This window comes from Podarcis liolepis (assembly GCF_965112155.1).
Source record: "Podarcis liolepis genome assembly, chromosome: 2".
NCBI classification, from domain to species: Eukaryota; Metazoa; Chordata; class Lepidosauria; order Squamata; family Lacertidae; genus Podarcis; species Podarcis liolepis.
In genome coordinates, this window is record NC_139555.1 from 58,039,704 (window position 1) to 58,246,733 (window position 207,030).

The following is a 207,030-nucleotide window of genomic DNA, read 5'->3' on the forward strand; positions in this document are numbered from 1 at the left end:
GGCTGTGGCTGCCAGGAGGCTGGAAACGGATGTAATAATGGATCTGAAGGCCCGAAGGGACTTTGCTAGCAAGAATCATGAGGCAGCCATCAAACAACACTGCAAATTGCAGGCCCAAATGAAAGATTAAATGCACAGCTGAATGATACTTATATGAAATGTTAACACAGGCCATTGAGGATGAGAAGACATCCCTCTCTTGCTGCGTCTGACATTTGGCACACTCCTTTTCATGGAAGCAGAGATTATTCGGTTTGAAGGAGGAACTTGCAGCTGTTGAACATGCTAAATGTCAGGCACAGCAAGAGAGGGATGAGATTGCAGTGCCTGAAGGCTTGGATAGCTCTGCTTGAAGAAGAACTGGACGAAGAACAATTCAATACTGAGCTGTATCTAAAGGAAGCAGATCTTCAGACTGACCAGATAAAAGCAGACCTAGACATAGAGGATAGTAAAGCCCATGAAGAATGAAAATGCTCACCGGCAGCTTCAGCATCAGAACAAGGAGTTTAAGGCCAAGCTGCAGGAAATGGAGAATGCGCCAAAGTTTAAATATAAGTCTTCCATCACTATTCTAGAAGCAAGGACAGTACAACTGGAAGAACAGCTGGATGCTGTTCCCAAGCAAGCAGGTGCAATGTACTGAGAAGAAGTAAAAAGGTGTGGTACTGCAAGTGGCTGCCTCAGTTTGGGTTGCTTCACCTCAAAAAGGGTATCATAGAATTGGCAAAGGTTTAGAAAACGGGAACCAAAATGACTGAGGGAATGGATAAACTCCCATATGAGTAAAGGATCACAACATTGGGGGCTTTTTAGTTTAGAGATGAGGCAAGTAAATGGCAACATAACAGTTGCATAACATGGAGAAAATTGAGGACCACAGCATTTTTTTCCTCACATAAAACTAGAACTCATGGAGATCCAATGAAGCTGAATATCAAAAGATTCAGGACAAATAAAGCTACTTCTTTACACAACACATGAACTAAAAAATTCACTCCCATGAGAGGCAGTGATAGCCAACAGCTTTATGACGTTTAAAAAAGAGGATCAGAAATTTACGGAAGGCAAGTTCATCAATGGCTACCGACCCCGATTGCTATCTTGTACCTCCCCGGTTGGAGGCAGTATGCTTCTGAATACCAGGTTCTGGAAGCCACGGGAGAGTGAGCTTGCACTCAGGTCCTGCTTCCCGGCTTCCCATGGGCATCTGAGTGGCCTCTGTGAGAACAGAATGCTGACCTAGGTGGGCCACTGATTCAGCAGGGGTATTATTATGTTCTTATGAAGAAGAAGAAGAAGAGGAGTTTGGATTTGATATCCCGCTTTATCACTACCCGAAGGAGTCTCAAAGCGGCTAACATTCTCCTTTCCCTTCCTCCCCCACAACAAACACTCTGTGAGGTGAGTGGGGCTGAGAGACTTCAAAGAAGTGTGACTAGCCCAAGGTCACCCAGCAGCTGCATGTGGAGGAGCGGGGACGCGAACCTGGTTCACCAGATTATGAGTCCACCGCCCTTAACCACTACACCACACTGGATTATGAGAATCGTAATGCTGTCAAGGTGACCTTAAGTGAAATTCCCACAAAGCAATGGTTTGGGATGCCTACAAATGGGGGACAAGGGGTTAGTTCCGCTGATTTTGACTTTGAGACAAGAGTCTTAGGCACTCCAAGAAGCCCCAAAGAGACATTTCCTCCGGAGTTCATGAGAGTTGTGGAACCTCTTGTTCACGACAGGGGATAAGTTGTGGCTCTGACTAGCTTAAAGGGACAAACACAGTCATGTGGGATACATGAGGGCAGGTATCATTAGAGCAGGGCAAAGTATGTAAGGCCAGCTCCTAAGGACTTTAGAACACAAGCAATGCGTCTGGGAGGGGCATGGAATGGTGGTAGTGGAAGTGAGTCTCAGTGAAGGAAATACAGTTGGGGCAGGGCAAAGTAAGAGGCCAGAGAGAAGACACAAGGGGAAGCAGCAAAGTTATAAAGAAGATGGACAAAGGGATCTAATGAAGGATACAGAAGAAGGAAGAGTAGAGAGAGAGCACACAGAAAAGTGAACTCTGAAAGGCCAAAGACAGAAACTGTCACTTAAATAAAAGCAGTTAACTGACAATACAATTCATTTACTCAAGAGATTCACTGTTGCGAAATAACCAGCAGATGTTTGCAGTTGGGTGTTTTAATTGTTCATGAATTATTGTAATTTTCGTTTCCTGGTTGTGTGTGCAGTTTTTTTATGACAAGTAAGTAGTTGCTTGGTGCGAGAGTGATTGCAACCTGCTCCTTCTCATCCTGATCACAGAACTCTTAAGCTACATCTAGTCAGATATGCACCTTGTGTACCCAGCAAGTCAAAGGCCCTGCTTAATGAGGTAAGCCAGATAGCAGGTCACAATGCTCTACATCAGAGCTTTCCAAACTGTATGCCATGACAGATTTGTGTGTCGGCTGCAGTGTGTAGGTGTGTCACACGAATGCTCCCCACACTCCTCGCAGGGCTGGAAAGGAGTTAATTTGACCTCTGGTTTGCTAGTAAAGCAGAATTGCTGTGACGCGAAATGATGCATGTCTAAAAAGTGTGTCACCAACATGAAAAGTATGGAAAGCTCTGCTCTATGCTCTATCCCCCCAAGGGTTACAGAAACATTGCCAAGTCCCTTGATGACATCCTTTAAAATGCCTAAAGCACCTAGGACACAGTAAGCCACTGTTTCGTGCTCAGTATTCTCACGATCCTATGACCATCCTCCTGTGCCACCTTGACAAGATAACCAAAAAGACACCATCCTTCACCACCTTCTTTCTACTGCTGATGCCATCTGCCAAATTAAGCCTCTGGTGACACCTACTTCCCCATCTAGCCATTTCTCCACCACATAACTGCTGGTCTCCACTAAGTGAGCAGGCATATTGATCTTGTCAAGAACCTGGGCATGGAGCAGGCACCACTTGTATCCTAGTGCCTACTCTCCCTGCCACCACAAAGCAGAGACAGACAGGCATATTTGCACTTTGGCTGCTCTAGATACAATATTTGCTTCTTTGCTCTGAGCAGCTGGTCCTTCTCATCTTTAGCAAACCAGTACACAGAGAAGACAATCTGCTAAACATGTTACATGTTAAGACTCTTGACCCTGGGGGAAGACCTTTGAACCAGGCCCCCATACCAATTTCTGGAAGGGCTTTTCTGTGCCAGGTGATCAAAAGGGGAAGAATAAGAGTCTTTAGTACCTTTTAAAATCTGAATCAAGATATACATTTTTTTAATTAAAAAAAACACCCCATTAAAATCAGTATCCAGTGTAAATATAGCCTTATTTAAAATGCATCTTGGAAGTGATCCTTCTTGCAGTGTCAGGATTGCAGTCTTCCATGTTAAGCCGATGGTGTGGCATAATGAAAGCTTGACATCTCTTGGACACTAGTGTTGATTCTAAAAGAAAAAGAAAAGTGTGCAGTAGAGGGCAGTTAAGCCAATCACAATTGCATCTATCTGAAATAATGAAATTATTATTTAAAATGTTTAGTTTAGTCATTCATTAAATAATGCACCTCAGCAATAAGAAATCCTGCAGCAGGGCATGATCGTTCTTGAAGTTTGCAATTTATTATGTATCTCCTGCAGGATGAACGAAAGCCATACTCCCAGTTTACTCACTTGTAAGCGATTCTAAAATAAGTCATTAGCAAGTAAGTAAGTCCAGACTAATTCATACAACCATTTCAGCCCTTGGCAGCTGGCCTACCTACCAGATGCTGTGGTACTCCAACACACATCAGCTCCAACCTGCATAGGCCATCAACATCAACACTAGTTACTACTGTATTACAGTTGTGTAAGGCCAGCTGTGGGTGTTAAGTGGCATGTGCACACAACTATGCATAATATAAATAATAAATCTTGCCATGACCTGAGTTGCTGAAGTCAGCACTGACTTTCCCCTATGGCTACTATATATTAAAATGATTGTAAGTGAGCCCTGGGACACTGCATTATCATATGTTAGTGTTACTGAAACAGATTTTAATGACTTTTTTAATACAACCAAGCAGAAAGTCTGATCAGCACATACCTGTCACATTACATAGTTTTGATTCTTTTCCTGACACTTAAGTCACAACAGATCAAACTAGCTTTCACCTCCTCTACCATATGCTTAGCACAATACTATGTATTGTCTACAGGGACAATTTTCCATAGTATTTTAGTAAGCAGTAGTACCATGCAATTATCAAAATGCAATTAGGTGCAACATTTGCTCAAAATTGCACATTTTGCGAATAGTTAAAATTTGATCTAGTGGAATACAGCTTTGGAAAATAAGGACAACTAGGATTTGGGTAAAGGAAGTCAAAGAACTATTAGGCAAAGGGAAACTAGGGATGTTGGTAGTATTTAACCTACCTCTAGTTTTTTTCAGCTTTCCCTAAAGCTGCATGCATGTATTCACACTTTCCCCTGAAACCATAAAGACAGAAAATGTTTAATTTATAATGGCACCAGGTTACATAAGTTGACAGCTCTTAATGTAATAAAGTCAAAGGGTTCTATCCAATGGCGGCTTTGCAATGTAATGTGCTGCATGAAAGCAGCTTTTCCAAAGTACTAGAACACTAAGATCAAGAGAGAACTAGGTTACTGTTGGGGAGCTATAATAAAATACTCAAAAACGGATCACAACATTCTCTTTCCATTTGAATTAATTATGTGTATTAAGAGATCCTATTCTGATCCTAACCAGTTTCAGTATTTTCAAAACTAGGTCCCTTCAGCATTTCAGGTTCCCCACCCCAAGAGTTCACAAATCATGAATATTCACCTTTTTCATTATCTCATCACGGGTTGTGAAATGTGGTGCATCTTCAACTTCAATTCCCTCAGCCATTTCAGTTACCTTCTCCAAGAGATCTTTGTTGTAGCTGAATAAAAAGAAGAGTAAATGGAATATTTGTCCAATATTTTGCTGTTCCTCTCGGTTCTCAATACTCACAATCCATGTATGATTTTTAAAAAGTTTAGCTCTTGTAATTTTAGCAGCTGAAACTGCAGCATACATTAAAGGTAGAAAAGGCTGAAAGGGTGAGTGAGGAAAACTGGGTTCTTCTATCTAGACCAACTCAGTCTTCTTCTTGGATTTTAATTGCATTGCAAGACCGACTTCCCTTGTGTGCGTCACTTATATATGCAGGAACGGATTCAACAAACAAGTCCTGCCAGTGGAAACCTGTGTGCAAGGGACCTTCACTAGCACAACTGAGTTTCCTCCCTCCAACCCCAACCCACAATTGGCTGCTGGTGGTGGGGGTGTCAGGAAAACCACCAGGAGAGGGCACACTGCTTCATCAGGTAAGCAGAAATGCTTGCGCTGGTCTGAGCAACCTGTTTAGCACTGCACTGAATTCCTCCACCAAGCCAAGCAGTTAGGAAGTAACTTTTATTAAGTTTCTCCTAACAATGCCTGGAACAGATTACTGAAGTGTGAAATGTATCTGCTCAGTCTTAATAAGGGAAATATTGTTGCCACTGCGACTGCAATCTTTACCCTCTCCTTTAAACACAGCAAGATCGAGGCTTGCTGTAACTTCTAAGTACTGTGAACAAGTATAGGATGCTGCTGCTGCTGCATCATCGGAGCCTTTCAAAACCTGAGTCACATAATATTTTTATACTGAAAACCTACAATATGGCCACAGAAGCAAGGGGATTTCCACGGACAGAAACAGACACGTTAGCTGCAACTCTCAGCATCAGCAACTGTTAAAAAACTCGTAGGTGGGCAAATATGGGAGGGAACCATGTGTGCGTGCCTGTAAAAGCACGTGGGGTGGGTATTGTCTCCTTTTTTTACTATTATTATCTAGTGTGTTTTGTGATTTATGTTGTAAACCGCCCTGTGGTCTTTGGATTAAAGGCGGTATATAAATTTAATAGGTAAAAAAAAAACAAGGGAGCGGAAGTTAGATTCTGCCGCCACATGCTGCTAGTCCTCTGGAAGGCGGGAGGGAGATGGGGCGGTACCTGCATCCCATGAAGATGTGATTGGCCCACACCATAGAGAGCGAGAGCAGCTGGTCTACGCGGAGCGGAGAGAGCGCCTCCCCGTCTCCCGGCGGATAATTGCGCACGATGAAGGCACGCCGCGCCTGCCAGTGCTTGTCGTTTTCCGAGTAGGAGCGGAATTGCTCGGGGAACTCGGCCTCGCAGTCGTCGCTCACCATCCCTCTCACTCTTCCGTCCTCTACAGCCCGCCAGAAAATAAAAAAGGGGGGGGACTGCGGGGGAACGGATATGACGCACCCGTTCGAAAGCGAGGGCGGGGAAGAAAACAGGAAGAATAACATTGCCGCTCTGGCCTGCGCTCTCTACTCCTCCGGTGCACCTCCGGCTGCTGAATGCGCCCTGCACCCCCTACGCCCGCGCTCTGGTCAGGTCGCGCATGCGCTATGGGGCCGTATGGGATCATCTTCCGTTCCCCAGCTCGCTTGGGGCTGTGGGATCGCGAGTTCAGTTGAGGCGTCTCAAATGGACGTCGTTTACATCTCCTCGCCCCCCCTCCACGCCCACTGCTGTCAGCATGAAACTGCCCCCACCCATCCTGTGTTTTCATGTGTTTTCCTACGTCCCCGGCTTCCTTTTCCTACCCTGGCGATTCCATAGCCCCGCCTGACGTCATCGGGATGCCAACTGCGCTGCGTCCCTTTCCCGCCCTCTCTGCGTCGCCTCACAGGAGGACGAGAGGGGCTGCGTTTGACTGCGCCAGATCCACGCAAAGGAATGTGCAGATTACGTGTTTTAACACCCCCGGCCCTAAAGCCTCAGATTCTTCCAAACCACTTCATTCACTGATCTCTGAGGGGCTTAGCTTCTGGGGAAACGTGAGCCCATGATGTGCCTGCACACGTTATGCGTCAACCTTGATGCAGAGAGCAAATTCTAACTACAAAACAGAAAGGAGATGCCCGCGCTTGTGCTCACACTCCTGAATCTGCCCCCACAGGGATTATAATCCCCTGAACCCAGTATCCCGAGTTGGATCTTTGCTTCAGACAGACAGTCTACCCTCTAAATGTCAACTGACCAGTACTCCCCCCGGGGTACTCAAGGATACACAGTACCGGCACCTTTCTTTCCAAAATGTTAAAAGTGTGGCATTTAACTGTAATAACTTCATGGTGAGTATTGGCAGCTTTTTTCATTAAAAAAGCACTGGAAATTATGTTAATTAAAACCACTGTTCCTACAGAGTAGTCAGGCCATCCTATGGAAGCCTAGCTAGGCAGGCAAAGACAAATTGCCCCAGAAGGTTCAAGAGTGACAGTTTACTCCAGTGTACTTCATACAGCATTAGATGATCATCCCTGAAAGGGAATTAAAGCATATGATGTGGTTTGGGGATTAGATTATGCATGAACAAGCCTTATTTCATAGCACACGGTTATGCATGTTTACTCAGGTGTAAGTGTGCATTGGATGGCAGCCATTTATCTTCCTGCCCACATCTTTAATTTTTAAGGCAAGGATGGGAAACCTCTGGCCCTCCAGATGTTGGTTTTGTGATAGGAATTTTATGGTTTTAGATATATAGTAATGTTCATAACTGCACATACATAGATCAGCACAGGAAAGCCAACCTGGAACCATTTTGATTCCTAAACTGACCAAATCCTTTCTCCGCAAGGTTAAAAATGGAAAAGCCTCCCCATTGTCTCTTCCTTCACAAATCCTTTCTTAATCTGTGTTTGAATAAGGTGTGAGCCTGTGACCTGGCCCAGGAAATAAGTATTTTAGCACTACAAAAGAATGGCCAGGCTCCCCAGAAAATCCAATCAAGTAACCTGCTAGACAGGAGATAAACAAGGAGAAGAGAAAAACAACATTTAAATTTCTGTGATGTAGGTGGGATGTATCTGAGGGGTGGTCTTAGGTTACACCCCTTCTGTGATGTATGCATAATGTTTCTGGGGGTGGTCCTGATCTAGAGAAGGGGAATTTCAAAAGTCTTTATAAGGCCTTGCAGGCCATTGTTCTGGGTCCTCTTCCTCTCCTGCGTGTGAGGGGAGTACCCTGTTGCAACAGATCAATAAAGATCAAGCTTACTAGCTGCTTTGCTTCTCAATATTCTCTGGTTGGCCTCTGTTATTTTCTCCTACCAATAGGGAACCTATGTAAGGACTCTATATGGGCTCTTGGATACCCCATAAGGGAAAAGGGCATATTTTTATTTACAACAGTTTGCAGCTCCCATCATCCCTGACCAATAGCCATGCTGGCTGAGGCTGATTGAAGTTAAGAGTTCAACAACATCTGGAATGACACAGGTTCCCTATCCTTAATAATCTAAAACGGCATAGTCAAAACATGGCCTTTAATTTTCCCTTCCTCTTAACTGTACTTAGAGAGGCTAGTGCACACACATTACAGAGGCTAATGTGCACACAAAGCCCATTATTGCAAAGTGTATCCTAAATCCCTGAAACTAAACTAATTCCAGAGCCTCACCAGATCTCCTATTGCTGAAACCCTGTTTGTTCAGGTAAAAATAACTCCTCGTTGATTTCCACTATCATTCCACTGTCCCCTAAATCCCCAAGGCCTAATTTAACAGAAATATCTGAGAAGAGAAGAAGACACTTGGGGCCACTACATGGCTGTGCCATGTTCTATAGTGTAATTAGCTCTGCAAAGCCAATAGATTTCCTTATAGCACATTCCAGCTAATACATCAAGGGACGAATCAAGGGGGAGTATGAGCACTTTCTGGTTCTCTGTTGAGCCCCGCTAATGTACAGCAGGAGCTTCAGTTTAGACTGGCTACCCCATTTACTAGTCCTTTTATATTGAAAACATGCTACTTTGCACCAATCTCTATCAACATGATGCCACCCCCCTTCTCCATTTAGTATGATGACTTTTTTCCTAGTCCTTCTCTATATAGCCTTGTATTATGCTGATGGGCTTCCCACTTCTGTCTCATTTCCTATAAAAGTCCTATCTCCCACCCTTTAGCTAATTAAGACTGCAATCCAATACACACTTACATGAAAGTAGGTCCCATCCAGCTCAGTAGTGCTTACTTCTGTGGTGCTTACTTACTTGTGTTATAAGACAGCAATCCTAAACACTAGGGCATAAGTCCTATTGAATTCAGTGGGATTTCTTTCTGAATAACAATGCTTGTAAGTGGACTGCACAAACTTCAGCAGCTTGCAAGGACTGTCATTCTTCAGATGAGCTGAGGTTGAACTACTGTATCATACGAGTTGGTCCAAATTATTGCTTTCCTGTTGCCAGTGCTCAATAAAAATAAATCCTCACACAGCATGTAGATACAAGTTAGCAATGTCTGGAGTTGAATATTTATAGTATTTGACGGTTGCAGAATGTTCAGCAGGCTTCCCTTAGTACTGGAGCAACCCAGGCACAATAATCACAGGCATCTTCCAGATGCCTTTAGAAAACAACAACAGGGAAATGGATGTGGGTTTCGTTTTCCATTCTCATCGTATTCTAAGCAGTTGGGGTGAGGGGGTGAATTTCTAGAATCTGCTTCAGTTTAAAAAGAGTGGCTTCATGCAGCATTCCCTTGCTGCTTCGCCTTTTTGGATTCAATTCTTTACCACTGTCTTCCATGTGGGGCACTTTGATTCCTGTGCTGTCTGTCAGAGATGCAGTACATAAGTGAGGGTGTCATATTTTTCAAAATGTGATTTAAGCCAGTCTGCGTTTTAAGCCTATCTATGAAAAAACTGGTCTTTAGAAAGGCAGATTCTCAGGCTTGCATGCCTCTTTATTTACTATAGATTGGCATAAGGCTGAAATTGTATGCATGCTCTCACCTGGAACTTAATTCTAAGTAGACATATATAGGAATGAGGGGTACATTTACAAAAATAAATAAATGTTGGAACCTTTCTCAGGACCAGCTGACAGCATCCTAACAATAGATGGTGTTTGGTTGCAGATACTGCCATTTTGGTATGTGCATACCTTGCCATTCCTATTGTTAAGCCTGCCTGTTTCCAAGTTCTGTTTCTCCCAAATTACAAAAACACACACATGCAGACATTGTATTCTGCTAGGACAGCCTTCTACCTACCTGCTCCCATTTTTAACCTTATTCATAGTCATCTGCCTAGCCTTAGTACCTTATGGGCTAGTCCACACTTGCATTTGTCCCATGCCTAGAAAGCATGGGTCTGAGAGGCTTTCCATTGGTCCCACTCCTTTCCCAGGGAAAATCCACTCTTTAACTCTAAATCAGAGCAAAATATCAATCCGGAGAAACCCCAAAATGCCGTTTGCTCTGAATGAGAGGTAAAGAGCAGCTTTCCCCAGGGGAAAGCTGCAAGATAAGAGGAAGTGTGGCTAAGCCCTCAGCCTACATTGCAGCAGTTCACTTCCAAACACTATCCAACTCAGCTCCCGGTTTTCTCTTCTTATTTGCTTATGTAGCCCAATCTTGGCCAAGAAGAATATGTGTGCTAGGAATATTCCCATTCCCTCTAGCATACTTGGGATAGTGCCTAAGTGTACAGGAACTTCCTGTTTCAGGGCAAATAACCAGCAGAATGACCTATATTGATGTGGAAGCCTATGATGCAGTTTCCATGCTCTTGCTTTCATTGAGTGCCAATTGCATTAGCTGGACAGTACTAGGGATGGGATGATACCTAGAAGGAGAAAAGGAAGTGGCAAAATACACTTGGTGGGGCATACTTGGGACTGTAGAGGAATGGGGAGTGGGAAGAAATGTTGGATTAGCTGTGAATGCCATTTCCTAGGGTTGCTTTTCTGCCTGACCCACGGAAACGTAGCAGGTGGTTTCCCCTGGAAAAATGAAAATGAACTATTGGTGAAACAAAAAGGTAAAAATCTTAATCCTTGTACAACACAGTCCTGTGCATGTCTGTTCAGAAGGAAGCCCCATTGAGTTCATTGGGACATGACCCCAATTAAGTAGGAATAGAATTGCAGTTTGTTATACAAAGGAGGAGCACTGTAAGGTGAAAAGGTGACAACCCCATAAACATCAAGAAAGTCGGGTGACATTGCTTGTAGTTTTTTTGTAGCACAAACTACTACAGCAAATAGCATTATTAGGGATAATGGGGGGAAGAGAGAGACAAAGCATGTGTTGGGGTAAAAAATATGTTCTAAATGATTTGTGTAGGTAGCATTCCACAGCTTTACAGTCAAGAGATCAGTTGTACTAAGCAATCTGACGGAGAAGACTTTATTCCTAAATTCATGTCTGCTGAACCTATAACTGTAGGTATAAAACAAGGAAGAGTGTGTTTGCAACACTATACAGGCAATCTACAACACTCTCTCTACTGTGGCTGTCTGGCACAGCACTGTATCTTCCCTCCAGTTCTTTCTTCCTCCTCTTATTTTTCTAGAGGGTGCACCTTGGCCTCTTCAAACTGAATGTTGTCTAGTCCTGAAAACCACTGTCAGTTTTGACATGTATTCAAGATAATATGTATGTTCAGGGCTGTTAGTTTGCCAGCAGTTTCTTTTGCTGTATTGCGTCTTTCGTATCACACTTAACCATGAGCAAAGAACATACACAAGGAAAAAACTTTTAAAGATAAGAGCTGTAATTAACATCATAAGACTGTAGAAACAATCATATGCCCCAGAGATTTCCTGTCATTCTTGTCTCTCACCCACCCCCATTGCATTTTTAAAGCAGTATATTTTGTTGGCTGTTGAATGAAAATTAATATTCTGGTCCTTCATCTCGTTATCTATATGTCTGTTAAAATGGCATCTCTGGGTTGATACAAAGCACTTGTAACATAAGCAGCAGAAGACTGACAAAAGTGATGATTATCTATGTGTCTTCATATATTTCTCTCAGGGGTTTCTAGCAGTTTAACCAAACTGCTAGCTGATTAATACTTTTTGTAGGCCAGAGAAATCATTCTTTAAAAAATATGGGATGGCTTTTTCATGTAGTTTAAACATTTGAAACTAGGAAATGAATTTTACTGAAGGCAAACAATATTAAAGGATGGAATCCTAATGCATGCATAAAGGGGGGTAAATCCCTTTGAAAACAGCAGAATTTAGAACTAAGCGAACGTGCATAGGCTTGTGGTGTTGGGCTGCAATCCTGTACACTCAGCTGGGATTAAGAGCAACACGGTGAATTTATGAGTGAATATGCTCAACAAAAGGCTCTTAAATGGAGGTGGAGCAATTCTTGGTCTAGTTCTTAGAATCATAGAATCATAGAGTTGGAAGAGGCCACAAGGGCCATCGAGTCTTTGGCTTTTCTAGTCAGGGACGTACCTAGTGGTTGGTGAGGTTGGCCCCCGCCAAGGGGGCAGGTCAGGGGAGAGAGTGCAAAAATTGTGCTTCTCTTTTTGCTTTGACTGGGGAATCTGGGTGCTGATATGGGCCGTCACAGCAACCCTGCAGAGTCCCCTTCCCAGTCCACCAGCAGCACTGGTGGTTAGTTTGCACAATGGGGCTCCCAGTGAGGACACCACTGCTTGGCCCTCCATTCTCATGTGGTGCTGCTCCCCACCCTCCGCTCCTCCTGCTTGCCCCAATAATGGCCTTTCAGCTGATATGGTGACTGAGAAACGTCAGGCGAGGCTCTTATTTTACCACAGCTGAGTCACTTTTCCTTGGTTTCTTTGCCGCCTTGACCTATTTCCAACATGCACACTGCTGCATGTTTACTCCAGAGAGCAACAGCCATTGACTTAAGTGGGGTTTACGTCTGAGAAAAGTGTGCACTGGAGCACAACCCCCAAGTTGGAGCATTGTCAGAAGTAACGAAAAGGCAAGCAAGGTATTGTCAGAGGTTTCTGCCTCTGGTTTACCAGATTTAAGCTGCAGTCCTGTGTACTGGGTTTTTGGGGAGTAAGCCCCATTGAACTCGGTGGGATTTACTTTTGACTAAACATTTATAGGATCGTGCTGTTAAACGCCCAGTTTAAGAGTCATTTGTGATTATTGAATTACATCATTTCTCCTCCTGGTGATGGGTGTGTGTGTGTCGATCTCCTTGCCAGGGGTGCAAGAGACCAGGGTGAGGTGCGCAGATACAGCTCCTTGCCAGGGGCACAAAGGAGCTTAGGTACGCCTCTGTTTCTAGTAAGCTGGGAAGCTGTCTCATCTAGCTCAGCATCTTCTAAATACCAGCTAGGGTAGTGGCTCTCCAGGATTTCAGCCAGGAGCCTTTCCAAGTACTACCTGGAGTTGGCAGGTTGGGGATAGAACCTTGGACTTGAACCTTATAGGAGGAAAAGCTGCTTATGTAGGGGAATGAATTGCAGTGAGCAACCTATAGATGGAGGAATGGCTTCATCAGCCTTTTGTCTTCTCCCCTGCTACAAATAACATATTCCTGAAGTATTGCATCTTATCCTGGCTGGACAACTGTGTGAGCTGAGCTTGGGTTCCTGGATCTTTTCAGGTTTCCAGGACTGGGTATGAGCAAGTTGCATGGGTGACCCATTCCAGCTACTGGTGATATTTATTTAATTGCATTTATATCACACATTTTACTCCAAAGAGCTCAGGGCAGCATAGGTGGTTCTCTCTGACCACATTGTATCCTCACAACAACGTTGTAGGCTGAGAGATTGTAGCTAGCCAATGGTCACATCCTGAGCTTCGGGACTCAGTGGAGACATGAGACATGCTCCTTGCCCAACACTCTAATCTTGTACTACATAAACCGCTTAGAGGTTTTTGATGATTAAGTGGTATATTAGACAAAGATACGGCTAAAGGGAAACACCCATGGTTTCTAAACAACATAGAATCTTGGGTCACCTTAAAGACCTACACATTTAGTGTGGCATAAGCTTTCGAAGACTACAGTCTTCTTCATCGTTATGGCTAGAGACACTATACCCATGACTGTGAGTTGTTGGGGAATACCAGTGAAGAGTGATGTTGTGCTCATTGTTTGCTTGTGCGCTTCCCATAGGTATCTAGTTGGCCACTGTGAGAACAGGGTGCTGGTCTACATCATTTGATCCAATGGGGCTCTTACGTTCTTCAAAATATCTTGGATAGCTGCACTAGGAAGAGACCTCTGTGTGGGAGACACTATCATTTTAAGAGGATTGTGCTTAAATGTATTGCTTGTGTGATCCAAAAACAGCCTTCAGTAGGAAATGATCTGGGGGCAGCAGTGACTATAGTTTTTCTATTAATCCTTCATTTTGTAAATAGTTAATAAAAATTGGTTTGCTGCATTTTGAACCCTGAGAGTATAAATACAACTACCTCTGGCTGAGTTCTGCTGGCAACTGAAGCAAGACAGTACAAGGCTAGACAAGCCATCATCTGACTTGGAATAAGACAGAGTTCACATGTTTCTGTGATAGGGTGGAGCTGAAACAACTTTAAGAAGCTCTGTGGCTTCTGCTGCTGCTGCATTTTCACCATCCAGGCCGACTGGCTTGGAAGCCCTCCAAGTGGTTTAGGAATATGGTCTTCTGTGATTACATTCTGTTAGCCAGAATTGGTTGTGATCATTCATTTCCTGTGTTCAGCTGTTATGCAATGTTTCTGTGTTTTGATGAAGAGGTGCTGGAGGAAGTGAGCATTGTTATAGTTAGTGGGAGAAACAAAAGCTTTTGAACTTCAAATTTCTGGGAATAAAAAAAAAGGACCTCCTACTGTTTTCTGGGAAAAGTAGACAGAAGAAAACCTCTCGTTCTACAGTGTTGTGCAGAACTGTCATATGCAGTTCTTGGGAAGTAGTTGGCTAAAATCTGCACTGTCCTTTCAAAACCTTTGGCAGCGAACCAGAGGACCAACCAACAGCATGAGGAACAAACTCAGTACCAACAAACATCATCCCCAACAGAAGACATTCTTGTGTTACATTTTGTAGTGGGGGAAACATTTCCCTCCCCTTGTAAAGAAAATAAATGGAGTGTAGGGAAGGTGTTTCCTTCTGCTGATGCAAATGAAATCAAATATATGCTTAATGCTTACAGTGTATTTGAAGTATTGATTGCCCTAGATTGCTGAAGAATTCAGACTCATCACATAAACTACAGCTAGGTGTGATGCTAATATGCCATTGATGGCTTCACTCCATTTAGAGAAAGGATAAGGAAGCTTTCAGTGGAAGTTGTGCATCCTCTACGTTTGGGGGGGGGGGGCTAGACATCACACTGTTCGAAATTAAATTTGGTCATACAGTTCCTTTGACAATTTCTGAAGAGCAAGCATGCAATGTGTAAGAATGTTGATGGGGTGAGAAACAATACACTACTTGCAGCAGTTTTGTGCAGCCTCCAGGACCTTGACAGATAACAGAAAACCTCAACCTTCCTATTAAAAATGGTCCTTGTGGATTTAGATACCTGGCACTTGAAAATAAGATGGCAAAATAGATTACAGGCTTAGGTCATCCTCCATCCTGAAATCAGTTTTATAATCTCAAAATTATGTGAGTGGTTTCTTTGTGGTTTGAGCCTACCAAGAGATGGCTGTGGGCAGAATTTGTGCATTTGCAGGGGGTTGGACTAGATGACCCTTGGGTAACTGCCAACTCTACAGTTCTATGATTCTATGGTGAGAATGTTCACTTCTCCAAGTTCACTTTGAGATGTTGGTGTCATCCAGAAGGAAAGAGGATGGCAAAGATACAGGGGTTGAAAGAAGGGGTGGTGGTGGTTAAAGGGCAGAAACACAGTTTTGAATGTCACCAATGTAAAGGCTGCATCTGAGGCCATGAGAATGAATATGAACTAAGAGATATTGTAGACTAGTGTGGTTGTCGCAGGGCCTCTATGAGAAATACGCTAGATTGGAGTAGAGACAGTAACAATGTAAGTGGTGAGGCCATAAGCATCAAAGCAGGCCACACAATTGGAAACCTCTTGAAAAATAAATATACCAAGGAAGATTGTCATTACCATTTCCTCTTATTTATTCATCTAATCAATTCATTTATAAATCACTTGCCACGAGGCACCCCAAGATGATTTTTGATGTAACTTACATAAAACAGTTCCGTAGATTAAAACAATTGCATATATTACAAACATGCGGCTAGTAAACTGAAATGCTTTTCATTTCTTGCTTATCGAGGCTGTTTCAGTAGCCTTGGAAATGCCAGGTAAGAGTCGTGGCCGTGCTTGGGATTACTGCCCCTGCTGTAAGATTTTTATTATCTTTTTTTTAACAAAAAGCAGAGTCGTCAACTCCCATTAACCAAGCCTAGTTGTGTGTCCAGCATTCTGTGCTGAACACTTTACCCTCATTTATCCCATGATGTGCAGGAAGGCAGGAGATGGGAGCAATCTCCCATTCTTGTTAACGAGAATTGTGTACCTCATTCTCTGTGCATTGTGCTGAGAATGAACGGGGAAAGACGTGTTTGGAATCAGCAAAAAGCTTCTTCTATTCAGCTGGAAGAAAGCGCTGGCTAGAGCTGGCGAGTAGAGGAAAGAATTGGAAACAATTGCTTAAAAAGAGAATCGGTTGGATTTCTCCCCAAATTTCTGCTGAGGCAATGACAATTTGGAAGTGTTTTGCAGCCTTGCTCCCAACCTGGTTGATAACCTTTGTGTTGTGTGTAATAGTGCTGCTACCAGCACTTTCATTGGTACGTCAGTTTTTCATCTGTGCTAGCTAATGACTAAAACAGCCCCGGTAACGCAGTTGCTTATTTTCCAATATAATTATTTCTGAGCACTCCTACATTTGCTGCTTATCCCAGGGGACGGGCTCTCTGCTGTGCTGCTTTGATAGAGCAGTCCTTTGCATTCTTCTACACTTTCCCTTCAGGTGTGGCAAATCAGGTTGGCAGCACTGCACTGTTTTCAAGCTCTGGTGGCATCCCACCCCTTCTTCTTGACTCTTAGGCTGGCTCTGTAATTAAGCAGGAGGTGGCAGGTAAACACTGACTTGTACACCCCTAATGATGCTACTTTCTGCCTTGACTGAAGACCCGAGAGCATCCTAAGCATTAATGAACAAAGCCTCACAATGCCACCGAGAGCAAAAGCAATGGGGAATTAAGGCCCTGTTTACTTGAGCTGTTTGTGAGCAGTTAAGAGCAAAACCGTGTCATTGTGCAGCAAAGGCAATCAGAGAGCCACTAATACAGACTCCAGAGTGCATGCTGCTCACCCAAAAAATATGTGAAGTGCTGCATGTTATTCCAACCAACGTTAAAAATTTAGAAGGAACCCAAAAAGACATCTGGTTAACTTCTTCAGGGTGGGACCTTGCTTCTCTCTCTCTCTCTCTCTCTCTCTCTCTCTCTCTCAGGTTTCTTTATTTGAAACCTATGATCTGCAGGGAAACATACTGGGATAGTTACCAGCACACCCTAGACACGGATGTGATAGGCAAAGCCAGCAATACCACAAAGATGGGTGCCATGTCAGATTTCAGGAAGGGACTGAAATCCAGTGGGATGTGGGTTTCCTAGAGGCATCTGGGTGGCTGCCTCTGTGGGAAGGAGGATGCTGTCAGAGGCAGTTTTAGGGTGGCACAACCAGTGCGGTTGCTCTGGGCACCGTGCTGCAGAGGGTGCCAAAACAATGCTGTAGAACAGAGCACAAAAGGCAGGGGGTGCTGAATTTTAGCATCGTCCAGGGCACCGCTGAAATTTGAGAGTTCAATGTCCACCACTGATGTTGAACCAGATGGACCTTTGGTCTGATCTAACAAGAACAGCTGTCATATTGTTATGCCAGTTGAATTGCAAATATTTATTGTGATTTTGCTTTTTCGTGTATCTCACAGTACCTATGGGAATGTTATCAGCATAAGATACTCTTTCCCTCTTTCTTGAGAAAAATCAACCACCAAGGGATTTGTCTCTTGGGACTAGCGTATGGAGGAATTGAATATTGTTTATAATAGTAGTTGCACATCATAGACAACCACTGTGCTTGCCTGAGACAAAGATGCTCCTGAGGGACAATTCTATGGGTGGTTGTATCCAGAGCAGATTCATTGCAATTAATGAACATGGCTAAGTTTGGTCCATTGATTTCAATGGGTCTGCTCTGAATAAAACTTAGGTACCTGAAGGGGGAGGGTTATGACTGCCCCCTGATCAATATTGCTCTCTTGGTGGACTATGTTTGTTCAGTACCATGAAGCACAGCCATTAATTAGAAACATACTGGCTTTTAAGGCCTTATTGCTGTTACCCAGCATGACATCATTTTAGTGGTTTGATTGGCTGGCTGACAGCTTCTTTAGGTCATTGGCATCATTCATCTCATTCAGTGTTTTAACGCAATGAAGACCCACAATATCTCTGCTTTCCCATCTCTCTTCTGCACAGCAGCTGCCAATTACCACTACACAGGTGTTCAAAGAGAATCTAAAGGATTTCAGATTTAAGTTTTGCCCAGAGGGTTTCTCCTCTCTTTCTTAAAGCAATTTGGTTTGCTAATCTCTCCAGTACAGCAATTCTAGGCCTGAGGCACATATTTATTTTCCTTTAATAGTTTCAAAATTAGGGATACCCGAAGCGGGTGGTTTTATTTACGTCTTCTTTTGTCTGTCCCCCCCAACTGAACTTCTGGGCTGGGGTTCAAGTTGTATTTCTGTACAGAAGAAATACAGGGCAATCTGGCTATCCAGCTGTAATATCCACAGAGGTCTCTTGTATTCTGCCTCTCAGTTCCTCAGGAAGTGCACCAAACAGAACCTTACATATAAGTGCTGCTTCCTGGGTTCATCCTTTAGTTGAGATTCCTGTATTGCAGGGAGTTGGACTTTATGATCCTCAGGTCCCTTCCAACTCTACAATGTTATGATTCTATGATCAAGGAAAAGGCAAAATGCAAAGCTTCTGTGTAAGCAAATTAGTCTGAAACATTAATTTATCCAGGGTGCAAGCAGTAAAAAATCACCCATTTCTTCAAGATGGGTGTGGATGTGGGAAAGAAATACCACATATTTTTTATTGTTAACATACTAAGTAAAAATTAGATTGCAGGATGGTATGTTTTAGCTATATTTTAAATGTGGCACAGGCATCCCCTTCTCCCTCTCCCGCTGAGAGGAGCAGATTTCTAATATGTATGCATTACCTCTCATTAGGAAATGAGCATATTTAATGCTGGGTAGTTCTTTGAACCGAATGACTGCAAAAGGAGGGATGTTTTTCACTTTGAAGAGTTGCCATGATTTCAAGGCAACACATTCCTGATCACCTTTTGAGTTAATCTCAATCTGACATGAGCAAAGGTGGGATGCTTGATAGTTGGAAAGAGCAGCCAGAGTTGAGAGCAGAGTTTGGCAGTGATGTGAGCCAGAGGAAAAAGCAGCAAGCTGGAGAGAGTGGGAGCCATGTTTGACTCCAAGATTGTAGCTATGGGGAAAATAAGGCCATTTTGGGGTGTTAATGCTGCAAACCCCTCCATCTTAGGCTCAGGTTGAACATGTAAATCATATATCATAAAGACACCGCAATCTCTTCTGTGCCTCATTTCCAAAGGAAACACAAACCCTGGGTAAGCGCCTGGAACCCCTGGAATCTTGCGCTGATCAGAGACCGGGGTGGTGCACAACTATACTATCTCGTTGCCAATACAGAAATATGATTCAGCTGCCAGTCCAGTTGGCTTTTGTACAGAGAGTGGTAGTGGTGGGGTGCCATTTTATCCTCAGGCAGCAATATGTCTTGAGCTGGCCCTGATGCCACAGAAGCAGCCGCCAATGTGGCTGTATGCCTTGGAATTCCTGGCTGTCACCACTGGGTAGAATTCAGTGCAATGCTAAGTGGGGTTTGCATGCAGGGAAGGAGGTCTGTTCACACAAGGAGACTCCCTCCCCCCCCATGTGCACCCGCTGAACCTGTCCATGGGTTCCCCCATCCCTCGAGAGCATATTTAAGGGCCACAGGAGGGGGAGGATGAAAAAGTCCTGTTGTGCGAGTGGACCCCCTACCGTATTCCCAGCAACTCTTTTGACTCCCACCCACCAGGGAGGAAAGAGGAATATGGAGTCTGCTATAGGCCCTTGTGCATGTGCCAAATTATCTTTCAATGATAAAATAGGGTCTTACGATGAAAAAGATTGTATCCGAACCTAAGATTAAGAGTAATGATGCTATTTTACCTGTAATCAGGATAAAGGTGTGGAGAGGTGTTAATGTATCTGTGACATATGTTCCAAGAGCTACATTGGTGAGACTGAGATGGGGCTGCTTCACCCATTCCTGTTGTGTTCCGTCGCTCCTTTACACAGTCAGATCTGAGTCTGATGTATAGTTATTCTGATGGCCATCTTCCCCTCTTCCAGTGGCCAGTAAAGACATGATGGACCCTGACCCACACATTAAATTCTCTCCTGATAAGCAGTGAAAGTGCACCATGGGTGCCAACTTGGAATAAAATATGGGGGGGTAAGCACTTGTACCCCATTTGAATGGCAATGTCCATTAACTTTAAAGTGTGTGGGCCCCTCAAGTACTTTATGGGGGTGCTGCTGAAGGGACCTCGAGAGTTGGCACAATGCCACATTGAGTAGAAGTCGTGAGTTTGGTTAACCAATTCAGATATATACTAATTTTTTTAATACATCTGAATTGGTTACCCAATTTTTATCCAGTTTACCTTGATTCCTAAAAAGCAGAGAGGCTAAGCTAATGATGTTCTGAATTTAAGCAGAACACACCGATAGCGGTTCCAGGAATAAACTTTACAAGGTTGGATGTCGTTATCTGTGGCTTCTGATAAAAATACAAATGTGCTAACCTGAGGTTATGCCTTGAACTGTAACTCCACATTCAATTCCTCAGAATTTCACCAAAGCCGCCGCAACAACAAAACAGTAGTTTAATCAGTGATTGCTAAAGAAAACAATGTGTCACATCCTGAGAATGTAGGCATCAAGCTGCCAAATCCCTGTAGGTGGGCAGCCAGCAGTTCAAGTAGGAGAATGCAGTATTGATATCTGGGGAGGAGGGTGAGTCAGAGAGTTTTCTAGAAACAGGAAGTCAGGAATCACTCCTCCTCAGTCCTGCCCCAAAGTCTTTTCAGCTGCAAAACTCACTGGGGGCTAAATTTGTTTCATTGGTTCCAGCATCTCACTAGCCCTTGTAAAAGGTAGGAGGTATCTCTTACTACCTTTAGGCTCCTCAGCAGTTTGTAAGTGGAGTTTACCTGTACAGTGGTGCCCCGCAAGAAGAATGCCTCGCAAGACAAAAAACTCGCTAGACGAAAGGTTTTTCTGTTCGCGATTTGCCTCGCAAGACGAATTTCCCCTATGGGCTTGCTTCGCAAGACGAAAACGTCTCGCGACTTTTTTTTCTTTGACTAAAAACAAAGACATGTTTTGTTTATAAAGTTAATTTATTTTCCCTTAAATTTTTGAACTGCTCTTTACAGTATGTGTGACTTTAAAGAGCAGTTAATAAACTGTTGTTGTACCAAATTTGGCTTTGTTTGGACTTTTTTTGACCATAGGAACGCATTAATTGATTTTCAATGCATTCCTATGGGATTTCGTGCTTCGCAAGACGAAAAATTCGCTAAACAACAAAAATTGCGGAACGAATTAATTTCGTCTTGCGGGGCACCACTGTATCCTTAAACCTGCCTGCTTTGTTTACATCTGTTACTCTCTTTTCATTGCTCTGTACTCTGTCCCATCCTTTCCATTGGTCTCTCCAGCGCCTGATCTGGCAATGCCCCTTGTATCCCTGTAAGCTCCTAAACAGAGTTCAACTTCAACAGCTGGTCAAAGGAAACTCTTCCATCTGAAACATTTGTTGGCCAAATTTGTTGGGGTGGAGGAGGATTGTGCATGTTTGGTCTGTAGGCATTGTCTGTCACGTCACTTTGATGCAAATGCATCATTCTGGACAGATGATATCTTTATCATTGTATTCCAGTAATTTTATTCACATTCGCATGGTGATTTTTTTGGTGGAACTAAAATTGTTTTTTTTTTTTTGTCTATACACATTTTTAAATAGTGTTTTATATATATGTTTGGTGTTTCCCAGTGGTATAGTGCCAAGTGGTTTTTAGAAAGCATTGCTAATATAGAAGCATTGGCAGTACCAAATTTGTAATGTGTTTGAAAGTAAAATTATCATTGTCTAAACAATCAGATAGGACCTACTGTAGCAACTAAGGCCTTGGTATTTTACTTTGGGTCCACTACATATGGGATGTTGGTGGCGCTGTGGGTTAAACCACTGAGCCTAGGGCTTGCCGATCAGAAGGTCGGCGGTTTGAATGGTAGGGTGAGCTCCCATTGCTCTGTCCCTGCTCCTGCCAACCTAGCAGTTCGGAAGCACGTCAAAGTGCAAGTAGATAAATAGGTACCGCTCCAGTGGGAAGGTAAACGGCGTTTCCTTGTGCTGCTCTGGTTCGCCAGAAGCGGCTTAGTCATGCTGGCCACATGACCCAGAAGCTGTACGCCAGCTCCCTCGGCCAATAAAGCGAGATGAGCGCTGCAACCCCAGAGTCGGCCACGACTGGACCTAATGGTCAGGGGTCCCTTTACCTTTTTACCAGTACATATAAGCTCATCTGAACTATGTTGTCTGAAAACATCTCTGTAGGTGAGGTGTACTATCCTGACAATTTCATTAGTCTGAAGATGGGCAGGTGTCCCCACATTGCAACCTGCCACATAAAAGCATAGATGAACGAAAAGCCTAACAACTAGCACTTGTAATGACAGTATATAGTTGATAATCCTTACCATTCTACAATGCTACCTTCCACCACTACCATGATTCCTGGGGAAATTTCTCAAGCCCTTGGGCCACTGTACACTTTCTGAGCAGCAAGAAAATCTAGCTAATTGCATCCTTTGGCACCAGGGAAAAAACATTTCCCTTTAACCTTCTATGTCATTTTAAATCTGTTTGTGGGAGAGGGGTGTTACTGGTTTTATTTTTGTTTTTATTATGTATTTTGTATTCTCATTTTGTATTTTTATATTGTGAACCGCCCTGTGATCTTAATCAATAAAATCCTTCTATTTCCTCCAGCAGTGCTGTGCCCATTTTGGGTCTGGGGAGTCACTCTCTTGCCTCCTGCTATAAAAACAAGCAAGCAGAGGCTCTTACCTGTAAGAAAGAAAGAGACCTTTATTCATGGAATGAACTGTACAGGCTCAGCAGCAGACAGTGCTGAGGGGTCATGATTCAGGACTTCAGGAGCAGGGCAAGAAGTTTAGAACTGGACGGAATCAATGAAGATGTCCCAACAAGTTTCCATGCCGCGTCTGCCAAACTTTTAAAGATGAGGTACGGCATCTTCACTTGTGAGACTTGCTTGCTTTGCAGGAATGTTGGGATGGCATATGCATGCTTCATCAGGGTTGGTGGAGATCAATGGGATCACGTTAGGCATTACTAACTCAATGAATGATTATTTGGTGACCTAAAGGTATAATGACTGGGAGCCACTGATAGCTTTATCCTCTGTGAATTTGTTCAATGTTAAGTATGTTTTGTGTGACTAAGTCCTTCCCTTTGTCTGTCTTGAACCTTCTGCTAATCAATTTCATTGGACAATTCAAAGTTTGGTATTATCAGAAAGGAAGTAAGGAAGGCTCTCCATCTACTTTCTCTACATTATACATTACAGTGGTACCTCAGGTTAAGTACTTAATTCGTTCCGGAGGTCCGTACTTAACCTGAAACTGTTCTTAACCTGAAGCACCACTTTAGCTAATGGGGCCTCCTGCTGCCGCCGCGCCTCCGGATCCCGATTTCTGTTCTCATCCTGAAGCAAAGTTCTTAACCTGAAGCACTATTTCTGGGTTAGCGGAGTCTGTAACCTGAAGTGTATGTAACCTGAAGCGTATGTAACCTGAGGTACCACTGTATTTAACTTCTGTCATATCCCACTTACTCACTTTTTTCTAAGCTAAAAAGCCCCAATTGTTGTAGTTTATTCTCATGGGCAAAGGGTACAGCTCCCTAATCATTTTCCAACTCTAAATATTCTTTTTGAGGTGAGTTAACCAGAACTGTACATGGTACTCCAAGCATGCCCACACCATAGATTTGTGCTGAGAGTGTTATGATTCTGGCAATTTATTTTTAGTTCTTCTCCAAGTAATCTCAGGCATAGAATTGGTCTTTATATAACTGTTGCACAATGAGTTGACATTTTTCATTCAGCTGTCCACTATGACACAAATATATCTCTTCTAGTTTGTAAACACCAGTTCAGCTCCCTGGTATGCAGACTGTTTGTAGCTCCTTCTTCTTATTATTTTAAAGAAGATTGACCATTTCCTGTGTCTTTAAGAAATTTTGGCTTGATGTCATCAGGAGCTGGTAATTTGTTAATGTCCTAGGAGTTAATATTTTGTTCTGTCTATTTGCTGCAGTTCTTCAGACTTCCTTCCTGAGAAAGTCTGTTCAGGCACAGGTATCTGACCTACTTCTTCCACAGTGAAGGCAGACGCAAATAATTAATTCAGCTTCTCTGCAATCTTCCTATTGTCCTTCAGCATACATTTCTCTCCCTCCCTTGTCAGTTAGTAATCCTGGTTCCTGTTCTTCCCGCCTCTGCAGTATGGAGATAGAGACTGCAGGGTGCCTGAGTCTGCATGTCCAAGTGCTCAATCAGGGACTGTGGGCCTTGGAAAGCAACTGGGCCTAGTGGATTGGCTTACCACCTGTTCCTAATTTAAAGGAATGGTTCCTTATTCAATAATACTAAAAATTAAAAATTGGATAAGGAACCCTTCCCTGAAATGTGCAACAAGGCCTGGCCCAGCCTACTGAGTTACCATGCGCATGTTTTTGATATTAATTTTTTGTATCTTTAGTTTATATCGTCTTATGATTTATGTGGAAATCGTTTAATTTGGTTGTGTACTTTTTGATGTTTTATTTGTTGTTTATGACTACTTTTGCTATGGAAAGGTGGCACACAAATAAAATTATGTAAGTATGTAAGACATCAAAGTTACCATTCCAAGTTGACTGTGTTACTCAAGCCTCAAAGCCCTCTTCAAGAGGCAAACAGAGATGTTTAGTGCAGCATAGGCTCCTGGGATTGGCAGGCTGCATGCAACTATTGGAATGGTCAGGTCTGGTATAAAGACTAGTACCTTGGCCTGCCTTGCGCTGGTCAATAGACCAGGTTCCTGAAATACAGCTTCCAGTTCAAATCATTTAGGGACCCAAAGCACCATCCATGTACAAATTTGGGTACAGTTGCCCTTCGCCCTAAGTAGCCTGCCCTGGCATGCTTGCCTCTTCCTCCTTCCTGAAGATGTTTGCTCTTACATTTTCCCATATTAGGGGAATATGTGTTGACCACAGACAGAGTCTTGAAAATACCATGAAATTGTTCCCAAATTCACTTGATTTGCAAGACCTCCTCTGTGGCAGAGGCTTCTCACAAACTAATGTCCATGTGGCTTAAGCCAAACCGCACAGAAATTGTTCTGAGGATGCTGAGCCTCACTTATTTTCAACCACATGTATATTGTAACATGGAAACATTCTCTATGGCTTTGAAATCTTCCACATCTTGTTAAATTGTCTCTGCAAAAGGTCCTGTGGTTTTGACAATCTTTTGAATGTGAAAGTGCTGGTGACTGCATCCCAGGCTAGGCAGAACGGAATTCTTGACTGAAGGCTTAGAGATGAGGAGCTTTAATATGTCTGGAGTACCTGCTCAATAGGGGTCAGCACAGACCACTCCATGAAAAGCATCTCTGCTTGAGCCTTGTGCCCTCCCCAGCAAGGAAGGACGGCTGGGTTCCTGTGTAGGCACATTACAGGGGTTCCACTCCCCCAACCCCCCATGTAATGTGGGGGTGGCCACATAAAACAGTTTGACACTGGGAGAGATGAAATGTACAATGGCGACTGATGCCAAACCAGATTATAAACTATTGAGTGAAAAAGAAAAAAGAGCATTTGAATGATACTCTGTCATCTTAAAAATACACACATAAAACTGCATTTTCCTTTTGAGAACTATAATTTTATGAATGAAGAAGCAGAGCAGTCAGATTCCTAGCCAGCTTAAATATACATCTGGAGTACATATTATTGTTTCCATTAGAAGCAATAGCTCTTGAACACTCAAAGGATGGGCTTGCTAAAGATACCATCATTCTGTATACAAGCAGATGAAAGCAATGCCAGAATGTGATCCTTCACCCCGTCTAAGAGATGGTTCTTCAGGATCAACAACCCAAGCAGGGGCATCCTTGGCCCAGTCTGCCCCCCCCATCCCTTGCCCCTTCCTTTTTCCAAATACTTTGCTTACAGAGCAGCTGGGCATGATGCAAAGGAAAGTGAAAGTGAGACTCCAAACCCTGACCATCTTTCTTTGTTCAGAGGACATATAGTTTTAATATTTTATACATACATTATATTTTATACATACATTTACATATTTTATTTATTTCAAATATGCTTAGCCCACACTTCATCAGATGATCTAAGGGCCAGTAACAGCCACAAAAACCTAACAGTATTATCAAACTTCTATTTGTTCTATTTATTACTTCTATGACAGTAATAAAATGCTTAAAACCACCAATTTCTACGTACCGATAGAATGGGCAAAACAGTGTAAGGCTGATGGAAGCTACCTAAATTCAAGCAGTTCAAGCAAGAGGAAACAAGTGCGGTTTTCAGTTGGTGTCAAAAGATACAGAAGGTTTGTAACCAAGGTTGTTTAAAATAGAAAAACTGCATACACCCAAGAACTACAGGGGTTTTTTAAATATCTTCGATAATTCTGTGTCATTATTTATTTTTAAGTTCTGTATTTTATTTTATTTTTGCATATACCGTATTTTTCGCTCTATAACATGCACCCGACCATAACACGCACGTAGTTTTTAGAGGAGGAAAATCCATAGGCATGCAACCTGTAGGCATTTCCTCCATAACACACACAGACATTTCCCCTTGCTTTCTAGGAGGAAAAAAGTGAGTGTTATGGTGCAAAAAATACGGTAAATAAAAAACCCTTCATAAAAAGAAGAAAGGGACAGAGCGTTGGCACCAGCAGCAGCTTCAAAGGGAAGGAGATTCCTATGGAGAAGGGACTTTCCCACATAGCCACATCATATACTTCACCCAACACCAGCACACTCAAAACAGCTATATAAATCAGCATTTGCAAATCTATGTCATAACCCTGTGCCCTGGGTCTTTTGAGCTTCTGGCAATGCCCCTGTACTTGAGGGGCAGCCTGTCTCTCTCTTAAATGTTTGAAATTATTTCCCTAGAAAAGTTGACCTCACACTTGGGAGCTCTGGAATAGCGCTAGGGCAGGGGTAGCCAATGTGATGCCCCCCAGATTTATTTGTGCACTACAACTCCCATCATCCCTAGCCAGTATTGCCAATTGGCAGGAATTATGTGAATTGTAGTCCAGCAACAGCTAGAGGCCACCATTTTGGCCCACCCTGGCTGGGGACCATTCAAATTGATTAATTAATCAATACAGTTTTCTTCCATGCTTTACACAGTCCTGTCTGCACATAACATTTTCAACCCTTCTTCTTTTTAAAGTCTTCCTTCTTTTCAATGTCTGGCAAAAAAACAAACAAAAAGATATTTATCTTACATTCTCCATCATCTCTATATTTTAGTAAGTGTGAGGGATTATATTGAAGCCACAACAATCATATCAGAAGACACAAATAGCTCAACATTCCCCCCACCAAAAAAAACCACCACCACCAAAGAAAGTGGATCAGTGTCATTCTGAAAATTGGCAGCATTTAAGGAAATAAATTTTACCTTACTTTGTAGCACATGAAGCAATTTTATGAAGCCTCACAAACTCTGAGTGGGCTGTACCATTTCAGAGCACAGTCAGCTGCCTTCTACTGAGTGAGAAGAGGGAGCGGGTGGCACTGTGGTGTAAACCACTGAGCTTGCTGATCGGAAGGTCGGCGGTTCGAATCCCCGCGACAGGTTGAGCTACCATTGCTCGGTCTCTGCTCCTGCCAACCTAGCAGTTCGAAAGCACGCCAGTGCAAGTAGATAAATAGGTACCGCCGTGGTGGAAAAGTAAACAGTGTTTCATTGCGCTCTGGCTTCTGTCACAGTGTTCCGTTGTGCCAGAAGTAGTTTAGTCATGCTGGCCACATGACCCGGAAAGCTGTCTGTGGACAAACGCTGGCTCCCTCGGGCTGAAGCAAGATGAGCGCCACACCCCAAAGTCGCCTTTGACTGGACTTAACCGTCCAGGGGTCCTTTATCTTTACCTTTACTGAGTGAGACCATTAACATCTATAAGTCTACTTTGAGTAGAACTAGTACTGGATACAACCCATAATTTGGGATGAACATTAGAACTATGTTTTAATTGTCATCACTAATTGAAACAAAAACTAATATACAAATCCTTCGGAGCACAGAATTAAGGCTAACTGTTGTAATATCAGCAAGAGACTAAGTGCAATAGCACTTTGAATATGTTCAATATATCAAGCACCATTGTCTCTAGATACTCCCTTGTTGTAACACGGAATAATAATGATTTTTTGGTCATGTAAACTTTTACCTCTTGAGCATAAAGCTGAGTCATCACACAGACCATTAGCTTTATCTGCAGTAAAATGTACAGTCTAGTGGGAGCCCCCAGGCCCATATGGTTTCACATCTGAATTGTTTTAAGCCATTTAAGTAACAACTTGAAACAACCTTCCTTTCCCCATATGTTGAGGAGTGTTCCTATTCCCTTGTACAAAGCAACTCCTGCCAGTCTTTGAAGAGCATGAATCTGTCTTTGATCTGCATGGAAAGAAGTGGCTCAGTCTTATGGTGGCAATACAGCTCTGTTTCTTTCACAAGTACCTCATCCAGAGAACATTATTTATGGTTGCCAAACATTACTGATCTTCATCAGGCCAGATTAACTTGAATTTATGCTATGTATTTCCATTCAGACACTAAAGGAGCTTAAAAGGGCTTATTCTTATCAGGCCTTCTTGCAACAGAGCTAAGAATGTGGGGAAACTTAATATTTGTGATGCAAATTAAAATAGTTGGGCAGGAAGAAGAAGCCATTGTTGCTGATCCCCAGATTTTACCATAGCTATGAAAGTCTCTTCTAGCTATTACTAAGCACATTTAGATGGGCTGTTGCTTTTTATGGATTCACTTGGTAGAACAGAGTACAGGAGAACTCTAGATTTAATTGACCAAATGCCTCTCTTCATAGTTCTATAAATAACCTCAAAGAGACAAACTACATATTCTGCAGGAGATTCGTGATTTAGTACTTCTTCACTTGAAGGGCCCAGACATTTTTGCAATTATGCTACCCACATTTTTCTACAACTTAATATAGCAGAAAACTATAAGCACTGTACATGAAAGCAATAAAAACACATCTACTGCATTCAACAAAAGAGTCCTAAGAGCTAGATTAAAACAAAATGCAACTGTCTATCACAAATAAACTTCAGCAGTGTACAGAACAAAACAAAATAGTGTGGGCTTCACCTAACAGTCCTGTCAGCAGAAGCCCTGTACAAGAACTCCACTTGCACAAAGGGGCTTTCTGCCCCCCTCAACTGCCCCAATTCCCTGAAATTGTCTTGCGGGGCCAGGAGAACCCCAAAAATAGCATGCATTGGGGGGGATTGTTCCATTTGGCAAGCTGAAATGTTTGCGCAGATGAAACAACTGGAAGAGTGTGATGTTAAATTACCCCCTAAAAGTCAGAGTGCAGGGAAGCATGTAGATTCTTAAGAAATATCTAAATGTCATTACTGTCTTGACCTCACAAATGACCAAAGGGAAAGGACATCAGAAGGAAGGTTCTGTCACTGAGAAGGTCTGCTTCCATGTTGTCACCAAGTGATAATGCACTGATCATGGTATAATCAGCAAAATCTCCTTGGAAGATTTTAAAAATCTGTTCGGTCTGTCTCAGAGGAGGCACAATGCCCTTCAGAATTGTGAGGGGGGAAACAATACAATATGTTCTTGCTGTTGTTTAGTCGTTTAGTCGTGTCTGACTCTTCGTGACCCCATGGACCAGAGCACGCCAGGCACTCCTGTCTTCACTGTCTTTGATATAGAGATATCAAAATGAAAAGATTTATTCTATCACATTTCAGATTACCTGAGATTCCTTTTACCTGAGGCTCCAAGAAATCAACATTCTGATCCACAGGAATGAGAGACAGTAGAGGAAGACCTGAAGTTAATAAAGTATGCCTTAACTGTAGAGCCATGTTAGCTTTATTATTAACAGAGTGACTTTTGCTTTCCATGAAGGAAGTTCCTTCCATGTGAGCTTCTTTGAAGATTAAAAATGTTCTCAGTACTGACCCAGCAACCTATATATGTCTTCTCATATGCCTCCTACTTTTCTTCTGACCTACTGACCTGCATACATTTTTGAATACAACTCCTATCATCTTTTATCATTGGCCATGCTGGCTGGAGCTGATGAGAGTTGTAGTCCAAAAACATCTGGTGGGCAACAGGTTGGGGAAGGAACAATGCTCTAAACTAGGGGGGGAGAAGCTGTGGCCCTCCAGCTGTTGTCGGCCCATCAGCCCCACTCGGCATGGCTAACAGTGTGGGACTATGGGAGCTGTAGTTCAGCAACATCTGGAGGACTTAAAAAACCCATGCCAGCATACATGAACAGCATAGCATGTGTGAGATCCTCAGCAGACTTCATAGCTCGCCCACCCACCCCCAGTAAAGGAAAAATTAGCTCATTGTCAGGTTCAGGGGAAATATACATAACAAGGAATGTGAACAACTTGTCGGTCAGGGTAGCAAGCATCCAGTTCTGGGGCTGGCACCCAAGTCTAGGCATAGCTGGAATTCATTTTAATCCAAGTTTCATAAAGCACCCTTCCATTGAACTTCCAGGGTAATTTACAAAAACATTATATCATATATATTAAATATAACAAAAAACATGTTAAAAAGAGCTAATATCTAATAATACATTTTAGAGCCTAGGATAATGAAAACATCTTTGCTGGAGAGTCTAAAATAGGCTTCCTCAAACTTGGCCCTCCAGATATTTTTGACCTACAACTCCCATTATCCCTAGCTAGCAGGGCCAGTGGTCAGGGGTGATTGGAACTGTAGTATCAAAACATCTGGAGGGCTGAGTTTGAGGAAGCCTGGTCTAAAAGGAGAGTCTTCTCTAGGGTTCCACCACTAAAAAGACTCTCCATTTCTCTTATTGCCACTTGCCTCAGCTTGGATATTCAGGGCACCTGGAAGAATATGATCTCAATGCAAGGGCCATCAAGGATGACCTCAGTGCATGGACAGGTTGGTTTGGGAGCAGGTGTCTCTTCTGGTACCTGGTTCACAAACCATGTAAAGGTTTGGAGGCAAGAACCAGCACTTTCCATTGTGACAATTCCAACTTACTTTGTTTTCCGAGTGTATGAAAATAGATACTTTTGCAGCAAGTATTAATTAACATCAGTTGGGAGCTGCATCTATCCATTTCTGGAACTGATACGGAAGGCAGAGAATTTTCAAATGGCCAGGTTTTAATAAAAATCCAAGTGACACGCTTATGGTAAGAATCACAGGTTGTACTTGGTTTTTGTGACTGTTAATTAATGGGATATGTGGTAAGCTACAGTATATGTTTTCAGAGGTCTGCTTCACAACAGGAAGAATTCTTTTATCTCCACACAAGTGGGTGGATTACAACTTGGCAGCATCTCTTATTGGAGTTTAGCATGAAAATATTTCCCAAGAAATTAGGACTTTGTTATACAACTTGATAAATACTGCATCTAGTCGAAACAGATTTTACCAGTACAGTGGTGCCCCGCAAGACAAATGCCTCGCAAGACGGAAAACTCGCTAGACGAAAGAGTTTTCCGTTTTGGAGGTGCTTCGCAAAACAAATATCCTATGGGCTTGCTTCGCAAGACGACAATGTCTTGCGAGTTCCTGCTGGTTTTCCCCCCCTCGCCCCCTTTTTCTAAGCCGCTAAGCCTCTTATCAGCTGATCCAATCAGCAGATAAGCTGCTAAAAACCGCTAATAGCGCTAATCCGCTAATCCGTCAATGGGCTTGCTTCGCAAGACGAAAAAACCGCTAGACGAAGAGAATCACAGAACGGATTCTTTTCATCTTGCGAGGCACCACTGTATTCCATATTCATTGTATGGTGCACTGCAACTATAAAAATGTATATTCAGTCCTGTTGTTCATGTTATTGTGTGTGTGGACCCTCATTGTGTATACTTTTGTTCTCTTTCGATACCAGAGGCGTACGTTCCCATAGATCAGGCCTAGTGAAGAACCCAGTGGATGCATTTTGAAGTAACTGAACAGGCTTCAAAGGTGGGCCTATTTATTTATTATTTATACTTACAACCTGCCCTTTACCAACTGACCCCAAGGTGAGTTACAAAAATGTCACAATTAAAAGCAAGTACAATTTATATTAATAAAATAAGACCACAAAACAACCAATAGCAAAGTAACAAACAGTAGCACAGAACAGTAGTGGACAGCAATGCAGGAGGAGGAAAGCCATCTACTCTACCAAAGATCTGGTGGTGAAGAAGAAGAAGAAGAAGAAGAAGAAGAAGAAGAAGAAGAAGAATTTGGACTTGATATCCCACCTTTCACTCCCCTTAAGGAGTCTCAAAGCGGCTCACAATCTCCTTTCCCTTCCTCTCCCACAACAAACACTCTGTGAGGTGAGTGAGGCTGAGAGACTTCAGAGAAGTGTGACTAGCCCAAGGTCACCTAGCAGCTGCATGTGGAGGAGCAGGGATGTGAACCCAGTTCACCAGATTACGAGTCCACTACTCTTAACCACTACACCACGCTGGCTCTGGTGAAGAGGTGGAACTTGACCAATTGCTGAAAAGCATACAGTGATGGTACAAGACACACCTCAGAGAGAAGGTAATTCCACAACATGGGGGCAACCACAGAGAAGGCCCTCTCGTGTGTCACCACTCTTAATTGGTAATCCCAATAGGGCCTGTTCTGCTGGGAAGGTTGATGTTGGGCTGGAGTAGGGCTTTATATGACAGTATTGACCCCTTAAATTGGGCTTGGTAGAGAAGTGGAAACCAGCAAAGGTCTTTCAGTACTGTCAGAAGAAGAACAACTGGCTGGAGACACCATCGGTTCTTGTGCTACTAGGAACTTTAATTGAGAAGGGGATGCACCACCACCTCTTTCAAGGGCCAATCCCTCTGCCCTGCAACACAGCGTTCAGCACTACCTGGACCCTTCCAGCCACACCCTATAAATCATGATGGACAAGGGTCAAGAGGACATAATGTATTGCAGCAGTCGTCCCTGGATATCACTACAGCATGGATAAGTGTGGCCGTGAGCGTAGCCAAGGGGGGTGGGGCTTGTGATATCAGGTGACTGACAAATGGGTGATCCCACCTGCCTGTCAAACTTGACCTTCCAATGGACCAGATCCAGTTCTCCACCTTTGAGCTTAAGGAGAGGAAGCGTGGTCTTGGAGGACAATGTTCAGCTGTCAGGTCTGGTGTTCGCCACTCCTGCTTTAGGGGGAGTATAACCCCATCTGAAACAGCTTGAATATAATTTCTCTTCACAAATACATTGACTGTCCACAGAACTGGCTTGTCTTTCCAGCTCATTGCTGATTCCAGGCCCTGGTTCTGCTGTTCCACTTGCTCACCTTAGTCCAATGAGGAAGAGACAGAGCTGGGTATTGTCAGCATGCTCATAGCACCTCACTTCAAATCCCAAAATGACCTCTCCCAGCATTTCCATGTAAATGTTTGAAAGCTGGGGGGACAGGACAGCATCAGTGCAATGGGGCTGAGCAGCAGCACCTTCTGCAATTGACAGGAGTAGAATTTCCCTATCGCCAAGTCTACAACTCTCAACCTAGAGAGCCCATCCAGAAGCGCACCATGGTCAATGTTATTGAAACACCGGAGAATTAGCAGAAGTGTGCTCTCTGCAAATGTCCTTCTGGCATATAGTGGTACCTCAGGTTAAGTATGTAATTCATTCTGGAGGTCTGTTCTTAACCTGAAACTGTTCTTAATCTGAAGCACCACTTTAGCTAATGGGGCCTCCTGCTGTTGCCGCGCCGCCGGAGCCCGATTTCTGTTCTCATCCTGAAGCAAAGTTCTTAACCTGAAGCACTATTTCTGGGTTAGCGGAGTGTGTAACCTGAAGCGTATATAACCCAAGGTACCACTGTAGTTTATTCCATCTGGTGTCCAAGGCCGTCACCAGACCTGAAATCAGATTAAAATTAGTCCAGACAATCACACTCATCCAAGAGCACCAAAAAATGGGATACGGTATTAGTGACTGACCAATAATAATTATCCTCAGTGTCCAAGGAGGGGTTTTTTAGGAGCAGCTTCACACCTGGGCTTTGAGACTCCAAAGCTTGCATTGATGTAACCCTCAGATATGCCCTGTCACTTTGTGCTTAGATCTGTATACATTAGCAGGATCGAAGCTTGTACACTTTTAGGGGTGCTGCAGCCTCCTCTTCCCTCCCCCACCCCAATATATACATAAACTGATTATCTTCATGTTTTTAAAAAATAAAATAAAAATTGCAGACACAATTAGGAGTGAAGATTGCCACATGGATTCAGATTCCTTTCTGACATACATTTTTAAAATGTTAATTCCTTCTTGTTTCCTCTTTATTTCAAAGATCTGTGCTACTTTTAAGAACATAATTTGTCAGCTTAGAATACAAAGTATTGATCAAAGGACAACTGGCAACTCTTTTATACAGTGAAACAGAAATCCAAGCATCAGAACTCTGCATCAGCAACTGTAAGTTTTTAAAGCTTCCATCAGCAATTCTGTTGCACCACATTCCACTTAGCACAGATGGTTTTATGGAGAAAAACAGATTTTCCCAAGCAAACATATTATATTAATTAGGCTTCTCTCCCCATTCAGGTTATGACAGACAGAACCATTGGCTCATAGCTAGAAATCAAGCTTATCTCCTGATCCTTTAATTAAATAACAATAAAAAATAACAATTTTTGTTCGTTTATCACCCTTTCTAAATATTCATCCCAGGGTGGTTTACAGTGAAAATGAAAATCACAAAGCAACGTCAATAAAAATATACAATTAAACAAAACAAATAAAATTATTAAAACTGTAACACAATTAAGGACTGGAGTCAAAAACTTAATTTTCAGTGTTTAAAATACAACTTCCTCCCAATATGTATACTCCAAATTTAGCACTTTGTAATGTAAGGGATTCAGATACTGTACACTATTGCACTGATTTCATGCCCCCTGTAAGCCTTACAATGTGAACACCCTGCCTTCCAGATGTCATTAAACTCCCACCATCCTTGAACTCTGACATACTAGGCCAGATAATAATGATAATAATGATAATAATAATAATAATTTTATTACTTATACCCAGCCCATCTGGCTGGGGATTTCTGCACATCAGAAGGGGCACAGATTAGCACCCTTGCTGTAAGGTAAACCAAATACTGTTATTCCCATATGCTCAAAGATCTGCATTGTTTGCCAGTCTGTTACTGGGCCAGGTTCAAGGTGTTGCTATTAGTATATAAAGCCCGTAACAGTTTGGGATCAGTTTCCTTGAGGGATATGCCCACACAACAACTTCAATCTTTGTAACTGTTATTGTTGCATGTGCCACACAGTATTCATTCTGCACTTGTAAGGAATAAGTCTTTTAGTGTGACAGGCTCATACTTCGGAACTCCCTGCCTATTGACATCAGGCAGACTCTTTGCTGTATCCTTTTTCGGGGCTTGTAAGCGGAGGAAAGTAATTATAAATGTCCTTGTTTCCAGGAAGTACATCCCCGCCCCCTCTCTTATTACTGGCAGGCTTTCCTGAAGGATATTTGCATTTAGACAAAGGTATATTGATTGCAGCTGTTTTGCAGAGAATAATAGGCAAAGAGAGTAAACATATTTTTAAAGAGGCTAAAATATATCCTGAAATAAACTAAACTAAACTAAACTAAACTAACTAAAATAAAATAAAATACAGTGTGTTATGAAGAGTTTGTGACATTCCTAAGAAGTGAGAATCTCACTTACTTGCTTTTCTTTTTGTTCTTTGGATCTTTATAAAGACAGTGGAGTAAACTAATCGAAAGAGAGAAGTGAGGAGAAATATGTGAAGTGATGGGGGGTGATATTGTTGTCTGTCCATGTCTCTGTGTTCAAACACTGAGAGGCGGTATGACTGGAGGCAGTGGCATAGACTGGAAGAAGCCAGAGAAAATGCCAGATGGACTATTGAAATGGTGGCAGGAGGATTCAAGATTAGGCCTGAAATGACTGAGGAAGCCTTCCTTAAGTTGTGGCATGAATATAAAATAATATTGCTTAACATTCATATTATTTGAGCTTGGTATATATGTTACAGTGGAGTGAAGATATAGTCTGGTTGAAAGCATAAAGAAACGTATGGTTGAAAAAGTAAATATTGTGTATGTTAAAATAAACCGAACTCCATATTTAATCCAAGCCACCAAATGCCTACCGGAACACAAAGGTTTTTAAGGTTTTCTCTTCTGTTAACCTATAGGTGAAGGAAGCTAAACAAATCTAGGGCTGGTCTACAAAATGCCTCTTTGTGTAAGTCCCAGATGGAGGGCCAGAGTTTAGCCACCCCCCCATACAGATGGATTGATGAAGGTGATTGGTTTTGTTTTACACCAATCACTCTATGGTGTGAACCTGACCTCAAAATCAATAAAGTGGAATAGGAGACTAAAATAGCCATGGCACAAATCAGCAGTGAATTAGGGGAGAAGAGCAATGGCAAGGATGACTCAGTCACTTGTCATTAACCATCTTGAATTGTGTGAAGAATTAAAAATGGTGATTAAAGTCTGTTATGGAATATGTAACCTGCAATAAGTGATCTTGAGTGAGCACCCACAAGATCAGTCTCTCACGCTTGCTGATAAATTTCTGTGCTAGCACTATTGCATTACAGCATTTCCCGCATTCCATTAAGCATTGCTCAGCCTAGCTTGACAAGCAACTTGGCTGCTGTACCCTCATGTCTTGCAGCTGTGTGAACAGCTTGCACTTTGGAGCAGTTCTCTGTACACCTTGGACAAGGGAGCAGCCAAAAGCCAAGGTGAGACTGCATAAAGTTAACTGAAATGTAATGGGTAAAAGCATTAAGTGATCCAAATGTTGATGGATGAGAGTTGGAAGCCACACTTAATAACTGTTGACAGTTTGCTCCATAGAGATGCAAAATGACATTATTGTGAAGCTTTTGTATAGCTTTCTATCTGAGGGTGCTTGCTTAATGGCCTTGGAAGGCTGGTGGCTACTAGCTACTGCACACCCACCTGGTACTGGGGACTGAAGGAAGCCATTTGACTGTTCTGATCACAGCCAGAATAAAAGAGAAATAAGTCTGAAAGTTTGCAGCTTTCTGAAAAGAAGCAGTCTTGTGTAGACTGCGTGCTGTTCCTTTGGGGAAACGGATGCTGCTTTAAATACCAGCTTTGTTTGTCTAGGTGTCTGCCTGCTGCTCTGTACTTAACTTGCATTTTTGTAAAGAACTTTAAAAACCACAACATCAGAAGTCCTCAATATTCACAAGGGAACTGGTCCTGTGTAAAAGTTGCTTCTGAAACTTCCTACTATTAAGGAAAGTAGGCTTGTGAAAGAGTAAAGCAAGTGGGACGGGGGAGGAAAGGAACCCCAAATTACAACCCTGGATGTTTTTAATCAAGCTGATTCATTGTGGTTTCTAAATCTGTAAGTGGAGACATCAAACTGAATTTTAAAGTCCTTTTCATTCAAGGTACAAGTTTAAGCCGAATAATAACCATTATACTTCATCTATGACCTATTTAATGCTCAAGTCACTACAGTACTTTCCCGGTTCCCCCCCTGATATATCTGCAGGTTTTTACTAGGCTTCCAAATGCTGTTTCAGCTTGATTTATAGAAAATGCTTAGTCACTGACATTAGCTTTGCTTTTTATGTGTGAAAAAAGAGACACTCCTTAGCGTTCCTTTACAGCACTTTCTGCCAAGAAGCTGCAGCTGCCCTGCTGTTGAGAAAGCTGACTGACCAACTTCCTAAAGGTCTATGGCTCTATGGCTGCAAATGAACTGTGGTGTAGCAGTCGGACCATCAAACAAAGGGATTGGGTGACTTAAGTCAAAATCCCCATGCAACAGTGAACTTCACTGAGTGAGTTTAGGCTAGTCACCACCTCTCAGCCAACTTTTCATCGCAAGGGCTTCTGTGAGGACAGGGGGCATGTATGGTGCCTTGAGATCCTTCGAATATAAATCATGGATTCATGGAATTGTAGAGTTGGAAGGGGCCCCGATTGGGATGTAAATAAATGAATAAACTTCTGAAATCGATGCACAGAAATTCAGCTACCTGCAAAAAGTACAGGAGACTCGTTTTTCTCCTGAAGTCCAGCCAAATAACAAAACAAGTACTGTACACAAAATCCTCTGCAACTAATCTGTCACTTTTCATCTGCTCTGATGAGAAAAAAAGTGCTCAATTCAGTTAAAATGCCCTACTTTTAGCCTGAGGAGACCCTTACAAATTTGGAATTTCTAGGCTTAGTTACTGTACTTCAGTCAGTTATTATTGGTAGGAAAACAAAAGGATTGTAAATCTGTGCATGGAAATTACCTCACAGAGGAAGGATGTGGACAATTTGGTGAAGACTTAACAGCTATCTTGAAACATTTGGCTGAGAGGCCTGCTGCCTTGTTATGCAAAGCCACTGGCATGGCTTAGTCATTGTTGTCAGACAAAGGGTGTTAGCGGGCAATTTAACCTTTCTTCAAAGCCCTTACCAAAGGAATGTACCTTGACTTACCCTCACCTGCAGTGCCTGGGGCAGGGAACCTTTTTCCTTGAAGGGCCATATTCCCTGCTGGTTAAAGGGTCCCCCAACACAAACCAGTGATGAAAAGGGCCAGGGACAAAAGTAGGCAGAGCAACAAATGTTACTTCTACCTTTGTGCAGGAGACTCCTTTCTTCCAGGGCTGGCCCACCAGTGATGCAAGATGAGGCGATTGCCTCGGGTGGTAGGATTGGCAGGGGCAGCAGATCCGGCCTCCAAGGAATACATTGCTCACTGCTGCTGCTACAGGTGAGGTGGCAGTGATAGCTCCTTTGAGGCCAGATCTGCCGCCTCCTCAGCAACCCCCTATCCCCATGCTTCATCTGCAGTGGCCTAGTGGTGAATAGGAGGTGCTGCTGGTCTCCTCCTACCCTTGTTCTTCCCCTTGTTCCTAATGTAGATCTTCACTCACCCCTTCTTCCCTGACAGGAGAGGATGCCATTATGTGATTTCCCTCAGGTTTCAAAATGTCTTGGGCCAGCCCTGGTTTCCTCATGCACAGACATCCCTTCATCTAGTTCAGGCTTCCTCAAACTCGGCCCTCCAGATGTTTTTGGCCTACAACTCCCATGATCCCTAGCTAGCAGGACCAGTGGTCAGGGATGATGGGAATTGTAGTCTCAAAACATCTGGAGGGCCGAATTTGAGGAAGCCTGGTCTAGTTCAATAAGAAGCATGAGCAGAGCCAGACAAAAAAACAGAGCTCGGGAAGGGCGTGGTTTGGGAGAGAGTCCTGAGAACCAAACATGGAGGACGGCCATATTTGGCTTTCAGGCCCAAGGTTCCCCACCCTGGGTTTGTGGAGCGGAAATCTGTTTTACTTAATATAGGAGAACGTATTTATTATTATTTTTTCAACATAGTTTCTTCCCCACTTTATCCTCACAACAGCCCTGTGAGGCAGTATGACTGACTCAAGGTGAATTTCATAGCAGAGCAAGGACTTGAACCTGCCTTGGTCTCCCCAATCATTGTCCGATAGATTAATATGCTAGTCATACTATCATAATGGTTCTCTTGCCAAGAAATAAGCAAGTAGTTTTTGGATTCTAAGCTGACAAGTGCTACCTGCCTGAATGTTTGCATTTGCAGTCCCATCACCTGTCCACATTCAACAATGCTACAGCTCTCCAGCTTACACACTCATATCTTACAACACTCAGAGTAGGGCTACTAGTTTGAAGTTCCATCCTGAGCTGCTAAAGTGATATTCTCCCCCTCCTCTGGGGCAGGCAGGGGAGGATAGTTAGTGGTTCAAAGCTATTACTAAAAAAATAGACCCCAGATCACAGCCAGTAGACAAGATAAGCTGCATTTCTCCCCTCTATGCTATTCTCCAACTCCACAATTGGAAGCTAGAAATTGCAGCTTTGGATGTGATTGGCAGAAGTTAAGCGAGATCTCAGTACTGCTGAATCTAATTCACAAATTAAAACATTTGCTAAGAAATATACACATTGCCAAGTAGGAAATGGGAAAGACATGTGATGACATATTATAGTTCACAAATTTTATTTGCCCCCAAACTAAGAACATTTCAGCAGAATAGTGTCCTTTGAATTTGATGACAGCATCTGTGAGCTGTGTAAGTAGGTTACTTGTAGCTGTGATTCATCATTCTAATATGAATTCCAGAAGTGTGCCCGTATTAGTCAGTAACAGCAAGAGAGTACTCCTGAAGCACCTTACCTAGTAACTCGTTTAGCCTGGCATGAGAAACAGCCTTTTTCAGCACAGTGGAGTAGGAAGGTGGAAAGGAGTCATATCAATTGGCGTACAGAAGAGGGAAACCAGGACTCATCAAAGCTGCTTGTGGTCTTTATAATGAGGTTTGACTCACATAACCTTTCTCAGGGATGAAAGTGTATTACATGTCCCCCCCCCCACCACACACCAAGATTATGGTATATCTAGCCTGGGGAACAGTGCTTTAACAATTATATAATGGGCAAAGATTCAGCAAGTGCAATTCCTGATTGCGGGGTAAAAAAGCACCTTTTCAAATTCTAGCTGTTGCACAATTGTTAAAGGCACAGAGGATGCTACCAGAAGAAGGTGGCATCTCTATAAACAATTTTTTTAAGCCTCTAGCCCTTATATTTGCAGGTATATTAAGGGAAAACATGCAGACAATATTTTGCTCACATTTTCAGTATGAAGCAAGCTTGCTCCTGCTTTCCTGCATCCTACCCAATGAATGGAAACCACTGTTTAATGATTAATTGATCAAGGAGAAGAAAGCAGCAATAGCTCTGCTAATTGGACAGAATTTAAAGGAGGGAAACTGGATTTTGATGTGTGGCTGTAGGATGACTTTCCTTTTGGGCCAGGGATAAGAAACTAGTGGCCCTTCACACATTGTTCCCCACTACTGTTCTAGACTCAGCCTTAGAATTAAGACTTCACAATGATTGCTTAGTAATTTCTGGTGCTAATTTCAATTACTTGCAATGCATCTTACTGTATTACATTTACTATCCATGGTCTAGAAGGATTGTGTGACTTTATCTTGGGGAGGTGCTTTGTGCTCAGTCCAGCTGTGCAACTGGGGGGACAGAGCTTGGATCTGTTTGTTTCCCCTGACTTTAAATGCTTGTTTATTCCTGTGAAGAGAAAGATTGGTTTCCTTGACACCCACCCAAACATGAATGTTATTGATCAAATTATTGTTTTCACCCTCAAACATTGCAGGCGATATTATAGGGGGTGAATTATAATAGCTTCACAAAGAGGCCTCACCGCTCCCAAACCTGAAGCTAAACTGTTTGACTGATGCAGTGCTATGGGTGTGATCTGAAAGAAGAATCAGGTTGTCACCTTTTTGTTTTCGGAAACTTAAAGCTGGGAGCCTCTGAGCATACATGGAAGGCCTGTCCTTTGACAAGTGCCTGCTTCCTGCTTGTATTATTGAGCTGGGGAAATCTGGTGGTTGGAGCCTTTAATCACAAGGGTAGCTTTGTTGTGCCATATATGTTATGCTGCCCAAGAGGTGGCCTTCGATGGGAGATGGTTTGCAGCATCAGGACTTAGGGGGAGAATCTCAGGTTCTGCCAGACAGGGCTCTTAAAAGTAAGAATCAAGTACCAGTCTGGTCAGCTTCTGGATGTGCCAATTTGTCCTTTGCCATGGGCAGCAAAATGTCTTGGGCCAGTCTTGTTTCATGCTAGAATGTCTAGTCCATGAGACTGATTACTCTTATAGTGATGGCTGATCCTCTAATGACCTTCCCATGCCTAATCCTGTATCTGAGGACTCCTCTGTTAGCGCAGGGGTGAGGGTGTTGCTGAACTACAACTCCCATCAGGCATAGCAAGCATGGCCAGGGATAATGCAATTTATAGTTCAGCAACATCTGGAGGGCTAAAGGCTCCACATGCCTATCTTAGTGGAAGAGAAAATACTCTCTGCTATGGAAGATACAAGAGCAAGTTTTTTAAAATTTTCTTTTGTTTTTAAAAAGAAGTGGGAAAGCTTTTCCTTTCAGTCCGTGGCCTGTTGCTAGGAAAAATTACCTCAAGGCCTGTTGTTAATTTCCGAGACCTCTGACCCCACAGATTTGTGCTAATCTTGCCCATTAGCCTCGCCTTGTTCTTTTGCCTAATAGGCTCCAGGGACTGGCCTCTTTCTGAAGCACATCTTATTGATTCCAAGCCAGGGGGTTGACGCTGATATGGTTCTACAGACCATGTAAACTAAGACACATAACTTAGAGCAGCTAACTTGTGGCGCTCGAGATGCTGTTGGGCTCTAACTCCCATCAGCCCGTGCTGGCACGGTCAATGGTGAGGGTTATGGGGAGTCCAGCAACACCTGGAAGTCCACTGTGTAGCCACCCCTTGCCCTAGAGTTTTTTGCGCCTTTCAAATTGGTTTGAAACTCATGGTTTTGTTTGGTGGAGGCAAACTATGAGCCTGGGCTCAGATGGTATCTTAAGCCAAACCATGGCTTAGCGCTGTGTAGCAAAGCAGCAGCAGCAGGACTAGGACGGAGCACAGCAGCCTCTCTAGGAACCCACGTGCTTGTATTCTTTGCACTATGCTATGGTTTGGCTTGGGGGTTACATGAGAACTGAGCCAATGAGAGAGACCATTCTGTGCTGGCAGAAGCTCCTTTCTGGACTTTTGTGGTCTTTGCTAATTGTTCCTTCCTGGACTTTTGTGGTCTTTGCTAGGAGCAAAACACAAAGCATTTGGTAGAGAATGCACACATTAATGTGCCTGATTTGCATAATTAGCAAGTAATTACATATCAGGCTACTCATATTGGGGGAACTGGGTTTTGACCATCTTAGCTGCTGGCATTGGTTGGTGCTGACTCAGTTTTGGTCCTGGGCCTTGAACTGTAACCTAACATGTACAAAAATTGAGCCTAGGCGAAGGGGATTCCTTCACTTATTTTGGTGCCTGGAAAAGCTTGATTTCTGCTTGCCAGTCTGCTGTTAAAGGCACAGCTTCAAAACTACTAAAAAGAAAAGAAAAGTTGGCAACCTCATTCACAAGAAAATAGAGTTACAGGATCCCAGTTTGCATTCTTTCTGACAGTTCTTCATACACTGGGGTGGTGTAAGTTCCTCTGGTCCTTCTAAATTAGATAAGGTGCAACCTTAGCAAGGAACAAAGAACTGATCTTGTAAGCAACAAACTTAAAATCCCTCTGACCTCATAGGCAGGGAGAATGCCCTTGTCCTTGTAGCAACAGCTCCAGACATCAGGCCATGAAAGCTAACTTTAGTCCAGGCTTTAAAAGGTTTCCTCTGCCATTAGACAGAATTTGCCTCCAAGTTTTCATTTCAGTGTTGGCATTTAATGCTCCTGCTCTTGGCCCCAGCTCTCTGGCTTTGAAACTTTCTCTCGCGCACGCGTGGGGGGGGGGAGGGAATGCCACCAACCAACAATATCTCAAGGATTATCTGAGCAGTAAATGCTAAGTAGGCAAAACCAGATAACCCTTCCTGAGTTCTCATTAACATGCCAACCTTTGTTTGCCAAGATCTGATTTAAAAGAAAAGCATACAGATCATATTTTTGGTGCTGTCACTTTAATGAAAGTATCACTTGACAAAACCAACAGAAGAGAGAGACATTTGCAACCAATTATGTTATTGCTGATCAGTCAAATTGCATTGAAAATTACATGTTGAGTTTTATTCAGGGCTGCTGATAAATTAACTGGCAGCCTAGTGCTGAGATCCAGTATCAGTCTAATATCACATTGGTTTAATTTGAAATGCAAAAGAAGTGGGGGCATTTGTGGCAGGAGGCTAATGTAAGCTACATGGTTATTAACACAGTGTAGCAATAGCCATCATTAGCAATGGCTGGAGGGTTCCCTTTTTTTGTACCCCTTGACCCAATCAAAAGCAGCCTTTGAACAGGGTATAAATCAGAATGGGATTTGGCTGTGTCTTATGTAAATTCATAGCTGTGGCTACTTTTAAACTTCTGCTTTCACAAAATATAAAATTATTCCTCATAACCACAAGAGGAAGTTGGGTACTTCAGCATATAATTCAGAGGTTACCAAATCGCTGGCTAACAATCAGTTTATGGAGAAATACTTGCTCTGCACTCCTGCTTCTGGGGAAGATAGTGATATTTCCTCCCCACGGCAGATGCACTTCTTGGGGGTTTGCGCACAGCTCCATTTTCTTAATTAGTACTGACATTTTGAGCTATCAAGTCATAAGCTTTTTGGGGGGATGGAAGAGACCCAATCAAGTGATGTCTTCAGAAAACAGTTTGATTTAAATGCATGGAAAATAACAGGTGAAAAAAGAAAAAGAAAATTCATATCTTAGGACTGGATAAAAAGGATACTGCAGAGGTATCCGGGGGTTTTTTGTGTTTTTTTTACATCCATGGCTATTGGATACACCATAGAATCCAAGCTGCATGCCAATGACATTTATACTATGCACTCAGAAAAAATTATGTAGATTGATTTATCTTTTTAAAAGAAAACTCCAATTTTGCTTTTCCCTTTTGCTCTTCATTTGGATAAACTGAAAGCATGCAAATCTAATTTCTGCTTTTGAAATCTGCATTGATTCCTCCTTTTTTGGTGCTGGCAGGGCTTCTCCACTTTTACCAACTTGTGATAGGCAGAAATCCAGCCAGTGCAGCTTTTCCAACATAGAGGTACAATGTGCAGCGGTTGAATTTCTGCCTCTCTGTTTCATTGTTAAAGTCAAAGGATGCTGCTAGAGAGAAAAGGTGGTAGCCTTCCCTACCAGGACTGGCTGGCTGGTGCGATGTGGGATTCCAGAGTGTGGGATAGGTGAATAAATTCCCAACTGGCTACAGAAACCACAGGCCTCCAAACTGGGGCTAGAGAAGAGAAGGGCTGGGCTCGCCTTTTGACGCATGGTTGCCTGGAGTCCAAAGGGTGCCGGGATGATTTTGAGTAGTCGCCTCTCTATTTTTTGTTCTCTATTACTTCTCATTCTACTCTATGAGGGATGAAGAGGAAATCCATCCGGCTCCCTAATTGTCTTCTGCAGGCTTTTTGAAAGCAGATTTTCCTATCAAGACACCCCACTCTTAAAGGAAAAAAAGAAATCAAAATGAACACAAAGAGATAGGTGTCTCAATATTGCAAGAGGCTGCAGTGCAAAGTGGTGTGGTGTGTTTCTTGAAGGTAGCATGATGAGACCTTTCAGTGCACGAGAAGCCACTAATGGCAAGTGATACAAATCATGTTTAGCATCAAGTTGAATTCAGTTGCTAGAACTGGCACAATCTGTGTGTTTGCGGGGGGCGGGGGGGACTTTGGCAATCTTCTGCAATATGTCACCCTGTGTGAGGCCCCCAAATGGATCTTCTCAATTTTGCACTCCCTTGCCTCAACGCCCTCTGTGGAGGAACCACCTGCACCACCCTAAATCTGGTGCTGGTGTATGCAGGGACATTTCGAAACCTCGGATGGGTTTCAAAAGCCACCTGCAACATTCTGGAATTTGATGATTATATTGGAATGGCTGATGCTGATACCAAGGACTGCACGTGAGAGAATACAGAAGTTCTCTGTATAGCTGGTTCTCTTTAGCTCAGGGGTCAGCAAACTATGGTCTGAGGGGGCCATCAAACCGGCCCCCAGCCTTTGCTGCCTGCTCGGTCAGTCCCTGCGTGGAGCTAAACTAGCACGGCGCACCGGTTTAGCTCTGCACAGGGACTGACTTCCGGGACGCAGCCGTGGCTTCCTATTGGCTGCAGGAAGCTCTTGCAGCCAATAGGAAGCCGCAGACACCTCCTCCTCCCCTGCAATGGCTCTGAAAGCCAGCGGGGAAAGAGCGGCAGGTGTGTGGGCTGGCGCATGTGTGTGTGCACTCCTGCTCTAGCTTATGGTCAGAAACATGACTGGAGAGGGTGGAGCTTTTTGTGTTCTATTTTGGCCCTGAGCAGGCCGAAAGATAAACCACATTACTGATTTTGTACGTCCTCCTCCGACCAGTGGCAAACGCAGGACAGCATTTGCATGCTCAGTTCCCTTTGGAAAAGAACCCTGGAAATCCACACCACACCTTTAAAGCACATCCAGTGCCCATTTAAAGCACATGACTTAAGAATCCAGGAAACTGCGGAAAGTCATGTGTTTTAAATGTGCCTTAAATGTAGTGTGGATCTGTTTCTTCTTTCTAAGCAACTGTTTACAGAGATGCATAGGTTGACCAGGTATTTTAAGGGCACAACAGCAAGCCCTTGGGTGATTCAAGTTCCAAAGCGACATGAGTACATGTTTCAGATTTAGTTTAACCCAAGAGCTATGGGCTCCAGCTCAGAAAGAATTGTTCCGTCAAACAACCTGAATTGTAGCCACTGTAAACCAAAATTCTAATGACAAAACCCTCAAGCGGTTTTCCCGATCAGATCCTGCAGCATCTAGGAAGCAACAAATGCAGTTATTCTTTTTCCTTGTTCAAGGATATTCCTTCACATGCCGCCCAGAGTACATATACCTTCTTTATTTATGGTGAGAATGTGAACATCGCACTTCTCTTCGCACGCTTCATGTTAAAACCTAGGTGTTTGGGTAAACTGGTAACTTAAATGTTCCAGAGATTTAATTACCAAAGCTGTGGGTGGGTGGGGAAATAAAAAGGTATTTAGAAATATAGATTACAAATCATTTAGAAGAGCTAGTAAAGATTAATCATGAGAAATTATCAGTCCTCCAGACCCTGCCTCTGCATGCAGGGAAAGTCCCTAACTCACCGAGGGTTTGAGACCGACTGGTTACCCACTGGTTACCCTCACCTGATGTAGGCGACCAGTCAAAACTGTATTCCGGGGTGTGGCCACTGTCACATGCTGACAGCTTCTAGGAGCCACTGGTGAGAGCTAAGTACGGGATGGGGACCAAAGGTGAATAAGATACCCCAGAAGAAGCACAATGTGTCCCCCACCAGAAGTACTATGCTTCCCCTAACACCCCATACACCCCACAAAATATATTAACTTTTGAGGTACAAGTGATACTCGGAAAATTAGAATATCGTGGAAAAGTTCATTTATTTCAGTAATTCAACCTAAAAGGTGAAACTAATATATGAGATAGACTCATGACATGCAAAGCGAGATATGTTAAGCTTTTATTTGTTATAATTGCGATGATCATGGTGTACAGCTGATGAAAACCCCAAATTAACAATCTCAGAAAATTAGAATATTAAATGAAATCAGCAAAACAAGGACTGCAAATAGAGCAATATTGGACCTCTGAGAAATAGAAGCATGCATATGTACTCAGTACTTGGTTTGGCCCCTTTTGCATCAATTACTGCCTCAATGTGGCGTGGCATGGATGCTATCAGCCTGTGGCACTGCTGAGGTGTTATGGAAGACCAGGATGCTTCAATAGCAGCCTTCAGCTCTTCTGCATTGCTCGGTCTCGTGTCTCTTATCTTTCTCTTGGCAATGCCCCATAGATTCTCTATGGGGTTCAGGTCAGGCGAGTTTGCTGGCCAATCAAGCACAGTAATCCCATGGGCACTGAACCAGGTTTTGGTACTTTTGGCAGTGTGGGCAGGTGCCAAAATCCTGCTGGAAAATGAAGTCAGCATCCCTATAAAGCTCGTCTGTGGAAGGAAGCATGAAATGCTCCAAAATCTCCTGCTAGACAGCTGCATTGATCCTGGACTTAATGAAGCACAGTGGACCAACACCAGCTGATGACACAGACTGTGGAAACTTCACACTGGACTTCAAGCATCTGGCATTGTGTGCCTCCCCATTCTTCCTCCAGACTCTGCGTCCTTGGTTTCCAAATGAGATGCAAAAGCTGCTCTCATCAGAAAAGAGATTTGGGGAGCCATGTCATCACCTGGGAAGGTAAACTGCGTTTCCATGCTCTGCTCTGGTTTGTCAGAAGCGGCTTAGTCATGCTGGCCACATGACCCAGAAACTGTACGCCGGCTCCCTCGGCGACTAAAACGAGATGAGCACTGCAACCCCAGAGTCGTCCGCGACTGGACTTAACTGTCAGGGGTCCCTTTACCTTTAAACTCAATATACATAAATTTTAATTAATGACTGATTACTTTGTAGTAGGTGACTTCCATTTTTTTACTAGTTATTTTAAGTTTTTCTCCATCAGCGTTTATGTTATGTGCCTAGAGATTTATTTCCAAACACCACACAAAAATATACAGTGTCTGTCTCTTGGAACAAGTCTCTCAACCCTTTAGGCTGCCCCTCTCTGCATAATCATTATTTATCTTTGCTCTTAAAATGTTCCTTCTCTGAATTTGTCCTGTCCAAGAGGGCTTAGATCACTTCCCTTGCTGCACCATAGCTGGGAATTTGCAAAGACTTTTATTCAGTTTGTTCTATATAGCACCTTTTACTTCCCAGATGCTGGCTTTCGGAATTCTGGAAATCAACGAGGTGCAAACTTGGATTCCCCAAATGCCTACTTGCATGAATAGAAACACCCCTTTACATTCACACCCCACAAGGTAGTTAAGAAGGTCCTCTCTTTGGGTGTTTTTGGGTAGAGACAACAAAGAAACACAGCAGTCCTGCCTCAATCAGAGGCAAGAGATGGCCTGGGCTGCCAATGTATACAGTATAGTGTGTGGGTCCCACTTAGACTTGTCATATTCTTTTTACCAAAAAATGGTGCCTCTGCAATGTGAATTTCACAGGCTTATTAAATGATGAAGAAAAAGGCCACACAGTGTAGGTAAGCACCTAGTGCTTGGCCCATTTATCTTGTGGGTATCATAACAAAAGGGCAGAGTCCAATCTTAGACCAGCATTGAGAACTGGAGAATATGAGCTGTTGCTTCAACTTCTTTTATTCCTTTCACTTTACAATTGTAGTAAGAGAGCCTTGGGCCTATGGCTGGCCCAGAACGTTTTGGTGTCTTGAGGCTGAAAATACAATAATAGTTTAAAAAATATATTGATCAAAAATATCCCTCCTTTTAATAATTCCTGAAATCTGACACCCAATGCAGCCATTTAATCCTACCTTATTGCATGGGCAGTCTTGCTTTATACAAACAAAATATTAATAATAATAATACTTATATTTTTGTGTGTGGTGCTTGACTTCTTAGCATTTTAGTGTATTTCTGACATGTTTCCTTCCAAGAAATTCCAATAATCTCCTAGAGACGGTAATACTTAACATATAACAGCAGGCTGGGGGAACCTATGGCCCTCAGGATGCTTTTGGACATCCAGCATGGCTGATATTCAGGAATTATAGTCCACAAACCACCTGAAAGGCCACAGGCTGCCCACCCCTGTGCTATGGAAAAGGAATCTGCAGCTGTTCTTGCCTCACTGTTGAATGGGATTTGCCAATTTGTCTTTTGTCTAAGGACCCAGATTGTATCCTGCTCATGTCTAACAAGAGGGAATAACATTCCGGGTGAATGCCAGCTCTGTTACCCCCCCCCCCATTACTCTTATCTTGTGAAGTGAATTGAGACTGATAAGAGTGATGTCCGGATCTCCTCTGTCTACAGTCTGACAAGATGGAGTGGAAGACAAGTATCAGTGCCTTTTAACTTCCAAGTGTTTTGTCAGAACAGGTAGTTGCCTCTTTACGGGAGGAACATGAGTCTTCCTCCTGATAGGGACCTGGAGGAAATGTGTTTGTGTTTCTTCCGTGATGGATGACACAGCAGTTTACCCTTGAAATCGCACACCCTGGAAAAGGATAATCAGGTTTCGGTTTCTAAGGTGTTTTCACACATTTGGCTTCAATCAAATTTTCTCAAGCTTTCTCTCCAAACAAATATTACCTTTATTTTGTTTGCCATGTACATTGTACGGCTCAGGGAGTCTCAAAGCTCCCCTCTAGAAACAAGAGAATGCAACTTACTAATTCTCTTTGCCACCTTAGTAGCTTTCTAGAAGAGGGAGTTGCTGAGCTTCAGCACTGCTGAAGGCAAGAGGACAACATTGCAGCTAGCAGGCAGTCATGTGACTCAAGAGACCAATAGGGTTTGCTGTAGGGCAGGCGTGGGGAACCTAATTTGTATGCATATATGCAGTGCGTTTTTTCTTTTAAAAAATGTTCGGGGGTACTCTCATTTTGATTCAAGAAAATCACCATTTTATAGTTCAAATTAGGGGGGAAAACCTGTAAATGGACAAAAGTACAAAGATTCACAAAGTGTTTAGGGTATGCGTATCCCTGCGCACCCCCAGAAAAAAGCACTGCATATATGCAAATTTAGAAATAATTACTGTAATTTAAATAGAAATACCAATATTTTACTATAGAAATATCATTTTACTATGGTGAGGAAGACTGTGACCAGATGGCTTGTGAGCCTGTTCAGTTGTCCAGGTGCTAACTGTTAATGGGCACCCTCAAGTCTTCTCTTCCTTCTTCCTTTATTTATTTATTTATTTATATAATGCCTGAAAATGTGACAGGAAGGCTGGCAACATCAACCCCACCATATGAGAATCCCTTACAATCACCAGTGCCGGGAGACAGACAGTCAGGTTGTATATCCACAGCGTTTTTGCCTAGTGCCTAAATATATGTAACAAAGGTACCAGGCAAGTCTCCCTAGGGAGAGCATTCCACAAACAGGGAGCCAACACAGAAGAGGCCCATTCTTATGGTTCTTTATCTTTATAATGGACAGCATTTCAAATAGCATTTCAGATAGAGGACTCCTCCAAAGAGATGACTGTCACCTGCAAAGTACCCTACTACTACAGCATCAATGAAAAATTTCTTTGTGAAAGCCTGATCGCCATAACCAGAAATGATGCACAGGAAGCTGCCCTGGCCTACAGAATACATCATTATCTGGCACAGAAGCAGAGAATAATATTTACAGCCTTCCAGCACATAAAGCAGTTTTGCTGAGAGACGCTGCACATTTTGTTTGTCATGGGTGTGGACTGGAGTCTGGAAGCAATGTGTCAGAGCTTACCAGGTCTACTTTTGCTCATCATCCTAAGTCTTTCCTCCTCTTCCTTAGCAGGATAAAGAAGCGTCCAGTTGGCTGAAGAGGCTTATCAGCTCTGTCTGTCTGGGTGTTAACAATCTATTTGTCTAAGTACCTGTCACATTCACATGCCATGTTTCCATTGTGACTCACTATATTTGTCTGGTTATTTTTTCCCCAGTTCAGGATTGTGCGTGCGTCTGTCTGGAGGCTCTCTGCCTTGCCTTATTGGTGCCACCATTCTGAGGCAACAGCTAGTTATATCTAAACGTTGTCCAATAACAAATCAAGCTCCATTCATTGTCCCTTTGGGGCCATTCCTATATCCCACATACAACTCCCGAAAAACTGTCTCGTAGAAACCAAGGCTGTGTTTATTTAAATCAACAAGCTGAAATAAGTCAACCTTTGAAATCAGTAGGATTTGGCTGTGCAAGATGGCATCCTCACTGGGGAACCATTGCGTTCTTTGTGTTTAAGGATGAAATCAGGGCTGACCCTACCATTAGGTAGTGTGAGGGAAGCCACCTCAGATGGCAGATGTGGAGAGTGGAAGCAAGGTGCTGGTACTATCAAGGGAAGTAATAGTGCCACTGTATTCTGCTCTGGTCAGACCTCACCTGGAGTACTGTGTCCAGTTCTGGGCACCACAGTTCAAGAAGGACACTGACAAACTGGAACGTGTCCAGAGGAGGGCAACCAAAATGGTCAAAGGCCTGGAAACGATGCCTTATGAGGAACGGCTAAGGGAGCTGGGCATGTTTAGCCTGGAGAAGAGGAGGTTAAGGGGTGATATGATAGCCATGTTCAAATATATAAAAGGATGTCACATAGAGGAGGGTGAAAGGTTGTTCTCTGCTGCTCCAGAGAAGCAGACACGGAGCAATGGATTCAAACTACAAGAAAGAAGATTCCACCTAAACATTAGGAAGAACTTCCTGACAGTAAGAGCTGTTCGACAGTGGAATTTGCTGCCAAGGAGTGTGGTGGAGTCTCCTACTTTGGAGGTCTTTAAGCAGAGGCTTGACAACCATATGTCAGGAGTGCTCTGATGGTGTTTCCTGCTTGGCAGGGAGTTGGACTCGATGGCCCTTGTGGTCTCTTCCAACTCTATGATTCTATGATTCTACTCAGAGCTGCGTGTGCCACACAGCATGCCCTGTGCCCTCTAAGCTAGCTTGTGATGGAAGACGGCTTTCCCATCAGCAGCATTACAGTCAGATTCAGCTACTGGTCTGATTAGCTCCCGTGCATGGAATGCAAAGGGGGGCCGTCTTCTCCTTTGGCTCAGGCAGCAAAATTAAATTGGATAAAATGAAACAGAAATCCTTCTACCTGCCGCACTACCTGCTACCATCAGGGACCAAGAGCTTATTTAGACCTGATGTGCCACAAACCACCTTGCTGTGGTTAGGTGGCAGCAGGTAAAAGCAGATAAAGGCAAATGAGTCAGGTGATCTATGGGTTGAAGGAAAAGGCAGCTGCCATAAGCCTGCTGGAAATATGAATCAACTCTTCCCCCATTGCCTGTGCTGAAGGCGCTGGCATGATTTAAAGGTGGCCATAAGAATGATTCCCCACCTTTTGATACTTGGGTCATGAGTGTTTCACCTCCTCCTGGATTATATTTTAAGCACATTGCACTCTTACACCCAAAAACATACTACATATGTGTTTTTTCAGTATTTCTTCTAGGGCTTAATTCTGCTTCCACAGATTTTAATGAGTTCCTGAAATGGGTCTTTATAACTTGTAAAGAAAGTGAGTGAAGCTTATCATTTTGGATTTGTAGAATGAGTGTACAGAATGTTTGCGAACCATTCTTGTATTGAAATGCAAACGGAAAACCTAGAGCAGGCTCCTGTTCTTCAATGTTTGACTATGTTGATGATATTCCTACCATACTCAGGTTTGCTGTATTGCCTTAAATAAACATACTGCCCAAATGTGCATATTGTTCTTGAGGGGGCCCTGAAACACACTGACTGTGAACCATGCTTCTAGTGAATTTGCTAAGGAACCCATCAACTATAAAACTGCTTTTATATATTCCTACATTATCTCCAGGCTGGTGGAATACTGCTTTCCACGATATTTACTGAGTCAATATTTGTTGTAATGAAAACAGAATCACCAGAACAACACTTTAAACACAAGATAACGGTTTACACTTTAGAAACTCTACTAAAATTTCTTTTTTCTTTTTATCAGTGGTGATAGTGCAACAGGAAACTATTCAAGTGTCATCTGATAGCTATATCACTTACACAACTGCAATTTATAATGCAGATATATTTAATAGCACTTCTAAGCCAAAGCAAATTCTTCTAATATGCAGTACTTGTGGAAAACAAATGTCATTCTAGCTACTTGTTGCTTATTGTGTGCATGTGTGCATATACTGTATATACTGCTCCATTCTGTCATGCAGTAAATTAGGCACTTGCTTTTGGTAAATTTTTCCCTTGGGAACTAGAGGCTTTAAAATGGAATTCTTCCTCTGTTTCCCAGGAGAAATGCTGTGGAAATTGACTAAGTGCTTTATACACTGAGCAGCTGAAGGAAATCCGTATAAAATGTTGGATCTATACAGTTTTAATACATGCAATATATGTAGTTTCAGGATCAGTTGTGGGAATCCTAATATTGTGGTAAGGTTGTCTCTACTCAACACCTGTGACACTTTAGTTTGGCTTCAAGCCCAGTCATGACACTGAAGCCACTTTGGTCATCTTGGTTGATGCCATTTGTCACGATGGCAATGGGAAGGCATGGCTGATGACAGTCTCTTTAAGGGGCAACTTCTTTTCTTACCTATTTTGTACAAATACACCGGAGGGAAAATTGAAAATAAATAAATGATTGTGTAGCTAAACTAAAAAGCACCAGACCAAGTTGTTGATTCTACATGCTTTTTAGTTTAGGTAAGAAAATTCTTCTTGCAGTTAAGTAAAAAGAGGTTAGCTATAAAAAAAGAAGCGCAAGCAAAATGAGATCCTTTGTGGTAGATGTAAAAATTACTAGCCACAGCTGAAAACCTTTTGCGTTTACAAGAGTAAGAAATCTGTGGCCCTCCAGATGTGGTTGGACTCCAAGTCCCCTCAGACCAGCCACCAGGCCAACAGTCAGGGATGATGGGAGTTACAATAATGATGATGATGATGATCATTTATACCCCACCCATCTGGCTGGGTTTCGCCAGACACTCTGGGCGGCTCCCAACAGAACATTAAAAACACCAAACATTAAAAACTTCCCTAAACATCCGAACAACATCCAAAGGTTGCACAGGTTCCTCATACCTGGTTTGCAGTATTTAAGTTGTCCCCAATTATATCATTGCTATTATTTATTCATTTATATTGGCCAATAGGCCCCTAATACATTAGAGAAGGTGTCTCCTTATTTATTTAAAAAACAGCATTCTCCACCCCCCCTTCCCTTTCCTTAGCTTCATGTAAATATGCAGGCCTCTGGAATGCCCTCTTATGTAGTTAGTGTAGGAACAAACGTTTAAAAAGAAAGCCTGCACGTTAAACGTTTGACATTTTAAGGGGTTATGTTGAAGCGGTGCAAAATATAAGGGATCTTGAACTTTTGGATAAATTGTGGTTGGGAACATTAATTCTTGTAAAAGGGCTGTTTGAATGACTGTTGAATAATGGAAGCACTATTGGCCTGTGCTATGAACTATTCTGTAGTTTAATTTTGACAAACTTTGGTACTGCTCCAGCTCCCACTACACATTAGTATTTTTTGGTTAGGTGGTAGTAAAAAAAGAAGAATCCCCTCATTCTTCTAAGATGTTTGTCTCAACAAAAGCCTGTTCGGGGTCTAAGTGGGGAAAGGGGCTATGAGTAACATCTGGAAGGAAGGACAAGGAGCAAAGTATTACAGTATATTCCAGCAGGAAGTTCTTTTAATAAGTACCGTATTTTTTGCACCATAACACTCACTTTTTTCCTCCTAGAAAGTAAGGGGAAATGTCTGTGCGTGTTATGGAGGAAATGCCTACGGGTGGCATGCCTACGGATTTTCCTCCTCTAAAAACTACGTGCGTGTTATGGTCGGGTGCGTGTTATAGAGCGAAAAATACGGTAAATCTTGTAGTGATGACTTGTAGAGATTCAGAGAATGGTGTTGGATAAAACAATAACAACACAAAACATTTATTTGCAGCTTGTGACAAGCATTTGCATTTTCTTTTATATATACATATGAAACTGTAAGGTGCCTTTTCTTCTACCATTGTGTCTGTTAATTACTTTTTCTTGTTTGTTAGCATTGGGGCTGTCACCTTTTAATGGGCAGAAATTCTGTGTTTGTAATAGAGAAAGCTTTACAACAGGCGGGTAGACGAAAGAAATGCAACTTTATTGTGGCTGCAAATTTTTGCACAACTTCCACATATCTTCCTCATAAAAATGCTGTCCTATGTTATTTCTCAATTTAATCTGGATTTACCATTTCCGCAAAAAAAAAACAACAGTAAAAAACACCTTAAGAACACAGTAGATTAAATGGAGATGGGGTGGTGAATATGGAATGGGATTTTTATGAGAATGCTGTAGAAATACATGCATGCATGAACAGCAGCAAAACCACAATTAAATTGTTGTGTGGAAGTGTGGCCTGTGTTGGGAGAAACCAATTTTTGCCTTTCATGTAGCTGTTCATTAACTAAAATTAAACTCTTAACCAGGCAGCACTGCATTTTAGGCAGCACTCTTGGCAGGATCAGGACCTGATGGGTGAGTTTATTCTGAACCGGAGGCTGCACAAGGCAAAGAAGCACAAAGGTGGCAGGCAAAGCTCAGAATCTGAAATCCAAGTTTGACAACTGAGTGAAGGTTTTGAGAGTGCAAAGTTGTAAGGGATTAGAAGTTGTTTGCAGGAAGAAATAGGAGCCCAGGAGGTGCAGCAAATGTAAGTGAAACAAGCATTGATAATACTGAGATATAGAAGGATCCTGGTAGGAAGTAACAGGAAAGCCCTAAGTGGGCAGTCATAGGACCTTCATGTCATTAAGGGCTTCTAAGAAGATCCATGGACGCGGGTGGTGCTGTGGTCTAAACCACAGAGCCTAGGGCTTGCCGAAGATCGGCGGTTCGAATCCCTGCAGTGGGGTGAGCTCCTGTTGTTCGGTCCCAGCTCCTGCCCACCTAGCAGTTCGAAAGCACGTCAAAGTGCAAGTAGATAAATAGGTACCGCTCCGGTGGGAAGGTAAACGGTGTTTCCGTGCGCTGCTCTGGTTCGCCAGAAGCGGCTTAGTCATGCTGGCCACACGACCTGGAAGCTGTCTGTGAACAAACGTCAGCTCCCTCGGCCAGTAAAGTGAGATGAGCACCACAACCCTAGAGTCGTTCGCGACTGGACCTAACGGTCAGGGGTCCCTTTACCTTTACCTTTAAGAAGATCCATGCCACCCACAAGCAAATGTGGAATATACTCTTCTACTCCATCAATTCCTGACAAGAACCCCACATAGTCCTCACATCCTCAGTCACCTCACTCTTCTTTCAAATCCTTTCCCTGTATAACATTACCTCACTTCCTGATTTTTGTGGCTGCTTCTGTCCTTACAATAAAACTATGATCAGAATGTATACACAGCTTAATTAACATATGTGGTAGTAAGTTACACGGGTGTTATTTGAGTGTTTGGAGCTTCCTTACTATGAAAGCTGGTGTAGCTTTTATTTAGTTTTCTGTCTCCCAAAATTTCTCTGCTTTGAAGTATTTAGTGGCTCTTACATCCAGCTAACAGGGTTTGTTGCAAGCAATTATTGCAAGGTAATTTATGTTTTTTATGTATGCTGATTCAATACAGTTGTATTAATTTGCAGAAATAAAAAAAATGGGGGGTGCAATTATGATTAAATGCAAAGAAGTAAAAGTGTGAGCAGCACCTGTTCCAGCCTTCAGCAGTCTCAGTCTGCGGAATATTTATGGGAAAAGTAAGTAAGAATCTTGCAGTTCTTGTAGAGAGCCCTCTTTAGTTACTGATTTAAGACCATATAAAACCCAATAAAAGATAAACTCTTTGTTACAAAACATCTGGTAATTCCACTTGTGTTTTCATCATGCAAAGGCTATTTCCCTTTTTTCCTTCCAGATAAGCAAATGCAAGTGGGAGTATGGTCTTAGTGAATAAAGATGGGGGGGGGGGGAAATAAAGCAGACATCATCTCCAGAGATTAAATTTCTTACGTATTAAACTGTTAAGTGCATCGTTCTGCCCTTTCAGTAGAGAGAATTCCTTTTGGGGTTCCCAGTAAAGTCTGCACAGCACAGCACAGCACCGCTACCATATACCATTCACATTATTGAACCATCTTCAGGGTTAGGATGTGGTTGTTCTTAGTGGGGCAAGGGGTCAGATTCAGCAGTGGCTGATGCTACAGGAGACCGCATCAGATTTTCACTCTACTCCATCCCCACCCCAATTTAGCAACATGGTTTTTGTTTGGGTTATTGCTTTTCCATTTATCTCAAAGAAAGTATATGGACATGGCAGGATTTGGGGGGGGGGGTTCAGTTCACGAGGGAAGGGTAAATAGAATAGCACATTTGATTTGTCCACTCTCCACATTTGTTATGGGATGTGTGGCAAACAAAGGAAAGAGAAGTGGAGTAAAATGGGATGCACTGGAACAAATCAAAGCATGGAATTTATCAGAACGGAACAAAGTGTTATGTGTGTATATAATATTTTCACTATTATCCCAATTCTGTAAATTGTTCAAGGATAGTTGGCCTAATCCTATATAAAAAAGGTAAGGGCTTTTTAAAAAAAAAGTATATGAGCATTAATATATTGAATTTATGTTTGAATTTGACACCCCTGCTTCAGAAGAGATAATATTATGCAGTGAGCTCCCATTGCTTGGCCCCTGCTCCTGCCAACTTAGCAGTTCGAAAGCACGTCAAAGTGCAAGTAGATAAATAGGTACTGCTCCGGCGGAAAGGTAAACGGCGTTTCTGTGTGCTGCTCTGGTTCGCCAGAAGCGGCTTAGCCATGCTGGCCACATGACCCGGAAGCTGTCAGCCAATAAAGTGAGATGAGTGCCGCAACCCCAGCGTTGGTCATGACTGGACCTAATGGTCAGGGGTCCCTTTACCTTTACCTTACTACATTTATTATTATATTCATTTCTGCAGTGAGCAAACGCTTGCTGAACTCTGTATTTCCTGCCCCACTTTAAGTATTATATAAACTGTGTTTCTTATTTATTAATCCAATAATTATTTTCTAGAATGTCTAATTATTCAATACACCAGCGTGTCTTTATGTCTCCTAGGAAGCTGAAGGAACAATACATGGAATTCCCACGTGGTCACTGAAACTGACCAGATGAAGACCTCCTTCTCAACGGTGTCGCTGCATCGTGTAGATCAGAGATGGGGAACCTGCGGTTCTCCAGATGTTGTTGTATTACAGTTCCCATCAGCCCCAGCCAGCATGGCCACTGGTCTTACTATTTTACAAACGCAGGACACCTGAAGAGGGTTTGTATTTCTGAAAGGGAAGCTGGTGGAAATGGGCTGGTGGGGTGAGAGGGGAATGCTGCTTATGATTGCTAAAAAGCCACGAGTAGTAGAAGACAATCTACTATTGATAAAATCTTTGGCTTTAGTAAAAACAACTCCAGTTAGTTCAAACAAGTGTGAGAGATAGAGCAAAATGGAGACTGTGATTCTGCTGTTGATGTATTCAGTTGCATACTGGAGTATGCAAAGCATATGTGCCGCAGCTAAACCATCCTGCCCATCCAGTTCTTCACCCTGTCATGACCTGCTGATGATCATGCCAATTCAGTTCACTTTGATATTTTGTTCCATATGCCAGACAGAAGGCAAACCATGCTTATGATTAGGGCTTGAAAACCCCACTGGATCCCTCCAAAATATCTAGCATATGATGAATGTTAATTGTATTACATTAATTATTCCCTTTCTCTGGCACAGGACATGAGTGTTCCAAGGGCCAAAAACAATGTGATATGTTCCATGGGATGTGGTTCTGTAGCCGGGCAGATCAGAAGGGGCTAAACACAAATGTGGGAACAAGGTGATAAACTGACCCATTTGTCTGCCAAACTGTCTACCTAGAAACTTGTGTATGAGGCATCCCGGTGGCTTCATTGGTTCTAAAATACACCAGCAATTTATAGCACTATCGCACTTCTAATGTACATATGCTAGAAAGTTAGTCATCAATAAATCAGAGGCAGCATGGTTTAATGAATGCAACACAGTGATCTGTAGCGACTTAGGCTTTGTGGTAATATTATCACTTAGTTTTAACTCTGTGGTAATATTATTATAAACTTTTAGACCCTGGTGCATTTCTTGGGCAGAGTATCTATCCTCTTTTGTGTTTTCAAAGCCAAGTGGTAATATTACCACAGAGTTAAAACTAAGCACACAGTTTGAATGCTACTATGAAGGCCTCATTCATTTGGCTAAGTTCCATTTGTTCCCTGTGGAATATACCCTAATGATCACTTTTCTTAATATAATTGCTGAGGGATGTGTGTTAACTCTGGGATTTATTTATTTTAAATCTTCACTGGGAAACACATGAATGGTTTTCCTAAAATGGCAACTCCCCTGAATCTTGCAGTGGCTCTGAGGCATCCCCAGATAGTTTGAATGTATTGGGGTTCTATTGGGGTTCAAACAGTGAACATCCGGACAGAAAGGTTGTTGAGCTTTTTTTTTTTTTTCAAAGCTGCTGACCTTATTTTGGCAAAATTATGCAGTTTTTGAGCTTTTTTTAAAAAAATAGGCAAAAACAGCACTGTGACATGGGCTTCCATATGTCTGGATTTTCCTGGACATTTGCTGCTGCTGTGAGTGCTGGAAGGAAGACCTGCTCCCTGCTGCAAGGCCCATTTCCACCTGGCCTAGGGCGTGAGGCCGACTCACCCTGAACAGGTAAAAGGCTCCTGGGAGGCCACTGGGACATTGGTGGGGCAACTGGCTGAAATGTTTTTAAATGTTTTAAACGGTTCTAATTTTGGTTCCTCTGTTTTGTTTTTGTCAGGTTGGTGTTGGTTAAATGTTTAGTTGGGGTTGGCAATTATTTTAATTTTGGTACAACTGTAAACTGTTTGTTGTTGTTGTTTTCTATTGATTTATTGGTTTTCTATGTTGCTTGCCAACCTAGCAGTTCGAAAGCATGTCAAAGAGCAAGTAGATAAATAGGTACCGCTCCAACGGGAAGGTAAACGGCGTTTCCGTGCACTGCTTTGGTTCGCCAGAAGCGGCTTAGTCATGCTGGCCACAAGACCCAGCTGTACCCCGGCTCCCTTGGCCAATAAAGCGAGATGAGCGTCGCAACCCCAGAGTCGGTCACAACTGGACCTAATGGTCAGGGGTCCCTTTACCTTTTACTATGTTGCTTGTATACTAGGATATTTTGTTTTTTAATGTTTGATTGTGTGTTTATATATGTTGTAAGCCATCCAGAGTGGCTGGGGAAATCCAGCCAGATGGGTGGGAAATAAATAGTATTATTATTATTATTATTATTATTATTAGCCCAAATTCCGCCTGAACACTGCTAGAGACAGCTGGATTCCAGCTATGTCCGGGAAATCCGGGACATATGGAAACCCTAGAATGTATAGTTCCAATACATGAGGTAAATAAATAAAGACCTTCATATTTTAGGACAAGGGTGGTAGCTCAGTGATAGGGCATCTGCTTTGCTTGCAGAAGGTCCCAGGTTCCATCCCTGGCATCTCCAGGTAGCGCTGTCTGATATCTTGGAGAGATGCTGCCTGAATTGCAACAGCATAGCACTTTACGTTTCCCCTAAACACAATACTGCAATGTTGAGTGTTAGGAGAATGTAGCTATCATCTCAATAAGAAACCCTATGTTGGGAGGTAAATTTTGTTTTCGTACATCCTTTAGCAAGCCTACATCTTGAACCCAGAGCTTTGAGCAGCAGCTCCTGAGGAAAATTCTACTTTTGAAAATGCACAAGGTTCTCAGTTAAGTGGGAACCACTCTAGAAAGGCAAAGCATTATTAACAAGTGGTGGTGGTGTGCGATGGTTAAGGAGGCACTTGGGGGAGGCTGCTGCCTTGAGTGGGGGACAGTTGATCAGGCAGAAGGCCTCCCCTGCGTGAAATAACTGTTATTTTATGAGAAGTAGGTGCCTGCCTCAAGCAGGCAGCGGTGGGTGTGGCCAGCTGGATGTTGGAGCTCTTCTCAGCGGCTGCTGCTGCTGCCGCCACCACAGAAAACAGACAGGCAAGAGCAACAGCAACAAACACCCTTCCAGCAACGGATTGAAGTGTATTGTTTGTGCATCACAAGGTCAAGTCGAGAACTACAGGAGGGCGGACCGGCTCCTCTTCTTCCTGTGCAAACTGGGCAAAGTTCTTTTTCCTCCTTGCCCTGTGGAAACCTTTCGGTAGTAAAAGAGGGCATTTGGAGGGATCGAAACAAACAGGCTCAATGGGGCAAAAATGTTAAGCGCCCCCCCATCTCTGTGTGTAGGGGGGTGTCGAATCCTGCCGTTCAACTCCTGCTTTCAATCTCTCCCCCCCCCCCACCCTTTGGCACGGTTGCTGAAAAGGAGCAAGTGCTTAACGTCAGCATGCTCCCGGCTGTAAGTGATCTGGATAACTATTTGAATTAAAAGCGACCCCCCCCCATGCCCGTCTCTCTCCAGAGTGGTAGTATTTCAGCACAGAGGTGGCCGCGTAACTTTTGTGACCCGGGGGGAAACGATTCTGTTGCGATCTCGATTTGCAACCTCCCCCGCCGGCTTGCTTCACTCCCTCACCTCCCGTGCCCTCCTAGCGAATGCGAACTCCCCCCCCCAGTCCCCACGCGCGGTTTTCGCTGCGAGGGTCTCTTTCCTCCTTCCCGCGGAAGAGGTTTCTTGCTCGGTGTTCCTTTCCCCTTAATATCCCTCGCCGCCCGGCCTTGCACCTCATCTGTTATTTGCAAGAAACGTCTTTTTGACGCAGGAAGAAATGGCAAATTTGAAGTACGTCATTAATATGGCGCCAAAAGATTTTGTTAAGTATAAGCTTATTTTTTGTAAGGTTGCAGCAGCAGGCTAGTGTGTACGCCTGTGCATAGCTCCGGGGAGGTGAAAGCGGCGCGGTACGGGGGGGGGGGGGACGCTGAGAGAGAGAGGAAAAAAGAGGGGGAGTGTGTATATATGAGAAGGGGAGGAAGCAAAGAAAGTGTTGCAGCTCTGTGATCTGTGTGTGCACTGCTGCCGCCGTTGTGTGCGCGCGCGAGGCTGAAGATCATTGCGAAAGTGACCTGATCAGGCTTGTAGAGAGAGAGGGAGAGAAGGAGAGAGGGAGAAAAGGAGAGCGAGCCCGTGTATGCAACCCGACCTCTTTCCAGCTGCCCAGGGCACAAGAGAAAAGAGATGGGGACTCAGCGCATCGGAGGGAGGTGAAGGCGAGGGAGGGGTGGTGGGTGAGCAGTGCGTTGGGGTGGGAGGCAACACATGCCGAACACAATCAGGGATGGGACCCACGTTTGCTACTGCCGCCGCCGCCGCCGCTGCACCTGGACCTGCTGCTCGTCAGGGAGGAACAACAAACAAGAAAATAAGAAATTGAGGGAAGGGGGTGCGAGGGGGCGTGGGGGGGGGGAGGAAGAAGGTGGGGTGAAACCGCCAGCATCACCCTAATTTATATACTACTCCTTTGAAGAAGTCCCTTCTTCGCCAGCAGGGGAAAAGGGGGGTCGGAAGAGAAAAGAAGAAAAAGGGCAGTCGCAGGATTTCGGGCAATTGCAAAGAGATCCGAAAAGAAGTCTGGATTTAAAAAAGAAATAGGAACACGCAGGGCTCGCTGGATTTTGCACAGAGCGGCCATCTCAGCTGGAAGCAATTCTTTGGAATTGATTTTTTGTTGTTTTTGTTTTTAATTTTGCATCCATGGAGTTACTTTGTATCTACTCCTAAAAGAAGGGCATCATCTTCGGATCCTACAAGGGGGATGGTTTGCCCCCTGCGCAATGGTGCCGGATTAGTCTTTGCAAAGGGAGATTCCATGAGCGGTTACGTTTTTGGAGCATCTCTCCCCACACCTCTCTGGTAACCCGAGGGACAGTCTCAACTCTTGGAGGACGCTCTTTCCCAGGCAAGGTAAAAAGGGTGGAGAATTGCTCCATTTTTTATTTTTTTGCAGCTTCTCTCGATTCCCCCCCCCTTGCATTTGTTTTACTGCTCCCTGACTGTGCTGCCTGCAAAGGAGGATGGGGGGTGGAAGAGTGTGTAGCGTTTTTAGACATGGATTGCGCATGTTGGTCAGTCATGTTTTAAAAGGGAGGCGGCAGGAATGTAAACAACAACTTTTTAAAGGATCAGAAGCCTCAGGAAACGTTTCCTCGAATTAATGACTGCGGCAGAGCTAACCCCAAAAGGTCTCGAAGCAAGAGGGTGGCCGGGAGAGGGGAGTTAAACACGTTTTATTGAGGTGGAAGGGGGAAGAAGGCGCTCGAGGGGCAAAAAAGGGTGGCGGGCGAAAAGTGAGCGGCGGGTGTGTGTGTTGTGCCCTGTATCCGCGAGTAAAAAGAGGTTCGCGCGGCAATTAGCAGAGACACGAGTTTCATTTTTGTTGATACGCAGCACGTTTTGGAGCCTTTGCATGTCTTGAAGCTGCACCCACATGATCCGCTCCTCTCACGTGCTAGGGTTGTGGGGTCCCTGCCAGCTCCTGCAACAGACACAAACAATGCGCCCAGGAGGCAGGCAGGCAGGCAGACGAGGAGAAGAGGCGCCTTTCCTTGGCGAGGGTGGGCGAGCCCGGGTGGGCTTGGAAGGGCGCAGGCTTTTCCGGGGTGCCGGTGGCTTTTGCAGTCGGGCTGCACAGCCCAGCGACGGCGGTGGGCGGTTGCCCGGGCTGGGAGGGGGCAGGGCGAGAGTCGCGCCGCTGGGGGGCATGGAGAGATTTGGGAGTGGAAATGTACAGGCAACGGCTGCGACGGAGCTGCGCGGTGGGGAGAAGGACTGTAGGGGGCGTGGCTGTTGTTTACCTTCTCAAACTCTCCCGGCTCCCAACGGGCTCCTCCGGGGGCGTCTCATCTCTTCCTCCATCTCTGCCACTGAATCCCTCCCTCCCTTCCCCTGCCGCCCTCCCTGCACTTCCTTGCAGGCTTTGCACTTTGCCTGGGCTGGGCATTCCTCCTGAGGGCGGCGCATCCTCTTTTCCTGCCCTGCTGCCCCCACCCCTCGTGCGGACACCCGATGCCCCGCTTGCGGCTGCTTTCTATACAGTGCATTTACTGTATATGAAGTCAGAGGGACAGAGACCTGCAAGGCGCAGGTTCTGCCCTGGAAGCCCACCCCTCGTCCCAGAAGTGTGTGGGCTGGTTGTGGTTTACATGACCCTGAGGACAGATGCTACCTCCCTCACGGTTAAACCAAAAGGCCTTTTCTTCCATTATGGTTGTTTGGTCTCTAGGGCTGAGTCCTCTGTCAGCTTAACCCCTGCAGATCTTTCTTCACTCAAACATTCTTCTCTGCTACAGGTGCTGCTTATACTCTTCCCCCCCCCCCCAAGTGCTGAACACCTTTCTGTCTTTCCCGGGCTTCATCAGTTATCTTTTCCAGGCTGAGGGCAGGCATTCTGAATAGGGGGAGATACCCTTCAGCAGGGGTGAGGTGCCTGTGGCCCCGCAGGTGGTGTTGGACTCCAGCTCCCACCAGTCCAGGCCAGCACAATTGGCAGGTCAGGGATGATGGGAATTGTAGTTCAGCAATGTCTGTAGGGCACTATGTGAACTACCTCTGGCCTTCAGCCTCCTGAGCTTTTATCATGGTGGGAGGTTGAATACTGGTGAAGGAGAAAGCAAACAAATGGCTGGGAATCTTTAGGCTAATTTGGGTGTCGGAAGATGCTCAGAATCAACATGAAATGAAAATAAACACATAGCTCACCCAGTCCCTCCCAATCCTTCATTCTTGTGTTTCCCAAGGGATTAGATTAGGTCTCATTCAACGCTTCTTTAAAATGAGTGTTAATCTTTTTTAAAACAAAAAAAACTTTCCCATACAGCTTGCCTACTACCCCATCCCATCTCCCATTTGTTCTCTGCTCCTTTTCCAAACTCTTAGGGCTTGACTTCCTTGTACATGTGATTTTTGTAGCAGTGCCTGAGCTTCCTACTCTTACCCAAGATTGTTCTCTTGACTCTTTAACATTCTTTGATGCATTCTGCACTTTGCTGTTACCCATGCTTCAATGGAATCTCCTTACCCTTCTGTTATGTTGTCAGTTATTCTGTCACACACCCCCCTTGCTATTTTCCTGTGCCACTGAGACAGTCATACCTTCTTTTGATACTTTTCCATTGCTGGCACACTGGGACTGTCTCTTCTGTATAACTTTGCGCCTCCTGTAGTCCTTAATAGTATTAGCAGCCCTCAAAGATGCCCAGGTGCCCATCTTCTCTATAGCTTCAGTAAGCCCCACAGCAACATGATCATGCTCACTCTGTATTCCTGTTCTTAATTGCAATCCTCATCCTTTTTGTCTGCTACTTGTTGATATGTGGATGCCTCCTTCCTTTGGTGGGACTGTGAACACCTGGAAGTACCATAAATCATGAGGACTGCTTGGTAGATTCTGGATTATTGTCCAGAAACTTATAAGTAAACAGAAATGCAGGTTAGCATTTAACTGTGTTAACTGTTGGTTAATCTCCCTCCAACTCAAAGCATCTCAAAGATAGTCAGTTTCTCTTTGCCTGTTTCTCCCTCAGTCAGCTTCCTCTGTTACTCCTCTGTTACTCTTCATTCCTCAGTAAATGATGCTTGGTGGTCCTTGCTTTTTCCACGTGTCCCTCTCATTTCTCATTTTGTCTTGCTTACTCTCCTTCATCTTCTGTGGAATTGAGTTCATAGAAGCAAACATTTTAATCTCTCCTTGCTTATGTTTGCATAAAGAAAAAACATAATCTCCAGAAGGTTGATTTCTTCAAGTAGCTTTGCAAATTGTTGGGGGCTCACAGCTGTCACTCTGGGATATAAATTAATCTCTTTGCCCTCCACCCTTGAAACTTTGAGCACATTTTTCTTACAAATCAAATGCCCGTCTTTGATCGTGCGGCTAACAGCATTTTAATTTTAGACCTAAATTGAATATAATATCCTAATTGCCTTTTCAGATGCTAGGGAATCTGTCAGCACCCCTCTTAGAAATTGCATTTGTAGTTTTAAGTTGAGGAAGATGAAAATGCACCTGATCATTGTAAAAAGCAACTGAATTTCAGATGCAGCTGTATAGATCCCTAGGTGCTGTGAACCTTATGCACAGCAGCAGCAGCTGTTTGCAAACAGGCAATTGATTATTCCTCCAACTGTCATTAAACGCAGTGCACTAATTTGGTAAATCTACATGCAAAACAATATCAGAAAGACCTTTGCAAATGAGTCTTTGGCTCCTGATAGGGCAGCAGTTCACTTCCCTCATCTTCTCACTGGGGTTAAGCAATATTGGCCTTTAAGAACTATACTTGACCTTTAAACATTTGCTGGCCCCTGAAGTTGAAGCATATTTGAGACTGAATGAAAAATAGTTTGTATAAAGGTCAAGTTTGCTGTAGGAAAATTCAGCTTGGGTTTTGACAGCCAAGGCTGCTGAAACAGGGCAGGAAGGTAAACATATTCTGTGCTTATGGAGGCTGGCTTTACTCAAAATTTCCCTAAGGTTGTTGCCACTGAGGATATAATTGGAATAACTATAGTTGCCTGCATTAACATGGTCAGATGTTGAGGAGGACAGAACTTTTAATGTTAGGTAAAAGAGGGAGTTCTGTCAGGAAAAGCTTTTATCATGCAGAATTGAGAAAAGCTGTCCCTGCTGAAATTGCCTTGTTTATATAATTATTGAAAATATTGAAACCTTGGCTTCTTTGGACTTCTGTCATGCTAGTCCAAATAGGTATATTAAAGTCACATTAACTTCTGTTCTGTTTCCAAGAATCTTAAGGCCTGACTATGTTTACCCTGCCTTAACCTTGTTTGAATGAAGTTAAAAATGAGTAATGAAAGTTGTAACCTGTCAAATCTGGCTGTGTGAATGGAGCCCTGGGTACTTCTCTGGCACTAACGCACATTTTTCATTAACCTTCTGATCTTGTTCTATAAATAACAGTATTCCTGTTTTATAAATAACAGAAAATGGGAGGTGAGAAGTTGTGGGAACAGAAGACTGAAGTATGACTTAAGTTGTCAGTTGTCAGATACATACGTTGGAGCTGCTTCTGATTTGGGGAAGATGTTGAATAGTTTGGGACAACAGTGCACAGATAACTGTGGAGAAGATAAATTTGCTGCTAGGGTTACTACTCTTGAGTTTATTTATCATGTTATTTATTCATTCCATTTATATGCCACCTTTTTTCGAAGGAGTTCAAGGTGGCATAGCTGGTTCTCACCTCTCTTTAATCTTCAATAACCCTGTGAGTTAGGTTAAACTGAGACTAGCCCAAGGTCATCCAGTGAGTTTCATGGCCAAGTGGAGATTTGAATGCTGGTCTCCCAGGTCCTAGTCTCACACATTAAGCACTATGACTTCACTGGGATAGATAGCTTTCAGTTAAAAGCTGTAGACGGTAGAAGTTATTGTTCTCCCTTTGCTAGTAGTGCAGCCAGCAGCTGGCTTTGAAAGTTGGTTGCCAAATCATTTTCAAGGTGCATATTTGCCAGTTATTGTAGGATTCCAAAATCAGGGCCTGGAGCATGCATATTCTGTATTTGGCTACCCACCATCTTTCAATAATTCTGTTTAGAGTGGGCTATGCTTAGTTGTATTTTATTATTGTTATGCTTAGACATTACTATGTTGGTGATGCCCATCTCTCCTCCCTGTATCTAGATTAACATCTGCTGTCATTAACTTAATAATAATATAGCAATAATTTATTATTTATACCCCGCCCATCTGACTGGGTTTCCCCAGCCACTCTTGTCTGTCTCTGTTGCTCGTTTGTCTGGATATGTCTTTGGATAACCAAAGGGTTAGCAGAATAAAGAGAGTCAGAAAGGGAAAGTAGGATCATAAATATGTGTGATAAAAAAAAATCCTCCTAGATATGGAAAAATGCAAAGCAGATAAAGTGAACACAAGAGAGTTTTGTTTTAAATTTAAATGAGATTAGAAGTTGCTCCAGGAACCAAGATAGTGAGCATGGCTAAAGCAAAATCAAAAATACCCAACCCTAAGAAGTATGTGTTGATCAAAGCACACAGTGCTAGTTTAACCCCTCAATCAGAGTAATTGAGCCCTTGTTGAATCTTGAAATGTCTGAATGCAACTCTTTGGTAGCTTTTTGCTGGGTGATTGCACAGACAAAAATGTAGAGTAGTTTCACTGGATCCATCTACCAGCTGCTTTTTGGATACCAGAGACCAAGCAATTTCAAATGGAAGCTGCATGAGTCATGGGGTAGGAGAGAGAGAAAATATGTGGTGTTCGGTGACCTCTGAATATGGCCAAACAATGCTTTCAAAGTGGCATTTTTATACTGATGCTCTGCTAAATAAATAAATAAAATGTTTACATGCTGTCTTCAGACAGCAAACTCGCAGAACAGCTTGCAAGATAATAGAACAAATCCAACGCTGATATAGCTGTTGATGATTAAAGATATGTAAAGTAATACAGCAGAGCACAAAAATGCAGAGTATCCAAAACCAGCAGAGAACAGTTAAAATCACCAGGTTAAAATCATCTAGCTGACATCCTGGAAGACCTGGGCATATAAAAATGTCTTCTCTTGGCACTGGAATCGGGCTAGGTGAGCCGCCCTGGGAAGGGCGTTCCAAATGTGGGGGCACCACAGCTGAAAAGGCCCCCTCTCCAATTACCACCCTGCTACCTTCAGAAGAAGGGGGCTTGAAGAAAAGCCTCAGGTGACAAATGCCAACCGTTGGGGAGGCTCATGTGGAAGGAGGCAGCCCTTTAGGATCATAGAAAGTTGCCATTAACTGGGTCAAGCCATTGGTCCATCTAGCTCAGCTCTGTCCACACTGATAGGCAGCCGTTCACCAGGGTTTCAGACAGGAGTTTCTGGAGATGCCAGGGATTGAACCAGGGACTTTCTGCATGCAAAGTAGATTCTTTACCACTGCACTATAGCTTCATTCCCCTTAGAAACCCAGGTCCCCAGCCATTTAGAGCTTTAAAGGCCAGCACCACCACTTGTGCCCAGAAACTGACTGGCAGCCACTGTTAGCTGGACAAGCAACTTACAGTTTTCTTCATTCATTCATTCATTCATTTAATAAAACTTAGGCACTGCTTGATTGTAAGCAACCCTCAATCTTCTTATAGCCAGTCTCAGTTAGCAGCATAGTCACTATATTTTGAAATAACTAAAGTTTCTGAGAAGTTTGCAAAGTAGTTGCCTGTGCAGTGCAGTAGTTTAATTTAGAGACTACTGGAACATGAATAACTGTATTTGGGCCAGTAGGGATTGAAGCTGATGGCAGGAGGTGCATAGTGTGACCTCCAGCGACAACACTAGATCTATTGGCACCCTCAAAATACAAACTTGATTCTTCAGGTGGGTGTAACCATGCCCAGAATGGGTATTTTCACAATTTGGCTTCGAGTGTATTGCTTCTTTCCTGGTCCATTATTATTATTATTATTATTGTTATTGTTATTATTATTATTATTATTATTATTATTATTATTATTATTATTAATAATAATAATATTTTGTAAAGAACAATTATAGCAACAGAAGAAAATTAAAAGATGAAAAACAAAGCGATAAAATAGGCACATAGAATGAATACAGTTTCACATGGGTTAAAACAAAGTCCAAGTAAAGACCATCAGTGTTATCAGATTATGAAGTATAGTTCCAGATTTGCCATACTTGTGACAAGGGTTGTCATGAAAATGATGGTTCTGCTGACCTAGTCCGTTATTGAGCCTTAACACTGGCCAAGTTAGCTTGTGATCCTAAACTGTGGTTTATCACTATGTACATGAGCTGCATCCAACATAATTAAACAAGCCAACTTCATAGCCAGTGTTTTGAAGTTGGTTTGTTTGGAAACTAAGCAGAGTTGGCCACTGAAGTACAGGAAAATTAGAAGGGCCTCGCTCTCCCTGTCCTTTCACTTGTGTAGGTGATCAAAGCTTTTTCAGTGTCAAAACCAAGAGTGAAGCTAGATTGAATGGATCTAGATTTTTCATATGTTGGAGCTGGCAGAGGAAGAAGCAGGAAGTAACTTTTCTCTTTGTTTAGAAAGATGACTACAATTATTGGAGTCATCCTTTTCAACGGGACCTATTAAGTGGAAAATGTTTACAGGAGGCACACAGTCCATACTTTCCACACAGGCCAATCTCCCATTCAGTTTCTAGATAATCCAAAAGCAAGGGTAAGTGCAGGGCTTTAAATATAATGGGACTTTTCCTTCATGGTCTTTTATTAGTTGCTGCTTCCTCAGGTATTCAGGTCTGCCATATTTTTAGATGTTAAAACGTGTAGTGCATTACATATTCAGATATGTGCATAACTACTACTTTGTGTAGTTTTAAGGGAAATTGATTACTTTTTAGTGAAAGCGTTTCTGCCAGGGATGGGAAGCGCCTAGTCATGCTGGGGGAGTTGTATCTGAAGCTGGAGAAGGCAATAATTTACACATCCTTTCCACAGGATCCCCACACACAACTAATGGGAATGCTGCAGTTATTGTCTTGTATTGGTATTCTGAAGTTGTTTGCCTCACATGGGAAAAAATGAGTATAGTATTGAAGATGATTGATATGTAAACACAGGGACTGAAAAACAATTGAAGCTTTTTTGTTTGATTCTGTGTTTCTGATTCTATGGCATATTTCTCATTGAAAACTAGAAAGTAACTTAAAAATGAGAACTAGAATTCACAGGATTCTTTAAAAGAAAGAGAAAAACTGAATTATTGGACACAAAAACCAAAATTTTGTGCATACAGCATGGAGGGGGGATGGGTCACTTTTGCTTTACAGTTATGCACCAGGAAATCCTCTCTCCCATGGTAGAGGTGCAAGGTATCACCCAGTGTGTGTGCCATGCTTGATGGTGTAAATGCAAGAGTTTCTCTTTGGATCTGTTTAGTTAGTCTACTCCCCTTCTCAACTTTGTTCTTTCCTCCAGTAGAGGGCCTTCTTATCAGTTTGGAAACTTCTCTTTCTTGGAATAAGTAGAATGCTAAAAATAAAAATTATCCAAGTGAAAACCAACTAGGATACTTAGATACGTGGAAGGGAGAGGGAACAAAGTCCTACCATGTCTACTCAGCAGTAAATCCTACTGAGTTCAATGGCGTTTACTCCCAGATTAGGACTGTAGTTTTAAAGCATGGTTAGGATTACATCCTAAGTGTGGTTAAGCATCTTAATACTAACAAGTACAGAACATAAACATAATGAGTGCCAAGTCAGTCTATGCATTAAATAAAATATTTATTGAACCATTTAAATAAAATATTTATTGAACCATATAGATACTATAGAGGGAACTTTATCCATATTTTATTGGCTTATTGGCTTGTGTATCTCCTTCTGTTCCATGGTATTGAACTCAGTACATAAGAATCCCAAACTTTATACTACTAAAGCTCTTTTTGGAAGGTCACTTCTTCTCTTCTTTCATAATGTGCTTCTCTTTTGTTAGCCACAGAGGGAAATGTTAAGAGTTCCCATTGGTTCAGTGCAGGCAAAACCAATCAAAATAGCCAGATTGTTGACCAGGGCTGGTTATAGGAAGCACATTGCTACAACACTTCCACTGGCTACCGATCTGTTTCTGGGCACAGTTCAGCATTTTGATTATAAAGGCCTACAGGGCTTAGGTCCAAGCTCTCTGAAAGACCATATTCCCTCATAGGAACCTGCCCTTCTTTCAGTTTCTCTGCCCTCTCAGGCACAGTTGGTAGAGATGCAGGAACAGGACTTCTCGGTAGCTGCTCCCTCCCTGGAGAAGCTAGCCTGGCCTCCTCTTTGTTGGTCTTGCCGCAGCAGGTGAAGACTTTCTTGTTCCAACAGGCTTTTGGGAACTGACTGCTTTTAATGAAAGGGGTTGTGCCGTGCTTTTTAAATTGCAATTATTGATATGTTTTAAATAGATTTTATATATGTATATGGTTTTAATTCTATCCATGTTCAATTGTTTTTGTATGATTCCCCCCCTCCCCCTATGTTTCTAGCGGTTCTTATTTTATATGTAAGCTGCCTTGAGTTCTGTTAGGGGAAAAGGTGTAGTAGTAGTACAGTAGTAGTAATACTAATAGAATGGAAAAGTTAGCTATATTATTATTTTGCCGCATCTCAAGTTTGAAAAATGCAGAGCACAAGCTAAACAAAAATGTCAGCTTGGTCAGAAAGATGATAAAATGAGATCTAGGAGCTTAGTTTTCAGATGTGCTCTGAGCCAGTCTTAGGAGCTTAGGAAGCAGCACAGTCAGACCACACTGGTTCTGCCTAGCTCAGTATTTTCTACACTAGCTGCCTATGGCTCTCCCAGGTTTCAAGCAAAAGCTTTCGCCAGCCCTACCTGGAAGTAACAGGGATCGGTTCTCTCGCATGCAGTGCTCCATCACTTTGAAACTTGAAGCTAGTCAAACACTAGTCGATGGAGCAGGTGTGGAGGGGCATGACTAAAAAGCTTTAAACCTCATTTGCTTTACTAGCTTCAGGCTTGAAGATGGGCTTAGAGTATTTTGAACACATCGTGGGCTCTTCTCATACACAAAAGCCCCAGAAATCTGAATTTGATTGATAGCCTTTGAGAACCATGAGAATGACTTCTTTGCTTTTTATTGTAGAAGAGGAATTTAGAGCACCTGGCTTGGACTCATTCTTTTCAGATTCATGAGCCCTCTTGTCTGAACCTTGAGTGAGGCCTAGTTTTTACTGAGGTACTAAATGTGGGTCTTGGATCACTTTATAGTGCAAGTGAAGTTTTATACGGCTGTGAATGCTGTATGATTGCAAATAGTTCTAGCCATTCTGCCCCCCCCCCCAAAAAATTCTATAATTATTATTATTTGGTATAGAGTAGTAGTCAATCAAGTGATGCAGCCTAGGCTTACCTAGGCCTTACATAGTTTTGATTCACAAACTGTAGAGGGGAATGTTTTACGGCACGGAGCAAAGAAAATACAAAGAAGAGAATGAAAACCCAAGGATCAGTAAGATACTTTTTAAGGAAAAAGGTTAGCTGCATTTTCTAGAAGTTACCAAGCAGTTTCCATGAAAGCTAAAAGGCAGTGAACTGTCCCGTGTGTTTTTAGCTGACAAAAAGAAAAGTGTCTGAAAATGGATTGCTAGAGAAGAATTACGGATTCAGAAAGAAGATTCCTAACATGCCACCGGGGGTGCTGTTTTCTTTTTTTTATTCAGGTATGTAGGAAGAACAAACAGGAATGTGGTTTCTTTCAGCCGTACCACAACTTGAGAGAACACAGAATTCAGTGTGTGCGTTTCCCTTGACCACCATAGGATAAAAAATGACTAGGGATGGGGAAATTTGAGCCCCAAATGGGACACTGTTAAGTAAGGCGTCCCAAAGGCAGATTATCTGATGACCAAACACTTTTTTCCTTTTCTACAATTTGCTCTCCCAAGACGGCATTTGAATAAATTAGTGATATTAAAGATAGAGATTCCATTCACATGTTGGAGTGGTTTAGGCATTTGCACATTACGGTTGCTGTATAATTCTCGCTTTCATGTTAAAGAGTGCCACTCTGGGAGAGACTTTCCAGGCAAAAGTACTTTAGATCTTATTAGCATCTCATTTTATTCAACTTCTTAGTGACCTGCCACAGGGGGAAGTCTCAGAAGTTGCCTCCTGCAGTTAGCATTGTCAATTTAAAGTGTGTGTGTGTGAGCGCGTATGTGTATCACTTTGAGGCAATGGCTTTGTGGATTGCAATGCTGTTGCAAAGCTTATTCCTACACTGGGTAGGCTGGCTGATTGAGCTGTGGGGAAAAGTTAATGCAGAGGTGTGCTAGTTTAGAATTTATGCCAGAATTCTGCCAGATCCTTGCAATATACGTCATACAGAATAATGTTGTGCCTTCTGAAAAGTTGTAGAACTTGAGATACACTTCTGAGGGACAAGGCTGCTTGGCTTGCATATATGACTTGTTTATGCACGTTATCAACCTTAAAAAAAAGTGTGTGTAGAAATAATGTAAATAGAGGATTAGTTTATGAGTGGTTTTTAGCCATGAAAGTTAAGTGGGCTCTCCATGTTCAGGCCAAACAAATGACTATCACCTCCTGTAACTTGCTATGAGCCTTCATAAGTATCTGGCTAGCTGAGACCGAAAACAGAGTGCTGAACTAGATGGCTTGGAATGATCCAGCAAGAAAATGCATATGTCCACAAGTGAAAGTTTTCAAATAAAATGAGGGAGCAGGCCATTGTAAGTCAGAATTTTCTACGCCTGAGAGAATGACACAGCTAATGCGTAAAGCAGAGGAAGGAATGCATAGAATGTCATTTCCCCTGCTGGATAGGGTAACCTAGTAATCTCATCAGCAGGTTGTGGTTATTTAGAGACTCTGGAACCGCATGTAACATGGCAGGATTGACTCAGCTCTTCTTCCAAGGGAAAAGGGAGAGCACAATACAGCTTGCTGTTAGGAGGCTCTTTGAAGAAAACCTTTGAAAGAACATTCATCCTTAATTTCTTTTTGGAAGAATAAAGTTCTCAACCCGCATTCCTGCAGTTATCTGCCAGGCCTAATAACGTTAGCTTGCTTACTGGTGGTCTGCTTTCTACATAAAGTAAAATTACTGCCAACACCGGGGCTTCCCTTACCATCCCTGTGTGTGGCACCTGTGCCGTGCAAGGATGTCTTTATAAATGCCTGTGGCTCAGTTGTTCAAGAAATGTAAAAAGGTCAAACATAGTTGTCATTCTGTTGCACATAGATTTTGAGGAGTACCTTGGGACGGTTATAAAAACATTCTTAGATGCTTAATCATCTTTGGCAAACTTAGTTAGTAGATGTGATGAACCAGGCTCTTGCCTACGAAATCTCACTTTAACAAATGTGCTGGCATTTAAGGAGCCACAATATTTTATTGTTTTTCTGCTTCGGCAGGCTAGCATGGCTACTCTTCTAGAATTTTTATATCTTTGCAGCAAACTTACTCAGTGCCATTAGGCAAGCCGTGAGCACTCAACCCCAGACCCCATTTGCTATATGAGGATAATAATGCTGGCCATCCTTACAGGGGTGTTGTATACTGAAGGAATGCATGTGGTGCACCTTAAGCACAAAAGTATTTTTAAAAAATAAATGCTGATTATTATAATGTGACTGTTTGCTAACCTAGAAGGACTTCACCATAATTTCACATGTTATAGGAGCAGCATGAAAGAACATTAGCCTCTCAGCTTGGTGCAAAAGGGGAGGAGACAGGCTTTACTAGCATCATTTGACAACTGACAGCTTAAGTATCCTAGAAGAAGCCTGGTGATCTCTGCCAGGTAACTTGTTTACTCCTGATTCAGTGACCTAGGCTCTGGAGTGCAGTGCCTGCTCTTGGACGTCCTACACCTACAAGCGTTTCTCCATTTCAACTCAGTGCTGAGGAACTGGGCACACAGCATCCTGTGCCATTGAAGTGGCGCAGGGGACTATGAATTGGCACAAATAACTTTGCCACAGCTGGCAACAATATTAAGAAGTAAAAGTCTCAGTGGAACTTAGCAGAATTTTGTAGCTCTGAGTCTTGCACCCTTCAGGATATTTTTGCATTTAATTTGCCCCACAAATACTTTTTTGCAGGAGAGCTTGTGAGGGACAAATATCAAGTCCTCAAATGAATCTTTCTCTGCCCATTCTTAGTTCCAAAGAGTAGAAGCTGTTCCGTTAAGTATTTATTTTTTTAAACTGACCTGGTCAGCAAAACCCCAGTAGGAAGATGCTCAGTTGGAATTTCAGCTTCATAAACTGTCTTCAAATCCATCTGTGGCATCTTTCTCTCTCCCTGAAATCTAATGGCCCTGAAGTGCAAGGCTGCTTTAATAACATCTGTTCCCCCTGAATTACTGGAGAAAAGTATTGATATAGCCATATTGTCAAGAAGTAATTTTAATCATGTTTTGACAGGGCAATTCTTTACCACAGCGTTGTCAGTAAAAATGTTTATGTTACTTCGCTGTTATTATCCTTCGTAGTGGCATGGTAAAACATTGCACATGTGCTGGAAATGAAGGCAGTGCTTAGGATTTTATGATTTAGTATTTATGGGAATTCCTTTGCGGATTGTCATCTTTTCCAAAGGATAATAGCATCCTGTGGTCTTGTCATCAAGTGCAATTTTCTCCTAATAGCTCTTGTGATTAAACCACAAACAAAACTATTTTCCACAGTTTTGTTCTTTCCTTCCTCATTCCTAGAAGAAGAAAAACAGGGTGGTGGTGGTGAATGGTATCTAGTCATTGGTACCTTAGAGAACCCCTGCCCTGTATGTTATGATTTCTTATGGTGGTGGCTTGTGAGATAATGTTGTACTTGGGGATTAAAATATGCTTATACTGCTTTTGTTATGATGAAACCAGGCGTATTTTGGAAAATCTGAAAATGCACAGAAGCAGCAGAAAAAAAGCAGGCCTTTGTTCTTAGGGTTTGCCAAATCAGGACCCAGAGGTTATGTGGGTGGTTTTAAATCCCCCATTGCCGTGAGAAAAGAGGTAGCCAGAGCTGCTTCTGCCTGTTTGTGTTCAACCAAAGGTGAACTGTCCTGGAAGATAGTAGTCAAGATAACCCCACAATTAATTGGTAGTTGTTGCAGCAATGAGCTCATATATGTTTATACTCACTTGCATTGATACAAGTTAATGGGCTTGCTTTGATGTAATCCTTATCTGTGGGCTTGGGGTGCTGGGCTCTGAGCCAGAAAAGGGGAACTATCTGTCAGACTTGGGTAGTTGCCACCCATGCCCTCATCTGGGCAGGTGAAGCAACGGGAAGGCCTAGACAAAGTGACGTTTGCTGCTTTGTGTATAAAGAATGTATGCATGTTTGTTTGGGCATGGACAAGCCATCTCCTTTCTGTGGTGTCCATCCCACGTCTGCAAAGGCTGAGGGTGCTTACCTTTTTCCTCTCTTGAGAAGTACATAGAGCTAATGCAGGAAGTTGGAAGAGTTATTGGAAGAGCTCAGATTAATTTTACTGGATCCAACGTTTACCGGCATTGCTTGGAAATGTAAGGCATGTGTGTGCATGTGCACGCTTTCTCTTTCTATGTCTCTGTGGGAGGGGCCCCCATCCAGGAAGGTGGGAGTGAAGGGATCGGAGGATGGTACCCATGACCCTTTCTCAAAAGTCCTAATGTCCCCATGGGCCTAGAAAGGTTTGTGATATATGACTTGTGCAATTCGGACTAGATGTAATGCCATCTGTTTCTAGATAGCAATATATAAGGGAGGAATTGAGAGTAGTTGTAGTAAGGATGAACTGCTCCATTTGTGTTGCATAGCGTATCACTGTAGTTACATCCAGCACGGTTAGCTGTGATGGTGTGTTCACAGCAGGGTTTCTGTACAATTGGTGTGTGAATCTCTGCTGCCCTTAATATTCTTTTTCTCTCAATATACTTGGTTCAGTGGACAGTAAGAAAAATGCTTTGAATTAACCAAGGATACTGTTCTTAAAAAAAAAAAGGAAAGCACAAGAGTTCTAGGAATAAGTGTTCTTAGAAATAACTTGGGCCATGTCTGCCTTAAAGTTTATATGGAGTACAATCTGATTTCCATGCACATCTGACCTGTGCACAGATGTGCATTCACCCTTATGCACCATAGCAGAGAGTTAATTGATGTAGATGCAATGGGTTGGTATGTAACATGGCATCTGGCATACTGCTTCCTCTCGGGAATCATTTGTTTTGCAAACAACTTCCACACCTGCATGCAAATACTGTGAGAGGAACGCATAGGCTTTTTTTCGTGTTATGTAGAAACAATGCCACTTACCATGAGCTCTGACCATTGAGATACTTGCACACCCACCCACTTCGTATGTACCAGCGGAATTGGGTTTGTGCAAAAAAATAAACCTCCAGAGTGGCTTCTTGTGCTTCTGGAGTGTGCTGGGGCATATCCTGATGTGGATCCTCTAGTTTAAACAGGCAGTGGTTCATTGGTTTGGGCACTGTAATAAAAGGTCATGGGTTGAGGAGAATTGTGCCAAGGTGCCATCTTTAATCAATAGTGCCACACTCCCCTCAAGGTAAATGGCGTTTCCATGTGCTCTGGCTTCTGTCACGGTGTTCTGTTGCGCCAGAAGCTGTTTAATCATGCCGGCCACATGATCTGGAAAGCTGTCTGTGGACAAATGCCGGCTCCTTTGGCCTAAAGTAAGATGACCGCTGCTTCCCATAGTTGCCTTTGACTGGACTTAACCATCCAGGGCTCCTTTACCTTTTTTTTACCTAGTTGCAGAAGCTCAGCAGGAGGCTAGTCTTTTAACCCATTTCATACAGGAAACTTAATCAGGAGCATAAATTTCTGGGAACAGAAACTTCTCCCTCAAACCCTTCTGAATGCCAGTCCTAAAATCTTGGTGAAAACCCTTGTGAATGTTATTGACTTGGTGAAATCCGCATGATAAGCATTTTACATTTCAGTGGCTTGTTGAATGGAGCCAGCCACCGTGTGGTTCAATTTTCAAACCATTACCGTGGGGCTATTGCTTGTCCAAGACTACATCTTCCCTTAGCAAAATAATTTCCACCTTTTATTTGACATCAAGTCAAAGATCGATGCTGTTGCTGCTATGGGCCATGGATGATTTCTAAAGGGGTTCTCCCAAACTTTTCATCAACTCATTTGCTCCAATTGGGCAATTGGCTATAAGTAAGTGCTGACCTTGATCCAGATTTAGATGCATGGTATCCTTGAGTTCTCCACGCCACAGTGATGGACATTCCTTAAATTTGTATTTATTGTAGAATTGGTTTGAAAGTTTTGGTTTCCACAAATTCTGCATGATTAAAAATAAAATACGCCCAAGTGGCAGAGGGATTTAGAAGGAAAGTGTTACTGCACCTTAAACTGCAGTGGTTCAGTGATGTTCTTTTTCACTCTTTAAGCCCCTGGTAATTCTCTTGTCATTAGGCTAAGTATTCACTGGTATGGTTGGGTTAATGCGATGTGTGGATATCCTGAGATAACAGTGATTTGGTGCCATAATGAGTTTCCTGAACAGTAAGTGTAATATTCACTTTCTTTTGTTACAGATGGAAGAGAAACGGCGAAAGTACTCGATCAGCAGTGATAACTCAGACACCACTGACAGTAAGACCTTTAATTCAAGGCTTTGAACAAGATAACTAAACGATTCACCTCCAGCAGGGAAAGCATTTGAATAATTACTTTGCAGACAGCCGGGGAAAGCTACATTTTACTGGGTAGTCCCTGAACAATAAATTGTACTTGGGGATTGCTTTTCAAAATATGCTACAAGACGTTAATATCCACTTGCATATCTGGCAGTGGGGTGCCTTTTGTCTGATCTAAGTGTCCTTCTCCTCCTGTGAGGAAGCCATAAAATAAAACTGATTATAAAACTTTGACTCAGACAAAACCCTTGATAGACGGCACACTGCAACCTGTCTTCTCTCATAACAGCTTAGTCAAAGGACACTGGGCTTCAGGAAGGAGCAAGTGTTTGAAATAAACTTAACTTTAAAACCAAAGTAGTCTTTGGCAAGGCTGGAAGCTATCTGATGGCTACGTTACAGGAACAAAAACTGAGGAAGACACTGAACACAAGGAAGCCAAAAAGAGGCGAAGCCTCCAAGTGGTGCTTAGAAGTACAGCATTTTAATAGAAAGATGCAACATGGTCAACACATTTTGACATACGACTTCTTCCATGTTCAATAAAGTGTTCTGTTTCCAAGCATCATTTTGAGTACTGTATGGGAACTGTTCTGGCTCAGTTTTCCATCGGTAAATTGTGTAGTTTAGGCTCTTAGCACTTCAAGGGCAGAATGTTTGTTGGCATAAAAACAAACTGTAGGTGGTTAAACTGGGCATATTGTAGGAATTAGTTTGGGATGTGCAACATGAACACAATTTACTTTAGTGTGCAAATATTATGGACTCTTCTCCGTAACTTCCCATGCTATGTTACCTTTAAACAAGCTACAAGATGTGGCATTTAAAACCGTGTGACAATGTGCAGCTACTGTCACTTCCTGGAAAAGGAAGGTCATGGCTGTGTTTACAGTTACTCTGCAGGAGAGCATTTGTCAACAGTTAAAACATCACCTACTGCATAAATACCAAAGTCCAACTGAGATAAGGTGGTGCAGTTTAATACTGTGATTAACAATGTTTTAACCCCTCAAGAGCCCTAAAGCTCTCCTGAAAAGTTTTTTAGAGGTTTATTTTTTAGGGTTATTAAAAGCCTGGTGCTGAGAGGAAGGGGTGATAGTTCAGGGATAGAGCACGTGCCAGGCAGGCAGAAGGTTAAATGGCTGGCATCTCTTGTTAAAGGATGTCCAGTAGCAGCACTACCTGGGAATTGAGTGCAGCCTTCCCCACTGGTGCTTTGCAGCTGTTGTTAGACTCCCAACTCCCACTCAGTCAGTATTGCAAATGGTCAGGGACGATGGGAGGTGTAGTCCAGAGCCTCTGGAGGCCACCAGGTGCGTAAAGGCTGATTTAAACAAGACACTGCTAATTGAGCGGACAATACTGGTCTAGATGTTCTAACTCAGTAAGAATCAGCTTCATGTGTTGTGCTTTGCCTCTTGAGTTGGCCATGTGAGGCTGGATGATTCCACTTTTGGTATCAGACACTTCCTGGGGATTTTCACTTGCTGACCCAAACTTCTAGGTGGAGTTTAACATTTCTTCCACGTTTAACTTTTTAATACAGGTACACATCCAGGACTTGATACATTCAAATGCAAAATGAGCACAGCATATTATTACACATCTTTATATGCAAGTGTCTTTCTTAAAAGAATAACCAAGCACCTCTTAGAATAGAGAGAGAGTCCAAAAGCTATATGCAAGTACAGGACTATGATCTGCAGTGTTCTTTAACTCATGTAAGAGTAACAACACAGTACAAAAATTGACTTGCGTTAGGTTTTGGGGTAGGTTCCCCCCCACAGATGTTTTCAGAATAGTATGCATGGGTAGGCCTCAGCATGGCCTATATAGAACTACTTCCATAGCCTTTTACCCCTTGAGGACAGAGTATGTGCATCACTACACATGCCGGCATGCTGGCAAAGAGTTCATTTACCCATTCAGATTTATAAGTGTCAGACTCAAGGAGGAGTTGACATGTGGGAGGGAAAGTTTGCCCTCCTGACCCACAGAATAAAGCAAGTTTATTCTGAACCGAGAAAGCCAAAAGAGATAAATGGCAGCATAAGGTTCTATGTTATGATTTAATTGGAACAAGTCAAGCAACAAGGACCTTTTTAGCCTGCGGGGACTTTTACTGCAATGGCAACAGCAGCTTTCCCCCCCTCTTTTCTTTTTTTCCCTTTTTTTTTTGCAGACTCTCTGCATGGAGAGCCTTTAAAAAAATTGTAAAGGTGTGATCTCTAGCACTTGAGAGAGGATCAGAACAGAGCTCCTGCATAAACTATTAAAGCAACAGCTAAAAGAGCAAGTTTCTGTGGCCTTCCTCTAAATAGCAGAACCACATAACAATGGATGGTTTTATCAAATACCCTGGCTGGCATCTTAAATTGGATTAGAAGAGACTTAACACAATTAACAACAGTTTGTAATCCTTGAATGTCTGCAACCTGTAAAATCCACTCATTCTGTGACTCCTTGTGTGAGTACTCAGCACCTCATGTGAAGTACACTTCAATGACCAATAAAATTAAGGCTTGTTGATGACACTTGAGTTGCTACAAGGGCTCTTGCTGGGCTGCTTCATTGTAGACCTTACCATGTCTAAAAGCTGCCATTCTTGTCACTTGGTAAAGCACCTGAGTGGAGTTGCTCTAGCAAGAGACTCCTCCCAGGGCCATAGGAAGCTGCCTTAAACTGAGTTTATCTATATTGATCCATCTAACTCAGTATTGTCTACATTGACTGGCAGTGGCTCTCCAGGATTTCATGCAGGGCTGTCTCCCAGCCCTACCTGGAGACGCCTGTGGGGCTTGAACCTGGGAAATGCTTGCAATGATGGAGCAATCTGCTTAGCTGTGTTGAATCCTTCACTTTGGGTCTGCATAGGTTGGCTCACAGTGACTGAGATATATGATTAGCACAGGGGGGAAAGCAGGAAGGAATCACCCAACAAAGAGCTAATTAAAAACCTCAGCTTTGTTATGAGATTTCCACTAAGGTTTGTCCACTCTTATTAGGCTTAAAGCTACTAGCCCATAACTGAAGCAGCACTTGATGCTTCACCTGGATTTGTATTTTCTTAAGACCCAGATGCTTGTCCAAATTAGAAGCATTTGAAGTACAATAGCTACACAGGATATTCAAGAGCATCATATAGGACAGTGGTTCTCAACCTGTGGGTCCCCAGATGTTTTACTACAACTCCCATCATCCTTGAGCTCTGACCTTGCTAGCTAGGGGTGATGGGAGTTGTAGTTCACCAACATCTGGGGACACACAGGTTGAGAAAGGCTGATTTAGGAGAAACCTATATTTCCAATCAAATAATGCATCTAGCAAAGAGATAATTCAAACAAGAGGCAACAGGAGCAAAACAAAGCTGCTGGCCTCACGTAGAACCAGTTTATATACCTCTGCTAAGTTTCACCCAGTCGCTTTCTCAGAAGTTCTGGTGCATTGAATTATTCTCCTCAGCAACACAGTTGGTGTTCAGATTGCAGTCCATAGGTCCTGAAGAATCTTCAACAAATGAACTGTAAATTTCTTGTTAGACACCAGTTAGATGGTGATTAGACTTTTCTTCATGGAACTCTTGCTGTTGTTATCTTAATGAATTTTGTTTTCGTTTGAAGGTCAGACAACATCAGCTTCAAGATGCTCCAAAATTCCAAATACAAAATCCGGTTGGTCAAGACAGAAGGAGAAGAAACCCTCAGAGGTAGGTTGCATTTCATCTTTCTATTCAGCCTCTGTGTTTGGCATTTGTTTTGTGTGTGTGTGTGTGTGTGTGTGTGTGTGTGTGTGTGTGTGTAGGTTTAAATACAAAAAGTAATGTTCTCAAACCTGAAGGTAAGGGCAGCCCTTGACACACCAGCAGGGATCAGAGACACTGGAAGGAAGCCCATATCTCTCTCCTTCGAAATACATAAACAATTCTAGTGAACTCCCATCTGAAGATGCAGAAAGCACATTAGGTGACTGTCCAGCACCATTTTAGTGCAGGGCCAGAACTCTGCTTCTCATAACACCTCTCCAGCTAACAGCTGTAGCTGTGGCTAGATCTGGTCCGATGAATTACAGCTATATGATAGTTTAGTTCCCAGTTGAGCTTTGCTAGAGCTGTCTGTCTAGTTGCTGTCCTTGGTCCTGCAATACCTACTATCTGTTGGCTTTCATTGCACTATTGATCCAGGTAAACCCCTAGTTCATCCCAAACTTGATTCCAAGACAAATGAAAGCCTCTGCAGACATTCATTCACTGTCATTTGTATTCTGGTTCCACTTTTTGTCTTGATGTGGTAAAACCTTAATTACATGTTTACTCCTTGATATGCTTACATATGTATATATTTTAATTTTGCACACTGGTGTGGAGCTGTTGGGTAAGCTGTGACCAAGCAGAAGGCATCCAGAGTTGTGGTATATGACCATCCACAGAAAGACTTGGGGGACGGTCCAGTAAATGGCTTTCCATAGAGCTCACTAAAACCTAGGGCTAGCCTTGAGCATATCGTTTGTAGATGATGGAATGTTACCATCCATGCAGCACTCATGGATCAGTCTAATGTGTGAATGAGCCTGACACAGTGGGAAATGCTCCAACAGACTTCCATATGGCTTCCAGTTTCTTTAGCTATTTTAAGACAATAGCTAAATTTGCCTGGATGACGAGTATTGTCAGTAGACCACAGTTTAGAGTTATCCTACATCTCCCAACAAAAAGCAGTTTGTGTGTGCATTTGGGTGCTGCCAGTTTTAACTACAGCTAAAGATGCAGTGCTGCACTAGTGGCGTTTGGGATGAAGACTCCACATAGTGCAGGAACGAATGTATTTTATTTGTTTTTTCTAATGTTCATTGGCTGTGCTTCCACTGAAAACTTTGCTTAAGGCAATGCACAATAAAATTAAATGCGCAGAATAAAAGAAGCAAAACAGCAAACTACAACTCAGCAGAGAACGAAGATCAAATTCTATACTTCAGTTACATTTTTTAGTTTCGCTGCCTGGTACTTGTGGTGAAGAACAGCTCATTTGACAAGAAAGGTTAGTTATACATATTTCTCTAGGGCCCCAGGAAGTGTGTGACACACAGTACCCAACAGAAGAATCAGATTCCTCGGAGATGAGGTGAATCACTCATCACAAGCTGAAGGAGAAACAGCCTGGCCCTTTCAAATGACAACTCAGGGTTGGAAAACTGTTCTCTTTGGTTGCCTGAGGTGTCATTCTCCATTGCTCTAGCAAATACCATTCCTTTTCAAGATACCACGTTTCAGGAATTATGCCTTTGCACAGACTGAGAATACACATTACTGTAGACTGCAAACATGAATTTTGTTGCCATGTGGGAAGAACTGGCTGTTCATGGTGAACAGGAAAGAAGATATAATGGGTGCTTTTAACACATTTATTTATTGTGGCTACACCTGTATGTGTGGTTACTGAGATAGAAAGGAATCAAAAGCATATAGACAGGCTTGAATAAAATGGCCTTGTGGAATCTAAAAAACATTCCCTGTCATAGCGCTGGTGAATCGTCACTAGTGTAAGCATTATTAAATATTTATTTCTAAATTTTAGATTTTTTTTATAAAAAAGTACTTGGAATTAGACAGTACTTTCAAGCACTCCACATACAGTGACTTGGATCCCAAGTTGCTCCTCCATTCACACCAGAGAGATGGCAGTTTTTGACTGCACCCCCCATCCCAAATCACCCCCAAAGGTTTCACAGTCCCCAGGAGCATATTTTCAGGGGACATCAGAGGAAAGCTGAGACATGAAAGCCCCATGATCGTGAACGCTGTTGTGATCCAAGCCATTACAATGAAACTCTTACAACAACCCTGCAAGGTGGGTGTGCATTATCAGCCCCGTGTTGTAGATGTGAGTATTGAGGCTGTGAAGCAACCAATGACTTGCCTAAAGCTAGACATTAACGGCAGATGTAATACTCTGGGACCTGCTGATTCATAGCTCAGTCTTTTAGCCACTCTGCCACATTGACTCTCCAAGTGAGTTAAGATGCTGTCTCTGGCACACTAAAAAGCAGCCCTGGATTCTGGAAGGTGTGAGATCCAAGATGAACGACCCTAGGACTGTTCCTCTTGAGGCCGTGTTCTAGTTCCATCTTTGAGCTGAGATGCCCTTCTTGTTTCCTCTAGATAGAAGCATAGGCAGGAAAGATAAGGAATCAAAGGCATTAGTGCAACATAGTCATTAGCTAAATCAAGAGTGGTGCTTATTATGAAAGGCTGTGTGACAAGGGATTAGCTATATGCATTTGCAGTGCAACTGGAAAAACGAGCTTCTTTGCAGAGGAAAAAAACACACCAAGCCTTTTGTCAACACTGAGGTCATTATGCAGCATTATCAGGACACCCAGCAACAAGCCTGAGGCCCGTTCCAAACAGTCAAGGTAGCTGCCATGTATCTGTGGAGATGGTGAGACTATAGAGTCCTAACATAATATAGGCTTCTGCTTACATATGCGTTAGCAATGTGGTTTACAAACGTGTGCCATAATGGCTCTCCTTTGTCAAGACTATATATATATATATATATATATATATATATGCAGGTTTTGGTGTCTTCGGGTGTCTTCCCGTGTAAGAGTTGGGGTGTCTAGGCGACGTTTCGACGAGGTCTCACTCGTCATCTTCAGGCTGGTGCTTTCGGCTTCTTGTTACTGGAACAGAGCAGGATCTCAGTGTTTGAGTTCCTATAAATACTGTTGAGGGGGTGTGGTGTATAGCCTCAAACGTTCTGGGCAGAGAGGAAGTTCCAGGTTACTCTCATCTCCAGAACCAAACGCCTGGCTGACAAAGACCACTTGACAACTGAGTTACAGAATCTCTCAAATGTGTTAATCGCCAATGGATACCAGCAAAACAGGGTTACGAAGCTAATCCAAAAAGAAACACCCCCCAAAAACCAAGACACAGAAGAAAACAATGGCATGGCCCTCCTTCCTTATATCAAGGGTACTACAGATAAAATTAGCAAAATCCTCCATAAACACAATATCAAAACAGCCTTTTGCACCAACCAAAAAATAGCCAATATCCTCAGAAACCCCAAAGATAAAATCCAGTTGGAAAACCAAGGGGTCTATGAAATACCCTGCAAAGTCTGCCCAGCCACGTACATTGGACAAACAAACAGACGAATAAATGCACGTATCGCAGAACACAAGAATGCCGTCAAAAAAGAAGAAAAAACTTCCTCTCTTTTCCAACACATGAAAGAAACAGGACACGAAATTAATTTTGCAGATTCCAAATTGCTCTTTAACATGGAACATCACCACAAGAGAATAATCATGGAAGCCATCGAGATAGAGAAACACCCTCACAACATGAACAAGCGTGACGACACGTCCCGCCTGCCAGACATCTGGAAATTAGCCCTCCCCACAAAAACCGACACCAGAACCAGAGGCACACAGAACGCCATCACCAATCAACCACACCAGACCCAAACCCAGACCCTCTCCACAGATAAATTACAGACACCATCCAGTAGCCAAACCATAGTGGCACCTCCGGATGCTGCACCCCCCTGCAATCCCTACACAGATCTGGCTGGCACAGGGCACAAAACCACAGCTCGCCCCTATACACGAAGCCAAGCCAGAGCACAACTAAGTGCAGTACAGCCATCTTCTCAGAAAAACTCTTCACAAGCTCAAGAGGTCAAGACACGAAAGCTTTAGCAACTAATCCACACCTAATGACCCACCTAAGTGGTACTCAGAATATCACTCAAGAAATCACTCAAGATATCCCTCAAGTAATTAAGGAACAAAAGAAGAAAAGGCACACTAACCTGGGAACTTCCTCTCTGCCCAGAACGTTTGAGGCTATACACCACACCCCCTCAACAGTATTTATAGGAACTCAAACACTGAGATCCTGCTCTGTTCCAGTAACAAGAAGCCGAAAGCACCAGCCTGAAGATGACGAGTGAGACCTCGTCGAAACGTCGCCTAGACACCCCAACTCTTACACGGGAAGACACCCGAAGACACCAAAACCTGCATTCCTGTACCCGTGAAAATCTACGAAAGCATGTATATATATATATATACACACACACACACACACACACACACACACACCTTTTGACAGCCTGAAGATGTATTTGAGTGGTGATAAAGCATAGTGAAATCGTAGTATGGATGGAATTGCAAGGCTTTTCACTGTTCACCTGTGTCTGTTCCTCTTATTCAGGGGCTGGCTAGTGACATATACCAAGGGAATATGTATGTAAAGAAGTACAACCAAAGGAATTGGGGAATACCCTTCTTTTGGCTGCCACAGCACAGGTTAGCCAGATACAGTGGTACCTCGCGTTACAGACGCTTCAGGTTACAGACTCCACCAACCCAGAAATAGTACCTTGGGCTAAGAACTTTGCTTCAGGATGAGAACAGAAATTGCGCGGCGGCGGGAGGCCCCATTAGCTAAAGCGGCACCTCGGGTTAAGAACAGTTTCAGGTTAAGAACAGACCTCCAGAACGAAGTAAGTTCTTAACCCGAGTACTAAAAACAAAAGACTGTACAGTATGCGGTTAAGTGATCTTAAGTGTGACAACCTCTTTTGCCCTTTTCCAATCCTGCAAGACCTCTGTCATCACCTTCCCATTGTTCCCTGAGTTTCTGGTTCCTGGCCTCTGAACAGCATTTAGATCTGACCTTGCTGTGTTTGGGATCCATATTAGCTGGGAGCTGCCAGAAATTGTCCACTGAAACTATCAACTTAATGTAGCCATTCAAAGGGCAAATGGCATACTAAGAACCAATAGTAAAGACTATATACGTAATGCCTCATTTACAATTATATTCTGCCTGCCTTTTGAATATTGAGCACCATTTTTGGTTGCTGTCGTATGGAAAGGATTTAGTAGACTTTGGAAAATAAAGCAGAATAAATTGACCAGGAACATGGACCAGGGGCCTTAGATAGCAAAAGGGAGAGATGGATGGTAGTACTATATCCGCATAGTACTGCTCTATAGCAAAAGTGAACGAGGAGATGCTTACTTAAACACACAGGTTTTAAAACAGATGGAAGGAGATACTTTTACACAACTCACTATTAACCCAAAGAACTAATTATATCGGGAAGGAGTGAAGGCTAACTTGCAACCAAAAAAGGTTTTTATATTTTCAAAGAAGTGCATCAGTGGTTTTGACCAAGATGGAATGTGGATTAAATTCTGCATAAGCCTTTTTGTATACCTCTTCTGAAATTGCCAATACTTGCTGCTTTCAGAAAAAGGGTTGAAAACATCAATCACTTTCTAATACATAGGATTCAGAACAATTATTCACCATGGGGCCAGTTCTCAAACACACACTAATGAGAACAACACAATCCTATAAAAGTCTACTCAGAAATATATCCTGTTGAGCTCTATGGGACCTGATCCCACATAAAGACGTGTAGGATTGTAGCCCTCAGTGCCTAATCTAGGTTCCAGTCCCACATCCAAGCTTAAGTGAAAGCATTAAGATAAAAGCCAATTCATTCCCATGGCTCCAAGTCCCTATCTAGCTGCCCATGCTGGTCTTGGAACTCACATTCCCATTTCTTGCCAAAAAGGTCCTGAACTTTGAGCAAAACAAAGCATTGCAATTCAAATTAAGCATGTTTATGAAAAATGGCCTTATCTTCTAGTTAAAAGCAGTTTTATTCTTTGTTTTAGTTTTGAAGTCCAAAACAGAATCAAAAGCTTTCGATCTCAGCCAGAAGCAGATTTCACACAAACACAGAAAAGTTAACCAAAGAGGAAGGAACTCTGGTGTTTTCCAGGGACGCTTAAAGCAAGCTAGGTGTCTAGCAGCCCCAGATTTGCCAATCTGCAGCTGCTTTTAAAAGCATTGGCTGTTGGTGGAGGGTTTAAAGTGCCAGTTGAATTCTAGTGAGATTGGCTAGAGCTTTTGTACGTGAATAAAACAGCCTTGAAACGGATATAGAAAAATTAATAGGAAAGCAAGTGAAGAGGCTGATGGGAAGAGAGAAAAGTGAAGTGGTTAGATGTGAAGCAGAAGTGGTTTTGTGCCAAGCCAGTGAAAAGCAGCACATTATGGGAGATGGAGAATTTCAACAGTTGCAAAGGGGTCTGACAAAACTGCTGACCATTATCATCTTCAGGTTTCTCTTGTTTGTACGCGTCACTGGGGTAATAAAGTTGAGTCTTCAATGCAGCAAGAAAATGGCTTCTAAAATTATCTTCCTCTAGATTAGGGTCCAGTGGAAGTCTGTTTATGGTGGTGAAATCCCGCTTGTTTCAGCACTTTGCAGAGCATATAGGCACTTCTCGTGGTAGGCATGTACTTACTGTGGACTGCTAGCCACAAATATGCTTAAACTGCTTAATTGATTTGACTTCCCTGTATTTAAAGCAATTTTATTGCTTGTAGAGTTCCTACTTGTTTGGTCCTGTTGGTCAGCTGACTGTCAGTTGGAAACCAGACAGCGGCGGTGGTGGTGGTGGTGGTGGTGGGAATCTTCAGAGCCCTATTGGAAGATGCTGGGGATTGAATCAGGAAACTTCTTCCTACAGAGCAGATGCTCTGCTACTGAGCTACAGTGCTTCATGTGTAACATCAATTCATGGATTCCATTTGCACCCATCTTCCTTTCCACCACATGCATCCATAAGGGAATGCCTTGCAGAATGGTAGTTTCTCCCAAAGTATAAATGCAAGTAGACCTGAAAATGATCTGCCTCTACTCAAAGTTTGAGGACTGTAAATTGTAGTCCTGTAGGGCCAGTGAGTAGAGGCTGATCATTTTCAGGGACACGGGTGGCACTGTGGTCTAAACCACTGAGCCTAGGGCTTGCTGATCAGAAGGTCAGTGGTTCGAATCCCCGCAATGGGGTGAGCTCCCGTTGCGCGGTCCCAGCTCCTGCCAACCTAGCAGTTTGAAAGCACGTCAAAGTGCAAGTAGATAAATAGGTACCGCTCCGGCGGGAAGGTAAACGGCGTTTCTGTGCAATGCTCTGGTTTCACCAGAAGCGGCTTAGTCATGCTGGCCACATGACCCAGAAAAACTGTCTGCGGACAAACGTCGGCTCCCTCGGCCAGTAAAGTGAGATGAGCACCACAACCCCAGAGTCATCCGTGACTGGACTTAACTGTCAGGGGTCCTTTACCTTTACCTTTTTAGGGCCAGTGAACACACTTGGTGAACACACTTGATCCTGAGATGTGCTCACTACTAAGTACAGGCTATGCCCGATTTGTGCATGGTCGTGTTCTGGGTTATTGTGCATGACAGTGGAGCATGCATAAGCCCGCTCTGCCCCATTAAGCCCCATTCCACTCCCTTTCCTGGTTACCTCTGGGTTGCCGTGATGCGTGCGTGCACAGTTGTGCACATTCTAAATGTGTGTGAATTGGTCCTTGCCTGTAAACTGTTTGATTTAGTATGGAATATACTGACCACAACACCCATGGAACAAAAAAACCCATAGAGTGTGATTCACTTAAAGATCCTGCATAAGGGATTCCACTTGTGCCATGGAGTCCCCCCCACCCACAGTCCCCTTCTGAATTTGCCTCTGGGGAACACTGGGAGAACCCCCAGAACAGCATGCAGGGGGAGGAGCAATTGTTCTGTCTGGCCAGCTGAAAATTTTGTGCAGACAGACTGATCGCCTCAGCTTGACATTGAATTCCACCCATAACATTATGTTTATACTGAAGGAGTGTTATACTGACCTTCAGGGCAGATTAATCAGAACAGATGTTTCAGATTGGAGTGTTATGCTTTGGTCAGTTACTTTGGAGTAATCTCAGTGGCTTCAGTATACGTACTCTATGCTAAAGATTCTGCAAATCATAGCCGTAGGCTCATTTTAATACTCATGCAATAGCATGAACGGAGCATAAACAATTGTTCCAACACATTAATGAGCCTTCTCAGTGTGAGAACTACACAGCCTGCATCAGTGTCAGATTGTTCCTTTATGGGCAAAGTCTACAGCTGATAAAGTATTCAAATTAAGCAAATTTATGCAAAACTGTCTGATCTGCTAATTAAAAGCGGTTCTAAGCAAGACTTCCTTCAGTTTACTTAAGATGTCTAAAATGAAAATGATCACTTCTCCTAAACATAGTTGCTTGGAAAGTAAATCTCACTGTTTCAGTAGAACTTTCAAGTAAGTGTGTTTTGGATCAGGGCTTAGAGTCTCATTTCAGAATATGGCAGTGCCATGGATTGGCTAGAAATAATGATACTTTGAGAAGTGGCTGATTGGTTCTGCATTGATTGATTATACAGTTTCTTTTAGATTCTGCCAGCCTTCAAACCATTCATGAAGTTAGTGCCCAGTTGACTTACTCTTGCTTGGTAATTCCAGAGCACAGTCCATTAGGGTCTAACCTCATTGGATTTTAATATTCTAGATTGCATTTTCTATGTCTCATAAAAATAATATAACATCTAGTTGAACTTTTTTTTAAAAAGAGCACTTCATATTTGGGCAGGTATAGCCATAGGACGGCTTCCAACTCTATGACTCTATAAGTTGCTTATGAAAAGCTAGACGGCAGCCTTTATGATATTTGTTTATGATTATTCTTGTGATCTCAGGTTCACACAATCAAAGTATTTCCTTGGCCTTGAACCGAAACCTGTGATTGGTTGTTTGAGCTCTGAGAAGTAAAAGAGTCATGCTGGTTGGGTTATCTTTTGTTATGGCTGTGGCTAATATATGGGGCTATTGCTTCCTATTGATTCAAGGCTTTTAATTCTTCAGAAGTGTTTAAAAAGAATACCAACCCACTTTCCTAAGTAGGCAATAAATAAGAACCTTTGCAAATAGCATGTTGAAACACACTTGTGGTGATTTGATTCAGCCTCTGCCAGTCTCGGGAGCTCAGAGGAGTGGAAATGACATATATTTCCATTGAGCTGATTTTTAATGACAGTATTTATCATGTTAAAGCAGTAGCCGATGCAGAACCAATAACTCAGAAGGACAGATTGCCAGTCCAGCACCTGCAGCACTTCCTAATGCAGGGTTTCTTACTGGCTTTGGAAGTTATAGATGTTTGCTGTAGGTTCTTTGGGAGCGGGAACTTTTCTCTGGGTGAATGAATTCTCCATTCACAAACTGTGTGAGGCAAGAAGAGTTCCGAATGGATGACACAGAGCTGATGAATGGCACCACAGGGGCACCACGTATGGGGTGCTCTGGGTGCCTGAGCACCCACCCAAATTTTGTTGTGGGTGCTCTGCACCCACACCACAGGGCCCCCACACAACTTTTGAGATTGTGCAAGGCCTTGGACAGCATCTCTGAGGCCTCAGAGATGCTTTCTAAGGCCTTCTGAGGTTTCAGAACCTGACTTCCGGGGGTACTAGAAGTCAGGTTCCAAGGCTGGGGGGGGCGGGTGTGATGTCATACACTGGGCACGCATAACCTGGGCCCAAGTTGGCTCCCCTGGTACACCATAGGCTTTATTAGAGCAACCAGTTGGCAATTCACCCATCAGTCAGTACAATGGCCAGTTAAAGTTGGTGGTGCCAAAGTCCCATTGAAACCAGTGGATAAAACACATGGACTAACTTAAGTCCAGTTCCTTTCAGTAGAACCTAAGGTCAAAGGGTTATATCCAATGGAATCCCCTCAAAGACAAAAGGCTTATTGATCCAGTGGCAGCAAAACACAGAAGGGAAGTGGTTTAAGCTGATTCCTCATCTCGCTGACAGTTCCGCCTGCCTTTGGGAGTGGTAGTGCAAGGAAGCTGCGGGATTGAGGGTGAATTGGCAAAATAGACACTCCCTTCTCATTGCACTAATGGGAACTTCCACTGCATCAAACAGTTATCAGCTGCTATCTTGGCAGCTGTCACCAACTGAGTTTACTATTAGCAGAATCTGCACATTGGAACTCCCTGATTATTGACACCAGGAGAAAATATACATAAATAAGAAAATCAGGGGAAACATAAATAAAATACAGCATCTTCACAGACAGGGAAAGAAAGGTAATACAATACAGTGTTGTGCGAACAATTAGTCTATCAAACTTAAATTTATATGTGCGTTCACAGGCTTGTCAGATAAATAAAAAAGATAATAGCATTGCTTCCTATACTCTCTTTTCTCAGTTTTTTTCTAACCAAAACTGTTTTCTGTTAAGACTAATACCTCAGACCAGAACATGTTCACACTATCCAGACCTTAGTTTCTGGCCACGTGTCTCCTAGTTTAGAAATGAAATGAAATCATACTGCTCAGCAAGGAATTTTTCCTTTGTACTTCTTTGTCCCCTTGGATACTTTATTTATAGGAAATTTCTCCCAGGAGAGCAATTTGCCACACAGGTAACTCTCAACTTACACACATATAACTTGTGCGCATTCAGCTTGATGTGCTTGACAATTAGGGGGAGGGGGGAGGAAAGGGGGTGGGTGTCCATGGAAAAAGACTTTGGCAATCCCACCTGCCATTGAACCCAGTGTGTATTGGCTTTACACGCTGTCCCCATGTAAGTTGAGAGTCGCCTATCCTATTCTAAGCTGATCAAGGGTCTTTCAGAATTTTACTACATATGACCATGCCAGTGCTAACAAATACAAAATGATCCCTTTGTTTAAGTCTGCCGCCTCCTATGCGTATAAAAATCAGCAGAGCTAAATAAAGAGGAATGACGGTCTATTTAATTAGAACGCTCTCATTTGTGCTGACAAAAAGGTGGTTTAGACCCCTGCCCATTCCATTGTTCCTCCTCTAGTGGCGGCCCAATTAAGTTCTCACCAGAGTCTCTGACTCGTGAGTGGAACCAAAAGAGGCATCAAATCAATATTTCACATGATAAAGAGACCAAGCCCTTTACAGGCACGTTTGCATCTTTATTTATTTGGCTAAATTGGATTAATTACATAGTGGTGCTCCCCTTTTTTGTCTATGAACCTAACAGAAAAGACCTCAGTTGGCAACCCAAGAGCCAAGTGTGTCTTAATATTGGTTGTAGATAATGTTTTGCATAGAAGTCCAATAGAGTGTATAACTGATGAGACTGTATAACTGATGAGGCTATATATTAAATGGTCTGCTATTATATTTGAACAAGAAATGCCACTGCAGTCGGATAACTGGGGCCATTCCTGATGCCAAGTGTCTCACCCATTTGGTCCATATTTTAAATGTTGTCGATGTATAAGCATTTTCGAAGAACTGTAAAGAACCAAATTTTTGTTTCCAGAATGGGAGGGTGCTGTGCTGTGTGTCCTCTAACTACATCCCTCATCCATACCCGTTGTTCATTCTCATTCTCTATTAGCAAAGGAACCATATGGTTTAGTTGACATGTTTCCAGTTCATAAGTTTATTTTTCTAGGCAAAAGCCATGACAAACTTTTATTAGGCAATAGTATTAATAAAATAATACAGAACATACATTCATAATATACTAAAATTCTTTTATTTTGCCTTTTAAAAATCCAGCTTGCCAACACCCATGATGTAAGAGAGCAGTTTCCAGAGACACCAGCAAACTGAAATCCAGCTTGATTTCAGATTAAACCTCGGAATCACCACAACAATTTACAGTGGTGCCCCGCAAGACAAATGCCTCGCAAGACGAAAAACTCGCTAGGCGAAAGGGTTTTTTGGTTTTGCGTTGCTTCGCTAGACGAATTTCCCTATGGGCTTGCTTCGCAAGACGAAAACATCTTGCGCTTTTTTCTTAAAGCCGCTTGAAGAGGCGCAGTTGCGACGGACCGTGCTTCGCAAGACGAAAAACATCGCAAGACGAAAAAACTCGCGGAACGAATTCTTTTCGTCTTGCGAGGCACCACTGTATAGTGATTTTCCTGATGCTTTTGCAGCCAGTGCATAGATGGCCACGCTCTGTGTTACGAAGCTATTATTTTCCTTCAGAAGAAACCAGATCGTTTCTGCTGGGGTGTGCCTGCTTGCTTGTGTGAACAAGGGTTTCAGAAAGTGATCTCTTGGATCTCTATATGAGGGGCAGTCTAACAGATAATGAGTGATGTATTTTACCTGAGGTTGACCACAAATACAAAGTCTGTCTGAGTATGTTATAGCGGCCATCCAATACTGCAGTGGGTGTCGCTTGGAAATGCAGCTCAGTAAAGGCATTTCTTAAGGAAACTGGTGAGAGTTCGGTCAGATAATGAGCTCTGAAATGCTCTGTTCTCAAGAGTGGATACCAAGGGGGGAAATTGGTGTTTCTAATTAATTGTAGGTTCCTTTTGGATTCTATCTAGAAGAGCCAGTCCTTTAGTTGACACTTATTCAAGGTCAAAATAGAGCTCATTTCTGAAAAATAATAATACAAACATCTTGACAAGCTGCTTTCCAGAGTTGGTTATCGCCCGATTCTATATAGCACAGTACAGGAAAATGCTCAATAGACACAGTAGCAATTTTAAAAATGTTCTTCAACTGAGTACAGTCCACTTTTGCCTTAATTGTTGGACTGGACCCTGTGCAAAGAAGAACTGCTCATATCCCTGATGGTAGAGAGTAAAGCTTCTGAAAAAAAGGAGTGCCAGGACTGCCTCAAGCAAAGCCAAAATAATGCAGCCCAACTCTCGTTGGGGTAAAATTTCCAAAGGTGTTCGTGGCACTATCCAGACACTTAATTCCTGCCCTCTTCTGTTCCATCCTTTCCCCTCATGGTGCCAACATCTGAAGCTGATCTCTTTGCCCAAATACATGGCAGAAGCAGTCATGGCTTCAAATGCTATTACCTTCCATCTTTCATACTCTGCTTTCTTCTCCAGAAATTTGTTACATAGAGAAGGCCCGCCTGAGCAACTAATTTCTGCTTGGGGGTGTCCTGATTGTCTTTTGCCCAGTGGCTACGGAAAGGCCAAATAAACTAGAGCCATAAAGCTGATTAACCTATCATATTCCTGACCAGTTTATCATTCTATTAAATTAGAGGTGTATCCCTTTAAACATTTCTCATTGTTTGGAGAAGCAATTAACATCTTCCAAGCAGATCAGTGGAACTGGTGTTGCTAAGCAGCAGAACTTTAAAGATAATTTGTCAATTTCTGCAGAAGGAAGAAAATAATAAACAGTCCTATTGAGAGAAAATTGCTCATTTTCCAGTATGCAACTTTCCCTCCACCACCAGGTCTTCAGTTCACCATTGCTCAATTTATTCTTTATTTAGCTTCTATAAATAATTCGGAATTGAGTGGAATGATTGAGTCTTTTCCCAAACGCTAATCCTAGATAATTTGAAACAAAAGGGGGGAAATGTTCAGATTACAGTCTGAGTATATTAGCTGTTGGTAGCTTTCCAGGCCACTTCTGTGGTTTCTTTTAGGCCTTTTCTGCAGCATTCCATCACTTCTAAAGGGCCCTACTTTGAACATTCATAATTTTGTGCGTTTCCAGCTCCACATCAGAAGAAGTATCATCACTAGAGTGCTGGCACACTTCCTTGTCTTTGAATGTGGGAAGCTTATCTCTTCAGAGGGGCACTAAACAAGTGAGGTAGCAATATTACAAATCAAGGCTGTGCATGCCTTTCCATTTTCAAGGAAGTAGATGCAGTCATCTGGCATAATGACCTGCTGTCTCGGTCCTGATATGAAAAGCCAGAAGAGACAGCTTTGGGAGTAGGGGATGCTGGGAAAGGGTAAGTTAGTGAAGGAAAAAGCAGAAGCTTGCAACCTGTGTAGATGTTCAGGTAAGATATTTGCCCCAAACATCCATTCTAGATTCTACAAGCTCTCTTGAGCTTTGATACCCTGTGACTGTTGCGTGTTTTCCATTCAGTCCTGGCTCACCAGGTAGCCAAAGCCTCACACATAGCTCAGTATATGTAAGCTTCTCAGCAAGGATGCTGCTGCCGGAGGCTGCAGCAGGTGAGAACATGTGTTCAGATGCAGAGAAGCCATGACCCCCATTAAAGCCATCCTGGTGACATAGAATGAACTAAATAAGTGGAGCCAGGTAGCTGCTGGAAATCAGTCAAACAAACAAACAAACAAACAAACAAACATTCAAACCAACCAACCACCACCTCATTTCATTTTTATGGTAAGGAGCTTGCTTGCAAAACAAGATTCCTTTCTCATCCAGGCGCATGTCAAGGAGAAGGTGTGTCCACCTGCTGCTGCAAAAGAACCCCAAAGTGATTGATTTTTAATGCTTGATCTTTAATGCTTGATCTTCACTGCCTGTGTGCCTGCGGCATGGAAGTTGGGGGTGGGGAGGGAGAGTGTGAGTGAGTGAAAAGGGAGGGGGGACTGCAATGAAAGCAGCAAACTGTCAGGTAGCTGACTGTCAATTAAGCAAACTGCTCTTCATTCATGACCTTCCGTTAGCCCACCCTCTGCCGAAAAGGCCTCCAGATGGTGGGGAGGGCAAGGAGGAAAAGCACTTTACTGCAACAATAACAGATTACGGAGGCACGCTTAACTCTGCTGACATTTGGTCTGTGAATGAGATCTTCCCCTTTGTAGGGGTTCATTGGGTGGGAGTTCAGACGCTGCTTGGATGGGACAATATAAGCAGATAGACAGCCAGATTAGATGGAGTTAGCTTTTATCTCCTGATCCCCTATTAAAACTATTTGGGTGATTCACGCCATTGAAGATTCCCATCTGTGGCTTTCTTTCTTTCTTTCTTTCTTTCTTTCTTTCTTTCTTTCTTTCTTTCTTTCTTTCTTTTGCATGGACTCTGCAAACAGTATCAGCCCCCAAGCGCTAATGCATTATATAGTGCCCAACAGCTTGCCATTTAGTTCTGTTGAGAAATTTTCATTTTTGTAGTGCAAACCTCTGCAGTCATGCCTGCAAGTGAAAACATAGTACTGGTTGTATGGATTTCTGGTTTCCATTTCCAATTTCCTTCTACCACATCTTAGAACAAGACAGTGTTTCTCTCTTGTAACAATTTCCAGAGGGGTTAGCTGTGTTAGTTTCTTACAGCAAAAACCGAAATGAGGGGGGAAAAAACAATTTCCCTCTGACCTTGCTGTTTACAATTCCTAACCACCACCAGCCTCCAACCAAGCGTACAGATAGATAGATACCTGTAACTCAGGACAACACTTCATGCATCTGATAATGTGGACTGTATTCCATAAAAAATCTTTGTCTTTAAGGTACCACAGGTTTCTTTGTTGTTTTCTCTCTTGTGCTCCAGTACTTCCATTTCACCAGCAAATATTGATAAAAAGGTCCCAGCCGTTGCATACCCAGATTTACTAATATCTCTGTTCATAGACACCTATAACTTAGCCTGACATGAAGCCCTAAACTATCCACATGAGAATACACTGGGTGCAAATTCTCTGTTTTATCGATGGTAGGTAGAAATGGGTTAGGGTTGGTTAGGCAAGTGAAGAGTTGAAGCTATCTGGGATGCTGCTGTTAAGGGCTTGGCAGAGCTAGGAACTCAAAAGCTTTGCATCAGCAGGACTATCTGGGATGGTTTCAGGACCATGGCTAGAGTGCCTATAATATTCTCTGACAGGCAGGTAACACCGACCATGTTTGCACAATCAGATCTTTGTTTAATAAACCAAAATGCTCACGAGCCCGTGGTTTAGTGTGAAGTTTGAAAGTGTCCCATGTAACATGAGAGCAGAGAGCAAGAGCGTACTTGCACAGGATGCAGAGCTCAAGGGAACAACGCATTTAAGCAAAGCAAAAGCCATTCCAGATTCCTGCAGGCAATCCCTTGCTTGGACGCAGGGGGAGGCAGAGCTGAAGTATCACTACAACTTAAACCATAGGATACTTGAAATGTCATTCCTTCCTATTGTTTAAGTTGTAGCATGTGATTCTCAGTTAGCATGCTTTAAAAATGGGAATAAACAGATTCATAGATGATAAGTATGTCAGTTCCTCTTAGGCATAATAGCTATAAATGGAACCTCCATGGCCAGAGGCATCCATCTATTGATTATTGGATGCTGGGAATTTTCATCCGGGGGGCGGTGAGGGGGCTTTGCTTCCAAGTCTTCCTCGGGGTATCTGATTGGCTGCTGTTGCAGACAAAAAGGTAGACCAGACCTCGTCACATTGCTTTGCTCAAGCATTGCTGCTTGCTGCTTGTTTTCTGTACCAGTTTTGCACTGATGGGGAGCTTCCAATGTTAACTTTTTAAACTGACGCTGTTGGCTAAACCTGCTGCGATAAATCCCTGCCCTGTTCCACAGTTGTTTTTGCCTGTGTCACTTACTGAAGAAGCTGCTCTTGCCAAGGTTTCAAAATGCCTATTTTCTGGACAAAGCTAAGAGCTTCTCCTGTGTCTTCTTTCTTCTTGGTCTCTCTGCTACTTCCGGACGCTATCAGTCACGTCACCCTCTGATTCTTCTCTTCTTCAGGCTGTCCTCTTCCAAAACTCTTCCTGTCTCTCCAGCTGCCTTTTATTTGGTCAATTCTGTTTGGTTCTTTCATTCCCCATGGGAGCTCTAGAGAACTTAGCCTTTATTTCCCTCCTCTTCTGACTCTGTATGCTTGTCTTCAGATGTTTTCTTTTTCTCCCTTTATGTTGAGGAGTCTCCAGTCTGCATTTCCACCCCTGCCTCTCTCCGTTGTCACTATGGCTGGAATCCAGACATGTCCACAATGGACCGAGAGGGACAGCTCTTTGCCTCCTGTTTTCAATGTGCAAGTTCCCACTGCAGAAGAGGCAAGCTACTTTTTAACATTGAATAGCAGCTTGTTTCTTGGACAGTGGGAATTTCTGGTGCTTTTGCCCTGAAGTCAACTCTTCCATTGTGAACCACCCTGGGATGTTCAGATGAAGGATGGTATACAAATTTAATAAATAACAACAACCCCCACCTTTCTTCATGTCATGCTGCCCATTGAAATTCAACATAGCAAAGACAACATTCCCAATCTTTTTAGCAAATCTGTTTCCTCTCCTTGGGTTTTTTTTTGGGGGGGGGGCGTTAGTTATTGTCAGAGATACTTTGTAGTCTCCTTCAAGCAGCCCTGGTTCTCTCGCCACCCTTCACTTTCAATATTGATGCTGTTTTTCGTTTCTTTGTTAAATCCTGAAGCATTTAAAGGAGGCTTTTCAGAGATGGAGAGAAAAAGAGCAAGGTTTAAAATGGGCATAAAATGCTGTCATTAAACCACATCCAATATATGGGCAGGCAGATTGTCATGGTCACCAATCCTAATAGATATGCAGCGCTTAGCAGACTAGGCATCTGGTGGAGGCTTTGCTTTATCTTGTTTGCTCTGTCCCTTTAGGAGATAGTCACTTGGCAATACTCAGTAACTTAAAACCATCTCTAGCCTGATATAGTGACAGAGAACAGCAAACACATGGAATGTATTTCGAAAAGGGCAACAGTGTTCATTATGTTTTAGAAAAAAGTCCTAGATTAGCACTGGGCTTCCTTTCCTTTTTTATTAGCTGTCTTATTGCCTGATAACTAGATATGCAAAACTGCAAGGATTCTGACATCTTTTGCAAATCCTGCCTTGTGTTTAATTAGCATTTATCTTAATCTCATTTTAATTTTTTTTTTCACACCCAGCAGCGCAATCAAATGCTACTGCGGCATTTTTTAACAATTATGTTATGTTGGCAGATAGAGACTTCAAGGAAGCTGACCTTTCTCAAGCCCAGACTTATAAAAGAGTAGGCTGTTAATTATGTTTTTATTGGAAGATGCATCCCGACTGCGTCTGGGCAGTCCAGCTTTGCTCTGTTTAGATGGGGTTGGAAATGTTCTCCAAACAAATGTGGAGGACAGAAAGAGCTGCTGGTGTGGAAAGAGGGGGCCCTGACTTTAGAAGCAAAGGTTGCTTATGTTTTTGTACTTTAGCTTTAATTGGGTTATCAGCTGCAGCTTCAAGGCTTAAACGAACTGACCTAAATATTAGATCTCTGTTGGGGTTAAATGTTCCCCCTTCCTATAAAGATTTGGTTTCCAAAGTAACTTCTGGAGCGTTTTAGCTCTGTGTTGAAAGTATAAAACTGCCTTTGAATCATTTATTACTGTTCACGCTGAGCAGTAGTTAGCTTGTCGAGAATAAGCACTCAAAACAAATTAAAAGGCATCTGAAGAAAACACCTGATCCATCTCTGTCCTCATGTAAGATCAGAGAATTCGCTAGAGAGAGACTGATTAGAGCTGGTGGTATTTGAGTATTATTGCCAGTTTTGTAGATTATCATTTCAGATAATAACATATAGCAGAAGGAAGGCAAAATTATCCATTTTCATTTACAAATGACCCTGAGAAGCGGGACGGCTGTAGTTAAATCAAAGGCTAATTCTTGGCAGAAAAGCATTATTTGCCATGATGGAATTGTTGTTCTTGTTGCTGTTAGGATGTTATTTCTTTTACCCTCGCAGTGTACATTAGGGGAATCTATAGAAGGAAAATAGGAAGGAGATGGGGGTTGAAATATTCTCATGAGAGCAAGACTCAGCATAGATCTTGGTGTTGCAGTTTCATGTGTCACTGAGAATCTGGTTAGGTTTGGCTGCAGACATTGTCAAGAAAGACAATGGCTACAATTTTGTTTACTATTTTTCTGAATAACCTTTCCCCTTTCTACCCCCCCCCCCCGATGATAACCCCCCATTCTTCTAAGAGAAAACGAAACAATAAAATACATGTATATTTTGTAAGCCACTTTGAATTACTTTTGAGTTATTGTAAAAGAAAAGTGACTAATAAGTACTAATATTATATCTTAAGTCAAGATGGTGATCTGATTTCAGGGAGGTATATTTTGTGGCAAACAGGAGTCCTCTCAGTTTGGGCCATTTCAGAAGTGAAGATAAAATCTGCAGTCAACAAAGAGCTGCAGAACATCACAGCTTTGTGACAAGTGTAGTTGCATGAGTCACCTACAAAAAGGCAATGTGTGAAGTGGTCTTTCTTCAAAACAAGGTCTGCTGTAAAAGAAAAAAACGTTTAAGCTTGTAGACAGGTAAGAGCACTTCCTTTGTGTCCAGCAGCTGCAGAATGTTCCTAGGTATTATTACTTGGAACGAGGAGCATTCTTTCCAGCTTGCTGAGAGACCTCACTTCTGGGAGAAGAAACAAAGACCTTTCATTAGCTCAACAGATACAGTGTTGATTCATACAAATACCAGCCAGGAAATCCCCTACTCATAGTGGAGGTAGACTCCATGCACATGCTTACCACCACAGTACACACATACATCTAGTTCCCTGTGAGCCTTCTAGCTTGAAAACAGTGTACTGTACAGTATAAAGTTTGAATAAATTGGGTGGTATGTATACTTACCTTTTATTGGTTCGCAAGTACACCTGGTGCAGATGTTATGGATGCCCTGTGCATGTTGTTGGGGTCTTGTAACCCACCACTTACAAGGGGTTCCCAAGGCTGATAAATATATGAACAAAATTGCCTTCAGGACCACGCTAAAATGTGGGCTTTCAAAATTTCCACTGGCACACTTCTGTCTCAATCAGGTCATGCAGAAAAGTTAAGATGGGAGAAGTCAGAAAGCGAAGAAGCTTCCACCACTTCTAGCAACCATCTGCACCACCTTAGTTTAAAGACAGAGGGTGGTATTCACCTGCTCACCCCCCATGTGCCCCCTGAACCTCCAGAACAGCAGGGGAGGGGAAGAGTGGGATGTTTTGCCAGGCAGGCTGATATGCTTGTACAGGCACCAGCATGGCATTGAATTCTGCTCAGAGTATTTATGTAAACCTGGGACACTTTCTTTCAGAGGGATTATTCTGTATTTACTAGTAATGTACTAGAGTGCCATGGATTTGTAGTATTCATAAATAAAAATACAAGCTGAGTCCTCACCAGCTTGTAAGAACCACCCTAATTATTATAAGTGGTATATGATCTCTCATGAACTTCCTCAAGGCATAGTCTAAAAAAGTAAAAGGTGACCTGAGTTACCCAGGCTAGAAAGATTTGCCTGGTTCTGTGGCAGCATTCAAGTGCCACACTCTACTTAACATGTGGGTGAAACACAATCATCTCAGCTGAAAGACATCCAGCAAGAACTGATAATGACTTTCTGCTAGCCTTTTGTAGGCTGTACAACAGTTGTGCCATGAGAGTTAAACTGGTCAGTTTTTTGTGTTTCTGATCATTAGTAGATTATATGGTTGGGGTCTTTGGCTGCTGTAAACTAATTAATGGCATTTTTCTTAACAATGCTACAATTAGCCTAGTCCTTTTCCAGTTTGCTTTTGGCATAAACTCAGTGGAGACTCAAGAAGCATGCTTGTAGTCATGCTTACTTCTGATAACAAGGCAATGCAACCTTTAGTTTTGTGGGGTTGCTGCTGTGTTTTAATCCTTATGTTTAACAGTCTTGATGGTTGCTGAATTGGGCTCTGATTTGAAAAGAATGCTTTCTAAAGATCCAGGTGTGGAAGGGTGGTGGTTTTTTTTTCTTCCCCTGCTCTGCCTGCAATAATATATAAAAGAGTAACATGTATGAGAATCAGGTGACTGCAGTTGCACTGCTGCATTTATCTGGACCAGCCATTCAATTACAAGAAAGAAAACATCAACATGCCCTAGGAAAGGCTAGCACAGTGGAAAACCTGAGTCATTTCAGTTGCTAAATTAGTTTTAAATTAAATGTTTCTGAGGCCGCTGTACTAAGTTCACCCATTGTCTGGAAAAAGGACAACGTTTGGACTTTTGCTCAAGCAACCGGTGGCTTCCATATTAATGTGGAGTGCCATATGAAATTTGGATCACCTATTCATCCTCTGATTTACACAGAAGTAAGATGGGGCAACTTTTCATTTGATACATGCCAATTTCAAATCATGCTCAGAGTTCTGTTTATTTTTATTTTCCTTGATACAGTCGAGGAATAAAGGCAATGACAATAAAGAGAAAGATCAGCAATGGAGCATAGCAATTTGCAGTGCAGTATTATACAGTTAAAGTAAATACAACCAGAACAAAACTAAAAGAAGGAAGCAGTGTGTGGTGGGAGGAAGAAAAGCGGGAGGAGAATAGGTCCTGGCAGAACCTGATGGGCGTGTGCTTCCTTCAAACAGTTTCCAGTACAACTCCCAAATGTTCAAGTGTGTATTCTCTTTGTGCCACCAACTGAAGGTAGCTTTCCCCCCATATGGTGCCAGAGTAGATGAGCCCTCTGAGCGATTGTGCGTGTGGTAGGAGTGGAGAGATATATGCTCTTTCCACTAGTCTTTGGACCAGCAACAGGGCACGCAAAGTCTAATTACTTTGCTCCTCTGTCAGGACCCACAGCACTGCAGGATAACTGAACATAGCGTGAGCATCCAAGAATTTTGGGGATTTTCCCAGGACCAAGGCAATATGGATAATCCCCTCAGGACAGAGATCAGTCTGGGTGGCATGTTCATTTTTATCACAGGAACCTTGCGCCACAGACTCTGGGGTAAACATTTCCACCATTCCTAGTCACGCTGTATTTCCTTGATTATATGCATAAGTTTGCAGTTGACCACGTTGCCACTATCTCTGGGAACTAGAATTCCCAGATATGCTAGTTTAGCGGGACACAAACCGAAATTCCAAGCCTTGTAAAAACTGTGGGGCAGCACATCATCAAGGGATACAACTTCTGGTTTGGACCAGTTCATGCTGTATCCTGAGAGGTGTCCAAAATAATGGATGTGAGTTGTCAGTAAGTGACAGAGGCTCAGTGCCATTCGTTTGAACCGGAAATGCTGTCTACCTCACCATAGAGGACATGGGCACTAGCTTTTTAGATTTCTTCCTCTGGCATCTCACTGCTGCTTTTTGTTCCCTTGTGTCAAGGAGGAAGGGATTGGGTGACATTCAGCTGAATATTTTTTCCTCCCCTCTCCCCCCGTGGAGACCCATTTGATGAGCAGTGTGGCAGCCTTAGTTAGGGCATTATTCATTCTTCAGTAATATCAGAACCTATCTTCCCCTCTTTGCCTTTCTTTCTTGTCAAGCTTCTTCCGTTATTGGGAGCGGATTGGATAGGCCCAACTGTTGGCTCAGTTTCGCTCTTGTGTGTCCATTTTAGAGCATTTTGTTATACTGTAGAAGTGTGTCGCTGTGCATTAGTCTGGCTGGGACACTGGAAATCCACACTTGGCCAAGAAGCCCTCTGGTTGGCCCTGAGGAAGTCACTATCAACGCAGACTTCTTAATAAGGTCCTTATGAGGCTAAAACATCTCTCTGAACTCCCTAGAGAGCACAGGGGTGGGGCACATTCACTCATAGGCAACCTTCTGGGTTGCACTGCAGCAGTAGGTAGTGCCAGAGGCAAAAGTGGGAAGAGCAAAGGAAGCAGCGCACCTCCGTACAGTGACTCTATTCCAGCTGTGTAAAGGCCACAGAGTTCTGTGCAAGCAAGAGGCATTATTGCAGTTCAAGACATATTGCAGGCAAATGAAGGCACTTGAGAAAGACATGGAGTTGGGTATATGTTAATGAATTTGCAACAAGTAACTATGGATTATTCTCATAATGGATGTTGGAGGGTTTTTTTTGAGATAAAGTCTTCATACTGGGCTGGAGGAAGACTATTCTTGACATTTAGTGATAATAACAACTGGAGACCCCCTTTTAGACTTTTTGTGTGGAAATGAAAATGAATGAACTTGGGGTCTCTGGGGTTGAAAATTGGAAAATAATGTGATAACAATAATTATGTGTCAAAATATTTACAATATTTCAGCTGCTAGTAGCACCACCAGTATTACTACTGCTACTACTGTTAGCAAGAAGTCAAAATCCTTTATGCGTCCAAGCTAAGTGTATGCATCTTTTGAGGAGTAACTCTGCTATTATTTGACTTTAAAAAAAAATTCCCTGGAACAGTTCACAGCATGTATATGCTAAAGGAGATGACTCATCAGAGAAAACAGTTTCAGTCAGTCAATCTTTGTGGGTTAGAGTGAATTGCTGGGAAATTTCAAGAAACTACAGAGACAAGAAAACAAACAGAAAGTAGGGTTCAGTGAAGCTACCCTGCAGTACTAATTCCAGTAGTTATCTCCATGAGTGAGATTGTGCTGACAAATGAATTCCTAGTGAAGCAAGTACCCATAAGTCCTCCTGGGATACAGAGACATTCCCTTCAAAAATTATTTGTTTTGCACTTCCAACTCTTCCTTCAGAGTAACTTGCACATAATTGGTTCCAAGTTTCCTTGACAGGGGTTCCTTTTCACAATGTTCAGTACTGATGTAAGATCTCAGCATGTATATAGGAGCTAACTTATTAGCCACATTTGCTTTTGTGTATCTAATAACTTCCCTTAATTATCCAAGGCCTGAAGAGGTTTCCCCCATATATACATGGTACAGCCAGGTGGTAGACATGAATTTCTACTCCCAAAGGCCAAGTAGAGTGCCAAGGATGTGTCCTGCCTCTCACTGTCCCACTCTCATCTTCTTCTCCAGGTTTTTCGTACCGATCTGATAACAGCTATGAAAATCCCAGATTCTTACCAACTGAGCCCAGATGAGTACTACATCCTTGCTGATCCCTGGAGGCAAGAGTGGGAGAAAGGTGTTCAGGTGCCAGCAAATACAGAAACAATCCCTGAACCAGTGGTTAGGTAAGCCTGATGTTCTTCTGTTTGTGAGATACCTTCAGCTGGTTTTCCCCCCTCAGAGAGTGCCATGTTCTGCCTCCTATGATTCAATGAGGAATCTTTACATGATCCCAGTTGTATAGGGTAACTTTACGGGGTTAACTTTTCCTGTGAGGGAGTTAAGAGTCAGGCCCAGTGTCACCATGTGGCATCCTCCAATAGCTGTTATGGTATCAACAAACTGCTTTCTGATTTAGGGCTGTTTGATATCCCCGAGAGAATCTCATTTCTTATTTGACTCACTTGGGTTCTGAGCTAGAAGGCAGAAACAGCATTAACTTAGCTGTGCTGATGTTGGAATAGGATCAGTCCCAGCTTTAACCACTGCACCAGCAGAAAATCGGATTGCAAGCATGAAATGGTTCAAAGGAGTTAGTGGTTAATGAGAGGGTTTATGTGCACCTGAAAATCTTCCCTGAGGTGGCAATCCAAAACCTGCTTGCCTGGGTTAAGCCCAATTGAATTCAGTAGGACTTGCTTGTTACTAGACATGATTAGAATTGTGCTGTTACTCCAGATAATTCGAGTGGATTTTGGCTGCCAAAAGCCTACTGCAGGTTGCATTATATGGAATGCTGTTGGGGGATAATAAATCCCAGACTATTGCTATGCTTTCCACCCTCCTGATCTTTCCTATTCTGATGGCTTTGCAAAGTCACAGGACAACTATGGTAAGTTAAAGTCAAGTGTGTTTGAACATATGTGATAAATGTCCCCCCGTCTCACCAAATTCTGTTTTCAAAGATTTTCATAAATCCAAACTGGACAGAACTGCATTCTATCTCCCTGTTTTCAGTTTCTTTCACTGATACATTACATAGCAGGGATGTCCAACAGGTCGATTGCGATGTGTCGCTGGTCAATCCCGGGACCCCGATGCCCCCCCCAAAAAAAGCTCAACAACTTCGGCTCATCCTCATTTTTTTAATAGTGGGAGTAGATCGCAGTCTCTTGGAAGTTGGACGTACCTGTTATATAGGGTCACTTGAAACTCTGAAATTGTTCTCCATGTATTGCACATTTGACCATCCCCAGGAATGCATTCTTATAGAAACCATAATGCGGTCCAGGCTGCCTGTACATGCAGCTTCAGGGAAGTAATTGCCACAAGGACACAAATTTCCACTGGTTATCTGGCTTTTTCCTTGGGCATCCTGTGACTCCTCATGGATGAGGCTGACTGTGAGACACCCCATGATTTTGAGAAGTATTGTTATTGTTGGGACATATTGGCACAACATACCTAAGTGAGTGGCTGGTGCTGAGAAGTTAATGGTGTTGAATAGGCTTTTGTCTTTCCTTTTTCATGGTATATCTTGTAGATCAGATGTTTATGGCTTGGTGCTGCGATAACCCGGATTAAGACTTTATGATAGAATACAACTCTTAAGTAAGTAATTGTTCAAGATTCTGCAAAAGAATTCTGGCAGAAAACAGTTCCAAACCCAAATCTCCCATCTCCTGGCATCCTTATTAGCTTCTTATTAAACGCTGAAGCCCAAATGGAAAAGGTCCTATTTAAATGAATTCAAGGCTGCTCTTGCACACGATGTACTGCAACAGCAACTGACTAGCATTTGAGCAGGCTTTGGCCAATAACGTCCCTGCCTCTGCATTTTGCCATTTCTTTTTTCTTCCCTGTGTCTTTTCAAGTCAACTTTGATATTGATATCAAAGACCCTGGGGCTTTCTGCACTTAAAAGATGTTACATGTAATTCTGAAGCCCACTGTTAATCTGTGAAAATCAGTGTGTTGAAAGAGCTCAAGAGGATTTTAAGCGCATTAAGGTGTTTTCAGATTTCATGCAGGAAATTCCTCCCCTTCCCCCCCAAAAAGGATGGAAATATTTCAGTAAAGTCAATAACTGCCTGAAGCACAGCTTGTCCAGCAGTGACAGCAGCAACAGCTGTTGGTAGAGGAAAGTTATGAAATAAACTTTTGTGCACTCATCTCCTTCCATAAGGATTTGGGGAAGGTTGGGGGATGAATGACACGACTGGAAAACAACCAAACTTCAATGAGGAATCTAAACACGTCCAAAATGGAAGCCATAAAAATGGAATTTGAAGTTTATTTAATCCTTAAAGAAATGTTGGGTGGAATATCTATTTTTACCAACTTTGATATACAACCACAGTCTGTAGTTGTAAATGTCCTGCTCTAGAGCTGAAGGTTGATTTTGGTGCTGTGTCAAGATGAAAAGTGATAGCCTGACGTTGCCTGGGCCGGAGGTGCCTATTTAAAGACAGACTAAACGGATTCACTTTTTTTTTTTTTGCAAGTATACTTTGCAGGCAAGCAGTTTGTTTAATGTGATCTGCTCTTTCACCCCAGTGAGGAGGTAGCCAAAGACTCTGGACACAGCCCAGCACAGAGGTGGACACCCATAAAGCCTTTGAAATCAGGGCTTAAATGTTACTAACTCCACGTTGGACTGAGGACTCTGAATGATATACCGAGACCAAGGGATTGCATATGGAAGCTGTGTTGTACAGTGTTTCAAAGGGGGAGAAAAATGCTTTTGCATAAACCAAAAGCATTTTTCTTGAGTAAGGAAGTGTGTCCAGTCCTAGGGCTGTTGTGCTTCAGTCTTCATTATTCCACCATCTTTTCTGAACTAATTGAATCATCTGCCACACACTATCAAGCCATTGTTGGCATTTCACAATACCATCTGAAGAACTCTTGGCAAAGGTTATACTGAACCCATTTGTTCTGCCCTATCAGATTTCCAAGGTTCAAGCAGTGGTTTCTGTAAACCAGGCACTGATTTCCTACACCAGTCATGGGTAGACTTAAGATTTGCAGGATCTACTTTTGATTGTTGTAACTAGAACCCCATGATCCATCAACCAGAACTAGGTGCAATATTGTGGCTCAGAGGCCAGAGCCAGAAGCAAAGTGGTGATTAAGAGGTAGCCTCAATTAACTATTGCTCTCAATGAACTATACACTTGAATAATCTCCATACGCAAGTATAAATCTATATCCAAGGTACTACAAAAGAGAGATTTCAATGTATTTGAGGGGATTACCTATTAGGGGCATTAGAAATGCAATTTTACTACAAATTACCCTACAACATACTAGTAGATCCTGATGTACTTTTTAGCCACTCTTGCAAGGGTCAGTGGTCTGAGACGATGAAATAAGTTTGATGTGGGATACCAGCAGCGCAGCCTGGAAGTGTCCTGCACTTGGGAATCAGGTGATCTCAGATAGCCAGTCACATGCTATTACCTGCTGCAGTCATTCAGTGTGTTCAACCCATCACTTAGGGAGGCCACCTGAATCCCTTTCCTGCTCCAGAATGTCTGCCGCTGGTAGACCTGACCATCTCAAACTACACAGGAGCACCTTTCACAGTTCTGCAGGACGTGGCCCTTCTCTGTTGGCTGTGGGTAGGGTGCCACCCAGCCGAGTTCATCTGTACTTCTATCCCTTTCCTGCATCCATCCTTGCTCAGCCATCTGCACATCATTCTAAATTAGTGAGTCGAGATGGAAACCACAGCTTCCTGTGCCAGTAATGCAGGTGCATCTAAAGTGCCCATTATTTCCTGTCAAGTGGCCATTTCAGTTTGCAACTTCTTACATTTTCTCATAGGCTAAAAACAAGAGTCCCACTTCCATAGGAACATATCAAGGCAGCTTTTATCTCCTAAGCTAAGTTTCAAAATAAGGAGTGACTTTTCAGGAGTGTTGCTACCACCTTGCAAGTCTGTTGTATCTCAGTTGTGACCACATTTTAAGAATGGGTAGCATAGCCACTTGCTATAAATGACTGTAGTTAGTGCAGGCAATAGAGAGAACCAGGAGTGTGGAATATAAATAGTGACACTGACGGCTGTCTTTATGGCAGCAAACAGGAAGGAGGGACAGGGGATGTATGCATGTATTGTTCCTTCTCTGAATACCCCAGGGGCATAATCACTTGTCCAGGTGTTTTCCACTTTCTGTCATATGCTAGATGATAGTCCCATTCAAAAGAGGAAGGCGGATTTCAAACACAGAGTTTATGACTTCGGGCTATAAACAACACTTTGCACGTTTCGCTTTATGACAAAAACATGCGCCCTCAACATTCTGTACATGTGAGACCCTGGAAATATGTTTTCTGTTTTGTTCAAAAGCAGGCTTCAAATAAAAGCTGAATTTATGGAGGGGTTTCAGACTCTTCGGAAATTTTCTTTCAGATGTTACAAAGTCAGTCCTGGTTAGCTGATGTTAGAACTGCTGTAGGGAGACTTTGTGATGTCTGAAACCACGTTTCCCCCATAAAGATGAAGTAGCTACATAGTTGGCCCTTGAACAGTCTCTCTAATCTTCTTTTTTTCCAGAGTGACTACCCTGGACCAGTTGAATAAGGAGCAGGTGCTTCAAGGCTTTACAAAGCTGCCCGTGTCTCATAAATGAGTAGATTATTTGGATTGATTTTGTGCCATCTGAAAAGAGTCACAAAACCCTCATGCCAAAGAAGCCTTGGAAAATCCCACACCTTACTTACAAGAGGGATTTGGCTACTCATTAGAGAGGGATGGCTCTGCCATGCAACTTAGCAACTACTCCCCTTTTTTCTGCAGTGTCCCCATTCCTACAGTATACACACCTGGGGAGGGCCGTAAAGCTGTTGAGTTGACATGTGGGGAATGAGGTAAGAATATGTGACTTACAGAACCTGTACATGAACAAAGTAGCAACTTTCTTCTTCTTTTTTACCAGTTATACCACATCCTTCCACTGCAACATTTGGAATCTCAGACCTTAGTGGTTGTCTTCCTCTTGATGTTTTCTTTTCAATTTGCTCAAATAAACAGCACTGATGACCTAATGCTTGCTCAAACAAAAATGGGCAATTGCCCCCTCTTTAAGGTCTCTTCATAATGGGACAGCGTAAATGCCTCTCTGAAAGTGAAAATGAAGGCCGTGGGGTTTTAAGCCAGCAAGGAGACAAATGCCCTGTGTTCTGTTGTGCTAATGCTGTCATTCTTGACAGTGATTTACACTGGAAATTCCTAGAGGGGAAAAGAGCCATACCAAGGTCTGGAAGCCACAAACACAGGCAATAGCATGTCATGACACATTTAGGAAATAATTCCACTACATGCCATAGACAAATAATCTTCCTTCGTTAGCAAATGTTTAGATGATGCACAGATAATTTTTTTCCCCTGGGAGGGAAAGACGGAAGCAAGATAATTTCTCTGCCTGTTCCTCCTCCTCTCCCAGCAATGAAGTCATTGGCTTCTGAAGGGAAATATCTTTTTTGCTTTTCTTTTCATCTTTAAGCTTGGGTATCTATAAACTGACAGCCTACTTCCTCATTGCCTCTAGGTGTGCATGCCCCAGACTGAAAAATAGGTTGTGGGACATATTTCTAGTACTCCTGAATTCTGAAGCTTGGGGTAGGGAAGGCAAGAAGGATTTATTTAAATATATATATATATATATATATATATATATATATATATATATATATTGATAGTGAAAGCCCCCTTGAAACCACTTGTTCAAGAAGTAAGAGTGCTCCCATTACTGTTACTGAATACAAAGGAAGAAGTGATTTCTTGATGGTTTTCTTGGGTCTGAGCCTGTTTGATCCAACCACAGACCTCTCTCTTGTTCCCATTTAAAGTCTGCTTCATACCATGTATTAATTTCTTTGCTCTCCATTATCATTGTGTCTCTTACCTGGCAAACTTTTGGCACAGGTGTCTTGCATCATGAATTTGGGAAGGCAGGCTCCCAGTGCCTTACTCTTTGCACCATTGTTCTGGCATTCCAGAGAAGATACCCACTGACCCGCTCTCCACCGCCATTCAGCATCATCACTGTGAAACCTGTCTTGCTTGAATCCATTTGCCTCCAGATTGTCTTCCCTTTCAGCTATATTGCTCATGCTAGGCAATTGTTTCTTCATCATGCTTTTCTGTTAAAGTTCTGTTATCTCTTTATTTTTTTTGCAGAGAAGTTCACGACAATTTTTTAAGAGACCAAATGGCTGCAACAATTTGAATTGATAGTCCCCTTCAATAGTTTCTCCAAATCGTGTCGGGGAGAAAGAGTCAGACAGAGTAGGGCCCACAACATGGCTCTGCCCCCAGAGCCACATCTCCTGCTAATCCTAACCCTCACCACTCCACACCTCCATTAGGGCTGAAGATCTGAAGTGGGGATCCTGGCTCCCCATGTGATTGAGATCCCTGATCATGCAGGGTTCCCAGGCATGCAGGGAACCTGCACTTGTTGAATGCCACTTGTGAATCAGCTGAATAAAATGGTAGAGGCTTTAGTTCAGTGGTAGAAACCACAGCGTGGAAACATTAAGTTCCAGTTTCAATTCCTGGCACTTCCAGTTAAAAAAGGATATCCATAGCAGGGTACCTCCATAGCAGAGAACCTCTGCTTAAGGTTCTAGAGAACTAGATGGACCCCTGGTCTAACTGAGCTGAAGCAGTGTTCTTACTCTTTATATAGCGACTTTTTATTAATGCAATAACTTTCTGTTAAAAAGGAATTGGAACTGCTTATGGTTAAGCAGTTGATGATAGCTATATCCCCCTTTTTGCAGTACTGTACTGAAAGACCTCAAAATGCTTTGCAAACAGTCACAACTTTCTGGCAGTGCCTTTTCTGTATATACTCCCTGTGTAATATGAATCTGTTTGTAAGTACATTCTGGGTCACTGAGCAACTGTTCTTGATTAGTGTTTTCACTAGACAGTGTATTACAACAGCATCAAGGTCTGGTGTGTTAATCCTTTCGAAACAGGGATGCTTGATGAGGACTTTTTTTCTGGGTGTGACAGGTTGTGAAATCAGTATCCTCTATAATTCTTGGATTTTACCTTAGTAACTGGTGAGGTGGTTCAAGTATCAAGATGAACCATTGTTTATCGTGATGACCACAATCTGCAACAAACCTTGGGCTTGTGTACTCTCCCTCCTCTCTCCTCAGACATGGCTGCAATGAGCAGATTATAAGGTTTTGCTTTTGGTTGTTGTTGTTGCTGTTATTGCTGTTGTTATTGTTATTATTATTACAAACTAAAACTTCAGCCAGTTTGCCAATCTTAGCTATGGTTTGTTTGAAACAGGCCAGCTTCAAACCATTGAATTCATTGGGGTTTGTTCCCAAGTAAATGTGTACTTAGGACTGCAGCTTTCATGTATGCACTGGCCTCGGGTGTAGCTTCCCTCTCCTACCCTGTAAACATGTAAGATTGAATTATTGTTTCTACTCATTCCCATTCTGTATAAAGCTGTGCAAATGATACCATATTTTTAAAATGGCAATGTACATTTCTTGCCTGAATTCATCTCTGTGAGTAGCCTCGTTAATATTTTTATAGGTCAGATTTCATAGAATTCTAATCAGCTGTACAGGATTTGAAGCACATAGCAGATGCATGAGTGCACCCACCCACCAAATACAGTTCCTCTTGTCTTTTAATAGGTGGTTGCAAATGCATGCATTTTTAATTGAAACACTTCTGGAAACTTTCTGTTGCTTCGATAATCAATCCTAGTCCTTTTAATGTTAGTAACTCTGGTCTAGCTCAGACCTACACAACGTTTGACACCCCCACCCCAAAAACCACTCAGAGTCCACAAGCCATACATGTCAGGCCACCAGGATCTCAGTAACAACAGACAGGCTAGGACTGTAAAAAACAGATTTGGATTTAGCTTCTGTCGGCAGTATACACTATCTCCGAGAAGTTCCATCCCACAAATTTTTACACTTCCCTCCTATCACATATGCAGAAACGTGCCCCTTACTCCACACTCACACTGTCTGCAACAGAGAGGGGGCATAGATCATGACTGGCATCCAGTGCCCCCTTAAAACTCCATTCTGTTTTCAAGAACTGATTTACATATGCAGTATCTCCTTGGTCCCAAAGCCTGACAAGTGAGTATTCAGTTCCCCCTACTGCCCAATCCATTTCTACCACTCAGAAGGGCCTTTCTCATTAATGGTTTCTCTGAAGAATAGGCATTAACAGCTGGTGCATCAAGCAGCAAATATGCAACTAATATCACTGAACATTGCTGATATTTACAATACAGCAAAATTGCTTTTTGTCATCCAATCCCCTCACCCCAAAAATCTGTCCCTTTGTTTTTGTTGGAATGGAACCAAATCTTTACTTGTTGCTCAGTGTCTTGATTCGATTTGTATCCATAAGCCATTCCATAAAACCCTGAAAATGTTCCCCTTAATTTCTTGTGTTTTAATAATAGACTCCCGATTATCCCTCGGAGACATTGCTGTAGGTCGCAATGCTTTTATTCTCAAGGACTCTGCATGGCAGTTATCTTCTGGATGATGGACTGGAGTTCAGACTTAAATAATTCATTTGTTCAGCCTGTCAATTTTTTCTAGAAATGTTAAAAGTGGGAAGGCATGAACACCAACACTTTTTGGACTTAACTAGTCGGCTGAGTGTCAGGCTATTTTAATACACCAATAACAGCTTGGGATCTATTTTAGGAATGCTGTCTACTGGATGGCAGCTTAGTCTTCCTGTTTGTTTATTTATTTTTAACCTGTTAAAAATGTATCTTCAGACACCTCCCCCGGAACAGATTTCCTGTGGAATTTTCAGAGCTGCATAGGAATGTGGCCAAGCTGCATGCATATTCATATTTGTTGTGAAGGCTCAATGCATAATGGGATTTGTAGTGTTCATTTTTGTGGATCAAAATGAGTGGGGGGGGGCACATGCTGTCACTTAGTACAGTTGGAATAGGTTGCAATGAAGTCAGCTTTGCAAGTGACATGGTCTGCAGCTTGCTGAGAACCTCCTGCGTTTCTTATTCAGAAGAGAATTGTGGCACGTATTAGTAGTGTTGTTGCTTGATGCGTTGAAATTTCAATGAGTTAAAACAACCACGTGCGCATATGCAAATAGGCACATGTGATTTTAAAATAGGATAATATAGCTATCGCAAGAATAAATCATTCCCATTGCTGCGCATGTGATAACAAGAAAAACTTTCCCGGTCCATGGCGAGCCTGTGGTGGACTTGCAGAAAGTAACAGAGCAGCTTAGAATTGAATCCAGGCAAATCAAAAGAGAAAACCTGTTTTCTGACTCACTTCTACAGGCATTGTTCGCTGTGGCTAGGATGGATAGTAAACAATCATGGTAGGGGTTTTAAGTTTCATTCCTGTGATGAAGTGGATAAAGTGCTGGGACTGAATGTGAGAGATGCAGACTGAAATCCCTGCTGAGCCACAAAGCTCACTGGGTGGCCTTGAGCCAAGTCAGTGTCTCTCAGCTTAAGATTCTTGGGCCATTACTGTAGTCCTGTGAATTCTTTTGACCCAAAGTCTTAAAGGAGGGAGACACAGGCAGGACTGTTTGCACAATACTTTTCCACGCCTCTTCCCCACCCTCATCACAATGCATAGAAAGCACACGTGCATTAGCTAATATAGGTTATGATTCCTGTGTGGCTCGGGGAGGATGGGAACAGGGCAGGAAAGGGAGCACATAAGCCTAAGCCCAGCTCCTAATCTCATAGGGCACAGAGATGAGTTCAGATATGCATCACATTTTAACTCTCTCAAACATGCCACCAGCTGAGATATTCCATTCTAGACAGTGTTCTTGGTAGAGCTGGAAGTGTTCCAAACCAAAGGTATTTCTCTGGTAGTAGACTTTAGATGCCAGCGCTCTCTTTCTCTCTCTCAAGCTCTTTTAAAAACGAGGGATAAGGTTTCTAACACATTGTTAATTTCAATTTAATGAGCCAGCTCGTGTTTGAGAATTGGTATCAGTGTTGCCAAAAGTGTATGAAAATAAGCTTTGAAAGGGGGAAGGATGGAGCAATACATTAACTGGAGCCAAATTACTAATACAAAAGCATCTGGAATTATTTATCTAATTATCAAGGCAGCAATATTTTCAGAATTCTTTCAGCAATGAAACAGACTATTCATTTGCACTCCTCGGTTAAAAAGTGTGGAAAGTGTTGCTGTCCTCCCACACCCACCAATAAACTATAATAATTCACTTTCTGATAACAAATATCACAATGGCACTGATTCTCACTAATAACGGAGAGATGGTGAGATGTCTACCAAAGAGGGATCATAGTGTCCTTGGTGTATACATGGCAGCTGGAGCCCATATGTAATTTGGTTGCAATGTAAACAGACCAGTGGCTATTGATGCCCAGTGAAAAGTTGGAAGACTTCATGGGAAAGTTTATTAAAGTTTAAAATCCCATATTGCTCCCTGCTACAACACTTGATTTTAAGGGTCATAGTCATGGCGGCTTAGTACATGCCATTCATACACAGAGATGGGTTCTGTGTGTGGATTGCCCTTTTGTCTACCTTGCACAGAAGAGTTTTCGGGGCGGGAGTGGGAGAAGAATGCTTCCAATAGTTGAGGGAGCTATGATGCAGAGATGTTTGTTTCCAGACATTTTGGGATCTCTATTGACTTCAGTGGGAGTTTCTAAACTTCTGTCACCTCGTCTGCAGATTTTATATACCATTCCATACCTTTGTCTCTCAGGGTGAGAAATGATATCAGAGTGAGTGTGGGATTCATTCTCTCTCTGTCCCCTCCCCCCGCTGCTCTGTCTATTTTTGCTTCTTGTGCAACAGCACACCAGCACACCTGCTGCATTGTCATGCCTTCAGACCCCACCAGTTTCAAGGGGACTTACTAGCATGCTTGTTTTTATCCATAGAGTGTTACTTGTAGATAGGATTACAGCTTTTACTTTCATTGAATGGTATTTTGTTGGTTTACCAGTAGGTATGATTTCGGAAAACTTTTCATTCTTTCCTAGGATTTCTCCCCCCCCCCCCCCAAATAACATCACTAGCCCCTTTCCATGTCTGTGAAAGTCATAAGATTTGGCAAAGCTCTAAATCATTTTGCCAGATACATTTAATAAGCTGCTATAATTATCAGAAAATGAAAAACATCCCTTTTACAGTGTGTTTCATTATTATTTTTTGAGTTGTGCTATTTTTGAAAATAATTCCTGAGTGAATCAAGGTGGCAGTAAATAACAATGTGAGATTTCATTGAAGACTGCTAGCAGAACTATCTTTCCACTTTAATAAACTGATTTGTTTATGGGCATTGGCCACGAAGGCTTTTTACTAGAATGTAGGTAGAGAGAAGATGACTGACTAATGCATTTGCTATAATAAAATCAAGGATTTGCATTGAACCATTTTTCAACCATGCACCAGCTTCATAGTTCAGCTATTGGCTTATTTCCTCCCCCCCCCCCCCCAGTGCCTCTGGCAATTTCTCATGCAGTGTTTTAATTGTTGTAACCTGCCCTGGGACCTTGGGGTGAAGGGCGAGTAATAAATTTTAATAAGAACAACAACAATAACATAATATTACTACTCAGGGGCAAGCCTAGGTTGGTTTGTTACAGAGAATATCAGAATTTTTGACCAACAACTGTTCCCTGGCAAGCAGACTGGTATGGTACACATGTGGTTGCCACATTTATACAATACACAGTTAAGTGCATGCTTACTGTATTGTATGTGTGTGCTCAGAAACATACATGAGGTGACCCTGCAGCTATTAAAACTAACATTTTTGTTTATTTTTTGCTTCTGCAGCTTCCTTGAGTGTGTCAGGGCTGTTGCATCCATTCAAAGATGTGCCCTAACTGGCCTTGATGCAACAAGCACTGTCTGCAAATATAGTAACAGCTAGCCAGAAGTGATCACTAATTGCAGCAACGGAAAATGAGCTGTGCCTAAGGCATAAAACATGACCAGGACTCTGTACGGTTGTACCTTGGAAGTTGAACGGAATCTGTCCTTGAAGTCCACTTGACTTCCAAAGCGTTAGAAAAACCGAAGCATGGCTTCTGATTGGCTGCAGGAAGCTCCTACAGCCAATCAGAAGCCCCATTGGATGTTCGGCTTCCAAAAATATTTCGCAAACTGGAACAGTCACTTCTGGGTTTACGACTTTCGGGAGCCAAAACGTTCGGGAACTAGGCTGTTTGACTTCTAGGGTACGACTGTAGCTTTTTTTGTGGATATCCTGGGCCATATATTGCATGCTCCACACAAATGTTTCCCCAAGGACAGTTGTGTAGTGAAGATTTGAAATACCTGAAATGGCCGCTGGCTTCCAGTTGCATGGCACTTTATCGTGCATTCCTGCATAGTTGCTGTTCAGTAGGCACATGGAACCAGTCACCCTTATCCACCTTCCAGAATACATGCATTTTATTTTATTTTATTTAAAAAGATTTAATAAAGATATTCAGAAAGTAAGGAACCATTGTGGTGTTATGAAGCAGCTACAGGAGAAGAAAAGCTAGAGGTGAAAACAAATCATACTGTATGAGAAAACCCCATGGCATCTGGTTGAGGCAGATAGCCAGGCAAATGCTTTATTTATTTCATGGCCACATACTGCGCCCCCCGCCAGCAGTCAAGACATGATTATTTGTTCCATCGAGGTCTCTTGGGCTGGAGTGGCTCCCCAGGGGGCAGAGCTTCAGCGATGTCCTTCACTGGGAGGGCTGAGGAGCTGGCAAAGTCATGGCTGCACAGAAGCAGCCGTGGGAGCACCAGATTGGCTTTGCTGGTGTGTCTGCCATTTCCTGACCTCACTGCCTCCTGTTCTTCCTGCTAAGCATCAACAGTAGGAGGCTGTTGCAGTAGCACCACATGACCGGGAGAGCCATCCCTGGTCAAGATTAGTTTTTAAAAGGAGTATTGCATGTTTGAGATGTGACCTCAGACGCTGTTTCTGGAATCACTAAGCCATACACGTCACCCCGGGGTTCCAAATCTACCAATCTCCACACATCTGTTCGAGGCCCTGGTTAAATGGAGCAGCTCTTTAGCCCAAGGTGTAGTCATGGTTGTCCAGCCATGAACCCTCCAGTTAATGTCTAATTTGTGATTATGAGGATAAACTGTCAATCTGGAGTTGAATCAAAATGATCTATATGACTTGGGGCACACCAGTTATAGTCAAACAGTTGGATGTTGGGATAAATGTAAGTGCTGTTCACACTGACACTCCTCTTACTGCATAGTTTGTTAATTACCTTCTACCTTTAATGAGGGGGAGAGGTGGTGGAGGGAGCGCACAAGTTCAGAACCCGCTTTTGATCTTGCCCTATATAGAATTCGATGGTGAAGCAATATCTGAACAGGTCCCAATTACTTGTTAAGGGATGCTGCTTTTAATCCTGGCACGCAGAATATTCACAACAAATGTTCAGTGTCGTGGATGAGTAACACATACAATAAATTTGTTGCAACTTGTTTTGGGGGAGCAGTAATAATCTGGGAATCACTTCTCTGCTGGGTTCCCAAGTATGTTTTGACTTCAGTAGAACACAATTCTGTGCACATTTAGTCAGAAGTAAGTCCTGCTGAGTTCTGCTAGGCTGTCTTGATACCAAACCACTGCATTTGGTGACCAAATTGGCAAGAGATTTGTTCGCTTACTGTTCTGCAGAGGCCTTTTTGGTCTCCTAGTCTAGGCTGATATTACCAGAGCAGTGCCACAAGGCCTAAGTTGCTCTTTGTCACTTTGGATTGCGCTAGGCAAGTCACTTCTTTTCACTGTACATCTTGTTATCCCATTTATCTTGCAGCAGTAACTATTTATTTCTCACATTTATTCCCCACCCTTTCTCTAAGGACCTGGCGGCAATTTTGGTCCTTAGAGAAAGGACCTTGAGGCAGGGCCAGCTGCTCCCATATGAATTTGCCTCAAATGTTAATACCCTCATCAGGCACCTAGCTCTGAGTAGCCCCACCTTCTGAGGTTAGGTGAGCAGCTGCCAGGAGCAGGATCATTCCCCTTTTCTACACCCTATTTATAGAATTCCCTACCAACCTGACAGTCCCTTTGATGATGATAGTGTGCCAGCTAAAATGATTTTATTTGCCCAGACTTTTAGTGGCAAATAATAATAATAGAATCATAGACTTGTAGAATTAGAAGAGACCACGAGGATCATCTAGTCCAACCCCTCAATGCAGGAATCTTTTGCCCAACTTGGAACTTGAACCCATGACCCTGAGTTTAAGAGCCTCACGCTCTACCAGCTGAGCTATCCCAGACTGAAAAATCAAGAATGTTACTGTGCTGCTGCATTTGGTTTTATTGGTGTATTTTTTGTTTGTTTTGATGTATTTTATATTTGCTTGTTTTTTCAAAACTATTTTGCTGTAAGCTGTCTGGAGGACTATGCTCAAAAGGCTGGGTAAACATTTTAAAATAAATAAATACACAGATGTCACTCCCATGTTATCCTGTGAGACACGACTATGCCAAGATTACCAGTGAGATTCATGACCAAATAATATTTTGAACCCAGGTCATTCCGGTCCAATTATAGCATCCTAGCTGCTTATTCTCCAGATATATCAGACACTCCAGACACTTATTCTCCAGATATATCATATTACAAAAGCTATGAATGACAAATTACAACATAGAAGCAAATGCCAACCGATGGAATTAGTGTTCAATGCTGTGTCTAAAAGAGAGGCTTTTGCTGTGTGGGCTGAGGTGAACTGATGGTAGATTGTAACCAGAAATGATATTTTTGACACATCTGGTCTGAAATATGTTTAGGTTTTGCCTCCTCTCAGTTGAGTGCATTGTTTATTTATTTCCCTTGTATTGTGTGCTTGTATTGTGTGCTTTCCAACCAGCTCAATAGACTACTTCCCTTTAACATCATGAATTCAGGAACTTAATTTCTGTCTGAATTTCTGTCTACAGCCCCATTCATGTGTGCCACTTAGCACTTAAAGCTACATACAAGCAGGGCAAGGTGCTAAACTTCATCCCACCCCTATGTAACTGTGCCCATCGCCACCGACAAGTTGGAAGGCAAAGTCCAAAGTGGGGAGCCTCATTTACTAGTGGAGGCTGTACCATGATTTAGATGCCCAATTTTGCAGGGCCCTGTGTGATGTGGGAAGGCTCAGCAAGCAGAGGAGTATCTCTGCTCCAGCTCATAGAAAGCGGTTGGCTTAGCAATGCAGAGTGTCTGTAGAGTTTACCATACTTGGAGACGCCTGTGCTGCTTGTGTGTAGCCTTTGCATGCAAGCAGCATGCAAGTGTGAACTGAATCCATGGAACAGAATTACATTTGAGGTGATAGGTAGGACACCCCCCCAAAGCACTGGAAATAATGCAGGGGAACAGGTTTTTGTTACTCAACGCCATCCAGATGTAGGTCCTAAATTGGAATCAGTGTGGATTGAGTTACCCGCTAAACCTTTCCATCAAGACCTTCCCTTCCTTAAACATACTTAAATATAAGTGTTTTCAGGAAAAATATAGGCATAAATTACAGAAACGCATCCACTACCTCTGGGCTGCACAGTCCCTAAAAGGCACCAGAACTTACTCAGCAGAAAGTTACTCTTTCGTGGCAGCCCTCCTTCCTTATCATGCTGAATTCGGCCTTGAACTACTTGCCTCCTGGCTCTCTATCTGCTTTAATAGACCTCCCTTGTCATTCATATGCCACCAGGAATCATGGGAATGCAATTTCCCGTGGGACAGGCAATAGCTCTGCTTTGCACATAGAGGGTCTCAGGTTGAATTGCCAGCATAAGCTCCTTCCCTTGGGATCTCTGCTCAAGGAATCTTTAGAGCTTTTCATTTTCTCACCCTCAGACTGGGATGTACACTCCCACACATTTCACTGCCTTAATGTTTGATGAGCCTGGGGTGGCACCCGCTTAGGACTCCAAGTTAACCCTATGCCACCCAATCAGCAGACAGGTAAAAACAAGCATTCTCATTTTATATACAAGCACCCCAGGACAGTAAAGTCCAGTTCCTTCACAGTCTGTGATAAAAGTCATTGTTTGATGTTGTTCGCCTGCATGTTTGAAGTGGGCCTTCGATGTCTTGCTCTCCTTGCTTTCCAAATTTACATATCCATCGTTTCAGGGCATGCCCGTGTCCACCATGCATTTAAACTTTATCTGAATATCTTTGATGTCCTCTATCTGGGCCATTCAGATGAATGTAGCTGAACTGCGTATGAACAAATGGATCTTGTACCTCCAGTGCAGGCTTTACATTTTCAGACATATCTGCTTCCAGAGTAAGGAGCCCTCCAGTGCCGCTGGCTGTAAATGAAAGCTTTTAATAGGGTGGTTTGCTGCACACCCTGAGAGGAGCTCTCAGAGGTTTCCTGTTCTAACATCACTTATTAACATCATCTTGAGATGACTCATCTCTGCCTTTCAGTTCGTCTTGTTACTCCCACCTCTGGCACGAACTTCAAACGGCTTCAAAGGGGAAAAAATATATAATCAGCATACCAGACTGCAATAGCGAAGGAGCATCTCCTGGCTATTTGCTTAATTTTTGCAGGTACAAACCTTTCCACATATGAACATGTGGGATAAGCAGCCGTGTGGCTCCTCTCTTCCATGGTAATGACAGAGATGTGGGGCTTTTTTAAAACATCAGCAATAACAGTATGCCCATCGAACATTTTTTTTTTTTTTGAACAATCAATTATCTTTGCCTGGGGTAGGGGAGGAGGGAACCAAGCCTAGCAATTGGGCTCTGTGTAGATGCTTCAAATTTAAAAACAAAATTTCCCAATTTTAATAGAGGAATGATTTCCCTTATATTATCGTATTTTACTTAGTCACCTTTAGGTTGAATGCATTTATTCTTTTAATGGTTTCCCCTTTCAGTATATTTATCCCCTGCCCACTTTCTAGCCTGTTTGAAAAGATTCCCTCCGTACATTGGGATGAGTCACTCAGTTCCTGTGACATTTTCTACCCCCTCCAATGGTTATGATCAATTCTTTCTGTTCTCTTATCTCCCTGTATATACCATGCAGAGCCTTTAAAGTTCAAAAGTGTTATCTTGTTCTCTTAGTGGCAGGCTTATCTCGACATAAAGTTGGTTTCATTCATATTGTTCCCTCCTTTAAACTTAAGAACACGCATCCTGGGCTTTTTGATGTTCACTCTTGGTGCTTCACATTAAATCCCCATCTTTTTAATTCTGAACCTGGAACATTCCTATTTTCCACCCCACCCCAACACCAACAGAAGCAGCTAAGATATGAGGCAAAATTGCAGCTGCGAGACCAAATCTGCAATGGGTGTTTCACTTACAGTAGGTACACTCAGCGCCTCCTATTGGCTCAGACTGAACATCATTTTTAAGGATGGAAAGGCATGCTTTTAAAGCATTACATGGCAAGGATTTACACCATGACAAATAATAATGCCTGTTAGCTACCAAGTTATTTTCAAGGTTTAGGGACTGGGATATCTAAAGGATTGCCTTCTGTTACTCAGACCTGCTAGGATATTAAGATCAGTGGAGGCTTTGTTAGCAGATAGCTTTTTACAATATTTTTCTTGCTGACAACATGGATGGGCCTTCTCTGTAGTGGCACCCACTCATTGAAACACTTTCTCTCCTGCTAGACAGGAGGCACTCACAGGAGACTGTCAAAACACATTTCTTTTGCTCTGGCTTTCTCCAACTAGTTCGTTGGCCCATTTTAGATATTATGTACATTCCTGACACTGGACAACATCTAACTAATGTGTCTTGCTAGCACAAGTGTTTACACTTGCATAACAGAACATCCTTCCTCTGCGTGCCTTCTAAAGTTCCAGAGCAGATTTGGGGAGGACACAGGGGGAGGAGAGGAGGAAGCGCCATTGCACAAGTGTAAATCCTTGCACTGATGGGAATCTTGAGTTGGATGCTGCCTGTTTATTGTTTGCTATTGATCTTCTTTAAGTCACTGTGTAGGGTTATATTTGCATCAGCCCTAGCTGTGATAATCATTGAGTAGGATTGACCTTATACTCATAATTTGAAACCAGAGTTTGAAACGGATATGCAAACCCTGGTTATGAGTGAATCTGTTTATATAGTTAAAGCAAACTGTAGAATTAATGTGTGGGAGAAGAAAAGAAGAGGGGTATGGAGTATGCATGTCTGCATCATGTTTCTGATCTCAGTTGTGACTGCATTGTAGCCTGATAGCTCCATGCCACCAGAATGCTGTTGGTCAATGGGAATTTTCATGCTGGCCAGATGTAAAAGGAGAGAGGGTTCCTGCCTCTTTATAGAGTTGTGTAGAAGAGGGAATTTCAGCAAGTCATGCGAAGCCCTGGGTAGGAGTCTTTCATGGCCACCATAGTTGTGTTGCCAGTTTTTAATCTCTCCTTATCCTTTGAGGCTTGTGTGGTACTAGGGAAGTTTATACTTTGCGTACATTTACGTGAATTGGTGCTCAACACGCAAGATCTTGTTAGAAGATAAATTCCAGATTCTGCACAGGCCTTCTTCAAATGTGCCAAAAGTGATTGGTCATAACAGCAAGCCTCTTTTTCGAAAACAGCGATAACATAACTTACATCTGAATCTATGACTCATTCCATAACTGCCTCAGAACTTACAAGGCCAACTTTTGCCTCACCAAATGTAATTAAGAGAGCTGGGGAAAACACACAAATCTTGGCTTTCCCCACTTCCACCATAAGACTTGAGGTAGACCAGGAATGGGTAGCATCCTGCCCTCTGTATGTTGTTGGACTACAACTCCAATTGTCTCTTGACTATTAGCCATGCCAGCTGGGGCTGGTGGGAGTTGAAGTCCCCCAACACATAGAGGGCCACAAGACCCCCATTTCTGAGCTAGACAACATTTTAATAAGTGAGAGAACAAATTTGCAGTATCCTACCTAAAAAGCGATACCATGAAAGAATTGCACTCTCATAGAACCTTCCGCTAGCCTAGAACATGGGCAGAATAGAGGGAAAGGATCATAGAGAGAAGGAGCAGTGAAAGAGGACGTTTATTACAGAATTTGTGGCAGACAAGGGTGACCTTAGACCCATTAATTTCTCACCCATAATTAAAATGGGAATAACAGTGATCTACCTCATGGTATTAGTGTGAGGGTGAATGAAATAATAGTTGTATAGCATCTCACATGCTGAAAATCCTATAGAGATGACTGATGATGATAATAAAAAGAATTTGGGCCTCTGGTGAGCACCCTTGACCTAACTATCCATCCTTCCTGTCTCCAGATGATGTTTCACACCTGAACCATAGTACATTAGCCTGCCTTTTATGCCTCTCTTTTATTTCCATTGTTAACATATTTATAGCAGGCAGTATTCACTGTGATGGCTTTTTTTTTTAAGCCTTAAGTGGTTTCACAATGGTGCTGTATATTATAGTGCTGGACCCCTCCAAAAAAATAACTTTGGGGAAAGGTAGTCGTTTATATGTTCCTAGGGTCTCTGATGCCCTATTCATAGGTGATAGTAAGGAACACAATATCCCTGGGATAATGTTTGGTTTTAGATTTCAAGGAAACTTGAAGTATATTTTGGCACTGGACTTCACATCAGCCCACTGCCAGGCAACAAGCCTCAGCTTTCCTCTTTGGAGCTGGAGAGGAGGGGTGGGGATTGTTTTGGGCAATGGGCCTATGAGGCTCTCGCAGCACAGCTCCACAACAGCAAGGCTCGCAGTGCCAAAGTAATAAATTCCAGCTGCCTCCTTCAGCTTGGAACTGGGAAGGAGGAGACCTGGGATCTTCCCCATTCTTACGCAGGGCTGAGCACCTCCATAGCACGGCACAACTGTGGGGAGGATCCTCATTCCCTCCCCAGCTCCAGGGTTTGGTAGAAGGTTGAGTCATGACACACTTGCCAAAGGACGAGGCAACATTGGTGGAATTGTGGACCTCTGGGCGTTATGCTTGGCATGTTATTTTTAGACCCATTCCTTAATTATACTCAACACTGGATTTGTCTTTATTAAGCTTGCAGTATACTGAGTCCTTGTTTCCATTGAATTTTCTACAATCCACTAATCTTTTCCTGGGTAGTTTAAGACCTTATCAGCGTATATGTCGTTAGATCTCTCCACCTCCTCTCGTTTGCATCACTTTGTCCTTGCTAATGTTGACTCTTACAGGCCAGCGCTCCCCAACCTGGTGCCCTCCAGATGTTTTGGATTACAGCTCCATACAGCCAACTCATGCTAGCTGGGGCTGATTGCAGGGCACCAGGTTGGGCAAGTCTGTTTTAAGCTGTTGTGTGGATTTGTCATCCAGCTTAGAGAGCTACTTTTCTGCCCTTTTCCACTTTGTTTGGGATTTCACCATCTTGAATTAATTGAATGTGATCTGCAACTTTACTAGCTCATTGTCCATCTCTTGGCTCCATATAATTTATGAATAAAGTAAACAGAACCAGTTGCAAGAGGTAATCTTTGAGAACCTTATGTTTCTATGTTTCACTTCTAATAATGGTAATAATGATCAACCCCTAGCTCTTCTCTCTCTCTTTTAATTCACGTACATAATGTTTGGTGGTCACTGCTCTGTGCCCACTGGCGGAAGAAGAGGAGTGCAGGGGGAGCTCACTGCCCCCGGCAGCGCGATCCCGGTGGGGTGCCATCGCGGCTCCCCCCCCTCGTCCTGCAGGCGGTGTGCCCCACGCCCAGGACGTGCCCCACACCCCCAGGATGCGTGCCAGCCTCGCCCTTGCCTGCTCTCCGCCCCCTGGTACCGGAGCATGAAGCTCCGCCACTGTCTGTGCCTTCTTAAGACCTTCTGAGACAGAATGAGTCAACAAGTTTGATATTATTTGTTTCATTTATGTATCATTTCGGTTGAAGTGATTTCACAGAACAATAGAAACATATACAAAACAATTGCATATATAAAAACAGATAAAATGGTTGCATATATAAGAACTATTAAAACAATTAACGCATATTAAAATGACTGCACATACAAAAACAATTTCCAGTCAAATACAGATAGATACCAACTGGGACAAATAAGCTTTGTTGAAAGAGGGAACTTTCAATGTTTTAGCAGCCATTACTCTCACCTATGGAACCTAGAGTAGGAAGTGCCTACCAGCAAATTGTTCTGGGACCTTGGGATCAGAGCCTTTATACTCAGTAGAAAAAGGGAAGGGTTTTGGCTGTTGTGACCAGGAAGGCACACTATACAGGTTAAAGCTTACTGAGATCCCCAGTTGAAAGCAGCAACCCAGAATAGTACCTCAGGAGACCCAGAACCATGTTTCATGTTCACTCTAGAAGGCCTTTGGCCACCACACTTCATATTAATTAGCAGGAGCAAAAACCCAGAGAGTGACATAATGAGAAATGTAGTTGCCTGCTCTTCGAGCTCTTGGGGATATTTCTCATTTTTCTCTCTGAACTGACTCTAGAAAGTAAAAAGACTCCCTTCATTTCACCAGGGAGTTAGTCCCTGGCATAACTCTAGCAGCCTCCTTTCTTCTTTCACCTCACGATGAAAAACAAAAGTGGAGGTTACAGTGTAAGGACACAACTCACTGAAATCCTGAGAAAGCCCAGGCCACAGTTACCATCTAGTTCTAATCTGTAGTCAAGCTTCAGGTTGTTAATTATGCTGGTTAACAGGTTGGCACTTTTTGCCTGAATTTTAATTGAACAGACCAAAGAAAGTACTTCATCACAAAACACATAGTGCAATTCAACATTGCATTATCACAAACATTCTGTCTGCTCAAGCAGATCACTTTGCCAGATGGAACAGCCCCCCTCACCTCCTCTGACACACTGTTCTGGGGGTTCTCCAGAGCTGTTCAGAGCAACTTTTGGGGTGAGGAGAGTGGGGTGAAAGCACCATTGCGCAAGCAGAAGCTCTTGTTTAGAGCTTGCTTTAATGGAGTGTGTCACGTGAATGCGTGCTGCTGCTGCTGCTGCTGCTGCTGTTGTTGTTGTTGTTGTAATTCATTGCTACAAGACATGCTGATGGTTGAAAGGGGATTAGAAAAATTCATGGAGGATAAGTCAGTCGGTGGCTATCAACCATGATGACTAAATAGAACTAACTTTGCAGGCCAATAACTATTTCTTGAAGTTCACCATTACATAGCCTTCTCCAACCTGGTTCACTCCAGATGTTGGTGGATTGCCGTCCCCATCAGCTGCAGTCAACTTTGTCAATGGTCAGGGAATGATGGGAATTATAGTCCAGATCACCTGGGGTGCAGTAAATTTGGAAAGGGTGGCATCTAGGACATCATTGGTATAAGAATTCAGTCCATCCTGTGAATCTCATGCAGTGGGCTATTCCTAGGAAAACTCCCACCAGAGCCAAACAGTTAGTTATCACAGAGTTTTGTGGCATGATTTGCTTCTATGGTAAAATAAATGCCATAGATATCTAAGTTAACACATTTAAAAGGTTGCCCTCTTCATTTAGGACTTCACATTCACACTGCAAAAGTGTAAATGTGTTGCTCAAGTCAAAAGTAGTGAATCCAAGCATTTCAAAAAACACCCAAATAACTGCTGTTAGTAAGAAGAAACTTGCAGCCCAATCAGTTCTTGGAGCCACATACTGCCTGCTGTACATGTGTTCAGCATCAAGTGTAATGCACTGCGTTAATACACTGTTGAACCAGTGGTCTAAAGCTGGTAATCCAAGACAGCTTTGGGACATAGGAGGAAAGTGGAAACCTGCCTGTTGCACTGGCAAGAGCCACCAGATGCAATGTAATGTTGATGTGCAAAGCTGTTTCATGGGTCAGAAATGGGCAAAGCAGGGGCAAGGACCCATATGTTCCAGCTTAAAGGTGTTCCAATAAGAGCCAACTGCATTAATTCAGGCTGTGAATCTGTAAGACCTGGAAGACCTCCTATGAAATACATGTTGATCTGACATGTATTCAGACTGGTGTACGAATAACCAGGATCTGGCCCCTAGTTTCCCTCCTGTCTGAGCAACAGCAGAGAAGCTAACCCACACAGTAATGCTACAGAGAGGACGGCTCAGCACTTAACAGAATCCATTACTCTCAATGTACGGTCTTGGTAGTGGCTCTCCCCCCCCCCCCCCGGGCTAATGGGAACAGCTTTACACCTATTACATGGACATTGTGAAATTCTGCACACTTCAGGAGACTTTCTTGGAAATGAAAAAATACTTTCCTTTTTTGTAGCCTCCCATCAGCTTTGTGTCAACATTGGAAGCCTTCTGCTGTGTTTGCAATATAAACGACTACAGCGGGATTCTGGTAGTTTGGAGACAAGGGCTGTTTTTAGTTCTAACCATTTTATGACTAGCGGTTCAATTACTTATGTTCTCAGCTATCAAATGGACACTGTGATATTTATTTTAAGAGTGTGTCAAGAGGCTTGATTCGTGTACATTTGTAAATTAGGCACTGTGAATTATTGCTGTTAGATGAGAGGCTGATGCCTTAATTAAGCTATTAATAGCCAGCCATAATACCCAAACTCTATCCTGTGGTGTAACATATGGAAATGAAACACTGAGACAAATAAACCGTTTTTGACATGTTTTGCCCTAATCTAGCGATTTTTTATGCATGTAGGACTCCAATATATACACAGAGATTCCTCGCTTGAAGCCGTGTTACACATTATGTTCTTTTCTTTGTGTGAATTTTTTATCCGTTGATATAAATGGATTTACACACACCCAAACTACAGGATGGGCATTGGATTTCTGTGTTTCAAAACTTTTCCCCACGTTTTACATCAGAGGACTGGGACAACATGAATGTGACTGATTTTCTAGTTTTACAGCAGTGAGATGTTTTTGTTCTAGATCGTGAACTGCACTTCTATTGCAAAGTGTGTGTAAGTCAGCCTTCACTACCAGAAGTTTTTATCTAGAACTCCCATAGGGCTGATGAACAGTTATGGTCCAAAGCATATGGTGGACAACAGATTGGTGAAGCCTGGTGTAAGATTCAGGGGGCATTGAAGGCATGAAACTTTTGATTGATGTGCAGGTTACACTTGTCATCTGGAAATTGTCCAAAACAGTGTATGTGTGGTGCCAGCTCTGCGTGGTAGCTGTAATATATGAAATGGGTGCAGCCAGCTGTGCCCCTCCAGATGTTGTTAGATTCTTTAACTCCCATCAATCCCAGCCGGAAGAGTCAGGGATGGTGGGGCTTTTAGTCCAGCAACATCTGGAAAGCTACTGCTTCTTTAACTCTGGTATAAAGCAATCTTGCAGTGTGAACTAGACTCATTGTGCCTCCATGTTGGATCAGATATTCTTGATGGAAGTCGATGTTGGTGTGGAAATGCTCCCATGTGATCAAGGTGGTCCACTTGGCAATCCATCCATTCTACACATTGCAGCTGTTGCATTGGTAACTCACAATGTGAAACAACAACAACAAATAAGCTTGCTGTGGCATAAGCTTTCACAGTTCAGATGCAATTTTAAGAGGTCTTCATGATGCGACAGCGACATAAGAATTGGCTCCAGGAAACATGAGCTAAATGCAACTTGCGTCCGCCTTCCTTCAGATGTTGATGCATTCAGAGCAGACTTTAAGAATGAAGCTCTGCAGGATCTTTAATCAGGCAGTTCAGAGGGGCTATGGGAACAGCTTGTGGGAAGCGTGTGATTAACAAAACGAGGAGCTATCAAAGAACGGAGAGGATGGTTTTGGAGAACAACCTATTAATGAGGTGGGCGTAACCTTAAGTTAAAACATTAACAGACTTTCTTTTAAAAATGGTATTGCTGGGCATTACACAAGTCCCAGGTCATTGTCATTTTAAGAAAAGTCAAAGGCTGTAATTTACCAGTGAGAGTGACTGACAGCCTGACCCCTGCTAGGCACTGCACAAATGTAACTCATGGGATTTGTTATTGTCACCATCTCAGAACTGGCATAAGCATGCAATTGCTGAGCTTTAGGCCATGCAAGAGGCATACTCAAGTCATGATGAGGTTGCCAGCAGCCCCTTCCCCGGGTCACAGGTACTGTTGGAGCAGTTCTGTATCGTTCGCACAGGCACAGGCTCTGGATTGACACTGTCTTTCCCCTGGTAATTCAGAAATCATTGCACGGCTCAGTCTCACTTGTAGTGCTCAGGATGCTAACTTCAGCTGCAGCGGCATAAGTCAGTGTTTGCAACTAAAGTAGCCCCTCAGGACTGACTGCCAGAACTATAATGTTCAGTCCGCATCTTCTCTTCTGTGATAATGTTTTTTATCTCTACCATAGAGCAACATGTAGAAAGTTAAGAGTTAAATGTAGTTACTCTGTACCTCAGGTTTTTAGGTGCTTGTAGCCATTATCAGCATTAGACAGGTGGTTGCGAGACTGGGTGAAGATTTATTTCTCACCATTGGAAAGTGTCTCACCTCTAACTTCAGCAGAGCTTCATTTCAAATTCTGTTCTGTGAAGTGATAATTTTGAACAGAAGCCCTCAGGGAGACACACACACACAACACCCCACAAGAGTTGTGCATGCACAGCTCTCTGCAAGCCACCAGTGCTTAAAACCTGAACTTTCAGTTATCTTGGTACAATATCATATGTGCAATGTTCAAAGCCTTCCCCAACCGCATGCAGCCTGCACTTGCATCAGTATCAGAGCTACTGTAATCCATAGGCTTTCACTGCTCTACATGAACAAGCTCTTTGGCATTATTCTCACCAGCAAGTGCTTTTAACTTTTGTTTAACAGATGCTTAATGCACCTTATCTCCACTTGTTTTGTCACAGAAGCCCTGTAACATTGCAGTTCTAATGCACAGAACAGGAATAGGGAACCTGTGGCTGTCCAGATGTTGTTTGACTTCAATGGCCAGTGATCAGTAATATTTGGAGGGCCATAGGCTTCCTGTCCTTGGTGTAGTGCATGAGAGGCGATCAATGCTTGCATGGACTGAGCACACACATATTGGGCTCTATACCTGTTTTCCCTGTGTGTAATGCATGGATGGGAGGTCAGCCCAGGAAACGGCGCTGCGCATAAACTCTACAAATTTATTGGGTTAGAGAGACACCCACCCATCGCAGCTGAGGAAGTTACTTATATTCATTCCTGGGATTCTTCTGTTCACCATCATTTCTTCTTTAGAAATCAAACCTCCAGGATAGTGTCATTTAATTTCACTAAGCACAATCCCCTTTCATGGGGGGGGGGGGGAAGTGGTGAATGAACATAGAATACAAATGAAACAGAAACCAGTCATTCCCAAATAACCCTAAATAACCCTACAGCAATATCTGTAGCTCTTTGCTTTTGTCCATGTGAATGTAGCCTTGGATAGGTACAGTGAATGATCTTTGCAGTTTAATGCCAGGCTAAAAATAAAACCTTCTTTCCGCTAAGGTTCAAAGCCCAGTGCTTTTTGAGCATCATCAGTTGGATGCATTTCAAACTATCACCTGTTGCAAGCTGACTGTTCTGTAAGCAAGTTATGTAAGTAGGATTAATAAAGGTTTAAAGCCTGGTCATGCTGTGTAGCTGGATCAGTTCAGACGTTCTTAGTGGCAGTGAAAAAGCAACACATTTATTGTCGCTTGATCAATTTGCAAAAGAGCGCTAAGCTTTCTATTTAAAGTAGCTGCCTCATGATTTAACACAGACTTAGATTGTACTGATACTAAGATGTCAAGAGAGTGTTTAGGGCTGAAATCAATCACGGTGGCGTTTTTAAAACTTCAACAGACCTTTAGAATAGAATTGAGCCTGCAGATTTTAAAGGAGTCGTTTCTTCTTTAATCCAATATACAGTATTTCTGGAGAATCAGTCATGCAAAGGATTATTAGATGGCATTCCAAGTATGGAAGACCTCACAAAGGACAGTTTTGTTATATGTGCAGGAAGCTGTATATTGAAAAATTGGGAGGATAAACAGTTCCTGGCAAAAAGAGAAAAGGCATAATTCACAAATGTATCAAAAAATAGTTTTGATTAAAACAAAGCCCTAAAATAAGGTCTGTTCAATATGGAACTAGCCATTGGGAGTGGAATTGATCTATATTCTGGTCTACTACCCTAGAAAATGTCTTCACAGAACTGCTGTAGGTAGAAAGACAAAAGTAATTATTATATCTGAGGTGGTGATAGAGAATTTGGTTACCACTGGTGACGTCACCTGTTGTCACACTTGCTAGATAAATATACATCCCAGGTTGAGGGGAAAGGCAAATTTCCTAGATACAATAAATTGTTGGCATCCATCTGTCTCAAGAGACAATGCCTTATAAAAGCCATGGATTCAGGTATGGGGAAGACTACCATTGCTTAGTATGCCTAGCTCAGGCCTGTTGGTTGAAAGCATTATTCAAGCTAGAACTATTATAACATGAACTATTAAAACACTGAGGTCCTGCTCCAAGGGCTTTCTGGCGGTTCCCTCTCTGCGAGAAGTCAGCTTACAGGGAACCAGGCCCTGTGGAATATCCTCCCATCAGATGTCAAGGAAATAAACAACTATCTGACTTTTAGAAGACATCTGAAGTTTAGGGAAGTTTTTAATGTTTGATCTTTTATCATGTTTTTAATATTCTGTTGGAAGCCGTCCAGAGTGGCTGGGGAAACGCAGCCCGATGGGCGGGGTATAAATTATTTTATTTATTTATTTAGGAGGGCAAGCCTTGCTAATGGAAACCGGTGCTATTCGTGTAAAGAGAAGGTTTCACTTCACCAACCCTTTTAAATATTAGTTTTTAAAAAATCAGTACAACGTGATAAACATAGCATATGACACAAACTTTAGTGCTTCAAATAACATCAGTTGTGATCCTACTCCCACCCAACTGTTTAGATAAGAAAGACACCATAGAAAACAAACACTAAACTTTTTTTAAAAAACGCTCAGAAATCTATCCAGATTTCCCTTTCTAATACATTATAACCTTTGACCAATGTTCCATAAATCCTGAAAAATCACATTCTCTGCCTTTCCCCCTAGCCTGCTGAATACAAGTCAGTTTTTCCATTTCAGTGTGACATGCCAGACATTAAATAACCACTCATTCAAATCTGGTGTTGTATTTACTTTCCAGTGTGTAGCATAAACACTTTAAGCAGCTACTAGGGAATCCATCAAAACATTCTTCCTTTTACATTTACTTCCTTCGTTAGTCTCCTCAGAATGACTTTTGGTTCTTTTCTATGTCTTCCCCTCTCATCAAATCCCAGGAACTTGCCTCCACTGGGCAATCTCATAAAACATGTCAATCTGTGTCAGTCCTAATGGATTCCCAGTAGCAATATATAATTGCTTGGATTCAAAGGCATATTATGTGAGCAGAAAGGCACTTCAACTTGAACACCGTACCTCACAACCTGAATATCCCAGTTTCCCCAGTCCCTCTGCAGTTCCAGAAGGTTCCTTGACCCCCAGGAGTGGTTTTATGGAGGGCGCAAAACATTTTTTTATGTGGACCCTTCTGTTCCAGAAGATCTCAGTGAAACTGTTGAGGGACATTTCCTTCTCATCCCTCCTCCTCCCGCCTTCCATATTCTCTCTTGAAAGTGTAAGAGTGACGTGAACTGAATGATCACGAACACCCCAGATTTCAAATTATTTCCTGAAGGACAAGGAGGATGTTGCTCTTCCTCTGCTTGTTTTTGTCAGCACCAGTGTATATTGGCATTTGTGTCACAATGTGATATTTCCAGGGAGAGATGTGATCTTTGCAAATACCATGGCAAGCTTCAGCTCCTGAGTGTGCCGAGAGCTGTCAGAGCTGGCATCACAGCCCGCTTCTCAGGCCGAGCTCTTCCTGTGATGGTATATCATTATGTGTGACACTGTTGTTGTGTGCGTGGCAAGTGTCATGCGTAATGGTGCCAAGCTGCTGGAAAACAGCAGGAGAATTGACAGCAAATGCCCATTCAATTCCCACCCAGAAACTACATTGGCAGACAAGGGCCCTCTCCTCTCCTCATCCTTATTTCTCAGTGTTCAAGGCCAATCTTCATGAGTGATGGGTGTGACACCTTCCCTTACAAAACATCCCCCACATCCCAGCACCTCTGGGAAATAGAGAACATTAAAACTTGCATAGAGCACTGTTGATATGCGGTTGCCAATCTGGGCTGCTACCCACATGTGCAGATGTCTACAGTACTAGGTACCACACACTTAGTATGTAGAAGTCTCCAAATATGCTATGCTGTGTACAAACGAACTGCTACTGTATAGTGAGAAATAGACAATGTATTTATTTATGAATCGCTTTCCCATGAAACATATTGAAGTGATTTGATGACCAAAACGTCTACAACCAAAACATACGTAATCATCAAATACAAGTCTCACACAAGCTGAAATTGCCTGCCCACTGAGGAGCCTGTCTCCTGCGTCTCTCAGTGATTCATGGCTTCAGCCTCGATGTCTCCCTCTCAGCTTTTCCTGGGAGTGGGTAACTTTGCTGCATGTCTGCGTTGGGTGTAGGTGGATCATTTAGTTGATCCTGATGCAGAGATGCGCCAGAATTAACAGCCCTTCAGAGGAAGCACAGCCAAATCCAGAGCTCTTACATACTCTCAAATGAACCTTTTTGGGGGGATAAGATTGAAACATGCCTGCAGCTGTAATTCACTCATAAAGAAAAGAAACAAAAAAGTGTGCCCAAGCTGTCAGAAGTTTTGGGATCCCTAAGCAAGCCTGCCATGGATTCTTTTGCTGTTTAATGCCATTGCCAACAGGGAATTAGCTGCTAAACAGAACATAGACATGTCATGGTCCCTGCCCATGGCTTGATGCTTCCTTCTTCCCAGTCCTTGGGGACAATAGCACTTGGACCTTGTACATGAGATTGCTGTACATGGGACAACTAAAATATATGACAACCTACACTGTTTTTGCCTTTCCATTGTCTCCTGTGTGTTTTGGCAACATTTGTGCCCTTTTCATTAACCATCTGGCAAGGATGCTGCACAGAGAAAAATCACTTCTGGTTAAATCCCCTTGAAATCATTGAGATGCCAATTCTTAAATTCAACTTGGGACCAGTCTTTCATTTAAATGGGACTTAAGAACAGCCCCAACCAAAAAATGCCCCCCGTGTATTCCAGCCTTGATGTTCCACAATAAAGGCAGATGCACCCCTCTTTTCTCTCTGTGGCTCTGTTTCTCATACTTAACCATTATGATTCAACAGTTGAGTTTGCTTTCTGTTATTGGTTTTGTTTCTAGGAAACCCTTCATCAAAAGACAACAGGGTGGTTTACAGTGCGCAGTAAAACAATAAAATCAAACAACAACATTGCAACCAATAAAACAATAAAATTCAAACAAGAATTTGCAGATCCATAGTAGCACAGCAGCAAATTAATAAATATAGGTAACCCAGCTCTAATGAGTGAGGATGGCACAAAGGCCTGGGTGAATAAAAGATGGTGATGAATTATCAGTGCCAAAGATGCGGGACACGGCACTACTGCAGAGAAGGCCTTCCCACAGGTCACAGAACAGGCGATGTCCACAGCCAGGACCACAATAGGATGGTGGATGGTGCAGCGAGAGCTGGCTCATTTATGGAGACACTAAATAGCAAGGAAGTTGTCATTTTGTGGAAAAAAATACAAAATTCCTGAGCTTCCCCACCTTTACAAAAAGGGGCAGGAGGTTTAGAAAATAAGTGCTTTCCCCTTAACAAGCACAGTTGTCAGTTTTTATTTTTTATAGACCAGAAGAAGCAGAATTCTTTGGGCTTATTGTCTCCTTCTGGAAGCCCTCAAAGTAAATGACTTTAATTGCTTGGCTTTGCCTACCTCAGCTGAGGCTGAAACAGCCTGTATTCACTTATCATTTATGTATCATATATAAAAATCCCATGGTTATTTCCCCTCCCTTCTCTTCCTGAAGTGGTGGTTTGTACATGTGATTATTCTGAGTGATATCCTCAGCAAGCTCCAGGGAAAAGAAAGCCTCCAGTGTCATAGGAAACATTATGAGAAGATTGATGCAGGCAGATTTAGCCGTAGGTAGGGTTATTTGTTTGACTTCAGAATCAAAACATGTGGGAGGTTGTTGCCGACAGGCTTATAGTAATGCTGGCAAAGCAACAACAACAAAAAAGGGAAATAAAAGAATCACATCTAGTGGGAGGGTGGGAAGAACCACTTTAATTCATTGTGGTGTGAGCATAAGGCATTTGACTTTCAGACAATCTTATGGGCCCAGCTCTACTATTGGTTGCACCCAGTAGCTTTTCCATAGATCAGGAGGTAAAAGCAGAAACTAAAGACATGACTCAGTCTGTGTGTTGAATGTGGCAATGTGTGCCATAGCAGGTGGATGGGAAGTAATGAAGCTGGAGGGAAGTAGTCAGGAATTGAGCTAATCATCCCCTGAATTTACTTTAGAAAGAAACTTGTAGCTTTCGGACCAGTGTAAGAGACAGAACAACAGAATTAGAGAAAAGGAAAGGCCAAAGGGCATCTTGTTCATTCCTGTAGATATATTCATGCAATTCATGGTGTCAGGATGGAATAGAGCCACAGGGTGTCATGGGGAGGCTGGCCGGATGTTCAATCAGCTCTTTAATGTGTGGAAGGAGGAATTTCAGCTGAAATTCCTAATTCTTCAGAGCTATTAAAGGTGCTTGAGCTCTGTCTTCTTTTACATCTGGTCACCCTATTCTGTTCATATTTGCGGCAAGCCTCTGGTGCACCAGATGAAGAATGTTAGATTAAGACTCTAGTAAACAAAATCCCATTACCATTGGGCCACAAATGCAGCACTAGAACAGAAAAACAATGCGCCAACGTGGGAGAGTTTTTGGGTTTTGTTTGCTTCTTCCTTTGTTCTGGAGAGGTTCAATTTTTTGCTATTGCAGTAGGTTTTTTTTTAAAGAAAAGAAAAGAAATAAAGTATTCTTATTTCCAGTCTTATTGGAAATAGTACAGCCCCCCTGTACTCTTAGGGCAATTGTAAGCATTAGGTTTATGTGGCATGTACTTCAAGATATTTTCAACCAGGCATGGTTGTCACCTATAGAGGTAAGAACCAATTAGAAAATCCAAATTAAGGAGTTACCTTCAGCGGTACAGTCGTACCTTGGAAGTTGAACGGAATCTGTTCCGGAAGTCCATTGGACTTCCAAATCACGGCTTCTGATTAGCTGCAGGAAACCGCATAAGCCCGTTGGATGTTCGGGTTACAAAAGAACATTCACAAACTGAAACAATCACTTCTGGGTTTGCAGCGTTCGGGAGCCAAAACGTCCGGGTTCCAGGGTGTTCGACAACCAAGGTACGACTGTACAGTGGTACCTCAGGTTACATACGCTTCATGTTACAGACTCCGCTAACCCAGAAATATTACCTCGGGTTAAGAAATTGTGCAGCAGTGGCAGCAGGAGGCCCCATTAGCTAAAGTGGTGCTTCAGGTTAAGAACAGTTTCAGGTTAAGAACAGACCTCCAGAACGAATTAAGTTCTTAACCCGAGGTACCACTGTACTAGCTTTATGATTAGGTGGCCTATCTAAAAGGCCATCATATTCAATTATTTACTTTTATTATTTTATTGTTAATACAGGGGATTTCCTCTTGGACCAACTGTTTCATGCCGTCTCTGGTCTCAGGCTCATCCTTAGAGATAATCTTGCAATTGTTTCCTGATAAACGCTGGAGTTACCTTTTTGTACAGCAGCTAAATCACTCAGGGTTGCATGCTAGAACCCAAGGTTCGGTTTGGGAAGGGGTTCTTCCTCAGTAATATTACCTGTGACTTAATAGTTGAGCAGCAGTTCCATGGTCCCTTGAAAGTTACACCTCTTGTGGTGCCAACACTAAAGGTGTCCCCGAAACCATTTGCCATGTGAATCACTTCAACAGTGAGTTTTATCAGCAAGGTCAAGGGGGAAGTACTCAGAGCTTTGTAACAGTGTTGAATGGTTACCGGTATATCTTTCTTGTCACTCAGAAACACCTTTTTCTTGACACTGCTGATTATTAAAACCCATTACATAGTCTTTAGTACATATAGTTTATTCTCTTCATGTTATGTCTTTTAAAAAGCACTTCCTGGTTGTCAGAAAGGTCAATAGTTCCCAAACAAACCATTATTTTTGTGTCATTGGTTTTGACAGCACCTCAAAGGTCTTTCAAAGAGTTGGAAGTCAGTGCCACTTTTGAGGTGATTCTAAATTGGCTTTAATAATAAGCAGGTGCCCCAGATAATTTTCCCAGTCTGGCACTTCAGCCCTGTAGAATTTGAGAAATTTTGGGAAGTGATTCCTTTTAACTTCTTGGTCATTTGTTTGTTTTTGGTGTGCATCTGCAAGTTTTGGAGTCTCATTGAACTCTTCAGCCAGAAATTACTAAAAACTAGCCCTCTTTTCTCTCCACGTCTTAACTATCACACCTTCTCTGAAGAAATCCTAGTGGCTATAGCTCTGTGAATATGCCAATAATCTTTCTAATTGAATTTTTAACAACTTCACAAAACTATGCTTCACAGGTTCCTTGGGAAAAGCCATAATGGTTAAACCAGTTTCCATTTGTGGTATAAATATTGCTAAATTATTCTGCTCCAAAATGGTAAATTTTATATCAAGATGAGTTGACATTTAGGCATAAATTAGGCTTCTTAAATTTCAGTATTTAAATGCCCATTCTTGTAAAAAGGAACTTCTTCCTTCCTGTACCTCTCTTTTATGTCCATGCTTGTTTTCTTCCCTAGGATCGTTCCTGTTCTAGAACATTCATCACCACAAACCTCACCAAGCAACCTGTCCAGCTCTGACAGTTTAGATGTCACCAGGACATACTCCCAAAGAGCAAGTCGCTATGACCTGGATGAAATCGATGCTTGCTGGCTGGAACTCTTCAACATGGAGCTTAAGGAAATGGGTAAATGTTGTTGTTGTTTTTAATTCTCTCTTGGGTTGCACACTCACCAGTCTTAAACCAAAGACAAATTTTCACAACCAGTAGGCTTTCATGCATATTGTAGAAAAAAGAAGGGAAAAATTGTCCCAGTCTATGAAGGATGATGATCTTTGAGAAGTTGATAGGCAATAGGCAAAAGTGAATCTAGATATAGGATAAGGCTGCAGTTGGTTACTGGACATTGTCTATTCTCTGCCTCCACATCAGAGGCAGTATGCTTCCAAATGCCAGTTGCAGGAAACCATGGTATGCTGGGAATGCTCTTCTGCTCATGTTCTGTTTGTAGGTTTCCCACAGGCATCTGGTTGGCCATTTTGAAAACAGGATGCTGCGCTAGATGGGCCTTTGACTTGATCAGCAGGCTTTTCTTATGTTCTTACTGATATTTTTTTTAAATAGCAACCATTACTTTGGGATTATTGTGACTCTTTTCATATCCTACAAATGTTATAAGCAAAAAAGGGAGGAAGAGAAGTTATATAAGATGTATTCTTTCTTTAGCAGTACATTATTTGCCTAGGACAATTATTTTGCACTAGTGGACATATCTGCCAATCACTTTGTCCCTTCCAGATTTGGGTAGAGTGAGTTTGGGGACAACCCCATGGACCAGGACTCTGTATGTTACCAAGGCAAGATAGCTCCATGTTACTGATTTCCTCTAGCCTCTTGCTGTTCTGGTGAAGGGTCATATTTGTGAGCATAGCTCACCATAGCCTATCTGAGCCTTCAATATACTCAGTTCTGTGAAGTGGAATGGTGCTGTGGCCTCCAGTTTTTGCAAGGTTGACACAGCCGTTTACCAAACATATTACAGGAAATAAGCTGGGAATTTACCACATACAGCGGTGCCTCGCAAGACGAAATTAATTCGTTCCGCGAGTTTTGTCGTCTTGCGATTTTTTTCGTCTTGCGAAGCACGGTGTCGGGAAAGTTTTGGAAAAGCTTCAAAAATAACCAAAGTCTTTAAAAACCTCAAAAAAGTCTACCACACCACGTTCTATGAGTTGCTCCTCAAAGTCAAGTCGCAACTGTATTAACAGTGTTAAGAAAAAGGAAACAAACTTGCAAGACATTTCCGTCTTGTGAAGCAAGCCCATAGGGAAAATCGTCTTGCGAAGCAGCTCAAAAAACAAAAAACCCTTTCGTCTTGCGAGTTTTTTGTCTTGCGAGGCATTCGTCTTGCGAGGTACCACTGTATCTCCTTCACTGAGGGTTTCCCTCCCTTCTCAGGACTAAGCTATATTTATTCAGTATACATGCACAGCCCCCACAATCACACTCTTATGAAAGATCGGGTTGAGGTAGATGTCACAGCAGTGGCGTAGCGTGGGGGGTGCAAGGGGTGCCAGCCGCACCGGGCGCAACATCTGGGGGGGCGCACTCGCCACCTCCAGAGTCGCCGAAGAGCCTCGGGGCTCAGCTCCTTTGGGAGGAGGGGTCGGGCTGGGTGACCAGGGGGAGTAGCAGGCGCTAGCAAGGAGGTCCGGAGCCGGAGCCTGGCCAGGATCGGGCGCGGGCGCGGGATGGGGCGCAAGAGGGAGGGGAGAGTCGAGCCTGTCCGCCCCGCGAGGACTGCTGCGAAGAGGCGGGAGGGAGAGGAGGCCCCTTGGGAGGAGCGGGCAGGTGCTGGGGCGGCAGTGCCGGGCGGGGGCCGAGGGGTGGGCGCCCCCCTGCGCGGGCATCGCCTCGCCGCCGCCGCGGGCTTGGCTGGGTGACCGGCCGAGGGGAAGCGCCAAACAAGGCCAGGATCCAGGCCCCCGCTCTCCTTATTTGGCGCCCATTTCCGGCTCCCGGGTGGCCCCCTCCCACCCGCTCTCGCTACCAGTGGAAAGAGAGACGGAGGAGCAGCGGAACCCGCAGCCTTTGCAGGCGCTGCCGGCCGGGAGAGGGGAGCGCGGCCCCGGCCAGCCGAGGGATCTTGTGGCGAGGAAGGAGCCCAGTCTGCGCCCTCCTTCCCCACAGAGCTGCAGAGGGAAATCAAGGTTCTCCTGCTAGTTTCTCTTCTTCTCTCCCCCCCCCCACTGCGTTACAACCGTGCCCCCCCTCTCGGTGCACATAGCACGATTGCAATCTCTCTCTCACCCCCCCCAAGTTAAACTAATGGAGCAAGCCAGCGCCAAAGATTTGTAGAACTGTGAATACCCGGCCCAGGCAGCAGCAAGAAGCTGGCAGCGGCGGCAGGTTAGGGGTTAGGGGCGCAAATTACTTGCCTTGCCCCGGGTTAGGGGGCGCAAATTACTTGCCTTGCCCCGGGTGCTGACAACCCACGCTACGCCGCTGTGTCACAGCATGTGTGTAAAGGTGTGATAAACTCCATAACACATTTATGTCATTTCTCTAGGGCTGTGTCCTACATTTTTATCCTACACTAAAGCTGCAAGCCTGCGCAAACTTATTTCTGAGTATGCCACATTAAAGACAGTAGAAATAGGATTGTAAAGCAGTCCGGGAAGTTTTGACTTAGAAGTGTCCAAAGTCTTGCTTTAATTAGTACCTTGTTTCCCTTCCCTTCCATTGCTGGTTCCAGAAATTCTCATATTGCAGTGGGAATTCCCTGCTTAAAAGTGGGTGTGGGGACAGATCTGTAGATTTAAATTGTAGATTTGTTGGCACATTGGTCCGAAAATGCAAGGTTTCCAAGAAGTCAAGTGACACCTTATTGGGGCCATCCTGAGAAAATAAGGCAGCTTTAGAGTTGTACCAAATTAGGACCCTAATAGGGGTCCTAATTTTAGCTTATGGAAGGCAGTGTATTGGCTGTTGCCTGTTCCTCATCTTGTATATTCTATTTTAAAAACAAACTAGTTCTTGTCCTCAAAGGAAAAGCAACAATGAAGAATTGCACAGAAGCTTACTGCTACATAGAGGGTAAGGAAAATACCTATTAGAACCTCCACCCGCCTGATGACATGGAATTGCTCTACCTAGTATAATTTCTAATGCCTTTTCCATGCTAGTTTATATCCCCACCCCTGAGATGGGATTTTTAGCTGTGCTGATTACACATGCCTCCCAGAAATAAACAAATATTCTACTTTTCTGTAGTACTTTCAATATAAAGTAGACATCTTTACCCAGAAACAGAAAAGCCTCAATATAAACAAAATGCACAATTAATTCATCAAGCACAAAACAGAAAAAGTCAATTTTCTTTATCAGAAGCACATGCCGGCTATCAGCTCCCCTACTTGGTGAAAATACGCAATGTAAAGAGCTGCCAACCGATAACGTGATGAACATTTAACTGTGTCTGATGGTTTTATTGGTTGCTGCTGCTGCCATGTGCGATAATAAAGAAAGTTGGTCTAAAGTAATTTGGATCAAACACTGAACTACATTCACATATAGGACATTATAGGCAGCATAAGACTGTTTTCCTTTTAAGCAGAAGCTGGGCCATTTATGTTTTTATTAAGATTTCACGCCATATACTGTGATCTCCGTTTAATCCAAAGCTATTGTATGATTGTGACTAGTGAGACTTCAAAGGCATGAAAAGTCCCTTCACTGTTACATAGCCATCTCCCCCCCCCCCACAGAGCCCCCCTTCTTTTCTATCCTCCTGATTCACTAGCTGAGCTCAGTCTCTTTCTGCCACAAATATATTCTCAGAGAATTTGCAAAAAGACAGTGGGTTTTATCTAGTGAAGTCATCCCATTACTGCAAGGACTTCCACCTGTAGCTCAAAAGTTCTTCCAATGAATCTCAAAGTTAATCTCAGCCATTCTAACGATTTCCTTTGACACAAACTTCTCTGCATCACTGCACATAGGACTGAGCTTAGATTTTCAGTGTCCATATTCTCGTGCTCCGGCTCCCTCCTCTGTGGTTGGCATCTTAGGTTCCTCCTTGGGCAACAGCTATGGGCACTATTGCTTCACAAGAACACCATTTCATAACTTATTCCCCACAAGAGACAGAGAAACAGTGGGAAACCAATGACCACCACCCCAATCCTAGTATATGTGAAGAGGACCTCCAGCTTCTATTGCAAGCAAAGTCTTAGCCCAGCTCAGAGCCATAGTAAGATAATTTATTCCTTTTTTTGCCTTTGGAGGCAAGCAGAACAACTTTTCCAGCTCTGTTCTTCTATACCTCTTGGGGGCTAGTTGAGAAGCTGATGACCCCATTGCCTGCCTCAAGCATTATACCATGGAAATATCTGTTCGTGCTGCAGACACTAAGGAGGAGATACGATCATTCCAACTGACTTCCACCTTTTGTTGTGATGGGGGTACTTTTTCTTTAGCAGTTGCCCAATGGCCCCAAATACTGCAAATCCAGCTTTTCCAAGTAGCCCTACTTCCAAAAATTTAACACAGCCCTAACTAGAAGAGTTACCTGGCCTGTTTATTGAAATGCTAAGACTCTTCAAGGTATATTCCATGCTGGTGGTCCTAGGCTGCTGTCCTATTCTCGGACTAAGTCCAATTTAATTCCTTAGGGCTTATTTTTTGAACGTATGTAGGATCATTTTGTTTTGTTAATTTGTTAATTAGTTACAGGATGTAACTGGAAGTAGGCGATGTCTTTAGTCACCTGAGAAGAAGTGGGTATGAAACAGTTCCAGAGGGATGGTCACAAGATCACATGTTCTAAATGAGTTGTTCTTTAATAACTCTGAACTTAGAGTAATGAAGGATGTAACTGCACTATAATGTCCTCTATAATCTACTGGTGAAGGTAGAAAATAATAGAAAAAGAACCAGCAGGAAGACTCCCAAGAGAACATGTGGCTTTAAGCCAGAGAGCCCAGAGTCTGAAAACACAAATAGCAGCTTGCCCTAGAATCCAGTCTCCAAAGGAAGCTCTTTAAAAATGGACAACTGACTAAAGGAACTTTTAAGAGCTAAATACACATAAATAAACCACAGCAATGCTGATGAAGGGAAAACCAGAAAGCCCTGTGTGGTTTGTTTGATGGCAATAAAATAAGTGGGCCACAGATTCAGCAAAAGATTAATGGTAGGTGTCTTGGCAGTTTCTAATACAGGAAATCAGCAAGCAGGCAAGGTAAATGCTTCTTGTTTTAAAAGCCAGCTTGTGTAAAAATATTCATTGGACTGTAAGATGGCATGATACTGTATATTAAAGATTGCCTTAATATATCCTTTCATATTCAGTCATGATGCTATAATTCATAGGATGCAGGAGTGTGTGTTTGTAGGTGTTTATGTAGGTGTAGACTGTAGGCAACAAAACCATATCAAATTACTAGTGAAAGACTCAGAGACCACAATATGTGATTTTCAAATCCATTGTGAAATGCACTTCAGATTGTTCGTCTAAAGCATCCCGTGGATCTTGGAATTCAGAATCAAAGCCTTCCCTACTGAACTGTCTGACCAAAGACTTGGAAAGCATGCTGTGACATCAGAGCAACTAAGCCAATTGCAATTGGAGAGTTACAATATTGGGGGTCTTCTTTAGGCATTTAATGGCATAGAGATCCTTGCATCTTTAGAGTAAGGAACCTGGCCACTTGCAAGAGTAACAAGCCTACTGTGGCATGAGAGCATTAGCATCAATAGTAGCAGAGCAATCAGAGGGGATGCAGTACTGTCAAAAAAGAAGTTTAACAATATTCATTGTCTGTCATCCAGGCAGGCTCGCACATATTAATACTGAACTATCAAGTCATATGAGTGACTGATTTTCAATACATATGTCTAAGCAATACAGAATTCATAAGAATCAGTGCTAAATTCTGTTACCTGTATAAATTATACAAATTGGACAACTTCACATACTTTATTTTGCAATTTAACAAATTTGCATAATTCAAACATGGGGAAGGCAAGGAGCCACTGGAAATCTTTGACATCACCTGTCTGACTTCTTGATATCTCAGCACAATTTAAAGCATATATTTCACACTATTTATGCCATTTTAAGCATATCTTCAAATCCATAAGAAGCAGAAATTACTCTTTTTAAAGCTGAAAGCTGATATTCTCAGGGAGTTGAATTCTCTGCTTTTTCCTGCAATACGGCTATTGTTTATGCCAGAGGTTTTCAACCTTTTAAAGTCTACAGCTTAAAACTACATTCTTTCTGCTTCCCATCTTCCCTTGTTGAGTGTACCCTCAGCCTAGAAACTGTCCAGCACTGGCATTTTCATCCCTCCATCACTCTTGAGTATGGTAGACAAAAGTGTGCCAACTAGCCCTGGTGGAACGCTGAATGCATCAGCTCCCATGGTACAAAGGTCTTACTAAGACTGATAAGTTTAAGGGTACCTGGTGATTCCCCCAGGTGTTTGTTACTTGATCTGAAGGGCACATTCAAACTCCAGTCTCACAGCTCAGTCTTTGGAGACACTTAGTTTAGGACAGTGATCACTCGTGATTTTTGGTTTACCTCACATAATATTTTTATTCAATTTTAGCTTTGAGGTGCTTTCTCCCAAAAAGTTATATGCTGCAACGTATTTGCAGCTCCACTGTGCTGTTTACGTTTCTCTCTTTTATTGTATTATCCTTTCTACCATTTTTCTTGCTCTGTTTGTCCTCCTTTGAGTCTTGTAGCTGCTTTCTCTACTTGCATAACAGAATGAAATAAAGGCATATTTGAGGGGTGGGAGGGGAGAAAATTGTAGCTGCTCAGGTACCGATGGCCAAGCTAGGAGTCCTTCCTGTTCCCCCAAGAGTCTCTTGTGCCCTTCAAGTGGGGAGGGTGGCCCCTACCGATTTGAGAAATCCTGATCTAATGCACAGTCTCCAGTAAGGCTTAATTAAGGTCTATTTATTCCTCAAGGAGGAAGGGAAAGCAGTTATTAAATTGAGCTTGGGTGCGTGGGAGCAAAGCTCTTCTCATGAGCAGTTGATTTCCTGATCAGTCTTGTTTGTACTGCCAGTAACAGCTGATTAGAGGCACTGTCAATAATGTCTCTGTGTTCGGCTTTCTCGTGAGGAGGGGGGCTGAGAGATGAAGATACACTTGTAGATGGAACTGTAGGAGATGTTTCACATATAATTTCCTGAAATACAGTTTAGTATATTGGTCTTTTACAAAACAGCTAGCACTTGATTTTGAAATAATTCTCTTGTACACTTTGTAGACCCAGAAATGTGTATACTTTACAACTGGTTTTGACTTTAATCATCAGTATTCTATATTTTACTCAGTTTTTGGACCAGAGCACATAATATGCCTTCTACCAGATCAGACTGTTCATCCATCAAACCCAGTATTGTTCACTTTGCGTGGCAGTGACTCTCCAGGGAGTCAGGCAGAGGCATCTTTAACATCACTTGCAATGTGGTTTCCTAATTGGAGATGCCAGAGATTTAACTTGGGGACAAAGCATGTTCTCCAACACTGAATAGGGTAGTAGTCTGGCTAGTGCTTTCTGTATTCTGCAATGTGTGTCTTATGAATGGGTAAGGTGGATAAGTAGAATGCAAACCCTACTCCAATGGTTTTCAGACTTTCTTGTCTGGACCAAACTTCCTTGTCTGAATAAAAATTTGTTCACGCCACACCAATTATTTTTTTTTACTGATAAGAAATACATTGGGAAACAAAAAGAAACAACCCCTGGCAGTGCTTGATTTATAACAAGTGAAATCAATTACCTTATAAGATGATCGTGGGGCATCCAGCAAGTATAAAACAACAAGTCTTCTCCAGCACTCTTGAACCGTGATTCTGGATCATAGCTAGGATTGTCCTCAGTATCGATTGATGCTCCTGTTCTCATTTTGAAAAGATACCTATCCATATTCTTTAATATAAATATATAGAGATACAGTACAGATACAGATACTATACTGTACTGAAATGTTTAAATGTTTCTTTGATTGTCCTTGAATCTTCTTGCCACACCAATACGGCACGCCACACCCTTTGAGAACCTCTGCTCTACTCTGTTGCCCTTTTCATGTTCCGATCTTTATTGAATTAAAGATTGGTTAAAGATTCTTCAAACTCCCCCCCTCCCCTGAGCTGTGTTGCAATCTATTTTATTTTGTCTTTGCAATGCCTTGTAGGTATATTCCATTTATAGAACTGATCTTCTTTTGCGCTTCAGTGAATGAAGTCTGAATCAAAATCACTGATATATTGGTATTGTAACTGAAGTAGTGCTTAATACTGTTCCGTCTTTCATCTCCTTGGCACTGTGTATTTTACTTCTTGAATTGTGGGTGGGATGTGGGAAGCCATGTCCTTTTAAGCATGGATTCTACTTCCTTTAATTGTCAGGCCCACTTCCTTCTATCTGCTTTCCAACCAGTTCCTGTGGTATAGATCATCCTTGTTCATGTCTGACTACATATTGCTATTCATATATTACAAACAGGAGGAGGATGCCATTAAGAGTCAGTTCATCCATTTGTCTTCCACATGTATGGTTACCAAGCTCTTTGATTTTGTAGGGGAAGTGAACTCATCTTAGGATAAAGTTTGCAGGAAATACCCTATAATCAGTTTAGAAGGCAGTTTTCATTTTCTTGGAACTCTTTTTGGTAACCCATGTGTTGCACAAGAAGCCTTCAAGTGAGGGCTGAATTTTTTTGTTCTCATCTCTTTTTATATGAATAAGAAAACCAGTAAACCCACTGCCACTTAACACTGTGCTAACGGTTTTGAATGGAGGATGCAATCAATCATAGGAATTAGATGTGAACTAGCAATTATAGAAGCCTTGGAAACAGATCTGGAGCTTGGTCTCACTTAGTTTTTCACCACTGTCAATCTGAAGCAGCTCCATTGGACATTCCAGAGCTGATTTTGTTGGTCTTTCATTAAATAAGTTATTACTTTTTACAGAACATGTGCAACATTGCTATTAAAATTGATTTTTTTCAAATGTATGCAGCCGTGGGATGTATTATTAAGTTTATAATATGAAGTATTTAAAAGGCCTCAAGTGATCAATACAAATAAGTGCTTTATAACTAGAGAGACCCGAGGTCTCATTGACTTCAATATTTGCCTTCATGGGGGCGCAGAAGCATAATGCGAGGAAAATGTTCTGCTGCATTAGAATTAAAAACCCATGCAGATCTCTCTGGGACAGCACTTGAGGAGCTAGTAATGATTCAGTTACTGCTGGAAAATCCATTAGGATTACCACTTCTGATGTAGTGGATGTTCTTACAAAGAATGATAGAAAAAATGACAAAGCCAGATTTGTTGATGTTCCGATCATTTTACTTTGCCTGTGGTTGCGATCCTGTTACAGACTTAATCCTACTAAAAAGCACCATTGAACTCAGTGGGATAGAATTGTGTTGTAACGTAAGGAAAAGGGCCTTTTCAGTTGTGGCATTCCTTCCTTAGAGAAGCCCAGCTAGCGCAATCACTACTGTTCCTTGAGAAAACAGTGAAAACAGGTTTAGATAATTCTCCACGTTCATTTAATCCTACTCCAGGGCCCCCAGTACAGGAGCAATGCTTCTTTGGGAGCATTGGGGAGGTATGTAAGTTGCTGCTTTCCCTGCCCCTATCTCCTGGTAAGCCCCCCTCATACACACACAGGAACAGGGCTGTATAGGGGCAGCACTGGGGGCACTTTGCCCAGAACCTCCTCAAAACCGGGAGCCAGTTATGTATCCGGACTTGAGAGGATACTAGGAACAAAATAGCCTCATAATCAGAGTTGTCTCAGAACAGTTCTGTGATAGGAGAGCTTTATTACAGAGGCTGTGTGTGTGTGTGTGTGTGTGTGTGTGTGCTGATTATAAAGTGACTTCTAAAAACATTTTGCCATCATCTTAAATTTAAGAAATAATTGATGTTGGTGGGTGGCATAAAGGGTGCTAATTGGTTCCTGTAAATCTTTTAAGTGCATTAGCGGGATGTGCTCATAATGAAATATCTAGGAGCTTCATAGCGCACGCTTGGCTCATCTGCTAGCTGTATTTTGTTTCATTTATGGAGAAGGGTTTGTGTGGCACTCATCACTGTATCACCTGAGCATCTTAATGCACCACTTTAAAAAGAAGCAAGCATTGTGTTGTTCCTTTTATTCCCTTTACAAAGGAAGCAAAATCAGAGGTAAATATTTAGAAGGAAGGAAGCACGGAAGGGTCCCATCAATTTCTAAATAATCCCCTTGACGTTCATGGGATATATCCAGAGCTGGTGATTTGTCAACAAGTTCACCTCCTGATCCTAACAGAAAGCAGGTTATATGCTAAGAAGGTTTTTAAAAATATACCCCTTCCAGCTCAGAATTTCTGGACCCCACCATGATGTAGCCAGATTGCATGATTTATCTTTTGACAGAACTCTGCCTCTAATTTCCATTGGAATATTTGAAATGATTTGGTATCATTGTCACTGAACAATCAGAGCACACCAACACACCAGGGTTTGGGGGATTAAGGGAGAGAACCAGTCCTATTTATTTCTCGTGCTTTGAAATCCCAGTTCACATTCTGATAGTTTTAATAGTTTTTATTCTTGCAGAATCCCTGTGGGGTAGGTAAAGGGCATTTTCAAAATAAAGCAGACAGATTTTAAGTGCCTTTCTTAAAGCTATCTACAGAAAGAACATTATTATTATTGTTGTTGTTGTTGTTGTTGTTGTTGTTGCTATTGTTATTATTTATTAAATTTATATACCACCCTTCATTTACAGCATAAGAATACCAAATGAGAACACAAAATATGTAACAACGACAACTAAACCAATAATCCCCCTCCCACAAAAACGTATAAAAGGTCATAAATTAAAAGTAAGATAAACATTTGGTGCATAGGAAATACTGTCTCTGATTTGAAATCTGCCTTATGCTGCTTTTAAAAAAAGGATGCCCACATGCTTACTGCTGAAATTTGCCAAAAGAGTAAAATAAAAAAGAAGACAAAAGACTTAGGGCTTAGGCAGTAGAGTTTCTTCCTGTTAAAATTGTAGGATTGCAGCAATATTTATTATATCTCAGTATCTAAGAATGGTTATATATGTTATACATATTAGTATGCGTGTGTGTGTCTGTGCGTGCGCACACACACAATTAGGTTTGTGCTGTTGGGAATCAACTAATGGCACAGCCAGTGGCCTTAAAATTGTTGCTCATGAGCAATTTTATCATCCTCTCCAATATACTCTGCAGGGCGAAAGGAGTTCTGGTTTCAGTAAATTGATTTCAGTTGAAGTGCAGTTTAGCTGGAAATAAGTCTCAGTTATTGCACAAGGTGGTTCATCTGTTAATATTTCTCTCTGGCTTATTAAGCAATTCATTATCAGAACACTTCAAAAGTAGAAAAATGTGTATTTAATGGGAAACTGTTGATCCTCTTGCCATGGGACTAATATGAGCATGCCAAACCACCACACCTCTACCACAGAACATCATTATGAAGACGTGGTTGATGAGAGTCCAAAGAAAGAGAATTCTCAATGGGATGATTGGAGCCTCACCCTTGCCTGATGCTAATCTCAGCGGAGAGATTGGATTGGCAATGCAAAGTGGGATCCTTTTTTAATAGTGTTTTGTAGTACTGCCCTGGGGGTAGAAATACTGAAGGACAGGATATATAAATATAATCACAAACCAACCAACTAAACAAACAAACGGAGTTCTGTTTGTAAGTTTTGAATTTATGACTACTTATTTCAGACCGTTGTGAGGTTTTGACACATTTCATTGCCTTTTGCTGTCTATGAAAAACACTAGAGTTGACAACCTTCTTGCTGGCATTGCTCCTGTACCTGTATTTTTGCTCTAAAGCAGGACTGGCAGAAATTAAGCATTTGACACTTTCCTCAGAACATAGATCTGATGGGAAGCATCACCTGTTCTGTTTCTGCCTGTCATGCAGTTTTTAGGTGCAGCAGTCCTTCCTTTTAAAAAAGTTGGCAATTAGTAAACATCCATCAAGCAGTATTTATATCCATTGTAACTTATTTTACACAAGGAGGGATATAAATAGATAGCTTCCTTTCCCTAGTGGTTGAACCACGGCTTTCCCAGGCCTGTTTTTATGTAGCAGGTCCCCGCTATCAGAATGCTCATTATCCAAAATCTCAGTTACAGATAGGTAGCCGTGTTGGTCTGCCATAGTCAAAATAAAAAAATTCCTTCCAGTAGCACCTTAAAGACCAACTAAGTTAGTTCTTGGTATGAGCTTTCGTGTGCATGCACACTTCTTCAGATACTTAGTTGGTCTTTAAGGTGCTACTGGAAGGATTTTTTTTATTTTTCCAAAATCTCAGTTATCCAAACACAAAGAATTATACCCAAACCTCACTACACAAATGGCTGATTCAGATATCTTGAACAGCCGAGAGTTTGCCCACTTCCTTACTTGTTTGTGTTTTGCTGGTTGGCGGCAGCCATTTTAAGCAGAAAGCATGGAGGGAGGACGAGAGATCAGACAAATTGGAGAGCTGGAGAGATCAGACAAATCCCCCCCCCTTGTTTGACTTCTGCTGATTGGCTGCAGCAGTCTCAGTCAGAAAGCAGGGGGGGAGGAAGAACCGACAAATCACGAATTAGATATGTCCCCATAGGAAATAATGAAAGTCATCAACTTGTTATGCAAACACTCGCTTAACAAACAATTTCCTGGGATATTGAAAAGCAGGGCCTGCGTGTGCTTTTGAATTTGTTTGTGTTAGTCTAATTACATAGTCCCTTAGCACTGTGTCTGGGATTGCTATAGAGATTCCAGCTCTCTTTCAAGGGGCTGCTTGCATATTACATTTCCCCTGCTGCTCTAGAGTGAAAAGCACTGAACTGTCTAGAAATGGTGCTGGCTCTGCACTTTCTCTCTCTCTCATGCCTGTGACATAAGTGAAGAACAAGATACTTGATGGCCAAGAGAGCTCCTCTGTTGAACACTGTCAAAAGCCAATAGTTCCACTCAGTAGTTCTTTTGGTGTTTTTTTAAAGAAAACTTTATGAATAGCAATAACTTTATATGATGCTGAGGAAGATAAATGGAGCATAAATGGAAAAAGAACTTTACCCTCAGGCCTCGTCGTTTAGCGATTCATAAGCCATTAATCGCCTCATACCCATCAAGTACATTTGTCACTTGAATAGGCTCCGGGGTACTTGTGAGTGGAGCTTGGCAAACTAATTACAGTGCTAATGTAATTACACATAAATGGAATGCAAGTGTATGTGTGTAAGAGACAAGAGAAGGAGATTGGCCGTATAACCAACGAGCGTTCCCGTTCATGCAGGCATCGCATATAATTCTTGCTTACTGTTTAAAAGCCCCAGTGGAGCGCCAGTCTTCTGCTCGCCTTCAGAACTAAGCAAAGCCAGCCAGGAGATGGAAGAGGTTTTTCAGCATCTCTGTCCCATTTCTTGTGGGTTCAGCTGGCGATATCACTAACAATGAAAAATTTACAGTCTTCACTGGCCAGAGGGAAAAGGCTGTAACAGAAGGCGTAGGGTAAGGATACAGTTGCAGGCATAAGAAGTTTGTTTCCACTTTGAATTAAATAGGCACCCTCTCAGTGCTTTTGTCAACTCTGGCTTGGTGTTATATTTCTTTTGAAAACCCTCTCCGTACCTTCTTCACCTTTGTCCTGCTTTGTGAAAGGAGAGCAGTTTGGACCCAATGCTAAGCCATAGTTTGTTTAAACCACGGTTTGTGAAGAAGTAGGGTTCCACTCACAGACAAACAAAGGAACAGTGGTTTATTTCATTTGAGGTTGGTTTCTTGTCCCCCTGCCTCTTTTTAGCATTTCAGGGCTGGCTTCCGTTACAGAGTTTTTATTGGGAGTAGTGACTTTCTTATTTCTTTTTATACAAGTGTTCATCTTCCTGCTTAACTGGTAAGCTGAACGATGCAAGCTCTGTAGGCCTACTTCTTCAGAGAGGTGGATAAATACTACAGTGGTACCTCGGGTTAAGTACTTAATTCGTTCCGGAGGTCTGTTCTTAACCTGAAACTGTTCTTAACCTGAAGCACCACTGCCGCGCCGCCGGAGCACGATTTCTGTTCTCACCCTGAAGCAAAGTTCTTAACCTGAAGCACTATTTCTGGGTTAGCGGAGTCTGTAACCTGAAGCGTATGTAACCCGAGGTACCACTGTACTAGTTTATAGTACATTCTCTGGAATTCCATTTGCACCTCCTATCTATTCCACAGGTTGACAAAGATCCTTACCTCTTCCTTGTTCCAGTCTTTGACTGCATGTATGTGGGGTGCCAATTGCTGTGAAATCCTTGTATCCTTAGCAGCAGCAGAGGGAGTCTATGAGAGAAAGTCTTGTCTGCCGTAGCTGTGGCATAGACACTGACCTCTCTGTGTGTTTTAGGTCCCAAGAATACCAATTTAGATTACACATATTAAGTTTATTCACCTTCCAAGGAAACATGAAGAAGTACCAGGTGTGTATATGGGCTTTTTATTGTCCTTTACTGGACAATACTTGTCACATGCTCTTCACAGCCTTGATACCTAGGGTCCAGCATGACTGCCTCAAGGGAGCATGCATGCCTGGGTTGCTTGGGTCCATGGAAATGGCTTTCTGGAGTCACTCTTCGGTCAACAATGTACTAAGTACAGAGGATTCGCAAATGTGGCTTTCCCAGAAGCAGAGCTGCAAAAAGCACTTGAGTGTGGAGGAGCAAAGGTTGGTGTTGTCTGCTTCCTTCGTGTGGGTTTTTGCATTGGTTTTTAAAATTGGATAAGTTGCTAAGAGCAAAATTATGCTTTTATTATGCGTTCCTGGATAGATGTTAGGAAAATGGCCCAACCTTTTTCTCAGGTTTTTTCTTCCCACAAGGGTGCTGCAGAGCTAGGCTGGAGAGAGGGGGCTAGTCAGCAAGGAGGTTTGTGGAGGAAGAAGCCTGCTGTCAGGTAGAGTGAGGACAAGGTGCAGAAAACGTTGCCCTGTTCCTCTGTAACCTTGCAAAGTGAATGGCTGGGATGGAGATTTGGGGGGGAAACTAGGATGAAATCAAGATAGTCTGATCAGACATGACACCAAACCATGGTTAATGCAAGTCAGGATTGCCATGGTTTCAGATTATGGTTTGTTGGCTCCCAATAAACCATACAAACCATAGCTAATTCGTTGGGAAGCGAGTTGAGATGTGGAAATAAAACCACAGTTAAGCTAACAAACCATGGCTTAGCATTAACTTGAAACATAGATTCATAGCAAAGACACTGCCATAATTGCTGTTCTACTTAATATCTGTACTGGCTCTACCTCAGATTTAATGTATGAGCATTAAGAAAAATGTGGTCAGTTACAGTAGACTATTTGTTGTCCTCCACCTTAGTTTACCTGTTAGACTGCATAAAAGAAAAAAGAAAAGAAAAGCAGGAATCATGCAAACTAGGGCTTCCAAATATTGAAACTTGTTTGGTTGACTGGCTTTGAATTTCTTAACAGTTGGTTGACATAGAAATAATTGGTTTACATTGAAATAAATACATGTTTTTTCTCAGCACAGGTGTCATTTAGGTTATTTGTAGAATGGAAGTGCTGATTTCTCATTTAATAGCACAGCAGAATAATTTGTTTAGACAGACCTTGCTTCAACTTGAATGAATTGTTCAGTTAATGCTTTCAGTCCTATGAAATGATACTTCCAATAATATATAAACAAAGAATCCTCAAGCTAGCTAGCTTTGTCACATCTGGCCTGCAATACACACTTCAGGTTCTGTAGCAGTGAAGAACAAGTAGAAAGGCACTTGTTTTCCAAAACATAACTGGATCCTGAAATGCTTGATGAACTGACTTGTTCTCCTCAAGCTCATGGAAAGCATTCCAGTCGCTTCAGGGCTAGGGTCCTCCTCCCCACATTTTCCAGAGGCAGGGCCCTTCAACTTTTGTTGATGCAGAAGGAGATGGATCTCCCTCCGTGTTCCCATGTCAGACCTGCCTAATGTCAGAAATACAGAGTCTTGTCAGAGCTCCAGAGAAATTTGACAGTCCTCCCCAAAAGGATAGCTTTGATCTTTTACCCAGCCTGTCATGAATTAGGCAGGGCAAGTGCAAGGGAAATGGAACATTAGTCCATTCGGTACCTCTTTGCTCCCTCTTACAACTGGGTGGTGGGAGTGCACAACAGTGTCTGCAGGTTCTGTGGGTGGAATGAGCATCTGGGGGCAGAAAGGTAAGGACAGCAAAGGGATTGCAGCCTAGACAACAGAGGTATTTTGTTGTAGAACACTCCGTTTTCTCTTCTCACTGCCATCCCCCCACATCACTGCTCAGCAATGGCATGATATAGGCTCTGCTCCTTTGGTGGGGGGGGGGAGCGGCCTGACCAAAGGGGCCTTCCCCAGCCATTCCTTACCCTGGTCTTCACTCAAACAAGAAGGGAAAAGGGAATAGAAGCAGCTCCCCAGGAAGAGGCAAAGAGAGAGAGGCACCACAATAGCTACAACAGGTTTTCTAGCATTGTGATCCTACTCAGTCCTCAGAGAAAAGGCATGTGTCGTGGTCAGAAACCTGCCAGGATTTGATTATCTAAATGCACATAGCCTCTCCTTCCTTGACTCAGGATCTCGATTAGGGAAAAGGCTTACCATTTTAAAGGGTGCTAATATGCATACTCAAGCTCTCGCTGGACAATGCTTCTTTATACTGCCATCTTCAGTAGAAGCCAGTAGCTATAAAGCCCCTCTCAAAAAGTTGTCTGTGTGTACTGTGCCATGAAGCAGTATATACTAAGACTGTGTACCAGCCACAAGATTCAACCTGTACCTGTAGCTTTGGGAAGCAACCCATCTGTTTTAGCAACTTTTATGTCTTTTCAGCTCAACACATTATTTGAGACCAGATAGATCTGTTAGAAAAACGAATCTGTTGCTTTCTTTCCATTCACTACAATGGGGAATATAAAAACAGGGATATAACTTTTTTAGTTTTACAGAGGTGCATGAAGGTTGCAGACATAAGAGCCTCTCCAGAATAGATTAAGCCTGCAAAATTGTAGGCAACTGATTTTTATTTTATTTTTTAAAATGGGGTTTCTGTTCCCCATAACATATTTTTGCAGATACAGAAAGAGAGAGCTCTCTATCAACTATGCTTCACTTTGCCTTTTTTCTTTTTTTAAAAAAGGCCACCCAGGTCTACCTGGGACTTTAGCAAGTTCCTGATCCATTGCTTTGTTAGCGGCACAATCTAACTACAGAATATGAAAACCTCACCCAAATCACCCCTATTTGCCTTATAATTTGGGAAGTACACAGAGTCAATGCATGCTTCCTATTATATATCAAATTAAGATTCTGAAAGCATCCTGTAGTCATCCATGAGGTTTGCCAACAGCAAAACTGGTACTGTTAGGTTTCTCTGCATGTTCTAGCGTAACTATTCTAGCATTTGAAAGCCCTAGTAGGGAATTGTGTTGTCTGGCTGGCTGAATCCCAGACTGACATAGACATGCAAGATGCCAATCCAGATCCTTGCCTAAACTTGTCAGGCCAAGGAAAACAGCATGAAAATGGATGGCTCTTTGAGACGCGCTTTATGTTGCCCAGGTGTCCAAGCACATTGTAGATCTGCATGTTTTCTGAGCCAATTACTCCCTGCCAAAATTCAGATAGTGGTATCTGAATAAATTGTTCAAATTGCATACACCTTATTCTCTCAACAATGTTTAACTCTCCCTCTCTGTTTTAATATTGTGCCTATCCTTGGTCTTCTGCACAGCTGTTAACACAAAACTGCTCAGATTTCTGCATTATTTTCCATAATTTATTCTGTGTACAACCTTAGGTTTTTCAAAGAATTTAGTGTTCTTGACAAGAGGTGGGGAAACAGAAATGCGTAAAGAGAGAGAAAGGACTGGATACTGAGACCTAAACGCTTGTGAAAGGGGTGTGTACTGGGAATAGCTACAGGGCAAAGAGAATAGAGAACCAAAGTCCCAGCTCTCAATCACTGGCAGTGCTTCACCAAATGCTACAAAAAAACAGCTTCTTTCTACTTAATAGCTTTAACTAGGAAGTAACTACTTGTACCATAATCATACCCTAGATCAGTAGCTCCCAACCTTTTTTGGCCATGCCCCACCTAAGCATCTCTAAAATCCTGATGCCCTCCCCCCGTGAGATGTAATTCTTATTATTTAAAAAGTGAACTCCTATCCACGTGGAGGAAGCCTAAAATGAGTTATTAACTATTAATAACTCATTCTCAAATTCCCACCCCCTTAAAAATCAAATTGCCCCCCCCCCTGTGGGGTGTGTACCCCACATTGGAAACCATGGTCCTAGACCCAAGCCCAGGAGGGGGTGACATTTCAGGATCAGGACATCCTGGACTGCAGGCCCATTACCATGAAGAAGAATAAAAGAGGCTAAATTGCCAGACTTAATTATCTGTAACTATATGGAGTATCTGGACGCGGGTGGCATTGTGGTCTAAACCACTGATCCTAGGGCTTGCCGATCAGAAGGTCAGCGGTTCGACGGGGTGAACTCCTGTTGCTCGGTCCCAGCTCCTGCCAACCTAGCAATTCAAAAGCACGTCAAAGTGCAAGGCAAGTAGATAAATAGGTACCGCTCCGGTGGGAAGGTAAACAGTGTTTCCGGGCGCTGCCCTGGTTTCGCCAGAAGCGGCTTAGTCATGCTGGCCACATGACCTGGAAGCTCTTCGCCGGTTCCCTCGGCCAGTAAAGCGAGAGGAGTGCTGCAACCCCAGAGTCGTTCATGACTGGACCTAACAGTCAGGGGTCCCTTTACCTTTACCTTTTATATGGGGTATCTACTAAAGGTGCACCATATATATCCACTACCCCCTGCACACTTTTACAAGGCCATTCATACCTTGAAAAAAATTGGGGTGGGGATATTTGGAGACCTGGGGAGGAAATGGCAAAATTCTTACACCTTTTTAGGCTCTCTTTTAGGTTGCTGGCTCTGTAGAGCAAACACAAACAAACAAACAAACAAAACATGCTTATAGATGAAATTCTAGAATTTGTGGTTTGAGACACAAGAGAGTCCCGTGCCACTATGTGTGACATGCTGTCTCAAGAGCAACAAGCCCCAAAGAGTTCCTGCTGGCATTTCCTAGTCTGAGGCACCAACAGGGTCTGGCAGCAGGAGGGTGGAGCAAGCACTACAATAATCAAGGGCATTAACATCACAGGGAAAGTGGGAGTCCATGTTGCCAATAGGATTTCTAAGCCCCAGGACATATGTGGCTTCTGAATCCTGGCTTGCTTGGAAGCCGTTGACCTTAGTTTCAGAGACGTACATAGGGTCCCTTGCATCCTTGCAAGGAGCTGATACAGCACCCACCCACCCGCCGAAAAATATCACTTTACTGCACACTTTTGTGCCATGCTGCAGGAAGGACTGGAAGCTTCTCCTGCATTTGAATTCACTGTGACAGCGGCGGCGTGCCACCACACACATACATTGTACACTCCATAGTCTGGGAGGTGATTTCTTCCCCCTCCCTGGGTCTGCGCCCCCCAGCGGGGGCCAGTTTCACAAACCCCTGGGTATGTCTCTGCTTGGTTTCCAGTTCACATATGGCAGTAAGCTATGGTAAACTTCACTTCCTACTTTGTTTTGTCCACGCACATGAAGGAAGGAGTGAAGCAGCAGCAAGGGGGCTCTGTGTACTTGCATGAATTTCCATTCATTCATTCGAAACATGTACCTCCTGCTCTGCAACTGGAAAAGCTCCCAATTAAAAAACTAGCAAACCAGGCTTTCAGTACATGACGAAAAGAAAAGGGGATGGGAAGCGAAGAGGAACAGAAGCTCAACCTATTATTCTGTAACTACTACTTTTGCAGTCTGGATCCAACCTTTACACTATCTTGCAGTTGTTACTTTTCTGCCCGTATTAAGAGAAGCCTTTTATTCCTCCCCTCTTTTGATCCTCACATTCAGTTCATCACATCATTGTCCCAGGGGTCATGGCCAGAGGTTAGGGTGCACCACCTTAGAGATCAACAGGAAGCCCATTTGATAGGAGCACCTGCAGAAGAGCCTTTGAAGATAGCTTACATTGATTGGTCAGATGTAACCAGTGTATTTGGTCTCAAGGGGAGTGCATAGAAGAATGGATCTGAGAGATGGGGAGCAATGTCTAAAGGGCATTTGTTATTTGCGTAAAATTAATATGTATGCTCATCATATTCTCATGTCTGGCAGTCATACATCCAGAAACATAAGAAACTTAAACAAAGGGACCTAAAAATCCCAAAGGACACCAATCAATGCTCTAATATTTCAAAATAGGAAAAAAGGAAGCAGATCTGTGTTACAACTTTGTACTGGGTGCAGAGGAATAATTATTGCGCCCTGAATATGTGCTACAGGAGTGTAAGTTGTGGATTTGCCAGTTGTGTTTACACCACTGATTTTGCACTGAATGCAATGTGTGCATATTACAGATAAATCACAGCATCATTCTGCACCACGAACATATGGTGTGAACCATAACTGAAAATCACTTTTATGATCCTGCTTATGAATAAGATAATCTGTATTGCTCTACAAATTTGGTTAGGTGGTGGTAATTGTGTACTTTTGATTTAATTGTGGTCATCTAACCTGTTTTCTTTTGCATATTCATCATTTATTTATTGATTTAGATTTCAGTTGGGGAAATATGATGCAAATACCCTTAGCAAAATAAAATGTGTAGCAGCAAGAGTGTCTTGCAAATATAGCACTTCTCAAAGTACCCCTCTGAGACACCCTGCTTATTCAGTGTTTTTAAAGGTAAGAGCTATGGTGCTCTAGTTAGCCTTATTGTACATGCTCAATGGCAGACTGTTCCATTGAACAGTGGGGTTGCATTCCTATTGGCCTTGGAAAAGTGTTGGAATGGAAAAAAAACCCTCAAAGAACAAGTTGAGTGAGAATGAAGGCTTGGTGAAATTTTAACATTTGTAGATTTTCCTGCTTTAGTTGCTAGTTTTTATTTATTTATTTGTATCTTTTAAAAAACTGTATATCATTTCTCTCCCATTATCAACATCTTAGCTAATTAACAAAATATCAATAAAATGTCCAAATAACAATTATTAAAAAACAAATAATCATGTGACTAAGGTAGCAGCCAGAAATTACTTTTGCTAACAAGACGTGTTTGGTATAATTTCAAAGTAAAGATTCCTGCTGTGGATCAGCCACTGACAGGATCACATTACTAGCTATTGTTACTGAGAAATCTGGTATAATGAGAATAAAAAGCAAAGTAAGACATACAAAAAGTAAGCAGACCACCCCATTTTAGCATATCAGCTGACTAGGGAAAACAAAGAACCACTACCACAAAAAGGGGTAGATTTTAAGAGTGCAAGAAAAAAAATTATAAAATACAGTTAACATAAATACCAAAAAATACAAAACAAATTAATTTTTCGCTTTTTGTAAAGTTTGTGAATGCCCCCTCCCCTTTAAATTTTGTGCAGGGGGTGTAAAGCAAACTAATAAACACATTGTGAGCAGTTGCCATTACTGTTAAAGTGGATCAGTTTTCACAAGCTTATTTGCATCAAAGCATTCTTTTTAAAAGTTCAAACAACAGAGAACATCCTTGCAAGACATAAATGTTGATACTGCCAAAGCAAATTATTGGCACTGGTTTGACTGATCTCATCCCTCTTTACTACCCACTGTTTGCCACTTTAATGGACACATCCTTTTATTACTAACTGTGACACATAAACTCAGCCTTCAGAACCAAAAGCAGCTTTCTGAACAAGACCTTGTTTTACCAATCCATTTGTCTATTCAACACTATAAAGTGTTTCTTTTATGTACAATGACCTTGTAAAAATACCCTTTATAGGTAGTTACTTATGTAGCTCAGGTACAATGGCAGGTACTCCAGGGAGTTGCTTCCAGGACTTAAAAGCAAGACTGGTTAACAGAACAGTCATAGTCCACAAAGGGAGCAGGATTGTTGTTTCTTTAAGTAGGCACCAATTATAGTCAAGGGAGGCAAGCATTCTTTTCTATGCCCAGCTTTGGCACCTATTTCGATTGGGCTAAGGTGATGAGGCTCTGTCAACGATGTGCTCCTTTTGTGTCGGTTGTGCTGCGATTAAACATAACACCCACCCTTTCTCACTGCGACAAAGTTTGAGAACCCTTGACATTAAAGTAATTTGAGCGTCGTTGTTTTTGGTCTTTTAGAAAAGCCAGAAATGGATGAATTCACCTTGGAAAGAGTACTGGAGGAGCTGGAGACGCTGTGCTATGAGAACATGAACGTTGCCATCGAGACAGAAGAAGGTCTCGGCATAGAGTACGATGAGGATGTCGTGTGTGACGTGTGCCGCTCGCCAGAAGGAGAGGATGGCAACGAGATGGTTTTCTGTGACAAATGCAACGTCTGCGTGCACCAGGTGAGTAGCATTTCTCACTTTGCTGAGGCAGTACAGCCCCCTCCCCCCGAGGACTTAGTTGCCTGACACACACCAGAACCAAGAATGACAGCCATCCTCCAGCCATTACTGCTGTGGCTTGTCACGTCCTCTCATGACATGGGAAAGTTTGGGCTTTTCTTCACAGTTAGCATGTGCATTGAGACAACAGTCTTGCCTCAGAGGTAAGAGAGAGGAATCACTGTGCTAGGGAATAGAGGGTGCTGCCAAACTCATCCTGCTTATAATCTCCTGCCTGCCTTTTGCATTTCTTATTCTTCGGTATTTATGTTCTTCATATGTTATTTCTCCCTGCATTTTGTTTTGTATTGTATTGTGTTCACATTATTGCGTACCATGATATTGGAGGAAAAAGAGACATCCTTCAGGCCCACCTGAACATAGGCTTAAGTATATTCACACATGCCTGTGTTGACCAATAGCTTATGCTGGTATAAAAACAGTAATATAATGGGTGTAAGGCATGGGGCTAAGTTCTTAAGTTTCGCCCCATGATTTCCTTCCCCTTTTTTATTCAAGTATAGTTGAATCTGGTATATCTTTAACTACTCATTTACATGCCCTTTTGTAACAAAGTTCTGGTTGATGATTTAATGGCCTTGACTGAGCTGAATATGGCTGTGACTAAGAGAGGATCTTGGATAAGTTGCTCGCAATCAATTTAATAGACAAATACGTAGCAAATATCCTACGCAGGTCTGTCCAGTCAAGTTTCCCGACTGTCCTTTAGAAGGAAAGAAAATCCATTGAAGGCCATTGAAGTCAGGCCATCAATAGTGTGAACCTGACTCTGGGATGTTCTGTGTAATCATAGGTAGCTTCCTTTAGGCAGAGAGAACAGGCTTTCCCCTCTTTCTCTTTTGGCGGAGTTTCAGTGCTGCCACTTGCTAGCAGGATTTGCACCAGAGCATTTTGGGATTTAGAAAAAGAGTTGTTGAGGAGGACACAGGGCACAGCTTCCATCACTGGTGTCCATTTCCTAGTGGATCACAGTTATGCAAGTCTGATACGTTAAAAGAAAAACATTATCATATCTTCCAGAGATTACTCTTAGGATGTTACAAGACCAGCATTACAAAGAGGAGTCAGCTTTAGTACAAAAGGTGCATGTCCTTAAATAGGACATGGAAATGAAATGTCGTATTTCTACAGAAGTAACCACATGTATATGGAAAAAGTAGTCAGCATCATAGTGCTAGGAAGGCTATGGGCTTCTAACATTTCCTTTCCAGTGAGTCTTCTTTTGTTTTTTGTTCCCTGCCCTCTTCATGTCTATAACAACTCCTCACTTATATGACCAGCCTCTTGTCACTTTTTTTTCTGCTTCCGTGTGTTGTGACACAGTATAAGATGCTTTAAACACATTTTCCCCCCATGAGTTCTAATGCCAAAGAGGCCCAGGAATCATAAAGATTTCTTACACGGCAGAATATAGTGTGGGCAGGCTATATCCCTGGGTTGATCCAGTATAATGGAAGAAAAGGGTTTCGATAACTCTTTAAGTGTTGTGTACATGAAAGAATTTCAGAACATGCTCTCCCCCCACCCCCCGATCAACTAAATACAACAAGCTGCACCTGTCAGACAGCTGCAGAAGTTCACTTCTCCTTTGTATCTGTTTACCCTCATCCAGACAAATTCTTCCCTGGTTTATGTGCTTGAGCAATATATGCAAAAAGACACAGAAATGGTCCCTTGTGAGGTTTTTTATTTGCTTGTTGGTTTTGTCTAATTGCTTCATTTGCTGATTTCACAATTTCCCCCAATACATTCAACAGCTACAATTTTGAAGAGAAGCCCAGCAGGGACAGCTGTATTTCCATGGTAGAAAAAGTTCATGGTGTTGAACTTTTGTCTGTCTTACATGGGACAGAGCCTTTGTCAGAAAAAAAGGTGGTGCTTAATGCACCTCATTGGAGAGTTTCACGCTGTGTTAAGAAGCAAACATTTCTTCTCTCACTCAAGGCTTGGGCTCATGATTGAAGGATTGCCTCCAGGAAGGCAGGAATTGCTATGTCAGACTGGCTGCATCTTGACCAGTAGCAACCAGCAACCGGTCCCTTCTGTAGCCTCTTTAAGACATTGCAGTAAACTGAAATATGGCTTACCAAAACCATGCAACTGAGCTGGCTCTCAGAAAGAAGCTTCCACCCACTTTGCTCCTCCTCAGTCCTTTTAGCTGTGCTACAGGTCATGGTTAACAAGGTGAGGCCTTAACTAGGATCCTGGGTTCAGATGTTCTGCTCAGCCAAGCCTTAACTTAGCTGCCCCACCATACTGTGCTAAAAGAACCGGGGAAGAGCAAAGCAGGTGCAAGCTCATAGTTTGCCTTATCATGACATGCAAACCACATGCAGACGAGGAAGGCATGCCTTGCAATTGCCCACAAAGTGTGTCACCAGCAGTTTCTGTGCACGCTAAAATTTTACGACCTTATTTTGGCCCTCTACCAAAAAGCAGATGAGAAAACTTTGCCTTTAAAAAACAACAACAGTCATATGAATTTCAAAATTGGAAACAGGTAGGGGTGCTGAGGGGGGCGCGCGGGGGGCGCTATGGGTAAAACCTCAGTGCCGTCGTTCGGTCCCAGCTCCTGCCCACCTAGCCGTTCGAAAGCACAATTAAGTGCAAGTAGATAAATAGGTACCACTTTCTAGCGAGAAGGTAAACGGCGTTCCGTGTGCTGCTCTGGTGCCGGTTCGCCGGAGCAGCTTCGTCACGCTGGCCACGTGACCCGGAAGTGTCTGCGGACAGCGCTGGCTCCCGGCCTCTAGAGTGAGATGAGCGCACAACCCTAGAGTCGACAGACTGGCCCGTACGGGCAGGGGTACCTTTACCTTACTAGGGGCGCTGAGAGCTGGTCTTTGAAGGAAATACATTTTCGTTTGGTTCATTAGTACCCTTTGCTACTTCTTTGGGTGCAGCTTGTGTGTGCCCCCCCCCCCTTTCCAAACAAGTATGCTGTTGATCTCAGTGTAGGGATGCAAATGACAGGTGAATTTGAAGGCAGTTGATTATAGATTCCTCTTTGCTCCTAAGGATTTCTTCTTACTCCATTCTCTCTGGCACAGTTAAATCAAAGCTGTTTAAACACTGTGCTTCCAAGACACATGAGCTGAGAATGAAGAAAATGGATATTGGATTTTCTTTAAAAGTCCATAATGTGATTCACACACTAACCTACAAGTGAACTAACCTGGAAGGAAGAACACAACAATCTGGGACACATTGTGAATTTTAAGGAGCTTATAGTTAAAGATTGCAAACAGCTGCAGGAAAGAGCACAAATTCTACCTTTTCCAAGAGGAACTTTAAATTGTGCATCAACTGCTGTCTTGCCACACACGTCAGATCAATTAAATGAATAAGTCAGGAGCTGGTTTTGGATTACCTTTAGGCTTTAAAATTTACCACCTACAGAGGGACCTGCTAATGAGGCAGTGAGCTTTTAACGTCTAATGTATTCATTCCAGTATGGGTAGCCCACACTGATGGGCTTGAGCTGTAGCTTGTGTGGAAATGAAACTGAGGTGTTACTCTTTCTCCAAGAGTGCCTTAGTGACTTTCAGGGTGGCTTGAATTCAACATGAACATAAGGAATTGCTTTTTACTGAGTCAAAATGGTCCATTTAAGCTGGGGGAGGGAGAACCTGTGACCCTCCAGATATTATTGGACTCCGGCTTCCATCAGCCCCAGCCTGCTGAATGCTGTATGCTCTGACTGGAAGCATCTTTCTCCAAGGCTTCAAGCAGGTCTCAGGCTTCTTTAATCCTGCTAACTTGAAATGCAAACACACTCCCTCCCCCATTTTTTAAACCAGGAGGTGCCAGGATTGAACCTGGGACCTGCTGTATGTGACAAAAACTATCCTCTAGAAATCCATGACTCTTTAGTACAGGCATGTCCAAAGTCTGTTTCGGGGGCCTAATCTGGCCCGCCGTTTGATTTAATCCAGTCCCCGTAGCAGTATACGTCCTGGGGTAAAATCCTAACAAAAGCCCAACAACGTCAATCCTAGAAACAGCTCAACAATCTTGGGGTCAACTTCAGCAACTTTGGTCAGCCCTCACGCATGTTCACTTCATCATATCTGGCCCTCTTTGAAAAAAGTTTGGGCACCCCTGGTTTAGGATGTTAATATGCCTAAACTGCCTCAAAAAACGAGAGCCCAGTACCTGTGTTCATTCCTCCCATGTTCACTCCTCTCCCAGTTGTTCATTAGTAGCAAAGATATCAAGCTCTGGGATTGTCAAAACACCAGAGAGAGGAAGAGCTCTGTAATGAGATCATCATTCAGCCCCCATCATGGGTGAGGGCCAGTTTAAGTTTAGGGATGTCCACAGTACATATTTATTTATTTATTATTTCCATTTATTAATTGCTTCCTTTCAAATATCTCAAAGCAATCTTGACAACAGTTTTTTAAAAAAATTATGTAATTTAAATTAAATAATTAGTAAATTATTTGAAGTTCAATCTAGGCATAATTGCACAGTGATGTACCGTTTAAGCATCATACATAATATGTGGGTGTATAATGAACGAAATCTGGAAGTTAATGCCACTTATATAAATCATTTAAACTTTGCTGTGGAATCCTGAAAGGCATGTTTGGAGCATGCCTGCCTTCACACACACACACACACACACACACACACACACAGTTGCATAACTTCTAGAATACTTAAGATTTGGACACGTGACTTGAACTCCAGTGCTTTGTAAATAATCATACTGATGGATTCTCAAAGACTAAGAAAATAAGACTGAATAATGTAAGAAGTGCAATATGTCTACCAACAGGTTTAGCACATGGAATTAAATGTATCAGAGATAGCCACATTTAATTTGCCTGTCTTGGTTGTAGTGTATTTTACAGTGTTGTTTTCCATCCCTCATAAAAACAACTTACTTTTTGCAATATGTTTACTTAGGCTTGCTATGGAATCCTGAAAGTTCCCATCGGAAACTGGCTTTGCCGAACCTGTGCCCTTGGAGTCCAGCCAAAGTGTTTACTCTGCCCAAAGAGAGGGGGAGCTCTGAAACCCACCCGGAGTGGGACAAAATGGGTCCACGTTAGCTGTGCCTTATGGATACCTGAAGTAAGATACTAAATGACTTTCTAGGTAGTAGGTAGATGTTATGTAGATGAGATATATTTGGATTTCACCATGCCAGGTACTGTCCAGAATCATCACCTGTCATTCATGCCAAGGATTATGTTGAGCACACAGGACTTAAGGATGCCTGAAATTAAAAGCTTATTGTTGAGCACTGTGATCTCTAAACAGTCCATTCATACATTCAGAACCTTCTCCATGCAATGTGCTATAATTATCCCCAGGGCTATTCACACTACAGTTGTAACATGCATTGCAGGCATTCCATGGATACACCTGCAGTTTCCTGGTAGCAGTTTTCACGGTTTAATTCTGTTTCACACATTACATGGTTGATGTGTCGAATTTAGTTTGTATCAGAGCCACCCTTAGAGTTCTGTTCTTATCCTTTGAGAAAATACAGGATGGCCAATAATTGGTGTGTTCTGTGTTGTGCTCAGGTTAGCATTGGATGCCCTGAAAAAATGGAACCCATTACGAAGATATCACATATCCCAGCAAGCAGATGGGCTTTGTCATGCAGTCTTTGCAAGGAGTGCACGGGAACATGTATTCAGGTAAGCAGTTATGTATAGTCAAACTGTGCACCACCCATATCAGAAAGATAAAGAAATTGTTTTAATGAAATGCATGTTGAGAGTCACTGGCAAATAATATACACAAGCAACCAAAAGGCACAACCTGTTAAGCCTTGCTGGGTGTTTATAACCTTTGATTGATTGATTGATTGATTTCATTTCTATACCACCTTTTTCTTCCAAGGAGCTCAAGATGGTGTACATGGGTGTCCCCCCTGTCAGAATGCTGGGTGGTGGTTGCTCGTGAGTAACCAGGCAGGACTCTGACCTGTCTTTTACAGGTTTTATTGTGCAAACTATTTACAGTGCAGATATACAAGGTTCATGTCAGTCTTAGTCACTTGCAGAATCCGGGAGTTGCCCCTTCCGGCTTCTCTCCCAACATAAGAACTTAGACACCCCAAATCTCCGCCTCCCCTCCTTGTGTTTCACCCCTCTGCGCAAGCTTGGCGACGGAGGTGGCGTGTGTGCCTCCTGGCCAGCCGGGCTAGGTGAGGTGCTTGGGCTCTCAGCAGCATCTTTGAGCCCTCTCCTCGCTTGGCTGGCCCCTTCCCTCTCTTCTCCACTGAAGGCGTGGCTTTTCCCCTTGCTAGAAGAGGAACTGCTCCTTAGAAGCGTTGGAGGCTCCCTGTATTCCAATGGTGTCTCTGCCTCTCTCCCCTGTTCCAGTGGCAGTCACCTGACACCCCCCAAAAATTTACATCCTCACAACAGCCCTGTGAGGTAGGTTAGGCTAAGAGATGGTGACTGGCCCAAGGTTACCCAGTGCCCTTCTTGACTGAGTGGGCGAACCCTGGTCTCCCAGGTCATAGTCCAACCTGCTAACCATTATGTTACTTTACATTGACCCCACTGGCTTTTATCTCATGTGCAGCTTTTAGTTGGAAGGGAAAGGAGATGGACTCCCCCTCCTCTCCTCTCCCAGTGTCTCCATGGAGTCAAGGGGGTTTGTGTGTAAATTATTTCCCTTCCTGTCAGGTTTTGCAGGAGGTAGCAGCAGAATGTTGATCTTTTTTATCTTTAGTTCCCAGGTAACAAGATATGCCACTGAATACAGTGGAGTGTTCTTTTCCACTTCTTTTATCACAGTATTTTATCTTATCCAAGCTCACTTTGATCTCTAGGAAGATTACCGAAGTGTTGATCTCTGGGTCCAAAGGGAGGATCTGTCAAAGATTGTTTGTATGTTGAGGCTGCAACTGTCGTGAGACAGCTATCTGGTGGAAGGAAAGTCATGTGCTATATGAACAGAAAGTGTGAAGCCACCACCATAACGTTTGGGGCATTGTGAGGGAGAAATTTTAAAGCAATCCCTTTTAGCCTGAAGTGAAAGCTCTCACACACGTTTCATTAAATCTTTCCAACATTTGATTCAATTCCATTTGCGATGGCTCTGGGTGGATCTGCTTATTCACCCTGCCAGATGGAGATATTCTGTCATAATGGCAACTGCTTTTGAAGAACGGAAGGGCAGGGAAACGAGACGGCTACACTTGGCAGCGTTGGGTGGGGGGGGGGGGAGAGAAAAGGAAGAATTCAGTTTTCTCTGAGACTTCATCCTCTTAGCTCTGGCTCGCGTGTTAGTTTTGAAATGCTCTGAGCTGAGTGGATTTGCATGAAAGGTCACCTGAAATGGAAAACAGGGTTTTATTGTCTCCTTTGCTGACATCCCACATTTCATAAGTCTTCATAAGACTGACAGTTGAGCTTTTGTTGGCACTGGCCTCGTAAGAGGGAGAACATTTTCACCAAAAGAAGGAATGAAAGAAATATGTAGATGATTCATTTGTTTAAACGTTTAAGCAATGACTAAGCATCAAACTGAAACATGGGGGGGGGGGGGAATTAGAATTCAGATCTGCCCCCACTCTCATCACATTAGGATTGCAAATCTCATTATTTGTGTTGATGTAGCATCTCCATCTGGGTTTGCTTATGCAGGTGAAATTTAGCATAGAAGACTCCACAATAGCTTTATAAAATAGCTTTTGGCCAAAGGCGGGGGGTAACTTTCCTGAAACCTTCCAGGCAAAGGGATCAAAATTCATGCAGCTCAGTGAAAGTGACAATAGCCAGGGACTTAGTGGAGAAAAGTAATGGAGTAGGTAATGGAGTAATGGGGTTGCTAGGAATTGTGTTACTTGTTTTTATAATCGTATACAAATCCTTCCTCCTTTACTTGTATGATTATATTACTATGACCCACCCTGGAACCTTATGGTGAAGGTCAGATAAGAACTATTATAAATACATTTGTTGTTGTTAAATTTATTACCCACTCTTCGCCAACAGGTCTTGGGGCGGGTTTCAACAATCTAAAATTAAGAATTAAAAACAGTTTAAACGGTTTTCAGCCATAGGAGTACCTTGGGCTCACAGGCAGAGCTGTGTCTTGAGCATTCTCTGAATACTCTATAATGAAGAAGCCACATGCACCTCTGTAAGAGGGGCAGACACAGAGAATGCCCTCTCCTGGGAGGTGGCGCTACCAAGAGGGCCGCCTCTGCTGATTTTAACATCTGGGAAGTGCTGTAGGGAAGGAGGTGGTCTGGGAGATAGTACCTTTAGGCAAGGCAACATCAGTGCAACTACACTGGTTTAGAGGTTCAACGGTGATACAGAGGATCATTCACAATAACCACGTTGGCGGGTAAACATATGACTTTGGTTTTCAAAGGGGCAGGGATATGCAAGAGTACAGTACTAAACAATTCCCTTTTTGAAGACTAAGTCTACAACCCTATATACACATGAGTGTAAATCCCACTGAACTCATTAGGGGTTTTTGAGTAGGATTGCACTATAAGACATCTCCCTCCATGGTTTTTTTCTGGGGGGGAATACATTTTTACTGCTTGCTAGAAATATTTGTGGTTGTGGTTATGATAACACTGATTGACTTGCACAGAATGCCCTCTCAATGCCCAACCAGGAAGAGGTATTTGCCATGGAGATGGGAGTTATGGTCCAGCGCTACCTGGAGAACAGCATGTCACTGCCCTTAAACAATGAGATAGCAGTATTCCAGATAATCAACCAAGTTCTTTTTTGATAGCATCTAAGAATTGCCCTCTTTTACTCTGAGAGTAATCTCTCCTATTCTTAAAACTCATAATCTGTGGCCACTTAACATTCCAGTACTCCTGTGAATAAGGGAAACCAAACAACCCCAGTAAGTCAGGGATTCATTATCCTAAACATTCATGGGTAAACACTGAGATCCAGTGCCAAGGGCCTTCTGGCGGTTCCCTCACTGCGAGAAGTGAGGTTACAGGGAACCAGGCAAAGGGCCTTCTCGGTAGTGGCGCCCTTCCTGTGGAACACCCTCCTATCAGATGCCAAGGAAATAAACAACTATCTGACTTTTAGAAGACATCTGAAGGCAGCCCTGTTTAGGAAGTTTTTAATGTTTGATGTTTTATTGTATTTCTAATATTCTGTTGGAAGCTGCCCAGAGTGGCTGAGGAGGCCCAGCCAGATGGGTGTAGGCTTAATATGAGCATTAACACAATTCCCAACTCCTTCTACCTTTCAGTATATTCTTCCCCCCACTCTGCTGTAGGGTTTTATTCTGCTAGCTGGGCTGGAGGAGGGGAATAATGCATCAATAACGTCTTCATTATCACTTTAATGCAAGGTTCTTTGGTAGCTACTGCTGAACAGGTACTTTTCGTTGTTGACCTGTCAGCTCAGCTTGCTAATTATTTCCTATTTGCATTTCGGGCAGAGTCCCTGACAACTGCTACTTGCCATCTGTCAGAGGAAACCCAGGATGGGTGGCATTCTGTTTGTTTTATCTCTAAGGTAGCGCGGATAATCTTTCCTTCATAAAAGGACACTGTGTAGGCTGTTGTTCTAGCAAAAGTCATAAACAATTTAATAATGATATTAATACTGTTTGTGACGCAAATAGGGAGGGGAGGGGAGAAACCGAGATGCATTTATTTCAGTAGCTTTGCTAAGCCGGAGAGGCCCTTGCCCATCTTTCATCTCAGCACTGCAGCTAGTTGTGTGCACAACAGCACAAAGGATCTTTCCAATCACTCATTTTAAAGTACCCCCAGATGTTACTCCAATATAAACACAATTGGCTCCATCAGTAGCTATCTAGCTATGTATGCAGTAAAATTACAGCTTTGGCTACCGGACAAGAAAACTCAATCAAAGCTGTTTACTGCTGGCAAAAGCCTGTAACCTCAAAATGCAATAACACTTAGGAAAGTGACTCCGCTGCATCTTTTCAACATAGTCTCCCATCCCCAGCCCAGGTATTTATATCAGGCAGGCCTATGATAAAAACCGCATGATAGCAGAACAGCATTGCTTTACAAATCTGGGCACGGATACTGTGCATCCAGCAAAATGAATGAGAACTCAATACCCCGATCCTTAGGTCATGTCTGTGTCAGTGCATCCCACCACATCTCATCCCTGTATGGAATGCAGTTGAAAATATTTGGTTAGATCTGCTGTTTAGGGACTATCGGATCACCACCCAGGACAGATTTCTGTTAGTAGCTCCACAAGTGGCAGAGTGTCCCATAGCACTGTTATGGCTCTTTTGCCCTCCTTAAGATGCTGAAAATATGAGGACCAAACCTGACATGTCAGTATCAGACCTCTTTGTTTAACCCTATGTCTTCCCCAGTCACAGGGATAAGGGTCTGCCTTTTTAGAGGAAAGGGAGATGCTTAGGTGAGGGGGAAGTGAACTCTCTTTGCCCCAACCTCTTATATTCCCTTAGCATCGTCTCACCAGATGTTTTTCCTGGAGCTCAGCAGAGGAGAAAAGCACCTTAAGGGACCAGTGGGGCAGAGATAAAGCTGCACAGAGTGTGCATTTAAAACTGAACATAAAATTGTTTTTCCTCTTCCCTGAAATGCCCTCACACTCAATTGAGTACGTGTAGTATCCCGAAACGCTTCTCAACATCCTTCAGGAAGTGTCCCCTTGCGTTAATGCGATCATTCAAGCTGAAGCAGCCATGGTTCTTAACAAATATATCTGAACTATGTAAACTGCTCAGTGTGGTGTCTTCAGCAATAAGGTCTTCAGAACAGCTCCTTATTGCTGTTTAACTGGCCATTAGCAGCTGGAATAGACTGATTTCTTATGGGTTATGGCTTAAATAATTACCTGACACTCGGAGCTATTAAAAAACAGTTAATGAATAGTGGGTGGATCCATGAAGAGACAGCAGAGTTACATACAGCTAGCTGGGGAATATGTTATATTGGGTAGGAAATGGCACTTCAGATGTTGCTGCCTGGGGGAGGAGGGGGACAGAACAAATTAGATAGGGAGGGCTTTAATAAAATTGTTTGATTTTTTTTTCTTTAAAAGAACTGTTGACAGCTATTTAGCGACTGCAATGAGCGTTAATCAGTTAATTTTTATGTTACTAGCTTGCCAAAAGCTTGAGGCTCACTTTTTTCTCTCTTTCTTTTTAATATATAATTAGAGGACATATATCAAAGGGGAAGATACTGTTAAAGGTCCAGTCTTTCCAGGGGCATTGCAAGCCCCCAAGAGTGTAGATTTATTCATGAACTTGTGACCCAGTCCGCGACCCAAAAATCACATTAGCTAAGGTAGTTCAAAAAGAACAGAACAATGAGGTAGAAATTCTGGTCTCACCACCACCCTCATAAACACACAATAATATCATATGAGTGTTTCAGAAGGGCAAATGTATGCTTCTGCGCCATTAGTACTTTCGTTGCTCTGTTTTATAGGCAAAGGCAAAATCTCAACCAGAATTATTTGGGGAGTGGGGGAGAGTCTCTAAAGTCCATTTTCTTTCTACTGTTACTGCATTTTAGTACAAAACAAAAACCAACCCACTCATTTATCAGAACTTCTCCATACCTTGCTCCTTTTATATTAGGGTTGCACAGCCTGTGACTCTCATCATCACTCACCATTAGCCTTTCTGACTGGGGTGGATGTTTGTTGTGGCCTCAGAACATATTATGGAGGGTCACAGGCTCCTCTCCCCTGTTTTGGCACATGCACTCAGCTCTACTCAAAGGGTTAAACATATTACTTAGTTTAACAGATTACTGTCTATGTCAGCAATGTTTGTGTCATATATAAATACCCTCACCTTGGGTATTTACCTCCAGGAACCCTCCTTGGAGGAAAGCTGGTGTAGAAATGTAATAAAGTATCCTCATTTTTTTTGGCAGTGGCAAAAAAAAAAGTCTTATTCACCATTCAGACATTACAAGTAAAATGTTTTTTTCTGACACTGTTTTACTGAATTCCGTTTTCCTTGCCCTTCCCTGTGGCACAGTGAAAAAAGGATTCTGCAGTGTTGGAAACTGGTACATGTGGGATAGGTTTAAATGGGTAGGAGAGGATATATTGATTGCAGTTTATCCCACCAGGCCCCCATGCGTGTGGGTTAACAGAGTTTGAAAATCCCATCTTTGGCACCTCAATTAAAAGAATAGGAATTAGTCTGCAGGGCCTCCCTTTGGAGAAAGTTCAACTATAAAGTAAGCTGGCTTCCCCCTTCTTACCCCACTTAACGAAGAACCAGGCAACAACTTGTAATGTAAGTTTAAAAATAAGATTTACCTACTTTATAATCATGCTTTGCTTCACAGCAACAGTAGCAGCAAAAGCCCCATACCTAGAGCTGCAGCAAGCAGGGCCATGACTACATCCAGCACTAATCCTCCAGGAGAGGAGGGGAAATGATGTAACCCACAGCTCTCTCTACCAGTTGTATTTCTGTGGTCTGAGTAGACACTCAGCAATTGCCTGTCAGCAGTACCGCTCTATGGTATTAGCCCCTTCTCCTGCTAACTAGCAAGGAATATGCATTAATTACGTTTGGCTGCTAATTTCCCACAGTTCCATAATTCATGTTTGTTGTTGTTGTTGTTTAGTCGTTTAGTCGTGTCCGACTCTTCGTGACCCCATGGACCAGGCACTCCTGTCTTCCACTGCCTCCCGCAGTTTGGTCAAACTCATATAGTTCATGTTACCCCATGCTAATTAGTATTATATCATAGCTAGCTGACCTTTTGACCAGCACACTGGCTTCAAGTATCAATAACTTTCAAAATGTGTGCATGCACACGAAAGCTCATACCAAGAACTAACTTAGTTGGTCTTTAAGGTGCTACTGGAAGGAATTTTTTTATTTCAAAATGTAGTAAGCAGGGCAAAGGCATGGCCCTTGTGTGCTCTGAATAATTGGTCACCAGGGGAAAATATGGAGAGGAGAAATAAAAACCCTGCATCGTTCTTTTCTGATTTGCAACTTCTCAGGATGTTAATGTTTGTGACATCCTACAGAAATTTCATTAGCCACCTTGGAATCCTTTTGGATGAAAGGCAGTGTAAAAATAAACAAGCCAGTAGGTAGGTAGGTAGGTAGGTAGACAGACAGACAGACAGACAGACAGACAGACAGACCTGTACTTTCTCTGGGATGCAGCTTGTTAATGTGAAATCAGTGCACTCTTCCTGCCCTTCCCCCCCAGAAGAGAGGCCACCTGGACAAGTTTTAAGAAGAGCAAAGAAAACAGCAGATCTCATCTTCACCCCATTCCACATAGCACCTCTTCCTGGATGGGCTTTCATTCTATTTTTGCTAGAACAAGGCTTCTGAGTGTAATCAGTGGAAATATAATAACAAATTGGGAAAACTTGGCCTGGCCATGCAAAATACCTGACCATCACACTGAGCCAATTTGGTGGGGCACAGGATCAGCTGTGCTGTATAATTAAATATCTCCTCAGCAAAATCAAGTAGACAGATCCCATGAGGAATGTTTACATGAAGGAAAAACAGCAAGAACATAAACGTAATGTGTAAGCAGGCTGTAGTTTACTGGATAGAAATGCACTGTGGAAGATGAATAGTGAGAGAGGGCATTATGGAGGGGTATTTTTCCATCTCAAGAAAAGTGAGGGGTCTGAACAGAGAGTAATGGGGATGTGGCACTTTCCACCATCACCCTCCGTTAATTTTACTGCTAGCTTTAATTACGGCAGGAAATATTTTGCTGTTGGTACTCTTGTAAAAGTGATCCTAGTTAACCATGAAATGGTTTTACAAGAATACTCAGGTCTTCGCTCTGCTTTCTCCCCCTACCTGTTGCAGTGTTCCATGCCTTCCTGCATCACAGCCTTCCACGTAACATGCGCCTTTGAACGCAATCTGGACATGCGGACGCTTTTAGCAGAGAACGATGAGGTGAAGTTCAAGTCCTTCTGTCTTGAGCACAGCAGCGGTGCCACTAAGCCACCAGACGAAGCACGGACGGATGCAGATCAAGGCAAGCTGGATATGGAAAAAGTAACGCTGAGGAAACAGAAGCTCCAACAGTTGGAGGAAGACTTCTATGATCTTGTGAAGCCCTCTGAAGTGGCTGAGAACCTTGACTTGACTGAGGGGCTAGTGGATTTTGTCTATCAGTACTGGAAGTTAAAGAGGAAAGCCAATTACAACAAGCCTCTAATGATGCCCAAAACAGATGAGGTGGACAACTTGGCTCAGCAAGAGCAAGATGTGCTGTACCGACGCTTGAAGCTCTTCACACACCTCAGGCAAGATCTTGAAAGGGTGAGTAGAATTACAGGCTTTGTGAAATGTTCTGCTGTTCTCCCGTTTCTAGTAATTCTTTAACTCCAGTGGCCTGATTATCCTAACAATCACTTAAACTTCACAGCGCCCAGGCATAGCTTCTGTTCTGATCGCTATCTGTATATTCATTTTCGTTACGATTTTTACTCAAGGAGTTCCATATTTTTCATTTGCCTGTCTAGATCATCCTTTTGTAAAGATAACGAGAAAGGCCCCAGCCTTCCTCTTTACCTTGGAGCTAGCGAGAAGGCAGAATTTGTCCCCACAGCTGAGTGAGCTTCCGAGGGTTCAGTACAACAGTGGAGAAATTCCCCACCCCCTTTCCAACTCAAGAGAGGAAGGTTTGGCTGGCACATGGATCCTCTTGGCCACATGGGACCAAAATGAGCACCAAACTTTTCCTCCTGTTCCTTGGGTAGCTTATGTGACAGAGTGAAGGACTCAAAGCACTTTTGTCAGCCAGAACCAAAACAAGTCCCTGCTCCTCTTCCCCAGGTGACAAATGAGGGCTGCAGTCCTGTGTATATTTACCAGGGTTAGGCACAATCAAACTTTACTTCCATGTAAACCAAAAGTTGTGGGTCCATGCTTACTCCAAGCAAGCACAAAAATCAAATGGAAAAATGGGGGTAGGAATTGCGTGTGTGTGTGTGTGTGTGAGAGAGAGAGAGAGAGAGAGAGAGAGCGCAGAACAATACTATCTGTTGTAGGTCCATGACATGGGGTGTCTTTCAGCACAGACCCATTGGCTTGGTTAGAATTAGCTCTTGAAAAGCTCAGTAGGGAAGTCAAATACCCATAAATCCTGCAGTCCCTTCCACCCCACCACACATTTTGGTCCCTCCTAAGCAAATTAAAAGCACACTGCTAGGATAGCATAGACAGAAGGGTATCTTTTCTCATTAAATTTATTCTTTGTGATTAATTTTTATAGTAGGAATCAGTTTCTAGATAAGGCCAGGGAATGCTTTGTTAATACTCTTTTCAAAGGAATGGTCAATGTTTGTGAAGTTGCTCAGTGTAACAATTTATGATGACAGACCTTCATCTACTTTTGTTTTGCCCTACTTTTCCCCTGCTGTGTCTAGTGCAGGCTGTGTTGCCGCATGCAAGACAGTAAAAGGAAATTTATTAGAGTTCTGCTTTCTGAAGTTCCACGTTGCCAGAACTCTTGGACTCTTGTAAATTTCTCTTTTATTAGCTATGCATACAAAAACAAACAGTGGCGGAACCAACTGTGATGCTACAGAAAGTAGAGGAGGTGGGGGCAGTAGAGGAGATGGAGTTGGCACTGCATAAACAACTGAGGAGATGGAAGACACAAAACAAATTGCCTAGTGAACATCTCTTGAGAAAGGAAAACACAGAGAAGCAGAAAGGAAAAGCCAGGAATGGGAAGCAAAGAGGATTTAATAGTGCATGGAAATAAATGTACAAGGGGTAAGCACTGACAGAGGATATTGCAGGTGTCATCCTTGTGACGGACTGCCCTAGTTGTGCCAGGTTCAGAGGTGAAACTGTGGAGGTTCAAATAAGCCATGAAAATATAAGATCCGTCCTGATCAGGGAGGAAGATGAAGAATCAAAGCATTTTGTAAAACACTGTATTCACACTTAATTTTGATTCTTTCGCCTAGGATTATATGTGTGCTTATGTTAAAATGTATCGCCTGCCTTTCTACCATAAACAGTACTCAGCAGAAATGCAATTCCTGATCTCTACCATGTGAAGCTGGGGGACTTCATGCATTTTGTGTATAAATGCCACTGGGCCTTAGGAAGTGTTCTGTATGTAAGAGATGAAGTGACCCAAAGAAATTGCTCTTCATGAAGGAATTTAATGCTTCACTTTAAAAAAAGACACCTTTTTACCCCCTCAAAAAAAAAAAAAACCCAGCTAGTGTTAAGTTTCTTCCAACTCATTATTATTTCTGCACCAGCTGCTGCTACAGTCTTGAAAACAGGTTTGAAACCAGCATCATGCCCCCAAAATGCTATCCAGATCTCTTCTTATGATGAGGATGGGGCACCTGAGGCCATCCTGATTTTGTTAGATTCAACCAGTCCAACAACATCTGGAGGACCACAAGCTCCTCATCCCTGTTTTATGATGTAATTCATGGTCAGAAACCTGTTTTCTCTGCTCTTTTACAAATATTTTAATTGATATTAAAAACTATATAAGAACCCAAATTAACTTTATCCATAAGATACAATTGCATCTAGGACAATATTGTTCATAAAAACCACTATTGACACCATTTCAATTCAAAAGAACCAGGAACAAGAACAGGGCCAAGAAGAGGAATATCACAACACTTGAGTTGAGGCTAATAGCTCAAGTTCTTTAATAAAGTACTAGTTTTTGTGGAGCGGGTAAAGGGGCAGGATCCTGCATTAAACAGGAACAGTAAGTGACAGATCACAGGATGAGGCATGGATTGAAAAGGGGGGGGGGGGACTCTTGCCAATCTGAAATATCTTTAGAATTGGACTAAAAGATTTTAAAAGTGGAATAGAGATTTCCTGAACCAGATATAACCTTTATCCTAGATGACATGATTATGCATTGAGAAACTGTGTTGGACTTACAAGATTGCTCTTCAGCCATGTACATTCCCTTCACCCTTTATTTTCTTCCTGTAACATAGGAAAATGATTCTCTTGCCTACATTTCTGATCTCTGTAATTTTAGGGTGTAGAAGCTGTGTTTTTAGCAACAAAGACAAACACAGCAAAACAATCTTCCACCGAGAGCCACTGTCCTAACTTCCCCCGAGACTCAGTGAATTCAAAACAATGCAGCTGTAAAAATTAATTTATCTTAATCAACTTCAGCAAAGCTTCATAATCTTTCAGTTACTTGACAGAGAAGTGCAGCTTTTTTATGGTGTGTGTGTAGTTTTAGCAATGCTGGTGAAAGTAGTTAAATGGCCAATAAAAAGCATTTTTCTCTTAGATATATAAATTAAGAAACTGAAAGACATTCTAACATATATCTTGCCAGAGGCAGCTGTTTCCCTTGTAAAGAGATTTCAGTCTGATGTTCACTTCAAACCATAATAAATCGAAAGGTGTGTGTTAAAATATAGATCACATAAAATATATAGTGCATAAATCACATTTCTACACTTGAGTCTTGAGTATTTATTCTTACCGGTTTTTTCTAAAAACTTTTCCACCTCTAAAACAGGACCTTCCAAAATTTCTTGAGATAATACTAACATTTTGTATGGGTTTGCAGTCCAAACCATGTAGGTCTGACAGGAAAGTGCATCACTGTTAGAGCAGTCATGATACGTTTATGCAGATAAGATGGTATTGTTTTGCACCAACTTCCTTCTCTGTCATCCACTTTCTTATTGCTTCCTCCACCAGTTTTATGGTGGGACTAGGAGCTGTCTCAGTATATTTCAATGTGTGTATTATAAGACCAAGCAAGCAATGTATAGAAAACTTCACCTAGGGATCATCAAAAAGAGCATACAGGATATATTGACAGTGTGAAGACTGCTTTCTAGGGTGTTTTACAGATAAGACAAACATTTTACTATTTAAACCTTCTTCCATAAAAACCTACTATTCCCGTTACAGTGCCGCCCAATTTCTAGACCCACCCGGTTTTTTTAATGCCACAAACCTCCCATCATCCTCTGTTGGTTCACCTCAATTGTCCCACCTTTCACAACTAGTTGTCCGCATTTCTTTTAACCCGTTTTTATACCACACCATTCCCAGTCTCTGTAGTCTATTTTCACCACCAGGTTTTGATTCTAAGCAGTCCATAGTATTTAGTTTAGAGACTATCTTTGCTTTATTGCCCTGGGTTACAGCCTGAAAGTTCATGTAGAGGCCCCTTGTTGGCTATCTTCAGTTACAGATATTGCAGCTGGGGAAAGTGTCAAAGGAGTTGCAAAGTGTAATCATGGCTTGAGTTGGTATAAATTTACAGATCTGAACCTAATGCAGAAGTGGACTATGTGAAAGGGAAGTTCACAGAGCAAAGTGGACTATCCACCCAAACCTAAAGTTAAGGAGGGCAGAATATCTGGCACAATTCCTACCAATAGGCAGCTATTTAAGCAATGATTGGTCTCCCCACAAAAAACCAACAAAAGAAACATAATTGATAGGTTTAAAATAAGCATTCTTTGATCACTGAGTACCCACAGGAGTTAGAAAATACTGAAAGCCTCATCTATTAGCTGGAGGTGTCATATCTTATAGTATTTAAGGCTTGTTCCCGTGAGCAGATTGATTCTTGTGTTATTATTCAGGATTAGCTGTCCATGTAGGAACTACTTAATCCTGTGAGTGCTTAACCAAACTTTTAGCCTGATCCTACCTATGTTTATTCACAACTCAGTCCCACTGAGTTCGGAAGGCTTTCCTCCCAAAGAAGCATGCATATGATTATATCCCTAAAAAGTAATTGTGCAGTAGGAGCCAAACCCAGGAGCTGTGTATTATTGAAGCATTGTATTGAATCCAGGATTCGGGCTACTGCACTCACGCAGGACCTTTGTTGCTTTGGCAATGGGAGAGCACAGTCAGAGCTGCCGTGAATAAAATTATAAATAAAACTCACAATTATATCCTCATAAGATGATTGTTTTTAGATTTGGTGCACAATATGCATTTTACCAATCTACTCAAACCCTTTTAAAACCTTAATGAGCTTGTATCAGTAAAGTCAAGCCCTCTGCTTTTGCATATTTAGTTCCCTTTGAACTGTTACAGCACACATTCGTTTCAGGAGGGTGTTCTTTTTCTGGCTAATTAGGACTTATTGAGGAATTAGTGATATTTTCAATTCACTTTTGATTGCTTTTACTTCCAAACTGACATCATATTTTGTATTCATGTTACTCCAGGAAGCCTTTATTTAAAAAAAACAACCCAATAAAGACAGAAAGAAGGAAACAAAACCACCCATTCACAGATGTGACAATTTTAAAGTATTCCACTGTCCTGTTTCTTTGATTCTTTTGCCCCTCACATTATTGACCTTGATAGACCAAATTAAGAAACTGACGCGGGTGGTGATGTGGGTTAAACCACAGAGCCTAGGACTTGCCAATCAGAAGGTTGGCGATTCGAATCCCCGCGACGGGGTGAGCTCCCGTTGCTCGGTCCCTGCTCCTGCCAACCTAGCAGTTCTAAAGCACGGCAAAGCGCAAGTAGATAAATAGGTACTGCTCTGGCGGGAAGGTAAACGGGGTTTCCGTGCGCTGCTCTGGTTCGCCAGAAGCGACTTAGTCATGCTGGCCACATGACCCAGAAGCTGTACGCCGGCTCCCTCAGCCAAAAAAGCAAGGTGAGCACTGCAACCCCAGAGTCGGTCACGACTGGACCTAATGGTCAGGGGTCCCTTTACCTTTTTTATGCGCTGTCCCAGTCTAGATTCCATTGTGTCTTAGGGTGGTAAAAAGCCCCCATGCAAAGCAATGTGTGTTTTGTCAGAAAAAGGGCACCTGCATGCTTCACTGGGTCAGTTTTTGCTTGCAAAACTGCATGGGCATTTTTTTACCTGGATATGTTAATATAGATAGGGACAACAAAGCACCTCAGTGGCAAAAAAAACAAAAACCAATAGATTTCAGGGGTATTTTTTCCCCACCAAACACCTTTCAGAAGCAGAAAGAACCATAAATTGTAATACCTTAAATTTTGGGACATCAGTTACTATTGTGCAGGTGACAGTCTCCTAGAAGGATTACATTGTAGGTCTACTCTGACATAAACACTGCAGTGAAAATGCACCCAGTCTGGATGCAATTTTCTTAACTGCACCCAGAGAAAAGAATAATTGTTTGAGTGCAGGGTTTGTCCTCCTTAATTACATAAGGAACAGGCCCTTGTTTTTATTTGTCTTGCTGGTTATTTACAATTAAGATCCAGGAAGCTCACTGCCCAAAGTCTCACTCACATTAATTCATCAGTGAAGACAGAAGAAACCCAGATAATTGGGCAAGTGTAAATTCATGGTGTTTCTTTCACCATATAGCTTTCAAAAAAAGCCTCTGACAAGCAAGCAAACAACTCTGTTTACTATTTTGGTTCCAGCTTGCAGAGATTAATGGTGAGGGGCAGATCAAATGTGATGCTAGAGATACACAGGCTCCTAAATACTTGCACTGTTTTGTAAAAGCTTACCAAAGGGATGCATAGTCATGGATAGCCAAGGCTTACTAAAGAGATGGATATTCATCTCCCCCACCAAAAAGCGAGGGGGAAGAATGAAAAATGTTATGTGAATATCATTCTATGTCTGTATAAATTACTGGAAATACTGTTGATGACATTGTGCATTAAGCACTCCAGTGAGAATTTACTTTTCCTCCCTACGTTCACGCCATCCCACAGTTTTTCTTCAGAAATACAATGCTGTTATGAGGGGGATTTGTTTATTTATATACACATAGCCTAATCCAGTCAATTGGCCTACAAACATGGAATCAAGCTTCCACATGCACAGTCCCTAGTTGGAAGAAGATTCATAAACACAAGTAGATGTAAACAACAACAACAGCAACAACTATATTTATACCCCAGCCATCTGGCTGGGTTTCCTCAGCCACTCTGGGCAGCTTCCAACAGAATACTATATTAAAAACCATGATAAAACATTAAAAACTTACCTAATCAGGACTGTCTACAGATGTCTTCCAAAAGTCAGATAGTTGTTTATTTTCTTGACATCTGATGGGAAGTCCACAGGATGGGTTCCACTACCGAAAAGGCCCTCTGCCTGGTTATATGCATTTGTGATCCATCTATTAGGGCTGCACACGCATAGCTATTGGGAACTCTCTTTTTTCTGGAGTGGGTGGGGAGGAGCTGAATTTAGTCATTTTTCCTACCTTGGACACTGTTCCTCTTGTGCAAATACTTTGCTGAATTCAACACCCACCCACCCCTTTTCTTTACTTGCTTGGAGATCGCTTCAGGACTTTTTAATGTACAGTGGTGCCCCTCAAGACGAATGCCTCGCAAGACGGAAAACTCGCTAGACGAAAGAGTTTTCCATTTTGGAGGTGCTTCGCAAAACGAATCTCCTATGGGCTTGCTTCGCAAGACGACAATGTCTTGCGAGTTCCTGCGGGTTTTTTTTCCTTTCCCCCCCTTTTGCTAAGCCGCTTATCCGATAAGCCGCTAAAAGCCACTAATAGCGCTAATCCGCTAATCCATCAATGGGCTTGCTTCGCAAGACGAAAAAACCGCTAGACGAAGAGAATCACAGAACGGATTCTTTTCGTCTTGCGAGGCACCACTGTAAATCTGTATACAAATTTAATGAGCTAAACATCATGCAAGACACAGAGTTTGTGCTTAAATTGGTTCAGAACTTCTTTTTGGTTTTGCTTATTTTGGGTCCCCCCAAGTGCCTGTTATACACAGTTGTGGGTAAGGTCCTGATGAAATAGCACAGTTTCTTAAAAGTTTGATGCAGGTAGGAGGTGGCAGGGATTCTGAAGTAGGGGTCTCCAGAGAGATTTTTTGTTACGTGAATAAAGCTTTATTTTCATACCAGCTGCTGTTATTGTTCATGGGCATGAGTGTAACAGCATTGCACAGGGCTTTAATGAATCAGAATTTGGCCCAGTTAGTATATGAATGAACCAGGGCAGACTTAGGTCAGAAGAGGATGGGTATATTTAGATGCCTGTAAAGTCTATATTTACTTCACACTGTGCCTCTGACTGTGTGACAGGGTGGCTTAAATCATCAATGAAGTCCTGTTAGAGATTAGCAACAGGCTTTTCATGCCCCTGTACTGATTTGGAAAAGCAAATGTTAAAAATCAGGAGCTCTTCTGCTTGACGACTGATCTTGAACTTCAGGGGTCAGGGGTTGAGGTCTCGGACCCCTGCAGTTGCCTCAGCATGATAATGTGTCGGGAAGTAATTTGACACTTGAACAGCTCTTTTTGGTCTGTGTCTGGGCTTTGCTCTCTCCTGAACAGCTATGCTGTTGAAACAGGATAGCCAACTGGTACAAGGTTTTCTTTTACCACTGACATTCCCTCTGCATACAGTATTTATGCTGAATGGAGCTTTTCTCTGAGGGGGATTTCTTGCAACTGGGTCATCAGTCACTGGTGAAATGACAGCAGCTCTCCTGAAGGAAGCAAGACAGAAGTGACCTTTGGGTGACTGGGTTTGTTTTAGAAGCACTGTCATTTGCTGTACACCTGCCAGAGAGAAAGGTGTTATTGTTTTCTGTGGGTTTTTTGGTTTTTTTTTTAAAGAAGCGTTTGGAAAATTCTGTGGCAGATTGTTGTCCGTGGGGACAAACAAAGCCAGTAGTATTAAACCACATCCCCTGTCTTAGCACTATGAAGAGTTGTGGTTTTTTCCACTCCTTGTAAACCACAATCCGTAGCCAAAGTTTGTTAGTGTACTGATCATGGTTTGTTGGAGTGAAACAAACCATAATCCCTGGTTCGGATATAACACTTAAGCCAGAGTTTACATGCTAGCAGGGAGCCGACAAATAGTCCAGAAAGATGCACTCATGGTGAACCATTAACTGTGGTTTACCATGCCATGCAAAGTGGGCCACTGTATCTTTTTGACATTTGTAGATCAATCCTGCTCCTCAAGGCTCCAGCAGTGTCTGCAAACTGAGTCTTTGCTGTATAATTCTCTTCCACTATACAAAGCTATTACTAGCAACACAGGACCTTTAAACGTAATGACAGAAAAACTTGCTGCAGTTCTACTGCAGAATTCCATAAAAGTACTATTTTATATAGACACATCCTGAACCAAGCTGTATAATTAAAACAGTAGGTTTTAATTATATTAAACGTATCCTACAGATGTTGTGATTTTAAAGTTCATTCCCGTTACCAGAGCCATGCTCAAACAAAATAATGCATTGTACCAATAGCTCAATCTTTTTTGGAAGGAAGGACAGCTGGGCTGCCTCTGGTCGCACAGTAGTTGCCGGCTTGAGAGCGGTTGTACCATAGTGGCTGGATTTTGAGCTTGGACGTGGATGCAGAAGACCCAAAGTCCAATCCTTTCCTATCTTTGACATTCATTTAGTGGCCTTGGCCAAGTCACTATGTCTCAGCCCTGCCTGGCTGACATTGTCATATGAGAAGGATATGAGTTATTGTATGAGAAGGATAAAATGAGACACTTTCATCTCTTCCAGCCTAGAACTTTGTTGTGCCCTGCAAGTGTAGGGTAGAAAATTTTCCTTAGAAGAAGCAGAGACTTATTTGTCAATAATTATTAAAAGATTCAAGACACAACAGAGGTTTTCTTACCCCAGGCTATGACTCATTAATATTTGCTAGTCATTGCAATTGCACAACCGTCAAGACTTGTAGTAAGTACTGACAAAGTTCACTCTTATGCCAGGCTGTGTGAGGTTTAGCTTGAGTGGCAATGTCACTCCACTCGACTCTGCTGACTGATTTGACTGGCCACCAAACATGTGCGCAGGAGGGCCACTGGTCGTATTGCTGCCGGCAGAAAGCCCCACAGCAGGGTTTCATTGGCTCTTGAGGTGGATCATAGCTGTCTGCTTCAGGCCCAGTCCGGAACCAGTTGCTGTTTCAGGCTGCAGCAGGCATGGGAATTGGGCTTGATCAACTTGCCCACCCTCCCCTCTGCTGTGACTGCCATGAGTGATTAGACTGCAGATGCAGTGATGGCTCCACAGTTCTGCAAAGCCCTGTCAAGAGTTGGCACTGCAGCCTTAGTTACAACTAACATTAACTGCATTGGGGTGTTGGCATTTCCTAAAATGGTCTTCTAATGCAGAGCAGACATGTTAGCTGCAAACATTTCCCAAAGGCTTCAATATTGTGGGCAGGACTTTTTTTTCAGCCGGAACTCAGTTCTGGAACCTCTCAGTTGGGCGTCATTGCCATTATAAGAGAACAAGGGAGGTATTCATGGTGAATGCCACCGCTTTTTCTAGAAAAAAAGTGCTGATCTTGGGTAACAAAACATCACCCTTAACTAACAGAGACATAGGTAGCTTACCGCATTTTACTTCCTCTTTAAAAGAAGTTACTTTGACTCTCCCCAGCACCAGCCATGGTCTATATATTATGTTTATAAGAGTTTGTAAGCTTCCTTAAAGTTTCAAAAACATGCAAAGAAGCAGTTAAATATTCCTTAAAGGCAACCTAAAATTAACAAGGACCCAGAAGAAATAATATTTCCTTTGTTTTTCTTTTTCTTCATGGAAGTTCTCCTGATTCAGAGAAAAGGGTCTTGAGAAAGTGAATTGTTTAACCCAATTTAAAGGCAAGATCTAGGGAGACTCCCCCACCCCAAGAACTAGCCATGTGTAAACTGGAATGTGCAGGTTAAGGTTTTGTTGTTGTTGTTGTTTTTTAGTAGTTTGGAAACTGTAGGATTTAATTCAAGCCTTCTTATTTTAATTATCTTAGCTAATATGCTTTGATTTTGGTTTTATTTTCTTGAAAATGTTTAAAGAACTATTTTTGAAATGATTAGTTCTGTTCATTCCTTGATCCCTTGGATAGTCTTTACACCACTATTTCTTCTCTGTTTCCTTCATGAAGTTCTCTTACACAGTCCCCATTAATTTCAGTGGGGTTTGCATAACTCCCCAGTGACTGTTGCCCCTTGTATCTAAAATGGGGACAATGATGTACTGCCAAATGTTACTATGAGAAAAAATGAGAAGTGGATTGCAAAATACTTTTTACATTAAAGGCACTGCACTTACCTGCACTAAGGTATAAGAAAGTACAGGGACTTATTTGAGAGAGGTACTGCTGCAAGTTTTCCAACAGGGTGCCTTCTGACAAGTGCAATTTGCACATTTCACCTTCCCTCATTCTTTCACCATAGTTCTTGCTCTCATAACCAGAAGAACCCACACTTCATGCCATGTGTAGTCCTCTCTCCTGCCCTCCACAGATCAACTCCATTCCCGGATTAAGACTGGACAAAATATTTGTGGCATCTTGTGTTCGCAAACAATTGCTGCATGAAAAGGTAGATAAGCTACCCCCCAATCCTATTACATGAATTAGATGCCAGACGGCCTCTGCTGATGGTCAAAGGCAGCTTATAACAGCCTTTGCCTTGAGCCCAGGTATAGAAAACCTGCCACTCTCCAGATATGGCTGGACCCCAACTTCCTCATCCCCAGCCAATTTGGCCAATGGTTGGGGATGGTGGGTATTTCACCAACATCTGGAGGACCACAGCTTACCCATTCCTGCTTTAGGTTATTGTCAGTTATTCATAGGTATCTAGCTGATAACTGATCCAAGAGGGTGATGTTTCTTTTATTGGTAGTTTTTTGCCCGCAGTATTTGCATTATTTAAACTGCCTCCAGAGTGTACAAGAATGCAGGCATGAAAGATGGAGAAACAAAGTGTGCCATGGAAAGATTTGATCATGATAAACAAGAGGGCAAGGATAAGCAGAGAAATGGGGTGGCATTTTAAGTAGCTGAGATGCCAGTGGATTTTTGTCAGAATTCACTACTAAAGTAGAAACCGGGCTTATTCTGTTTTGCAGGTTAGGAATCTCTGTTACATGGTGACAAGGCGAGAGAAAATGAAGCACTCCATTTGCAAACTCCAGGAACAGATCTTCCACCTTCAGATGAAACTTATTGAGAAGGACCTTTACCCAGGTATATGTTCCTTCTGGGGCCCAAAAAACCTAGTGTCAACATAATGATTACTGCTGATGTGTTTGCTGTATTTATTTATTTGCTATATTTATTTATTTTTGGTAATGGGTATGTATGTGTTCCTGTAAAGATGCATTAATTCAAGAGCTTAATTTCTAAATATAAGCTGCAGGGGCTCAACTTTGTTGGATGTCATACTCACTCCCTCTTACACTTCCTCAAGCCAGTTTAAATAAGGAACGGTCAGAGATTTTTTAAAAAAACAACACTTAATGTCACTATGTTAAGTCATAACATGACTTATAAAAACATATTTTTTGTTATAATAGGAAACTACCACCTAACCATTCCAGAGAATTAATTATTATTCATTTGTAATGCCAAGCCATGAAAATCTGAAATGGTACTACAGTTAATTGGTTTGCCATTAGCTACCCAGGGTCTAGCTTACTTACACAGTAGAAGCTGTAGCTGTTTAAAAGGTAAGCCAGTGTGTCATCACCCAGCTATTAATGGGGATAAGCAACAAGGTTCCTTCTGAACATATAGGAAATCATCTTCACATAGTTAGCAAGACATCAGGGCAAATCCTTTAATTTCCTGATTTGCAGAAGAACCTGATATCGCAGCTCCGGCTGACCCTGTGCAAACAAGCCATATGTCACATCTAAGGTAGAAATTAGCTAGAAATCCTAACTGCATTAGTTAAATTCTGTTTAATCAACCTAACCTGTTATGAAATCCTATTGCAGAAGCATGCTGTTTGCTTCCCACCTTCTTTGGATTATTATTGCTCATCTTGGCCCCCAAGGCTCTAGACTTTAGTGTTTTTAGTGGCAGCATCTGGTTCGCTAGCATGGTTTGCCAGCAGTTACACTGGCTTCCTGGCAACTGCCTCTGACTCTATTAAGGATCAAAGGTTGAACTGCTGGCAGCTGATCTTTTTGCTCCTCTTTGCTCTTAGCTTTATCTGCAAATTAAGTTGTGGCTATCCGTTAATAAGGAGAGCCTTTAGGTGCATGCAACCATCGGAAGATTTTAAAAATAAGCTCCTTTGAAAAGGCGCACACCCAGCCAAAGAGCACATAGTTGTTGAGTCCATATCTTGTAAATTGAAAATTAAAAAAAATCCCCTCTTGCAACAAGAGCACAGAACCCAAAACTCAAAGCTATGTAACATTTTCTCCAGAAGGAGCATCTGGCTGTCTGGCAGAGTTTCCAGTCAGTTGTTGTGTTTGTGGCTTTGGAGCCTCCTCAGAAGCCATCACGTGGTTAGGGTTTCTTTAGGACTGTCTGGACCACATTCTCTTTTGCTGAAAGCTTTCTTCTCAAGTTCAATTTTGAGGGTCTGAGGAATGTGTTACCTGAGAAATGTGCGGTTCCACGTTTGTTTGACCATGATGCAAACTTTCTTTGTGCGCAGAAGATAAGATCCCATAACTACATTTATGGCAACCCAAGCAGAGGCAGACAAAAGCTTCAGAAAACTCACCACATCAGGGACACCAGTGTAGGGCCCTCCAAATCCTATTTTACAAGTCCCATCAGTCCCTGCTAACTTGACCAGTGGTCAGGGATGATGGGAGTTGTAGTTAAACAACATCTGTTAGAATAGACTCCTGGTGTGAATGGATCACTGTGTTTTTACCTTGTATACATTTGGGATCATCATAGAAATGTCACAGATCTCCTGCTGTATACTTGTGTTTTGAGGCATGGTGTTTACAGTTTTTGCAGTATTCATGCATCGCTCGCTGCCAACTGGGGATCATTGTTTATGCATCTAGTGGGCTCTGGTCCAGAAATGTTTGTGCCAAAAGTAATATGTTAAACTGCAGTTCTTACCCTGGCTGCTGCCTGGCAGGACTTAACAGAGCAGTGGGGCCACAGTAGGATGTGCAGCCCTCTAGGTGGGTGGGGACATCCAAATGACTGATGCTGTGATCATGCCCAGATCAGCATCCAGTAGGTCTGGGCTGGCTCAGCCCTGGAACACAGGCAGAAGGGGAAACTTCCCGCTGCCGGAGGCCAGCAGGGCTGGCACAGGGACATCCAGGACAGCACAAAGGGGGGTTGGGTCACAGTATTTTGTCAGCTGCTGTGTAGCGCTCTTTTCTCTATAAAAAGAGAGCATTAACAAAGGAAAGAAGTCTAAACTCAGCCATATTTTCTTCATTATCTTAAGTTTTCTTACTGAAAGGAAACGACAACAATATAACAAAGTGTTAGGGAAGTTCCAGAATTTCCAGTGGGTTTAAGGTCACCTAATTCTGTGCCTGATTCTGAACGATGTGTTTTCCCTTTTTTTAATGGCATGACTCATCCTATTGCTGCAACAGTCTGTGGGGGTCACACATTTCATAGACTTAATTTGCTAGGGTTACTTCCTCATTGGCTAATATTTCACTTCAGCGTGTTTGTGCAGATTTGCAGATTAGGTTGGGAGTCAGGTGTCAAACGGGAGCCTGCATAGCAGAAAAGGGGAGTTATATTTATGCTTAATTATCGCCAGATTGAGGGGGTTGCAATAATTGGGGGACATTACTTAACAACAGCATTTCACTCAATTAATGGAAATAAACGGGAAAATAGAGATAGCAGTGGAATTAGAACCACTTTGGAAATTCTGTGTCCAAACAATATTGCCATTAGCAGAACTATTAAGCGGGGCGGGGAGAACAGAAGGTGAAGGTGGTAGGGATGTCATGAAAACCTTCAGTGCATCAAGAATTGATGCTTATCCCCAGCAGCAAGTTACACAGTGACTAAGGGAACAAAATTCATTTCAGGCTGAATAATTTAGAGTCCTTCTTTGTGAACATTCTATGGAGTGTATATGTTCAAAATAGTGCTTTGCCCTTTTTTCTTTTTATTTTTTTGCAGACCTTGAATTTTCAGTAACTGTAGTAGCAAAAGCAGCCAGCATTCTTGAAAACGTGCAAATTTGCAACAATAATTTATTTATTTTAGTAGTTCTGTTTGAATACACTAATAAATTCTTGTGAAGATAGCAATCATCATGACAGAACTAATCAATATAACCTACCTACAAGAATATTCAAATATTATCTTGGAATTTCAGTTCCTATATTACATGCAAAATACAAATGACTGGTATCCAGAGAGAGTCATGGGTACTTCTGCACAAGCATGGGTGTGGTTAATGATAGCTGAAAGGAGCCTTGTGGACCTCCAGCTGTTGTTGGACAACAGAGAGTCCTTATCTTGTCTGTGACTCCTTCCCTACTCACCCCTGTCTTTGCTGCAGAATTTGGATCGGAGCTTTTTGTTTGCGTTCCTTACACAGAGTATATATAGGCCTGCATGTAATCAGACTTCAGATAAGGGAACTGTTGTTTATATAGGGTGATAATGGTAACCTTGAGAATTCAGTTGAACTATATTATCCATGAGCCACATTTGGATTAGAAGTGTGTTAATATTGCATGTATGCTTGGGAAAGACTGTCCCCACCTGCTAATCTAGCGGTTGTTCCTGCCAAAATAAGCTGTCAAGGAGAATATTGCAGCTACCATTTGATTCACATGGCAGCTTCCATGCCGGTTTTGTAATTAGCCAGGATGTTTTGGTGCAGGTGTTTTGTTTCAGTCGCCTACTCCAAATGGTTCACATTTGCCAGCTTAGATTTTATTTTATTTTTTTAAACAGGAGCTGAACTGATTGGAGCCGAGTTGTCTTTTCTGTTTCAGTTGTAGTTGAGATTTGACTGCTAGCCTCAGGTGATGCAGACTTCCACAAAAGAGCTAGTGAGATTGAGAGAGACTTGAGACTGAAGAAGCTCTTTCCGGCTTCCTGTTAAGTGAAGTGGAGCTTTGCCAGTGACAAATGCGGAAATGGGATCAAGCCACAAATATCAGTTCTGTGATTTAAGGAGAAATTGCAGCTTCACTAGAAAAAGCAATCTCTGCCATGAACACAATCATAAGGCAGCATCTTTGTTTACTGCTCTCTATGATTGTAAGCCTTTAGGCAGAGCCTCTCCCCCGCCTCCAGCTGGGTAGAGCACCTAATTATTTTACCGGTTTTAAAAATAGTTATAACAAGAATACATGGGCCTCATGCTTATCTCCCCATTTATACAAATCCAACCTCTATTTAAGTGAAATAGGAATTTGTTTTTGTTTTTCTGAGACTGATATGCAGATCATTCACATACATGCCACTCTGCTTTGGCAGTCACTAGCTAGACCTGCGATAATCATTTTCACACATACTTTCTACTTACAATGTGTTTGGATAAATAATCACTCTTGCCCTGGGAGTTTAATTTTGGCACATCATTTTGTAATCCCAGTGGTCACAGAGGCTATTAAGTAACCCCAAGAAATGCATGAGAGTTGCATTTCACTCTTTTGATCTGTAGCCCAGAAGCCTTTACTTCCAAAACAAATCTGTTTTCTTGGAAATGTGCTTAAAGTGGCCTTTCGTGCTGTCACTTGTGGTCACTTTGGAAGCTTGGCTTGTGAAGGATGAAGTTATGGAAACTCTTGTAGCTTGTCCTATATATCACAGTGTAGGTTGTATATTCATGTGATACTCCAATAGGCAACTATATAAGGGCTATTAATGGCACAGGTTATGGCCCATGATAATCGGGTTTGCGGTTGCCACTAGCCAGGCCACCCTGCCAGCTCCTCCTCCACTTTGCAAGCAGGAAAAAAATGCATTATCTGTAGCTGCTGAAGGAGTAGTTAAATACAGTGGTACCTTGGGTTAAGTACTTAATTCGTTCCAGAGGTCCATTTTTAACCTGAAACTGTTCTTAACCTGAAGCACCACTTTAGCTAATGGGGCCTCCTGCTGCCGCCACGCCACCAGAGCACAATTTCTGTTCTCATCCTGAAGCAAAGTTCTTAACCTGAAGCACTATTTCTGGGTTAGCGGAGTCTGTAACCTGAAGCATATGTAACCCGAGGTACCACTGTAGATGCAACTTTTCTCCTTCAATGTTTCTGACTAGTGTCTTTCCTCTCAGCACCCCTAAGAACAGCCAGGCAAGTTTCATGGAAGGAATAATATGTTACCTGGCCTCTCTCTATCTTTTAGCAAGTAGAAACCATATCTGGGGTGAGAGAGGGCGGAGAGACAGATAACCATCTGGACCAGGAGCATGCTGCTGAGAGTAGGGGGAAGATAGCCCCCCCCCCTCATTTCTCTTGAAGCTGCTTATTTGTACAGTAAAGGAGGACTTGTGTTTATGCAGCCTGTAAGTGTATTTCCCGCCCCCCTCCTAGTTGGGCAAATACTAATTTGCAGGAAGAAATTGGAAAAATATATCATGGGGCAATGGGAGACTTAACTCTGTTCCCCAGCCCAACAGTCTCAGTCTGTATCACACCTCCCTCCCCAGATGCTCTTTTCCAAAATTTAAAGAGATGGAAGAGCCAATTGTGCAACTTCCTTGTCTCATCTAGTTTCGCCCCCAGATACACAAAAATACCAAATCGCCACTCTAAGGAGTATGGGCACAAAGTTTTGGTATTGACTTCTTCAGAGCTTTGGTCCAGGAACTGGCACTTGCAGGTTTCTCTTTAACCCACTTCTGGTTTCCAGAGCAGGAAATGGTTGAGATGAGCAATAGACTGCCAGCAGCTTCTATGAAGTGGGCGCCCTGGTAGGAGGCAGTGGGCTGGAAGATGAAGTGCTATAGGCCATATGTTGCTCACTGTACTTCACATAATATATTTATGTCTGTACCAATTCCTGGGTGCAAGGGATGGAGGAGGTTTGCTTTTTTATTATTATGGGTCAATTAGACAAAAGATGAAATTACTTCCTCAGCAAGTAGTTACTCTGTGAGTTATAGCCCTGCCAAATTGGCATTGTTTGGAATCAAAAGCCTGCATGGAGCTGGTAGCCCTCGGAAATTGGCTGAATATCCTCAACCCCTGTTGCATTTAATTGGGCACAAGGATCAGTGTTGTGGATAATTCGTTATTAGTGTTACTATCCTTGCACGGAACGACATGCTTTTCGAACAAAATGCATTGTTGAGATTGACCCAAGATGTCTTTGTCCTCTGTTGTCTTTTCTTTCTGGAGGGAGAAAATTCTTCCTCATCCATCATTAGCCCACTGCAAGTTATTAATTAATGTATGCCACAGAGGTTAATGAGCAACCTCTTGGTGAAACACATTTGGCACACTTCACTTTTGGAGACAGCCCTCGTAAAGTTAAGCTTGCTTTTTTATTTTGCCACTGATGAATAATCATTTAGGCATTGCCTCTTGAAGTGGGAAGGGGCTGCCCGTTTAAAAGTGGGAGTTTTCTATTTATCTCCCGTGAACTGAAAAGCAACCCCCCCTAGCTGTCAGACTTTGAAATGCAGCTGTTGTTCCTTTTGACAGACTTCCTTTTCGGAAAGGCTAACATTCATATTGCTGTTTGGAAGCACTGCAGCATCTAAACAAAAGCCAGATACTTTTATTTGTTAAGTCAAGTGAAAAATGGGTCTGCCCTTCTCCAGTTAGCTGGCAGGAATTGAGCAAACATCAATGTTGCTTTTCTTTCTTCCTGGAAGTCAGTTCAGTACTTGTGAGGGCTGGGTGGGGGGAGGGAAGTATTTGATTGGCATGCCTGGAAACATAAATTCTCCACATCAGTGGGTTTATTAAGTGACTACCAAGGACAGCCTAATTAGTTTAAGCCAGCAGTTCTTGAACACCACCACCATTTGTATTCTTCCTCTTAACACCAGACCGTTCTGCATGCTTGGAAATAGGTTCATAATAGTACGACCTATTGATGTGTACCATGGTAGCTGCTGTGTTTCTCTCTTAACCACCAGGCAGCATGTAGAGGCAACTCTCTTGCATTAAGCAAGTAATCTAACCATGAGCTGTCTATTTATCTCACATAACATCAAAACGGGTAGAAGCCTACTAAAACGCAGGGTGTTAGCATTCCCATAACACTATTACAACAAGCTGTCCACCACAAGCAGAATCAAGTGTGCAAATTCATTTTTCATGTGGCATCCTAATGCGGTCCTAGGTGTAAACATAAGAAGAGCCTGCTGGATCAGACCAGTGGTCCATCAAGTCCAGCGATCTGTTCTCACAGTGGCCAAGCAGATTCCTATGGAAAGCCGTAATCAGGACCTGAGCACACAAGAGCTCTTCTCTCTTCTGCAGCTTCCAGCAGAAGTAGCTCTAGGCAGGACCTCACTGAGAATGCTCACCATCCCAAGGAAGAAGTAAAAAGCTTGGAGAAGTTCCTTTGCTGGAAAAAAGTCATATTTTAACAAAAGTCCCTTGTTATTTTAGTATGAATCAGCCAAGGGAAATAAATCCTGGGGATCATTCAGATTGCTTTGTATAAATTGAATGTTGAAGCAGGATTCAATTTAGTTTGTTGTATTTGTGGAATGAGGTCAACTCACACAATGGGGCATTTTCCCACCACTATCCTGGCAGCCCCTAAATCTGCTCTGGAGAGTTGTGGGGAGGGAACCCAGAACAAGTTTAGGTGGTACACAAATGGAACTTGTTGCATTTGCATACAGCCGTTGGGCTGTTTTGAGTGGAATTAAAGATAAGCAAAGTGTCCTAAAAGATAAAGAACCAGTTGATTATGTCCTTCAAAAGCTAGAATGCTCTGCTGACCCAAACTTTCTGGAGATGGGCAAAACTGGTACCATAAAAGTGGATTGTGAATCACAACCTAATAGTCTGATTCACAAAGAGAGGTAGTTGACTTTAAAAGATACTGGTTTTAATCCAAGGAGTCTTATTTATTTCAGTGGTTCACATTGAGTTAAATCTTATGTATTCAAATAAACCCGTGTGCCAGTGACCCCATTCGTGTGTCTCAAAACAAAAAAAGTCTTAGACTATGTGACAGAGAATTGCAGCCTGTGGTGTTTTGCTCATGGGCCACAAGGCAAGTTTGCAATGTCCACTTTCCTAAAACGGTGGTAAATGATTTTTCCATATAACTTCACGCTCTACTAGGAGCCATTGTAATACTTTGATACATTTTGTTTCTTCTTCGTTTCCTCTGTATTTCCTAAGTGTCTGCTGGTTGTGTTTAGTATTGATGATTTCTGTTTTTTAAACCCAAACAGAGCAAACTGGAAAGAAAACAAAGGGAAGAAGAAGTGACCCAAAAAGAAAAGGAAGAGATGATAGGAAAAGCAGCCCAGAGAAGAAAGAAAAAAGGAAATCGGGGAATGAGTTGGTGCTGGGGCAGCTGGGTAAGTTTGGCTTCAAAAAAGCTGCTTTAGCACCTGTGGAGAGGTTAAATGCTTTAAAAATGTTGCCCATGGAGCTTATGGGTGGGAAGTTTAACGATTGCCCCATTCAGAAGCTTTTATTCACATGTTAAGTGATCATGTGAATAGGACTGCACTGAATAGCTATGCCCCAGGCATGTGGGCACTGGCCAGCAAGGTCTCAGAATATCACATGTTCAGCATGCCCAATGGCAGGGACTGGCAGATGGAGTCTTGAGTCCACACAACCTGGAACTCTGATTGTTATTGGTATTGTAGAACAATTCATACATTAAAGAAAGAAGGTTCTACTGTTAGTGAAGTAATCTTCAATATGACTCCTTTAGCAGGGCTGTCAGCCAGTGACTGAGGCCCTTAGGTGCTACCACCTGCTGATCCTGAGATAACTTTTATTGAATTCTGATCTCGGTTTACTAGTTCACTATACCAAACTGATTCTTTATGAGGATGAGGAAGTACTAATGTATTTGTGAACCCCATGTGTTTCGTGAAAAGAGTTGGCTATTTAGATCATAAAGAATCCACTCACTCACTCACTCCGTGGGAGTGCATCCAAGTCTAGGAGTTTCCATCTGTCTAGAGGAGGGGTCCCTGACCTTTTTGGACTAGGCACTTCTGGAAATCTAAGAAACAGTTGTGGGCACCACAATATACCCATTTCACAGAAGAAAAGCAAGCAGTTCTCAGGTACTCCCCCTCAAACAACAAACAAAACAGCCGCCCACACTCCAAAACAAATAAAACAGAAACAGCCAAAAAAGAGGGGGGGGGGCAAACAAGGAAAAAGTCCCCCAACAAACTAACAAAGCACCACCATGTGGGGCCTAGAGGAAATCTGGAGAAAGCAAGGATGCCTTCTGTCCCGCCCAGTGCCACCCATGGTTAAAAGGGGGGGAAAGTGAACATGTCAAATTGAAAATACTAAGAAATTGGAAGGGTGCCATTATGTATGCAGGTGCCGTGTTGGAGACCCTAGGTTGTAAAGCTAATGATTCTCCTCTTGATCACTCCTAACTATAGAGTTTCATGTTACTATATCAGGGCTTTGTATCCAGCCATGATAAAATATTTGATGCAAATAAGTGGCCGTGTGATTCACATTCAGGCTTCCCCGGACTGAACAATCTACTTAGGTGTTGTGTTATTACAATCATACGTAATGGCACATTTTGCCTTGGTCTTCCTGAAACTTCTGTCTGCCTAATTACTGACCCAAATTTGTTTGTTTGTTTGTTTGTTTCCATAGCCACCCTTTACCGTAAAACCCCATGCTGAGTTACAACAATGTAAAATACAATTATAAAAATTAGATTAAAATGTTACAATTATAAACAAAGAAAACTGTTCTAATTGGAACAGAAATTACCTTTGTGACGGCGGTTAAATGTTTACTGAATCCTAAGGCGTCCTGTTCTTTTTCTACTCCTTTTTGGTTTAGGTTTGTCCACTTCCTTTCCCATTGATGGGACCTTCTTCAACAGCTGGCTGGCTCAATCTGTACAGATCACCACTGAGAACATGGCAATGAGCGAGTGGTCCTTGAACAATGACCACCCTGAAGACACCACCCCAGGCCTTTCTGAGGAACTTCTACAAGACGAAGAGACCTTGCTGAGTTTCATGATGGATCATTCCCTGAAGTCCCCGTTAAAGCACAGTGACACCGCAAAGAAAGCTAGGAGCAAAGTGCGAACGCACACGAAGAAGAAAGTGGCAAGAAACGGCTTGAGTACCATCTTTAAGAGACACCAAGAGGACTCACATCACTGGACTAACGTGAGCTCTTTGCCAGATAGCACCACCAAGTCCTCACCCCATGATTTAAGAAACAGCAAAGCAGAGAAAGGTGGGGACAAACTTCAGCCAGAGCGCAAGGCGATGTGCGAAGTGAAAAAGTCGGCTAAGAAGGGCTCTTCACACCCCACAACTCTTCCAAAAGGAAATGATTCACATGCCTCCCAGAGCCTGATAGGTAACCTGAGCAATGAGGAGGAGGAACCACTGAAATATACTCCATCTTCTGATCCCAAACCCTTGGTTAAAGTGCCTGATTCAGTAGGTAGTCCGAAAACAGTAGTGAGGTTCAGATTACCAAAAGAAGGCAGAGGGACTCGGAGATCCCAGAGCGAGAAGCCTGCTGAGCTGGTTAATGGACCTTCAGGAAGTGAGAGGTCGAAAGTTATCTTACACCCTTTTGACAATGAGACTGATGGCTACTTCTCAGATGCAGAAATGAGTGACTCTGACACAGAATCTGGTAGTGGCAGAGGGCACCATAGCCAATTAGATTCAGGAAATGAGGATAATTTCAGAATGAGCATTTTGGCATCCTAATACGCCAGATAGACCAATTGTGACAGCTCTGTGAGCCCTAAATCCAGTTACAACTGCCATGTCTAATTTCCACCTGGTATCATAACAGAGGGTTTTGTTTTTCGTTTCGTTTTTAATTTGTATATATAGTTTAAGAAAAAAGAACTGTTGTTTTTCCTCTTCTCTGTTTGACTCAAAGCTTCACTGACTTAGACTTATATACTGTAACAGTAGCTAGCCTCTCCTAGTCAAAACATGTGTATCATAGTGAAACAAAATGCAAGCATGTGCATTATTAGGGGCTAGTGCTTGCTGGTAGTGAGCAGGACATCCTAGAATTTTAACAAGGAGGCCTGAGATTGCCAGTATCTGTTGTTCATGCAGGGATGACAGTTTTATGGGCATTATTTAAACCAAGCAAATAGATTTCATGGTCTGCCTGGTATTGCCTCTGTTTAGCAGGCTGCAGAATGGGGGTACTATTGTAGTAGCCAACTATATACACAGAACTTATGGAAAAGTAAATTGTGTGTGTGCGTGTATGCATACATCTGCAGGATTTGTCAGTGTGTGTGTGTGTGTGTGCGTGTGCGCGCGCGCACACAACTATGAAGTAAAATAAGCGATTATTTTTTAAAGAAGCACAACAAGCTTATTTGAAGAAAGCACTTAATGGTTGGAGGAAAGACAACATTGTATTTATGGTCTTTTAAATCCTTGATTTTTCTTTTTTACCTCCAGTTTGATCTAAGTCCATCCAAGGGTTCAGGAACCAAGATTTAGCCCTATCACTCACAATTATCAGCTGGGCAGCACCATAAACCCTCATCCAAGATAAAGAATGACATATCTTTGTTAAAGCTGCTCTGCTTTGAATCAGGATGCATCCTGAGTGACATCCGATATTATTTATTGGTAAAACCTAAACCTTTGGTTGTCTGAAGCAATTCCCGTAATTTGCTCAGGTTGATTAAAGTAGCCTCTTACCAAAACACAATGGAGATAATAGGACGGAAGATGCAACTCCACGAACCTGAGAAAAATATTACTCAAATGTGTTGGGGTTTTGTTTTGTTTTGTTTTTTTAATCAAATGGCTTCAGTTCCCATAAAAGAGGCCAGTCTACATTTTCAGCATAAATACCCAAATTATGGCTCCTGTTCAGGGAGCAAAACATGTAAACCTCCTCTGTACAATCATTTTAGTGTAGACATCGAGAGGCAATTGAACCTTTTTTCCTTTGCCATTTCTTTTCTGTCTTTAAACACTGTAATGGAATTGATGGTTTTCCTACCCTTTCCGCCCTTGCATTTCATAACTGAAATCCTACTAGGAGGCCGTTGAAAGTGATAGACAGATGTCACCGTTCTAAATATTTCAATACTGTTGTGCATAAATTGTGTCTAGTACGCCTTAAGTGTCATTCAGAAACTCATATTACCTATGAGTCACACAGGTTTTCCATGTTTGCACTTAATTACACCATTACTTCAGTTTTGGCTTCAAAGGTCATGGTTAAGGTTTGCTACATACTTTCTTGGAGTGACCCCAGTGTGAGCTCAGGGAACAAAAACAAAAAGAAAAGTGAACTTCACTAAAACTTTTTGTTGTTGGTATGTTACTTTAAATGTGTGTATGTGAGCGTGTGCGTATAGATATAGATATATATATACTGGGACACTTCCGCTTGTTAATCCATCACTTTCAAACAGGGGGAGATGAAGACGTTGCAGTTGTTCAGATGAATCAGTTAAATTATTTTATGGATGCCAAAGAATATTTTGAGAATAGCACAGCCAGAAACCGGAAATTTGTCATTTTGGGGAGGGGGGGTGATGAATGAATGAAAGCTGTTTAGCTGCAAAAGGACTAAATCAGTGTTCATGACACAGCTGAGGCATTAGGTTGCAAGCTTGCTGAAGATGATGCTTTTATCATTTGGATCACACCCCACCATTTTGATTTCTGATGCTCTTTGCTCATTGCATTCTGAGCAATGTTGGTTTTATGTTTTCTGATGCCAGACATTGGCTGTCCTTGGTTTTTTGAGAGTCAGTCATTTTACAAGCCTTCCAAAGTCCTTAATATCACTCCAGTTGAGCCACAACTTGGAGAACCTTTATTCTGAAAAGAAACCAAAATCAGGAGCCAAACACACATCAGTGTTTTTGCTGCTTTGAGAAGTTATGTTCGCAAAATGATTTTTCAAAAGCACTGACTGAAATGGAACAATTTGGTGTTTGCCTAACCCATATGAGTTGGCAAGTAAATTCTGCTCCTTAATTAAGGCTTGGTGTGTTCAGATAATGTTAAATACAGTAAATAGGACTTAGTTTTATCTTATCAAGCTTGCTAGGCTTTAGCTACAATATCCTAGTTATGTCATACAAATAATCAATATGCTGCCTTTTAATGGCTCTTGCTTCCGTGTGCTTCAGTTCAACTATAGCTTAAAAAAAAGAGAAAGAGAGAAACAGAAATCCAGAATTCTCACTGTACACAGCTTTGTTCATCAGCTACTGCATAACCTGCCTGCTCACCAGTACAGGACAGCAAAAGGAACAAACTTTAAAGAACAACCAAACTAAAGCAACACCTATCGTCTTGATTTGGATTATATGTAGCACTCCGAGACACTCCCATTGTTACTGTGAATAAGAAGTAATAGTGAACCAAAAACAAAAATTTAAAATATATGGGGAAAAAGAAGAAATGCTTTCTCCCATTCTAGCACCTTCAGCCCATTAATGAGACCCTGTACACAAAGTCTCTGAAATTACACCATGAAGTTACACAGTAGGAGAAGCCCCACAAAATGGAAGAGAGCCAGGGCTGCTGCTGTTCACATGGGAAACCAAAGCCCTGTGGAGTCTTGGATCACAGCTTTTCCATGTAATATATCCACGTTTGCAACTAACAGGGAATAACACTGGGTGTATGTGGATTCTGGCCTTTTTGTGTGGAGAAAGATGAAAGAAAAAGATGCAGAATACTTTACTGGAAGCCAGGAATATAACATTGTTCCTAACTAGTTGATGACAATGCCCTTCTGGCTTGGAAGGGGCTTCTGCAAACAGAAGTATGGGGTGCAGATTTCACATGCAGCCCCCCACCTCCCATGATGAAGATTGGGGGGGGGGGAGAGAAGTAGTATTTTAAACAATTGTGTCACACATGTGAACAGAAGAACACCATTGGAGCCACCTGTGTGTTAGAAAATATATTCACTGTGTTCAGTGTAGACAAGCATGCAGTAGGATACATAACTACTTTTACCTTGTTGCTTTGGCAAAATGTTAGTATTTTTGTATAACTGCTGTGGAATCCCTTGATCTGGATTCTGTAATGTGCTTGGCCTGGCAATAATGCTCCTAATGTAACTGCAGATGTGGCGGCGGCAGCCAGTGAGTGCCTTGGAACAAGGCATGGTCTCTGGAGTTGTAGAGGAGCCCGTGTAAGCTGCCACTTTACAAGCATAATGCAGTGCTAAGTACACAGAAGTACTCCATATGGTTAGTCCAGGTTCACCTCTGCAATCAGAGTTTTGGTATATATCTGGCTGGCTACGCTAAAACGTTTGTAGCCGAAAGCATTGCTAATGAAAAGGGGTTTTCTGGCAGTGCAGCTCTGACTTACTTTAAATCATTTCCAGTTCTGATTATTTCATATGGTCTCCAGTAGTGACCATCTAAAGTCTTGTTGACGTTTCTGTGCGGTTGACATATCTGCATATTGCTCAAAAATATTTTTAGAACTCCAATCTTCCTTCACTGTTTTGCACTTGTCTTTTTCTCAACAACAGCAACAACAAAGATTTGCATAAAGGAAGAAGAAATTGTCCATGGAAAATATTTTTTATGAACTGTAAATGTATTTTGAGATGAACAGAGAGCATATATGGTCTATTTTATTAAGCAACGGTCTTTAAGATGATGTGTGAACGGCAAGCATTTGTATTTGCAATGTAAAGGATGAATCTCATTTCCTTTGGAAAAGCAGCGTCATGCTTTGGCATTAACATGGTCATAACGATTCTCCTCTTTTGTTCATCAACAAGAATCAAATCTTGCTTTTAAAATATCAGTGTTCAGTCAACTGAATTTCCTAAAGGCAATTTTGTAGCATATTTTGCATCTCTTTGAAGATTTTAACATTTATTATTAAAAAATAAAATTAAACTATTATTTGACAGAGCTTTTCCTCAAAACACAATGGAGAATTAGCCATTTCTGCAGGAAGAAAGGAGAAGATTTCAATCCCACCTGGCTCCCCCCCCCCCCCGAGCTCCTCAAAGTGAGGTTTTTGCAAGCTCTCATAAAAAGACTCCTGTTTCCTGTTACCAGGTAGGTGTGTTAATTTGGTTGTTCTTTAAGGAAACTGTAGGATACTTTGCTCCATTCCACACAGACGCAAAACAGGCCCACTCCATATCAGTTACAGGAAACGATATGAATGTCACAGAAGGTAAAGCCCTTCTGTTTTCTTTGTTTCAAAGAAAGTGATGTGCCATTTGTTAATATAAAAGAGAAATATTGAAAATATATTGAAAAGAGCAATTTTAAATTATTTTTGGCTTATGTTGCGATATTTATTTTCTTGTATTAGAAATTCCTTTGTAGAGAAAAAAATGTATTTTTCATTAATGCAAAAACCTATTTCTCCTTTTGTACATTTTCCATGTTAGTTAATCCTTAAAGCAATATAATGTATCAAAAGTTGTTCTGTGTGAAAGCTGTATTATGCATGCTGTTTGTGTTGCTTTGGAATAGGTCTGTCCGCCATAATTTTCATCATGTTTCGATTCAGTGTATGCTTTAATACACATTGGGACCATGAACCATTTGCTTATAAAAAAAGAAAAGAAATACCTTTGCATTCTTCAATGTGTTGGCAAATGCAGTCAATAAAGCCGTGTTTTCTGTGTACTTTTGTTTGGCTATTGAGTATTCAACAGGACTAACTCACCTCCATATCCAAAGGAGTCATCTTTTTCACCTTTCCATAAAATCTCAGTAGCAGTGAGCCCTAGACTAGTTAGTATCTATGCAATATTAATCAGTTTCTATCAAGATTGAGGGCATAGTTCCTTTTTAATTCCTCAGTAGTGGTACTGTGTTTTTGCCACAGGACTTTGAAAGTGCAAGAAAGCTGCAGAATAGTAAACACTGTAGAAAAGGGATGTATCCCTTCTATTATTATTATTATTTTTTAATTATTATTAATAATATTAGAGCAGGGTCCTTCAAAGCATGCAGCCAGTGCAATCATATGCACTGGAGTTTACTCCCAAACAAGTGCACATAGGACTGCAGCATCAGGAGTGTAAATGCCATAGGCAATCTTATACACCCTTATGTGGCGGTATATCCCATTGAACCCAAAGGTGTGCCCAGCAGGCACCAGGTGCTATACACCTGCAAAGTAACATTTTATAGGAGTAAGAGCACAACACACTGAGCTGTGAATCAGCTGTATCTTTGAGGTCCCATTTCCTCCTGGGGATTTAAATTCAAAGGCAGGCATCAGCAAACTTGGCCCTCCAGACATTTGGGACTTCAACTCCCATCATCCCTAGCTAACAGGACCAGTTGTCAGGGATGATGGGAGGTGTAGTCCCAAAACATCTGGAGGGCCGAGTTTGCCTGTGCCTGTTCTAAGGACTACTTTCCTGTTCAGAAAGCACTGTAATGTAAGGAAAAACTGATCAGAGTAAATAATAATTTGAATTGAACTACATCCTGCTTCCCACAGTGACCAAAGTCCACTGGTTGGGCATGAAAGCAGTCGTCTCTTCTACTCCCCAGCCGCTGCTCATCTAGCAAAGTATACACAGGTTTATCTCACTATGTTGTATGTATTCACCTTCCCATGCAGTATGTAAATATACAAAGAAATGGGGGGGGGGGAGGCAATCGTTTCAATACATGCTTGTTATTTCCTGTGGCTTCCATACATAATGCTTTAACCCCCATTGGTTATGTGTTCCAATCTAGTAACTGAATGAGACAACCACAAAATACAATTTAAGGTAAGGGCTTGGAGCTTATGCTGTAATCCTGCAGGAATGGTCGACTATAATAATAGCAGGAACATATCAACAGTGGAGAAAAGTACAGATAACCCACAAAGAGAAGGAAAGACAGACCAAATTATTAAGTATTCCTTTGTAGCTTTATCACAACAGAGAATGATTCCACTACTCCCACTGTGTATTTCTGTTGTATCATTGCCTGATCAACAAGTATAAGATGACTTCCTCCCCATCAAGATTATCTAGATTGTGCCACTAAGCTTTGAATCCCCAGTTTTGTTTAATTGCCTTGGGAGTCACAAAACATATGGGAACACTCCAATCTAGTAGAAGCAAGTTCACACTAGCTGTAGCAGGAAGATATCCTTGTCATCTATTAAACTGGAGAGACCTATATTGTCACCAAGGTAAATGGATATAGACATTTTGAAGATGCAACTTATTACATTCTTGAAGGAAACATGCGTGCAATATTGCATGAAGAAAGCTCCTCAAGAGTACAGTTCTGGAGAAGATCTCCACACACTACAAGGGCTTATAAGACAAGAACAGCAAAATATCAGAAAACCACCGAAAGGGCAAAGCTCTTCACATAGTGTTTAATTTTATACCAAAAACTCTGAGGCTTAAAATCACAGTCATTTATAACAGCTGGGTTTACATGTTCTTTCTATGTAATTTTACTTTTACATATACATCCCGTAAATGAAAAGCATGAGTTTGCATCCACAAACACAATATTCACATGCTGGGTCATTCAAAATAGTAGTAGGTGTATAATGTCTGTAAAGGCAGCTAAACTGAGTATTCTGATCTTTGTTTATGCAAAGGTGGCTCTTATACGAGCTCTCAACATGAAATTTTACACCGTTACACTTCTTACAGTATTTTAACTTTCTAAATTTGAGGGAAGTGGGAGGATTTATATATATAAAGAAGTTTTCAGTGCCACATTGGTTTTTGCAGTTAACTACTGGTACATGTATCAGAATTTGCCATGCAGGTCAGGCCTTAGAGCAGGAAAAAAAATCCTGTGGGGAACAATCTGTCCCCTATTAGAATCCCCTCCTCTGAACAGATGTGTGGCCACAACCTGAGACCTACAGGGAAGTCATCACTGCTCTTCCCTTTTCAAATCCCTCCTGGTTCTAATAGATAGTGGGGTGGGAGAAAGGTGGGGAATATCCTGCATGCCTTCCTTTGCCTCCCTTGGTTCCTGCCTTGCAGGTGGTGTGACACCACATAAATCACTGGTCCCCTCTCCTGAGTCCCCTGGTCTGCTGCCTCCGCTACACACTCTTCAGGGCCTTGCTAGTCCCTGGCCACCCAGTGG

General features: G+C 42.4%; 2 protein-coding genes and 4 long non-coding RNA genes across 11 annotated transcripts; 2 read left to right on the forward strand and 4 right to left on the reverse strand.

The window, feature by feature from the left end:
* Positions 1-3,239: 3,239 nt before the first annotated feature.
* Positions 3,240-6,302, reverse strand: CDKN2AIPNL (CDKN2A interacting protein N-terminal like). 2 transcript variants are annotated; one of them, XM_083488277.1, is made up of 4 exons: positions 6,027-6,301; positions 4,828-4,927; positions 4,413-4,466; positions 3,240-3,440 (listed from the first exon to the last, which is right to left on the reverse strand). In XM_083488277.1, the coding sequence occupies exons 1-3, from the start codon at positions 6,224-6,226 to the stop codon at positions 4,455-4,457; spliced, it is 312 nt and encodes a 103-aa protein (XP_083344403.1). In that variant the 5' UTR covers positions 6,227-6,301; the 3' UTR covers positions 3,240-3,440; positions 4,413-4,454. The 2 variants fall into 2 exon arrangements, with proteins under 2 accessions (XP_083344403.1, XP_083344404.1); XM_083488278.1 differs by lacking the exon at positions 4,413-4,466 and having other exon boundaries at positions 6,027-6,302.
* A 137-nt stretch (positions 6,303-6,439) lies between these two features.
* Positions 6,440-30,157, forward strand: LOC310699775. The gene is made up of 3 exons (XR_014522241.1): positions 6,440-7,180; positions 22,972-23,229; positions 30,048-30,157. It is a non-coding gene; the product is annotated as an uncharacterized lncRNA (long non-coding RNA).
* An 18,931-nt stretch (positions 30,158-49,088) lies between these two features.
* Positions 49,089-51,307, reverse strand: LOC310699772. Its single transcript, XR_014522236.1, has 2 exons — positions 51,216-51,307; positions 49,089-49,182 (listed from the first exon to the last, which is right to left on the reverse strand). It is a non-coding gene; the product is annotated as an uncharacterized lncRNA (long non-coding RNA).
* An 8,684-nt stretch (positions 51,308-59,991) lies between these two features.
* JADE2 (jade family PHD finger 2) lies at positions 59,992-204,591 on the forward strand. Of its 5 annotated transcripts, none has more exons than XM_083487983.1 (12): positions 59,992-60,170; positions 79,490-79,547; positions 83,212-83,297; positions 106,950-107,107; positions 140,647-140,816; positions 162,907-163,118; positions 168,093-168,260; positions 168,719-168,835; positions 176,976-177,437; positions 188,982-189,099; positions 197,186-197,314; positions 198,792-204,591. In XM_083487983.1, exons 2-12 carry the CDS (start codon positions 79,490-79,492, stop codon positions 199,685-199,687), a joined length of 2,574 nt encoding a protein of 857 aa, XP_083344109.1. In that variant the 5' UTR covers positions 59,992-60,170; the 3' UTR covers positions 199,688-204,591. The 5 variants fall into 5 exon arrangements, with proteins under 5 accessions (XP_083344109.1, XP_083344108.1, XP_083344107.1 ...); XM_083487982.1 differs by lacking the exon at positions 59,992-60,170 and adding an exon at positions 61,439-63,363; XM_083487981.1 differs by lacking the exon at positions 59,992-60,170 and adding an exon at positions 62,054-62,241.
* LOC310699778 lies at positions 169,049-175,520 on the reverse strand. Its single transcript, XR_014522244.1, has 3 exons — positions 175,443-175,520; positions 174,725-174,877; positions 169,049-170,483 (listed from the first exon to the last, which is right to left on the reverse strand). It is a non-coding gene; the product is annotated as an uncharacterized lncRNA (long non-coding RNA).
* Positions 183,875-186,618, reverse strand: LOC310699782. Its single transcript, XR_014522248.1, has 3 exons — positions 186,431-186,618; positions 184,748-185,652; positions 183,875-184,433 (listed from the first exon to the last, which is right to left on the reverse strand). It is a non-coding gene; the product is annotated as an uncharacterized lncRNA (long non-coding RNA).
* Positions 204,592-207,030: the final 2,439 nt, after the last annotated feature.

Coding starts and splice junctions, on each gene's coding strand:
- CDKN2AIPNL (XM_083488278.1), bottom strand. CDS start 6,226: ATGGTGAGCGACGACTGCGAGGCCGAGTTCCCCGAGCAATTCCGCTCC. Junction 4,928..6,026: donor CACATCTTCATGGGATGCAG/GTACCGCCCCAT, acceptor CTTTTTATTCAG/CTACAACAAAGATCTCTTGG.
- JADE2 (XM_083487983.1), top strand. CDS start 79,490: ATGGAAGAGAAACGGCGAAAGTACTCGATCAGCAGTGATAACTCAGAC. Junction 140,817..162,906: donor CATGGAGCTTAAGGAAATGG/GTAAATGTTGTT, acceptor TTGGTCTTTTAG/AAAAGCCAGAAATGGATGAA. Junction 189,100..197,185: donor TGAGAAGGACCTTTACCCAG/GTATATGTTCCT, acceptor AAACCCAAACAG/AGCAAACTGGAAAGAAAACA.